This window comes from Nymphalis io, chromosome 2 (assembly GCF_905147045.1).
Source record: "Nymphalis io chromosome 2, ilAglIoxx1.1, whole genome shotgun sequence".
In the NCBI taxonomy this organism is placed as follows: domain Eukaryota; kingdom Metazoa; phylum Arthropoda; class Insecta; order Lepidoptera; family Nymphalidae; genus Nymphalis; species Nymphalis io.
The window spans coordinates 2,761,525-2,993,355 of NC_065889.1; the positions used below are offsets into that span (position 1 = coordinate 2,761,525).

The 231,831-nt window shown below is 32.1% G+C and overlaps 10 protein-coding genes across 17 annotated transcripts; 2 read left to right on the forward strand and 8 right to left on the reverse strand.

Moving 5' to 3' along the window:
- Window positions 1-13,616: 13,616 nt before the first annotated feature.
- LOC126777616 (deoxynucleotidyltransferase terminal-interacting protein 2) lies at window positions 13,617-15,591 on the forward strand. Its single transcript, XM_050500701.1, has 4 exons — window positions 13,617-13,814; window positions 13,890-14,254; window positions 14,759-14,923; window positions 15,328-15,591. Exons 1-4 carry the CDS (start codon window positions 13,730-13,732, stop codon window positions 15,574-15,576), a joined length of 864 nt encoding a protein of 287 aa, XP_050356658.1. The 5' UTR covers window positions 13,617-13,729; the 3' UTR covers window positions 15,577-15,591.
- Window positions 15,592-15,760: 169 nt separating this feature from the next.
- LOC126777642 (estradiol 17-beta-dehydrogenase 8) lies at window positions 15,761-19,547 on the reverse strand. Its single transcript, XM_050500759.1, has 7 exons — window positions 19,366-19,547; window positions 18,902-19,039; window positions 18,447-18,640; window positions 17,777-17,882; window positions 17,368-17,452; window positions 17,020-17,135; window positions 15,761-16,549 (listed from the first exon to the last, which is right to left on the reverse strand). Exons 1-7 carry the CDS (start codon window positions 19,406-19,408, stop codon window positions 16,464-16,466), a joined length of 768 nt encoding a protein of 255 aa, XP_050356716.1. The 5' UTR covers window positions 19,409-19,547; the 3' UTR covers window positions 15,761-16,463.
- A 1,093-nt stretch (window positions 19,548-20,640) lies between these two features.
- On the reverse strand, window positions 20,641-21,771 carry LOC126777728 (uncharacterized). Its single transcript, XM_050500883.1, has one exon. It carries the CDS (start codon window positions 21,593-21,595, stop codon window positions 20,945-20,947), a length of 651 nt encoding a protein of 216 aa, XP_050356840.1. The 5' UTR covers window positions 21,596-21,771; the 3' UTR covers window positions 20,641-20,944.
- A 4,074-nt stretch (window positions 21,772-25,845) lies between these two features.
- On the reverse strand, window positions 25,846-29,974 carry LOC126774569 (homeotic protein ocelliless-like). Its single transcript, XM_050496146.1, has 3 exons — window positions 29,971-29,974; window positions 26,404-26,924; window positions 25,846-26,316 (listed from the first exon to the last, which is right to left on the reverse strand). Exons 1-3 carry the CDS (start codon window positions 29,972-29,974, stop codon window positions 25,846-25,848), a joined length of 996 nt encoding a protein of 331 aa, XP_050352103.1.
- An 11,776-nt stretch (window positions 29,975-41,750) lies between these two features.
- On the reverse strand, window positions 41,751-50,372 carry LOC126774581 (seminal metalloprotease 1-like). The gene is given in 7 exon segments (XM_050496157.1): window positions 41,751-41,823; window positions 43,087-43,226; window positions 43,727-43,863; window positions 44,256-44,466; window positions 45,023-45,132; window positions 49,595-49,807; window positions 50,255-50,372. Coding segments are annotated over 7 exon segments (1,002 nt in total).
- A 2,429-nt stretch (window positions 50,373-52,801) lies between these two features.
- LOC126774592 (seminal metalloprotease 1-like) lies at window positions 52,802-58,605 on the reverse strand. Its single transcript, XM_050496169.1, has 6 exons — window positions 58,476-58,605; window positions 57,853-58,065; window positions 56,853-56,962; window positions 56,027-56,237; window positions 54,799-54,935; window positions 52,802-52,999 (listed from the first exon to the last, which is right to left on the reverse strand). Exons 1-6 carry the CDS (start codon window positions 58,591-58,593, stop codon window positions 52,802-52,804), a joined length of 987 nt encoding a protein of 328 aa, XP_050352126.1. The 5' UTR covers window positions 58,594-58,605.
- A 2,560-nt stretch (window positions 58,606-61,165) lies between these two features.
- Window positions 61,166-99,403, reverse strand: LOC126777182 (nuclear hormone receptor FTZ-F1 beta). The gene is made up of 17 exons (XM_050500152.1): window positions 99,076-99,403; window positions 72,384-72,868; window positions 71,506-71,621; window positions 71,230-71,362; window positions 70,690-70,889; window positions 69,772-69,940; window positions 69,445-69,577; window positions 69,232-69,370; window positions 68,116-68,249; window positions 67,788-67,999; window positions 67,535-67,671; window positions 67,119-67,199; window positions 66,803-67,027; window positions 66,167-66,303; window positions 65,456-65,571; window positions 64,994-65,148; window positions 61,166-64,431 (listed from the first exon to the last, which is right to left on the reverse strand). Exons 2-17 carry the CDS (start codon window positions 72,478-72,480, stop codon window positions 64,324-64,326), a joined length of 2,292 nt encoding a protein of 763 aa, XP_050356109.1. The 5' UTR covers window positions 72,481-72,868; window positions 99,076-99,403; the 3' UTR covers window positions 61,166-64,323.
- Window positions 99,404-99,785: 382 nt separating this feature from the next.
- On the forward strand, window positions 99,786-125,787 carry LOC126777658 (ras-related protein Rab-9B). Of its 6 annotated transcripts, XM_050500789.1 has the most exons (6): window positions 99,786-99,904; window positions 99,985-100,259; window positions 102,300-102,500; window positions 103,606-103,748; window positions 105,106-105,262; window positions 125,683-125,787. In XM_050500789.1, coding segments are annotated over exons 1-5 (759 nt in total). In that variant the 5' UTR covers window positions 99,786-99,903; the 3' UTR covers window positions 105,245-105,262; window positions 125,683-125,787. The 6 variants fall into 6 exon arrangements, with proteins under 6 accessions (XP_050356746.1, XP_050356780.1, XP_050356738.1 ...); XM_050500823.1 differs by lacking the exon at window positions 125,683-125,787 and having other exon boundaries at window positions 99,976-100,259; window positions 105,106-106,573; XM_050500781.1 differs by lacking the exon at window positions 125,683-125,787 and having other exon boundaries at window positions 105,106-106,573.
- Window positions 112,704-120,302, reverse strand: LOC126777525 (retinol dehydrogenase 14-like). The gene is made up of 5 exons (XM_050500574.1): window positions 119,874-120,302; window positions 119,438-119,673; window positions 118,151-118,387; window positions 116,840-116,912; window positions 112,704-114,730 (listed from the first exon to the last, which is right to left on the reverse strand). Exons 1-5 carry the CDS (start codon window positions 120,156-120,158, stop codon window positions 114,554-114,556), a joined length of 1,008 nt encoding a protein of 335 aa, XP_050356531.1. The 5' UTR covers window positions 120,159-120,302; the 3' UTR covers window positions 112,704-114,553.
- Window positions 121,176-205,911, reverse strand: LOC126777047 (serine/arginine repetitive matrix protein 2). 3 transcript variants are annotated; one of them, XM_050499900.1, is made up of 11 exons: window positions 205,639-205,911; window positions 163,642-163,785; window positions 161,436-163,204; window positions 130,419-130,516; window positions 129,292-129,502; window positions 128,965-129,116; window positions 128,493-128,683; window positions 128,099-128,209; window positions 125,668-125,846; window positions 125,287-125,413; window positions 121,176-124,804 (listed from the first exon to the last, which is right to left on the reverse strand). In XM_050499900.1, the coding sequence occupies exons 1-11, from the start codon at window positions 205,751-205,753 to the stop codon at window positions 123,594-123,596; spliced, it is 4,308 nt and encodes a 1,435-aa protein (XP_050355857.1). In that variant the 5' UTR covers window positions 205,754-205,911; the 3' UTR covers window positions 121,176-123,593. The 3 variants fall into 3 exon arrangements, with proteins under 3 accessions (XP_050355857.1, XP_050355866.1, XP_050355874.1); XM_050499909.1 differs by lacking the exon at window positions 205,639-205,911 and adding an exon at window positions 180,331-180,538; XM_050499917.1 differs by lacking the exons at window positions 125,287-125,413; window positions 125,668-125,846.
- Between the last annotated feature and the right edge of the window lie 25,920 nt (window positions 205,912-231,831).

The following is a 231,831-nucleotide window of genomic DNA, read 5'->3' on the forward strand; positions in this document are numbered from 1 at the left end:
CACAAAGCTCTACCACCAGTAAGATTGGTATATATTGTTGGTATATAGATTATCAATAAAAAGGGATACTCAATAATATTACGGATAATTCGACTGTGAACTGTAGCGTAAGGTTCAACTGATTATCAATTGACAGAAATCTGTTTTATATTTATAATAGAACCAAAAACTCTTAAATATTTATTCAGTATAACTTCCCAGTCGAGATGGCCCAGTGGTAAGAACGCGTGAATCTTAACCGATGAACGTGGGTTCAAACCCGGACAAGCACCTCTGAATTTTCATGTGCTTAATTTCTATTTATAATTCACCTGTGCTTTTCGGTGAAGGAAATCATCGTGAGGAAACCTGCATGTGTCTAATTACATCGAAATTCTGCCACATGTGTATTCCACCAACCCGCATTTGAGCAGCGTGGTGGAATAAGCTCTAAACCTTCTTCTCCTCCAAGGGAGAGGAGGCCTTAGCCCAGCAGTGGGACATTTACAGGCTGTTACTGGAATAACTTCCCAGAGGAATCATTTTTTACGAAATTTTAGTAAACATTTTCATAACCAACATTTATAACATAAAAGCTGACGTAAACTCAACGAGATTGTATGTATACTGTGGCTTCAACACACGAAGCGTTGTAAAATAAAACAATTTAAACATGCTAGAGCGCTTCACAAAGCAACTCAATTGAACACAAAATAAAACACGATAAAACTAACCAACATAAACGAGACCAAAGCTGACGGAAAGTCTATTATCAGATAAAAGGATACCACTTACGAGAGCTTAGAAAAAATATGTCTCGAAGCATTTTGGGTAGATTGTAAATTTTCAAACAATTTGGACAGATGAGAAAAATAAATTTATATTTACATTATTATGTAAGTCTTGTAATTCGAACACTTATTTCAATTACATGATTTTTCTATTTATTAGCCGTGACGGTAATTTATATACCCAAAGGATGTTAAAGGTTCCCAGAAACCCAGAAAGGTTTGAATGTCATTACTTTATTCATTATACTACGATCAATGTACTGATTAATTTAAAATAATGCTTGTGTACTCGGATCGAGTTAAATTAAATGGATTTTTCGTAAATAGTTTGTAAATGTTAAAATTATATGTTAATTATCATAATATTATTCAAAATTAATTGTTTTGATCTCATTTGATTAAATTTAATTTAGTAATTTAGTTTTAGTTAGATATCGTTTGAATCACTTTTTTAAATTATTAAATGTATGAATTCAATCCAATATCTATAACATTTAATTCAATTATTATTAGTTTTGACACGTATTATGATTATTTTTATTTTATTTGAAATCTATGTTATATATTATATGCTATTATATTTATAAAGAGTTTCTAATTTATTATCTGTGTGCGTAATAAATACTTATATACATACTTATAGGTGGTGGGTAGTACTAGACATACAAATTGAAATAGTGGATCAGGAAACATGATTAACATAAAGCTCGTTGAACTATTAATAATTTGAATTATTTATCAAAATAATTTTATGCAGAAACATATATTTTTAGCAGATAATTTCCAATAATAAATTAATGAAATAACAAAATAATTTTCGCTAATTTTCACTAATGTTCATTAAATATTCATTAATAAAATAAATCAAATTTATGACCTGATTTTAAAATGAGTTATATATTTTGAGGTAATTGAATTCCGGGTTGGTGATTGATGGTATGAACATAACGTGACGAAGGATACTGAAAGGATTAAATTGTCTACCTCACCCCTATCTCTGGACGCCTGGTACAATTTTGATAATTAACACGTTTATCGATATATTTTTATGCGTTTGTATAATTTTTAATATTGTACAATTTATAAGCTGAATACGAGCCGTCCCACGATATAATTATTTACCTAAATTTTAACAAGGAAAAACAATTTAATTATTTCGTAATCATCGGGTAATTTTCAATTGTCAATTTCGGTGGCAGCCCGAAATTTGAAGCTAGTTTGTCCCGAGCCTCGGTAAGCAGATAAAGCCGTTGGATCCTGTACCTGAACTTTATTCAGTCGGTTCTGATTTGAGAGTGAGAGAATAGAAAGTTAATTTATGTCCGCACACACACTTGTACACTATAATATACGCTGGCAGTTGGCTAGGTTTCCTTGCGAATGTGAACATCAGTAATATATTAAGTCAGATGTGGCATTTATCAAAATATTTCAGTACTATATCGCATCGCTTAAAAACTTTTTCATTCGGTACTCACACACACCAGGCTACATTCACATTCATGGCATGAAACCCACACATGCAAAACATTACTGTTAAAGTATTTCCTCTCACTTTCGTAAACATCCGTTGTCTTTGAAGTATAAAAAATATTTGTATTTATGCCGAGAATGTTTATGCGAAAGATTGTTCTTCGAATGAGTACGGGGTGATTAAATGTATTCTACAAAAACACGTACCATTCTATCTTAACTATTTCGTTGAAATACAATTTATATGTTATTCCGTAATCCGTAACAGCCTGTGAATGTCCCACTGCTGGGCTAAAGGCCTCCTCTCCTCTTTTTGAGGAGAAGGTTTATAATATGTTATTGAGTAATGTTAATTACATTTAAAAATATATTATAACGTAATTTACAAAAAAGTATTTTTTTAGTACAAAAAGTACTAAAAAATACTTTTTTTATTAAAGGTTAAAAAAAGTATTTTTTTTAACCTTTAATACGCCAGCGTTTGACCGTTGACTTGCCTGATGTTAAGCATCGACACGGTCTAGGATGTAGCACGCTTGCCTAGAAGAAACCTGTTTACTCTGGATTTGAAGACAACAACGTTGTACCTATCAGGAAATACAGAATCAGGCAGGCTTTATTTGTATTATTTGATCCTTAATAAAGTATCAAATAAATGATAGGGGAAAGTGTTCTATCATCATGAATTTTTTGTTAATAATCTTTTAAAAAAATATGATGAGTGTGACTTGTCAAATACGTCAATATATAAAAAGCAGTTATTCAATTATATGATTCATTTACAAAATCTGTGATTCTTATTTACAAATCTTTTAATCTAGGCACAAAAGCAGCTAGAAAACAGACATAGCTCCGAGATCAAGTCCGGCCAAGCACCAATGAATTTTCAACTGCTTAATTTGTGTACATAATTCTTCTCGTGTTTGGCGGGGATGTAAAAAAATCGTGAACATGCATGTGGGGAAAGAAAATCTGTCATCTGCATTGGAAGAACGCGGTGGAATAAGCTCCAAACTTTCTCCTCAAAAGGAAAAAGAGGCCTTAATAACACTGCAGTAGGACATTTACATGCTGTTACTTTTTATCGTCACTGATACGGTGCCGGCGAAACACAATAACTTCACATGTTTTAGAAAGTATGATTCAACAAGGAAGCATGGGAGTTTTCAAAAAATTGTGATTGTCCTGGGTACAACAATCCAACATGAAACAGGTCTCCCTTTATATAGTATTTTGTTTTTTTTATAACACTAAACAAGTAGTAAATTTGAACAAGTATGTAATATAAGATATTTTCTTAATCAATTTAATATTTAGGTAATATTTATAAGACACGGTTTTGCATATAAAGCCGTAATATCTATGCAATAAAATTATATAAAATATAATTATGCATGCATTAAAATATGCAATTATCATATCATATGATTATTCTATTAAGGTTTAACTTATTGAACATAATACAAAAATTCTTTTTTAAAATATATTGTTATATAAAAGTTAAAATGTATCAAAACTATAAATGTATTTGTAATTTGGCTATTAGAACAATATTCAAAAAATATACACAATGTGGGCAATGTGACCTCCAAACAGGTGTGTTTGCTCGACATGTTTACCGAAACGAATTAAAAAAATAAACCCAATTCTGGAGTCAATCAATTGGCAAAATCGGCACATAACACAATATACATCGTAGATCAAATGTATCGACACCGACAATACTCAATGGCTAGGAGGCTGGTGTATGAAATTTTTATATGATTTGCTCATCACAGACATTATAAATAGTGATAAAAGTACCATAAGAAATATTAAAGACCCTGTCTGCCAAAATGGTAATAATTTTCATTGCATTTATAGTAAGCTTCTTTATTTTTATAACTTTGCAGCATTATAACAGAAAAACGCTGTGACGTAGAACTTTAATTAACTGAACTAAATTGATTCATATTGATCAGAGATTTAATCATTATAAATATGAAACATGAGCAAATCATATAGTGAAATGCTCACCAGCTCCCTAGCCACAAGTCAAAAAGATAAATAACAGATGTTTTCAGAATTACGAATAGCATTACAGAATTTCCAAATGCATATTATATGTGAAGGTCACTATACCAACATATTTGTATTATTTTGATACTTAACAGCAGATAAACGGAATTGATATAATAGAAGATAGCCGAATAGATCTATTTTTCTTATAACTTTTGTTTTTTTTAGATAGTTGAAAGAAACTGCTGGCTAAGAAACTATGTCCCTTGTGCCTGTAGTTAGAATGACTCCCTCAGCATATAAACCGAAACACAAAATTATTAAATATTGTTGTTTAATCTGCCGTGTACCGATTTGAAGTAATATATAATTATTATTATTAACAAAAAAAGGAAACAGCGGAATTTCAAAACATTATAAATAACTATGTAAACGTATATGACAATATAAAAATAATTTATTGTTTTTCCTATTAAATTTTGCAGCAAAATTTATTTCTAAAACTAAAAATATTATATTTCAAGATCGGTAATGAGTTAAAATGCTCTTCACCCTTATGTCGAGGCTGTTTCCGAGTTAACGATAGGGCTACCAACCCGTTCACTTGTTTGAATAAAGCTCCGGCAAGGGTCATCACGATCTTTAACTTAGAAGATTTTTAAATAGAATGGTTAAAAATTCAAAGATCAAAAAAAAATTTAGACCCTTATATACATAAAAACATTATTAAGAAAGTTCACGCATTCATGTACATATATTTTTAAATTAAAGTATTGTTATGGTTCTTTTTTTCTTCAGTTATTTTCGTCATACTTTGGATACCCATTTTGTTAAGATGGAATATAGATCCTAAAGTGGTCTGTACTAGTCTTCTTATATCAAATATCCTATTTATACTATCCGCACTAATATTATAAGTAACTCTGTCTGACTGTATGTTATGCTTACAAGGCTAAAACGCTGGTGCGATTTTGATAAAATTTGGTATAAAGTAAGCTTGACTAGTAAGGCGGTTGGGCGCCTTTAACACTTGGTTGAAGCCGCGGGCGAAAACTAGTTATATAACTAACTATAATATAGTATAACTGTGGATGCCATAATAAAATACTTATGTGAACATGAGACAACAATGTCATTGTCGATTTGTATAAATCTTTTAGCAGTTATTTTTATATAGCACAATATAAAATGACGGTTTGCGTGTGGGTTCAGCAATTACATTAGACTACAGAATAATTCATAAAAGGTAAACACAGCACTAAGTTCACTCATATTGCCTGCGCCACCGGGAGGTAGGGAGCTTTAACGAGATTGAGCACTTCAAAGAATCCGACGAAAGCTATTATGGAAAGCGTTTATCAAGTACGTAGGTTTTTCAGTACGTTAGGTACAAAAATAATCTGATCTACGTATCAGCATAGAAATACATAATAATTTATTTTATACAGAATTAAAATTTTGTACACAATATGCAGTAAAATAGATATAAAATATTTAATTCCATGGCGTTAATTAATCCGACCAGCTGGTTGGCGTGGTTGGTGGATGCTTGCCTTTCACGCCGAAGGTTGTGGGTTCGATTCCCACCCAGGACAAATATTTGTGTGCATGAACATGTCTGTTTGTCCTGAGTCTGGGTGTAATTATCTATATAAGTATGTATTTACAAAAGAAAAATAGTATATGTAGTATACCAGTTGTCTGGTTTCCATAGTACAAGCTTAATTTGGATCAGATGGGCGTGTGTGAAAAATTTTCCAGGATATTATTATAATATAAGGAATACATACAAATACTACAAACTCAAGCACGTTATACTAACAACTATTAATAGATATATAGATCTAATTAATTACTAACTAAATCCGCGGCTTCGCTAGCGTGGAATTAACCATTTTTATGTTTAGCCGAAATTAGTGGACGACAAAAATGAACATAAATTTGAAGTTGTTATAAATTTCGATAGACTGATTTTAATAAAATCAAGACTAAACGGTAACCTGCAATAATACTCCTCAGGAGTCAGCCGTTTGGAAGATTACCCTGGGCAAACAGCACACAGACAGAAAAATAGAAATGGTTATTTTGGTTTTGGTACCTCGCAAATCACAGAGAGACTCTGCATTTTTATTTATTTGCACATATTTATTTACTGTATATGTAATTAGCAAAATATGGCAGAGGAACAGGTTTTTATTTTCTGATGTTTTGCACTAAATTGTAAAAGTTTCTGAACATACCAATAAAATGCTATTACATGTCTCTTAGAAATAATAGAATAAAAGGGGTACCCAAGGAAATGTTACGTAAATCTTCGTCTTAATAAATGAGCCGTGTCTTAACAGAGGCCTACATTAGTCTAGTACTTTATGGACATACATAATACTCTCCCTTTTGAGGAGAAGGTTTGGAGCTTATTCCACCACGCTGCTCCAACGAGGTTTGGTAGAATACACATGTGGCAGAATTTCAATGAAATTAGACACATGCAGGTTTCCTCATGATGTTTTCCTTCACAGTCAATAACGAGATGAATTATAAACACAAATTAAGCACATGAAAATTCAGTGGTGCTTGCCCGGGCTTGAACCCACGATCATCGGGTATACATATTATGTGAATATACATTACAAGCTTCTAGGGTATCAGTATGACCGGCTTAATCGGTAGAATCCACATTTCAAGGCGATTCAATTTGACATTCTACTATTGCTACTATTATGTTTGACTTATATTTACCAGAATTAAATTATAATTTATTGTTATTATCATTCTGTTTGTTATGTATTCCTATATTAAATAATAAAAACATAGTAAAAATCTATATTAGTATTTATAATTAACCGCTAAAAATTACGGTACGCTTCGAATGTACAACCCTAGTTATGGGTCGAAATAGGTCAATGTTGCGGCCCTAACCGCTCGATACATTCCCAAGGTTAGACCGATGCGAGCATATAGGAATTTGAAGTTGAGGAAGTATAAAAAGCAAATAAAGACAAAGATTTTTATACTTCGTTTTAAATTATAACAGTTATTTATTTGTTCTTACATTATTTGTTAATTACTATAAAAGTATGATTAATCACACATAAAATTATATACCGTTATATAATGTTAGGTTAAAATTTCCGGAAGAAAATAGACACAATCATTTGGTGCATATTTTTTTAGTTGTAGTTATGTAGACTTAGTTGGGATTCTTGCTCCAGTCTAATTATTGCTCCGGATGCTTTTCTAGAACTTTATTATTTCGTCACAAAGATGGTCGAAGTTGAAACATTATGTGAATATTAATACGTTCATTTTTTTATTGTTCTCCGATCAATAAATAAATCCGGTTTAACTCTATTCTTAATGTCAGGCAGACAAATTTATTAAATAATTGTAAGTCCTCCGATAGCAAGCTTTTGCTTGTTATTGCTGTCAATCTCCTCATCGCTTCATTTTTTTTATACTGCCATTTCTTTCTATAAATATAGTAATATCTAGTAAAAATTAATTCGTTACAAATCATAATCTGGGTAAGAAGGAATCCGATTACAAATTGCAATTTTGAACAGTAGGAGATATATTACAAGATATTCGAACGCATGCTTAAGAAGACATATGTGTAGCATAAGGGATTAACACAATTCAGAAGTAAGATTGCTTTGAATGATAGTATTTGTGCTTTAGCTTATTCTGTAAAAAATGGTAAATCGTAATGTCACCCGTAGGAAACTAACAAGAGCTTAAGTAAAGTTTTTAACGTCTGTAACGCGACTTAAATATGATAGAGAATATTTTATATTATTATTTCTATTAAGGCAGGCAAATGTCACCTTTAATAAGGGATCATTTGTGATCATAGACAGCATTGTAAGATGTACAAACAATACTTTTTTTTTCATAACCCCTTTATAATGTTATGATACCTAATCACCGTCTTTACAATGCTTTAAAGAAAATTCTCAAATTTCCATTCCATTAGCTTACAAAAGATGTTTACGCTAAGGAATTGATGTACCCTATAATATACACGTGACTTTGTTTTAACTTTAATAATATCAATAAATAGTCGTAGTAATAATAGAAATAATGTTGTTGGAGCTTTGTATACAAACGATATATTAACTTATGTTCACCCAGTGGTTGAATTTCGACCATAATCATTGAGGAAAATTTGAGGAAAAAACATATTATATGAAAATACGTTTCGAACGTTTTTTTCTACTCTTATAACCATTTTTTTAATGATAACAAACAATCTAAAGTTATCTAGTTAGTTAAGTTAGTTAAGCTACCAAGCAAAAAAGGAAAATTGGTTGATAAAAAGAGGAGAAAAAGTCCCTTAACTGTTTGTCTTCGCCTATTTCATTAGATCATTAATAAAAGAATCGAAATTAATTGATTTTTCAATTGATAGAAGTGACTAGTAGTTTTTTTCTACTAAAAGCAGCTGTAGCTGTATCAATTGAAATCTATTTATTATTCCAACACAAATCTGTTAGAATAGTCTTTAATAAAAATTCTAACAAAACTACCCCAAGTCGGTGAATTTCAGCTAATAATTAATTCAAATTAAATTAAAATAAATGTTCAACAATAGAGTAAACTAATAATAGTTATCAGATGTGAAAGCAATTTAAGCTCTGTTATACAAATTATATAAAATATAGGTAATCATAATATTTATTATTAAAATTACACGTAGCAGAATGAATGAATCAATTAATGATTCGTTCATTTAAAGGCTTAATTTGTGAAGTGATTTGGTTCCGAAACGGATACAAAACTGTCCGTAATTTTTAACTATTGGTATTATTGTATTTTTAAAGGCAGGTATTGGCTGAAGAAGGAAATAAAAACGTATCAAACAAGCAGGCCATTGCTTAGAAACGATCGTTAGTCGGTTCAATACCTTATATAATAAATGTATTTATCTATAAATAATATAATATGATCATATAATCGTTATTTGTGGATCGTGCGTTTATTACTGATTGTGTATTTTGATCGATTTGACCGATTGAGGTCATATTTACTCAATATATTTTTTTCTGTCGAGACGACGGTTCATACCCCTCTGTGATCTGTGACACATTAAACACATATATGTATCTCTATGTTTATGGAATTGTACAAAAAATATCACAAAATCGGAACCCAAACTTTTTTTTTTGACAAAGCTGAGACGTAAGTTATTATATAAAGTATAGTTTTGACGATGAAACTGACGAGCGTTATAAAAGAAAAAGAACAGTTAGATTAAACTCAGACTGAAACATCTGCACCACGGCGCCATTATTCTATTCTAATATAATTTTATCTGTAAGACTAATTGGTGTCCCGAAAAAGAAATCCATCAGCATTACAATAACGATTACAAATTGTAATACTAAATAAATTAAGAAGACCAAGTTATTCACTAGATTAGAATTAATTTACATCGAAGACAACAACGTTTTGCTTTTAATTAGACATCCCCTTATCTGAGGGTTTAACTTAATTAAAAGATTTGGTTTCAATTTGGAAACATCTCCATTTATTAAAGAAACACGATCGCTTTTAAATGTATTTCATGTTATCGTAAATGACTAAATTAAAGAAATAAAAACTAAAGAAACTTTATAATATAATAGGCGATTCGATAATAAAAGGTTTTAAGCGACTTATAAATGAAACGTTAACTTGGTCAGCTTTAAGCTCGACCATGCTTAGTATTGTTGTGCTCCGGTAAGTGAGCCTGTTTGACTATAACAAACGATGTAAGGAATAGTTCTTACGGTCCGAACGTATATTTCTAGACGCGTTTTTATTTCAAAAAATAACAGGCTTTTTTTATATTTCTTTCAGTGCGGTAATAATGATAATTATATATGTTTGTTTATATATGAAGTACTATTCATACGACTGCCTCGTTGGTCAGAAGATTCTCAGTAGCAGCCCAGAGTCTGGAAGTTGGATGTGTGTACACTCCCGTGCCTCAGAAAGCGCGTAAAGCCGCTGGTCCTGCGCCTGAACTCTTTCCGGCCGAGTCGGATTGCCGTCCCATCGGATTATGAGTATGAGGGAAGAGAGAGTGCACCTGTGTTTGCGCACACACTTGTGAACTATAATATCTTCTCCATGGTTGGCTATTTTTTCTTGAGATTGGCCATCGTGGCCGAAATCGGTCTGGAGGACATTATTATTATTACTATTTATATGTACAGAGTTCTGGTTAATATTAAGCACTTTCATGACATATTTCCTCAATTTCAATATTTTATAATCTCTATGATCATTGTTACCTTTTTATTCAATTTTATTGTTTTTGTAAATAAATGAATGAAAATCTAAATGGATAAAAATTATAATAATTGTTGCTACTTAAAATTGTTCATACTGCGCCTGTCCTAAGCTCATTTACGGCCCTAATAATAAGCATTGTTTAACAGGTGTGTCGATGTCGCATGAAGAAGGTTTCAAATTACTCATCAAAAACCTAACGACACGACGACGTAACGACGAAACGACGAAATAAATAAATGAAAAGAACGTGCAACCTTATGCTCTATAAAAAAAAATAAGATTAATTTATTATACACTTACAAAAACATTTATATTATAAATTTATAGAAGCCTTTTTCCCGACCTATATACATACTAAGGTAATTCAAATTTTTTATTCGAGTACCTCGAATTCCAATATCCATATAGGCCTCTCGCAAATCGATATATTATACATAGATAACCGATATTAAAACCGACCTTTTTATAATAAAAAGTAACAATTAAACATGTACGTAAGTTCTGAATCAATGTTAAAACGTCTAAAATTCCTTAGTTCACATCACGACAATTCGTCTGAATGATGATAAAAGCGTTCTATAGCTCGCCCTACTAACCTTTTAATGTAATCGCCGTGCTAACCGAAAACTACCCACGGAGAACTATTATCACGTAGAAATAGACCCGCAGATGATAATGGAACCTACATAACGATCTCACTTTGATCACACAGTTGTAATAAATTTTCTTTTACTAGTATGTCTTTAGGAATTTTGAATAGTGAAGTGTATCCTAAAAGAACATCCTCGTATTCTAACTTCACTTTCTTATCATTTTCAAAATATTCCAAACTATAATAATATGCCCAATGTAATAATTTGTTATGTAACATAATTTTATAGCAGAAACGAATACTTTACGCAAAAATGTTGTATTAATATTTCGGTGTTGGGGATTTGTTTTAAGTTTATAATAGTACAAACTATATACTTTATTAACATACTATCACTCACGAGGGCGGGGCAATAATGTACAAAGCGAGTGAAACCGCGCCGAGTAGCTAATTATATTATGTATTTGACAATAGCTTTAATATATTAAATACTTTTGTTTTTATGAAGGACAGGAGTATCGAAAAAGGCCTCTACTGTTTTTATTGCTTGTTTTAAAAAGTGAACCCGTAACCAGAACTAATTTCGAAACTAAAGCTACACGAATCATAATATCATGTTGCTTACCAAAATCCTCGTATTCGCTAAATTTCAGTTTAAGTTTAATTCTTTTCACCTAATTTTTTTAAGTACTTTTCATATACTTTTCATATTCACATAATATTTATTTCACTGCCTCTTATTAATAAATCGATAAAATAGAAACGTCATTATTTAATAATTTAAGCGAGTTTTCTTTAATAATAGACGGAGACGGACCAGGGGCCAGAGCGCCTAACTCTTAACAAAATAATTCCGGTTCAAACATAGCCAATCCCCACCAAATTTCATGTGGTTTGTGAGAAAATCTACATATTTCGGATAATGAGATCAACCACATCCACTAACCCACATTACAACAGCGTATTAAGCTATAAGCCTACCGTTATTTATTTGTCCTTAATAACTTATTTTTGTATTAATAAAATTACTTTAAAGAAATTACATACGTTCCTAACATACTTTTTTAATTTCATTAATTAAAAACATACAACAAAGCCTAGAGATACTAAAAACATCTATGTTACGCGAAATAACCTAAATATAAAAGCTTGTAAGGAGACGCCACTTCGTCATTCTCAAGGTTCATAGTATTAAGTAAGAAAGTATACATTTTGCGTTTAAGTACGGTGTTCATTTTGAAGGCGTCAAGGCTCTCGAGAAGTTCCCTTGGGAGCGTCATTATTGTCGCAAGCTTCCTGAATAGCCCTTGACGGTTTTGATCTCTCAGGCGCTACCTACTTTGAAGTCTTCGAGGCTATATAATGCGAATATATATATATGTATGTATAATTTACTTACAACATAGCGTAAGATAGAATATATAAAAGTAAAGTAACAGCCTATTAAAGTCCTAATGTGTCCTCTCCCTTTAAGAAAAGGTTTAAAAATCATTAAGACACTGCTCGAATGCGATTGATAGAAACATATGTTGCAGAATTTCATTGAAATTAGACACATTAAGGTTTCTTCACAGTGTTTTTTATCCGAGCACGATATGAATTATAAACACAAAGCACCTGAAAATTCAGTCGTGCTTGCTTGGATTTGAACTCGCAATCATCGATAAAGATTCACGCGTTCTAATCACTGATGGGCTATCTCGCCTCGGATAGAAAATACAGGTAGGGTTATTTTATAACGTTTTAGAACAAATCGCGACATGCATTCTTTTGTTAAGAGCATTGAATACAATGGCTCAATATGATAAATATTTAAAAATAAATATTATCTATACTAATAATATAAAGGAAAGTTTTAATACGGCTAAACGCGCTTATTTACAAACATATTTGCTTTAAAACCCGTTTATTGAGGGAGGGAATATAACTTTATGTTACGATCCTCAGAATTGGAGCAATACCTAGCCATAAACGTCGACCTATCTAGCCGACTGAAAGTAAGTACGGTGTAAGTATTATACGTGCGACATGAGTGTTTTTCCACATTATCGGCAAGTATATAGTTAATGTGATTCATTTGGTTGTGTATTTATCATGTTTATATATAATCCAAGACAATGTAGTCTGTAATAAAACGAAAATTATATCCGAAAATATTGATATATTGCCTAACTTCTATTACAATACTACATATCGTTTTAATAAACATTATGTAAGTACTTTACACAGTCCCACAGTAACGGCATTATGTTTAACTTTTCCAATCCATACAAATATCTTATAAATAAAAGTTTCACTAATTGGTACTGCTTTTATATAATTTTAAAGGCTTCTATGAACCGGTCATTCCACGACAACTTTCGTTTGATTATTATTTATGCTGTTTATAGATTATTATATTTATCAAACTTCTACTTATTTATTATCTGCGTGTACTGCGGTTTACCTTATTGTCAATGCTATCACTTGACAATGTCAGTTTTGACATTTCCATTTGACAAAACGAGTCATTTCAGATGTCAGTTGTTACTTGTCACGTGTGTTTGCCTGAAATATATCGGTTGTTTATTGAAAGAAATGGATTGTTAATTTAAAATTAAAGTGAATAAAAATAATAATTATGGATTTCATCATAGACACTGTAGGCGATGATGAGCTTCAGCAAAAAACAGAATTACTTGACAAGAAAGATAAACTTTTTATAGGTTAGTATTCTTAATGCTTGCTATGTATGTTGTAAGCAAAAATTAAAAATATCTCTTTCTTATAATTAATTTCAGAAACAGACAAGAAAATCGAAGCTATTTTAGATTTATTTGAGAAAACAAAGCAAGATTTAGATGCGGAGCAAGCTGCCGATGAAGAAGTTCAAAATAAATTAAAAGGTTTAAAAATAGATAACCAATTTGACGAATTTTACGACGAAATGGGCTGGACACACATGGTAGCGTTGAGGCAAAAGAATAAAAAACAATTGTTTCGCTTTGAACAGTTAGATAAAGAAACTGGCAAGCTGAAATCCAATCTTGGTGGTGTTGATGTTGAAAAAGAAATGAAAAAATCAGTTTTTCAACCGGGAATAGAGAAAGCGCACAGATTACCAAAATACAATGTCAGTGAGAAAAGATTAAAGGCTATGCGCAAGGTAAAAACACTAATATTTAATTCAATATAATAATATACTTTTAAGTAATCTCCTATTATAGGTTCTAAAATTTATTTCTAATTTAAGTAACATGTTATTTATTATTTTCCTTGAAAATTTAATATATTAGTAATATGTGATATTGACATATCTCCCCCATGATGAAGATTACCACAATCACCAGATCTAATAACAATAAGATTGCCTTTGTACATTTTCTCTCATTTTTTTGTTTATAATTGTTTTTAAAATGGTGTACACTTACAAAATTAAAGGTATTTGATTTAATTTAAGATATCAATGATAAAGGTGAAGGTAAATATTGTGAGGTAATCTGCATGTGTAATGCTCAATTCTCCATTCCCAATTCCAGCTGTGGGACATTTACAGGCTGTTAATTATTATTTTTTACTCCATAATAATTATTATTTTGAAAACAATCATGGTATAAAATGGTAAGATTATTTGTTTAATTATATTTAACATTTACTTTACATTTTATAGAGAGAAAGAGAAAAAACAAAAGGACCTGGATGGTTTAATATGAAAGCTCCAGAAATAAGTGAAGAACTCAAGAATGACCTTCAAGTACTAAAGATGAGATCTGCATTGGACCCCAAACACTTTTATAAAAAGAATGATATGGAAGTACTACCTAAGTATTTCCAGGTAAGTTTTACATTTTTATTCAAATTGTTATTGATAATAGCTTTAGAAAAGTACATAGTATCACAAATTAAAAACTTAAATAACCTTGAAACTTAAAATTATCTAAAACTTTATATAAAATGAAAAAAAATGAAATATACACCATACAATATGTTGTTTGATTTGTAATCATTTGCCTATAAATATTTACCAAACAAATTTCTAAGAATTTTGAGTTTTTACACCTAAACCACTTAATCGATTTTGATAAAATTTGGTATGCAGCAAACTTGAACCCAAACAAACATAGGCTACTTTTTATATACCTAACACCTGCTTACCCCCCCCCCCCCCCCCCCAAACGCTGGTGAAGCCGCAGGATATACCTAGTATTTGATACAAACATTTCATAAATCTGCTTTCAGGTTGGTCGGATAATGGACTCCGCAGTGGATCATGTAAATGAAAGATTAACAAGAAAACAAAGAAAACGAACCATGGTAGATGAGCTTCTGGCAGATGCTGAGTTCCAGAAGTACAATAAAAAGAAGTATAAGGAAATTATAGATGAAAAGAGAAAAACTGAATATAAAACCTTCATGAAGGATAAAAGACAGAAAAATAAAGCAGCTTTAAAAAGTAATAAATTAAAAGCAAAAAATACGTCTAAATAAAGGTTTTTGTTTAAAGTTATATTTTTTTTTTTGCTGTCCCAATTTCTCCTATATAAACTTTTTATTATTATATCTTTTTGAAAAAAAAACCACCTGTTTTCTAAATTGAAACTTTGTGGACTTTTGAAAAAAAAAACATTGTTGATTATAAAGGGATATCGGGGAAAAAAATCATAATAGAGGATGAAAAATGAAGAGACATACACTTTTTAATACAAATAATAAATAGTGAATCTTTGCCATAAGCTGAATTCCACGCAGCCAAGCCACGGTTTCGCTAGTATAAATAAGATTTTTCGTAGGATTTAGGTGATTCCAGGCGAATGATATTTTAAAGGCCAACCTTTATACTTTTTGAAATACAGCAGCACGGTAAGGTGTTCTGATAATTATTAATATACGCAGATAAGTTTAAACTAAATATGAACAAGAGTAAAACAGTCTTTATTAAAATATATATATATATATATATATATAACAAAATTATCAAAAAGTAAAAAAAAAAATAAGTCACACATTTACAATTGTATCTAAGTATGTTTTAGTATCTTAAAATACTTAAATATAGCAAACATCATAAAATACAGTATATAATATATAAAACCTATCCTTCTAATATATTTACAAAAAAAATCATTACATAAAATATGTTCATCTTTCAATATTATTGTATAAATATTTATATACAAACAAGTTCTTCTAACGTCCAAATTTTAAACTAGCACCTTCATGATATTCATTGATTACAAGATGACAAAGTAAAAGGACTTAAATATACTGAAATAACGCATATGTTATATTGATTTTGATTGCTCAATAGATTTTGCTATGTGTATTTTTATCTCTAAACCCAGTGATATCTAATAGTCTTACAAATTAATTTTCTTTTAGAAACCACCAGTGACATCTATCGCTGCACCGCTTATAAAAGAACTTTTATCTGAACTTAAGAATGAAATCACCTCAGCAACCTCTGAAACAGAAGGTATACTTCAAATTAATATAAAGTTTTAGTCTGTTGATGTCCCACTACAGGGTAAAGGGCTCTTTCCCTTTTGGGAAGTTACTATGACTTTACACTTGCTAAAACTGCCTCATTGATCTAGTGGATAGAAAGGCCACAGACCCCGAGGTCCTAGGTTTGAAACCCAAGTTGGGATCATAAGAAGTTATTGAATTCTCAGTAGAAGCCCGAAGTCTGGAAGTTAGAAGTGTGTGCTTTATTGTGTGTGGGAGGGTTCCCGTACCTGCATGCATGTCAAGCTCTTAGTCATGTGCCTGAACTCTCCAGTCGTGTCGGTTTGCCATCTTATCGGATTACGGGAGCAATATTTTGCCATTTGAAAAAAGAAGACAAAGCACTAAATAACTATATAATAGAAATGAAGCATTTATTAGTAAGGAGCTAATATATCAATATTTATATCAATAAACTTTACTCACCAGAAGGTTCACCGAGTCTCCCTAAAGGCACGAGTTTTAGCATATTCTGCATAACTTTATCTGGTACCGTTTTAACAATTGGAGTATCTATAAATCCCGGCAGGATCGCATTTACTCTGTAAAAAAAAACTCATAAGACTCCTTATCGGATTGAATTATAGGCATATTATTAAGACCATTCATAGAGTATATTATTAGGTTTGTACGACTAAACATATTCTTAAGTTATATGCGAATATTACATTCCACCTCTTAAATTACTATTTGTTCTATTACTTATGTCAAAGTTTTAAATTAAACATAGTCTAAAAAATGTTTATAAACAATCAACCTTTCTCATGTACTTACCTTACATTAAACTTTCCTAGCTCTTTTGCAGCGGTTTGTGTCATGGCAACAACCCCAGCTTTACTTGCTGAATAGTTAGATTGACCTGAGATAAAGAATAGATACTTAATAATTGAAGTTATCTCCACCTAAATTAACAACAACATTATAATATAATATATTAAGATTTACTTAAAAATACACAATATCAGATTAGTAACAGGTAAGTAGTGAGTCTTACTCTTAACTTAATTTGGGTTTCAAAACCCTATGGCCAAGTAAATACTGTGCCTTGGATAAATTATCACTTGTAATAAACTTATTTTCGAATATATAATAGGAACTTCTTATGTTTTATTTTATCAATTTTGTTTTTTTTTTAATGTATTTTTGTAGACAAAGAAAAAATATTATAAAAATACAAATTTACCTATGTTTCCATATTTTCCAACTATACTTGATATATTTATGATTGACCCTGCTATTGAAGCCTCTGTCATTGCCTTCGCAAATGTCTGCATTACAAGAAAAGTTCCCTAGAAAAAAATAGACATAAAATAAACAGGAAATACAATTTATTATTTGTATTTATTATTTACTGGTGGTAGGGCTTTGTACAAGCTCGCCTGGGTAGGTACCACCCACTCATCAGATATTCTACCGCAAAACGGCAATACTTGATATTGTTGTGTTCCGGTTTAAAGGGTGAGTGAGCCAGTGTAATTACAGGCACAAGGGACATAAAATCTTAGTTCCCAAGGTTGGTGGCGCATTGGCTATGTAAGTGATGGTTGACATTTCTTACAATGCCAATGTCTAAGGGTGTTTGGTGACCTCTTACCATCAGGTGGCCCATATGCTCCTCCGCCTTCCTATTCTATTCATTATTGGACTAAAATATTAACTAACAAAACTAACTTATCTTGGAGAAAAGTAAACATTACATTTACCTTTAAGGTAATTATAAATTATAATGTACATTACAATTTTAGAAATATTAAGCATAGAATTACGAAAAAAAAGGCCAAGATTTAAATAATAGTTTGGAAAGCATAAAAAATTATATTTGACTAGTATTAAGTTCAAATAAGAATAACAACCTTTAAGTTAACATTTAGTACACTATCATAGTCTTCCTCCGAGAGTTTCAGCAGCCAGTTATCTCTTGTTATCCCCGCTGAGTTTACAACTATTCTCGGCGGTGTCTTGTATTCACTTATAATAGCTTGTAATAGGTTCTGAACAGATTTTAGATCTGATACATCTAATTCCATAGCAGTATGGTCTCCGGTTGCTGAGGAGAGAATTAAAAAACAAAACTAAAAAATTGATTATATTGAATATCCATTTATTTTAAAAGATAAAACTCTATCTCCAGTACTCTCACATTAAGCCCATGGAAAATCTCTAACAATATTGATTAATCCCTAAGATATTACAATATTAACTATGAAAATAAAGGAGTATGTTAACTAATATAAACCCACAAGAAAATGTAATCGTAAAAAAAATTACTTAATATTTATTATTCAAATTATTGTTTTATATTAATTACCATTTAAACCAGACGCCAATGCAGTATATTTCTTAATAGTTTCCAATGCTGCATCATAGTTTCTATCGGCAGCTATAACTGTAGCACCCTCTCTAGATAGCACTTGACAAGCAGCTCGACCAATACCAGAGCCAGCACCTGAAAATTATAGCAGAAAAATATCATTAATTGGATTTTGAGAGTTACGGAATAGAAAGTGCACCTGTGTTTGTGTTTGACATTATTATATATTAATCTTTCTTATTAAGCCAAAACATCAGTATCCAAGGCCTTAACTAAATGTTTCTATAGTGGTTTCTTATATCATAATAGAAAAGAAACCGCAATTTTTATTGTTGCATAAATAACTAGTATTGAGTTATTATTGCATAGAATTTATACGTAAAAGAACTAATATAGATTTCTTTTCTATGTTAACTTAACCTGTTTGTCCTAAGTAAAAAAATATCCAAATATTCACTTGCCTGTGACTAGCGCGAGTCTTCCAGACACTAGACCCTTGACCATTTTTGATAATGTTAAAAGCACGTACTTTTGAATATTAATAGCTCTTATTACATAAGATATATTCTAATCAGTTTTGCTTATCACCAATAACCTCGAAGTAGTATAAGGATCGTAAAAGTGCTCTTTGCCCCCTATTTAAACGCGAACTAAATCTCAATGAAAAATTTAAAAAAGATACGACCATGGAAACTTTGAATATAAAGAATTTTCGCACTTATTTTACATAAATACACTCATTTTATTTGAATAAACATTTAATAAAAGGTAACTGACTTTTACTGTTCATAAGTACATTCATAGTAAACACTGCAAAATAAAAGTAAATAGCTATTTAAAATGTTGACATCTGACAATAACAAGCGGCAAAGGCAATTTAATGACATGTTACATACGTTCAAAAATGCACACATAAATTTATATCAATTAATGGTTGCAATAAAACATGGAGTATTTTTACTTCGACTACATTTACATATACTTATATATATTTAGCATCCAGAAGTAAAAACTGATTGTATAAAAACCTTGGATTGCTCATTTTAAAAAAAGAAGGCCGAATCATCCAAATTGACGTAAATAACTAACTCAATTACTCTTAAAAAGCCAAATAACACATTTGAATACAATCAACAAATCACAAGTCGCGCCAATAATTAAATAATTACTTTACCTTTCTCTTTCACCAACAAAATGGTGGTTTTAAATTTGCGTGCGTCTTTTTTTTAAAAAACCCTGTTGTATTTATTTTTATTTAATTATTAATGTTTATTTTTAATTCAAGAATATTTTACGGGTGTAATTATTGTTACACCCAATTTTATTAATGTATATTGATTTGCTTTTTAACTTATAAAAAAAGTTTTAAAAAAAATATTTTAACTTTTAGATAGTCACATTATAAGCTTTAACTTCTTTGTTGTTACATTATTTTAAAACACAATTTATTTATCCAAAATAGTAAGAAACAAGAAAATATGTAATAAATATATAAGTAAAGATAATAAAAGTGCTACATGGTTTTAATATGTTAATATTTCTTTATTACTAGTAACAAACCTTATTAATAAAGATCACAATGACAATGAACATGAAAATGATACAAAAATAAAGTAATTTGAGAAAAATTAGAACACACTGAACCCCTTAATAAAGTCAACTTATTATACACTTACTCATTTGAATTTATATAGTTAAGACGGATTACTGCTTAATCACACATTTGCCTTAAGTATATTCAAGAATGATTCATTTTGGTAATGGATAGACAAATTGTCTGTGATGCATTTTCAAAAGCATCTCTATAAACAATGTTTCATATGCTTGGAAGTTGTGTATGTGACTTATCGGAATAGCTTTAATGGCTGTTTACTCGTAACTCAAAAATAATCAGTAACTGAATAGTCAAGTTTTAATTAAAAATTAGTCAAACATGAGAAAAACAAATAAAAAATAACTAAACATATACACAGAGTACTATGATTATTGTGTTAATAAAAGAAATAAGTACCCACCAAATTTTTTAGACTATTTTTTTTCTTAAAATTTATTTAATCTACTATCTACAATTGGCTTAAATTGTAACCACAATTTCTCAAATTCACTCTGATATTGTCTAATTAAGTCTTTCTGTGAAGTCACTATTACGTCCTCCCAGTTGCCAGTCACAGCTTGGTTTGTCCAATTTAATGAACCTATAATCATCAATGGGGTACAATCTTCGTTTTCAACATCTAGATGCAATGTGTCAATCAAACAGAACTTGTGGTGCATTATATGAGTCGACTTCATCCAACGGACTGGTATTCCAAGTTTATCGAATCGTTTTATTCCTGTACCACTTGCAAATGCCATATCGGCATCCAATATCAAACGAACTTTAATTCCACGAATATGCAGTTTCAAAAGAATATTTATAATGTCTTGATTTGTCAAGACATACATGCAAACATCTACACTGTATCGAGGAGAGTTTATGTAGTGTAACAAACGATCGCAATTGTGTGATATCTTACTTCGTGAATACTTGCTATGTTTTAAAGGTGAGACGACGTTACAAAACATAATAACTTCATTTATATCAGGTGTATCCTTCTTCCTCTTTTTGTGATAAAATTTGTAGACTATATTAGAAGCTAAAGCTAGTGAAAAAACAAATACCACAGTCTTGCTAATACTGCTTAAAAACATTGTTTCTTTTTACTAAAAAACTTTCAATAAATATTCTTTTCATAATAGATTATACCCAACTTTACTAGTCAAAGCCTTTAAGGCTTACTATTTCAGCAGATAATATTAAATATTGCTTGGTAAATTAGAAATTAATTTTAATACGTCAGTTTAAAAAAATGCCTGTTTCACATTATTAACTTAAATGACATTTTTGGCAAATAGCCTGTTGCACATAAGCACAGATATAGTATAACTCGTAGACAGAGAAACTAGTAAACGTAATAATTTCCTTCTCACTTACACAAAAAAAAGAGAACGAAAATTACATTACAAATGGCTTAGACAGAGATAGAATTATCAAATCTTTATCGCGTAAGCAGTTTTATCAAGGTCGGCTACTCAAGTAGCGAAACACACTTGACAGTTGGTGCGTTCACTGTGTTTATTGTTCAATTATTGCTTATTTTTATGTTAGAAAACGATTCTAATCCAGTGAAAAGACAGAGAAACAGTCCTTATACCATATCGAAAGTTATATAATGGTCCATTGCCGTATTATTTCATGTTAAAGCGATAGCAAGAAGAAAATTGCCGGCGTGTGTTTTCACGCGTAAATGCGATGGTTTTGTCCCTAAATATAATTTCTCAGTGATGATTATTTATGCCATAGCATGATGAAACCTTATATCACAATAAGATAATAGGATTTTCCAGTTTTTATCATTAATAACCTATAATTATTTAAGTGCTGCCAGCATCAGCTAAAAAAATGTCCCGATTCTTCTTGAATTTATAATATTATTACATTCCGAATAAATAGGTTGACGTATGTGGAAACAATATGAGAAATATATGTGGCAACCATTCTTTGTTAATAATTTAATTGAGTGTTTTAGATTTCAACATGCGAGGAGAATGCTAATCCAGTACCTTCAACATTTAAGTATCAATTTTTAAGATAAGGCAAAAATAAAAACCACCAGAAGAAAATTGTAATTGCCTGAAAAGGAAGATACGCTAAAAAAGAAAAACACGTAATTTTTAATGCTAATAAATAGGTGTCTAATAAAACGAAATACTAAATTATTGACGTATAATTTATGAAGAAATTATATTATTCTTTTATCCTGTCAAATGTTACATATTGTCAGCTTATTATGTACAATTCTTTAAGTTAATAAAAGCCAAGTTTCCTTTTGGTTTTGTCTTTTATGTATCAATTATCAGATAATATTTTGCTATTTATATATTGTTATTGATATTTTGCTATTTAGATGATCTTACTGTGTGTGGAAAGGACAAAGATGATCATGATCAAAACTTAAATTGTTTTATGGCTGCTGTCAAAAAGTACAATTTGACAATTAATGAACAAACAAATCTATCTTTGGTGTCAATTCTATTAATCTGCTTGGATACAATATAAAAGACAATACTGTCAAACCTTATTCTGATAGATTGAAACCACTGTTACACCTGCCAATTCCTACAAATAACGTTGAATTAAAAAGAACATTAGGTTTTTTTGCTTACTACGCGAAATGGATAAATAATTTTTCACAGAAAATACATCCATTGGTTGGTATTAAGTCTTTTCCCATCGATGATACTGCAAAACATTGCTTTGCGTCATTGAAATCAGAAATAGAAAAATCTACTTTGACAGTTATTGATAATAATGAGCTTCTCATTGTAGAGACTGACGCATCAGAATTTGCCATTGCTGCATCTCTTTCTCAAAAGGGGCGTCCTATAGCTTTTTTTCTAGAACCCTTTCAAATTCAGAACAACGACAACCTTCAATTGAAAAAGAAGCATGTGCCATTGTAGAGAGTCTTCGCAAATGGCGTCATTACTTAACTGGTAAACACTTTTTACTTTTAACGGATCAACGCTCTGTTACATTTATATTTAATCAAAATCATTGCAGTAAAATAAAAAATGAAAAGCTTGAACGATGGCGTCTCGAATTATCTTGTTTTAAATATGACATAAGTTATCGTCCGGGTAAAGAAAACGCAGTTGCTGATGCTTTTATCAAGAGTATGTGCTCACATGAATACTGATAAATTACGTGAGTTGCATAACTCTCTCTGCCAGCCTGGCATTGTAAGAATGATGCATTGGATTCGTATGAAAGATTTACCGTATTCGGTAAATGATATAAAGTCTGTTACACTGTCTTGCCCAATATGTGCCCAAGTTAAACCTCGCTTTATACAATCTAAAGGTCAATTAATAAAAGCAACAGCACCGTTTGAGCGACTAAACATTGACTTCAAAGGACCTTTACCGTCGAATACTTCAAATAAGTACTTATTAACAATAATTGATGAACACAGTAGATTTCCTTTCGCATATGCCTGTAAGAAAATGATAACTTCAACTGTTACAAGATTCTTACAAGATTTATTTTACATGTTCGGAATACCTCTTTATATACATAGTGATAGAGGATCTGCTTTTATTTCTAAAGAGTTTACAGATTTTTTAAGTTCCTTGGGAATCGCTTGTAGCAGAAGAACACCTTATAACCCACGTGGAAATGGTCAAATCGAGCGTCTCAATGGTACTTTGTGGAAAACTTTACAACTTGCTCTTCACGCAAGAGAAATGCCAATTGAAAACTGGGAGCAAGTTCTGCCAATGTCATTACATGCAATTCGTTCACTTCTGTGTATACCAATCAATACAACTCCTCACGAACGGCTATTTAATCATCCTCGCAGATCATCTAATGGAGAATCTTTACCTTCTTGGTTAGTTCCTGGACCTGTGTTAATGAAAAAAAATATCCGTAATAAATATGATCCATATGTGGAAAGGTTGAACTACTACAAAGTAACCCCTATTACTCTTTTGTAAAGCATAAAAATGGACGCGAATCAATAGTTTCAAATCGAAATTTAGATCCACTTCCTTCTCCTGTTGAAAACTCTATGAATCAAAATATAGAAGAATTAAATGACTCAAATACAAAAAGTCAGAAAGAACAAGAGGACATCTTAGATGTTTTTTATGACTCTGAAGATCGAGTTCTGAGCTCGGAGGATAAGGATCTAGACAATATACAATCTACAGCGCCAAGCACATCTGATGATCAACATCTTAGGAGATCCGCAAGGACAAGACGAACTCCATATTATTTAAAAGATTACAGCTGTGTGTTAGAAAAAGATAGAAGGGGTGAATGACGTATAATTTATGAAGAAATTATACTATACTTTTATCCTGTCAAATGTTACATATTGTCAGCTTATTATGTACAATTCTTTAAGTTAATAAATGCCAAGTTTCCTTTTGGTTTTGTCTTTTATGTATCAATTATCAGATATTATTTCAGAACAGAACTTAATTTATTAAAATCCTTGATATCATATAAAGATGCTGTAGTACTATTGATAACGGAAACAAAAACAAACAATGCAACGGTTTTTGGGTGTAGTAGTGCAAAAAAAATCTTAATTAAAAATATTAAAAACTTAAATTTTAAAAACCACGTTTTGTTTTAATTATATCCTGAAAATTATTTATCTCCCAAAACAGGGAATGCAGTTACTATGGCAGCATTATACGCAACATTGGCAAACTATCTCTGTCTCAATCGCGGTTTTACGGTCCTTTGGTCTATCAGTTTCTCTGTCTACGGTATAACTATAACCACTGAAACGTCGGTCGTCAAGGCTGCGAGGCTCTCGGTCATTTGTTAGAATTTACGCTGCTTATGCTGTCTTACAAATCCAGCTCAATATTTTCGTTCGAAAATTTAAAACTTTTAAGCGAATTAAGAGCAATGGAGCAGCATGGTAGAATAAGCTTAAATCCTTCTCCTCAATATAAAAGGAGGCTTTTAGCCCAGCTGAGATTTATTTACAGGTTGTTACTTCACTATATTTAATTAATATTACTCGGTTTAGACTAAAAAAATAACAAATACTGTTTCAGATAATACTGATATATAACTTGAAATTGCAATAAAATGTTCAGTTCAAAGTCTCATATACATATATTATTATAATAACACCACAACTGCTTTATTTATTTTACCACAATCATATTTTATAATCTTTGCTTTTAAAACTGTTACATTTAAAGCGTATAATAACCCATTTTGGCGGCTAAGAAATTATTTTATTGCTTAAATTTTAAGGTATAAGTCCAAAGTGTGAAAAAATAAAATCTCATGTAGTAAACAGTTTTCATATAATTCAAAATATTATGAAGTAAAGTCAGTACATAAATTATTTACATTGTAAGTTCTTTACATTTTACAGTGTTATATTATTTATACTAAAATCATGGGGACGAAGTCTTAAATTCAAATTGTACGAACTATGGTGTGCGGGCTGAAGTGTGCCATTATAACCACCAATTAAGGCACAGGACCCATAACTGTTGTCTGATGTACTTCCGTAACTCGGCATATTTTGTCCAATTAGTGTATTTGAGTTCGAATATTGCCTGTTACCTACATTCTGCATCATAAAACTGTAATCATTTTGGTATAGCCCTGAATTACTTATGGGAATTCCGAGGTTAAAGTTAAGGTTATTAGCTTGAAAGTGATGTATCCAAGGTTCTTTTGGATTACGATTGAATTCCTGGCGAGGATCAGGCTGTGGGATACCTATAGGTACTGGTATAGGTTCTGGAGAACTCTGATTGGTTGGCGTTCTGTGAGACGACAGGGCTGATCTCTCATTTCGTCTAAATTTAGCTCGCCTGTTCTGGAACCAAACCTGTTAAAATATTTTATAGTTATATATATTTAATATTAATTAAGCAAATAAAAATATAGAAAGATTTAAATATATGTGTATGTATACCTGTACTCTTGCTTCGGTTAAGTTCACTCTCGTTGCTAAATCTTCTCGAACAAATGCATCTGGATAATGAGTTTTTTCGAAAACTTTTTCCAAAGCAGCCAGTTGTTGACTTGTAAATGTTGTTCTATTCCTTCTCGGTTTTTTCCTTTCATCGATTTTTCCATCCTTTTCCTCCTCAGACTCTTTGCGAACATCTCTCTCTTTCACACCTTTAGATTCATCAATTTTGCGTCTCATATCTTCATACGCCAAGTAATCAACTGGCTTTATGTATTGTCTTTGGAAATCTTTTGGGTACCAAGATAGATCGTTCTGATAGCTGGTGTCGTACGTGCTGTTAATTTGACGTCCAGCTGTTAAGTGATGTAGTCTTAGTAGGCTGTCTTCATGACATTTAATCATTTGAAATAGATTGTGATTATTTTCTGGATAATTAGACGTGTTTATATTGTAATTTATTTGCGATTGAGTTTTTGTATCATAATTTTTCAGGGTCAGATCTTGTTTGCCCTGTAGGGATTCTGGAAAACAGAATGCTATTTATTAGTAATCCTAACTAATATGTGAAACAGGATTTAGAGGTGTGGAGGTCCTAGGGCAGCATAGGAGTGGAGGCTCCTAGTTATTTTCCAAATAAATGGAACAATTTCTTTCATTTGGGTTTTAATAATAATTTATTGTAGCATATAAGGATTATACTTATATGTCACTATATCTTCATAATATATGACATTAAATGTGTATAATACTCGAAAATTGAATAATTTTTGTTTTAGAAATTTCTATTGTGGGGGCTGGGCCTGGAGCTATAGCCACGTATATATGCCCGCTCCTAAATCCGGCCCTGCTAATATTATGAATACGTAAATTAGTTTATTTATTAGCGCTTTCTCGTCTTAAATACTCAACTGATTATCATGAACCGTTGTCAGGGGTATAGAACAGGACATGGGGTAGGGTCAGCTTTTTTAGACCTGGGCACCCAGGCACGAGGCCCTCCTTCACAGCGGGCGAAGCTGCGTGCGCAAACTAGTATTTTGATAAAATGGGCTATTTTATTTATATTATTATACATCTAGAATGTTGTTTTACTATTTATAATTGTATATTAATTGTTATGTAAACTTTATTAAAAGTTACATATACTTTTCTAGATATGACTATTCTAGAAGTGATAAAAGTCTTAATCTATACGTTCGAAACTGTAAATTTAATTAAAATTATTTTTATTTTAAACGAAAAATGCTTTCTATTTATAAAAATAATAATATTAGCCTAGCCTGTTTTTAAGTAATTGTTTTACATGTTTATTGTCAACTGTAATAAAGCAGAAAGGATCAAGATCGAATTTGCTAGTTCTATATTGATAGTGACCCGTGTGTCTTATTGCTTTATATAAGATATATACATAAAATAGGTAACTAATTTTACAAACTTTTTTAACTACAATTTCAGGTTATTAATCAAACGTAAAGCTACCACAAATTTCTAATTCGATATGTAGATTAATATGTAGCAACAAGACAAGAAGCTCGGAATCTCTTAAAAAGTTATTGTATTCCAGTTTGTATGGTTCCAAACAAAGGTTTTGTGTTCCCAGCAACTGATTTAGTCATTTTATGTAAGAGAGGATAAATGGGCAGGAGGCTCACCTGATGGAAAGTGACTAGCAATGCGTATGAAAATCTGTAAGAACGGAGGGCTTGCAGGTGCGTGCGCGCCTATAATGAATGAGTAGGTTCTTATCTTGAAGGTTCACGCGTCATATCGGTTCGGAAAACCTTCGTCTAAAGCTCAAATAATATCCTCATGCAAGAAAATCAACGAATATTTATTCCACACCATTTTATTATTGATATATTTGTTATCAAATGGTTCGCCTGGTCGGTATCTAGTTGACTATGTATTTCATTTATGAAAAAGAGTATTAAACAAGTGAGTTTATGGTCGAATATTCTCGATACAATCTTCTTTCCGAATATAAGGTAGCATTACATTTACTTTAATCCTATAAATCGTGTAATATGAAGATTCAAAACTACAGAAAAGGGCCTACTAGATAAAAGGATATATTAACTGTGGTTTCGAGTAAACGACTTTTTTTGTAGTATGTATTTGTGCGGCAAATGTAAAATAAGTGTAAGATTATACATAAATACCAATAATGTAAAAGAGATATGCTGTTTTAGTAAAGCATGGTTCGGCGGGCGGCGTGTGTGCGTCATTGTTGATCAGCAATCGGCTCGCACGCAACCCTATCAGTTTCATTTACACGCACGTGCGATCAATTTCAAGTTTAAGTGAATTCATTAAATACACCAATTGTAAACTTCATATACATACACATTTTTATTTATACTTTTCATTAAAAAAGATAAATTAATCCCTTCTATTGCTACTAATATTATAAATACGAAGGTTTTCAAAGCATCGACAGCGTGATTTGTTACATAGAGATGCGAAGTGACATGGATCCTTTTTAATTTATACGTTTAACGCTAGTTTATAAATTCGTCTTCCATTATAAACGTCTAATATTACGACTTTTCCTTGAGGTTTCAGTTTTATTGTAGATAAATAGTGCCAATTACACACAGGTACTATTAATTACACTTCAGTCACATCTTATCAAATTAAGTCACACTATAAACATTGATTTTGTAATAAGTAGGTAAAATTTCAGTACGCTGCTTAGCATGGGATATACTCACGTTGTGTTATGTCCCTCGTAATTGTACTTTATTAGGTACTCTAGCATAGTGATTCTTAAAGGGGATACGTAGGAACTACGGCGGGTACGTTTCTAACTTATATACAAGTCTGAGTTAGGCCCCTATTAGCACGTAAAGCCGTTGGTCCTGCGCATAAACTCCTGTCCGATTGCCGTCCAACCGAATTAGTTTGAGTTTAATGATAGCATCTGTGTTACACAGTTATGTGCTATAAAATGTGCTACGCAACTGGCTATTCTTGAAAAATATTAATAAATCCGTCTTTTACTCTTTCTAACACACTATGATAAAAGAATATGAAATACTTTTTTATTAAATGAATGCCTATAAATGCATAAACAAACACGATACAAAATATTTTTCCTATCGACCGATCCACATTGATAGTCTTATCGGAGTTGTTGTACCTCTTAATTTTCAACTTAAGCCAGTCTCCCGAACTAAAAATAAAACATCGTTTGCATTTATGCAGGTTATCGAAATTAGACAATAATAAGAGAAACCTTGTACCCCTTTAACTCTCAGTCTTAAAACACGATATTATGCATACATAAGCTGTTATCTGTTCACAGAAAAATGGATAATTGTTTACTACTCTAAGATTATAAGTATCGCTCTTTTTAATAATCTGAAAAGTTCAATAATATTTGGCCTTTAAATCTTATATATAAGGCCGCAGACCTGGAGGTCCTGGGTTCAATTCCCAGGTCGGGCCAGTAAAAAGTTATTGGGTTTTTCAGTCAGAAAATTCTCAGTAGCAGCCCGAAGTCTAGAAGTTGGAAGTGTAAAAATACTTCAGTTCCGGACAAAGTCAGTAACTACTGACAAAACTAACCCATGTTTTACCCGAACTTAGTGATCCAAGTACCCTCGGCACTTTGACTGGCTGGACAGGCCCCTAGGCCTTGTAGGCCTAGGGATAAATCCAGGGCTGTTTGTTAGATGTCAACCTAACCTACATATACTCGTAATAACTATAGACTTATCTTAATATTAATTAAATCATTGACTATATATATAGTACACTGTTATAATCAAAATTTTATTCTATGCATTTTTGCACAGTATTTTGGTTTATTGTAAAAAGGTTTTGATTTAATTATTAATTGAATTTCTCTGATTGTTTTACTTATGACTACCCTTATCTAGGTAGATATAGTATTATACTAAAATGGGTAGTATATGGTAAGTGGTTTTACGTTTACACTTCCGACTCAAAGACAGTTATTGCTCTTAACTATTTTTACTAAGCACTTTTAAACATATATTAGCAAAATGCATAATGAACCTTATGTTCACTTCCTACTTATTGCTATTACTCGTATTTAATATTTTTGACAGTCAATAGTTGTAGTTCCATAAAATAAAACAAACCTAGGAAATGTTTTAATGCAGTAGAAACTTATTACAGCTAGTTTTAATATATAAATGATATATTATATTCTTATCGACTTAATAAAACGCCTAAAGTTCGCATATGCTACTTAATTCCGAAATTAAGGAAATTGTTGTAACACAAGAAAAATGGTGGAATTTAACAGATGATTACGGATTTAATAATAAAATATAATAAGGGCAAGCACCATTCCCTTTTCATCTGCTTCATTTTCGTTTATAATTCATCTCGAGCCTTGCGGTGAAGTAAATCATCGTGAGAAAATCTACATGTGTCAGAATAATTCTGCCACGTAGGTATGTATAAAGCCAACCGCACTGGGATAGTTTTCTAACCTTAACTTTTTAATTTAAAAGTAACTCAACAATGTAACATTTATGGGCTGGAGTTAAGATTTTCATTTTTCCAATTTTCCAATCAATCAGAAGACATTTTTCCAATCTGTATGTGTATTTGTATGTATGTATATGCACTTATGTTAATACTTATTTAGTTAATTGTTACTTAAATTTTATATTTGACATTCTCATTTTTCTTAACAATTCCTGAATATCAATGATCGTCTTGACACTATTTTACATCATTGTAAAAAGTTTCATTATAAAAAATGTCAATCGCTAAATAATAAATGTGTAATCATAAAATCTCTTATTAAATATTATATCGAAATAGGTAGCTTAACCTAGTGGTAAGAACGCGTGAATCTTAACCGATGATCGTGGGTTCAAACCCGGGCAAGCACCACTGAATTTTCATGTGCTTAATTTGTGTTTATAATTCATCTCGTGCTTAACGGTGAAGGAAAACATCGTGAGGAAACCTGCATGTGTCTAATTTCATTGAAATTCTGCCACATGTGTATTCTACCAACCCGCATTGGAGCAGCGTGGTGGAATAAGCTCCAAACCTTCTCCTCAAAAGGGAGAGGAGGCCTTAGCCCAGCAGTGGGACATTAACAGGCTGTTACTGTAGGTAGCTTAATTTTAAATTGATATTGTTTAAAAAAATTAAAGTAAATGAAATACATAATACACAATAACAAATATTGCTCAAGCGCAGACAGCTAGGTTATAGATACGCTGTTTATAAACACACGGAAATCTTACCTTTAATTTGATCCATTTCAAAGTAGTCTACTAAAACACTTATCAATTAATTAATTTGATGTGAAATCGATGTGAAAATTCTCTTCACAATCAAAACAATGTCGCACTTGATTTAAACAAATGTTAGTGTCCGGTTTAACTTTGATTAAAATTCAAATAATTGTTATTAATACACCAACTTATTGAATTACCATAATTAAATAATTCAACTAACTCAAGCTAATGTGCGAACTAATGGAGTCTGTATCGTGATCTGGCTTCTTAGTAGAGTGGTGCCAATAACGACATGTGTGTACGAAAAAATATCTTGTAAACATCCCCTTATAAACACACCCACAGAACAGATTAAAAATATATCGATCTTATTACGATATTCTTAAGACTCAATTTTGTTAATAGAAACACAATTTGAAGTAAAGAGTATTTATGGAAAAATAAACCTTAACGGGAAGTAGTTAAATTGATTTCTAAACGAATAGTTAAAATGGGTGTTTCATTGTGTAAGATTTGAGCCTAACTCGACGAGGCGTGGTTTCTCTTTTCCCGCCTTAAGAAAAAAAAAAGTTGAGCGAGAAACAATTTTGAGTCACAATAATTGACACGTCAACTCACATTATTTATAGCTTAGAAAATGAACATGAAGTTTTTATGTAATTGATTTTGAAAAGTTTATGTGGAAGTAGCGGAGCGCGGATGTGAAATTGGTTTTATGGCGCCGGAATTAGATAAATGTAGAAATTATTATGAGACATATATATTTACATAGATTCATGATTATTTTTCAGTAATGTTTTTATTACCTTGGTAGTTATGCCTGATTTTTATAAATTATGAAAGTTGTTTTAAACGAAAATTAATACTAGGTACCTGCCTACATTCTACGAAATAATACTTAGTAAGTACATTCAATGAGTAAAAATGGCGTAGGCTTAGGCGTGCCTTATAATAGCGCTATTTTTTTAAATTTATCTTATTGATAATAAAAATTTCAGATTACGATACACATTAAAGAATACCTATATATTATTAAAGAGCGAGATATTTTGTATTTTATGTGTTAATTAAAAAAAAGGATTTATATTAGCGGGTCGAACAAACATGTTTATAGTTTTCTGTATATTTTATCTAATAATATAATGTAATTTTGAAATTTCCGTCGTATTGCATTCCCGGTGTGCCAAGCCGGGAATAGAACGGAGGCACGTCGCATCGAATTAGTGTAAAATCTTGAAAAACGTCTGTACCCGCCGACTCGACTGCCAGACGCGCCTCTCCTGTAATAATATTACCGTTCATACAAATTATTTAATTATATTTTAAGATGAAAGAAGACATGTCTTAATAAATTATAAAAATTAAAATTAATAAAATAATAATATCTATTACTACATAGGTAAAAAAGAGGTTTTATACTCCTTCTCTAATTCACGTGTAAATGTACTTTCTCCACATTCTCTAACTCTCAAAAGATATCTAAGATTTAAACTGTTTTCTCGAAGTTTTCGAAAAACCTTATCATTTTTTGAATTTTAGTCAGCGTCCAAATTTTGTAGCTATTTCAATTTTGTTAGCCTAGGCTTTACGAACCTTAAAACTCTCCGCTCTTATTACCATTTACCCTACCCAATAGAATATGAAAGTTGTATTATTAACTCCATTCGTAATAGGCAAAATTTTATGGTCACGTTTAGTTAATATCTATATAATGCGTTCGTAAATTAAAGAATTTAATACAGAAAATGACAGTTCTTAGACAGATAAAGAACTGTCTACGTTTTAGCCAATTAAGTCAAGTAGGATGGAGTAGACAGAGATTGATTGGTGCAGTCGATACTCGGTTACATCTGAAGTACGCTGTTGAACTAGCAGGGCCGCCCATTCCACAGGTAAAACTTAAATGAGAACGGCATATGGCAGCGATATATGGCAACGGTCTAGAGCGATCGAATTTCGAGGTAACATTTTACAACAACATTTTAAATGGTATTTGCTGTTTTGATATTTTAATACCTATCATTTAATTCTGTGTTACATATTAACTGACATTAATTAGCCCTGAAAGCATAACAGACAATCAGACTTTCGCATTTATAATATTAGTAATAGAAGACTTTCGGAAGTCATTACTGTGATTTCGTACCCGTACCCGTAACAGCCTGTGAATGTCCCACTGCTGGGCTAAAGGCCTCCTCTCCTCTTTTTGAGGAGAAGGTTTGGAGCTTATTCCACCACGCTGCTCCAATGCGGGTTGGTAGAATACACATGTGGCAGAATTTCAATGAAATTAGACACATGTAGGTTTCCTCACGATGTTTTCCTTCACCGTAAAGCACAAGATGAATTATAATCACAAATTAAGCACATAAAAATTCAGTGGTGCTTGCCCGGGTTTGAACCCACGATCATCGGTTAAGATTCACGCGTTCTTACCACAGGGCCATCTCGGCTTTTTATGATTTCGTAGCAGTCTCTTATTTATTTATTTATTAAATATGGCATACTTAACTTGTAAGATATATAATAAACAACAGGTGAGAGCTATGTGACAACCCTGAACATGTACACACATAGTAGTAAAATAAACTTAAGTTTTAGTTGCAAATCCGCTTCTTTCGATCTCTTGCGCCTGCTTTTCGGTCAAAGGATAATCTTCAAGCTAGATATAGTCACAGAAATGTATAGTGTCATTACCTCCGATTATGTTAGGTACACGTGTAGAACGAGTCTTAATTTCAGTCTCGAACATGTTGGAATAGTCTCTGGAAGACATGCGTATCCCGTTTATTTTAACTCCTGGACGAGAATCAGGTTATCACTATCCTCTTTGATCTCTATTTTAACTCTGTTGTTAATCCAATCGATCTTCAGAAGATTTTCTAGATTTTTATAAAATTGCAAACTTATATTTTATCTTATACTAATCGAAATATACTGTTATTGTAAGATTTAATAAAAAATATAATTTATTCCCACTATAAAAAGTTTAGTCTCTATTCAAGAAAGTCATTGTGGTTATTTTGAACACGTATAAATAAAATTAAAAAGAAATAAAATTCCTGAAGACTCAACGTTCTATATTCAAAAGCAAGCGCGCGAAAGTGTCATGGCAGCCATAATTGGGGTTGACAGTTGTCGGCGGTGCGGGCGCGTAACGAGTACGTACTAATCTTGTCTTGTTCTTTAATAATAATAGAGATGGATAGACATTAAAGCGCTTTTTATTAGATTAAAATCACAGATAAATGTACTTTTACACAGCAGTGGTTGAAATAATTCTATTTGTCTCTGAAGTAACCTTCTAATATTATATCATACTTATAATATTAGTATAGTAAGTGGGTGTATGCACAGTTTTTTCATTTGTAAATTATTCTATAAAAAATCTAATTCTACTGGCAATCATTGTATTTTACTTTATTATTGTAACATTAATTTCTAGCTTTTATTGACTCCAATAATCGCAACCATATTTTATCAAAATTAATTTAGCTGTGCTTTATTGAACTCTAAATCGCTAATTATTTCCTTGGGGATTAACCTTTTCTAAATTTTATTTTATTAAATAAGTAAGAGTTAAACTTTACGGCCGTCTTTTAAAATCAAGGATACATTTTAAGTAAATTATCTTCGTTAAATGTTGTTACAGTACAACTAATAATTTGATTTAAGCCCCAAAAATTAACAAAAGTATTTACCATATGTAAGAAAGCAAAATTTTATTTTCCATGTAACAGATATATTACATGTAACAGATGTAACATGTAACAGTATAGTTTAGGAATCACTTTAGACAAAGTTCAGTGGTATCCTCATTTATCGTCCCTAACAGGAACACTCCAGTCCGCCTTATTTGTAATTCCGCCTTTTCTAATGTTATGTACACTGCTCGATTAGTATACTTTGCATACTTTACTTGTTGGTCGGATTTTTTGCAAACCCGTCTGGGTAGGTACCACCTATTCATCATAATATTTAACCGCCAAACAGAAATACTAATTATTGTATTATATAGTATTACTTAGAAAGGTTTATATTACTTCCAACGCCAATGTCTATGGGGCTAGTAAACATTCACCAACAGGTGTCATAATTGCCCTTCCGTCCCCCTACTAAAAAAAAAGATGTTATATGTAATCTTGGAGCTGGAGATTCTTTTTTTGAATAACATAAAGTAACAAAGTAAGAACACTCACGGTAGCGTCGCAATATACAAGAATACTTACTTAGATATACATATATGCCAAATAATATTTTATATAAACGGGAACAAAAAAATGCGAGCTAATAATAATAGATCGTGATACCGACTTCAAAAAGCTAACTCAGTCCTTGTTATGTTAAAATTCCGCAAATACTTCAATAAATAAATTTAATATTATATTAAGAACGATATACAATAAATATTATATATAAGGCATATTACTGTATATACTAATTAGTTGAATTAAATACACGAAACATAGATTTAATGGTATATAAGTCATTAATAAAAAGTAAATTCTTGTTAACTTGACAGTTTGTATCGCTAGAGTTTACAATATGATGTGGTAGCTATTTCTAAAATGTCAAAACCATAGCATACGAAAAATTTTTAAAGCCTCTTAAATTAGTTAATTAAGAGATTCTATAAAACAACATTAGCACCATTTTCTAACAGACTAAAATGTAAATTAATAGTTTTTACACATCACATTTATATATTATCGAAGATGGCCTTTTATGGCTTAGAACACATGAATCTTGACCAAACCGAATGAGCACCAAATAGATTTCCTATGATTAATTTTATTCTATAATTCAGCTCGACGGTAAAAGACATCGTGAAAAAACCTGCATGTGCAGGTGAAATTCTGTCACATGTTTATGCACCATCCCGCATTGGAGCAGCGTAGTGGATAAGCACTAAACCTTCCTCAGACACATTCACCCTTCATTCGGTTACTTATTTCATAAAAACAAAATTTAATCAATCCAACAAAATTGTTATCTGTTTTAAAAACAATAAATTAAACTAAAAAAATCACGTCATCACTCAAAAGTCACATTTGGCGTATAAATTTCGCTACGGTGGTCTATATTGGTGTGTACGTGTTCATCTCGTAGGGATGCAAGCGCAATAATGCGTGAACATGATCATTTGTCAAAACATCATCCGGTATTGTAGCTATGATTTCAACCACACACGGATATTTTTTTATCTTACCCGACATCTGTGTGATCTAATTAAAATACATTATACTTTATTATATTAAGACTTTCAACTTATAACATACAAGCTGTTCCGCGAGGTTTCACTCGCGTTAAACGTTACTGGTTCGTGTCGTGACCCATGTGTCGTAGCGTGATGTTATAAAGCCTAAAACCGTTTTAAATGAATGGGCTAACTATCACAATTATTTTTTCAAATCGGAAGTTTATATAGAACTCGATACAAACAATCATAAAACTATTCAGCTTTATGTGACACATGATATTACTCTTAAACAAAATTAATTCATAATAATATAGAAGGAATTTTATAAAACACTTCTACAGTATAATTTTTTCTTTTCTTATAAAAACATCCAACTAAAACATAATTTATAATGTATATACGACATATGAATAATAATACACTTCAAGACTTACTAAGTAAGGTAAAGCGAAGCGATAAAGTTAACTTCGACAGTCCCTTCGCCCAGGTGTATCTTAGAAAAAAATCTAGGATGTACCTGGGATTTTTTTCTGGCTATTTTTTTTTTTTTGTATTCTATGCTTAGATTAATGGTACGTTTTTTGTAATGTTAGTCAATTTAATTGGAGTTGTACTCACGCAACACTCGAACACTTGTTCGTATATATTTTTAAATCAGGACTATCTCCTAATCTCACATTAAGACGTCAACATATGCGCGCGCGCATCACAATTACAGCAACTTAGTTTGGTCATCATTCACGTCGCTTACACGCAACGCTTCACTTCAACAATTAATTAAGGGTTTATTTTAAAATACTTACATACTTATTGTTCCTTAAAAATTTTCATTAAGTAAGTTAATTATATTTAAAATGTTAATGAGGCTTCAAATATTATGTAAATATATTTATAATCTACTTATAATTTGTTCCGGGCATAAGGTTCGTTTCTGTAATATAATATCTAATTATAGTAATTCATTGTTAATAAAAATAAGATTTAATGTTAATTTTTTTTTCTTCAGTGTATAAAGTTTCGAATTTCAGTTAGCAAAACCTTATTGGTATGGCAATAAAAATGTAAACCCAATGAAATTATAAGAATACGTTTAACAACGAACGATAAAATATGTCTTTGACTTTGACTTGGTCGTATGAACGTAAACTATGAATGTTTTTTTTTTAAATTTAATATAACGTATTTATAACACAAATATACATAAATTTTAGCTTTTTGCACTTCTTTTTACAATGTCCTTAAAAAGGGGAATAAAGGTTTTCTTCACGTATTAATTTATATATCTACAACTATGAATATAGATTTATTCCAATGAAAACCAACCTTATAAAGTAATGATATGATTTTTTTGGTCTAAGAATATTAAAAAACTTCTAAGAAATCTTATTTCCAAACACATTCGAGTTAAATCGACCTCCCAGTTAAGATAATAAAAAGCAATAATTACCACAGTATTTATCATTGTAACGTTATGCCTCATCGCCAGCCACTCCCGTGTTGACGTTTTTACCAAATTAATGACTTTTAAAACTAACGGTTCGTGCAATTTGCGACGCGCGCGCTTCCGGAAGAACGGGATTCGGACACAGGCGCCACCGCCGTCGGGACTTTGACATTTTAAATTTCAGTAATTAAAAAAATATATTTCTATATACATTAGGTAAAATTGAATTTACAGATTTCAGAAGAGGTTCTTAAAAAGACGTAGGTAGTTCGTGACGTTTTAAAAATGGTTAAAAATTCAGATTTACTTACGATAATATCACATTATATGAATTTGTCAAAATAATAGACGAAAATAGAGACAATGTTTATAGTTTTGTTTTTTATGTTTAGTTCAATTATCATTTTATTTTTAATATCTTATTTTAAAAAAGAATATCTCAGAAAAAGTAACGTCTATTAAACATTAATAAATTTAAAAAAAAGAAAAAGATAAAAAATAAAGTATAATAAATAACATATAAATCAGTCGCCTATATACATATGATTGTGGAGTTAAGTATTTTTTAAACCAAATTCTTGTGGGATTATCAATTTCTTTTTACCATTCAATATACCATTCACAATTATCCAGAAAAGAACCGGAGTCACCGACATAGCTTGCAAAATTAGCAGGCTGAAGTGGCAGTGGGCTGGTCACGTATGTCGTAGGACCGATGGCCGTTGGAGCAGACGAGTCCTAGAGTGTAGACCGCGAATCGGCAAGCGCAGCGTAGGGCGCCCTCCAGCCAGGTGGACCGACGACCTTAAGAAGGTGGCGGGCACCAACTGGATGCGGAAGGCGGAGGACAGGGAGCTTTGGCGCACCTTGGGAGAGGCCTATGTTCAGCAGTGGACAACGATTGGCTGTTGATTGATTGATTGATTGATTGATTCAATATAGCATGTATAAAAGCTTTGGTACCAGCATCATTGGAATATAAGAAAACAAAATGAAATCTTGGGCACTTTTTTTAAAGCTAAGCAGTAGGTAATATAATTATTGTAAAAAGCCACGCATTAAAAAACAAAAAAAAAAAGTAAATCTTTATCTCCCATCATAATTGCAACAGACGAATTACTACAAATTAGTTACTAGAAAAAAATCATAGCTTCCTGAGGAAATCTATAATTTGTGAAGGTATAATATAATCTTAATTAAAAACACTCGACCGTAAACATAGGAGCGGGAACGTCTTTTTAACTTTTTAAGTGCGTGATGTCGTTAAACTTTGACACTTTTTTACGACAGATCTTTATCTATTCATCGGTTTCGTTAAGAGCGTGTCAGTGTTACCCACTTCAGTTTTTAAATAATTTATTTTTTACTAGTGGCATGTCCCTTGAGACGTGACGCACTTAAATATTGACATGTCAGTTCTAAGACGTTTTCACTTTTATATAAAAAAACTTAAGTTTTCTTTTATTCGTCAAATATTTCATATTCGAAATTAAGATAATTAGGTTTCAATATTTCGATATCGATAGTCGTAGAATTGTATATGATTCTAGTTGTAAGTACTTTAAAAAACAAACAGCTTATAAATGTTTCATTGTTCCGATGTAGGTTTATTTTGGAGTAGAGTATTTCACGAAGTTCTAAGGTAACAAACATTTAAAAAAAAGCAGTCGAATTATTATCCTCTTTTTTAAGTCGGTTAAAGATTCAATCACAATTATTGGTTTAGATTCAAGTGTTTTAGCTACTAGGTCATCTCGACGGCATAAATAATGTATTCCTTATAACATTTAGTATTAATTAAATAAGTAACAGCCTGTAAATGCCCACTGCTGGGCTGAGGCGTCCTCTCCTTTTTGAGAAGGCTTAATCCACCATGCTGCTCAAATGCGGGTTGTTGGATACACGTGTTTTCATCCGCCACATGCTGGTTTCCTTCAAAACCGAGAACAAGTTAAATTATAAATATCAATGAAGTACATGAAAAATCGATGGTATTTGCCCGAGTTTGAATTCGGAATAATCCGTTAAGATACTCGTCTTGTAACCACTGAGCCATTATGGCTCCATTATTGATTAAAAAACGATAACACACTTGTCATTTAATTACACGATTCCCTTATCTTAAATAAATAATAACTTATTTTATATAAGACATAAGTATACATACATTGAAATCATCACTTGCACACTTAGCTTATTGAAATGGTAATCTAATACTTAGGTACAAAGTTATTTCTCCGAATCTTCGAAAATAACCGACCACCCTCCGTCTTAGAGTATCGGTTTCAGAGATGGCACCGACAGCCCGATATTCACTGTCAGCTGACACGTCGTCGGACCGTGACCGACAAACATACAGCCATTCCTTTATTAAATTTAGGTCACATGACGTTTATAATAGGTAAAATATTATATGCATTGTTGATATGTAATATTGATTATAAAATCGAAAATTTAAATTTAATTAGTAATAGAATAGAAATAAGAAAAACTTAATTCGAGACAAAGTGTTCCATGTAGAGAATTTGAGCTAAATAATCGATATTTATTATTATAATTATGAAAATAACTCTGCCTATCTGCTGCGGTTTGACGGCTGAACCGAAATTGTACCTATTTTTACCTAATTCTTGACCTACTCCTCCTAAAATGCAGGTGAAGTCACGGTGGAAAACTAGTAAATGAATTTAAAAAAAAATGGCAATAAAAATGAAACAAAGTAAAACATTGTGTACTTCCGACAAGCTTATACTTCTCCAATTGATTTTAGTTTTGGTATTCATAAACACTTCTTTTCGAAGACTGAAAGCGTATCCGAAACATTCAGCTATCAACATATACAATTAAAAAACCATGTATTTATAAAATCTAATACAATAAAAATAATATATAACAATATCTGCCATCGAGATATGTCCCAAATAGGTATACCATTAAGTATTTGCGTCGAGTTTAAATGACTATTATATATTCTACTTGTATTTCAAAACAACGTTTTTATTTTATGTTATTTTTAAATAAACAACAAAAACTTTTGCATGCATTCTTGAATTTTCTACAAACTAATTAGTCGATACTTTAGTGGAATCTAAGCCGCGTGAATATATTTATCTGAATTGATAGCTGCGAAAACTAAACAATTTAATATTTAGGTATCTGTCATAATGTATAATATATATAAATTATTTAACCGCAGTCATATGTGAATGTAACTGTCGTATATAGATTCAACTGACGATGCCAATAATCAAAATCTCAAACAAAACAAAAGACATCAAATTATAAACACAATTTGAAAACAACTTTCAAGAGACCAAAATTTATTTCGAAATTTATATTGACAATTTTATCGTCTCGTTAAACCATTATATCATTCATGTAGTCAGCGTAATAAATCCGATTAAATCGGCGACTCTTAACATCCAGTGGTAAGTGTGATCTGATTTCAAAGAGTGGAAATTTGTCCTGACAATATTTACGACGACAGCGGCGAGCAGCTCATGAGCCCCGACATCAAAGAATCAGGGTAACCATCGATGTCTTCTAAACTGGTATTACAGTTATTTTGAAATTATCACTTTATATTAAGCAAATCGCAAGTTAATTTAAAATATAGTTTCTTTTTTTTTAATTCATATAATTGTGATTATGTTACATAACTATATAGAGCTATCAACGTTGCCTTGTGATATTTAGCTGCAAAGGTCTTTGATTTGTTGATATAAGTACTATTTTATTCTGTAATAAAAACAATGCAATTAATACACGTGAAATACATGAAACCCTTTAGTGTCGGAAACATTTTAATTACGAGTTACGTATAAAACCTTGCATTCAAGTTATTGCAATAAAACTTAAATCTTACCCCCTAATAAAGAAATTTCACTAAATTTAAAAATGTATCAAAAACGATATCAATATTTCTCACACACGTGGTCACACTACACAACGATAACCGTCACGTGTTCCGACAACATGAAGGTCGCATTGCTCCTTCGGGACAGATTAAAAAAACTTCAAGCTTGTATGTTTTGTAAATAATATTTTATTAGAGCCCTTTTGCGTATTCCGAAAAAACGAACGGTAGCGAAGAATTTATAAATAGATAACACTTAACTTATTTCGTTTGATTTTATTGCCACATTTTCACTGATCCTTGCGTATCCCAAAATATAGAATATTAAATACCTAAAATAAAAATACTTGATATAGTTAATTAGTATTAGTTAAATATTATCCAACAAGAAGCATAACGCATATCCTGACTTCGTACGAGTAAAATTTATACAAAGCTACCCAAAGTTACCTTGAAGTTGAAATTTCCAAAAATCCGCAATAAAAACTATAAATAACTTCAAGTCAATCGGGCTTATATTTTCGGTGATCTCGTGATGAGTCAGTCAGTGAGTGGCATTTCGCTGATGCCCGTATATATATAGATATTCTAGTGCCGTGAAGCTAAACTGATTTGAGTGGTAGAGCATCTTCTGTTTAAAAAATAATTTAAATGTAAATAAAATAATCCCAAGTTAAAAGAGTTTATTAGTTCGCAAGAAATACTAACAGAAATTTCTTGGTGATATTTTACACGTCTTTTGGTTGTGGTCACACAATCTATTGTCCGGCTACTATATTCAAGGTACGATTTGGGCGAATACAAGTCTTATATAAATGAAACAAAAAACGAACGTTTAAATATTATTATTTTTTTCATAAATACAAACTTAAATCCAGTTAGGCTCTCTTATTTAATTATCTCTCTTATCATGTTATTTATTTACAAATGTACGTTTCATACAACATATATGTACAATTCCTATTCTTCTTCTTTACTTTCACTGGTTTCTTCGTCACTTTCCTCCCATGCGCCAGGGCATTCGTAGTGTCTATTGATCCTAAGCCAATCCTTGTCTGTGATGAACACACGTTGACCCATCTCTCCTTCGAACTCCTTTTAATTCAGAATAAGTATATATAATTAAAACGGCACCATACAATGAGCACAATTTTTATAATTCTATTTGGTGGTAGGATCGTCCGTCTGGGCCTACACAATACTTAGTATTGTTGTGTTCCTGTTTGAAGGGCGAATGAGCCAGTGTAACAATAGACAAAAGTCAAAAATCTTAGTTTCCAAAGTTATTGCGCATTGGTGATGTCCATGACAGGTGTTAACAACTTACCGTCAGGTGGCCCATTTTTATATCTGACTGTCTATATAAAAAAAAAAGTAAATATTATTGGTGATATTTTAAAAGGTATATTTCTCTTAGATGTTATTACATTCTTTGTGAATTTAACCACACTGGCTCATACATCCCCCAAAGCGGAACACAGCAATAGAAAAACAACTTGGTGGTAACCCAGTTAGCTCTACCACCAAATAAAATACTTGGAGTACTAACATATTGATACAAATGATTTGAAAATTAGAAAAAGCTCTAAGCTAACCTTTTTCGCAACAATAGTTGGTTCGCCATTAGCGGAGAACGCGTAAGGTCCATAATGCAAGCAGCTGACGTAGTCGTATTCAACACCTAAGTTGCTTACTAGATCCGGTCCAAAGATGTCGAAATTGTGTTCCGTTCCTGTGTTATATAACAAAAAGTATGTTTATAATTATTATAAAATCTAAAGTAAACTGACAGCCTGTTATTGTTCAACAGTCAAAGTCTCTTCTTCTTTTTAGGAGAGAGTTTGGTGCACGTTGCTCTAATGCTGCATGCAGGTTTCCTCACAATATTTTCCTTCACTGCCAAGCACGAGATAAATTAAAAACGGTAAGTCTTTTCGTGCTCAGTGGTGTTTAGGATGAAATTATGTAAAATATCACTCCATTTTCATTGGAGCTGCGAGATGAGGCGAATAATGTAAAGGAGGCCTAAGCCAATCATTATTGTTACAATCATTATAGTTATTAATTTAACTTTATTACATTTATTCAAAGGTATATAACATGTTAAATGGTTATATTTCTTACCAGACATAAGATTTTCATTGACAATCTTTACGTATTCGTCACGGTTGTAAGTAGATTGCATGTGCAGAAAACCCAAGATATGCATCCATTCGTGAACGATGGTGGCGTGACGGAAGCAACCCTGGCCTGGGTAATTACGAGCTAAGTTCAGGGTGTGTTCACCACGATCCTCCCAATAACCAACATGAGCGTAGCAACCAGCTGGTAACCCCTAAAACAGTAAATAAGTTTCCCTTTGATCAAACGTTTTTTTTTATTTTATTGTAAAAGCGATTGAATCATATCACTGGATTATAGGGCTTTGTGCACGCCCGTCTGGGTAGGTACCCCTCACACATCACATATTCTACCGCAAAATAGCAATACTTGGAATTGTTCGAAGCCGGTTTGAAATATGGCTATGTAAATAACTAAAGGTACAAATGATATAACATCTTAGTTTCCAAGTTTGGTGGTGTACTGACGATGCAAAGTAGAGTTAATATTTCTATAGAAACGAGTGACGGTGACAACTTCATAAGGTAGCTTCATAAGTTATTATATATGCAATCCGATAAGTCAATCATCTGGAAAAAAGTGTGGATACGGTCAATAAAAAAATTAACTACCAAGCCACCATTGGATTGGTAGGGAATAGTGGCACGATCGCTAACAACGTTTCTCCCTTGGAACTCTTATTCTCAGTACGAAAAATTAACTAATCAATGATAAGTGGCTATCACCAGTAAAGACAATAAAATTGAGTTAAATTAAATTTATGTACTTACAGTGACTTTTACGTAAACGGTGTCTTCAGGTTCCCTGTAGCGGAATTTAACGCAAGTTGTATTTTCAATGTGGGCAATACCATCTTTGATAGCAGCTTGTTGCAATGGTCCTGTAAAAAAATTGTATTACCAATAAAATAAGCAGATTCAAGCTTCTGCAGTGGCAAATGTTCTTAATACGATGCCTGCTTTGCATAATATTTTATAGAAAGAATTTTAAGTAGAAGTGTTTTTTTGTTAAAACTTCGTATGTTGGTACGTATTTGATCCAACTCACGGTAATGGAAAATTATAGTTATATTCAGTATCATACAAAAAAGCAAATAAATGGTAAATAATATATAAAATGACATTTTACATTAATGTACAAATAATTTAACCTTATTTTGCCATAATATCTGTCACATATATATTTTTTTAAATATATCGAAAAGTATATAATAAATTTAATGTGATTTATTTGGTATAGCGGGCATAAGCTCAAATTTATAAGTATTCATTTCATATCATTGAAAATAAAAAAATTTTTGTGTAACAAACATTATTTATATAATAATAATAATAATAAATAAATAAAAAATTTAATTGTAATGTACGAGAAACTTATAAATATCATTATTATTAAATATCTTAAATTATTTGTCTTTTCGAATGTCATTTATACATTCATAGCTGATAAAAGTTATTCATCAAGATATATTACATAATCCTTCTTGGGTTTGCGTTTTATCTGTGTTTCTATATAATAATAATAATAACAATTATGTTGTCGTCAGTTATATGTATATAACTAGTTTTTGCCCACACCTTTAATCAAGTTTAAAGGGAGAGGGTGGAGTATCTCTATAAGTTTGCTTACTAAATTTCATCAAATTCCGTTCAGGGGCTTAGCCGTGAAAGCGTAACAGACAAACAACGTTACTTTCGTATATATATAATATTAGTATAATAATAATAATGTCCTCCAGACCGATTTCGGTCACGGCGGCTAATCTCAAGAGAGATTAGCCAACTATGTAGGAGATATTATAGTGCACAAGTGTGTGCGCAAACACAGGTGCACTCTCTATTCCCTAACTCTCATAATCTGATGGGACGGCAATCCGACACGACCGAAAAGTGTTCAGGCGCAGGACCAACGGCTTTACGTGCGTTCCGAGGCACGGTAGTGTATACACTTCCAACTTCCAGACTTCGGGCTCCTAATGAGAATTTTCTTTGGCCCGACCTGGGAATTGAACCCAGGACCTCCGGGTCTGGGGCCTTACATCAAGCCACTAGACCAATGAGGCTGTCAATTTTAGTATAGATTTTGTATGAATATCATCTTAAAAATGCTCAATTAATTGATAAAAAGTAAAAAATAAAACACCTAATCTTCAGTAATTAAGCGGTTAATTAAATAATTCTAATCACCTACAGAAATATTCCTTAATAAATACATCATATATTTCTCGCTTTGTCTAGCCCTTAATTTAAATAACAAAAACAATAATTAACTTTTACATTATTTCACAGTTTAATTAATCATTCCGGGCAATCAGGTGAAAGCTATAATGAATTCGCGAAAAATGACATTTTGAATGTCGGCGAAGTTGTTATCGAAACTTTAGAATTAAAATTAAAGAAGTTAAGTAGTTAAGTGAAAAAGTGTTGTATTATAAATAAAAAAAACATATTCATTATGAACTCACTGAAGTATATAATAAAGCAGCTAAAAGCAAAACGCATTCCATATGTAAATCTAAGGTCTATTTATATATACTATTTCTTCGATTGGTATAGCCTATATTATACTTATTACACCAATATGAATTATTGACTGCCTCGTTGGTCTAGTGGCTAGATATAAAGCCACAGACCCGCAGGTTCTGGGTTCAATTCCCAGGTCATTTCCCAGTAAAAAGTTATTGGGTTTTTCGGTCGGAAAATTCTCATTCTCTCTCATTCTAACAGCCCGGAGTCCTGAAATTGGATGTGTGTGCACTCTTGTGCCTCGGAAAGCGCGTAAAGCCGTTGGTCTGCGCCTGAACTCTTTCCGGTCGTGTCGGATTGCCGTCCCATCGGATTATAAGAGTTAGGGAAGAGAGAGTGCACCTGTGTTTGCGCACACACTTGTGCACTATAATATGTCCTGCAGAGTTAACTAATCTCTCTTGAGATTGGCAGCCGTGTCCGAAATCAGTCTGGAGGACCTTAAATGACTTGTAGAAAATTTCACATGAACGTATTTGTAAATACTAGATTTATTGTTAACGTGCTGATAATTGATAATAAATAATCATGAAAAACGATTGAAATTATGGACGTGATCGGAATTATGATTGATAGTGAATATCATGCGTATTTATTGATTAACATAGACGTCAGACGTATTATTTAATTACATACTTGTATGTTAACAAACGTCAGTATGTAATAAATTTATTCGGATTGTAAACAATTGACAAAAAATTGTAAACGCAACATTAAACGTTGAGAGAAGGTAGGTAATGCCCTGCGCTTCCGTTGTCTTGGCGGTGGCACTACCATGGCCTCAGATTTACCATAAAACGTATAAAATTTCGATAGTTTATAATCTTTTAAGTTGTGTTAGGTTCGTGTAAATATCTTTAGCATGCAAAAGCGATCCCGTAGAGTTTTTTAGTAGGTCGGTGGGTGTCTGGTTTTTTAGTTGGTATTCCGATGTTCGGGACGCACTCGGCGCCTTGGACACCGGCGAGCCACATACACTGTTCCCGAGGGGGAAACGCGTAATGCAAAACGCATTACGCGTTTCCAGCGTAAAAAAAAAGGTTCACGTAAATTTAACTCAAATTGGCCCATAATATTCAATTTAATATACATCGCCTGTTTTTAACAAAACCATGAATATTGTTTTTAATGAATAATATATTTCTGACAGTTTATAATCTAGTAAGATTACAAGGTTTTAAGGATTAAAGTGAAAGTTCTTCCGATTTATATAATATATATATATATATATATTTAATTCGTCTAATTCAAAAAGTGTAATTTAATCTATACTCTATTATTATTGTAAATTGCAAGCAAACTATTGATTTTGATGAAAATTTTGCATGTAAATTTTAATATAAATAATAAAGATTATGATTTGACTTAAACACTTTTATGTAATTTACGCCGCTACGGGTTACGACGACGCTACGAGCTACGAGGGCCGACTGTTTATAATAATAAAACCACTTTAGACAAGTAACTGAAATATATAGCAGGGCCGTGCGTAGAAGCTATTTATCTTATAACTTAAATGCTTTATGTATTTTTTTTTACTTTTTAACTAATATATAAATATTATTATGATGAAACGTTTGTTTGAATGCGCTAATCTGAGCATCTATCTGACCGATTTGAAACTTTTTTTATGCATTAGAAAGTCCATCCTAATAATTTTTATATTTAAAATTTGAAACAAATAGTGAATATTATCGCGTGCAATAATTTTTAACTTTACGTTTGTTTTAATATATAAATAAGTATTATATTAATATTCTATTATTTATTTTGTAGAGATAACAAAATGTTTTTATATATAGAACAAAAAAAAAAATTGTTGGAATCTATGTTCAATTAATATTTCGTTTAAAATCGAACAATTGTGACAATACAATGGTGCATAATCTGTTGAGCACAGATTAAATTAATAAAACCGCATGGAACACTAGCTGTATATACGATACGTTTTTACAAATTAGTAGAACATAGATTTTTTTTTTTTTTTTATAGAAAAGGAAGGTGGACGAGCATATGGGCCACCTGTGGTAAGTGGTCACCAACGCTCTTAGACATTGGCATTGTAAGAAATGTCAACCATCGCTTACATATCCAATGCGCCACCAACCTTGGGAACTAAGATTTTATGTCCCTTGTGCCTGTAATTACACTGGCTCACTCACCCTTCAAACCGGAACACAACAATATCAAGTATTGCTGTTTTGCGGTAGAATATCTGATGAGTGGGTGGTACCTACCCAGACGAGCTTGCACAAAGCCCTACCACCAGTACATAACCACCTTCGCGTGTAATCAGAAGAGTTGGCCTTGAGTTACTTAACTATTTTGACCTACTGAGAAATCAAATAGAATGGTAACTGATAACCAAAAGCAAGCGGTATCTAGGAGAAGGATTGATACATACCTGCCCATTGATACAGCTGACTACATTCTGCAGCTTTTTTACTATTTATAGCAATTATGGATGCTTAAGTTCAATTACTGTATAATTTAGTTTGTGTATATGTATTTTACATTTGAAGAGAAACAGAAGGAAACATCTGCAATATATATACTATATGTACCGAATCGAATTGGGGCAGCGTGGTGGAATAAGACTCAAACCTTTTCCTCGAAAGGAAATGTGATCTTAGCCATGCAGAGTACTTGCTACTATTCTAATCTACATGAAATTCTTAATTAGTATACATATAGCTTAAGTTAATTTATTTTGTCTCGCTCTCACATATACATGATTATCGAAACATGGTTATCGACTTATTAGTATTATACTTATTATTACAACAATTAAAAAATAAATAAATTATGAATTCTTACCGAATTCACCTTCTCCGAATTCCCAAACAACAGTGTTGTTAGGCCACTTTGTGTCTGGCCAGATGTATGCGTTACGGCCTGCAGCGTATTGTTGTAGCATGGACTCAATGATGAAGTCATCTAAGATAATGTCGCCTTGAAATTTACCACTGTTTTCTTCAGGGTTAGCGCGTGGGTATAGTCTCGAGCGTGCGACGATTAGTTTGCCATCGCCTATTGAACAATACCATTAAATTAGCTCGATCGATTCAGCTTCTATTGACTTAATATAGCTATTAACCAATATAAGCAAAAATATTTAACACAAAAAATACATAATTAATCTTAAAAAAAATCTCATTACCTAAGACAGTTATAATATATCAATAGGTAGCTTAATGAAAGATGCTTAGTATAAAGGTCAAACTTAATTATAAGCGCTGTTTAGCGGCTGTTTATTTAAGCACACGACACAATATTGTTTAACTAATCACACGCTGAACAACGTAAGACATTCGATTTTAAAGCTTAGTATGAATAATGAGTCTTAAAAAAAGCGCTTTCAGCTTCAGTACGCGAGTCAAAAGTAAATTGACCATGAAATTAACCCTTCTAGGTCAATATCACTCATATCCGCTTCGTGCTAACACTCATAATACTTTATTTATATATCACACTCACTGGTCTTTGTACTTTCCAAATAATTTCTGAATTCTTCGATTTCCTCCTTGGTCCTCACCATTGAGGGTTTGGCCACAACCGCCCCGATAAGACATAACACTACAAACGCACGCATCATGCTTCTAATGCTCCAACCATCTCATTAATCACTTTTATATCGACGCGATTATCTTCGCGATAATTTATTGCGTTAATAAAATCGATCTTATTTAAATGTGTGGGTAATAATCACGCTTGCCTAATTAAATTTTGTCATAATCCACAAACGGGTAAATACAAATTGTGAACCATATATTTGCCTAATTTACTAACACAAGTAAAAACATAAAAAGTTGTTACTGATTATGAAATGTGTTTGAATATTTTTATTTAAGTAATTCGTTGTTTGTAATAATTGGTAAAATGTTGACGGTACAACTAAAAATCTTAAATTTTCTTCCAGTTGGGAGAGACTGAATTAATATGCCCAATTATCGCTTTTGAAAATGTACGTCCAGAGTACATCTAACGCCTGTTCGAATTATAAATATTTTTATTAGATATTTAAAACATAAAAGAAATGTCAATATCATAATTAGATGATAATTTTTATCTTTTTCTAGTTTTAAAACCTAATTAATAAATAATCCAATATGGATAAGATAACATAAATATCAAACACGGTTTTTGATGATGCATAACAATAATGCAAGTCCTCAATATAGCTGATTCTTTTTTTTCATCTATCAATTTATAATGGCATGTGTTACTACTCGGTAGCGATAGATGGCGGTAATAAAATCTGTCAGTTTCCTGAATCGCGCTGTCTAGATTCGCTTCTGAATATGTATAATGTAAAACAAAATTATTATTAAATTTTTCAAGGCGGAGTCTAATACTCGCCCCAAGTCCCTTTAATTGTTAAAATGATGAGACAAAATAAATTATAGTGTGAACAATGGAGAGCTCTTCCTTAGTTTCATTTACCGTTTGATCCCCCGATATTATATTCGGCGTAAACAATTACTATAATAATAATATCCTGGGACATTTTTCACACACAGCCATCTGATCCCAAATTAAATTAATTTAATTGTACAAAGCTTATGCTATGGAAACCAGACAACTGATATACTACTTTTCTTTTGCAAATACATACTTATATAGATAATTACACCCAGTCTCAGGACAAACATACATGTTCATGCACACAAATGTCTGTCCTGAGTCCTATCACTGATTATCTTAGCGAAAAATGAAACAATCACTCTGTCAATAGTGGAGCAAGTACAGCGGGTTATTTGCCATAAGATTATGTACACAAACATAAAAATAATAAGGCTACGAGTAGTAAACAAAACGAAAGCAAGAATAAGTCAAGAAAGGATCAAATAATCTTTTTAATCTTTATATTATGTGGCAAACCTGCATTAAGCAATGACGTAATAAGATAACCTCTATATTATTCTTATTTAATGACTAAGTTGTTTTTTTTTTCTTTATATAAAGAAAATTGTTTTTTTATCTAGATGAATAAAATTTAATGTGTCTGTGTGTTAATAAAATATATATATAATTTAATGTGTGTTAATCGTCGAGTATAAAGACTCTTTGCCAAACGTTTGCCAAACGTATTCAAGTAGAATCACTTTACTTGCCGTACTTGTACTGCCCAATTCAAAAATTAAACTACGCCGTTTTTCTACCCGATGGCCGATGGATAAGCCGAGATGGCCCAGTGGTAATAGCGCGTGAATCTTAACCGATGATCGTGTGTTCAAACCCGGGCAATCACCACTGAAGTTTCATGTGCTTAATTTGTGAATTCATCTCGTGCTTAATGGCGAAGGAAAACATCGTAAAAGAACCAACATGTGTCTAATTTCACTGTCATTTTCAATTTTGCCATATGTGTATTCCATCAACCCACATTGTAGCAACGTGGTGGAATAAGCTCCAAAACCTTCTCCTCAAAAAGGAGCGGAGGCCTTAGCCCAGCAGTTGGACATTCACAGGCTGTTACTGTTACTGTTTTTTTTCTACCCCTCGCCAATGCACTGAATTGATCACACTTTACAAAATTATATATTGTTATAACAATTCCCTCCATCCCTTATATAAACACTGCATATATATGTCGAAAAATATTTTCACTTCGATTTTATAAATATAATACTTTGTACTACAATTCGATCATACCTTTTCACGCCTAAAATGTACGGGCTAAAAAAAATATATTAAAGCAATTCTTTACTAAATACTTAACAACGTAGTTTATTTTTTTCTTTTCATAATTACTAACACAACCTTTATTTATTTGTACTTCTCATTTTTTTATTAATAGTACCTAACTGAACCTGCATTGTGAAATATTATAGTCTAGCTTTATTTTTGTATAAGAAATGAAAGTATTCATATGATTAATAAATAATGTTTGAAAAATGTTTTTAACTGTAAAAATTAGCGAGTAAATAGATCTCGTTATAGTAGCAATTAAGTTTAATAAAATACAAATTATATTCATATCAGATGTATTATTTCAAGTTCAATGACAACGTGATCAGGGCATCATTCGTTAACATAATCTTCTGCTTGAACGACTACCGGCGGAGTCTTTTCAGAAAGAGGAGAATAGAAATTGACTTCTTTCTCTAGATTTTCCAAATCTTCACTACTCCAGGCACCAGGGCAGTTGTAGTGTCTGCGCAGTCTCACCCAGTCCAAATGAGTGACATGATCCATTTGACCCATGACGCCGGGGAAACTCTGAAAGTTTTTTTTTAAATAAATTTAACCAATCATGTAAAAACATCTATTAAAATCCCAGGTCTCAAAAAAATCAATTTTTCATTTTACGAACAACTATTGTTAAAATTGTGAACCTTATTTTTCGTATTTACATAAACTATACTGATAATTACCACTTTTTAGATGCTTAGAACAAATGATTATAGAAACTAGCCAACGTTAGGTTGGAACGATAAATTAAACATTAAACGAAAGTACAATAAACAGTATTTAGTGTTTCCGAAATGATCATGTTCTTTTTTTTATAATAATATCCAGAGACATTATTTACACACGGCAATCTAATCCAAAACTAAGCAGAGTTCGTACTATGGAAACCAGACAACTGATATACTACATATACTACTTTTCTTTTGTAAATACATACTTATATAGATAATTAACACCCAGACTCAGGACAAACAGACACGTTTATACACACAAATGTATAAACATGTGGGAATCGAACCCACCCAGGACAGACATTTTTGTCAAACAAAGAGAACCAAAAAGCCAAAACTCTATATGAATTTAAGAAAACTTGCTACTCATATCCAATAATATATTAAATGAAATAAAGTTTGGTCGACCTGTATTATCAAGGGGTATTCCACAAGGATCAATTTCAGGTTCTAACCTATTTTCAAGCTATTTTAAAGATGAACGAAATTATCAATACGGCTTTATTTGTTATAAATGTTCCTCGATATCTTTATTCGCCGGTTGAGAACCGATTATGATTATTCTTATTTATTGAATGGGCTTTCCAATCAGATAATTTAGCAGTCCGTATTAGCCAAAACAAGGTGAGGCAAATCTATCTAGATATGCACCGAAAATTGATAAGATATTATAAATAATCATTATATGTGCATTGCAATAAAAAGAGAAATATATAAAAACTTAAAATTCATTCTCGAAAACTTTTCTGGATCGTACCATTAATTTAATGTTGATCATTTAGGACACTTATTTTAAAAACAAGTTCATTATGACGTTCCAAATGTATTTCATTATGTACAAATAATGCTCCCTACTGGATTTTATCCATTAGACTACTGCAAATATGGCATTAACGATTTTTTTTTACAATTAATAGGCCAGCGTTTGACCGTTGACTTGCCTGATGTTAAACATCGACACGGTCTAAGATGTAGCACGCTTGCCTATAAGAAACCTGTTTACTCTGGATTTGAAGACACCAACATTGTACTTATCAGGAAATACGGACTCAGGCAAAGCATTCCATAGTTTCGCAGTGTGAATGATGAATGTAGATTCAAAGCGCTTCGTACGTAGGCGGGGAATTTTCACTGTGTACCTATGGCGCTTTGGTCGCGTTTGCCTGGCCGTTCGATAGTAAAATTATTCTACTGCCAAACAGCACTGCTTTGTACTTTGTTTCTTTGTACTTATATTTCATTTTATTTTTCTTGTATTTGTTTCTCCAAGGACGTGTTATCCGACCTTTGTTGTATCTTTAATTTATATTATTGTTGTTGTTAATGTGTCTTAATAATAAAAGCACGTATAGCCGTTGGCCTAAACTCTTTCCGATCGTGTCGGATTTCCGTCCCATCGGATTATGAGAGTAAGGGAAAAGAGAGTGCACCTGTATTTGCGCACACACTTGTGCACTATAATATGTCCTGCGCAGTTGGCTAATCTCTCTCTTGAGGCCACCGTGGCCGAAATCGTTCTGGAGGACATTATTATTATTAATATATACATCCTAATTTCCGTGTAATGTTTAATTCCAAGTGTTTCGTGAGTTTTACCCTGAGTGGAGTAATAGTAGGTTGTCCATTCCTGCTGAACGCATGCGAACTGTAGTGCATACAGCTGGTGTACTCGTATTGCAGACCAAGATTGCTGACTATGTTACGTTCGTAGCGATCGAAGTTATGTCCCATTCCTGTAATATACAATAATAACAATAAATATCTTTATTGCACACTCAAACAGAGGAAAAAATATATATAAATGAGAAAAAAAGCTTAAGACTGTGTATATAAAATAGCATGCAAGGGGTGGGGGTTTTATCACTGATGTAGTGATCTCTTCCAGACAACTCTGCTTTAATTTGCTTGCAGGACATATGATAATAAACACAGTATATATACACAGATACAAATATACATTTATTTACAGTAAAGTAAATATTCATACATATACACACAATAATATAAATATATGTGTAATACGAAAAAATAGAACAATAATTTATTACATCACCTAACTTAAAAATTATACACGATTATGAACAAAATATATGTTACATTATTTTAATAGATAGTTTTATTATTTAAAAATAAATAATAACAATATTTCGTAATTATGAATGAACACAGTCTTATAAATAATACGTGACTGTAAAAATTTTGAAAGGCTGATTCAAGTAATAATAGTAGTAATTAAAATGATGCATGAAAAAAGAATGTATTCCAAAATTAAACTAAAAAAGTATATTACACCCTTTTTAGTTTAAGAGTTTAAGGTTATATTAGAGAAATATTTTAGGTACAATTTTTTTTTGTATATATTCTGGGACATTATTCACACACGGCCAATTGATCCCAAACTATGCAGAGCTTGTAGTATAGAAACCAGACAAATGATATAATACACATACTACTTTTCTTTTGTATATAAATACATATATAGATAATTACACCCAGACTTAGGACAAACGGACATGTTCATGCACACAAATGTCTGTCGCCGAAGGCTGTGGGTTCGATTACCGGTAATCGAACCCACAGCCTTCGGCATGAAAAGCAAGTATCTACCAAAAACGCCAACGTCGATTGTTATTATTAAGCATACAAAGTTTTGATATTAAATATATTTAATACATAATCATTGTCAGTGACGACACGGAATTTGTAAATAAATATCAAATATTCTTATTTTATTTACAAGTTTTGTACACTTTTGAAAAAATAATAAAATATATAATAATATAATATATATTTGGTACTTAAAATGACAATAAAAAAAACTTACCTTGGACAATGTTGTTATGATTGATTCGCACGTAGTTGTCCCTTGAGTAAGTTGACTGCATGTGGAAGAAACCGAGGATATGGAGCCACTCGTGGATAATGACAGCGACCCCGAGACATCCCTGTCCAGGGTTCGCACGGGCCAAGTTCAAGGTGTGGATACCACGACTAGCCCAGAAACCGATGTTGGCATAACAACCGTTAGATTTTCCCTGTTGTAAAAAGTATGATTTAAAGGTCTTATTCGCGATATCCCAATATAATAACTAAGACTCGACTTCGATGTATTTATTTTGTTATATTTAGTTATTATATGTATATTATCAAAATATAATACAATGATTACATTCCAAGTGACTTCTCTGTCGTTACTTAGTGATTAGCGCTTTGTGCAAACCCATCCGGGTAGGTACTACATCATCACAATTCCTACCACAGAACAGCAATACTTAGTACTGTTGTGTTCCGGTTGGAAGGGTAATTGAGCCAGTGAAACTTTAGGCACAATATATAATAGGATATAACATCTTAGTTCCCGATATACATTTTGTATATATCGGAAATGTATATAACGTAAAATCGAAATAGACGCAATTCATGATAATAACTACCTTATCTCTCTCTCTCTCTCTCTCTCTCTCTCTCTCTCAATTCATTCAATGAAACGATATTTAAAAAAAATGTTTCATAATTTTTTTCATTATTTTCTTGAGACTTGCCCAAGTTTGAACCCGCAATCGGTTAAAATGATCTACTGGGCCATCTTAATTTTATATTGAGAACTATTTAAATAATAACATTACGGAGCATCATTGACAAATACTAACTGTTATTAAAACATAGTTTCGATCAGAGGCAGTTCGGCGACGGAATCTGACGCAGGAAAAATGTTCGATCCAACCGATGGCTTGCAAGATGGACTGTTGTTGCGCGGCATCTAAAAACATTATGAGACCATACTTACTGATATAAATTTTTTTAAGCTGATAAATTAATAAGATTTAGAAAAAACTTTTAAATGTAAAGTCATAAATATCAACACAAATTAATATGATATTTTAAATAATTATACACTATTATTATACTTAAAGCCACTTATAACTTATATAAGTACATTAGTGCCATGGTCGATGGGTCGTGTTCTTGTGTGGGATGCAACTTGCGTAGATACGCTGGCAGAATCTCATAACAAGAATACGTCTCGTAAAGCCAGTGCAGCCGCTGAAGCTGCTCAAATACTCAAGCGCAGCAAATATTTACCTTTATTCAACGGATATGAATTTGCGGGGCTGGGTTTTGAAACAGTAGGTCGTCTGATACAAGAAAAATCATAAAAGATCTTTCTAAGAAACTGGTCCACACTCCTGGTGACCCAAGAGTTGGCGCTTTTTGGTGCAGAGAGGCAATAGTGCCGGCGTCTTGGGTACAATGCCACAGGACAATCTTTTAGACTTTTGTTTTTTTTTTTTGTATATTATAAGAATGTCTGTACATAGATTGTTATACATCATTTAATTATATGATTACTTTTTATTTTATTACAAATAATTAATTTGGAAATTGATGATGTTATTATAGATAAAGTGTTTATTACACGATTCCGATGGGAAAGTTTAAAGTTAATTATTATCCTTTCTCAAGAATACACAATCGTTCACAATTTACACAATTTATTAAGCTGTACTACTTCTCATATCCACTGCAACATATATAATTTTTGTTTCATAGTTACAAAAACGAATAATACAAGACAAGTAGACAAGAAAGAAATAGTATTTTTGCAATCCTCTTATTTTAGTATTTTATTAACTGAATATAAAAACTTACTGAATTCATTGGCGCCGAACTCGTAAACCACGACATTTCCAGGCCACTTGGTGTTGGGCCAGATGTATGCGGCTCTACCAGCAGCGAAATCAGTTACCAAAGCCTCAACTTGCCAGTCATCCAACACGATATCGCCCTGGTACTTTCCACTGTTTTCCCAAATGTTGGCTTGAGGATTTTCCAACATGCGGGAGTCTATGCGAACTCCACTATCTATTAGAAAAATCATATTATATTAAGCTTATTATTTTTTTTTTCTTCAAAAAAATGGTGCCCTACAGTTTTTTGTGAGTGACTTTTTACGGCATAAGAACGAAATTGCGTTTTATCTTTGCTTTATAATATTCATTTAAAGTGAAAACGCTATTAACGTAAATTGAAAGGTAATTGTCATATTTGTTTGCAAGACAAAACAATTAAATTGAATAAAATTAATAAAAAAAAAGATAATAATTATTTTATAAGCTTATTTTTCGACTATATATTGTATAAATGCATATAAGAAAAAAGTGTTATCGTTTTGGAATCTAATCAAGTATTTTAAAAGTACTTACTGTCATTTAATTAATTATTTTTTTAATGTAATAAACTTACACTAACAAAACATTAATATCGGAACATACCTGTTCGGCTATTTTCCAGAAACCTTCGGAATTCTTCTATTTCCTCCCTAGTCTTCGTGACTGAGGGACTTCCCAAAGCCAACGTGGCGACACACAGCAAAACAGTAAGCCGTAACATTTTGATGTTTGCGAAAAACAATCATCGCCCTTTTTATACGAACTGAAGAGCGGTCACCTAAACATTTCGAAGATAAATTAACTAATTATTGATTACAATGATTGGATAAGATATAATCAATGATTGATACTCGCGTCACAAACGCAATGCTTAAGCATAATTAAAAATCACTTCTTTAATTATAATGACATCGAATATATATGTATATGTTAGTCAATCGGCTAGATACCAAGCCGCAGATCCCGAGGTCCTAGATTCAAACGCCCATGTCGGGCTGATATAAAGTTATTGTGTCGAATAATTCTTAGTAGCAGCCCAGTGTATGGAAGATGGTATTATACACTCTCATCTCTCGAAAAGCATGTAAATAAAGCCTTTGAGCTTCATGTTGGGTTTGCGATTGAACTCTTTTCGGTCGTGTCAAATTTGACGTTCCATCGGATTATGGGAGTGAGGGAATAGAAAACATACATGTTCGCGCAATCGAGAACTATATTTCCTGAGTAGACGTATGTATATTCTCTGTTAAAAATGGCCGCCGTGACCGATACGGTCAGGATGATTTCATCTTCATAAATTATACCGCGAAAAGCTAATTTGAATACTCGATCTGTTATATTATAAATACTTTCTCGATCAATTCTACTTATCCTGTTGTCAAAACACTTCGTTTTTCCTCGTATTATCAGCTACATGTCTGAAGATTATACATTGTTCAGTCATGTCTGCATATATCAAATCAAATATATTCTTTAAATTTAATTTTAATGACCGGTTGGAGTGGTTGGTCGATACTTGCCTTTCACGCCGAAGGTTTTGGGTTTGATTACCACCCAGGACAGACATTTGTGTGTATGAATATGTCTGTTTGGCCTGGGTCTGGGCCTAATTATTTGTATAAGTATGTATTTACAAAATAAAAATAGTATATGTAGTATATCAGTCGTCTGGTTTCTATAGTACAAGGCTCTGTTTAGTTTGGAATCAGATGGCCGTGTGTGAATAATGTCCCAGGATGTTATTATAATATATTATTACTATTAAAATCGACAATAGCTTGCTAGCCGCTTTGGTTGACGTTAAATTAATTGTATTACTGTTTTTTATTCTTATGTATACATTGTTAATTTATCATTATAAATCTCAATTTTATAAACATTGCTTAGACTGTTTCGTTTCACACTGATTTCTCTCTTTCTGTTTTTATTGATTTGAGATCAGAATGAAGAAGACAAAGTATTGTTTCATTAATCACCCGCTAAGCAACGCTTAAAAGTAAGGCCGCTAGTAATTAAGCGTTTATATCATATGTGTACACTACTTAATTACATTATTGATATATTCATATATCTGCCTCAAATCTTAATCCTAGCTATCTACGTGCTAAAATGATTTTGATTTTTGCATTCTTATCGGATAAAGCGCTCCCATACAGACTAAATAATTTACAAAACCTACATACTACCACAAGTAATAAATTGTCTATGGCGTCGTCTTAATATCTTTGATTAGTACTTATATAGTATAGTATATAGATCAATATATTGTTAGGTATGGACAAAAATGTTTTCATGACCATTATTTAGCAACTGATTGAACTGTCATCTTAATTGAAATCTTAAGCTCGCGTCATGATGATAATTTTATTATGACGGCCCAGCGGTTCAACACCTGCCAACACCGAAGATCGTTGGCTCAAACACGGGCAAGCACCACTGAACTTTTATGTAGTTAATTTGTGTTTATAAATCATCTCTTGCTAGACGATGAAGGAAACCATCGTGAGAAAACCTGCATATGTTGGATAAAAATCTGTCATATGTGTATCCACCAATCCGCATTGGAGCAGTTTGGTGGAATAAGCTTTTAAGATGTGAATAGGACAGGAGGGTATAAAAAGGCCAGCAGCGGCTAGGCTTTTTATATAGCTATATTATATTTAGGGCCTTAATCTATAGCTATGTCTATGGCTTTCGATTGGTGTGATTAAAGGTGAAGAAGTCTTCTTCCTAATAGTAAGTTCGTTCATTATTACAATTCTTCAATAAGCTCTACTTAATAATACGCACATAATTATAGCTCTCCATAAGCCCGATGAGTGCGAGCGAGATAGACTGATAAAAGATTTATGAAAAGATAGAACAGCTTTTACATTTCAGTGAAATTTGACAATACTATAAGCTAGACAATATACTATACAGCAGAAAACGTACGTTTTTTTTTAATATAAAGTTGAGTGACTTATAATAATTGATGTAATGTTCTTCTTCAGTTGTTACATTTTGACATTATTGCATTAAATATCTTATCTTTGTTAAAACTGATTCACTAACAGACAACAAGAAAACAAGCAATAATCTCATCTGAAAATTTTATAATAGTTTATATAATTAATTATGCTGGCACGACATGACTGAGATTCTTCTTCCCTTTTTAATCCCACACAGGTGACAGAGATAGCAATATTTTCAGTTGGTTTTTATTCCGTGCACAACAGATTACACCATTAATTGTTTAATTGAGCGTAAATGATACAAATTGTATTTCAAATGAAATTTATTTTGTTCTATATATAAAAATATTTTCTTATCTCTACAAAATAAAGAATAGAATATCAATATAATACTTATTTAAATATTATAACAAACGTAAAGTTACAAATTATTGGACGCAATACCATTCTCTCTTTCCTTCAAATTTTTAATATAAAAATTATTCGGATCCACTCAGACCTGCCTTCTCCTTAATTGCGACATTCACACCTCTCTTTTGATAATAATATATATATTTATATATATATAATTGCAAAATAAAATCCAACGTTATTCTTGTATTATCATACTGTTTCAATATTTCTTTTAATTTTTGACAAATAATTAAGGTATACTAAAGAAGTTTTTGTAATGACAAATCTTATTATTATCAGTTCAAAAACTTACACACAAATTATCCATATTTTACTTTCATACAAACACATATTACACGTTAAGTATGGAAAATGTGACTTGTTATGATTTTAAAGAAAATATCATCAAAAGATAACTATAAAACGACGACAAGAGTTTTTGCGAAGAAATATTTCTTTTATATCTTACCTGGATTGCATAATTTTATTATCAAAATTGCAACTTTCCTGCCATAATTTTATGAAGAATATTTATATTAGCATTTTGCGTTGAGAAACAAACTGAATCACATATATAAATCTCAAAACTTGATCTAAACTAAAAGCTAGTGCACATTGGAGATTTTTTATTTGTAAAAAGTTGTAGTCGGGTTACAACAATTTTTTGAACAACACATACATACGTTTGTTCTGTAATAATTCTACCACTTTGGCAGATCAAGTAAATTATTATGTTAGTATTTAAATTTTATTTATTATGAGTATGATATTTTTAGCTCTAGTCCATTATTATTTTTATTTAATAAACAGTATAGCAAAAATCTACAATGTGCATTAGCTGTAACGTAGCGTTCATGTGGCACATAGTTTTCAAAACATTATATTATTACTTACATTATATGAGCTCGATTATTAAAACTAAAAACATAAATCGAAGTACTTGTGCCCTTATGATACTATTTAATCATTAAAAACTATTATTTATTTTAACTTGGCTTGAATTGTTTTTTATTATTTTGTAAAATTTAAGTTAAGGGAATATCTAGAGTTTGTTGATATGACATATAATTACTATAAATAGCCCTGTTTGTAAATTCATCCGTAAAAAAGAAATATTTTGACATTGCATACATTTTATAACTTTAATCAATTTTATTAGAAAAAAAAAACTAAAAAAACGTTCTTATTTTAAAATTCCTCAACTGTATTGTAACTTAATCTACAACAGATTTTTATCTATGTTACAATAATTATGCTAAGATATTTTACTACTATACTTACTACTAAAATTTTATTACTAAAATAATATTTTCATCGAAAACTATTGCAACAAAACAAAAGATATGCTTTCAGCAATTTTTCTCCTAATATAATGGGCAGTGAATTACTGGTTTCGATAGCTGTCATTTATCAGCTAAATAAAGTGCCAAAACAAAGCATAAAGTTTAAAATATATATTTTATTATTAAACAAAAAAAAAATCTTTATGCCAAGTATTGCACGAAAGAAAAATAAAAGAAATTATAATTAAACATTCATATATATACATCTTTATAATAATTAAAGACGGAAAAAAAATCCACTAAGGGCATGTAGATAATTTATCTTATAGACACTCAATAAAACAGAGCTAAGTAAAGGTTTTACCTTCTCACTTACACCTATATAAACATTACATTATATATTAAGTAGCTTAAACGAAATGGCAATGATTACAATGGGCAATATTTATCCCGCCTATGGTTATAACTTAACCAAATGTATATTATATCTCTAAGGATGTCTAGTTGTAGATATTTGATGAAACCGTTTAAAAATAATGCACATCAAGTAAAGTTCTCCACAAAACGCAAATTAGTAAGTTATTTACTTTAATTACGCGCCTTTGACTTATTGAATTGTTAACGATTGCAAAATCAGAAATAGTTTTTCAGTGGAAACGCACCATAACATTTAGGCTGTATGTACTTTTCCTGTGCCACCTTAAAATAAACAAAAAAGTAAATCGTGTTTTCTGTCATTGGAGGTCAGAACCTCAGAATTGTAGTTAAATAATTCAGTTTAAATCATATTTTTTGGTTAAGTTATTAACTCTAAGGTGTACTAAAATTATTTAAACACCTTTATAAAAAAATACATACAATTACATATGCTAAGACAGTCACAGACAGTCGAGTATAAAATTACAAAAATTACAATCAATGTCACTTTTTTATAAGTATCCAAATCTACCTTTTATTTAATATCAACATCATTTACATATAAAAAAACAATATTCCCTATCATATACATGATATTAGCAGAATATTTTGCGATCAAATAGCATTAAGCAGAATAAAAATTTATACATATATTTTGATTGTTAGCAGACACATAGGATATTGGCAAGTTTTTTTATGAATTATCGTTTTACGAAAGATCTCTACTGTATATTTAAAAAAAGGATACGATGATATTGGAAACCATTTTAAAAATAGCTTATTATTATTGTCATCGCAAAAATTTTAACATTGTTCACATTTATTTTACGTAAAATAGTAATTATTTATGGCTATGAAGTCTCATACAAAAAGGAAGATCAATGGAAGTTTGTTCCTTATGTTCATATTTACTAACATACATCATATTTCTGCGACAAATCGATAAGTATCAGTCAGTTCATTATATTGTTATTAATTGTTCCCGTGGCCTTATTCTTAGAATATTCTAATTATATATGGCAGTGTCCGTTTTTGAGATAATTCTAACACGAATTAATACGCATATAATATATAGAAATATATGCTGTAGAGCACAAAAAGATTTTTGAGAGCAATAGATATATTAAAAAAAATAAATGCATTATAATATCCAAGTTTTACAAAATTACATTATAATCAATATAATTACAAAATACACTTATACAAGCAAATATGTATATTAATGTTCATGAAAGCAGTCTTTGTTTCAAGGCCAAATTATACTTTGGGGCTTAGTTATAAAAGGCAATACAGTGATATCACTTCAGCGTGTATGTGTCTTTCTTGAGAACTAATATTTATAAAATTCGAAGTAGTTATGCTTATAGCATTTTCTTGAGCAATGTGATTTCCCTCTTCAAATGATCAATGGTCGCCTCTTAAAAGTTCCATAAGGAGATTGAAGCTTGGACCTTCACCGTCCTTGCCCTTATTAGCCGGGTTAAGCATTTCCTTTCCGACTTGCATGAAAAACTGTAACAATATAAGTGTTACTTAAAGTTATTGAAATAGAGAATATAATGCTTTAATATATAATGCTTTGCTTTTCATATATATACATATATGAAAAGCAAAGGTATTACAAAGAAAATTGACCCTTGATTCTAAAACGTGATTGTCAAATATAAAATCGACTAACGGTGAGTAGCTATTTTGAGGCTTATATACTTTAAATATAATAAATTATTGTAGTCAATATCGCTTATTTTGATATAAGACGCCGAAATTTGTTGAGTCGTTCTTAAAAATATCCCTATATATGTACCAGGACATTTACATATGTCAAATAATGGCAAGACATTTAGGTTTTTTTTTATAAGAACACTAATGTGTGTGTAAATTTTTATAAAAAAAACAGTGCAGTAGTTACGTATAAGATTTAGTAAATTTATTTAGTCTATTGTGATGTATTTTAACGGCACTAAAGTGTGTTACATTTAAAAAAAACAGTAACGGAAAAACGGAAAAAAAGTTAAATTTAAATTTTACTATATGAATGATCTTAATTAAAAATTTATACATAAATGCTTATTACCTGGCAAGTCCTTTGTAACTCGGGTATACGCAGAAGCAGTTCGCCGAACTTAGCGGGCGTATCAGGCGAATGCGTCGCTGTGTACGCTTGCAGCGCTGCCAGCGCTTTTTCTTGGGATGCTCGCACTTTTTCCGCTTCACGCAATTCTGGTGCGTCTAAAAATAATAATTTTAAAAGCTTAATTATACGAATTATTTTATTTCATCACGTGAACCATTTGCCCATTAGTATACCTACTTTATATAACGGCTTACGTTATTAAGTATTACAAAAATTAGCAGTCATAGTTTTACTATTTTTCTTACTTCTACAAGTTTTTTTTTTTTAATACAAAAATATGTTTATTATGGTATCTAGCAAGTTTCCTAGCTTATTTCTTATTGAAAAAAAACATTAAGTTCAACGACTTTATTATATCTCTTATGTGATATTTTAGTAAATATCTAAATTTGAAATATTCACCTGAAGTGAGTAGTACAATAACTTTGAGCGCGACGTATTCATATCGGTCCACTCGTAACCTCCTCAAGTGGTCTGTGAAACTAAGCATTCGTTCTATGCATGGTGTCAAGCCGTATCTAAAACAAAAATTATCATTAATATCATTCTGTATTTTGTAATAATAATAGAGTACTGGTGATAAAGCTTTGTGCAAGCTCCTCTGGGTAGGTACCACCCACTCATCGGATATTCTACCGCAAAACAGCAGTACCTAGTATTGTTGTGTTCGGGTTTGAAGGGTGAGTGAGCCAGTGTAATTACAGGCACAAGGGACATAATATCTTAGTTCCCAAGGTTGGTGGCGCATTGGTGATGTAAGCGATGGTTAACATTTCTTACAATGCCAATGTCTATGGGCGTTGGTGACCACTTACCATCGGGTGGACCATATGCTCGTCCGCCTTCCTATTCTATATATCTTATATATATATATTATAATCTGTATTTGATAGACAAACTAATCACCAAAAAACGCAGTTATCTTTAGAACTAAATTAAATCTATTTTTAATATTTTAAATAAATATTTGTAATAATAGCAAAGCATATCTGCTTTGCTATCACAACATAATAGAAAACTAAGATATATTTGATGGGAAAACATAGATTAAAAGCGGCGATTCCAAATAAATGTGATAAAGGTAAAAAGTGATAAGGGCAAAGTGAAACTAACTTGGCGCTCTGGTGCAGCGTGATCCCGCGGCCGCCGCCCACGCGCACCTCGCCCGGCGTGCTGACGCCGCGGTAGCAGCACGACAGCACCAGCAGCTCGCACCAGCTGTTGATTAGCAGGCAGATCTGGTCGTCGATCTGGAACGGAATCACGAACGATTAACGGAATTATGAATAGGCGCAGATGCGCAGAATGCGTGCTTACGGTTATCGTGAAAAAAATGTATATTAAAAAAAAATCTTCTTTTGCATATCTACTTTATGGGATCGTGAACAAGAATACTAAGGATGTAATCAGGAGGTTTCAGGTATTGGAGTTTCTTACTACTGTCAGTGGGTTGCAGCATAAAGTGTTCAAAACAAAAATGACTAATTTCATCATGATATTCTAGTTTTCCCCCTCGGCTTCGTCTGCGTGTGAAGGGGTTGTTAAGTAACCTATTTCCTTTTCTTTACCCTTGACAACGTGTATGCAAAATTTCATGATGATTAATTGAGCAGTTAAGGCGTTAAAGCGTAACAAACAAACAAACTTTCGCATTTATAATATTAAGTGAGTATGTAAGTACTATAAGGCTTGTTTGTATAACAATAGGCTTAAAGATATTTCCCCATAAATATCAGCAACAAAACTCACCGAAATATTTTTAAAGAGCGGCAAACTCTTGCACCACTTGACGATCTTGTAGAGCCTGTGGTCCGCGATGTTGCAGAGGTCGGCAAGGAAGTCGGCGCTGGAGTTCTGCGCCGTGATGCCGCTGGCCGCCAGCAGCGGGTTGGCGGACGGGCTGCCCGTCGACTTACTCATCCTGCTGAGCTCCGACTCGTTGTATTGCCATAAATGTTCCACGTCCATTATTTCCTATATATCGAAGTAGTATATGTAAAAATTATAATCTTTATATATTCCTAATGCATTGGAAGAGTAAAAAATAAAGTAGGACGATATTTACCTGTAATAACGGCGGTATGTCGGGCGTGAGTCGGCTGTTGCTCGATTCTCCTCGACTGGTGTACGATCCCGGGCCATTTACCTGGTCGGAAAAATTACATTTATTTATACATACTAGAAATAAAACAGATAAGTACAAAAATAATTAAAAAACTATATAAATGAGACGTAAAAGCCCATACAAATTTAGAGTCTAAATAAAAAATCAATTTATTATAATATTATAAAGCGTGTTGTTAACAAATGTCGCAGTGTCACACCGATACCCATACGTGGAACAATCTGACTTACTGCACATAAAGTGACTTCGCTCTCTGATAGTCGCATAAATAACAATAAGTTAACGATTGCTAAAGTTCAAGTCATCGCTAACTTAAGCTACAGGAGCGCGAAGTCCTAACGCAGCCCTATACTCACGCAAGTGAGGCTGGAGGCGTGTCGCAGCGTGGTGGGCGCGTGCGCGGACAGCAGCGAGCCCGTGGACGCCGCGCCCGACAGCGTGTACGAGCACTGATACGTGGAGCGCCCGCCGCGCGTGCGGTCTTCTCTGATCGCTGCAAAATAAAACATCAATATATCAGCTCTGAAATCTCGTGAACTATTTTGAAAATTTTAAAATTAAATCAAAGAATGTCTAAAAACGAGCTCCAATTTATTTTATATATTTTACCTTCGAGCTTCATTCCACATCCCAAGCACTTGTCGAATCTGCAGGCAGGGCACTTTTTCCTCGTGGCAACAGTGACGGGACAGTTCCCACCGCGAAGACACATGTAGTTCTTCCGGTTTTGTACGGTCCGCTTGAAGAATCCCTTGCAAGATTCACAGGAGAATATTCCGTAATGGAAACCGCTTATCTTGTCACCGCAAATTGGACACGGACTGAAACAAAAATTATTATTGTTATATACATAGATTATTTACAAAGCACTCTACAGTTAAATAATTCAATTAAAACTATAATAGGGTTTCCTTCATTCTATGCAGAGCTTACGTACCTGTTAATCAGCTGTTGTCTGCTAATACCCTGATGATGATGAAGGCGTTCATCAGTTGTATCCGTATCTTCGTCATGCGCGGGCGAGGCGGGGAAGACTGTCGCCTCGCGGTACACAACGTGAGGATGTCGGCCCTAAACAAGAACGGTTTTCATTATTTTAATTTTGTTAACCCATGTTGAGCGCCACCACTTCAAATCAAGTTTGAAAAATTGATCTATAGTATTTTCATTATTAAATAAAATTTTTTTTTCAATCTTAAAACCGGTATTTTGTATTGTGCCTGTTACCTACTTTTTCTAACTTTTGGTCAATTTTCGAATTTCAGATACTAACTGTTTTAGAACCGTATTCACAAAAAATACTATTATGACTCACAGTACGCCACACATTTACGCATTGGACCGTTACGCATTGGACAGTTAATTTATTAAACAATACCTAAGTGATGAGGTAACATTACAGTTATGTTACGCAACGCATAATGTGGTGAAAGACTATGTGACAGATGAATGGATAACGGCAGCGAAGAGGAATTACATTGAGAGTTTTTCACAGTTAATTCACCGTAATAACCATATTGAGACACTGGTTACAATAAATTCACCACACAAATTGGGATATATTAACTTAATTCGCACATTTATTAATCAAATTTACTGAAGATAAATAAACAACGCTAATGGACCAATCGCAGATAGATTATTCAAAGCGTTGCGCGTGCATTCGCATAGCCAATAATTGTTTGTGAATACTGTTAATTTGTCGTATTCATTCCTTAAAAACTTTTGTTTCTTAAAATAAATAATTACAATAGTAAATGATTGTAACGAATTGTTATTAATATGATGCTCAACATATTTTTATTAGCTTATTTATTTCCATAACGAACTTACCGAAATATAATTTCAATCCTATTATATTTAACGTCAGCCCCATATTGGGCGCCAATATTATATATAATTAGGACTCGAAATGTCAACATATTTATTTTGTAAAAGTATAAAATATATATATGACATTATTAGAAAAAATAGTGCATCATTTATCTTGAAATAATTGATTGTGCAAACATTAATAATGTTATCTAGTTAAATGGTTTCATTTGAATCGTACCTGAACTGGCGAATGAGTAGGTGAGAACTCGGAACTGTATGAGTAACACGATGAGTGTGATGCATCGCTGTTATTGCGAGAAAGAGACGGCGTGTAGTGACGAGACGGACGAGGACTAGCTGAAGGACTACTGTATACACTGAAAAATATAATAAAATAATATATAGATTAAGTTCGCGTGTTTGTGTGTTCGTGCAACGAAGATATTCTTACCTATGTGTGTACATAGAATGTACGGCGGAATCCGTACTGGCACTCGATTGAACCCGAGGCAGTCTACCTAACAACGGCGAACCGTGGAGACCTAATAACTTGTCCATACCCACTGTTGGTTCGCATTTTAGTTCTGAAACGATAAAAATAAACATGACTGAAGTGTTTAAATAATTACTTTAATTATTTGATGGATTTTTCTAATTAATTTAATGGAAAAAACACCAACCCTTCTCGCTTTTTGTGCGTGTATATAATATATTATAATGTTTATATTTAGTCAATGTTTTTTAAAGAATAGTTCTATTGGTCAATTTTCTCACTCACCAGACAATTGGGTTTCCTTTTTGATAGTCAAGTTCTGGACTTCTGCGACAGGATTGTGCATTAGTTGCGTCGTGTCGTAGTGATCAGACATGGTCGATTTAGCACTGCTTGTCGGCGACGACGGTCGTCTCGCGAGGGATAGAGACGTATTATCCGTTAACACTGATATCTGTAAGTTTTGGATCAGCCATTAAATTTACGTTAGAAATAGCAATTGGAATGAATAGAAGATGTATAGTATGAGCAGGTACTGTCTTAGGGATCCAAGGGTCCTCTGCACTTTGACATTTAAGGCCTCCCCATTCAAAAGTTCTTCCCCAGTTAAAGTAAAATTATATTATATACGGCTGCCCCCCCCCCCCACAGCCGTTTTCTAGGCTAGCGCCTTATACGGACTCTCAGTTGTATAAGTATTAAATAATTATTATTTTTCGAAAACCATGTCTTTTTATTTATGCTGTTTAAGAAAACAAAGTATACATTACGGACATAGCATAGGTAAGGAAAAGTAAGTGAAAATACATATGCTAGAATACCTTGGTACAAAACGAACGCAGGTAGACCACGATAGACATCTACAGTCCAAACAATTACCGCAGTCATTATGTTAATTAAATATTTCATGGTTCAACAATTTCTTAAGCGCTTTACAGAGAACTCGATCACCAGGAAGTGTCTTTAAACTATTGGTTTCATAACAAGCTATTAAAAGTAGCGAGTAGGTTTTTCATATTGTATCAGAAAATATTCAAAAAAAAGTTTGTAAAACACAAGTACAGTGTTTTAAAATTTAATACTAATTATATATAATAACTACGTGTCCTCATTTAGCCCTGAATAGGATATCTTCCTTCTCTTGGTGAAACCGTGTAGTTTCAAAATGGTCCTCTATTGATTAGGAATAATAGTGATTCTTACCCTGTTCATGCTGAGGCTCCGCTGGTGCGATTGCAAGGGGACGCTGTATTTGAGGTCCAGAACTCGTTGATCGTCCAAGCTCTGAAACGCTTCTAGTTTGAGAGGGTCTTCTCTGAGTTTCTCAGTCTTAATGGTCACGTTTCGAAGAGTGTCGATGGAGTCCCGCGAGGATTGCAAGTCGAGAGAGCTGCTGTTTTCATCTGTGGTTTTTTTTTAATTTAATTATTTTTTTGTCATTTCCATATTTTTTAAATGAAAAAGAGTGCAGGAAAAAAATATTTTCAAACTTCGTTTTCTTTGAAAAAATATAAGTACATTAATAATAATGTGGGTATTACCCACTCATCACATGGAAGGGTGAGTGAGCCAGTGTAATTATATGCACAAGTGACCGAAAGTAAATGGCGCATTAGCAATCTAAGAAGTGGTTAACAATTCGCCAATTTCTATGGGCTGGTGATCACTTAACATCGAGTGGCCCATTTACCAGTCCACCTACCTATTTCAATAAAAAGAGTTATATTTGCTGTGTTGGCTTACCATTGTTGACACTGGTATCAATAACCATTTCAGAGTCGGAGAGTTCCCCTTCCCAGGACATAGGCCGTTCTTGTTCTGCATTCTGTTCGCACTGTCCGCTTGAGGAACGCTTCTTTTTGTTTCTCATGTTCACCTGGAAGTGAGAATACTATATTAAGAACTACTATATAGAGATATTTAAAATCCACTTATTGTTTACACCTATTGTATTAATAGTATTGGAAATTAATATACTTAACTTGAATCTAAATTTAAAGTTTTGAAAATTTATTTTACCTCGTATTGATGTTGCGTGAAATCGATTTTGGAGATTTCAGCATCAGTAGAATCCTCATCGTGAGGTTCTGAAGACACGCTGATGCGTACTCCGCTCGAGCTGTAGGAGAACTGACCTGAAATATATGAATCATATTAAAATAATATTGTTATTACACGAACTTACAATTTAACATCATCACATAATCAACGCCTTGATTTATTATATTTAAGAAAAAAAATTAAAAAAAAAAGATTATTATTAAATTGCATCCTAAAAATTAACAAACACCAAAATGAAATAACAAACCATAAATAATTTTATCAAAACACGTGGTTACATATATTCTAGTTTTAATTTTTTTTTTACTTAAAACTATTGTAACTAAACTCACAGAAAGAGCGGGCCTTATAAACGTTGCATAGCAGCTGTTTACTTAAACTAGGGTTTATCTCTTTTTGTTCTTATTGATTTGACATTCGAAAGAAGGAGACAGCATTATTTAACTAATCCCCCGCTAAACAACGTTTAAGTAAAGCCGTAAATTTCTGTAACGCTGATCACAAATAAATCACAAATGATAAAACTATGTGTATTATTATGTTGACATAGCTTGTTTAAGTTGTTTTATTTTACTGAATATTGTAATTTGGTAGGAAATAATTTCAATTTAATTTATATTTTGTTTATCTATGAATTAATCTAGTACAGCTGTCATATGGGCTAAGATATCACATCTATATGAATATACAAATATTTTCGCATTACGCCAAACATGTACTATAATATTTAAAAAAAAGAAAACAACATTATATATCAATTAAAATCTCTGATAAGAATTTTCAAATTAAGAATATGTTTTTTATCATATTTATATTTTTGGTGATATAAATCTTACCGTTGCTAGTTTCTGGACCAGACATGCTGATTGTTGTGACGGAGACATGTCCCCCTTCCACCTTTACCGCCTCGTCGCTCGACATCGCGGTATTCATAACCACGCAAATTACAACTCTATCATTACCCGTAAACAATCGATATAACGCTTGTTCACCTCACTACACTATAAAGCACCATACGCAAGCATTATTGTCTATGTAAAAAAAAACTTCCAAAAATACTCGTTCGAAAATATTTAACTACGCTTGTCTTTATTGCATATTTTTTTTAGAAAAATATTTCTTTATTATCCATAGATCATCTTGCGTCTCTGGTCGTTTTTAAGGCATCCGTGGGAATCAGTCTTGAGATGTCCCGCTGGGATACGGTATTATATTCACATAGTATTGGTCCTTCGAAATCGGAAAAGCGGGACGTGTGTACTCGTTTCAAAAATGTCTGAGGATGTCGACAGGAACGCAATGAAACCAGCATCTTGTTATTCTGCAAAGAGAAACGATTGGTTAATATTTAATAATATGAAAATAATTATTTCATACTAAAATGATGATATGATACTTTTAATTAACAGTAAGTAATTTAATATAAATTCATTCGAACAAAACGTAACGCGCTCGACAAAGTTTACATTCGATTCAGAATTGGTATAAAGCTGTCGTTTCAAAACGCTGTGTTTGTGTACACGTACGCGACGACACGCATAGGGCCGTCGCGCCGCGGCCTTGCGACGCACCCAGTGTTGTGCGATAGCGCGCAATATTATCGATAGAAACGAACGACCTCCGAGTCATTGGCATTATGTTTACACCGTTCAGTGCGAGGCTCAGACGCGATAACTTGACACGTTGTAAGCGGAACTGAATGAATTTAAAATTAAAATTTTCGATATTATCTTGTTTACGTTTAAGCCCTCATATATCCAGATATTGTATTCATAATTTAATTTAACGTAAAAACATTTGGATTGTATGCAAGGCTTTCTGCACACTTAATCTTTAATAAATAAGAGATTTAACAGAGAAAATATAAGTATTTGTCGACAAAACAGCAGTCACTAGTACAAGAAGGCGAGTGGGGGGAATTGTGCGGCCTTCACGAAGCCGGTTGTAGCAGCCGGGCGGTCGCGAGCATTTCGCCTTTCGCGCGAACTGGTCCGCCGCTCCCAATACGAGCTAGTCACTCCAGTACGTGATAAGTTAGATGAATGCTATGGCCGTAAGTTAAAAAACTCAATATTACTAGGGAAAACTGCCGTTTTTTCCTGTGAAATAGCAAGACTTGACTATCACAAGCACTTTCAAAGAAACTGTCTTTTTTTAAGAGCACTTAATTCGCATTTACCGAAAGATGTTAATTGTCAAACAAAAAATATTTTCATTTCATTTGAAACGATATCTAAAACGATCGTAAACGATAGTCTAACGAAGGTTGAATGAACATAAAAGGATGGCTACATATCAAAGAGTGAAGACTGTCTGGCGAACCAATTAACATCCAATAGAGTCCTTTGCTCCCCAGACATTTCTGTTATCATTATCAGACAGACGTTGCCTTGGCAACTACGGTAATTGCCAATTGCATATTGCAATACCAATATTAACATTACTAGAGATGATATTAAGGAGAAAACCGGTACTCGGTTTTACTTATGAATATGTTTTTGTTTACTATAAGCGATATTTAAAAAAGTTTATTGATTGACATTGAAATTTTAAATTCCCGAAACAAATAAACATTATTCTTTTATATCATGTTCAATGTGTTTATAACTTTGTTTAAGATGCGATAAAATATTTGTTATCTCTCTTTCTCGTTTGTGACTTGGCGATAAAAGAACGGGATGTACGTATAATTTCGATGTTCAATAAAAGTACGTCCGCTTAAAACATGGCGTCATCGCGGCCTAGACAAGGCCGAACGGTCATTTGTACGTCAGACGATCAGCTTTGTCTGTACAGTGTATTAAACGGATTACTGATTTGAACGACACGGAAAATTTTCGTATTATGTTACTAACGATTCATTATTTAATAGCTTTATAATTTATCTTTATAACTATAAATTAAATTACAAACTTATTTTATATACATTTTTTTAAACGTGATTAAAATAAATGGCAAATGTTTCATGCGAATTGTTGTTTATTAAATAAGTTTTTAGTATTATAGTTTTATTTAAAACATTTAATGTTCATATTTGTTATAATTGCAAATACCTAACATGGCGGTGTTGTCAGTGATGTCCTTGTGCTATTCAAAGTTGTCGATGGACGCGAGACGAGGCGTCGACCGATAATTATCTTAAGGTCACTATATTATCAACCTGACGTAAACATCGTGCCATGCATTGCGATAATGTTCTTACCGAAATTCAGGTGCACTTCGGTTTCGTTTTTTTATCAAAATTCTAACATTTGTCAATTATTTTTATAATTAATCTGACAATTTATTTTTTATATTAAAAATTTATTGTTATTTTAATATATATAGCTGTAACAATATACTTTCTTAAATGAAGATATTATAGCTAATAATTTAATGATTCGAAAGTAAACAAAATGTAAGAAAATCATTAGCCCTCATTGAGATGAATGACTTGAGAAATAATTGACTTTATTGTTAGTACTGTTCGCGATAGTTGGTGTATTGAACTGAGTTTACGCAGACTGGTCGGTAAATTACAGTTCGATGTTTCCTGTGTCCTTGACCGATGATTACTGAGGTCGTCTGTCCTAAGAGTACGACGCACCCTGTCACCCACGCCGTCACAAAAAATAGACGAGTAAATAGTGAATACAACGTGCTTGCTATCTGCTAACTAAAGAACAAAGACGTCCAACTAGTATGACGTATTCTTATCAAGGTCGTTAATTTAATTCATGCTGAATATCCTTTTGGGGGTGATAAGGATACAATTAAAATATTACCAGTGGAACTTCAACAGTTAATTATGTAGATAATGATTAATCAATTGCTTTGCCAATGAACCTATTTTATAATTCAGACTATCTTAGAATGAAAACAGGCTTTGAAACTGTAAGAAAATTGTTTCGTAGGAGGTGAACGACTTATTTAATAGACGAGAGTCAGGGAACTCTACTTGAACCACGACGGACAGTTGCTGCTGCCAAATAATGTTACTGGACCGAAAAAAACTATGCGTTTGAGTAAATAATATTTGACTAAATGTTATTATCAAATTTCATTCGCAAAAAATAATATAATTACGATATGACGATATTTGATAAAGAAGTCATTTTACAATTTAATTGTAATATTTTTTTATATTAATATAATAACTGAAATAATGATATTCATTCGAAAAATATAAGATTTTATAATAGATAATAATAATTACGGTAATAAAACAAAATAAAATTAATAGTTGTTAATCTACTCCTTTTAATCGTATAAATATATATTTAATTAATGAGTGTTTTGAAACAATTTGTCATCGACTTTTTGTTATTGTAAGTATAATTTTGAAATAATTTATGCGATATCGATATATTTCGCAGCGCCAGACGACAGCTGTCCAAACGCAACGAACAAATAACGTGAATTGGAAACTATACACAGAATGTAGTACACGTTTACTTTATGACTGGCATTTATTTGTTTTAACGCCGCCTGAGGTCGCGAGTAACTGTCCGAGCTGCGTGTCGACAAGGTTTTACGATAAAATCTACGAATTGCGATTATCGATGTTGTAATCTGTCCTGTCACTGCACTAGTTGTATGCTTTGATATATATAAATAGCTTTTTTAATTACAATTACCGACTTCAGTGAATTATTTTATTTCAAATAACTTATAACAATATTATTTTTTATTATAAAATAAATTTATGTATAAAACTTATGAAAATTTACGCTTTTGTTTATCATTGCTCACATTCTGCCGCTGAACAGCAGTACTTGGTGTTGTTGTATTCCCGTTTAAAGTGTGAGTGAGCCAGTGTAATTACAGGCACAAGGGACATAATTCTTAGTTCCCAAAGTTGGTGGCGCATAGACGATGTAAGCAATGGTTAACATTTCTTTCAATGCCAATGTCTATGGGCGTTGGTGATCACTTACCCATGGTTGATCATATGCTCGTCCGCCTACCTATACTATAAAAAAAAATACATACATACAATACATAGGCTTCACATTGCCCACTCTACATTCGCGCCGCGACATCCCTGAAACGCATGTGTGAATGGTTTCGCAGCTTCGTGTTCGCGCTTGGTCGCGTTCACCGGTCGATATCGGTTTTTGATCCCGCGACAAAGGGTTCGCGTTATGTTAAACTGTTTTACTGTGAACGAAACTGTGAATGCGAGAGTAAAGGGCCACATTGTTCACGCATAGACATCGATAGAAACACGAAAGAATTGCCTAAAATAAATAGTTACTTATTTTATTATATATTATTTATTTTATAATAAGTAACTATTTATTATATATACATATATTTATATTATATTTATCTTACAGGTTTAAAAACCCGTAAAATAAATTATATAATTAATGTAATAGATTAACTGCTGAATTTCCTGTCGGTTATTCACGGTAGAACATTCCGCACCGATGGTAACACTTATATTGAATGTTATCTTGTAAATTGACGATTTAAAAGTCCTTAAAACTTAATATATGAATAAAATATATTTTGATTTTTACTTCAAAATTCCAGATTCCACTGTTGGCGATGGATCGATCGATATCTTTACCGAAGGAGATCGATTTGAATCTTATCCAAAACGACTGAATTTGACTGAACTGAATTGAATTTACGCGATATCATTTGTCCGAGGTCTTGAATAATATATGGTATTTATTATGGGTTCACGAAAAATGGCGTTTTGAAGTTGTTATCGGAATTATAGAAGTAAAACTAAAGTGGACATAAGTGGTTTGATGTTGTATTACAAATAAAGATAATATTAATCAAAAGCTTTTTGGCAGTACATTATAAAGTCGCATGGAATATGTAATTATTTAAATTGTTTATCTTTATTTATCTTCGACTGGAATATTGTATAGTTACTGCATATTTCTCATATATTAAAACGCAACTTTATTGTATAATAATAATAGTAAAGCCTTTATTCAGATCTTAAACTAAAAAAAAACAATATTCTAGCACATTAAACTTAAGACTTATTCTAGTTCAGAATAAGTCTAAGTTTAAGTTTAACTTTCTTATTTTCTGCAGATCTGTTTGCCTATTGGCAAAGGCCTCCTCCAAGCTTTTCCATTCTGAACTTTACTGGGCCACTCTGTTCCACGTAACACCTGCTACCTGTCTAATGTTTTTTTTTTACTGGTGGTAGGGCTTTGTGCAAGCTCGTCTGGGTAGGTACCACCCACTCATCAGATATTCTACCGCAAAACAGCAATACTTGATATTGTTGTGTTCCGGTTTGAAGGGTGAGTGAGCCAGTGTAATTACAGGCACAAGGGACATAAAATCTTAGTTCCCAAGGTTGGTGGCGCATTGGATATGTAAGCGATGGTTGACATTTCTTACAATGCCAATGTCTAAGAGCGTTGGTGACCACTTACCATCAGGTGGCCCATATGCTCGTCCGCCTTCCTATTCTATATAAAAAAAAAAATGTCCTCATCCCATCTTTTTTGTGTTCTACCTTTCTTCCTTTTACCTTCTCTGGGGTACCATCTTGTACCATTTTACTCCATTTATCATGACCTCTTATCATTTGCCCTGCCCATTTCCATTTAAGTCTTAAGTACTATAGTGTAGGTTGATAAAAATAATTTATAATTTAAGAAAGCCTATAAATAAGTATGGAGTAGAATATATAGAAACACAAGTTTCGTGTATAAAAAAATATGTGTTTTTTATTAAGTTAATCATGTATAGTGTACGCGGCGGCGGAGAGGGGGCATAACGGCATACCCCCGAAGTAAACAGCAATACTTGATATTGTTGTGTTCCGGTTTGAAGGGTGAGTGAGCCAGTGTAATTACAGGCACAAGGGACATAAAATCTTAGTTCCCAAGGTTGGTGGCGCATTGGCTATAAGCGATGGTTGACATTTCTTACAATGCCAATGTCTAAGGGCGTTTGGTGACCACTTACCATCAGGTGGCTCATATGCTCGTCCACCTTCCTATTCTATAAAAAAAAAAAAGTGCGCCAATAGACAATCACACCAAATTAAAGGAAAATATGAAATATTCATCTTGCACTGTTATTCATTCAATTTAGCACCATTGTTATTAAAGGTTACAATACAATGATTCAATCTCATTTTGTGATTGTGATTTCTCAAAAAGGAAATCTTTCATAACGAATGCATAACCGCATTTTGTAACGACCGGCGCGGCGGCGGCGCTACCAAACGGTGAATACAACCAATTATCCGTTTGTATGACATGTCGTATGTGTATAGATTTATTGCCGACTCATAATTAATATTTATCATTGTAATTATTAAGTTTTTTATTAAAGTTTTCCTTTTGATTAATTATTTTCTTATCTCACCTTCACTATCGTTCGTATTTAATTAAATGATTGCCAATTTATTCCTCTTCTACTTTGACAGCGTGTTGGAGTACGTTTATGTGTCCTTTTTTATCAAATTTGTATTGTACACACCGAACGTTAAGGCCTAGGCGGCGAAATATTGCACCACCATAGGTAACAAATAAAGAACGCGATTCATTCAACTTGTACTTTTGTATGCAATTTCAATCTGTAAACATACATAAATCGAAACAATTATGTTAAAATATCTCTGATTGATATCTGAATAGCTCCTGCAAATTTTAACAGAATTTTAATAAAGTGTCAATAAAGAAACGGATTTATATAATAAACTTTGAATTCTGTGGCAAGATACTGGGTATTTTAATAATTTCAATGTTGTTTACAAAATATACATACCTACATAACATTTAATCTGAATGAGACCTCGCGCTACAAACTAAAGGTTTTACCTAACGAGTACTTCCTTTGACATTCGCCGCTATAAATTACTCCGATGGCAGAGAGTTTGCCATTAAACGAATTTATAATGCCATTTGCTCCTTAATTGTCTCTTACACCGTATTGCAAGGATCGGCTTTTATTAAGCCCACTTAAGTTTAAATTTATTTTTAATCTTTGCCTCTCTTGCTGGCGAAGGTTGACTGTCAGCGTATCACTCTATCGTCTATCCATGTTAGAACAGTCATACCGTACTCGAAACCAGCCTGTCTCGTGTCATGCTGCTTTTTTTTAACGTCACTTCTTTTTCCACTTTATTTGCACTTATCAAATTAAAAATCTTTGTCGGGTTTATTGTTTGGAGATAAAAACAGTGGCGTATTAAACGTAAATCAATTTGTTTCCAATAGGCAATCATAATAAGCTTGCTATCCAAATATATCTTAAGGCGAAATTAATTTATGTAGTAATTAAACATTTCAAATACAGAATAAATTATTATTAATCGTGATATTATAAACATATAAATCCTCTCCAGTTTCAAAGAGATAATCATAAATATACTAAATTTAGAATATCTCACTTCAATTATTTATCATACGATTATCTTAAGTGGTTCTAACATAAACTAGGACATTTTTCTTTATTCCATCCTCTTGCAAAATGCAAAGGTTGAAGGTTTACGACATTCCAAATTTAAATTCCCATTAATCCGCATATTAATTGAAAACTTCGCTTGAATTGAATATATTTGAAATAGTAACGTAATACTTAGTATCCATAAGTCAATACGCCAGCTAATGCGACTATAATGTCGCGTCGGTAAATGTAGTACACCTTGGCTTCAGCAAGAAATGTAATTGCTGGCTGGCATGTTATTGCATATATCTTGCCCAATTCGCATTTATCAGACTGTGAAATGTTGAACCGATGCAGCTGAGCCTTGCTGATACCGTCGTTTCTTAGAATCGTGGCGACGCTATGCCATAATTAAGTAAATACAACAAAAAGTCGTATTCTTATCATATATTCATATGTTTTTTTAGTCGTATATATGGTATTTCGTAGAATGATTAGATATGTAAATGGATATTTCTGGTAGCGTCGAATGTTTTTAACAAGGTTGCTTAATTTTATATATATATATACTTGTTTCACTAGGATAACACGAAGATGCAAGATAACTCTTGGTATTTCTAGGAATTTTATATTTTTAAATAGATAAATTTTTCAGTGCCATATTAAATAATTAATAATGAAATCCCTTAACACAGACTAAATATATTTTTATAATCTAGGATAGAAAATTTATTATATGATTTTTTTTATGTAAATATTATTATATTTATAACGGTTTCAGACTTTATTATATTGATAACAGGCAGCTATGAAAGAAAAAAAACGTATAATAATGTATAATAAAAAAAAAACAAGGCATATCCCGAAATTGGAAATCAATACTTAATCAATTGACAAATGCATTAAACCTTTTTTTTAGCGCTTTTAATATATTATATTCAAAGGCTGAGATAGAGGCGCGTGACATATATATATATATATAACTTATTGAGCCTTAAACACCGGTCATTTGACCTCGGCACTATTTACGCTACAAACGCCCTGTCATTTGTCGCTACGCGGGAAATGTTACTGTAACAGGTGATTTATGCAATAGGACGAAAATGTTCATAACGAGTATTGTACATTTGTTAAAAAAGAAAACATAAATTATAGATAACTAGCTTTTGCCCGCGGCTGCGCGCAAAGTCTATTCGCTTAAGTTAGCGAAGCGAAGTTTATTCCCTTATGGGAAGGATGACAGTTGTTAGGTAGGTATTCTATGTGTTAAGTCAGAGTATAAGCTATTCCTATTCTAAATTTCATCCAAATCAGTTTTTGCGGGAATGCGTAACAAAGAGCTATTCACCCTCACAAACTCGTTTTTGTAATATTAGTAGGATAGGGAATATTATATATATTTAAATGCGATTCATTTTATATTTAACTAGTTTCCTACGTTTCCTCAAGCTTGCTTCATACTAAATTTCATCAAAATTGGTTTAGTAGTTGAGCCATTAAAGCGTAACAAGTAGAGTTACTTTTACTCTATTAAGATGACAAATATTGACAAGGGTATTTGTTGCAGTGTATAATGAATTGTTTATTCATTCAGTTTTTATATTTAACGGTAATGGAAAAACTTTTATTTGAAAAGAAAAAAGTAAAAAGTTCCTAAACAATATTCAAAAATCTAACACCTTTTATCTAGGATTAAATCTCGATTGATTTAGATGCAATTACGACTACTACATTAAAACGACTAACTATCGAGTGAATATAAATTGTGATAAAATGGCAATTGTGAAACAATTTTTGTACCGTTGATTAGAGAAATGGACGTTGAGTTCAGCGTACATTAAAAATATTTTATTTTTTATGTAGAAATATGTCAACAAAGTAAATAGGTAATAAATAAAACAAGTTGTACAAGTTTTGGATAATTGAAACCTACAGGACTTCGTAAAAGCCTATTATATACAAATACATAAAATTGAGGTTTCTGCCTTGTGATTTAAAAATAATTGATCTTTTTAGCAATTTTCATGTCCAAAACCAAAACAACCATTATTTTTCGTATCTTTATCCTGGACAATCTTGAAAACGAAATAAAATAAGAATGCAAATAACTCATTTTATCAAAAGCTTTTTAATTAATATTTACGTATATATTTATTTCATGCATAATACAAAAAAGGCGGGTAAATCAGCGGGACACACCTAGTTAAGTATTAAGTCCTCTAAGCGTGTAGAATTACTTCTATAGTTAATAAATAATAATAATAAAAAATGTCAGTTGGTAGATAATACTGCTATATATTTCAGCGATCAGTATTCAAGTCAATAGCATTCGACATATGCATTTTTTTGACGAATTACGTGTTGCGGTTTTTCAAATAAAGTATTAATTATCAATAGTAGGTACTTAGTTGTCATTGACAATACACATATCTTCCTCTTTAAACTTCCTTTACACGATGGTTCCAGAATTTTAAGTAGCAATTTACGAACGGCACTTAATGGTTTTACATATTTTTTTAAACTTCTTACAAATGTCAAAGGCCTTTTGTGAAGGTGACTTAAATTGGTTATCTTTTACAAGTGTTTTTTTTTATAGTTATATAAGTGTAGATACCTCTTATTAATGATAAATTAATTTAATTTTGAACAGACCGCGAGAATGGAATGTTGACTTTTGGAGCGCATATTGCAGATATGGGGTCACAGCATTAATTAATTCGTATACCTACATTTATCTCACAGGCTCACAGCAATGAATCACTAAATCGTTGATAGCCTTGTCGGAATCCGGTACTAACAAAAAGTAAGGAAAGGAAATTCCTAGTGTCCAATACTATTTGTTTAAGTTTAGAATGTACGTTAAGTTTAACCGAACCTTGTATTGTCATATGTTACACAAACTAAACAACGTAGTTATCCGAGATATTTTAAATGTTTGAAAGTTCTATTTGTTTTATAACATATATATTTTGTCTTCAATGCAAAATAGTCAATTAAGCTTTATAATTTATACAATTGCTGACTAGAAATTAATATTTAAAGTGTTTACGGCACAGAGTAACAATAACAAAGTTGGTTAATTATAGTGACGAAGGTTAATAATATAGTTACTAAAATTAATAATTTAAATATCATTTGTCAATTAAATAAGATATTGTCATTTTAAATTGTAGTGAAACAAACGCAAACGCATTTTCGCAACACGGAATCAAACGCATCGAGGGCACGATACCGGTACCAAGCAGTGACGAGTAAAGGACGGGGGGTACAGTAACGAGTTGGTGGGGCGTACAGTGACGGGAAGAGTATGAAAATGGGTCGCTGCAGCCGCATTCCGCGAAGGTTGACACCTCACGAGCGAGCTTTGTAAACGATTGTTTTGTTTCTTGAAAGCATTTGTTGAATGTGTTATCGATGAAATTGTATCAGTTTTCGACCTTTTTTTGTCTGAAATGTTGATTAATTCAATATAAATGTATAATATTAAGCTTCGATATTTAAATAAGCGCATAATAAAAAGGTTCTGTAGAAAAAGAACAATGTTTCATTTTTTTTTCTTTTTTACTAACCAAGGACGCTCACTGTTTTTTCGTAACAATCATAAAAAATAAAATTTGCATAAATAAATTCAGTGACGTTGTGAACGTATTTTTAAGTTTAAAAAAAAACTAAAGCTGAACTTGCCTTTGAACAAAAGAATCATGTATCACTGAGTCATCGCGTAGGAATCGAATTATTTAATCTAGTGTTGACTCCATAGTTAATAGAATGAAGCTATTGACCTCGACATAGTGCAATATGAATGTTCCTGGGTAAAGTTAAACTATCATATTGACTAAAAATTTTTGGTTGTCATTGTATTTTCTTTGTGACAATTTCAGCTTTTATTTATCGTAACATTCGTTCAGAATATGGAGTCAGTCCTTTTGAGTTTGAACTTTGAATATTTCATTTTTTTTTCATGGCCACCTGATAAGTGGTCACCACCGCGAATAGATATTGGCGATGTAAGAAATATTAACCATTCTTACATCGCCAATGCGTCACCAAACTTGAAAACGAAGATGCCATGTCCCTCGTGCCTGTAATTACACTGGCTCAAATATATTTTCTGTCAGAAAATATGTATTATTATTGGATTTTTTTATGTATGTATATATTATTTTTTTAATCAGCAACCCATCTTGATCTATCATAGATATAAGTTTAAAATATTTACCAAATTATCGACGTCATATTTATTTAAATTAGCTAACCTTATATCGAGTTATAAATCCATACCAGTCCGAAATATGACTAACTCAATCGACGTGGTCAAATAGGACAAAAACCGTCCTCCGGAAATATTTGTATGCTTTAATCATGCTTGGTATTTAAGCTGATCTATAAAAAACATTTACTAGTTTTGTTTCATCTTAAAAAAAACTGTCATCGTTTGTTTTATCCGCACTACCTAGGTACCTGTTCTGTGTTAACATCATAATTTTTGTTTGAGCTTACATTTAATTGCCGAGATGGACCAGTGGTTGGAACGCGTGAATCTTAAGCGATGATCGCGAGTTCGAACCCAGGCGAGCATTTAATTTGTGTTTATAATAATCTCGTGCTACGCGGTAAAGGAAAACATCGTATGAAAACTAATGTGTGTCTAATTTCACTGAAATTCTGCCACATGTATCTACCGCAGTATGCTGGAATAAGCTCGAAACCTTCTCGAAGCGAGAGGAGTTCTCAGCCCAGCAGTGGGGCATTCACAAGCTGTTACTTAACTTACATTTATTTGCATTTTTCTATTCGATTGAAATGTTATTTATAAAAACATTATACCCATTATTTAAAAAAAATGTTTTTTTTTTTTTAATTTTTGATTCATCTATGATATAAATATAAATGAATCCGTGGAGTAGTTAAAGTTAAGACGTATGAAAAATATATTTTATTTGAATGGTTCTAATCTGAATCAAGGTATAATTATTATCCTTAATTAAGTATTAAAGTTTTGTAATACTTAATCAAACAGAATAATAGATAATAAATGGGATTCGTACCGAAAATATCTGATAACTATAACAGCTATGACTAAGAGATCGACTCCAAGACCTCTTGCCGGTGACTCAAGACGAAATACGAAATAATGTAAAGGCACGGCCATAATTAACACGTAACGGCACTGACAGTTATAATACAAAAAAAAAATTGTGATAATTACCGCATGTTACGGTATTATAGCGTGTGTGAAGAATGAACAGACATATTAACATTTTAAAATAAGAACGACAATTAAGATTGTGATCTTCGATATGAGAGGTTAAGAATGCAAATAGATAACAAGGCGATTGGTTAATTTAAATAAGTATAACAAATACTTGGAAGTCTAGAAGCAGCCTTAGAGAAAATAATATTCTTTATTATTATAAAAATTCTAAATCTATTTTGATGAAATGAATGGAAACTTTACTGGTAATTTACTGGTGGTAGAGCTTTGTGCAAGATCGTCTGGGTAGGTATCTCCCACTCATCAGATATTCTACCGCAAAACAGCAGTACTTAGTAATATTGCGTTCCGGTTTAAAGAACGAGCCAGTATAACTATAGGCACAAGAGACATAAGATAATATAGTTATATATTACACATAATTCCCAAGATTGATGCGCCAGTGTAATTAAAGGCACAAGGGACATAACATCTTAGTTCCCAAGATTGGTGGCGTATTGGTGATGTTAGCGATGGTTAACATTTCTTACAATGACAATGTCTATGGGCGTTGGTGACCACTTACCATCAAGTGGCCCATATGCTCGTCGGCATCTACAAACCGTTCTATAAAAATAATGTTACATGTTCATTATAATGGTTTGTGTGAAGTCAACATTGTAGTTTCTTCAGAGCTATTCTGTAAGAACTCTCTCGTGAAATGTTGATAACCGACTTATGGTGAAACACTATTTTGATCCCTGTATTCTTAAAAATGTTATAATCATCATGTTTATTGTCGCATATCACGTTCTGACATTTCACGGCCGTTTTCTGTGGTGAGATTAGATTTTTTTCTCACAGAACAGCATAATTCTTTCGACGAAAAAAGAACTAAGCACACTTGATCGAAAACAATTGATTACGATAACTTCCATATCAAAAGAATGAATTATATATACCTAGTACATTACGATTGATATATAAAATGTAAACAGTTTGAAATACATAATATAGTCGTGAAATAACTCGTAATTTCTCAACTCAAACTCAAGGTCATTTAAAAATTTCGCATTGTAACCGAAGCTTAGCACATGGCGGCGCCAGTCAAGACCTGTTCCCGTGCCGTGAGTCACGCTGTAATGGGTTCCTCGAATCGAATTTCGAATGGTTGAACCGTTGCGAAACCTCCGAGGATGTATAAGTGGCTTTCTCGTTCAAGGACTTATGTAAATATATAGCTCTTGTTACTTTGACATAAGGTTCATAATACAAAAGTATTTGTTATATAAATCATTCGATTATTCGAATTGCAATATATATATTTTAATCCAATTTCAATATTTATATACTACGTAGAACGGACTCCGGAGTATACCCACGCGGTCTGCGCGGTGAATTTAATCTCGCCTAGGTTACAAAATTGCACTCGAATTAAACTTTATTACCTCATTAGAGTAGGTTTGTGCGTATTATATTTATTACAAAAAAAATAAAGCATTGAACTCGAAGACCGCCTAGCGGCCTTTTACTTTTAATGACGCAAGCCGGGGTCAGAATGTACGTGAACGGATGAAATTTGAAATCTTGCTACGCTCACCTGACCCGCTCGTTTTGCAATCGACTCGACACTTTTAATGTTTGTAACTACATTTGATATTAAATTGCTTTAATTCTTTTGCTTATAACCACCATTTCATGCCTTTGAGACAATAACTCTATTGAATATACACCAAAACTGAAGATGATACTCATCTGCATATTTTTTGTTACATTCATATTATATCATGGGTAACATTTTTGGTAATAAATCGATTTGATCTAAGCGTTGGATTCAATGCTACAAACAAAATTGTCACTATCGCAATCGAATCGAAACGTAATCGTTGCCGTTTAACTTTATCCTACTTTACCAACAACAAACCAGTTGTGGTTCGATCGGGATTCGGGAATTAACAAATATAGTGGTCACGTTTTAATTCTATTGTTATCAAACATCGTTTAGTTCTTATTAGAACCGAACATTCAAGCAAGTATAATATGACACTACAAACAAAATACCTAATAAATGAATTTTATAAAAAATAATAAAATCAATATAATCAAAATTCTCAAATATACATACACACAAAAGAACCGAATCGAAAACTAAGTATATCAAAAAGGTTAACATATAATTTAAACTTGCAATAAGCAGAAATTAGCACACCTTATACACCCAGCAAATATAACGTATACATATACATAGATCACCACTGGGCAAATTCATCCGCTCTCTTTAAGAAGAAGGTTAGGAGCTTAGTCTACCATTCTACTCCGTTGCGTATGTGGCGGAATATCAACCGGCAGTCGGCACATGCTGAGTGAGTATTAAACGAATTATGAAAACACCTGCGTTATACGTCATCACGCTACGGCTCACGGAGGCCCTGCCCTCCTGGTGTTAAATAGCCTATTTCTTCTATATTCTTGAGAATTGAATATTAATTATTTGAATTGAAATACTATGAAATGTATTTTTTTATTTGATCGGTACGGTGATTTGCACGTTTAAACGAACTCTTTAAGTAAAATTAGTGTCCATATATTTAATACCTGTTACATTATACAACAAACATACAAAAAATTAGTATTTTTAGGCTAGCAACCTTTCATACGGAGACCAACTGACCAAATTTTCACCACAATCGAATCGACGGTGGAAACTCATAGAGAACAAACATCAGTTTTATTTTTATAGAAGATAGCTCAGCGGTTCTTGGCTAGATTTCAAGTTCAAAATTTTATCAGATCCCACGTTTACAGTGGCCAAAGCAATATGCAGTATGATGTCTGTCTGTCAGTATGTAACGTAATTATAAATCCTATAAGATGAAATTTGATATGTAAGATAGCTTAAGGTACGATAGGTTTGACATGCCGCAAGGAAAAAAAAACCATTAAAAAAAAGAAAAAAAAAATTCAAAATATTCACGTTCTTAGGTTAAGATTCAAATGTTCATTTTGACATGTACTCATCATTTATATTCGTGTATACTATATAAATCCATAGTAATAAAATAAACGAGGAGAACTTTGTAATGCCTTACTGAAAAAACTACTAAAACAATATACATAAAAGTTATACTAGAATATATAGAACATTTCGGAGATTATAGAATATAATAGCATAATGTATTATTATTTAAGTGCTTCGCAGTTTCATCGCATTCACTTTAAATTTAGACTAGAGGCTTTATCGATGTGACAATTATGTATGTCATGTTCTTGTAATATATAAGCCGCTGCTATTTCTTCATGTACAATTACTATATTTTTGCTAGACAGGCGATCATGTTCTTAATAAGTTACTCAGTTTTTGTATCGACTGTCGACAGAAATAAACTCACAGCTCACTACGACCATTTTTTGTAACCCGATATGATATTAATATCGTTCGGAATCAAAACTATCAATGTCATATTAGTTTGAAATATGTTTTTTACATTCCATTTTTTAAAACAGTCCAAATGTATCGTTGTGTACGTTAAACACATAGATATATACTTCCTACTAATATTATGCGCGTAATTGGGATCTGGATGAAATTTGAAATTGAGATAGCTTATATCCTGATTTGACACTTAGGCTACCCAACAACATCCCTCACAAACAGGCGTAGCCGTGGTTGAAGTGAAGTGAAGCTAGTAATTAATAAAATATAAAATACTTGAATAATTTTAAATTTGGAACTATTCCAATATTATAAGACCGTTTAGTTGTATTTGTTTGTTTGTATGTTCATAATTACAGCTTCACAAATATCGACACAAAACATCGTTACGTTTACTTTACTACACATGTCTTCTTCCCCAACATATGTCACAAAACGAAAATAAAATACGACTCTTGAAGTTATGGATCTTCAAATATTAAAATAAATCATATAGCCGACATGACCTAGTGGTTAGAACGTGTGAATCTTGACCGATGATCGTGGGTTCAAGCCCGGGCAAGCGCCACTGAATATTCATGTGCTTAATTTGTGTTTATAATTCATCTCGTGCTTGACGGTGAAGTAAAACATTGTAAGGAAACCTGCATGTGCCTAATTTCATTAAAAATCTGCCACATGTGTATTCTACCAACCCACATTGGAGCAGCGTGGTGGAATAAGCTCCAAACCTTCTCAAAATGGAGATAATAAGGCCCAGCAGTGGGACATTAACTGGCTGTTACTGTATATGATTTTCATGTTACTAAGAAAAATAGATCGAATTATTTTTACTTATAAAGTACGTCATTCTGCACAGATTCATTGGCAAACAGATAAATATATAATATCATTACAGTATCACATAACGGTTGACGATGCACAGAATAAATATCTATGTCGTACGGGAATCGTGTCACAATACTACCGCTAGGGTCACAGTGATGTGCTCCAGTAAATGCAAGATCATTTACTTAGGGATCTATCGATTATAATAAAATTGTTTAAAAGACCAATATTTTGTTTTTTTTTCTTAAGAGTTACATTTTTATTTTTGAAACAAATGACCCGTTGAAATCTATTATATATATGATTTTTTTGATATAGAATAGGAAGGCGTACGAGCATATGGGCCACCTGATGGTAAGTGGTCACCAACGCCCTAAGACATTGGCATTGTAAGAAATGTCAACCATCGCTTACATATCCAATGCGCCACCAACCTTGGGAACTAAGATTTTATGTCCCTTGTCCCACTCAATATCAAGTACTGCTGTTTTGCGGTAGAATATCTGATGAGTGGGTGGTACCTACCCAGACGAGTTTGCACAAAGCCCTACCACCAGTTTATATTTATACCATAATTATACTAGCTAACCGTTCAGGATCTACATAGAAGGTTTATATCGTAAATAACTCTAGTGGTGTACGCGGCACACGTCAGTAAAGCTCCTAGACTATTTTTCCGACATCTTTAGCATTTATAATAATATTTTAGCTAATTTTCATAAAACCTTTTTAATTTTTACACCTAAATCTTCCTCATAAATAACTCTGTCAATGGGTGTAAATCGTATAAAAATCCTTTGGGCAGTTTTTGAGGTTATCGCGTTCAGACAGATAGACGAACGCAGTGATTTAAATCGGTAGAGTTTATGCCGAAGGATCTACCACAGGTTTAAAAAAAATCCATCTTACATAGTCCAATTTATTTTATTTTATTTAAAACTCGAAATCACTGTCATTCTAAATAATATTTTTGTCATCTTATACTATATTCAGGCACAAAGGACATCTTAGTTTCCAAGGTTAGTGTCGCATTGGTCTATGGCGTAATATGGTCTATGGTAATGTCTATGGTCGATAGCTACTTACCGATAGGTTGTCAAATTGACAATCTACAATTTATTTAAAATAAATGACATAGTAACAGAAAATATTAAGTAATACGTTCGTTAACATAGTAATTAATACATTGAAGCCTGTGATTGGTAAGAATAACGAAACATCGAGAATTAGAATTCAAATACGTACCACTTTAAATATATATATTATGTATTATGTAGATGCAAGTGGATATAAATAGTTGATGAAGCTCAAACTATACTAATAGCTACGTAATTGCTACAAAGTGTTTGAATTAAAGAAAAATAAATGTTAACATAGTTATATTGCCGTAGAATAATATGATATTATTTAAAGCTAAGTACCTATCCTTACCAATATTATAAATGCGATAGTGGCTTCGTTTGTTTGTTACGCTTTACGTCTGAACTACGCAACCCATCGTTATGAAATTGCAAACACGTTGTCGTGAGTACAAAAAGCACATACAATTTATAACACCCCTAACATGCGGATAAAAGGTGATAAAACTACAATGCTTTGTTGGTAAATAAACACTTCTAAAAACGTAATATTTAATTGATGACTTACAAATAGATTACAGCGACTAAGACCCTTAAGTGTATATATTGCACCAGATTGAATAAAAATTTTGCCCCCGCCTCATCTCCGCCTATAAGCATCTATCTCGCTTGCATGCAAGCGGCTATATTGAGTAAGTATTTACAGAGGGCATGTACATATATAGAAATTTATTATATCAATAAACAATCACTTTTTATTTTCTCCAATTCAGTCTATTATATTTGTATTGCGTTCCCCATTCATCCAATAGAGATCGACTCACTTATTAAACGCAATACATAAATGCATTTGCGCAAGCGGCACAAACTCCTCGTTCAAAGCAGACGAAGCCCGGGGCGCTAATGAATTGATTCGGCGGCGCAGGTCGGCAGGTAGGAATTAACCTTGTGTAATTGCTAACGATGAAATAAAAACAATTTTTATTGATGTGTGTAAAGTATGAATTGAATATAAATGTTATTTTTTTTTAATCCCAGGTAAGTTTGTGTATTGAGATTATATTTAGGAATTGAGTTTTCACACCATATGGGCATTAATATAAATCCTAAACTTTACTATATATTATTTACAAAGTGATTAATTGAAAAGTTTCATTGTTACATTGCATCGTACAAAGGAAATTATATCGAACCTTAAGGTATATTATTATATTATTAGTAATACAATATAAATATACACTATAATAAGGAAATTTATAAGGCACACATACGAAAATTCTGTGAAAACAGAAATCATATTAAAGAACAGGTATATTATATAAGGCAAATATTAGAAACGACCAATGTCAAGGTTTTTACCTGTGAAACTATTTATAAGGATAGAGGAATGAACTTTTATCATAACGTTTCATTATATAACGTTTTATACGGTAAAGTTTCACTTCGTCACGTGTACCTCAGTTGCGCGCTTTTTAATTATTTCGTTCGTAACAAGTTTACCACAACTCTTCATAAATAACGTTTTTTATATAAAGTCAGCCTTCTATTACAAAAGCCTTAGTAATTAACTTACAATAGAATATTGACATTGTTTTCGAAATCAAATTGGTGCAAATAAGAAAAAATTACAACTGTAAAAATTTCTTTACGTAAACGATTTTTTTTAAATAGTTTTAAATGATCATGCTTTATAATGGTATTTGTGGTGTTGATAATATAATATGTTGTGTCAGCTTACTATTTATTGCTAAAATTTAGTTTGTATTTTTTATAAATATTATTAATCCTATGATATCGAACTCTAAGGACTGCGAGACTTTATATTTAGACTTAGAGTTATTCAATTGCACGCTATGATATCCTTTATTTACCTGTTTAATTATTTGATTATCTGATTTTATAAAGAGCTGTGTTCAATTGATTAATTATGATAATCGACTATTAATTATTATTACATAATAATCTTGTTAATTATTAAACAATTAACTTCTAATAAAAATACAGTATTCAAGTATGATTACTTGAATACTGTACCTTGAAACCAATGTAATAAAAATAAATAATTAATTTATAAGAATTCAGTGGTGCTTGCCCGGATTTGAGCCTGCAGCCTTCTATTAAGAATGACGTGTTCTAGCCACTGGACCATCTCGGCTATTTAAGACTATTTAAAAAAATCGTAAATATATACTCTATATTTTTAAATAAAACGAAAGAAAAAAAATGTTTATTGCTATTTGAATGCTCTCTTTTGTTTCGAACAAATCCGATCTAATGTAGAAACGGTATTTTTATTTAAGTATACATTAAAACCTATATAATAGAAATAAGTGTTGGCACAAAAATAATCCATCAGTAAAAAATGAACTTCTTTAATTTTAAGCGATATTTAAAAGATATTAAATGCCACGATATTATATTTAAATATTAGTGAATTCATCACCTTATACAGAGGCTATTGAATTAGTTTTTGTCCTTGTTTGACCACACGACACCTGTTTTAGGAAGTTATATACTACTTTAAAACCGGAGTCATAGCAAAAATTAATCACTTTGTTTTTTTTTAGCGAAGGCACGAATGAATCATTCTAATAAGTAATAATAATAATATCCTGGGACATTTTTCACACACGGCCATCTGATCCCAAATTAAGCTTGTACAAAGCTTGTGCTATGGAAATCAGACAACTGATATACTACACACACTACTTTTCTTTTGTAAATACATACTTATATAGATAAATACACCCTGACTCAGGACAAACAGACATGTTCGTGCACATAAATGTCTGTCCTGAGTTGGAATTGAACCCACAACATTCGGCGTGAAAAACAAGTATCTACCAACCATGCCAATCGGCTCGTCGAGTATCCAAATTATTTATTATCTGTGCTTAATATAATGTAATTTAAATATGTAATGGTATAAATTATTAAAAAATAATACCAAACAACAAAAATACAAACCATGACATAGATAAAATGAAGTTCTTCTTAGCCGTTATGTTGGTCGTGTTTAAATTATTTTGAGTGTCCTTAGCACATGCGCAAAGGTTTATCAAATTTAGAATTAAAATTTCTTACTTATATTATTTATTTTGCTTGTTTTTTTTTTCTTTTATATATTGTTTTCCAGTATTTTTATTTACATTAATTAACAAGCCGAGCTTTCGCTATCATTACCAATGTCATTGCAATAATTGGCAAAGTGCAAAATTAATGTTTTACTTAATTTGTTTTTTATTTACAACAATTACGTACAAATTAATCTGAAATATAAAGAAGTAATAATACAGCTACTAAACTGGTATTCCGTATATAAGTGTTACAAGAAACGGTTTCCACATACATATTCAAATATTCGGCATAAAACAGGCATCTTCTATATGCCATTCTATTTAATTATTAAACTTTAAATTTACTTTAACTTAAACTTTAAAGTTTAAAAAATAACCTGTCGTTTAAAAGCGTCGCGTGGTATACCCTTCCTAATTGAAGCGGGTGGTTATATTATAAAATAATATTCCAATTTCAGGAAAAAAATGTTTTTTTTAGTAATATTTAAGATTAGAATTACGAATAAATAACCTCTTTAGTTAGAATTTAAATTAATAACAGATTAAAGCAAAACCTCACTCTTTTATAAAAGAAAAATAACAAAGAAAATACAGATAATTAATTTTATTCAAACGGATAAATAAATTAAAATGGACGCGACCTCAATAAAACCAATCGGAACGGGACCTGAAAGAGAAATTTAAACAAAGAACGGAGTTTTGTGTTGGCGCACCTTTCAGTCTGTTTATATTATGCTTAAAGCGCTTTATATAAACATCTTGCCATATTATATACGACAAAGTTTATGCGTTTTATGTTACTTAATCAAGCTGCTGGCCCACGAATAGCAAGAGGAATTCTGATAACGTATGTCATATTATGCTATTATCCGTTTAAATTAAAAAGTAAGTAAACTAAGGCCTCCTCTTCGTTCTAGTTTTCTTACAACGTTATCGCTTTACGCGTTTTAACCACTGGGCCATCTCGAAAAATAACATTAAAATTTCATTTATGCTGAGCGAAGCTGGCAAATTAGTTGAATAAAAATAAAACAAACATTATTTAATAAATAAGATTTTCTATAAGATTTTTTTAATTTATAGAACCCGTTTTACATGCGCATGTTATGTTATTCAATTCACAAAACTACTATTTCCACGTATGTGCATGACGCATGTTAACACATGCATATGTGTAAACCTTTACCGGCTGGTTTATTTAACGAGAAAACAAATCAATTGGCATCGGAAGACAATTTTTAATCCCTTGTTAATTGTACTTTGAAACATTATAAAAGGATGTACAAATTTGTTACGATCGAGGTGCGACGCAAATATGTTTGGATAGAACATTTTAAATACGAATATTAGTACATCGTATAAAGAACTTATAAGAATTTATAAAAAAAATATATATTTGTCGCGGCTTATGAGTCATGTTGAAAACACTGATGTTTAAGTTAATTTCGCGCTACACATTAAAGCCGATTCTCTGTTCATTTATTGGTTAATGTAATTCCAATAATCCGATTAAGGAGGAAAGTAGAACATCAAAACAATTCTACATACGAAAATTGATATATTTTTATAGAGAGAACATCTCGTTTTTAAATTTAATTTTTTCAAAGTCTAGAAACAAAATGGGAATAGACGTGAAGGTCCCTGCTCCCTACAGACGCGCTGACTCATACGGCCGTGCGCTTCCGCCTGATAGCAAGGTCACCGGCCGCGCACACTAACGCACACAAGCAAACGTGAAAGTAGTGAGAGTACAGTCGCGTTCAACCTTATTACCTTTTTTACGATTTATTCACTATGCAATGCCTTTATACACTTCTGTATCGGTTTATTCATGACGTATTGCTTTTGTTCTTATAAATCTGTATAATTTATATTATATTTATGCTAGCGCAAATTATATTTAAGTAAGTCGTTTGAGTACAGGTTTATTTATACTAAATGAGGCGTTAACATGTACAAAATGATAAACGAATGAATCATAAGTCCTTGTAAATAAATACATTTCAAATAAAACTTCTATTGCATTTCATATCGGCATTTGTGTTTGTATCAAGGTAGTGACAAAATGCCAAGAGGCCGTCAAAACAAGTCTATTTCTGTTTAAATAAAATTCGAGGTCGTGATTCGTGAACGCGATCTGCAGTTTGGATAGCTGCAAATTTTTATTATAGTTGTTATCCTTTTTTTTTTAATATACAATTGTAGCGAGCAATATATGACGTAATGCTATCAAAAAATTTATATTGCTTCCCATATATCGTTTATTCGAATAACAAAACAAGACCAACACACCAATTTCATTGTTTCTAGAATTTATATATCAAAATCTTCATCTTTAGAAGATTTTTTGTTATCAACTGAGATTAAATCACAGAGTGAGTGAGTGCGTGTATTAAGTTAAACTAATATCTTATAAAGTTTAATTTTTAAACTCTTTAATTTTAAAATGTTTTTTTTTTTATTGTAAAACAAAACAAGTAAACAAAAAAAGTTAACTGTTAAATTAATATCTAATTAGAGTAGATCAACGATTAATCACAACCATCCGGTTCTGAGTAAACAATGAGCCAGTTTAGATTCTATTTCGACATTCATTTTGTAATTAAACCACTGTTAGAACGGTAATGAAAGATATGTGATCTGATTACAACAGCGATAGTTAAAAAATCCTTATTTGGAAACATTACCGTAATGAATAAACCTATTTATACCAATCTAAGGTTCAACACCGAAGCAATGGAATAATGAAGCCCTTTTGAGGCTTGTGTACGTTTCATGTTGTATTGTTTACAAACTCATATCATTACCATCATTATAGAAATATCTAAATCTTTAAAAGCTAAAGAAATAATTGAGAGGCAAGTTTTTATTTTTAAACATTAATGAACATTATTTATTATTTTGAACATTAATGTTCAATGAAAATAAAGTTGAGGCCGTTAAACACGTTAATGATATATCTTACAAAATTTTAAATTAAATTTAAAACAATTTTTTTTTAATTTACCAATAAATAAAATTCACGTATGATATATTTAAATAAAAAAAATAATCTACGAATTAAATGAACAGTATTTTTGTTATGCATTGAAAACCATACTAAACTATACATTAAAACGTATACCAGAAGATGCAGAGCGTTTATAAAAAGGTTTTATTATATAATATTATTATATAAGCAGCAATGTTTCGCAGTTTCATCTGCTTTAAGTTTAGACTGTTTAGCCTTTTAGACATGCTTAAATTTCATATTCTTGTAACACTAAAATAGTACTATATTCAGTAGCATTTATTTTTCGAACATGCAACACGTGTTCCTGACTTAATAATTAATACCGTTATATTATTTATATTTATCACAGTCTGTCAGACATGGAACCATTTCATTACATACCTATTCAGATTGACAATACAATTACTGCCCACATGCATGTACTATACAGCTTTGTCTGTCGAAATCATTAACATATGAAGGCGTGTCTACCAGAGGTAATACGTTATGAATCAATATACGTATACAGTATATAAATCAACAGTTAACAAAATTAGCATAATTAAAATATATACATATATATTTTCTTATCAATATGAAAAATAGGGTTTAATTCTATTTATTAATTGTATTGTTATTGTGTTACCAGCTGTGAATGAGTAAAGTATTTTTTGTTTTTAGTATGGTTAAAGATAATATAATGGTGAGTAATTATTGCCTAGATACAATAAGATGGTCCATGCCTTTTTTTAAACCAATATATTTAATAATATCTTTTGAATTATTAGAAAATGCAATAGATGCAATAGTTTAAAAAGAACTAACGCGTTAAAGATGTTATATATTTTGTAACATATTTTTGTTGTCAATATATACGAATACTTTTTGCTTTTGCCTTTCTGAATACCCGTAAGCCTTTAACTTTTCATATAGTGAAAAGATTCCACGAAGATGTTTATAGAATATTTAAGAAATGATTCATAAGTAAGCGAAATTGATAAATATTGCGAAATAACCAAATAAACTTTAACAAGTTTAACTATTATGGTATAAATAGGATTTTTATTTAGTACTATAATGTTTTGTTGATGAGTTAAACCAAGATTTTATTAATGTTTTCGCTTCGGACATTTTCCACGATAAAGTTAAAAAAAGTTATTAGAAGTCAGACATTGTACCTATCAAGAAAACAATTCGTTATTTAAATCAAGTGGCGATTTATAATTGATATATCAAAATCTTGACCTTGATATGTAACTTTTTTTGTCGAGAACGTGTCTCGACGAAAGAGCCGTGGGGCCCGGTGTTATTTTGTTAGAGTTCGAAGACTATTTCAAGTTTTGCATAAATTATACAATTAAAGACACCAATTATGTTCGATTAAACGGTCATTTCAAGTTGAATTTTCGAAAGAGTTCACACGATGTTGAAAGTAGTGATTAATACTACATTTTTTATCATAAAAATATACACACTGATATGTCGTCAAAGTCGTATATTTTGTGCTATAATTCTCACACAATCGTCAATCAAAATATATTAAAACGATACATTAGTACGCCTGAATTCAAATATTTAGGTAGATACTATAAAATACGGGTAATTTTCGTGAACATTCGGTAAATACAGTAGGATTTATTACCAATTCAAATAGTTGCATTGGTTCATTTATATGTACTTATATCACATTTGGTGGACTTAATTACATTTTAAACTAAAATTTAAGTTAACATCTACGTTATTTTAAATTATGTTAAACTACACAACGTACTGTATTACCTTGTTATTTTATAAACGCCAGATCAGTGAAATCGTGGATTGATAGTATATCGCTTTCCAAATAATAACAATAAACTCTAGGTGCACAGTTATCACAGTAATCAGATAATACAAAGTTCCTTTTGACGATATACATTCTTACGACTTATTACGTGACATTTGTTAAATTATACATGAAACCTTATACCCTTCACTGTTTATAAAATCGTGCCTAGAGTGGTAGAGGATATGATAATCGCATACTAAGTTGTAATTTCAAATAGTCATCGAGCTTCTATGGTATACCGTTACTTCATATGCAAATTTTAAGCTATGCGACAGCAACATAAAATATGTGACGCTATCAATAATATATTTTTATGAAACGACTTTATTTTTCACAGAAAGTTTTGATGCGCCTAATTTGACGTTAAAAACACTTGTTATGATTGAATTATAACTTGGAAATATTATAACTTTTTTAAAACTTCATTACTTGTAAGTTACACGTAAACCTTTATAATATTAAATGAGAAAATGATTTTAGTAAAAAAATGTTAAAATCTAATAAAATAATTAATCACTTAAGTGCGCGACAGTCAACCCAAACAAACATAGGGACGCTACAAGACGAGGGGCGGGGGTAGGCACCCTTCGCGTCACGTGACGAGCGACCTTCAGGCGGCGCACCGACCTTGAGCGTCGCTCGCCCCGCGCGCGGGTCAGAGGTGAATGCACGCCAGTCCGCCCCGCGCGCACCGCTTCAGCCCGCTGCCTTGCTGCGGCCCCGAACACCATCTAATGCCACTCACCTCTTCCCTATCTACGACACCATGGCACCATACGCTCAGGCGCCACCCGTCTCCGCCAACATCCCGATTTCATGCACCCTCCCGCCGCGAACAGGTATTAGCGACGCGGCACACCTTTCCCATAAAATATCACCGACAAGTTTATTGACATCGAGTCGCTCGCACAATTGCGTAAATGTAACTATTTTCCAAGTACTCGAATGCATACACAACTGTCGTTCGAATAAGAAAACACTTTACTTATAAAATTAAACGTCTATTCACTCAAAAATACTTTTTACAAGAAAAACATTAAACACAACGCGTTTACGAAATTCACACCAACACCATGTCCTCTCACCTCCGCAAAACAAAGCGGAATAAACTTACTCGAGCGAACTGACATCTCGCGAGTTTCACACACAACCGCAAAACAAACATTGATTACTGGCATCTAGTGTTACAAAAAAGAACTCTTTTGTGACACTATTGACTTAATGTTTTGGGTAGATGACGCTGCTCTCTCAGTTAAAAAATTATTTTCATTAAACAAAACTTTTATTTATAAAATTTTCGCAATAGCAGAACGTATTAATGATATAAATCCACTAACATAATTTAGTATTTTTTATCATTAAATGTCAATACAGTCAACGTCAAAAATTTCACAATTTCTTTATATATTTTATCTGTGACATTGTTAAAAGTTTATAATTTGATTACAACCAGCTGTGCTGTTGTGTGAATTTGATTACTTACAAGTTTATTTTACTTTTCTATTACATTATAAATTATAGTGACGTATTTCGTGTACAGATTTAATATAGTTATCGTTGTTATATATTGGTCAGTGTTACAATAAAATCGAAATTGATAAAAATATTTCTGAGTTATACTTATGTCGAGTCATTAATTAAATAGATTTTACAGTGACTCAAGGTTGTACTAATAAAAGAAGCAGAGCTTGTGACTATTATGAGAATTACAAACACATAATGGTTGAGGACAATGATCAAAGTTACGGAAGAACGGCAAATAAAAATGTACTATTGAAAATAGTAATTCTAGGAGATGGTGGTGTGGGCAAGTCGTGTTTGATGAGTAGGTTTATATCGAACCACTTCGACGACCACAACTTTCACACGATAGGCGTCGAGTTTATGAACAAAACGATAGATGTCAATGGAAAACAGTATACACTACAGGTATTTTTTTTAAATATTATATTTAACTTGACATAAAAAATAATGTACAAGGGAATACTTGTAATTATTACTTAAACTGTACAAACTGGCTTTACTGTCAATAATGAATATATATATAAGATATTTTATTTACTACTGAACTCTCTTTTAAGAGTTTAAGCGGCAAATGTTTTTAATGTTATAGGAGAAAAAGAAAAACATTTGAATCTTTTCTAGAAAATGTTATCTATTACTTAACTCACCTTGGATTTTTAGATAACGTGATGTAATTACAATAATAATGCAACTTAAATATGTAACTTCAAAATTGAATATAATTGTCTTGAATGATAATTTCATCCATGCATTCTACAAACTTTAAAGGTTCAATGCTGGACAAAGGCCTTCCTTATTGGGTACCACTCCTGACCAGCTGCTGTGCTCTGACTTGGTGGCTTCTAGCCTCTTCTCTATGTCTATGTATCAGTCTATTTAATCCTATGGATTCATTTGTTCTTTATATATCCTTTATATAGTCATGGTCTCCGTTCGAAGCCTTTACTTCCACATTGCTTATTTATTTCTTCAAATGTCATCGATTAGTTTGCCACTTTAACATGCTAATTCCGTAAGATATGTTCGTTCTTTTCATTCATCTATGCATTTTTATTGCTATGAATAATGTCACATAGTGAAATGACAAACAATGCTTTTCTCATATTATATTGAGTGACCTTGAGTTTGCGATCGAGGCTGACGGTCAAGGATGATAAGTCACAACAGAGATCGACATTTCAACATTAGTATATTAAATGTATTCATTTCTCAAATCCATCTTGGTTGGAGATGGATTTTACGGGTGGCCTCTTTTTCAATGTTTGTCTTATGCAACTGCATTACTTGTCCCACGTAAATATTTTCGACGAAAACATCGAGAACATCTCAATCAAAAATTACATGTTGTGCGATGAATGTTAACTAATTTATGTTTATTTTTATTTGAATGCATCTTTTACTGCAATATTGAAAAATTTTGGGAATATCACATCCGTTGACTAAAAACTCTACAATTGGATGGGTTTTTTGTAATACCAACATACACGTAAACAACTAAATGTATCTACAGTCAATCTGCCTTCGCTGCAGAGACATCAGTTTCAACCAAGCCTCATGACTTGGTTATATAACTTGTTGTATGGATGTGGTTATAGGTACTACAGATTTTTTGGAAACCTGCTTGTTTAGGAGACAGGAAACCACACATCTGGAGTGGGCTTGAAGCTTTCAAAGATGGGTCAAATCCATTTGATACTTACTTTGTAATATGAATGTACTATGTTATTTTTACATACTCGTACATAGACTACATAAATTTTCAAAAATTTTAACATTTTGTTTGCTTATGTACTAATGTAATAATGTTATCTCTCAATTACATTAAACTAATTATGATTACAGTATTTAAGAACTTGTTTTATGTTAATCATTAACACATTAAGCTGAATATTAATGGCTTAATTAATATAATTAAATTATTATGTGATCCTTTTTTTGGTAATTGAAGGTCTTTATTTATTGCCAATGTAATCAATTAATTGTATAAAAGTAGCTCATAAACATCTTCTCGGAAAGAGTTCAATTTCTTCATAAGGCAAAGGATTTGCGATATGAAAGGTTTTTTCTTAATATTTCACATTCGACTTTATGTTTTCTTTTGTTGCCAAACATGAGATAAATTATATAATATTTTATTTGTAACGAAGAATCCAACAAATTCTGCTACATTATCATACATAATACCTATTTAAATTATAAATATAAAAATATTTATAATAATGGCTACCTACAGTAGTCTAAAAAAAGATTTTGTCTTGATTATGGTAACTCGCAAAAAAAACCATACTAATTTGAAAAAGGCAGATATTTTTAAAATCACAGGCAGACAATGCAATTTTATTTATTTGTATAGAAACAAATTTACAATAATATATTATTTAACCAATAATATATTGACTAATGTTTATTTAAAATGCATATGATAATAATATTTACAATTTTCAGATATGGGACACAGCAGGTCAGGAACGTTTTAAATCTTTAAGGACACCATTCTATAGAGGGACGGATATCTGCATACTGGCATATGCTATAGACGATAGAAGTTCCTTTAACAATATTAAGACATGGTTAAATGAGTTCCTACATTATGCTGGTGTTAAAAATGGAATTGAAAAGTTTCCTTTTATCGTTGTTGGGAACAAGGTACATCAAAATTGTATGATTTTTTCACCAAGTTATCATAAATGCATCCATAAATATCGGAAACAAAAATCCGTATCACACTTGCATTCTATTCTGAAAGTCGTTGTTAAAATACATATGCAGATTAAACCAATATATATATATATATATATTATATTATATATATTATATATATATATTATATATATATTATATAATGTATATATATGTATATATTAATTTATAATTAAAATATATAGAATATATTAAGAAATAACGGTATATTTTATATCATGTTATCACAACTCACAGTATAATAGCAATCCAAGTTAAATTTATTTGAAAATATCTTTTAACTCAAAGAAGTTTTTATATTGTTACAATAGATAATGAAGACAATGACAATAAACATATTAAAGAGGCATTAGTTTGACTTAGCAGAGATAAAGGCATTCAAATGATTAATTATATTATGTTGATTACATTAAACTGCCAGTTACGTATATATTTACAGTTATATTGCAGTGTGATGTTTTATTATTATAAAAGGAAAATAGAATGTTCATTTTCAATGGAAATAGTCTTGATTGTTTTAATTATTATTATTTTTAATATTTCTTTACAGTTTTTTTTTTTTTTTTAATATGATTGCGATTTTTTAATGTTTTCTAGGGCAACACTGAATTTTCATGTGCTAAATTTGTGTTTATAATTCATTTCGTCCTTAACGGTGAAGGAAAACATCATGAGGAAACCTTTTTTTCTCCACGCTGGTAAAACGCATTACGCCTTTGCCTTACGGGAATAGAGGGGGTTATGTGCGATTCGCCGGTGTCCAGTGCCGAGTGCGCTCCTAACATCGAAATACCCACTAAAAAAACTAGCGGTAGCCTTACCGTTTTAACGAGGAGCGCCACGTTATCGCCCGCGCATACCGTGGCGCTCTGACGGACGGCCCCCCCATGAGGGCCTCCATTCTTTAGGGAGGATTACCAGAGAACCGAGAAACCCCCTAGTCCCGGTATATATAATCCCCAGTCCTAGTATTGTCCAATTTTATTGACTTGTATGTGGCCCTTGTGAAAAGTGTACTTATTTTTTAATTTATTTTGTATTTTTATTTTAGTCAGACGTATCCTCAAAGGATAGAGAGGTATCTTATGATCAGTTGAAACATTGGTGCGATGAAAATAAAATATCAACATACTTAGAAACCTCTGCTAAGACAGACAGCAATGTCGTTGAAGCTTTCTCGCTTGCTGTACAGAGGTAATTTGCTGAATTGAATTATTTATTTACTATGCTTTTTATTTGGTCGAAAAAGCCGAGATGGCCTAGTGGTTAGAACGCGTGAATCTTTACCGATGATCGTGGGTTCAAACCCGGGCAAGCACCACTGAATTTTCATGTGCTTAATTTGTGTTTATAATTCATCTCGTTCTTGACGGTGAAGGAAAACATCGTGAGGAAACCTGCATGTGTCTAATTTCATTGAAATTAGGCCACATGTGTATTCTACCAACTCACATTGTAGCAGCGTGATGGAATAACCTCCAAACCTCCTCAAAAGGGAGAGGAGGCCTTGACCCAGCAGTGGGACATTAACAGGCTGTTACTGTATGCATTTTATTTATGCTGTTAATTTACTGCATTTTTATTGTCGATGAGGAGACAATAAAGTGAATTTCGAGATTTATTAAGTGTGAACATATGACAGTGATATTTTTGAAGCAGACAGGAGTAATGTAGTTGGCAATATTAAATTCCTGCTTCGGTAAGCACGTAAAGCTGTTGTTGCTTTTGAACTTTACTCTCTTATGGGACATCTATACGACACCACACATGGTGTCCGTCAGATGTCCCATAAGATAAGAGTGAGAGAATATAGTACTTGTGCGTACACTAGCAATATAATATCTCAGAGATATAGAGATATCGTTATCATTTAAAAATTTATAAATTTATTAGCGGACTCGGCAGAGATCGTCCTGCCATAGAGACATTTTTTACTTTTGGTGACCTACCGACAGCAGTGCCTACCGGGTCCAATTGTGTTTTCAAACCATCCAGGAACCCATTGAAATATACACACTCTATCACTGGTGGTAGAGCTTTGTGCAAGCTCGTCTGGGTAGGGACCACCCACTCATCAGATATTCTACCGCAAAACAGCAGTACTTAGTATTATTGTGTTCCGGTTTGAAGGGTGAGTGAGCCAGTGTAATTACAGGCACAAGGGACATAACATCTCAGTTCCCAAGGTTGGTGGCGCATTGGCGATGTAAGCGATGGTTAACATTTCATACAATGCCTATGTCTATGAGCGTTGGTGACCACTTAATATCAGGTGGCCCATATGCTCGTCCGCCTTCCTATTCTATAACAAAAAAAAAACACATCAAATTTATCCAAATTGGTCCAGCCGTTTAGGAGTGAGGTGACAAACACACGTACAGAAGAATAATATATATTAAGATATATCTTCCAAAATTCACGCTGATGGTATTTCGCTAGTATTCTTTCACAGGTATTTCCTTCGAAAAAGTTTCGTTTGTACTATGAATATAAAGTATAATTGTTTTGAATAAAAATAATGATACAATTTGAAATATATATTTATTTGCAGATGGGCAGATTTAGAACAGAAAGCTGAAAAGGAACTCAGGATGTTCCACCATCCAGATACTGTGACACTCCACGGTTCAAGCGCTGTGTCCAGCTTCCGAGCTACTTGCTGTTCTCGGTTCACTTCTTATGAATCATAAACGATTACCCTATGAAAGGTAATTTTCCTCAATTCGGAACTTGAATGAAATGTAGCTGATATTTGATTTTCAATTTAGTTCGATGTTTCATCATAAATAACATAATATGACAATTTTTTTTAACTATATTTAATTAATAAAACATTAAAATGTACGAAATACCACGCGAGTACTCAACGCGCCATTATAGCTGTGATGTCATAATGTTAAATTTTTAAAATGACACGAAATATCTGTCATTGAATTGCAAATTTGACATTTTGACGTGATAGGCCAGTACGTCATCAGTATATAAATCTCAATTTCGTATTAAGTATATTATGTACTGTAAATTATTATAAAAAAATATCAAATGCCTAATTTTTTTTTTTTTTCAAAATTATAACAAATTTGATCTTTCTTACATAAGTTAATAATGAAAGCTTTAATATTTAATTTCAAATGTAACGTATCGTATAATCTGTAATGTTTGTCACGAATGGTTAACCACAATAAACTAGACGTGTAAATGATATTGTTAGTCAGAGAAGCATAATATTTACTTGTTTTGTTATTATTTTAATGTATATTGTACAGAATTAACAATGTATACAGATATTCAAATGCCTAGGTGTTGCAACTTGGGGACATACCCCTGGTACTTATTTTCAAGGGGTCTTAGTTATTGCAAAAGTTGTATGATGTACGATGGGTTATCAATTTTATTAAAATATATCTATTATTCTCAAACTGGCTTTGAAACATAAAGAGGAAAGATTTTATCCCAGCTGTGGGAGTGGGAAGCTGTTACTTTTATATCTAGGTTTGTCAATCGATGCCCGTAGGAATCAGAGGCCATATTGGGGCGTTTTTTATAAATACACAATTGATATATTATTGTTTTAATATTATAAAGTTCTTATTTCTATAATTTACGAATGTAAGTATTAATAAAATAGCAAAATAGCCATATGTTTTGTTTTATAAATGTTATTTTATAATATTTTCGCTAGGAGCGAAGTTGATTGTTTCGAAGATGTAATCAAAATTGAGACCGTTGATGGTACTTATCTCGAAAAATGCATTTAACTTATCAAAATAATAATCATCCGTCCTTTAGTCATCGATTATGCAAAGACATGTTGATAATATATATCAATACATATCTCGGACTCGTTCAACTGACATATTACGTGTAAATCAAAATAGTTTTTATATTAAAATATTAAATTACAGATTAAAAATCGTGATCAGTATTGTTGTATTGCGATTGACAGCTGTCAAAGTTTTAAAAAATATGCAAAATTAAAAACAAATATGACGATTTTTGTTGTAAAAAGGTAGAACTAGTAGTTTAAATAAAAAAAAAAAACTTAAATGTCTATGATAATGTCTCGAGTAGATTTTAATATATGAAATGCACTGTAGTATATAATGTGTAATTTTTTAGAAATAGTTTGCACATTATAAATAGATGTTATTATATTTAAATGTATTTATTTGTAACTCAGTATGTATGTGAAATTTCTAAGGCTAGTATTTTTTTATTTATAATATATTTTACGTTTATGCTTCATTGTTGTAAGGCATTAATTAATTAATTGGTAGTAACTTATTTTTTTTTCTACATTACATTTATAATTAAAATATAATGACGTGAGATAAAATGAAATGGAATAAGTAAAATTAAATAAAAATCGTGATGACTCTTAGGATGTATTTTTTAAATTAAAATTAATACGACTACTTTTTAAATGAAAGAAGGTAAAAAAAGTTTTTATATATATTCAGTAATAAATTATATTAGTTCCAATTTTTTGCACACAAATTCGACAACACTTAAGCTATTGCTATCTCTTTCTCTGTTGTTTATCGTTAAAGCAAAAAAGCGTGTCTTTTAGTCCTAACGATGGATTTTGATTCATTGTTTGTGAGCAACGGAATCAGAGCCGTAATAATTTTTTTTATAGTTACTAGTAGTTCTTGACTGCTACTAGGAATAATGTTGTAGGTAGCCCCGCATAGAATGGGGGTGGTATGCAAACCTGTCCCAATTTTTTGTTTTTTTTTTAAACGCTAGAAAAACGCATTATGCGTTTCCTCCGGGGAACAGTGGGGAGTATGTGGACTCGCGCGTGTCCTAGGCGCCAAATGCGCCCAAACATCGGAACACCCACTAAAAAACCAGCGGTACCCTTTCCGTCTTAACGACGAGCACCACGGGATCGCTTGCGCATGCGACCGTGAAAATGCAAACCAGTCCCTGGCGTAAGGTTAGGGAGGCGTCATATTCATAAAATATAAAACATAATATATAGGTGTGGGAACTAAAAGCAAGGGAAAACGCATAAATGGGAAAAAAACTAGAATATCAAATTTATTTAATAATCATTGACTTTTATATATTCTTAATGAAACATTCCCATCAAAGTTATATTATCTTTGAAAATTTAAATATAAATGAATGCGCTTCTATGCATTTGATTTAATTAAAACATATTAACAATTGTTGATTTAAAGATTTCTGGCATGCCATCAAAGTATGTACAGTAAATATGGCGCGAGTTATATCGTTGAAATTTTTACAAAAAAAAATGGCCGTCATCAATTGCGTAATCGGCTGCCATCGACCAATAACCATTCAAATTAGTTAATCTGACTTTGACCAGCGTCCCTAAAATTAGAATTTAGTTTCGTTCACCATAGAATCTCAATCTGACCATTCCATAAATAATGTCCAATTTAAATATTCGGTTGTGATTTTTATTATACAAATAACAAAAAAAAAATATTGTCATATAGTGATGAAAGGCTAAGCTATTATGCAAAATAATAATTACAAGTCTGACAATTGATTAATTAATCGCTTAAAACTAAAATCTAGTTTAATATTTTATAGATCGATCAGTTAAAAACATTTTGTGATTTATAGTATACAAAATATTTGTAAAGTTTCAAAACCTGGGGCCGAATTCTACTAATTTATAACGATTACGATACGTTCCCGATTCAATTTTGAATCATCTGTATTAATTCGAATCGGAATCGAACCGATACTATATAACCGAACTTATACCGTTGTGTCAAAATCAAACGTAATTGTTAACTTTTATGGCAACAGTCGATGATTAAATTAAAGAATAGGAAAACGGAAAAACGGCAACGATCACGCTTCGATACGATTGCGATAAAGTGACAATTTATTAGTAGAATTGGTCCCCAGATAGTAAATTAAAAAAGAAATGTATACTACCTCATTTTGATCATTCCGTAGCAATATAGTAATACTCTTTGGTATTGTTTCTAATGATTCGAATAGCCAAAGATTGTCTAATGTTATTATCAACTTCTTAATACAGTGCAACCTTAATATAACGTACATCAATATAACGACTTCCTCGATTTAACAAATTCTTCATAATCTCCTTGAATTGTCCATAATAGTCAATGTAAAATATCCCTTTACATAACCTCTTTATAACGAATTTTCAACTATCAAGAAAGAGTATATATACCTCTAACGAATTTTGTCAACCCAAAACCTTTATATAGTTTCCACCAATGTATGACTCTTAATCTAATAATTACGTAATGTTGAGGTGAATAAACTTATTTTTTACCTCTTTATAAGGAATTTTAGACCAACCTAACCTCAACATAACGAACCTCAGTTCAACGAACTACTTGATATAACGAATATTTAATATTTCCCTTCCGATTCGTTATATCGAGGTTGCACTGTATTTATACTAATTATTTTCATTTTTAATTTATATCTATGATTATATGATATGATTAAAAGAATATATTAATTGTTGAGATTGTTTTAAAATATCAAATGTCAGCGTTTAAATAAAACATGTTTTATGAGACAATTAAATTAATATAATAATTACGACGGGCCGGTTGGCGTGGTTGGCAGATACTTGCCTTTCACGCCGAAGGTTGTAGGTTTGATTCTCACCCAGGACAGACATTTGTGTGCCTGAACATGTCTGTTTGTCCTGAGTCTGGGTGTAATTATTAGGTCCTTACATATGAAATTGGCGTTTTGTATGGGAGGAATATAAAGTCAATTTTTTTTTTGTAAAATATATTTAATTAATTAAAGTATGCACCGTTGTTATCTATGCACTTTTGCCATCTTATAGGTAGTTCATTGATCCCTTTACTAAAAAAACCATGGGAGCGAGAATCAATAAACGCTTTGAAGGCGGTTTGGTCTGCCGCATCGGAGTTGAATTTTTTTTCTTGTAAGAAGTTGTCCAAATTCCGGAAAAAATGGTAATCTGTTGGAGCAAGGTCCGGGGAGTACGGTGGATGTCGTAGACATTCAAATTGTAACTCATCTAACTAAGTGGTTGTTTGTTGTGCAGTGTGTGGTCTTGCGTTGTCGTGAAGCAGCAGTGGTCTAGAGCGATTGACCAATCTCGGTTGTTTAACAGCTAGTTCTTCCTTCATGGTTTGCAGTTGCTGACAATAGATGTCTGCCGTAATCGTTTGGCCAGATTTTAGAAAGCTGTAGTGAACGACACCGGCGCTAGTCCACCAAACACACAAGTAACTTTTTCTGAGACAATTTTCGTTTAGGGCAGGATTTGGCTGGGTTCAGCCATTGTGACGAGCGCTTCCGATTATCGTACAGTATCCACTTTTCATCACAAGTAATGATTCGATTTAAAATCCCTTCATTATTGTGTCGGTTAAGCAAAGTAATACAGCAGTCGACGCGTGTTTGCAAGTTCGATTCACTCAATTCATGAGGTACCCATCGTTCAAGTTTTTTTACTTTCCCGATATGCTTCAAGTAGCTATCTTTGAAGTGTTTTGTGATGGATTCGTTTTCGATGATCGGATTCTTCCACAATAGCCTTTTATTCTTCATTTTCCACTTTGGTCTCCGGTCGTCCATGGGGTTGGTTCTGAAGGTCGATCTGTTGTTTCTGCAGCACTGTTGCCACGGTAGAACTCGTACTCGTAAATATACCGATATTTCTTGTTTTCCATTGTGCGGTAATAAGCGAAGCCAAAAAAAAATAAGGAGGAAAAAACAAATGAATGACTGTTTTCAAAACTCAAATGTACCAGCTAAAGGAATTTATAAATTTGAATTTGGAATTCATAACCAAAGAGGAGATATTTCAGATCAAAGTGGTCAGTACGACAAATAGCTAATTTCATATGTAAAGACCTAATATCTATATAAATGTATTTACAAAAGAAAAGTAGTATATCAGTTGTCTGGTTTCCATAGTACAAGCTCTGCTTAGTTTGGTATCAGATGGCCGTGTGTGAATGATGTCCCAGGATATTCATATTATTATAATTCCAAGTATACGTATACTTAAGATGAACAATTTCTCATGAATGTTCGAGATAAGATTGCATTATCTATATATGTATTTATATTTGTAAGATAGCACATGTGAGAATAAATTATATTAAATAATTTATTATTAGAATGTCTTGTTTGTATTTTGTCGTAGACGATATTGATATATTATTATTATGCTAATATTTCACTAAGTGCCTAGCTTCGTAGTTACCGTAATATTAAAAACGCACAGTCTTGTATTTAAAAATACAGGTCTAATTTGTGTGATCATAGACGTAGCTTTCTAGCTGCTAGGATATTGGGCACAGACTAAATAAAGAAAAACAAATTTCACATAAACTGTAATTTGTAAAAACTTTAAATCGATGAGATATTTTTCTATTTAATTAGATATTTTTGTTGCATTCGAGAAATCCGAACAATTATATAACATGATCACATATCAAAAATTGTTAACCCATGTTTCTATGAAATGAAAACCATTTTCAATTTAAGAAATTAAGAAAGAAAAATTGTAATATCTTCAAAATGTATGTTATGTAGTTATGTGTAAATTATTTTGTACACAATATCTAAACTAATTTGAATATTAAATATATTTTGTTCTCTTTTTAATGCTTACCGTTAGAAAGGGTCACAAGATAGTCATGTTTTGTTTCACTTTACTTGTGCAGGCCCGACTGGATTATTACTATTTATTGTACGGCCTTGATATTGATGTGTTCCGGTTTGAAGGTCAAGTGAAACACTATTTACTAAAACTTAAATGGCATTGACGGTGTAAGCAGTGGTATTTATTTTTCACAGTGCCATTGTCTATGACCTAAGATGTTTATTTACCATTTTATAGCTAATCTGCCTTCATAAAATAAATTACAAGATCATTATCATCATCATCACCCTTTTCGCGTCCACTGCTGGACATAGGTCTCTCCAATGGCACGCCACTGAGCTCGATTTTCAGCTCTTAATCTCCAACCGCTGCCAGCCACCTTGCGTATATCGTCAGTCCACCTAGCTGGAGGGCGTCCTACGCTACGTTTACCAAGGCGTGGTCTCCACTCCAGAACGCGTCTACTCCAACGGTCGTCGGTTCTGCGACATATGTGTCCAGCCCACTGCCACTTCAGCTTACTAATCCTTTGGGATATGTCGATAACCTTGGTTCTCTGTCGGATCACCACATTTGGGATTCGATCCTTCAGAGAAACTCCGAGCATAGCCCTCTCCATAGCTCGCTCAGCGACCTTAAAATGGTGGACCAAACGCACTGTCAGTGTCCACGTCTCGGCTCCGTAGGTCATAACCGGCAAGACGCACTCGTTGAAGACTTTTGTCTTCAAAAATTGCGGTATTCTAGTATTCGGTATATTGACGAAATTACAAGATAATAATTTAGTTTAGAGATTGTGTACATAAGAAGTTTATTTTTGTTCATTCCATTGGTGTCATGTAATGTATAACTAAAGTAATCATTTATTTATATAATAAACAAGTTGATTTTGAAGTTATATGTTGCAATTATTATTCTTATCAGGCAGCAGTAAGTAAGCAGATAATTCCACAGTAAATAATAATCAATAGTATTAAATAAAATACCTTAAATTTGTGAATTGCACCGTTTTGTATTATAGAAATGTAAGAAGGACATGTTATTTTTTTTTAAATATGCTTAGACTGTAAGCTTAAAATATTTATAAGCTGTGATTTAAATAGATACCTTCTAAGGGATCAAAATAAAAGTAAGAAAATAAATGTGATTTTTTTTATTTCACTAATAATACCTTTCCTAATTTATCTTTTATTCCTCTCTCCTCCGGATATTATAAAGTGTAGGATGTAGTGCTGTTATTTTTTCAAAATTATTGGTATTAAAAAAAAAAATAGAAATAAATTCAATAATAGAAGTGCATAACTGCGCAGGATTATTTTCTATATGTCAAAAGCTATTTTTTTAAAAAGCCCCGCCTCTAAAGTCAAGTCCAGCAGTTTCTGGGAACATACTGTGCATTTCTGTGGCTCTAGTACAATCTTACGTGCTTCGGACAGAAAAATATACTTATATATTTGACAAAGTCTTTTTATATAGGCAATTATAAGTTTTTGAGTTTATTATTTTTTTGGATAAAAAATGAAACAACAGAACAAAAATTACCCGAATATATTTATTAATTAATTCAACAAAAATTATAACCTATACATCTTTGGAATTCTACTTCTACCCGCCAAATATGTTTAAAAGATTCAATATTTTTCATGAGTATATGATTAAATTATATGTATATTTTGGAGTCGATTCTGTTGTACACTACACAGAGTCGTCTCTAGCCCATATAGCGCCCGTATCCTAGCGCCTTCTAGTAAGCCCGCGGTCAAAAAGAAATAAGTACAAATGTTAATATGTCTTTATAAATGTTATTTTCTTCTTTCATACTAACTCAGTCAACTGATCGGTCATTTTGGATGGAGAGTCAAATTTTTTTTCTACGATTTCAATTTTTTAACATTGACATAACATTTATACAGACATGTTAACATGGAAACGTTTCGGCTTGATAGGCTGTTTATCAAACACCTTATAGTTACAACAGTGAACGGAGATTCGGGTGCAAATGGTGGAATATCAAACGATGTATGGTAACAATAAAGTGTCCCACATCTGTCAAATTTCTTCATTCTAATTTCGACCTCATATAAAACAGACAAGCGTTCAATATCAATTGGGATACATTTGACAGATTCAGGAAACTTGATGTTAGGCCTTTGTACACGGATAACAACATAATTAAACATTTTTGAGCTATTTTTACGCGGGGTTGAGTTATAACGCCCAGCGCCATAACACGGGCGAAAGTTTATTGAAAGTCCGAGGCCGGCCGCCGACGCCCCTAACACCGCACACCCTGCACTATAGGTAAAGACGCCTTAGGATACTACACAACCCTATGGCATTTTGCGGCGGCAACATTGGCCTCAAGATACCATAGTTTCAAACTTCTCATCACTCATGTTTCAACGAATATATCTAATGGAAGAATTAATTTATACCAGGATCACTAAGGTAATTTTATTACAATTTTAAATTTTACTATTAATGTATTTAATTATTTTTTATAGGAGTCTTCTTGCACCTTGAAATTTAGAATCCTCTTTTACCACTTAACCTTTACTAGGACGACATTTTAGTATGTCTCTAGTGTGGACATCAAAATCTTTAGACTAATCAAATTAGCTTAATATAAAAATAATAATGAACAACAGAATAAAAACCAATATTTAACATTTGTATATGATATGACTAATATACATACATATATTTAAATTGGAACATTAACCTTTTAAAATTACACCAATCAGCCAGTCTTATTCAAACATATGGCAACAATGAATATATAGTTTTTTCAATAAGTATTTAATTAAAGTGCGAATATTATAATCAAAAAATTACATAAGTACATTATATTTTTCACACGTTCATAAAATGTTTACTGGTATTTTTTTTATTTAGCTGTTAGACAATCATATGGCGTTCCGATAATGGTAGGTAAGTAATAAAGTAATTATTGATAGGTAACTAAATATTTGAGAAATAAAGATCATTTAACATATAATTATTAAACAGTCAAGGAATTCTACTTAAAACTAAATATATAAAGAACCATGATATGTAACAAAATTATTATGCGATAATTATATTATAGATAAGCACTCTACTTGATAATTATTTAAATTTTTTTTAGAAATATTTTTATCTGTGCGTCATTACTTAAAAAAAACGCGCCGAGTACAGAGGAATCGAAAAAAAATTAACAATTAAAAATCTTATTGAATATTCATAAGCATCTAGTAGAGACCCAATTGTCAAATTATAAAAATTTAGTATTGCAATCATTGGAATAAATAAACTAAACAGATTAAAGTTAATAATTTACTTAAAATAATATAAATTTAGTCAATCATATCATCAAATCAGAGTACGCATTAAAATTATCCGGTTAATTCTTTAGCGGCTTCCTCGCTTCGACCATTTCCTCGCTGATCTCCCAAAGTTTTGTTTCTTCTTCCTTGTTGAAGGCATAGTTGGAAGTGTATTCGGCGCAGTCCCGGTAAAACTTACCAGTATTGCCTTCAATGCTGTAGTCGCTGGCACAATACACCACAGTTTCTGCGCCCTAAAATTTTTTTTATTTGTAAAGCGAGCACAGATTATCTCGCTACGGTCTTTGGGAGACAGGCGACATTTTTTTTTTATTTTTTTTATAGGATTTTATATATTGGCATATGTAATTATATATCTAGTTGATTTTTGTTGAATTGATAATGGATTGTTACTATTTCAGTGAGATCTATAGTAAATATTATTTAATAGATTATATCAGCTAAATAGAGACATATTACATTACATAATACAAGTGTGTACAAATTTTATTCTAAGAACATACACACGTACACGAAACCTTGAAATCACATTGTAGTTTATTTGCTTTGTATAATGAATGAATAAAATATAAATGTTTTAAGCCATTTTAATGTTGCCTGACATCACCGACATAACGACATATATTTATTTCTTTTCAAAATTAACATATTTTTTTTATGATAAAATTATCTTTATTTGCCATTTAAGGAAATTCGATTATAAAGTATCTGAAATCTTAATTTTCACCATAGTAACTATGTGTAAATTTAAACTTCTGACGGTGGCAAGGTCGACTTTTTTATTAACATCCTAATAAAAGTATAAGCTGTAACTACACTGGCTCACTTAGGGTCCGTTCACACAGACCGGCTCGGAGAGGAGAGCAGATTTTTATCACGTTGGAAACAGTGTTTTGAGTGATTGTAGTAAAGTTTATTTTTGCATTTGCACCTTTTTTGTCATTAAAAATGCCTGAACGCGCTTCGTGTGAAGTAATAAAAGGAGCCGACCGGCTCCGCTTGCGTGCTCTTTCTCGCTCGCACCCGCTTTCAGATCTCTTCCAGCCGGTCGATGTGAAATAGTTGGCGGCTCCGCTCCGGCCAATTCCAAGCGTATACGACCCGGTCTGTGTGAAAAGAAAAAAGCAGGCCGATGCTCTCCGAGCCGGTCTGTGTGAACGGACCCTTACGCTTCAAACTCGAACACAGCAATATTAGTTACCGTTTGGCGGTAGAATAATTGGGGAATGTGTGACACACAGACCTGCACAAAGACCTACCACCGGCAAAAGTAATACTATAAAGTCGGAACTAATAATCGCATTTATAAAATACATACGACTCTCACACTATGCCGATTCTAATTATATAACCAATTGTTTGTCAATTTCCATAATATGTTTCCATGTTGTAAATCGTTCGCATTATAATCGAAGGAAATTATTTTTATTATTTAGTTGTATATACATTTTAAAGTAAGTTACGCTTAATTGCCAAACGCCAATGTTATACGTTACGTCCGTTGCCTAAAAGAAGAATAAAAATAAATTATTTGTAGACGCGAACAAGTAAGACTTTCTAGATTCCGCTTCAAGCGATTGCGATCGCTCGAAGCGTACGCAGTAACGTACTTTATGTCTGTGTTGCAATAACGATGCTAAAATTAGCGTAATAAATACTGTGCTTTCATAACAACGAACATTATGCTTCGTTAAGGTGCTTTTAATGTATATGGTGACCATAAGCACGGAATAAATTAGTATGTTGGAAAATGAATTAAATATGTTAAACAGATTCTTTATATAGTTTTATGTTATAGGTATTATTTATGATTGTTAAAATAAGATAAATAAATAGCTTCTTGATATATTATTAAATTTTACTTGGTAGTAGGATTCTGTGCAAGCCCCTTTATGTAATTACCACGGCCACTTAACATATTTTATCGCGAGCCGCAATACTTTGGGTTGTGTTCCGGTTTGAAGAGTAAGCGAGCCAGTGTAAGTCATAAGGAAAATCGTAATCCCCAAACTTGGTGGACAATTGGCGATGTGATTTTTCAATAGTTCTTACAGCGCCAATGTCTATGGGCAGTGATTATCACTTACTATGACATGACTCATTTGACAGTCCGCCAACGTATTTGTAAAAAAAATATCTTATTATTATAAAAAAAAAAATCAGGCTTATCTCAGTTAGCATGTAGACACCAGTTCACATCTCGGGTTAGACGGTGACAATGTAATTATTTCCTAATCGACGAGATAAGGCTCACGAATAAAGTAACATTTATGGTCACCCTACTACATCTTACGCAAGGGCAAAGTATCGAAGTTGCTAATGATATTAACAACTCAACTTACCTGTTTAGCTGACCTCATAAAGAAGAATGCAACAGGAGCCATCAATATGTAATGGTACCATCTTACGAAGTTTCTGGAACAAAGAAAATCTGCATTAAATTTCAAACATTACATTTAATTACATTATTCAAGTGAGCTCTTACAGGCACTTTTGTATCGTAAGTATTTACTCTATGGTCAAAGGGTCGTAAATAATCGTCACCCATTATCTAAAGGAACTTGAAAACCCAACGTAATTAACATCACAAATGTACTTTAAAACTCATTATTCGTTACATTATAAAAAATTCACAATATAATACGCTTTTTCCTTTAATTTAAGGGACGGATTATTTTTTGTGCCCAGAGCTCCATATCTTAAAATACGCTACTGAAAAGAACCGTCAAGAAACTTAAGTTAGTTGTAGTTATAAAAATATATCATAATGTTAGTTATTTGTGTTTAAGCTTAATACAGAATCAATCTATCGCAGATAAGAATAACGTGCATCTGATATTGTGACACAGATAAAATTGTACTCGAGTGTTCCATATGACCGCTAATTGAATAATATTTCATAATAGTAATTATGTACTTAAGTAAACGATATGATTTTTAATTAATATCCTGGGACATTTTTCACACACGGCCATCTGATCCCAAATTAAGCTTGTACAAAGCTTGTGCTATGGAAACCAGACAACTGATATACTACATACATATACTACTTTTCTTTTGTAAATACATAACTCAGGACTCAGGACAAACAGACATGTTCATGCACACAAATGTCTGTCCTGGGTGGGAATCGAACCCACAACCTTCGGCGTGAAAAGGCAAGTATCTACCAACCACGCCAAACGGCTCGTCAAACGGCTCGTCTAAATAGTATTCTATTTAAAAATATAATTTTTTATAATAATAATTTTCTAAGCCTCGGATCGTATCTGATCATAAAAAAAATTGAAATTCATAGTAACAAATGAAGTTTGGGATGTTTCCTATATTTCCCGTGCTTTGGAAAGCGCTTTCTCAGTCGCTCTTCATTTGCTTCTATGAAAACATCTATTTTTAACGAACTTACATACACATTAAAAAAATATATATGGAGAGGCGTTAAATATTTTAATTTCTTAACTTTTCCTGTCATGGTCATACAATTATTAATGTCGAGTTCCCGGTGAATTAATATCTAACGAAGCAATAAGGCAGACGTGAACACTTAGCAAGAGTTCACATATTTGTATGTCATATTAATTTCGGCCTTGTGAGGTGTGGGTCACACGTGTTGAGTACCATGTGTTCTTCGTATAATCAAAATTTTTGTTTACCTGAATAAGTTAGTATAGCAGAATCCAGGGCAGCATGCATTGACATCAACTCCTTCACTCCTCAGCTTGGCGGCCAAACCACGTGCGAAATAAACATTCATCAGCTTAGAGTTACAATAGCCAGGATTGTGACGGAAACTCTTGCCTTTCTTTGCCTCTTCGATTTCAGCTCTTATATTCAAGTCACCAAAGTCCAATTTTCCCTTTTCATGTAATGTTGATGACACCATGACAACTCTAAAAATGTTTTAATTTACAATGGGGCTATTTATTATTATTATGATCATTAGTAATTGAATCCGTGAATATGGATACAGACCAAAATCTTTTAACTACTAAATGTACAATGTATAATACTTAAAAAAAAAAACAATTTAAATGAAATTTAATAATTTAAATTAAAAGGAACTGGTATAGATATGAAATATGGATACAGAACTTTTTTGTCTAATGGATATCCGGCATATCACCATTATACTTTATTGTTACAATACAAAAAATACTTAAGACTAAGAAATAGCTCATTTGTGCAACGGTCTTATGTCTCCATCGCCTTTTTATACAAACAACAAGATATATAAATAAAGTTATAAACATAACTTAAGATTTGTTTTTATTCAATTCATTATTAAATAAGATTGGTCAAACAAGTTTTTTATTACGCTGGAAAAACAGTGTAACAACCCCATATGTGAGGCTTGCCACAACATCGGAGTTTCCACTAAAAAACCAACAGAACCCTTTCTATCTTAACGAGGAGCGCAATGGGATAGCTTGCGCATGCTACCGTGATGCTCACTATCAATATAACACTTCACACCACTTCAAGGAATTCAGTGATTGTTTGTCATGTTTTCCTTAAGTGACTTCCTTATTCGGTTGATTATTGGGATTTTCTTTTAAGGAATTATCAGAAACAGCCTAGAGTTAGTGAGTTGACATATCATGGGCAGTTGGCTAGTCTTATTGAAACATATAAATAGATATTATATAACATGGCTAATATCACTCATATATCATAATGTTTTCTGTACTTTGATAAATTTAATTATTCAATTAAGTGAACTATTTTTACTTAACCCCAAAAACATTTTTTTATATTTAAATTTGAAATTATTATTCAATTCAAAAGAACAAAGAAACTGCATTGTACTATTTTTAACTGTTAAAGATACAACAATCTATATTATTATATTGTTGCCAGTGAATTTATATTTATACCTTTTCATATATACAGTGAATTATATACTTGTGAATGTGACAATGATTTTTATAAATAAATTTTACCTGCTTGGTGATGCTTTCTTCAATAAATCAATAAGTAAGTTTGTAAGATAGAAATGCCCCAAATGATTGACCCCTATGTGTATCTCAAAACCTTCTTTTGTTTTTAGATCCTGTTTTAAGGGAACTGAGACACCAGCATTGTTAATTAGAACATCTATTTTGTAGAAACCAGCCTTAACTACTTCAACAAACTTCTCAATCGATTCAAAAGATGCAAGGTCTAATTGCATAGGAATCTAAAAACAAATATTTAATAGTTATATTAAGATTATATGCGTAATTTTTCACACAAGAAAAGTATCATTTATTAACAATACTTTGTCATTGCTTTTTGTTGCCTATATTGACTTTTCAATGACAAAGAAGCCCTTATTAAATGTGTCGATAAATAAATTTATTAAATATAATAATTTAAAAATATTGTTTCTATACTTACCAGTTCGCCTCCTGTGGGTTGTTCTTTTCTTATTTCAGCGATTGCCTGTTTTGCCTTATCGATATCTCTACAAGCAAAAATAACTCGCGCCTTCCTCTTAACTAGAGCTTTCGCTGTTTCCAGGCCTATCCCGCTGTTTGCTCCAGTAATAAGGAAAGTTTTACCTCTCAAGCAAGTATTGCTTGTACATTTAGCCCAACTTCTTGATCTCCACTTACGTATTAAACCTAATGCAACTACGACGGAAATAGGCACAGCTGTGTAAATAGCGTACGATGAAACCATTTTAGATCAAATATGAATTAGAATATTTTTAAAAATACACTTATTAGAAACGAGTGCACGTTAGTTTCGTAACTAGAGTGAAATAAAAATAAAAATTACGTTTTCCGCTCTTCGGACAGAATCCAATGGAAACATTTGTGTAAATGTCAAACTAATGTCAAAGTCAAAGGTCAGAATTTCGTTCTGAAATTCTCCCAAGAACTTCTTTATGTATATAGCTTTTGTTTTTCATCAAATTTCTGGTCATCCTTTTCTATCTTGCCTTGATTTGCCAATAATGATATTAATCTAAAAAAACATTATCTGATTATTGAGCGGTAATTAACAAGACAATTCCCGTCCTATATTATTCAGGTATATTACAATATAAAAACTGCATTATTACGCAAACACATTAATGGAATTGAACAGTTTTATATCTTTGGTATTATAAATATGGTCACCTTTTACGGAATATTTGAAGTTTCATCTACCACTCTGCTCCTCTGTGGAGATATGCGGTTCCCGAATATTATTCGATACACGATCACACTTATCATGTATTCCTTCAGAACGTGATATTAAAATTAGAAATTAGTCAAGTCAACAGTAATTTCATTGTGCTCAATCAAGGCGGACCCTTTGAATACGCGATTTTCAGTTAAGATTTACATGTTTTATACTTTTAAACTTCAGTTCATACGCTACACTATATAAATAAATAGAGATTATTGATTTTTTTCTGATAAAAAGAAATAAATAAAAAATATTATATAAATTTAATTGTTTTGCTTTTAAAATTCACCTTAAATTTAAAATGTGTACGTTATATAATTATACGCTTGGCTTGCCGTAAATAAAATTTTAATATGAGATAGTTTTCATAAAAAATGTCCTAGTTCAGCCATTGGAACATGATTGAGAACCAAATCGAAAAACATAAAACTAAATATTATTCTTTTATCTTTATTAAATACTATTTCTTTACAAATATAAAGGTGTTTTTTATTTCATAATAAGTTTAAATAAAACAATATATAGCCGCACTGTTTATTTGAAATACATCATAGGGACAACTAGATAAAAAATTTATATAATACCAGACTATGAAACACAAATGATATGGTAACAGTATGAATATATCAATATATGAAATATCTTTTCACGAGGCAATTAATTATAGACATTATAAATAAGTACAGTAAGAGTTTAAATTGTCTAAAATATTTATTATCATTACATTAATGGAATGTTAAAAGAGGTTTATTTTTAACAAAACCTTTTTCTTACAACATCGTTGACAGTAAGAGTGTAACCACATTGGGACAAGGACTGTGGCATGCTTCACAGCCCATCTTGGATGCCGTAATAAGTATCCGAATATTAATTTTGTTTAGAATACATCCATAAATAATACAGAGAAGTACTTTTTTTTCTCTGTCTTCGAACACCGCCCGCCACCGGTTCAAGCGAGGCCTGGCTATGCCCTTGGCTAATAGACAATTTAATAGTAGAGAAATATTTAAATATCTTTTTTATAGCTATTTAGTCATATTGTAAACTTTAAAAATAAAGCCCTAATGTACAATGTGCCACACATAATTATTCATAAACAGCGATAGCTTATAATATGAATTTAGGCGAGGCACGAAGGACCTATATTGTTAGCTCGGTCCAATATTTGTTTATCTAGCATAGCCACACATTAGAACACAGATTGTATAACTTCACATATTTGTTTTTTTTTATCTATACTAAATATGCGTATAAAGAACTCATTTTGTAAATTGAACACTTCAATAATATGACAACAATAACAATATCTGAAATATAACAACATAAAAGGTTAAACATTAAACCATCTAAAAAGATTTAAATATACAATATGAGTTTGCTATGATATAAAAACTATTAATATATCGAATGCATTACTACGCATAAATATTAAGGATTTAAATAGTCTTTGTTTTGCTTAAATGCATGTTGTATATATTTTTTAATTTATAACAAATTATTAAATACTAATTATTGTTAACAAATGCAGTAAATGTTAATAAAGCAGCATTTTACAGACCTCATAAGTATATTTTTAGCATTTCATCTCATTTATCTGCCAACTATAACATTATGTTATCTAAAATTCGTTATTAAATCATTTTTTTTTCAAATCTAGTTCAGGGAATAACTTTTAAAAAGGTATTTCTTAAATTTTAAGCACACATTAATAGTTAATAAGTTATAAGTAGGTTGGCACTATTAATCAAGACTGTAGCAGTACGTCGTTACGCACATAGCAACAAGAACACACACGCCACGCATGCCGCAAACGATGACGTCATATATTGCGGCAGTGCGTAACGAGGTATTGCTACAAGACTATAATAACGTTCATTTGTGCTGCATTTTTACATTTTTATTCTTTTTAATCTGTAAATGTTAATATCAAATGACGTGTGGATCATAATATTATTAATGATTATTATATTTGAATGCTTTAACATACATACCATATAGCAGTCTGTAATTCTTTATCAGGTCTTATAATGAGTGCAACAGTCATCCATTTTAGGTATTTATTCTATTTTCCATATTACTCTTATAATTTGTTGCATAATATATAAGTATTAAAATTAGTTTAATTAATAAAATGATATTTTTTGAAATGGTAATTTTTTTATAAAATAAAATATAATGAAATTTTTCACTTAAATGCGTAGTAAGTATAGAAGAAATTGTTTGTTTTATTTTCAAACGTAACTATAAAAGCTTATAAGCTTTGTATAAAATTTTAATCTATTTATATTTGAAAAACTTTAGTTCTGCTTTTTTTTAATATTCTTATAAAGTATTGTCAAATTTTAAAACGATGTGTTATTAATAATTCCAATCATTTAGCAAAAATTAAAAACAATTATGTAGAATTTGCATTCCACCTTTTTTCACAGCAAATTCTCCTCTTTACTCTAACACAATTGTAAATTTTCTAAGCAACAACAAGAAATGTGACGATATACATAATATATACGATAAATTTATAACAAATAATATATATTTAACTAATCTCCAAGCTATTTCAAAGGCAATATTTTATTTCTCTAATAATTACACTATTAATATATATTTATTAAGAAATTATTCAATAATATTTGTCTTTAATAAACCCGCGTTTAATTTACAAATTAGTTTTGTATCATATTTTTCCTAATACGTGATAAAACCAGGAGGCTCACACGCTTCCTATATTATATAGTTAAGAAAATTGTATTTAATAAATATATAAAGAGAACATTCAACATCAATCCACATACGAGATTCATTAAACGTAGACGAGAAGAGCAGCAAAAATCTTAGACAATTTCTCATAAGAATACAGCTTTGAGCGATGTTATTCTTCTTATAAAAATCCAGCGGAAATATATACAATACCCTCGTTACCGAATGGGTAAAATTTAAGGATCACATCGGTGTCGACAGCTGATGTTTGGAACGGTCGACGCCGACGTCCACCGTGACCACCTTCCCATCTACAGGAGTACTGTCCGTATCACTATCGGGCATGATCACGCACACAAACGACTTGCCACTGGTCGCGTTCCGAGGGTATATCGTCATCGGTATGAATCTATCGCTCGTGCCGTCCACATATGCAGCCAACCTCGAATATACCTCAGGGAAATGGTTTTTCAGAACCACGCCTCTACTTTCCAGCTCATTTATTATATTTTTAAAACATATTTCTCTAAACTTGTGCGCCGTCGCCGCATTCTTCTCGCCGGCGTTCGTCAGCTTCGATGTTAGGATGAGAGTTTCTCGGTCTTCGGGCGTGCCTTTACTATCTCTCCTGTTTCGCTTACGGTTTTGTTCCTGTATCGCCGAGGATACGGACTTGCTGAGACGTAATTTGGCGCACCTCGACACCATCTGTCTTTCCCATTTAACGGCACCTTTCGTTGGCACTTCGCTGATAATGCAAACAGCTACGTATAATATAACTCTTGTTTCAGGGTTGTATGCCTTACACAATTTTACCACTTCGGTATACAATTCTGCGCCCATTTCGTTAGGTTGAAGAGACGTCCATTTCACAAACTCCGGCTCGCTCAAATACTGGTAGCCATGGATGGTAAACTTTTCCGCTGCTTCGGGACTGGTGAAGAAGATCTTCACGACTCCCCTTCCTTGTGCTAAATATCCTTTATGAGCTATTGTACTGATTTGATGCAAGGAATTGACATCTTCCTTTGCCGCTGAAATTATCTGCCTGCACAGCGTGCTCGCTCGCGAATGTAGACAAACTTTTCTGTGCTTCTCCCAATGAGCTCGTCTGCATTCCTTGGAGCAGTACATCGTTGTGCAATTGTGGCAGGTTTTGTAATGTCTTTTGGCATCAGCGTGAGGTGCGCGGGAGGAACATTTTGAATATTTGCATTTAACTAAACCTTCGTCGGTACTATTTTCGGTTTGTAAGGAAGCGAGGGAGGTTTTGGAGTCGTGATGGGTAAGATGGTGATCAGATCGCAGTGCTCCAGCATCGAGGCTCGTGCGGCGGTCTAGGGAAGCGCTGTGATGGGCGAATGGCTCACTTCTCCTTCGAGAATGTTCGCCCTGAGCCGATCTCGAACGTCTGGATTCTTGCATCGTAACCGGAACATCAACTGTATCCATCCCTGCAAATTCGATAAATTAATAACATAAAATATGTATATTATTATTCCATAACTTCAAAGACTCAGGACCATTTTTGCAAATAAACATAAATCGTGAAATCAGTCAATATGCTACACGACAAAACAGCATGCTTCGGGGACTATATACATTCTAATCTATTACAGGGAATCATGCAAAATCAACAGCGATGACGTAGACATTTTGAAGAAAAGGTATTTTACAAAATAGGGTTCCCAAAAGTCATGTAAAATGAGATTGGAAGAAATTGTGACAAATATTTGGACAAAGGACGAAAATGGTCAAAATTATTGAAATACCTTATTTCCGCTATACATCCATGTAGTTGCGTGATTTTTGTTTCATTTTAACCGACTGTCTAGAAAGCGCAAGGCATAATAGTCACATAGAGGACAAAAAATGCGTGTTAAGGTAAGAAAAATATAAAAAATTGGAACGGCTTTGACTTACATATCGTTCCTACCTGCTCGATCGTGGTCGGGACTTGGGTCTGTGTAGGAGCTGGGTCCCTCGCTGGGTGTGCTGATGAAGCGGGAGGCTGGGGATATGCTGCTGTGCCCACTACTGGCTAACTGTTCATACCGCGGACTCTGGAATAGTTGGGAGATAGGAAATACCGAATAAATTTACATCGTTTGTTTTTTTTTTATGTTCTTACTTATGCCTTTAATAATATTAAGTAAGTTTTATTGAACTATCCCCGTAGATTTGCAAATATGAAGTCCAATTAAGTTGCATTTATTAAGAATTATTCGCAAGTTATATATTATGATGATTGTCATTTTTCGATAACTTTATTTAACTATTGAGTTGGTGACGTCTGCATTTTGAAAATTATATATACCTTTCCACCTAACAGGTAGTAAGGACTCGCTGATTTCCTTGGACTTGGTTGAGGAGTCGGTATCCTTGTTGGTTGAGAAGGGAGGCCAAGAAGAGAGTCCAAAACGTCTTCAAGAGTCGTGGATCCCGGGGAAGGCCTGGTTATACCGAGGTTTAAGGAACGCTGGGAATCTTGCCAGTCTGTAATCATGGAATATATCAGTTACGGCAAGGTAGGTTTAGTTCTTATCTTTCCATTTTTAATTATTTTATTTCAAGATATTATATGAACTTGGACTCTATCAGTATTGTTTAAATTTTAATAACGAAAGATATACTTAAAAGAGGGTTGTTTAAATATAATTTTAATGATTTAGGGTAAAAGAAAAAAGTTTAAAAAATTTTGAAATTAAAGAAATGGCTATACTAAAAACTAAAATATTTTAACTTAATTTTAAATATAACTGTAGTAAGCGTTAAATGTAAAAAGACTGTAACAGGTGCAGTAAAACAGGACAATGTGATTTTTTCTAATTTCAAATAGTAATATACTTAATTACTTACCATGGTTGCTTTTTTTCATTTTTTCCATTTTTTATCGAACACCTTTTTAAATAAAATAGCTACGGTATCATTAAGTCATCCCTAAGTTTACTCTACACTACCATAAAAAACGAGCACTTATAAAAAAAAACCGAAACCTTCACAGAAATAAAAATAAAACAAAAAAAATTAAATAAAACTGAATATATTTAATAATCATTAAAAGTAATGTATAACTTAAAAGGTACATACAATGATTTAAAATGTAATGGAGACATACACGAATCTTTAACGGTCACAAATGATTGAAAATTTATCGAGATTCTATATATTTTATATATCTATGTCTACGTATTAATTTACATTTATAGGTACTATTAAAAGTTGATGATTGTGTAGAGAGCTAATGAATTAAAATGATAACTAGTTGTATATTGAAAATGGCGCAAGATGTTTTCCATTTACCACATATATTTTTCTAGTACAAGAAATTCATAACCAGAGGCACAGACTATCTAAAGACTTTGTCACAGATAAAAAATATATTGATTTTCGTAAATTAAGACTATAAGTTTATCGTTGATTAAATTATAATCGGGGCGTATTTTTCGGATTTATTTTTCGGCTGTGCGAATTTTGTACGCGAAACGTTAATTTCTAACCTAATCAGAACCTGTATAATTTACTCAGGGATTTTAAGTCCCAAATATAAATTACGAGGTGATTTAAGTAGAAGGAACTTGGATTTATGAGACTACAGTCTGTGTCACTTCTCACCACCACATAATATCATGGTTCTGATAACTGTCGCCTTGTGCTATTTTATTTATATTAATATATTCAGGCATTTATTGTTATATATTCTGATGTTTTGTGACTAATTACTAAAATATAAATGACGATGAAAATTAAATAAGACATAAGTAGGTAACAGAAAATTAGCACCTAATATTATATATGTGATATAGTATTTACAAAACTACTAATTTATTTACTAGTATTAAAACTAATTAATATAGATTTGCATTAACAAAATAAACACACAAACAAAATAATTTACTCTGTACATTTAATGATAAAACAATTTAAAAAAACTGGTTTACTCGTCAGATTTAATTCAGATTACAATTATGGCAATAAAATATTATCTATTGACTATTCTTTAAATATGTAGATTGTGCAAGCATTGTGGATTGAAATGACATGTTTGATAAGCTTGATAGCTTTACAGCGAACTTTCAAACTATAAACTTAAATAAAAATTAAAAATAAATATTTCTTATTAAAAAAAAAAACTAAATAAACTTGGCGGGTTCCAGTCGTCATAAAAACGTCAAACAAAATAACTTCACAATGTCAAAAGATTAAATAAATAGCTACCGCCATTAAACATATATAAATAGAAAATATGCTATAAAACTTCTCAAGCCACTACAAGCCAGTGCTCTTTGCTGTAAAGCATAAAACTGCGCTCGCTCATATAACGAATGTGTCCAAAGTGCAACGATACTACAAAATATACGTATATAATGGTCCTGAGTCTTAAATACAGACTATAAAGCTCAATTACACAACATTTTATAAAATGAAATCGTACAGTTTGAAAACTACGATTCCATTCCACAGATAACTAAAAAACATAGAACAGCACAAAAATTAACGCACAGAGTATTAACATAACATAAAGTTAAGGACACTGCAGGTTTAGATCTCGAAGGCTAAATGCATAAATTCCGTTCGGAAGAAGTGAACAGTTCAGGTACTAAATAGATAACACTTTTCAACAAAGCACGGACTCGACTGGTTCTTTCCAGCTGTTTGCTATACATTGCCGTTTCGTGGAGGGAATGTTGTTTGGATCAGTTATCAAAACCTGCAATGTACGGTGTAGCGTGGTCACGCTCGCTCACCGGGCGCCGCGCGGTGCTCGAGGCGAAGCGATGAAGGCGGACGCGGATGGGGAGGGGGGAGCGCTTCCGTCACCACCAGCGGCGTTTGTGGCGACTCTAGAGGCTTTGTACCTGCAACAAATTTTTTTGAAGATCGACTATATTTATCAGTCTAAGAACGTGTGGAGTTAAAACTAAATCATTACATTATAATAGTAGGTATTTCTTCATAGGTTTGTAACATATTTTAGGTCTTCAAAGTTAATGGAAGTCAAGTGGCAGAGAATACACAAACAAACAATAAAATTACGAAAAACAATGATAACAAAAAAAAAAAATTACATTTTTATAATTGTTCATATTTTACACAGTTATTATTAAATTTAAACTTCTACCATAATATATTACAACTTACCAACAAACGAACTTTCCAGCCAATACAACTTCTGACTGGACCTCGGCGAGGGTTGCCTGTCCACGTCTCCGTTGGCCGGCTCTAAGCCCGATACGTAGTGCACTATCGCTGATGTGACCTCTTTGATTGACGATTGGATTTCTTCAGATGCCTTTGCTGATGCTGTTTGCTGAAGAAGGGATGAAGCTAGCCTGAAAATTACGATATTTATGAGTAATGGGTCTTGTTTCTTGTATTCCATTTAAAAATGTTTAGTGTAATTTATATGGTTAGTATGCGATTCCATTGAGCAGCACATTTGGATATCTCATTTCATGATCAGTCAGGTATCCTTAAGATATCAGATACCTATATTAGTAAAACATTGTAGCCAGGAACGTATCGATTAATTTTAAAGTTGATTTTAGTCGGAGTAAATAACGGATAGATTATTTGAAATTAAGATGGCCAAAGTTTTTGGCTGATAATTTACCTTTCGTGTGGCGTTCGTGGTGTGGTATTTAATCGTTCCTGACTTCTCCAACCCAGGTACGGCTGTCGTGCACTGAAAGAAGACCTAGTAGAGGGGGAGCACAATGGGCTTGTGCCTCGGATGCTGCTACGTGTTGAAGAGCACGGTGAAGTCTGAAAGTAATATATACTCTTTTAATGGCCAACATTGGCTTTATTTTTATTGATATATTTTATTTTTAAGTTAGTTTTTTTATTAATTTAACAAAACTAAAACAAGAAACGTATTTTCATAGTTTTGATATGTAATATACGTTAAATTTTAACATTAAATACGAAAACAACTAACTTGATTCGAATTAAGTCGACTTGTCGACCACCTTCCGAAACTGGTGGTGTGTGGTGATAGCTGGGGCGGTGGAGGCTGCGCGTTCGCGCCGAGGCTACCGAGCGATGTTGTTTTAGAGTTGAGGCCACTCCAACGAGTCGCTGACGCCGAAGCGTCAGATAACCGTTTGCGGAGGAGAAAGCCCTCTCGAGGGGCTGGAGCATTTTTGTACCTGAAATAAAAATTCAGTTTTATTTATATAAATAACTCTATGCCAGTGAACCATGAGAGCATAGTTTTCAAACTTAATTACTCTGAAAGGGAACAGCGAGTAAAATACAGACTTATTGTGACGAGTTCGTTTAAATAATAAAACTAGAGAATTAAGTTAGTGAAAGGTCAGTCAATATTTCAAAAGCGCAGTTTATCTTTCTATCGACTTTCAATATAATTAAGTCTGATCTATTGAGATAGTCTCGAAAAGCCATCTGTAGTATTTTCTTAATTAATTTATCAATAGTTGCATAGTTACTTCTATGTCTTAAAAGATAAATTTAGTCTTAAATTCTTTGGTTCTAGCGATACATTAGCAATGATGTTTATTAAGTCATGTGCGCATTACGCTATAATTAATACTTCGTTAATTTTAATATACAGCATACATTGTGCGCAACGATGAGCGTGTGATATTGTTAGCTAGATAACATTGTAACAATAATTTCAAATATTTTCTTCACTACATAAAGTTACTGAAAATTTTACTTAGTTAAATAACTAATAACTTTAGCACTTCTAAAATGATAAACTGTTTCGTTGCTCTAGTGGCTAGTTGAAAATTTTCAGTCCTGATTAGAGGCGCCAATAAGTAAAAGGGTATTCTGTTAAAGAATTCTGTGTAGCTCGGGTAATCGGGTGCAGTGTTACACTATCATGTCATGCAATGCCTAACCGAAAAGTCTTAGGAACCGGCTACCTGAGTAAAATACAGACATTCTTTAGGATGAGCGGTTTTGCATAAATATACTTATTAAAAAAATACATATTTATGGATCTTTAACTAAGAGCACAAATATTCATATACACATGTATATATATATCTACTTAGTACAGTTGAGATAGTTCTAAATGTGTTTATTTATATAACATACCATTCCGGCACATTGAGTTTCTGCAGTGACCTTTGGACCCGCAGTTCGTGCTCCGAGAGCACGCGGTCGGAATTCTTCTGCAACTCGTTTTCTGGAGGCTGTAACAGTTTAAAAAGTTAATTCAAGAGTTAATTGAAAAATAATTACAATAATTGTAATAAAAAGCTACTTACGACAAATACATTTGCATATTTCATAAAAAAAACATTAATTAATACAATAATCTATTATATGTGTTTGTAATAGCGATAATTATGTATAGTAAAATAATTATAAACAATAATTATTAAGAGACTTATATAATAAAATATAAATGCAGAAACTTCGTGCTTATTGTAGCGGAAAATTTACGAAATTTCCTCATCATTAGGCGCTACACCATAAAATATTCGATACAGAGAGGGGTCAATGTGCGCAATATTTGGTTTAAATAATTCAACGTTTTCATTATTTAGATTTTCTATTGAAGACGAATCACGAATTTGTCCTTTGATTTTTAATGACTGGCGTAATTTATTATCAGCAAATTTTGCGTAAGCTGTTTCATCGTCATCATCAGATAAATCTAATATGCTGTTATTTACATAATGCGATTGACTAATCAAGTTTTCACTATCCAGGGACTCTCTACTTTTTAAAACGCTGTCACTTATTCCGCACATATTTATAATTTCCGTCCAAGAAATGAAATAATCAGATTCGTTTGTCATTTGATTTGAATTTATTTCATTTTCTGTCATGTCCATAAAATCCGACACTCCATAAATAGTTTCATACCATGATTCGAATTCATCAGAATCTGAATATGAAAATGAACTTTCATTAAAATTTATTTTATTTTTCTTTGATTTCTTTAAAGTAGACGTGCGAGGATTTATTGATTTTTCATGGTTTGTATGAGATATTCTATCGTTTTCAAAATCTGCATAATCTGGTATATCAATGTCTTCCATATCTCGTGGATGTGGTTTAATAATATCATTATGTCCATCTTCACTCATGAGGTCTTCATCCAGAATTGGCGGCGGCGGCACACTTTCGATTAAACGTTTGAAGAAATCTCGTACTCTTTCATCGTTATCTTTAAAAGTTTTGGGTACGTTTTCTTTATTTTCCCTATTAAATGAGGTAATTCTTTTGGTAACGTCATTTGTTATAGAATTATTGTTACCAGATTTCGTACTAGATGCTGAATTCGAAATGTTTCTTCTCTGCAATTCAAATTTTTTAATGCAAATTTTTGATTTCCATTCTTTATGCTTGTTTTTAAAACCATTAACAGTGAATGAGATTTCATCTTCTGATTCACTTCTCGGTATTTCTGGATACTTTGCGTAATATATATCCCTAGAAAGGGGCTTAGAGTACATGTGCTCTGGTTTGACATCTTCAAAAGGTTCCATTTCTTGCGTAATCCAAACAGAATCCAGACATTTCCAATATTTGTTTCGCTGAAGAATCTCTTCGGTCGTCAGTAACACAATCGACACCATTTTGGCTAAAGATGTGTATCGTTAATAAAAAAAAATACTAACTGCTTGAATGAGCTATTATTCTCACTAGACTTAGGAATCGTTAAGAAAAGTAAATATTTACCTAATAAGAATATGTTTTCTGTGAGATAATAAATTTATTATACATTTCACTAATTGACTTGTTTATGAAAACTGCCCGTATCTTTATTTGATCTATAAATAAATCGAGGAGTACGTCAGTATCATTTATCAAAAGATACCGTTATATACCGTTTCTTTGCTTTTAGTACTTTTTACTTTATTAAAACTGTATAAAAGTAAAATAGGTTTTTTTTAATTATGAGCAGATAGAAGTTTTTAGAAATAAAATTACTTTTATTTGCTTGAATGTGTAAACGACCTTGAATTTATAGGTATTGGACTCACCCTAAAGTCAGATGAGGCGAGAAGCGCACAAGGCCCGAGTAATCCTACGCTTTCCCAGCAAGTCATATTCACTAAAAACTTTTCCACAATAGGTCTGTCCTTTATGAACTATTTCTTCATACTGATAGTATTATCATACATTGCACCAATGACTTCATAATAGATTATGTAAGTCTTATATTACTAACATCTGATACCTAATTAATTTTGAGAAACAAATAAAGCATCTACACAAAGCGGAGCCACCGAGAGGAAGTAAAGCAAGCTGCAATATCGAAGCGGAAAGCGCTTTCCAATCAAATCAGCATAACGTTGCTTATCGAACGTCAAAATCGAATTACGAGACTGAATCGGAGCGCCCTCGGGGCTTCGGTGCTTATGGTTGCTCTGCGGCCGGTGGTCTTTGCTTGATCTGGCATGCGGGGCTCGGTCGTGCTCGCGAGTTCGCCTATGCGGCGCTCCTCATCTTGAGGTAAGTGTTTGTAAGGCAGGTGGCCGCGGCGATGCCTCCCGCCAGACTGAGGTACGGTTGGTGTCCTTGGGCTTTGCGCATGCGTTCACACACCCTTACTACCAATTTCTAGTGTCTTCAACAATGCGTAGAAACGTCTCATTGCAATGATGGCACACGTCCTTTCAGTTGAGCTTTTCAGTTGAAAATACTGCACCTCAGAAGGAGTATTGCTCCTTTGTCTATTGTCTTTTTCATTTGCGGTTGTTATTTTTTCCTCGGAGGATAACAATGGCATTCCCTAGACTGAGTCTTTAATACCTCTTAGTTTTATAGTTTACGATTTATAATCTCTCAATAGAGATGATTGAAGGAAAATTTATTTAAGTTCTCATTTTAAATATTTATTCGGGTTTCTATCGAGTTTGAGGGCGTGGCATTGCGTGACATACCTGACCTCGAATATCCTTGACATTATGAAATAGGATATCAAGAATAATGGAAATTGCTTTTTACGTAATGCATATATAGTTTCGTTTTTTAAGTTTGGTTGATAAATATAATAATTTATGGTATATTATAAAGATTTATAATTATATTATATTATAGTACGTCACTATGTGATCTTAAATAATAGTTAATCGGTGTATTTAAGCCGCTTTAATTATTACTTTACATTACTTAATAGGAATTATATATGTCAATAAAAGGATTTATGTGTAAAACGGAGTAAATTAACTTGTATGAATCTTATATATGATAAATATATATAAACGAATGCGTGCCAGAATTTCTTTTGGTAACAACTAAATTATGTTTACGGCACACAAATTACTGTTAATATTACTTCAAATTCATTTTATAAAGGCCAAATAATGTTGAATTCAAAGTAACTTTATGTTGATTTATATATATGACATATTAAAAAGTGTGTTATGAGTCACGAATCATAACTTTCACGTTTTTATTTGACTGAAAATCAATGCAGGACTGCTAGGGTGAAATTACTTGAACGTAGCTCTATACGTTGCGACAGCTAATTAAATGGTTCTCGAGAACTGCTAGCACTAATCATGTGTAGCAACGCCTTTTAGAGGATGGAGGCAAATTGATATTAACACGTTTTGTTGCTAGGCTTACATAATAGCTTTGATTTTGATAACTTTCAATAAATAATTGAAGAAGTTTGTTAAATTGTTGAAGAATTTCAAGAATTAATTGATTCCGAAAATAATATCCACAAATATTATGAATATTTTACACGCATCTAAATCACTCGTTACTGATTACGCAACCTCTTAATTAATTGTACAGGACTAAATATTGCTATCTCTTTTTAATCTGTAGATCTATAAAGGAAAGCAAGAATTCAATTTAGAATTGTTAAATTATATAACTGGTCCACACTTCTGGTGACCCAAGTCAGTAGTAAACGCCGACTGCTTATTTAGCCCAAAGGCTGAGTCTAGCGGTGCAGAAGCAATAGTGCCAGCGTCTTGGGTAAAATGCCACAAGACAATCTTTTAGACGGCGTGTTTTTGCTATAAATTTGTAATGTGTATTTTTTTTAATTTTATATATTATAAAAATGACTGTACATAGTTTCTACATTATGTATTGACATTAACTTTTTTTAACATATAGATTTATCAAATGGGCTTGGATGCCACGTTTTTTAGTCTTCTCCATATGTTCAAAGTTCAGTTAATGTCATTATGTACACAATGTTTATTTTTTTGAAACACAAATATTACTAGCAATCCCTAATTTCATATTTAGTAGTCATTTTCACGGTTATAAAATATCATCTACATTTTCCAATTTAGACCGTTAATTTCGGAGATGTTTCAATTGACATATTAATTATACGCATTTGATTTATAAATAAAAGATAATATATAGGTATGTATTATTATAGATAATCAGAGTAAAGATCGCTGGCTCGATATTGTTTGTTTGTCCTTAAAATACCGGACGTACATCTATTGTATGTAACATAAATAAAATTTTTACTACTTACATAAGATTTAAAAGTAATTATACCTTATACATAGATACCTCACTTAATAAAACAACGAACAACAACGTAAAATGACAAGTCTAACCATAGTAAATAAATAAAAATATATTTTATCAATTAATTAAACAGATTTATTTTAAGGTTTCATTACAAGATGAATGGAAAAACACGAAAAGTAATTTATTTTGATTGTAGTATTTCATTTATAAATGTAAAGGCTGCCTGTCAATGAGTATATTTTGAAGGTTTTCATTTTCGATAGACATTTAAATACTACCAATATATTTGGGCAAATGGACTTTGCTCCAAACACCTATTGCAAATACAAATCTAGCTGTCTCGTATGGACTATAGCTTGCAGAAATTTAGAAAATAAAAGTAAATCGATATTGAAGTTAAGATACTATATTAAATTATTTTGTGTATGTACGTAATAAGTTGCAGAATTAATTAAAATATAGCTTAGTAAATAGAATAAATAGAGATTGTAGGTATTTTTACAGATTAACACTTTCCATTATTTATACAAATAAAATGGGAAATACTATTTAATAATTTCAGGACGGTGTTCTTGATGTAACTTAATTACGTATAAAAATGTAATAAAAAAAAATGTTAAGCACAAAAACATTAAATATTTGGTTTTGTTAAAATGTTTTTACACAAGGCAATACTGTTGTCGATTATGAAAATAAGAATAAGTCCGAAAATACGTTTTAGGAAAAAGCGAAATAAATAAACATGTATTAAATATTTCTTTGCAATTTTCTTTTCAATAGCAAATGTTTTGACAGAATGGATGCATTGGCATCGACCCAACATTTGCAACCCACTTGCTGACAGTTGTTGATATCAATATTTTATATTTTCATTAAAAGTATTATACATTTTTAAATATCGAATTTGGATTTACTTAGAATACATATTTACTAACGATGATGACATTATTGATGTGTTGAAAGGTAAATTAAAATTATCAAGACAAATAACGATTATTACGTATTAAAGCAATAAAAAAAAAGGTAAAGAAAAAATACTTTGCTTGACTGCGCCTTGGTTTAAAAATAAACTGAATGTTCATTTAAAACAACAACAGTAATTATAGCTCCACTACACTGCAAAGTTTACCATAAATAAAGGCGTAGTAAACATAACAGTGCTTTAACCCTTATCACACGCGATGCATAGGAAGGTCGGAAGTTACTACGGAATACATTATGACGTTAAATAAGAGTTGTACAGCCGAGTCCCCTCGTTCTATAGCCACTTAGTTTAGCCCTATTGTGCACTTTATTAGAACTCTTCGAGGAAACAAATTATTGTGATTCATGAGTTTGTAGTTTATTGCATTTGATCGTTTGACGTTTTTTTTTTTGGACGTATGGTAAGTTTGAACATGGCAAAGAAGAAAAATGTTCTGTCTGTTTTATGTAATATGTTTTTTTCTAGTTTTTATAATTTCATACGACAAAATCTGATATTAAATGTTTCTAATGGATTTGTCTGGCGCTACTATTTTATAAAAAAAAATAATTAAATAAGCATTTTAAAATTATCTTTACCGATAGATAATCCCACGTGAATGCTATCGTATTTATAACAAAGAGCAAATCAACACCTAGCCCATATCCTGCCGTCCGAGGCAATCTAACTAAAGTGGGGACCGACGCTGAGCTAAATTGAATCAAATTGACCGTTTACGATTAAAGCGAACCATCTGTTAAATAACCCTCGTAACGATGACTGATGCTTATTGGATTAGTATTGTTAACTTTTAAAAATACTTTTCTCTACTTATAAAATAGAATCTTAAGCAGGGTAAAGGAATTAGACGTTGATCTTTTTTTAGCAATGAAATTATGCCAATTCTACACGTTATATCACAAAACGGTTATTATTAGAATGTTTTTAGCGATACTAGTTTTTTATATCGTATTAAAAATAATATACAAGGGAAGTAATGATAAATTAGCAAAATAAACAAAGAATAACAAGTTAATATTACAAAATCTATATTAATTCAAACTGAAATAACTCAGATATTACGAAGATAAACATTAAAACTTCACTAGCGTTATAAATAGCAAGGAACTTCGTAACTTTAGTCATGACTCAAATGATGAAAGATTGCTTGTCCCTAATGGAACGGAAGTCAGGAATGTTTGCGGAAATGATGTCTATGTACGGGAAATTGATGGTTTAGACTTACGTCGTTGTTGGTGCATTAAATCGATTATTGATTTTGCCACCAATCATCAAACGCTCTCAAAAACAAAAATTTCGTATTAAAAAGAAATTAAATATCTCGGTAATTTGAAAATATTCTAAGAAAATTAAGTATTAAAAGTATCGAAAATATATAGTAAAAAGACGAGTTAAAAAACTAGCCATAAAATAAATACAATAAGATATCGTAACTTTATTTAACCGTTGGTAACACTGACGATATATAAATATTTTCGAAGTAAATTTAACGACGCTATTTAAACCGCCCGCATATCCTGACTTATGTGACTGCTAACAACAACACTTCAGAGAACTACTACCGAAATAATTTCCCACTAAGTTTTCTTGTACCAAGTTATTCGAGTGATGCAATTAAAAAATGGGACGAGTATTTCGAACCAAATGCATTCTTTGGCACGATACCCGGCCCACAAACTGAAGCAGCTGGTCCTATTATTTGGTCATAATATACGGAGCGTTAACGTGATTTGATAAAAAACACTTGAATAATCTCGTTTATTTGTTTCCGGGTTTTTGTCGGATTTGTTATTTAAAGTGAAAACAAAGAATTGATTTGCAACGTTTTTACGTGACGTTAAAAACATAACCAAGCAAGATGACCTATATAATATCAAAGGGGAGAAAAAAGACGCTGCGTAATATACCTAATACCTATTTGTGATACGTAATTATAAAATTAATAAAGTAATATGATTTCAAATCCAGAGTAAACAGGTTTCTTATAGGTAAGCGTGCTACATCCTAGACCGTGTCGATGCTTAACATCAGGCAAGTCAATGGTCAAACGCTGGCCTATTAAATATAAAAAAAAAGATTTAATGTAATTGTGATATGGAATTATATACATATAAATTACAAGATTTGCGGAAAATATGCGATTTACTTTATTTTTAATATACCATGTAATATGCTTATTATAGCATTTAGATACTAAGCCATGGAACTAACACACACGCTAATTATTAAAATTCAGATTAATTGATTCGAACCGCGATATATATCAAATTGAGGTCGATAATAATTACGTCGAGCTCGAAGTAGCCACTCCAATTTATTGACCTTTTCAAATACGTATGAATGAGAGGTACTAGAGAAAAAAAATCCGATTTAAAAGAAAATATCTGCACTTAATTAAGAAGTGCGCAACTGAAATTCCAACGGAACAATCAGCGTTTGCTGATACGAGTACCACACATGTAACCCTTTTGCAGCTATCCTCAGTGATGTAAAAGAGTAAAATGGAGTATCCTTTCATCTAGAACTTTCCTTTGGTTGCAACGGATACTGAAAACGCCGTGTAATGAGACGCGTCTGAATGGCTAATATTCAGTTGAATGAAACGTGGCGGTCGTTAGGATTACCGCCGAGTTACTGACCTCGTTTTGTAATGTTTTCATAGCTTATGTTAGCTTATTTTAAAGTTTCAACCTCACCAATTATTTAAGTCATTAAAAATTCTTTACGCGACTCTATATTGTTAACGTAACTAGAATGCTTATAATATTTTAGCTTCAAAGGATATTTTACTCACGCTATATAAATTAAGGAAAAATGGTATACTTTTAAATATTTATAAGGTTTCTGTGATATATATAGATGTAATTTAGATTATTTTATTTTTTTTTAAATAAATTGACATAACAATTAGCTACTAAATAAATAGTTTTAAGTTTTATAAACATTTTTCGAAAATATTGAAAAAATATTATTTACTATTTACCCAAACCATCAATCAAGCACCAAGTATTACCTGTAACAAAAAAAGAAAAATTAATATAACGTATTACACTTCATTTTAATTTAATTAAATAAACTTTGCACGAGATTATTTTTTTATTTATCTGAACATCAATTATATTCTATGGACAAAGTTAACTGGCTGATTCCTCCAATAAACTTTAAGTAGGTGTAGTTTATTTTTAATATAACAGCTCTAGTCAAGACATATTGTATTTCAAATAAAGTTATATTCTTAAAATCCTCCCTGTATTTGTCAAGAATGTTTTTTGACACTCATTAAAATTTCGTTACTATTTTTGTCTCTTCGTCACTTGTAACTTCAATATTACCAGTATGAAAATAAATAAAATATTAATTATAATAAAATAGTATAGCAACAAAATGTTTCTTAAATATAATAATTTACATAAAGGTATCAGGAAAATTTTTAATATTAATAATATATAAAGCCTTTCGAATAATTTGTAATGGAAAATGTTTGTGAATTATAATAGAACAGTCCCTATTAATGAAGGTTGAGAAAGTAGCTAATTGAGATAGTAGTAGCTTGCAGAGAAAGATAATTAAAGATAAAATATCTGTAATCCAATATCTACTTCCGTTCTATCTAGATTAGATTCTAAGCTCAGTTTATAAAAGCATCGTGAAGCGCTACTTGATAATCACATGGGCTTTATCTTTTGTGACTTGTAATAGGGTATCACATTGCATCTATCTATATTTTACTTAATAAATTTTAATTATAATTAATATTAATCTGCGCTTATAAAATCATTTGTCCTGTTTGATTATTATCAACGCACAGCCATACAGCTAAAATTGGAACATATTTTTATAACATAAGCAACCTCTAAGAAATAATTGTATGAAATTTCAATTTTAAGGGGGATATTTGAAGCGTAACTTTGCATGAATTTTACCCTTATAAAGTCGGCACTGGCAGTTAATTTTATTTTTTATCATTAGAATATATGGTGTTCAAATTTAAATCGATTAAACTCAAAAAACAATTACGTCAGTAGAGATTAATTAAAATATATAATTATTTTTTAAATATTATAAATTTATTTATAAATAGAAACATATATTAAGTTCTTATTCTACATCATATCAGTCCAGTCGTTCGACCAAACACAATTCCAGGACCACATTTCCATAGACAAAAATGTAGAAATGGAAACCGCTAATACAATCAATGCGCCATCCATTGAAACCGCCGACGCGCCTTCAAACCTAAACACAGCAATACAAAGTACTACTGTTTATGATACAAAGGTAGTGGAAGTTAAGTAATGCCTTTATTAAAGTTAATTAAAACCGTTACTTACAGTTAATCTTATGTATAGTTTACAAACAGATATGGCGGCACGGTATTAACGCTGACTCGATACAGTTTAATGTATAACAAGTTGGACATCAATCTTCCACAGTATTTCAACGCATAATGTTTAATTACATCGTCGAAATGTCAAATAAAATGTTTTTCATTTTCTTGTTCGCTGTTTTTCATTTTGTGTTTGGATGTGTGCCACTCAAATTACGCTCCGAAGAATTTTTTTTTTTGTAATATTCGAAATTATGAAAATTAAATTCTTCATATAGTAAACTAACAATGTAATTGATATCCTTTAAATGCCTCACCATTCAATTATATACAACTTTGTAGTTAGGATTACCCTAACTAATATTATAAATGCATAAGATTTTGTTACGTTTTCACGTCCTACTGCTCAATCGAACATAACATTTGGCATACACGTTGTCAGGGGTACTGCCCTCACTCAAACGCAGGCGAAGCCGCGGACTGAACTTATTATACAAGAAGTTATTTTTATGAAATCAAAACTAAATAATACTTATTCAAATTAGAATAATGATTGAGCTGTAAAGATTTCATCGTTGATTGAATGGTATCCTTTTTAAACGTGTGCGCATAAAAACTTTCTAAGACCTTACACGTTTTAATTTTATTGTATTAGTAAGCAATTAAAATATCAGAACACTTTTCATTCGAAATTTTATTGAATGCTATTTCGATGTTATTCGTGTGCGGTAGAAATAAATAGACTTCTGGAATGATATAAGTCTCATTCCAGTTATATAATTACGTATATTCATATAAGTTACGATAATTGTAAATGTTAATGTATTGAACGAATCATTTCATTTTAATGGTTGGTTATTTTAGGTGTGATAAAATTCAAGCGCTATCTTATATATTTAAAATAATAATAATAATAATTGAATTATATTTTCAATGTATTTTTAATTGTAAGTATGGTGTAAACCGCGACTTCTTTTGAAGTAAAGATCTAGAGAGAAACCCATTATCATAAAAGATTGAAGTTATAAAACCTTTTTGGGGGCTATAACAGGCTACTTCAGGGAATTTCTTCGCTAACTGGTAATTATACAGGATAGAGATACTTCACATACTCACTTAAAAAACAACTACGCGTGAATATTTTATTAATGGCGAAAATATGCAAAAATATTTAATGCACTTTAGTCGCATTTATACCTCGTATAGATTTATGTATAGTTTGAAAGATAATACAATCCATCGCGAACTTTCTTATCAATAATAATATTTTCATCAAAAAATATTCTGATACCAGAGTAAATAATTATTTTATTGTTTCTAATAGCTTATATTCGTGCGACCAAGCGCCATATGTCTGTCAAATTGCGAAATCACAATTTGATCTTGCACTTAAGAGTACACAATAACTTTCAAATTTACGGTCATACAGATACTTATAATACATACTTATATATAAATGGTATATTCCGAGGTTAAATCTTTACGTCTTATTAAATTCTTATTGCCTTGACATAAGGGCCAGATTTCGATATAACAAATTAAATACATTTGATTGAATTATCATATTTCTTGTGGTTTAAAGGACATTTTGTAATATAACTGTATTTTGATTCATAATGCATTTGCGCCCACACTCGGTCTGGACAGATTTACACTTGGTAAATATAGTTATAGTTTTGCAATATGAAGCTGATAATAGGAGGTATCTTACTTTATACCTTTTATCTTTTTTTATCTTACTTTATAGAAATACCGACAGATTATCGGTTTCATTGCCTAGCTACTAGTTACTTATTCTATGGACATGTTAAAACGACGGTCAGGATGTTGATTACATATATTTTTTAACACTTATTGAGTTTTGTATATTGTCCAATCAAATTAGCAGTAATATTTAAAAAAAAAAAAAAAAAAAGAAATATGAAAATTGACAATCAAAATGATTCCCGTCTTCTAGGATCAAAAAATCGTTTTTTGATAATACTTCTGTTTAAAACAAGAATATATCCAATTCCTTATTTAAATTTATGTAAAATTTAAATAGAAGGAACAAAAACAATATAGAGAATAAAGCATAGATTATGCATAAGTATTCATTAAAGATAAATACACATCATAATTTTATAGATAAATAAGCATTATTACAGAGTGTTATCACTCGTAATCGTATAGCATTATTGCTTTGCAGTTCTATCTATCCTTAGATACAGAGCTTGTAATCGCATCATAGGGCATCAGCCTGCCACCCACGGCGTTACGCATTCCAACGGATTAGATGCAATATAATGATGTCACAAAATGGCCGCTTCCGCTACTTTAATATTTTTAATTATTTCCATAAATTACAATTATATTTAATGCAGAAACTACGTACAGTCATTTTTATAATATATAAAATTAAAATAAAAAAAAACAAAATACACATTACAAATTTATAGCAAAAACACACCGCCTAAAAGATTGTCCTGTGGCATAAATATTTTTTTTGTTTCGAATTTTGATCAAATAAATATAAGGTGTGGTTTATACTTTTTCAACTTCAAAGTCTAAAGTGCGAAAGTGATGACACGTGGTCCTATTTCTAGTCTATATTCCTGTATTAAAATTATAATTTTACTGTTACATTAAAATAATCGACGAAAAATAATTATTATTAACAACCAATAATTCTAACCGTGTGTAACAATTCGTAATGTATTATTCACAATTTGAAAGAAACGGAAGCGGTGGATTGACTAGCTAAAAATAAAACGAGGGAACGTGTGGGTCCGACTGTACTGACTTATAAGTTATCTGAATATTCAGAAGAATTTATTGTTTAATATAGTATTTCTGTTAATATAATATAATAAGGTATAGCTACAATTGGGTGTTTTAGGACCGTGGAGGCCCGGCATTATACATGTCTGGTGACGTCATTTTATAAAAAAAACACTTTAAAGTTACTTAACACATGTACATGTCAACGTAGTAATCGGCAAGAACAATACAATAACATTTCAGTCGTCCCTAGCATAGTTTTAGTTTTTTCATTTAGAAAAAAAATCTACTGTTATTAGAAAAATATTAATATATAAACAAATTCTGTATAAACACCATATTTTCATTATCAATTGTGCCACATGAACATGTTGTGTAACCGTACCGTAACCGTAACAGCCTGTGAATGTCCCACTGCTGGGCTAAAGGCCTCCTCTCCTCTTTTTGAGGAGAAGGTTTGGAGCTTATTCCACCACGCTGCTCCAATGCGTGTTGGTGGAATACACATGTGGCAGAATTTCAGTGAAATTAGACACATGCAGGTTACCTCACGATGTTTTCCTTCACCGTAAAGCACGAGATGAATTATAAACACAAATTAAGCACATGAAAATTCAGTGGTGCTTGCCCGGGTTTGAACCCACGATCATCGGTTAAGATTCACATGTTCTTACCACTGGGCCATCTCGGCTCTCATGTTGTGTACGTGTTGTCTATTATCTAATTATAAAAAAAAAACCTAATAAATACATAATTAGCAAACTTTAATATATTTTTAGCATCTAAGACCAATCGGATTACTATAGCGTTTATTTTTTCCTTATACTGTAAAAGTAAAGTCAACTTTAAAATTACATAATTGTCAATCGTTTTTGATGATCACGTTGCAAACCGAATAACAATGAGACAGGACGATCGTTGTCCTTTCTTGGCCTTCCGGAACAAGCCAAAGAACCGTTTTGTTCATATTATATACAATACACATATATTCAATACAATATCGTGCAAAATATTGACTATTTCTGTAAACGCTTGATTGGTAAGACGTGACTGAAAATTGTGAAATGCCATGAATGTACATATGTACATATATACACGCGTTAAATATAGAGAATATTTAACGCGATTCAAGTATCTCATGCGCATTGAGAATTAAGAGACGTGTTACAAAGTGACGCATTGCTATGATCTTTTAAGATGAAAATAATTGTTACTATATATTAAACTTAACACATTGAGTGCATGTATTTAAGTACACCGTATATTATATGTATTTTTTATTTATTTGTCGTGAAGATATTTTATTTGAGTCCGTATTTTTTGAGTTTTTTTTTTTTCTAGTTTGTTTATTAAATGTGGCTCTTACATTCTGTACTTATTTACATAACTCTAATATTTTTTTAATTACCAATACGATAGTTACGTTCGATATTGAATGAAGTTTCAACCCTCAAGTATTTATTAAGCCCTTTGAATACTTAAAGCTTCTAGTCTTAGGGGCATTTTCATATCCTTTATAACGTTATTTTTATTTATTCTGACTGCAGTGGCTGCAGTCAGAATAAATATTGCAACCAACACTTAATTAAACACCAGGAAATATAATTATTACATTAGCGACGATTAAACATACATATTACTTATGTTATATTTTTTTTAATATATAAAAATTTATTATTCGCAATAAAACCTAATGCCCGGTTTACATTATTCCAGTCCAGCGATCTAGTCCAGTACTGGATTGCTTACTGGAAAAATGTAAACCGGCACTGGAATGAACTGAATCCAATCCAGTGGAATAATGTAAACCGGGCATAATTCAAATTCCTAAAAAGGAATTGAATAACTGTATTTTTTTAATTAATTATTATCTTTTATTTTATTAGATTATATATATATATATATATACATATATATATGTACGAAATGTGTCGTCATTTCGAAGGCTATTAAGAACGTATGATTGCTTCATCGATGCTTTATTTACAGTTGTTAACAAATATGTCCTTACTATGAAACACTACGTACATATATATAACCTTATTTAATGTAAAGAACTATCTATATCGTAGTTGCATATATTAAAATAGACCTTTTTAATTACAATTAGCAATTGTCGTCTCACATTGTCGAATGCAGTAGAGTTGAGTCCACGATTTAATTTCGTTGTAAATTATATTATGTGAATAAATGTTCTTTTTTTTCAAGATGGTTATAATATAAATAAATGATTTTTTCAGGTTTCATTGTAAAAGGTGAATACTCGGCTTATATCTTTATATTTATAACTAACCATCTTGACCGAAGAATGTGTGTTCAAATCCGCATCAGATTTACGTGTTATAACATTTATAAATAAATTTATCTATATAATAATTGATTTACAATACCAAAATGTATTTAAAATGATGTCGTAGTTACTGACGTCATACTATCAACCGATGATTACTATATAACAGAATTAAAATTAATTGTTTATGCGTAAGTTACATTATTACTGCTTAATAATTATACTTGTTAATTGAGATCTACAAGATAAAAATTATGTAACGTTTTTAATTAAAGTTTAATTTTGGTCTGAAAAATCTGATATAGGTTAAGTATCTATGTGATTCTGGGCGAACTAATTCGATACGGATAAAGCCGGAAGTTTTACTAGCGAAATTATTTATCTATTTAAATTCACGTGTAGTACAAAATTAAATAATCACTACTTGTATTAAAATCTAGATTTCGCTTATTTATGCTACATGTTATTATTTATATTATTAGGCACTACAGTGCTATTCTGTAAGAACTCACATTGTATCATACTCGTGTAATATTGACAACCGGCTGACGTGATATGCTATTTTGATGCGTGTATCCTTTAAATATTATTATTATGATAAATAATTTACTTCACAATGTATGAAACAAAAATATCGACATAAAAAACATCCCTATTTTAAGAACTGATACATATCAATTAAAATTTTTAAATTATTTCAAATAAATGTTACCAGGCTCAATTTTTAAACGAAGGTAATCATAGTGTTAAAACGATTCCTTTCAAAATGGCTTGAGTAAATAAATAAATTGTTAGAAGAAGTGTTTAAAACACCGAACCCACTTATCGATGTAGTCGAATATTTCGGCAAGTTCTCACAGTTTACACTCGTAAATAAACACTGATTATTTACACAACTAGAAACGATCAGTCAGTCAAGGTGAACGGGTCCATTCTGTGCATTTTGAAGTTTTAAATAACAACTATACGGTACCTTTTATTTAGACATGTGAAAACAGAAGAGGAATATTGTGTTTGTATTACAGAGTTGAATTTGAAATAATATTATAATTTATATTTTGTTATAATGAAATGTTTAAGACTTTTACAAGTAATTCTGAATCCTCATTTTGAGAGGAGAGGCCTATGTTCAGCAGTGGACAACGATTGGCTGTTGATTGATTTTGAAAGACTCGTTTAAAGTAAATCTAACAAAGTAATTAACACTAGCATTAAATTGACTCAAAAACAAATGACAAACGTCAATCATTCGTTTAACAAAATGGCGATTATCGTAAGCTATAATTATTGATAATACTTTCGTTAGGCAGGCAACAAATATGTCACCTAAGCAAAGTCCATATAAATGAAACAATCTTACTGAATTTTGGCCACTGCGTTTCATCAAAGACTAACTACACGCTACACTTTTTGGTTTACCAGTGTAAGACTAATTACCAAGCCGTAAAATAATGATATTCACATCAACAAGACGCTTTTTAGATGTAATAAAGACAGCTTGAACCAGTTTAAAATTCTACACTATTATCGGCTATTGAAGATTAAATTTAAAAAGGCAACATAAATATATAAACAAATAGTTTTTGCCTACGTGTTGGGGGTGGGCTGGTGTTAGGTTTATAAAAAGTAGCCTTCGTCCATCCTTGGGGTTTAAGCTTGCTTCATATCAAAATTAATCAAAATGGGTTCAGTGGTTTAGTGAAAGCGTAACAGACAGAATTACTTATTCATTTATAGATTTAAAAACAACACTGAACATCTGAGCTAAAGTTAACTAATAAATTGATTCGTCTAAATAAAAGATTACTCATCGCATTTAGGAATAGTCCGAATTATTTTAGAACGAATGGAAGCTGTTATCTAAAGATTGAGTGGTTCTCTTGACGAATGAAATCGTATGGTTTATGGACAGAGTGACGCAAATTGGATATATAATTTATGATATCCATAAATATTATAAAACAAAGTGTGGTTAAACTCGATTAATTTTGAATGTTTATTTTGATATAATATATTGAATATAAAATATTAAATGCAAATGTCCGACAACTGGACTAAAACCTGGGTGGTGTAGGGCTTTGTGCAAGCTCGTCTGGGTAGGTACCACCCACTCATCAGATATTCTACCGCAAAACAGCAATACTTGATATTGTTGTGTTCCGGTTTGAAGGGTGAGTGAGCCAGTGTAATTACAGGCACAAGGGACATAAAATCTTAGTTCCCAAGGTTGGTGGCGCATTGGATATGTAAGCGATGGTTGACATTTCTTACAATGCTAATGTCTAAGAGCGTTGGTGACCACTTACCATCAGGTGGCCCATATGCTCGTCCGCCTTCCTATTCTATAAAAAAAAAAAAAAACCTTCTTCATCATTCATCACGTTACCCATCCACTATGTTTTACTGTATATTCCAATCACAAGAGAAGTAAAGACAAGTAAACAGATTTGACATTGATTTGACGCGATTTCATTGGTCGAGATCTTGAATCATCTATGGATTCGTCTAAAAAGTTATTATAGCAACCTACATTAAAAATCGATTTTTTGGTAGTGGGGCTTAGTTCAAGCCCGATTGGGTAAGTAGCTCGTCAGATATTCTACCGCCTAACAGATATACTTAAAATCGTTGAGTTCCGAGTTAAATTGTAAGTGAGCCCGTGTAATTACAGGCACAAGGGACATAACATGTCAGTTTCCAAGGTTAGTGGCGAATTGGCAGTATAAAGAATGGTTAATTTTTCTCACAGTGCTAATGTTTATGGGCTGCGGTGACCACTTACCATCAGGTGTCCCATTTGGTTGTATTTGAACAAGCGATCTTCAGTTAATCGTCTTCCACGTCATATCTACTGAGGGTCTTTGAGTAATATTGATTACAATTTTAAGATGTGAAACTGTCATATGTAAGTTTATCAAATCCAGGCAACGACTTATACAATAATATAAATTTAGGGTCTTTAAAAGAAAGGTGAATGATACCCCGGACGCATACAAGTCGAGCGAAGCCGAATGAAGGGGAAAATTATTTGTAGTCCATATTGTAATTAAAATTAAACAATATATCAAATATCCATGTCTCGTTGAACATCAAAGGGGTCGCTTCACGCATGTGTACGTAATAAAATTACTGAAGCTGCTTTTGCTTCTGAAGTCCACTCAAGTGTCTACTGTTACAGGCCATTGAAGACATTACTTCCTATGATTATAAAAAAGGTCTTTACTTTAGGTTGATATTTTTTCTTATATGGACTTTATTATACAACCCACTCATCAAATATTCTAACGCCAAACAGCAATACTTAGTATTGTTGTGTTCCGATTGGAGGAGTTAGTAAGCCAGTGCACAGGCACAAGAGACATATCTTAGTTACCAAGGTTGGTGGCGGTGTAAGGGATGATTATTATTTCTTACGCTACGGCGCCAATATGACGTCACTGGTGACCACTTGGGATCAGGTGGCCCTTTGCCACCTTATCGGTATCTAGTTATCAGTTTCAAAATGTTTAAACATAAAGTGACTCATGCTCATGTAACCGCATTATTAATGTCAGTTTAAAATCTATACTGCGCTTTATCCGTTTTGAAACGCTGAAACGTCAAGTAAACAGCTTGCGGGCAAATGTGGAATGCGATCTAAAGAACTATTTCTGGACGAACGCGGAACCGAATGCGAGTCGTACAAGCGCCGATTAGATCGGATTATTCCTTTTTCAAAACTGGCAATATGGCGGTCGAAGCATGCAATAAGAACATTATATTATGGTGGGTGACAAATTAAATCCCGTACTGCGTGTTAATTTGCCTCATTCGTGATTAATTTTTATTATTTGTTTTGCGTTTTTATACGTACAGTTCGACATTGGTGACTTCTTGAATATATGTATACAGCAATTGATTTTAGTGACATATCAATAGAAAATTATAAGTTAAATATTAAGAAAAGAGAAAGCATCGTGTTTTTATTCCTCTAAAAATTGTTACAAAAAAGTAAATTTAATTTTTACCATTACAAGATTCCAGTTTCTTTTAAATATAAGAATTTCAATAACGGATTTTTTTTTCATAAAATATGAAACAACAAAATAGAAGAATTTTATGTTTTATTTTAGATTTTTTTTAAATTTGTTTATCGGTGAAAAGCAACAATAAAGCGACGTGACCGCAGTCGTTATTCGGTCGACTTTTTCTAATGCGGATAGAAAGCGCTTAATTACTAAATAAACTAAAAGTTAAAGAGAAACCAGAGACTATTTATGATTACGATGGTTCGATTGCTTACATTTAATAATGATTGTTTTAATAATTCCAAGAAAAACATTATATAAGCTTGTTTCATTGTATGCGAAAATAGTTTTTATTATAGTAACATTTTATTTAAAAAAAAATGTTATTTGTTTGTATACTAACGGTGGTGAGTGTGTGGTACCTACTACCAAGATATTTCGGTCGTAATATATCGAAGTGGCATACTCAGCCAGACTTTATGAACTTAGGTACTCGCTGTGTAATGCATAAAATATGGCGAGGGGAACATTTATTTCTTATACGTACGCTAAAACTTAAAAAAAACATTTACAACTCCAATATAAACTGCACCACACTACAAGAACATGACATTCAATCAATAAAATCGTATATTTAGAAGACGCATCTGACATGATGATTAAACAACATATATAACATAATAAACAAAGTAAAATATGATCATTCCAAATTCAAAACAAATTTTGGCGTAAGGATAAACATGCTACGGAAGTTTCTAGATGTGAGGATTGTTAAGAATGAAATCCTCTTGGATCCGAGCCAATGAGTGTGTTACATGCGACTTATCAAAGGGAATGATTCAACGAACCAAGTTTTACATAACTACAGCGGGAGAAATAAGCCTACTGTATGCACTGTTTTAAACATTGAGTTTGAACGTCTTTTATATATAATGTAGCCGTTTTTTATTTACGCTCATACGCTGACGTAAAGCTGAAAAACTTATTTTTTATTGAATAAAGTTGCTGGTTTGATAAATGTATTTTGTTTAGAATATACAATTTTAGTATTTAGTATTAAAGCACGTAAAGACTTTAATAAAATTTGTAGTCAAATCAGTAATCGTTTAGTTTGACTTTTAACAGCAAATGCGTATTCTCAAATTTTGTATATTTCAAGTATATTAAAATTATATTCATTAATGTCGTTAATGTAGATGATAAAAAAATGGTTACATGGAATTCCCTCCATTGTCACTGTCAGCGTTACATAATAAAGGCGGTTTGATCAGCTAATGTTAGAATAATTGCGCATTAAAAAAAAATTATATACATGTAATAATTTATATACACCATAATTATGTTGCCATTATAAAGAGGACAGCAATGTGTTATGTACAATAAGTTACATAAGACAATCGGTAACTCATAGTTGTTTAATTGCTCTCATTAAGGCACATCTTATAAAATTTATAGATTATTGTTATTGTTATTAGGATATTAGAAAAATATTTCATTGAATTAAAACATAATTAAACCGTAAAACGTATTTTTTATAATAGAAAGAAATACAGTTACCAATTGCATTTCGTTGTATATTCAAATGAAATTCCAATAAAAAAATTATGTTAAGTCCGATGTTACATACAATGTTTTTGCACTTATATTGTTCGCAGACACGAGACAAATAAAAGAAGTTATCATTAAGTAACAAATGATAATAATCGCATTAACAAAAAAAGGTCTATGACAAACGGATCGATAGACACGAGAGTGAGTCTTAATTTGACGTATTTTCTAGTTATATCGCGAAAATTCTTTTACCCAAATATCATATATCCTAAGGTTGATGGATGATATGATTAATATTTCTGACGATGCCAAAGGCTATGCCCATAGACTGGGGCATGCCATGATGGTGATCACTTACCATTAGGTGAGAAGTGTCTTAGTCTGCCTATCTAATACAATAAAAAAAAAACAAAAATGTTATTTCCAATACCTATATCAGCCTAGTAAATTCAGTAAACTAGAAAAAGTCAATGTATCTAGATGTAAATTTTAAGACCAACGTTAGATGTTGGAACGCTGCCAACACAGCGTCCTGTCGCATAAAATTTAACGAGTCTGTCAAAATTCGTATGAATTTTATAGCGGCTTCCTTTGCGAGGGCTTAAGAATTTCCTTCCTCGTTTATTGGAGCATAAAAATAGCGTAATTAGCTTTCTGGTATGATGTCTAAGGTTTAGATAATAATAATATTAAAATATATAACTTATTTTTATTTCTTCTGTCATTGTTTCTTATCTACATACGTTTTAATAGGTTTTTTTTTTAATTAATAATTTGTACTAAAGATTAAAAACGATTTACCTTTTTTAAACAACAACAACAAACAACAATATAACTAGTGAGTATTATATATGAGAGTAAATGAGAGTACAAACTAAAATTGACGGAGCAAAGTATAAAGTCGGAATGGATAAAGTTTTAATCACAACAGTTTTACTACATACATCTTACATAAACCACAACGGAGCATTGTACCTAAACAAACACTCAGGAGAGTAGTAAATGAGGTGACCTAAAAACGTGCCCGGTGTCTGAGTTAGCAACTGCTTGTATTGCTTCAATTGAAAATATATTTTCCACGGAATAATTCAATAAAGCCAAGTGTAATTAAATTACAATTATATTTTTTATGTTATATGACGGACGGGCAAATGTCCCACCTGATGGTAAGGTGATGGCCATAGACATTGGCGATGTAAGAAATATTAACGATTCCTTACATCGCCAATGTGCCATCAATCTTGGGAACTAAGATGTTGTGTGCATTGTGTCTATAGTTTTTCTGGCTCATCCTTCAAACCGAAACGCAACATAACTAAGTATTGCTGTTTAGCTGTAGAATATCTGATGATCCTACCTAGACGGGCTCACACAAAACCCTTTAACCTAGTATATTATAAACTATAAAGCACTTGAAAATTACAAATTTTTTTTACAATTACTAAAATCTATGTCAATGTTATTTTTTAATATAGAAGCATTACAATTGCTTATTGAGTGTCGAAAATCTCTCACCATGAAAAGAATACCTCAGCCGACTAACAGAGAATAAAACTATTAATAATAATAATAAATCATAAGTATCTGTTTGTCTGTACATGCCAAAACCAGTAAACTTCATCTATTCGTCTTTAAGATTAAACACTAAACAAGAGAGCGGTTATAAAATTTTGCTTCCATAACAATCGCTGAAAACTGTCACGAGTAACTTCTAGCAGCGCTACTACTTTTACTTAGCTCTACGCTTATACTTTTTATTAATACATAAAATAATGTGGAACATAGCCTAAGCGATAGGATACGATTACGAACAAGATATATAAATAGGGGGTAGAATATATAAATAAGAGGAGGATGATCCAAATATAAATGGTAAGTAATTACTAGAACGGTATCATTAGATTAGTGAAAGATAATGTTTAGTTGATATTTTTATATAAAACTTAATTATCGAGATATGTCATTGATAATAAGATCAAATTCTAGGAATATTATCTTACGTAATTTACGTATGGCAAACTAAATATAAAATTTGCTTGCTATACGTAAATGGTATTTGGCTCATATGTCCCCCACCTGAAAAAATATCTCAATACCTAGTCTGTAAAATCCATAGTTTATTTAGAATCTTACCCTTTACAACTAACTTATTACGATAGTATTTTTTATTTGGTATTGAATGGTATTTCCTGGGGCCATTACAACGAACGCATGCAGTAACTCGAGTCAATTTCTCAGGAATCTTCGCCCACATGTGTTAATAAGCGTAACTCGATACCGACCGTCTTTGTCTGTGCTACATTCATGAAATTAATGAGATAATAGCTGAAGTTTAGCAATTCCTGTTCGTTAAAAACAACACTACAAATTGGACCGTGTTCTTATTATGAATAATTTAATTCAAATTAAAAAAAATATCGTTGAGAAATATTAGTTTTTAGATATTTGTCGAAAAAGGTTTTATTGTGATTTTAAAGAAACGTCCTAAATCAAAACTATTAAATAATATTATTTATATTATATTATTATAAAAAAAATATATTGAATAATTCTAAAGGCAATATAGTACAAAATCCACTTAATATTCTAAATAACATAATTCGTAATTTCTATGTTTACATAAAGATTACGGTCAGATGAAAAAGAGCAATGGTGGTCCGATCTATAAACACACCGAGCCTTGACATCAATGTTTACTTACAAAGCAGCTAGCCAGTTTTCTCTTTATTATAACTTTGCTAGATACACCGCACTAATGTAAGTTATATTTATTTCACTTTTTTATATAATGTATATTATATAATATATATATATATATATATATATGTTTTTGATTAATTGTGGAAAAATAATGACAGAATTAGTTAAAAAGAAAAAAATGTAAGGCAATTGTTCGTTTAAATAATTTTAAAGGTATGTACTGTGGCTATTTTATTCAACCCTTTTTAAAGGTGCGTTTGTATAACAGCTACATTAGACAGACCATAATACCCACTTTATCTGTTCTAGCTATAATTAGTCACCCCACCTCAAGCAAGCTTAAACGCATTCGTCAGTCGAGCACGTAAGTGCCTCAACCACCCCATAGCAAAGCTGTTCAGCGAAAGTCTTTACTAGGAAGGTTGCAGTAAATCGCCGCATAAATCAACTTATATTTTTTTTTTCATACAGCTTACAAACTGCTCCTACCCCAAAAAAATGGGATCAGGGTAAGCAAATTTTTTTTTTGCATTGTCTTTTAGTCCTGTTTAATCACAATAGCCTTTGTGACTTACGATAACTTTAACTGTTAATGCATTAATGAGATAGTTAACGTATTTGAAATCAAGTTTAAGTGGTTCTTGGAGTAATAGCATAATATAACAACAAGTATTATTAAAATATTTTACTGGTGGTAGGAGATATGGTTAATATTTCGCCCAAGTAATCGGAATTGCGATATATCGGGAATATTCCGTTAGTATTCTTGCCATCACTCCACGCGATCATGAGTCAATCATCATTTTTAGTGTACCGTAACCGTAACAGCCTGTGAATGTCCCACTGCTGGGCTAAAGGCCTCCTCTCCTCTTTTTGAGGAGAAGGTTTGGAGATTATTCCACCACGCTGCTCCAATGCGGGTTGGTAGAATCACATGTGGCAGAATTTCAGTGAAATTAGACACATGCAGGTTTCCTCACGATTTTTTTAGTGCAACTATTTTTAATTTATAATATGCCTTAATGTAAATAACTATTATATTATTTTAAAATACATAAGCATATGTAGTGCCTATTAATTATATACCTAGATATCGCTAGAACATCTAGAATAAACATGTTATTCCAAAGACACTTTGTTGAATGTAATTAGCTAAGCTATATTTACATTAAAATAATAATTTTCTTAACATACAAATAATATACCTACGTGCACTTTGCATATATTAATATAATTACTGTGATTCAACATATTCCTACGTCTGACGAATGAGAGTTTATTTAAAAATATGAATCCATTTTGAATTTTTATCCTGTTTACAAAACCGGTAAATGAAAGAAACAGAAGCTGACAGTGGTACAAATATTTCTTTGAACTAGTTAATGAAGCAAATTTTAAAACGATATTTACATAATACATAATAAATTTGATTGAATTATAAGCTTTTAGCACTATATGTTGTGGCTTCGCCACGGAAAGAAAAAACAATTTATACATATTAGTGCGGCGCCACACGTATTATATATAATCCTAAAATCTTAGATATTAACTTTGATGGCTAAAAAATTATACTATAATAAATACCTTAAAATCATAAAGAATAATATCAAACTTGGAGGTTATTAAAAAAACTATAATTTTATACAATCAAATTTTTTTTTTATAAAACGAAATAATCACTATCAATAAAATATTTAAAAATGAAACAGAATTTTAACCACCATCATTTAAACTGTGGAACAATTGGCCAATTAAAATTGAGTACTGTATTCGGGATTACTCATAAATAACTCAACTTCTCTCAATGTTTCAAGGATTATACTTCAAGAAACGTCGCTCTCAGATCAAGAGATCAGTCTTCATTCAAGATTAATTCAAAGCGCAGGGAAATATAAGGAAAATAGAGTTTAAGCACATAGCTCTTATTATATAGGACTTCAGGATAAATCCTCTTGAAGGAGTGAAGATTAAAAATGGTTCTGTATTTCATCAACAAAGGAAATCTTTTCAATCATTTTCTTATTGTATAACTTTTACATTTTATTGTAGGAGATGAAATAAATAGAGGATCTGTTTATTTTAAGCAATTTGCATTATTAAATATCTACGGCGTTAGTTATAAACTAGAAATTAGATTAAACTATAACTAGAAAATTAGAGGATGAACAGATAATCCATGCTGTCTTCTTCTTTCGAATGTCAAATCAATAGTGACAGAAAAAGAAAACCGGTGTTCAACTAAATATCCGCTAAGCAACGTTTATAAGTTAGGCCGCAAGTTTTTAGAATAAGCGTTTGTATTTGCACTTCTCTGTTATTTTATTGTTTTAATTGGATACATTGTTTTTAGCAATTCTTGTAATTTTTCATTATATTAAGGGCGCTTAATATAAGAATACAATAGTTGAAAAAAACTGAACTATTTTTTTGCTTTAAATATTTAAAAACCTTTTTTTTAATTTTAGTTAAATTTTAAAAATTAATATAATTTTTTAAAGTTAAGCTTTTATTCGAAAGAGTTTTAGTAAATCATAAATCTGTATTTATATATTTGCAGGCTTGTAAAGTTAATACGTGAATAACCTATACAGATGGCTCACATACATTTTGTAAGGGATTAAAAAATTAGAAGAATAAATTATATAACGGTTGTGTTGTGTTAATCGAAGCGATTATTACTCGCTATTTCTAGAAATAGGTCAGTGGAGGCTGAGCTGCGCTGGGTGACTCTGCTGACAAGCTTCAAGTATTGCAGTGATAAAATAAAATATTAAAAAGCAAAGGTACGTATCGTATAGATATTTTAAATTAAGAATGCAATCCAAATTTTGAATCTCTGTCTATATAATATAAAATCGCATTGTAAGCGTCGCATTTATTTCAAACGATTCAATTCTTCAGTAAAAAATTAAAGAAAACTGTCAAAACTAGTTTTAGTTTAGTGAATACCCAGGCCCAGTGGTAGGAACGCATGGGTCTTGACCGTTGATCGTGGGTTCAAACCCGGGCAAGCCCCACTGAAACTCTGCCACATGTGTATTCCACCAACCCGCGTTGGAGCAGCGTGTTGGAATAAGCTGCAAACCTTCTCCTCAAAATGGAAGAGGAGGCCTGTAGCCCAGCAGTGGGACATTCACAGACTGTTACGGTTACGGAATACAAAATGTTATGACTCGAAATACAAACTCAACGTTTGCTAATAAGTTGCATCCGGACATGCCCGCCCTAACGGATATCCTCTGAGTGTAACCAGATTCAACATCACCCGGAAATATGGTTATGTAATAAAGTTACCCTCTTATTACACTTATCTAAAATTGAGGCTACATTTTACTTCCAATTTCTAGTGGGTAATATCATTAACAACATCGTAGGACGGTCCATACCACAGACAAAATACATTAATATTAATAAAATAGATTAAAAATTAAATATTAATCCCACACAGATATAAATGTACAATATTATTTGGAGTTAATAAGATAAATTATTATACTTATATTTTAATTTTTGTAAATATTTGTAGGTATATATTATAGATGGCAAAATAAAGTTAGCGGCGTAACTCTTACAGGACACATAAATTAATTGTATATAATAAATGTATGTAATGTATTTAATAAATAATAGTAACTGACTTTCTGTTCGTTCTGCGTGTATTCTAAATTCTATATTTAGAATCGCGTATTCTTAAATTAAATATAAAGTTGTAAAATGACGATTCAAATATTTGCATTTAACCTAACTAAATAAATGTTATTTTAATTTAAAAGTAAATAATTGTTCAATTTCCTCGTCAATTATATAAAAAAAGTAATTTAAAGAATTGCAAATAAATTGGAAGCCAAAAATATTTATCCTGCGGAAATTACTTCGTTCTAGGTTCGTTTACCGTGAAAATTGCATCTGCTACTGCAATTTAAAAAAATCTACAAGTTTTTTTTTAATACGAGTCAAGGAACTTTCGTGTGGTCATGATTATAAATCAGAACCTAATAACATGATGCTGGCTATATTCAATTTTCAAATATGACATACGTTTCACTAAAGAATATGTAGGTATGTATTTAATAAGGACTATTTTTGATTTTGTGATATAAAAAATGCTATTAATATTTTACAGATTATAAGGTATCAAGAATACGTTTAAACCTTTGCAACAATGTGTTTTATTTAAAATATGTCTGAAATAAAATATATTTCGAAAAAATTGAATTCACAAATTAGTAATTCTTTTTGACGTTATGTTATTTCAATTTATTTCGAACTTCAAAAAAATATAAAGGCACTGAACCAGCGTGCTTTACCGAGCTGGTAAATTATCGTAAGACCAGATTTTATGTTCTGACGAGCCAAGTTCATGGCTTCTCAAAATAAAGCTATTACTTGAAAAACTCGAAAGAGCAACTGCTCCCGTTTTCTTAGTTCTTGGTCGTGAATTAGGAACGACGAGCCGCAAGTATAACTACCGTAAACTTTAACTATTACAAATCAGGCCTAAACCACACACCGTTCAACCATAAAATACTAAAACGTCATTTAAATCTAAAGAGAAACTATTTGTACGCCTCGGGGGTAATTTCTTCGGCGAACATGCAAGGTCGCACGACTGCCTGATTGATTCTAAGCCGACCGGTTATAATAGATGAGATGGAAAGGTTCTTTATTACACCTAGAAAGTAGCATTTTGTAACATTCAAAAGCAAAAAGCTGGTAATAATTTAAAATAAAGCTTGTAAACATTATAACGTTTGTGCTCTTGCGCACCTGAAAACTGTTATTAAAAATAATTAAAAAGTATTTAACTATAGTTGCCGTATTAAAAACTAAATAAGTATAAAAAAGTATATATTTAAATATTTTTTCTTATAATTAAAGATATTCTTAGATTATATGATATCTTCAAAAAGAAGCCGACATCAAATTAAAATTTACCGCCGCTTTGACCAAGTTCTGTGTTCTTAAGACGGCTAAGAATTCCTTTTGTTCAGACTTTGTAATTTTATGGTTCAATAAATCTAAAGATTCAAAGCAGCAACGGGTCGTATTTATGAATAAAATAGCTTCAAAGATCGATTGCGGACAATGTTATCGACACAGAAGTAGTACATATTGTTTTTAAATATTTTGACAAAGACACTGTATTATACAGTTACAGAAGGCGCAAATGGGTTTTAAAGTATATATTAAAAAACATCTCTTTAAATACTCTTTTCTGGATGTTTTTAATCAAACGTATAACTTAGTCTGGTTCAATATGTGGGTTTGTTTAGATTGAGTGGGAATTACATTTAGCAAAGAGCTCTCAATATAGATTCGAAGGCTGAACTCAAAATGCAGGAACAGTTTATGCTAGTTAAAGCATTTAGATCTGATGAAGCACGATCAGACGGACACGTCCAACACTCGTGTCCTGTATCCTGTACAAGTTATATAACCGACTTGTGGAAGTCCACTATTTTCCACGTCTATCACATAATTGCATCAATTTTGAAGCTTACGAAACGAATATCAAATCTCTTACGTGCAAACGTGGAAAATCATTAAGTACATAAGTCATATTGAGTTTGTGAATTCCAAAAAAATAACATTTTTAGCAGATTACATAATTTTAAAAAGGACGTCAACGCCAATACACTTCCTCGAAATATACATATATCTCGATATGTTATTTAATGACTCAGGTTTGATCTACTTGTAAAGGATTAACATAATGCTATCATGTACTGCAGTCATGGTCAAAGATGATTTAAATTCACCAGACATATAACAGGAAAAATATCCTACAGCGTGACGCTATTATTGTTTTATTTTCATTTATTGTTATGTTTACGCGATACATTTTAAAATATTGATCGGGTACTTATCTCATTGTCTTGCTAAGGCAATGAACCTTAATATGAATGCGAAACCCAATGTCAGAATTAACGTTATCAGGATTTTTTATATTATTTTACGTAATAATTTTAAAGCCCCGTTTCTTTACGTACGTTTCTTTTTTAATTTTAACCATATTTAAGCATAAGTTCGCCGCGAATTGAAACACCTGGCAAATTAATATAATATTTAACATTACTTCGTACTGCGTTCTACATTGCGTTTTGATCAAGGTGTAAATGGTAATAATAGGATTAACATTCAAACGACACTTCGATGACATCATAATGGTAGTATGTCATGGATAATATATTCCCAAGATTTTGAAAAGCAAAGTCAAGTGATTGCGACAAAAAATATAAGGACTCGTGGGAATTATGAATTCTACAATGGGCATATTGTTTATTGTCAGAAAACCTTTGAAATAAATTTAAAGTCACGGTGAACTAAGTATAAATACTAATTGTTCATTATTTCAACACAAATTAAATACAGGTAAACTGTTAAAAATATTATAAATGATTATTTTTGGGGCGCATTTTTCTTTAACAAAAGTTTATATTAAAATATCTTTTAAGCAAAAGTCACACAATTTACAGGTTCTCAGAGTTGCCGGAGTAATTAATTTTTAATATGCGTACTAATTTAATTGATCTTAACAGTATTAATAGATTTATTTGACCGTCAAATTGAAGCACAATTTTAAAATTCAAATAAATAATTGATTTTTTTTTAATTGAGTTTTTTTTTTTAATTCCTTATTCAAATATAATAATTTGATTGTAACTATTATTACAAGCTCTATTTTTTATCCTTTTATGTCTATTTGCTATATACATAAAAGGATAAAAAAAATTTATATTTCAAAATATTACAAAATCGTAACGAAGCTTGTACCTGCTAAGGCTGCTACAATAGAGAACCGAGGACAAAGGTTTTTTTTCTTAAATCATAGCCATTTAAGCCTATTCTTCGCATTTAAACGAAACATAAATCTTACTCAGTGTCTACGATCGTATACTAAAGTATTCGGGTTGAACCTGCAATGCTATGCGACTGTTAAGCCTGCATTTGCAAGGAATGGAAGCTCTATCATATACGAATATTAAACTTTAAATTGAATAATAATATGCATAAAAAATTCCACACTGTATTATTGTGGTATAAATGAAGTGTTCTTACAGTTATATATTTATTTGAATATAAGCACATATGTCAGTAATACAGTACAGTGTATAATAATATTGTAATGTCAAAGTTCCCGTATTGTATGCTAAAATTCTTGTGAACAATAGACCTCACAATCACTAATTTTACGGTTAAAAACCATTCGAAATTGATAATGACGAGATAAAATGACAGTCATATTTTTTACTACGAATGACGTGGTTTGGTAGTTAGTCAGTTTTACATTATTTTCGATATTAAATAGCAGTATATTCTGACGAATTAAGCTAATTACGTAAAATTTAAATATCCGTTGTGTTCTTTGTTTTAATTAGGTCGCGTTTGTGAATAATATGTAAATTGTTAGGTAATCCGGTTTCAGACTCCGATAGCAATCGATCGTAAAGCGATATTAGCGATAGCTACGCATACGGTTTGATAATACAGTTACGCCCACCTCGGTGGGTTAGCAATGCATATGGCGCGCCATGCCTAGACTCACACTTTCACCTCCGCCCTCTGCGAGTTGATTGTATGCGAAATGCGAATACTGTGTCGTAACTCGAACGACCCTACTGGGAATACCGTTGTCATTTACATAGTGCATTGTTAACGGAATATGTATGGAGTATGTCACTTAACCGACGGTATAGCTCGCTGTTGAAACGTTTGTAGTATGAACTGTTGTAGTTTATATGAAATGTTGGTAGGACAATTAATCTAATTATATGTATTGCAGTTGCAAGTCTTTACTATGCCGCTAGTTAGCCGGTTTAAATTTTATATAAGTTTAAGGGTTAATTTGTTGAAATGCCTACCACGAGACATCAGCAGTTATCACGAGTTCATTGCCCGAGATCGATCGTGCTGTTTGTAAACATTGCGGCAATATGAGAACTTCAAATAAAATGTTAAAAGACAACCTAGGCAACGCCCACGGGACTCGGAGGCTAGTAATAGAGCTATGTAAATCGGGACTCACCTGTACGATCTGCGCGCTGTCTTTGTCCAGCAGAAACTCCATGGACTTGTGGGGTCGAGGCGCGCGCTGGTCGGGCGGCGCCAGGGCGAGCAAGGATCGCGCGTGCAGCACCGTGCGCTGCGTGTCCACGTCGGTTTCGAGCACACCGGGTGCCGGAGCGGGCGGCGGGCGCGGCCGCGGAGGCTTGTGCGCCACACCGCCCGCCACGGGGGGTGCCACCGCCCGCGACACACCCTCCTCCTTCAGCGGGATGCGCACATACTGCGGCCCGGCGGCCGCCGCTCGCACTCCCTGCCCCGCATCTGCCGTCGTCGGCGGACCGCTGATACTTGCCCGCCCGTTCGCGCCTGCGCCCCTAGATTTTTTTTCTTTGCGCCCCGAGAATCGGAAGTTCGCGAACCTCGAAAGGAAACCGGCGATGCGGCTGCGCGGCGCACGCGCGCCCGCTTCCGTCATTGCGACGGCGCACTCTGCGATCTGCGCGCGCGGTCCGTCGCCTTCCCCCTCCACTTCCACTACCTCTGCGTCTGCCCCGTCCACGCTCGCACTCGAACTCTCGCTCGTCCTTCGTTCAGAACTTTCGTTACTACTCGTACTAGTTTCTCGCCAACTCACTTCGGCCACTATCGGTGAAAAAGTGACTCCTTTTGATCCTGTCGACACAGAGCGCGCCGGCAACGCCGAGTCGGGCGGCCGCGGTGCGACTAGTTGGAGTGAAGCTCGTAACTCTTCTGGAGTTTCGCGGTGCGGCGTTGCCCGCGCTCGCAACTCGGGCGTAGAACGAACTCGTGCGTCTCCCGAGCGGAGGGGCGTTGACGCAAAACTAGGCTCTCGAATAGGGTCTGGTGAGGGAGACCGCGGCGGGGACGGCGTCGCCGACGACGGTTCCATACGCCGACGAAGCTCATCGAGAACGTCATCCCATGCTCCCCACGAGTCCTGAAGACGCCGTGCCGTCAGCACGGAGAGCTCACGATCGTAATTTCCGGTGTCGGCGAGCGCTCTTTTCGCATTTTCGTCCAAACGGCGCGCTGTAGCCTCCATTTCTCTTGCGAATGCTTGTTCTGATTCGGTGGTGGAGTCGCTGCCGGCGCTGGGCTCGCGGGCCGGCGTTGACCGCAGGGGACGCGTGACCACATCGAGCACGGGTGGTGGAGGTGGCGGTTGATGCGATGGTCGCGGAGGGGGCGGCGGAGGGAGCCGCGGTCGCCGCGGTCCTCCGCGGTAGTCCAAGGCCGTCAGGTCGGCCACGCTTACGGTAAAACTGTCGCAAACTTCGAAGGTCTGGCGGAATCGCGCACTGTGGGTCGCGTGGCGTTTTGGCTCGGCGCAGACGTCGAGCTCGGCGGGCAAGGAGAGAGCGCGCGCAGCGCGGGGCTGGCGACGCGTGGCACTGGGCGAGACGAGGCAGGGCACGCTGCCGGCGGCGATCGGCCCGTGGGCTATTTCGGGCGGGCCACGGCGGGCAGGCGGGGGCGGCCGGCGCGCGCGCTCACTGTAACCACTATCTTCGCTAAGGTTCTCCGCTGAAAGATGGGCACGAGGGGCTGGTCGAACAGGCTGTGGTGACGCAGGGGGCGACTCGAGGGAGTCCGGCGATAGACTAGGTGAAACGGGAGCGGCACAGGACCGTTCGAGGGATTCGAATTGCGCGAGGCTAGACGAACGTGAGAGAGATCCGAGGCTGGTCGGCGAGTTGGCTCGCTCTCGTCTCCTACGTTTTGCAGGGCACGCCCATTCCCGCTCTGACTCGCTGTCGCACTCCGACCCTGAGGGAAGGAAAGAAGCTAACTTCTAATTTTCAATTAATGCTACTGAGATACACCACCACCTTCAATGGCTTCAGGCGTCGGTAATGACAATGACACAGAAAGTGATATATTTATATTAATTTGGATATGATCCAAAAAAGCTATCTAGTTGTTATAATTAAAATGTATGACAGTACTACATAAAGGAAATAAATTAAGAAAAAATATACTATTGAATTATAAATCTTAAAGAATTAAAGAATATTAATCTTAAATTAAAATACATTTTGTACATATGAATTATTGTGTACATATGAAAAGTAAATAAAAACAATAAAAATATTTATATAGATTTATGGCGGTACGTAACGCCATCTATACATTCTTTCAAATAACAATGAGAAGAATAGCTATCCATCCCTAGATGGCGGTACAAGCGTAAAGTTTGTAAATACCTGCTGTGCCGCGAACATGTATGACCGAGTCGGCATCTGAGTCAGATAGCCAGGTGGCTGCAGAAGAGCGTTCAGAACGCAAGTCATCGCTTGTTTCCTCGACTATTGTTTCGAGGTACAAAGCGTGAGTGCTGCCATTGTCTCCTGTACACATAAAACACACATTCTGTATTTACTATTTCATAATAGATGGCGCTAGATAACAATTTTGTTAAAACAAAATAATTACCATATATTTTGATAAATTAATTCAAATATTTACATAAAATCGCAGTAAAGACTATATAATCAACAACAATAATTATTCTTAGGTTTGAACTTTCTCTCTTTTACTCATTGAATTATGTAATGTTGATATTTTATTCGTGCTAGAAACAAATTATTGTCTCCTTGCATTTGTTTAGGAAAGACGACTTTATTTGTAAGACGATAGAATTTACAATCCTGGAGCATTGATTACATTTCCGACAATGAGTTCAATAACATCGACTTGATTAATGCAGATACGTATATTATTTTGTTAACAAAATTGACATTGCAAAGACCCTGAAATGATGTCTTAAGATTAAGACGTTATCTTGACTTTGTTTATTTTTTTGTGAGAGCAAAAACTTGAAAAAAAAAACAATTTAAATAAATTATATTTACGTTTTAATTGGCTTTTCTTGATTTTTTCCTTTGACATTCATGTGTAGAAATTTAAAAAATTTAAATAAATATGCATTTACAAAATATCTAAATATATCACAAAAGCAAAACACATTAAAATCTTGTCCATCATTTTATATTTTTAGTAAAAGTAATTAAAACAATTTCATTCGATTACATATTATGAGGTCACACGTTTGCTAACAGCTGATATAAAATAAAACACGGATAGAACGATCAAATCCAATCATGATTACAGTTCACATAAAAAAGTAGTGGGGCAGACATCATAAATTCCCAGTTGGTCTGACCTCGCTGATGAGGTCAGACGTGTACCAGACCATCGGAGCTTTAACGGTGAATGGTCACTTTGTTCGTCCATGTGACATTTTACTAGGTAATTTTATAAGTGAACAATGGCTGTATAGGAAATTATTATTTAATTTCAGACGTAGATACTTATAGGCAAAATATTGTTTATTAATCTAACCTAAATGTTATATTATTAACCAATTAAATCCACGTAAAAAACCGTTAATAAAACAAAGCTTACTACTCGATAACAAACTCTGTAGATGATTAAAAGCGTGGTGTTTTTGTTAATTTTCATGCAGGATAAATAATAATTTAGTTATAAATTGGTGAAAAAGAGTAACTATCGTCGATTCTTCTCCGTAGAATCTAAATTATGAACGGGTTGTAGCTTTACATTTAATTTAATACTGTACATGACGATCTAAAGTGCGTTTTTTATCCTAATTGGATTGGTTTTTGATGTGATTTAACGCATTATTTTGAAACATTAAAAAGTTTCATATGTAATTATTTACATAAAAATCTTCAATTCAATATATAAGGATTACGCTTGCGTATTCATTTTCAAAAACGCATTCATAGAGCAATATCTTAGGTCTGAGGAGAACCGGCGATAGATGACTAGGATAATGAAGGACAAGCGAATATTTTACCGTACCTTATGTACGCATATAGCTGATGGTAAGTGGTCACCAACGCCCATAGACATTGTAAGAAATGTTAACCATCGCTTGCAACACCAATGCGCCACCAACCTTGCGAACTAAGATGTTATGTCCCTTGTGCCTGTAATAACACTGGCTCACTCACCCTTCAAACCGGAATACGAAAATACCAAGTACTGCTGTTTTGCGGTAGATTATCTGATGAGTTGGTGGTACAACCCAGACGAGCTTGCGCAAAGCCCTACCACCAGTAACTACTACTTTACTAAAGTATACATAAACTCACACTGTTACAAGTTTAAAGGAAACATGAAAATGCAAAAATATTCACATTTATAACATTATTATCAATGATTATATCAAGGTATATTATCTGTTTTTTATAAAAGAAAATGTATCTTATAGTATTAATTAAAGCGTTGTTATATTGACAGACTAATGTATTCCTGTGGAAGAGACTCTTGTCACATTAGTATTTTGAATGTGTTTATTTATAAATATACACATAATAGCAGTCGTTGATTAATAATTTATGTTTTTATTTATTATAAATATGTATGCCATCGAATAAACGTGACCGTTATTTTATAATTAATCAAGATTTCTGACGAAGAATTAGGAACGGATCTGTTGTTTTACTAGTTTAGTTAAATTATAAATATAAATATATATATGCATACAAGTTATTACTATATTATAATAGATTTGGTTTATGTATAGTATTTTACTTATATTTTTTGTCCACATTTTACAGTGATGTCTCCTACAATTGGTATTTAAAAAATAAAAATAAAATTTAATATTTATACATAGTTATTTATACATTTAACATAATATATAATGATATAAGAGTAATAACCTTTTCTGTATTATTTACTTTATTATAAACTCTAGAATGATTTCATTCTTGTATATATGCATATTATTTCTTAAATTCATTTTTCACCATTTCACAAGGTACATCAGTTTATAATTACTTTGCAATTTGATCAGACTGCAATGGCGAGGAATTTTAATGAAAGTTCATCGACCTCGTATGATGGCATTAAGCCGGTTCTACATTATCTATACTTTGGGATGATTATTAATTGAGAAGCTTAATCAAATACAAAACGCAACAATGGTTTTATGCTATTTTAATTATCTATAATGATTTGAGATGATTTACTACTCTTTTTAACTCAACACACAAGAAACAAATGGCGATATTTTTAGAGCTTAAATCACAACATTATTTTAGATCAAAATAGTAATTGTGTCTATTAGTTGCGAACATTGTAAATATATATTTTGCAATGCAATAACATCAAATAAAATCAATATTTTTTTTTTTATCCAAGTGGATTTCAATTATTTTTGAAACGTCAAGCGTTATAGAATGTGAATATATATCAGTACTTGAAATTCAAATACTATTAATATCCGTATGTGATTATAATATTATCGAACTGGTTTATTCGGAGGGCGCGATCAAGCAAACAAGCTCTTCAGCTTTATAATATCAGTAAAATAACAACCTGTAATTGTCCCACCCGCCGCGATGGCCCAGTGGTAAGAACGCGTGAATCTTAACCAATGATCGTGGGTTCAAATCCGGGCAAGCACCAATGAATTTCCATGTGCTTAATTTGTGATTATTATTCATATCAAAGAAAACATCGTGAAGGAAAACATCGTGAGGAAACCTGCATGTGTCTAATTTCACTGAAATTCTGCCACATGTGCATTCCACCAACCCGCATTGGAGCGGCGTGGTGGAATAAGCTCCAAACCTTCTCTTCAAAAAGGGAGAGGAGGCCTTAGCCCAGCAGTGGGACACTCATAGTCTGTTACCTAATTGTCCCACTGCTTGGCTAAGATCACCTTTGGAAGAATTGGAGCTTATTCCACCACGCTACTGCATGTGGCAGAATTTCAGAGATATTAGACACATGCAGGTTATCTCACGACGTATTCTTTCACCGCCAAGCACGAGATGAATCCTAAACACCAAGTAAGCAAATAAACATTCAGTGTTGTTTGCCTGGTTTTACCCATCAATCATCAGTTAAGATTTACGCCTTTTAAGCTTTGCCCAGAATTATACATATATATAATATTAAGCCAAGATGGTCCAAAATAATGTTAGTATTAATATTGATTCATTATTCCGGTTTCACGAATGTTATTTAGGTATCGTGGAATATTTCGGGAACACTCGACATATTTCGGGAACACTTCGTTTATCATTAAGCGGAAGCATCGATATAATAAAACCGGAACACTTAGTAATCAATTCCTGAATGAAAAAAAACGATAGAAACAAAAACGAATGCGATCCCTTCGCGACACGGTATTGAAGTAATTAGCTGTCACGAACTGCTTAAACAACATTCCTAACAATTAAATCAATTTGTAAGAAGCGAAAATAATTACTGTGTTGCATACTACAATCGATATAACGTAATTTCATGTGTAATATAAAATAACTAGAATTGGATAAGTTGACTTTGTATAATGATATGCTGAAGAGCCAAGAATCCAAGAAGGCTCTGTGTTAGAACGCGTGTCTCTTAACTAATGATTGCGTGTTCATTCCAAACCTTTTGTTTAATTTTCATGTGCTTAATTCGTTATTATAATTCATCTCGTGCTCGGCGGTGAAGGAAAACATCGTAAGGAAACCTACATGTTTTTCATTCCACTAAATTTCTGCCACATTATCTATCAGCCCGCATTGGAGCAGGGTGATGGATAAAGCATCTCCTCAAAGGGAGAAGACTTCTTAGCTTAACATCTAACTAATTGTACGTAGTGCTCTTCTCTCTTAACAAGCCCAAGGGACAAATAATGCGACACAGATATAATTACCGCAATCAAAACATCAGTTAATTTCTTATGATCAAGCGTTCGTTATGTGTAATGTCTGGATGTCATATATATATATATCATATATGTCTAAGAGATCACATGTGGGTTTATTAAATAACTTATTTATTTATCATCAACTACTCGACCGATCATCATGAAATTTTGTATAAACTTTGTCAGAGATACGGAAATGGAAAAGGAAATAAAATGTACCCTACATAACACCAGACCCCGACGTCGGAAACTCAAGGTTTATTTTCATCCATTTCGGTTATTCTATAGTATAGTATTGGTCCAAAATCCATTTTCAAGATTATACAATCCAGATGAGTTAGTAACAATAGAAACAAAATAAACTAGACATAAAATAAAAAACGTGTAATAAATTAATTATGAGAATATATAGCAACGATTATATTGTTTATTTCTTGGACATGCATAAACACGCATTTACAAATGAAACATTGTAAACAAGTTTAGACGTTCGTAAGTTCACGCTACATATTCTATTTCGAATAACAATTAAGATATAATGTATATTGTACTAGAAAACCCAGCGTGAAATTTACTGTCTTGAAAATCCTTCAAATCTATAAATTAAATGTATATAATATATAAAATATTATATTTTTTAAGTAGCAGCGTAGTCTTAAATTTAAAAAAACGACTGCTTTGGTTTTGTTAACTCGGAAGTAGTCAAAACATAAGAAGTGTCAGTTACTTTGATCACATATAGACACTTCAATTTTATTTATCTGCATAGATCTGAACAGACATACAACGAAGCGAAATCAATCGCAGAGCCAACGCAAACAAGGGAATATAATTCCGTGTCTAAAAAAACAGATGAAGTCACTGCTTACTTAATTCCGGGATACAAAGAATAGCTTGACACAGATCTCAACAACTTCTCATTGGCTTCATCCGGAATTTCAACCCGGAACCTCGATATTTACAGCCTTATTATGATAATAAGCTTCTAGACCAACGACAAAAATGTTTCCAAAATAAATCAAAAGAAGTCGAAATCTACTTCAAATTATTTATGCATATACAAACCTTATTTGTATGTATACACGTAAATAAATATACCGATTTATTGATTCGCCTAAGTCGGTGACATTATAAAAGTAATACAAACATATGACCAAAGTTCATACATTACAAAGTTATTTCGATAATGGTAGGCCGAAAATAAACAGTTTTATTACGTATATTTTTTTACTTTTTTCTAACGATGACTTCCCGCTATAAACACATGTCACGAACGCACTCTTTAACAACTCGGTTTGATTGAAATTTTAAACACGTTATAAAAGAATCGTCAAAACAACACATAAACAACTCACCAAGTTAAAACGGTAACACTAACTAACTATTCACGCCACAGAGCTTAACCGTTAACTTTCATTATTTTTATACAATTAATATAAAAAAAAACGATACGCATAACGTGACGAGTGACGTAAAAACCGTTAAGTGATTTTTTTTAGCGAATCTTGAAGCCAATAAGAGCTTCTATTCTTTTTTTATATTCTATTTTATTCTTCTATTTTTATTCATTAACTTGGTGATTCGTTAAAATTAATAAACTTATTACTACCAAACTTGTGTTCTATGAAGAACCTTTTTGGTTGTAGCCTCGTAAAAAAAGAAATAAATAATACTATAAATCAACAATCGCGCTTTAACTACAAACTTAGGTATGCAACCATTATACCTAATATACCTAATTCTGTTTTATACGTAATTCTGTTAATTTAAAATGTCTAAAATATTGGCATCTCTTTCTAATGCTTAGAATTAATAAGGATAGCAAGTCTAAGATAATATTTGAAGATTGCTTATAACAGAATCCGATTCAATGTACTAACTGTTATTACTCCTTTATGTGTGTTTTTCTTTTGGTTTAATCGTTTTATAATGTCACTAATTAACACCTAATAACATTGTTGTAATGCATCATAAAACTACATAACTTCGCGCTTGCAACATTACATTAAACGTGTTTTGATGGTCGGTTCGATAAACTAAAAACTAGATCCGTATGATGTTTCGTTATAAGAGAATGTCACATTTTGCACGTTTAAGAAAGTATTTTAGTGGAATAGCGAAATCCGTTCTAATTCACTCGCGAACATAAAACCTAAGTATTAAATTCCATTAAAAACTCAAATTCTAGTTTCTCTATTCATTATTATTACGCATGATCTACATTAAGTTATTGAAAGTCAAAAAAAATACAGTCCGTTCGGAAAGAGAACTCTTGGTTCTGAGAAGAAAAGCAGAAAGCGCTTAGCGGGATTATAGAGCATTACTGTCATGATTTAATTCTTTTTTAATCTGTGAGAAAAATGTAATTTATTACCAATACAAATTGGACGTTATTTTTAATTATTTCGTCGGTGCACGCATCACGTGGAAACCGTGTAAAGATTTAAATCAATTCAGCAAGGCGCTTAGCAAATAAATGCTCACCGTTTTATATCAAAACTAGCGCTTTACTAGCGAGTCCGCTTGCGTCATAATTGACAATTGCTAAATATGTAGCAATTTTTCCAGTCTCATTCCCGATTTAGGTGGTTTTGGGCGGTAAGGAACCTAACCGGGGTTGAGTACGTACTCCGTTCTGAGAGATCGTTTTGCGATTATTATATTAAGTAAAACGTTAGATTTTGTGCATATTCAAAAAGTTATTACTATTCTTGACAGCGCGATTACTCTTCTATACAAATAAATAAAAATTTAAGTGTCTGTCTGCGATTTCAAAATAACTGCATCATGTTTAGTTAATATGGCTATTTGATAGACCTCAGCTACATTATAATTTGAATATTTTATATGTATAATTCGAATAGGCATTATATTATAATACGTTAGAGTCAGATTTTGAAGGATTTTGGTCAGAAGCTTAATTCAACGCTGGCGAAGCCGCGGGTAAAGCCGAGATGGCCCTGTGGTAAGAACGCGTGAATCTTAACCGATGATCGTGGGTTCAAACCCGGGCAAGCACCACTGAATTTTCATGTGCTTAATTTGTGATTATAATTCATCTCGTGCTTTACGGTGAAGGAAAACATCGTGAGGAAACCTGCATGTGTCTAATTTCACTGAAGTTCTGCCACATGTGAATTCTACCAACCCGCATTGGAGCAGCGTGGTGGAATAAGCTCCAAACCTTCTCCTCAAAAAGAGGAGAGGAGGCCTTTAGCCCAGCAGTGGGACATTCACAGGCTGTTACGGAAGCCGCGGGTTTTGCTAGTAATAAATATAAATGAATTAACATTTTAATGAAATTAGCGTAATAAGGAATAACTTGATGACGTAATGAAGAAAGCACGTCGATTTGAAAGTATACTGTAATAAAGTTAAATTACACAAAATGCTAACAATATGAAGTGTGTAATTTGTAATATGAAGTGTGTAAAATTAAGTACACTGCAATAACGGAGGGTTAATAGTGCGGTTAATATCGAAATAAACTTAACTATTATAAGGCTATAACGGACTTTTATTGTATTATTTCGTTTTTGGGTCGTAACTTGTTTACCGAAATTGACTGTGCTTGTGTTATTACGTTTCTAAACCGATTTCAAAAACAAAATAATCGTCTTTTTGTTATTATCTGTGCGATTTATTCAGTAGCTATACGAGGATGATACGAATTTTCATAATTGTTACTATTATATAAAATATTAGGATACTATTTAGTAATACTTTAAATATATTCATATATGTATCTTTACCTTCATCTATTCCACTGCATATTGTCTTACATTATATAAACTATACTTTTATTTTAGTCTATGACTTTTTTATTTATTTTTTGTGTTTGGTTTCGTTTTCCTGCAAACATTTAACAGCGAAACAATCAGAGGGCTCTAACGAAAATGGACGTTTCTTTTGTTATTAACCTGCCTAGAATCAGTCGTGATAGAAATAGGTTGATGTTAATTGCTCCACTTGTTTGTAAGTATAGTTTACAGTAGTTCTACTTATGTATATTATTATAAGATACTTCTTTATTATTGTACGCTTTATGTATGATATTATAACAGAGATTTTTATTTAACTACGTTCGCGCTGTACTGATTTATAACGTTAATATAATTGTAGACAGCGCGGTACTGAAATTTTATATATTTATTAACAACTATATATTAACAAGATGATGATATCCTATCCGATTTCAGTCACAGCTGCCAATCGCAAGAGAGATTAGCGAAATGCAGGAGATATAATAGTACACAAGTTTGTGTGCAAACACAGGTGCACTCTCTATTCTCACTCTCATAGTCCGATGGGTCGACAATCCGACACCAAATCAATCGAGAAAGAGTTAACGCGCAGGGCCAAAGGCTTTACGTGATTCCGAGGCACGGGAGTGCACACACTTCCAACTTCCAGACTCTGGGCTGCTACTGAGATTTTTTCAACAGAAAATTCCAATATCTTAACATCGGCTAGACCTGGGGTTTGAACCCAGGACCTCGGGATCTGCGGCCTCATATCTAGTCAGAAGATCAACGAGACAGTAATAACTAATACTAACATATTAACTCGATAAATCGTAGAATATTGAACTGCAAAGAAACTAATGACTCTCGATGAGTCTCCTCATTTATCAAAAACACATTAACATATTTAAGGCTAGTGGAATATGTATATACAAATTAAGAGATTATTAAAGAATCGATATTTGATTGTATCATAAGCTTCATTCGTGAACATGAGATCCGATTCGCGACATCTTAAATGGCGAAAGTATCGTGATAATCTTAAATATACATTTTAGCTAAACGTGTTTTAGGGTGACTGTGCAAAAAATGTTTAAAGTAGTAACACAGTCGCCTCCACTCCTCTAGAGGCAATTTAACGGGGATATACTGTTAACATTCTTGCCAGCATTCCACGCGGTCATGATTTATATACGAATTATTTATAAACTAGTGTGTAAAAATAGATGGTAATAGTAGTAGTTTTCATTTGGATGAATTTTAGTTTCGATTATTTATTATTTTTAAATATTCAAATTAAAAATCTCTGTATTAATATTACCTAAAATATAAGATAAAAATGTACAATAACAGAGTACATAATGTTTCGAAAGTGTGGATGATTTAAGTTTACATAATTTTTTTTGTTATCAAATTAAATTATACATTATTCAAGTAGAATTTAACAAGAGCTTTTTTAAGAGGGTTGGATAGATTCTAGCGAGAAGAACCGGTAAGTAGCACAGTAGTTACTACATATTTGAAATGTTTCCAAATACATGTAAGTATATATGTGTAGGTATACAATTACGCTTCTAATATTGATTCGATATCATTCACTGCGTTACAGTAATAACATTAACTGTGCGTAAATAGTTTTTATTTTCATTCCAGTTTTTTAATGTTCTGTATATGTTTATTTATATAATTATTAATTAATAAAATGCTCGCTCGCTCTCGCTTATGTAAAAATATTTTTTCGAATGAAACTATAATCTATAAGTATTCGAATAAAGTATATTTTGGTTTGATTTGATGCGAATGCGAAACAATATATAACAATAGATACTATTATATTTTATTTACTATCAATCCAGAGATTCAAACAAATAACCTAATTGTTCAGATTTAAATTATTTGTATAAATTATAAATAGTGGGACGTGGGACGTCCAATACATTTGCTTTTTTCATTCATTTTTAAATGTCACCCTGTTGAACAAAACCTTACACGCCTGTTAAGGATCAAGTTTATTTAGAATTTTCTCGAATTTTAGTCTGTGACTTTCGGTAATGACCCACGCGTTCCACTGGGCCACAGAGATTTATTCATTCATGACATTTGTATACATGTTAAAAAGAACGCGTTACAAGTGACGGTTTTAACTAGACGGTCCGCTAGCCGGTCACGGTCCGCGAGCTTACGGTCTGCGGTGGGCTGTAGCACGGTAACGCTCTCACTGCGATGGTGAGAGGCTGGCTTTGAGGTTTCTAAGTATTGTATATTCAAGCCAGTACATCACTACAAACGAAATTATTACTGGTTTATTTACTAAATAAGAAAATAATTGGAAGCGGAATAATTACAAGCGGGTAATAAAAACCTTAATCATGATACCACAACTCGGTTTACCTCAGTAAGCCAGCCTCGGCCTGTTGGGATGAATAATTAGTTTTTAACTTTAATCCCAATAGACCGCGCATTATCAATATGACTCATACAAACAAAGTATACAAATGTTTATGGGTAAAACTGACCTCTCCCCATTTAATTTCATTTACAACACGTCGTGTCTACTACAAATAAAGATATTTCAAAGAGCAAATTCGTTAAACCTGATGAATAAATTCAACGATTCGTAAAAGGTTTCCCATAGCAAGAGCAAGACAAATAGGGACGTGTAATATATACATTATACACCCGTCCCGAAGCTAAGTGCACTTGAGCGCACTTGACTGCACTTCCTCACACTGCGGTCGCTTGACATTTAACACTTCGGACACTGCGTTAACAGAACCAAGATGGCCCAGTGGTTAGAACGCGTGAATCTTAACTGGTGATTGCGGTTTCAAACCCAGGCCAAGCACTGAATCTTCATGTGCTTAATTTGTTTTTATAATTCATCTCGTGCTTGGCGGTGAAAGAAAACATCGTGACGGAACCTGCACGTTCAGCTGCGGAGCTGCTGGGATTTTATGTAATAGTGCAGTCGTATGTACAAATGTCCAGTCATATACTCAAAATGTATGTGAACCGAGGAAACTTTTTACCTATTCTATAATTTAAAAATGTCGACTAAAGATTTCCAATGAGCTGTCTCAGCCATCTTGAAAAAGGGGGCATATTTTGTTTAGTTTTGCGATAACTTAGCTTTTTGTCACGATACGAAAGTTGAGGTTATATACTTTTTATTTATATACCGACGTAATGACTGGGCTACAAACACTGAATAGTAACAAAACCCCTGGTCGATCCAGATAAATTATTGTATGTATACGACAAATTACAAGGAATGTATAAATGCTAACGTACTTCTGTCGGAAGTATTTTCAAGGTTACATCCGAAATGTCAAGGTTCAGTCACGCACGATCAAAATCAAACTATAGATTCTCGTTGAATTGCTGTATAATGGCGTATGCTACTACTCGGTATAGATAGATGGCGTTGATTGAATCTGTCACATTCCTGAATCGCGCTGTCTAGATTCGTTACTGGGTATATATAGTGTGGAAGTGATTATCCAAAAGCGATCAATTTTGTCTAGTTGTGTGAACAGTGAAAAGTTTTATTTACCACTTGATCCCTCGAAATTACTTCAACGTAAAAACTTACTCTGAATATATGGTCACATTATGTATGAACACGTGTAGAAAGCCGAGATGGCCCAGTGGTAAGAACGCGTGAATCTTAACCGATGATCGTGGGTTCAAACCCGGGCAAGCACCACTGAATTTTCATGTGCTTATTTTGTGATTATAATTCATCTCGTGCTTTACGGTGAAGGAAAACATCGTGAGGAAACCTGCATGTGTCTAATTTCACTGAAATTCTGCCACATGTGAATTCTACCAACCCGCATTGGAGCAGCGTGGTGGAATAAGCTCCGAACCTTCTCATCAAAAAGAGGAGAGGAGGCCTTTAGCCCAGCAGTGGGACATTCACAGGCTGTTACGGTTACGGTACGTGTAGAGAACTATGATAACCGCTTTCAGGCCTCTGCCTCGAATCTCGCGGGCAGCGGGGCGGCGGCGGCGGCGGCGCGGGAGCGGCAGGATCTTACGCGTATAATCAAATGGACCGGCCCTCGAATACAGCGGTGCAGGAGCGGCGCGGGGGCGGGCAACGAGCGGTGCACTCCAGTCAAGCGGTGACCGCCCGCGTTGCGCGTCTGCATTGTAGGTATAGTGTTGTACATTTTTTTTGTGACGTATCAAAATGTCTTCGGACGTGCAAGAGCTAATTATTTCGGCAATCTTTGAGAGGACACCCATATGGAACAGCAAAGATGTGAACCATAAAAATAGAAGAATAATTAACCAATTATTAGTCGTAGAATTTGTCGGGATTTTGTCTCTGTTCTTCATAATTTCGATAAAACTCGCCATTTGTTTTCCTTGCCCTATAGTAGGGATCCACTTCTTCTTTTGGCCACAATAAATCGAGCGTTAGGAATAAATTTGAATCAAAAAGATGTCGCCGTTTTTCAGACATTTCGTTCGCGAATAAAAACAAATATCTCGACAACACAACCACGAACACAACACTACACCGCTATAGTGCCGCGCGATCTGCCCGCTAGTTTGGAGAACAGGTATGCGTTGCCCGCTCCGCTGCCGCGCCGCCGCCGCCGCCGCCCCGCTGCCCGCAAAATTCGAGGCAGAGGCCTCAGCTACGCCGGTATCAAGAACGACTACCATCTCTCTTTCAAGGCATTGTTAAATCTGCCTGCTTTCAGACTGCGGGATTTATTTGCTTAATATTATATTACTCCACACAGGGGTTTGTTCCCAAGATATTAGAATTTGCGACTTCACATAGGAAAATGATGCAGTTTAGATCAAAATATTTAGTAGCCTCAAAGTTAAACAAAAGGTGGGGGGTTATTTATGAGTATTTATCTTCGTCTAGTGCAGGGCCTATTAAGAAGTAGTGCATAAATACATTATTCATTATATATTATGAGGCGAGATAGCCCAGTGGTTAGAACGCGTGACTCTTATCCGATGTTTGTGGATTCAAACTCGACATATGTATCTACCAACCTACAATGGAATAGCGTGGTGGAGTACGGTCCAAATGCAGCAGTGAGGAATTTACATAAATAAAAATATCCTTTACATTTACAAAATTATGTTAGCACAGTCACTCCTACTACCAATTCTCGATTATGCTGACGCATGTTATCTTGATCTAAAAGAGGAGCAACTTAATAAACTTGAGCGTCTCCAAAATCTTTGCATCCGATTCATATTTGGTCTTCGTAAATATGATCACGTTTCTGAATTTCGTAAAAAGCTCAAGTGGCTCCCAATCCGGCTTCGCAGGAATACTCACATCCTTCAACTTCTGTACTGTATTCTGTTCAATCCGTCTTCTCCTTCATATCTAAAAGAACGTTTTCAATTTCTTAGTTCTTCACATAGCCATAATCTTCGTTCTGAAGAGAATTTGATTTTAAAAATACCACCTCATACAACATCTTTTTATAGTGACTCATTTACAGTCCATTCAATTCGTCTTTGGAACTCTCTTCCACTAGAAGCAAGACGTGCACCAACTATAACTTCTTTTAAAAAAATGATAAAAGAGCACTATCTTGCTTCATGAAGAAATACTGCAATTAAATATTTTATTTATTATGTAAGTATCTATAGTATGTAAATGTATATATTTATAATGTGTATGTATATTATATTATTATATAATTATATATTTATGGAATATTTATTTATGTATCGTATATATACATATATATATTGTATCTATTTTTATTTTTTTTATGTATTAAATAATTGTACACCCCTACCATCCTATCTCTCTCCTCTACCAAAGGTTGCCTGGAAGAGATCGCTGTTTTAGCGATAAGGCCGCCTATTGTACATTTTTCTTTTCTTTGTTTTGTTTTACTCCTATTATTTTTGTCTATATTGGTGTGCAATAAAGAGTATATAAAATATAAAATAAATAAATATTACTATCTTAATCTAGTGCAGGGAGTAACTATCAAGTAACTGTGTAAAACATTACCACTATACATATTACAAAACAAAGTGCCCCGGCGCGTCTGTCTCTCTGATCGGGATATACTCAAAAACGACCAAATGGATTCTCATAGGTTTTTCATCAATAGACGAAGTAATTTATGAGGAAGATTTAAGTTTGTTGAAGATGTCGGAAAAAAACATGCCATCTGGAGTTTTACTGGCGTTCACCGCGTAAACAAATAGTTATATGTATACGAAATGGGTGGGTAGCTAGTTCATGATATAATTATATATGACGTACGAGATACTAATTTATATATATATATATATATCTAATCTTCTATAACAAATCAATCATGGGGAAGTTCGAATGAATTGCGATTACCTTGAATCAATCGACCAATTCGCCGTCAATTGCTTTGCGTCAAATGCCAATTAAAACATGCTTCACAAACTGGTTCAAACTAGATATCCGTTTTAAAGTTACTCAAATCAGAATTGTTCGTATACTTCTAAATAAATGGCTTTTTATGGAAAAAAATATTATTAGCTTCTATAAATTAATATAAGAATAAAACTGACACACATTTCAAATTCAAATTTTCAAAATTTCCAAAGAGAGAATAATAAAAAAAAAATCTTTTGTTTTTTCCCTGAGGTCCCTGTTTTCTTTTGTGTTTGTAAATTATGTACGATTTCTTTAATAATTACACGACTGTTTTTAAATATTATTATTATTTCTTTTAGTTAATTATGGGTACGTTTTTATAAAATATGAAGGTTCCATTCATATGAGCACATAAAATACAGATAAAATAGTTATGGTTAATAATAGATAAGGTTAAATCACTTAAAAAAATCACGCCGTTTACTATACGGTAACGACTCGTTTTGCTGACGGATGGTAGAATTGTCTTCGTATGAGGCATAATTCAAAAGATTCCCTAAGTTGCATGTATACCTATATATAACCTTTTTTTTAATGGTTACGTAAGAACTTAACCATTCGTAATTAAAAAACTATCGGTTACTGATGTAGTTGCATGAACTATGTTAAAATAAAAATGATTGTATCATATATTAGAGAGTTGATCAGTTATATTATTTCTAAAGTAACGAACTCATGACATTTCTTGGACAAGCCACTTTAAAGAAGCAATTCCTAACATCCTAATGAACAAATTTGAAAATCGAACATAACCAATGAGGAATGTCGAATGTATGGCGATGACGGTTGCAGCTGCGTTCAGGAATCCGTCGAGAAATCGCGCGGCTTGAATTATTTATTAAACGTCAACGTTCGCGCCTTGCCCGGTTGACCGGAAAATCATAGTATAATATTATTATCGATTGTGTATTAAGAATAATATATTCATAATATAATACAGTCTGAAATAGAGATCTTAAGGTAAGGAGAATAATTTGAAGAATTATTAAATTATTAGTAATTAAAAAATAATAACAATAATAAATTAATAATATTATGATATATAATTGTGAAGTATTTTGTTGTTTTTGTGCAGAATATTCTCAAATAAACGACCTCATCAAAATTTCTTACAAGCTTACGATAAAAATATGAGTCTACATTAAAATTGAACAACTATTATATATTTTAATTATCATATTTATTATTAAGTTGAGTAATTTAAGGTGAAACGCTCTGAGAAACGTGACTGGAAAATCTACACTCAAACCTTGATATAAAAATCGTTTAAATTTTTTATAAGCAAAAGTCACGATCAAACATAGACCCGTTGCTTGGTCTGCGCCATTGCAAAACTAGATGGATAGAGAAACTACAGTTTTGGAAGTTATTATACTAGTTTTAGCCCATTAGGGAGGAGTGGGGGGTTACTGGTGTTAGGTATAAAAAAGTATACTTGTAAGTAAGCTTGAACCCCAAATAGGGAGGGACCTTCGGGTTCAAGCCGGTTTCATACTAAATTTTATCAAATTCGGTTTCCCCCCAGGCATTCCCCATTTACATTATTTCTATAAATATAGTTTAGTATAGATTTTAGCTATGTATTTGTTTTAAATACTAACTGTCTGTTTGTCTGTTACCTGTCGTTTCTGTCAATGGACTATGGCTTTAATATTGTTTTAATCTATGCTTCGCGCAAATAAACATATATTTCTATGTCTACGACCTAAAAGGATACGAAACCGGTTAATGTGTAGCAATAACAAATTCATGATAAATACTGGTATGCGGGGAATGCAGACCTGCAGCTCAGTTCAGATAGAACTGATAATAAACAATGCGGCTGCCTTCGAAAGAACCTTTGTTTTTTTTTTTATTCGATAAAATTGAGGCTTTTGTTCGTCCGTTACCAGTTTATTGCAACAGATAAGAAATTTTAAGCTCTGCTCTTAGATTTTTTAACACCTAAAAATATTACATAATTCTAAATTACTTTTATAAATGTAATTAAATACGATTTAGTCAGTTAACGAAACCTAATTAGTTATGAGAATTAACAAGACTAACATAACAATTAACTTACCTAATCGGTTCCGCCGATTCGACATTGAAGCAAGATCCTATCACACCCACACACATCACTACATTTTACACGACATAATTTTTACCGCCAAAGGTATTTTAAAAATGGAACCATGTTTATTTTTTAAACGTGCACAAAACAAGCGTGCTAAGTCATATCGCGCGTTCAACTCACTAAAGTCATAGTAGTAAACCTATAGCTATATTATGAATCATTTGAATCTATTATTATGCGTGGCAAGTGACCGCATGTCAAGACCAAGGATGGTTTGTTTGTGTGCGTGATCATATGTCGACGCGTTTCGTTCATAACTTAGTGTGGATTAAGCTTTGATTCTAATTAAGCCATTTTTGTAATTGAATTTGAATCTTATGTGAAGGAGTAAACGGTTCAATTTGATTGAATGTAATAATTGCTTAAGGTCTTAAACATAATTTATACAAGCCGTCTTTTGAATATTTACGATAGACAAATATTAGAAGCATTAGATCAATTGTCTATTTAAACAATTAAATTTATATATTTATCTCTGCTTAAGTATTTATCGAGTGTTAATTTGAAAATTTAACGCTGTACCAAATTTTGGAAGAATATTTAATGTAATGATCAATTAATACTATTTACTTGTATATATATATATATATATATATATACTCGACTGCCTCGTTGGTCTAGTGGTTATATGTAAAGCCGAAGACCCGGGGACCCGGAGGTCCTGGGTTTAAATCTCAGGTCTGGTCAATAAAAAGTTATTGAGTTTTCTGTCGAAAATTCTTAGTAGCAGCCCGGAGTCTCGAAGTTGGAAGTGTGTACACTCCCGTGCCTCGGAAAGCACGTAAAACCGTTGGTCCTGCGCCTGAACTCTTTCCGGTCGTGTCGGATTGCTGTCCCATCGGATTATGAGAGTTAGGGAATAGAATGTGTCCTGCGCAGTTGGCTAATTTCTCTTGAGATTGTCCGCCGTGGCCGAAATCGTTTAATGTTTATATTATAGAAATAATGAAGCCGTATTTTTTATGTTATAGGTAAGACGGGAAACTGGGCCACTTGATGTTAAGTGGTCACCACCGCCCATAGACATTGGCGATGTAAGAAATATTAACCATCCTTTACATCGCTAATGCGCTATCACCCTTGGAAACGAAGATGTTATGTCCCATGTGTCCCTCTCGATTATCTCGATCTTCCGTTAAATGAAATAAAATCTTATCAGAAACTGTTTGTATTGACAAAATAACTTATACCTGTCTATCTAATTTAAATTTCTTCATTCAATATAATTTGGTGTACTTATTGGTACTCAACGTAGAAACTATCACCGGTTCAAAAAAGAATTATCCCTCACCCAAGAAAAGTCGGCAAAAAACTCAGCCACTTTTTTGTCGTCTAATTTTGGGATTCTTTATAACTTTCAATGTAATAAAGTAATACCCATAACCGTAGATATAGCCATTTATTAGGCATCAGCTATTTACGGGCCTAGACTATACATATGTATATAAATATAAAGTATTTATTCTATACAATAATATTCGATAAATGAATTAAATATTCATACAGGTGCGTTCATTCGCATTTATAAAACAACATTACGTTAAGTGAGGAAACACTTTGAATACCACACTCTATGCAATCCTACATACGTATTAATACCTGCTTAGTATATTGAAATATAATTTTTAATTAAGTTTTTTTTTTCTTAATTCAACAGTGTTAATTTTTTTTTAATTCCGACATTCTGTTTAGTATTTTTTTTATTAAGTATTCCTAGTTAATTCTTAGTAATTATGAATATGTTAGCATTATTGTCACGATCCCACGCGCAGTAATTTAGATACGAGATTATTAAAAAAAAACCATATAATTACGAAATAATAGGTGTTGCCAGCAACTCGCCACTTATTGTATTGTATTTTAATACATCACTCATACAGCAGTTCATCGATTTTTTTAACGATTACTATTAATATAGATAAATATTATAAAATGCAGGAACTCAGATATAAGAAGTGTGTATACTCCTATGCCTTGAAATGCAAGTAAAGCCGCGCCTGAACTGTCTCTGATCGTGTCCTGCGCATTTGGCTAATCTCTCTTGAGATTGGCCGCCGTGGCCGGAATCGGTCAAGAGGACATCATACGTACATCTTGTTTCTATTGTATACAGATTATTACATAACATGGCTGGGAGTACATAACACTCCTTCACCCATGATGACTGCATGATTCAAATTGGATAAATCTATTTGAAATTTTTATATTCAACTTTTATTTATGAATGAAGTTTTTTTTTAAATAAGACTCACTCCAGTTAGTGCCTGTGATGGCACAACGTTCCTACTTTCAACAGTCGTTACCTACTTTATAGTGGCCCAGCGAAAGCGATTTAGTTACAACCGTAAACGCTTTTTCTGTTGGTGAAGTCCTTACATATTGCAACTGTAATATTTGTTTTGAAAGTGTTTTCAGGTTGTGGAATTGCATTAGACCCTTATCTTAATCTAAGATTAACGTACAAACCCGGGAATGCATTCGGTTTTCTTGGGCTTCATTTAAATTTATAACTTTGTCGCCTTTATTTTTGCTAATCAGAAACAATTAACAGATGTTGGTTATTTTGTATAACATATTTATGTTATATTCAAAGGGGCTGGGTGGGCTGTGGCCACCCCAGTAAAATCTAGTGCCCACACCAGGATGTTGGGTTACCGAGACAAAGTTTTAGGCTGGACACCTAAGAAACTTCAAACAAAAATCATTGAAATCATATAATTATCTAAGCCGAGAAATCTCTGTACATACTTAGTTTTTATTACATACTATTATGCAATACATTCTGTTTAGTTTTGCCATAACCTCTATAGAATAAATTTCAAAATACGAAACGAAAACCGAACTTTCGATTTTTTTTCGTAGTAGAGACCAAGACCGAAAAAAACCTCCAGGTACGCCAATGGTTATATTGTTGGTAATAGTTTTTTAATAAGAATGGTTCTTATTAGTAATCGAAGTAAGAATTATATTGTTGTCAAGCCTATGCCATTTTACCACAAATAAATTTAGTATTTTTTAAATGATTTGGCAAATGTGGTTTACATTTTACTCAAAAATATTCTTTTAGCAGCAGTCCACAGAACTCATCGCCGTTACTGGCTTGCGCCATTTAAACCAATAGACATAATGACATGTCATGTCATATCATAATGATACGATATAAAAATTTATTGTAGAACCTTATTTGACCCCTGCGAAGCCGGGTTGGATAGCTAGTACATTATATATGTTTACAGTATTAACTTAATTGAGCTGTGGGCGAATTATGTACCTTAAGGTACAAATCGCATGTCTGCATACTGTTGAAGTCAACGAATCTGTCGTCTATTGTTCTTACGTGTAAAACGATCTCAGTTACGTGCAAAATATATCTAATAATGTGTAAATAAACGAACGAATGTTACTTGCGTGATATTGTACAATAAATGATATACACGTCCATATATGTTTATATGAATGTATAGACAGTAACGTTTTAGAAATGGTATCAATACTTAGCTAAATTACAATGGTGGTGTTATGAAACCCTTATTAATAACCCGTTAATATCCAGTTTAACAGTATGAAGATTGTTGTTTAAAAATAATTTGTACTTAATACTTTTTATTGTTAACTATCAAAAAATAATAATTTAATATTGAAATATTCACAGCTATAATCTTTCTTACCTTGATTTAGTGGTAAAAGTAATCTTATGTCAACTCGGTGACATCTGATTAATCTATATTATTACGATCTTCTTACCTTTTATATTGAAATAGTATTAAAATTTTTTAAAGGATAAAATGGCACAATTCTTAGGCACACTCAGGCATTAGGCAAAAGCTCTACCACCATTACTGGTGGTAGAGCTTTGTGCAAGCTCGTCTGGGTAGGTACCACCCACTCATCAGATATTCTACCGCAAAACAGCAGTACTTGGTATTGTTGTGTTCCGGTTTGAAGGGTGAGTGAGCCAGTGTAATTACAGGCACAAGGGACATAACATCTTAGTTCCCAAGGTTGGTGGCGCATTGGTGATGTAAGCGATGGTTAACATTTCTTACAATGCCAATGTCTAAGGGCGTTTGGTGACCACTTACCATCAGGTGGCCCATATGCTCGTCCGCCTTCCTATTCTATAAAAAAAAAAAACATAATATATGGCACAGTACCATTTTAATGATTAAAGTTTCGTTCCTTTTCTCACAACACAATAAATAAATATCAGCTGACGCTAGAATATAACAAGATATGTAATAATATATAAAACTAACTAAAATAAAATATAAACCATATAAATTATGTTGCTATCCGTACCGATAATAAGGCTAATATTGATAAACGAGTGTTGACTCTGTAATGACTTAACACTTAGCATTATATACTTGTAAAACGTTTAGCTTTCACACGTGCCATTTCTATTATTATTATTTTCTAAGTACATATGTGTAGTTCATCATTTACGAACGCACTTTCTCTGTGCATCGGACGGAACATGGGTGGGTTTTGAATAACATTAAAAGAGCATTAAGTTCTTCAGCTCAGCCGCATCTACGGGTTATTGAGCGCATCATTAGATACGATGACGATTTCATGTTTCTTATACACGTATAATAATATGTTATATACATAGATTGCCCAATGACAAAACAACAAAACAACAAAACACCTGGACCTAAACCAATGGACGCGGCTCAAAATGACGAGCCGGTTGGCGTGGTTGATAGATACTTGCCTTTTCACGCCGAAGGTTGTGGGTTCGATTCCCACCCAGGACAGACATTTGTGTGCATGAACATGTCTGTTTGTCCTGAGTCTGGGTGTAGTTTTCTATATAATTATGTATTTACAAAAGAAAGGTAGTATATGTAGTATATCAGTTGTCTGGTTCCCATAGCACAAGCTCCGTACAAGCTTAATTTGGGATCAGATGGCCGTGTGTGAAAAATGTCCCAGGATATTATTATTATTATTATTATAAAATGGGCACCTGTGTTTTTGTTCTCGGCGGTTAAGAAAATACATCTACAGGTGATTAGAAAATACCAATCCGCACTAGAGCTGTACTCTTAAGCTGATGGCAATACAATAATATCTATTTGAAATTAACACATATGTTGATATGTTATGTTATATAAATAATATCTTAGTTGCTAAGGTTCGTGGGACATTCGAGATATAAGGGATGGTTAATATTTCTTACAGCGCCAATGTTTATGGGCAATGGTGACCACATACAATCACGTGGCCTATTTGCTAATCCGCCTATCTATATTATAAAAAAAAACAAACAAAGCATGTATCTATTCTACATACATATACCAATGAATTACATTAGGCACTTATCTAGTAAAGATGTTACAACAGTTAAACTTTTAGGAAATGTTTGTATATTTATAAATATTCCATATATTAAACGATTTTAAGTTAAGATCACTGCTGTATGTTTCTTTGATGACATCATGATACGCAGACGCTTAAAGTTTGCCATCCCACGCAAACTTAAACGGATCCTATAAGATTCAAGTTATTTATTATATATTATAAAATTACAACTATAATTAATTTTTTATTGTTCTTCTTTCCTTTAAATATATATATATATATATATATATATATATATATATATATATATACATAATACAAAAAAAAGAATCAGTCATAAAATACAAACATTGTCAGTATTTAAATATTATTAACATTACTAATAATACGTTTCCTACGACGGGCCGGTTGGCATGGTTAGTAGATACTTGCCTTTCACGCCGAAGGTTGTGGGTTCGATTCCCACCCAGGACAGACATTTGTGTGCATGAACATGTCCGTTTGCCTTGAGTCTGAGTGTAATTATCTATTTAAGTATGTATTTACAAAAGAAAAGTAGTATATGTAATATATCAGTTGTCTGGTTTCCATAGTACAAGCTCTGCTTAGTTTGGGATCAGATGCCCGTGTGTGAATATAGTCTGAGGATATTATTATTATAAAACACAAGTTGACTTCACGTCTTTTCGAATTATTTATTAACGTAATATATAAAATTTTCAGTTACAACTAGTACTAAGTTGTATTATTTCCCTCGGAAAGAACGTAAACCCATTGGTTATGTGCCTGATCTCGCTCCAGTCGTATCGGATTACGAGTTTGAGAGAATTTAATGCACACTTGTGCATTATAATAACTCCTGCGCAGTTGGCTACACTTTGAATTCAGCCGCCGAGGCCGCAATACAAATTAAACATTAGAGAATAATATCGATTCATAACGTACAAATTACGTTTTACACGATTAGAGCGGTCAAAGCATTATGCAATGCAATACAATAAAATGTCACCTGTCTTTCGGTGACACATTTTGCAACAGCCACGTTATAGCAATAACTTCTTTTGAAAATAAGTTTGCTAAATTTTTCACTTACACAATAATTAAAATGATAGTAAAACATAGTTTTAAAATTATCAAATTTGTATTGTTTACTTAGCTCTAGAATTAACTAAATTATTATAATTAAGTTATTTGTATTGATAACTTTTAGCAATTTTGAAGATAACTCCGGACAAACAGACAGTACAGTAACAGTAACAGCCTGTTAATGTCCCACTGCTGGGCTAAGGCCTCCTCTCCCTTTTGAGGAGAAGGTTGTGGAGCTTATTCCACCACGCTGCTCCAATGCGGGTTGGTAGAATACACATGTGGCAGAATTTCAATGAAATTAGACACATGCAGGTTTCCTCACGATGTTTTCCTTCACCGTTAAGCACGAGATGAATTATAATCACAAGTTAAGCACATGAAAATACAGTGGTGCTCGCCCGGGTTTGAACCCACGATCATCGGATAAGATTCACGCGTTCTAACCACTGGGCCATCTCGGCTTTTAAACAGACAGACTAAAACTTAAAATGAGGCAAAAAGTTAACTTAAAACTTAAAATCAGGCGGTATATTTTGACATCATACACTTCCATTTTATTTATTTGAATAGATTAGATAATAAATCACAAGTTACTGAACGAATTTTAATGGAATTTAAATGGTAATGCTGCCTTTAAAATAATGATAATATGCAGTATGTCAATTTTGAACAAGTGTTAAGCTATTTGGATATGACGAAATATAAAAAGATGCCCTAAATAGAAACTAATATCAACTACGAATCTAGTATTGCCTATGGGCCTAAGGTAAAAATACCCTGAAAATACCAAAACTTGATAGTTGACGTTACCAGAGAGAGAGCTCCCGGGTAGAAAGGCATGCCTCGGTACCCTTGCCCAGATTGGCTTATAACCAATCAGGTGGAGCTTAACACATGTACAATAATATATTGAGTTCTTATTACAAATAATTTATAACATAATATAAAAACTGACGTTTCGTATCTACTACAAAAATGTATAACGGTGAAATCAAGATGGCTGACATTATAAGCGTTTAATATAAACATTACGAACGCATTAGACGCAATTGCTATTGTCAGACTTTCTTACATGCGTATGTGAATATGAATCATAGTCATGTGTGTAATTATGTAAGCATCATGTATATTGTTTGGATTGTTTGATTTCTCCGGCGAGTGTGCACCCACATACCTAATTGTTCGAAAGTAGGTCTCAAGAGGCTGTTACGCTGTAACACATTTGCGTGTAATGGCTTTCGTGTAACAAAGACTATTAAAGGAAACGAAATTCACATAGTCGTGTTGTTATTTTAATGGTTGATAAGGCTTGATCTTGATATAGTGCACACAAATATATAACAAAACGTTAAGCTATAAGACTGCGTATATAATAAGCATGCAATCGGCTTATAACTAAGCAGGGATAGCTTGCAAAATATATCAGGTTGAGGAAGTTTTGGAGATGCATATATACATGAGAATTATTACAACACTCCTTTGCCGTTAATGTAGAATTAGGATTCAGTTATATATTATTTTATTTATTTTAAGAATATAAACGAGGTAATGCAACCTGCAGGTAAGGGGCCACGTTAACCAGTAGTATAATATATTTGTTTGGACCAACACCCAGACCTTTGTAAAAGTCAAACAAAATACTACTTTACATACAACATATGGGGATCTTGGATGATAAGTTTAATTTAAGATCATTAAATTTTAACAATATTATATTAATTTAATTTTAAAGTAAAAATTAAGTTGGATTTGATTTACGTGTGTCCAGAGGACAATCAATACCTCTTAAATTTAGCTTTCTATCAATAAAAAAAACATTTCATTTTTTTTAATTTCTTTTCACTTTACACAGAATCATACTTTGAAACCTTAAAACAATTTATGTCTGAATTAAGACAATTTTCTATTCTCAAATATATTTTCTGAATATAAATAATTATTAGTATAGTGTAGAAACGAATCGTAAATTATTATTATAGTACAGTGTAATATAAAATTTATTTTCATATCGAGTCGATAATTATAGTAGCTTGATCATTAAGATCAAGGAATGCCTAGTATACTAAGGTTAAGTGATATCAGCCACAATTCTTATTATTTCAAATCTACAACATTATTTTGTTGTTGTATATTTTATACCGTTTCTATAATAATTAAAGACAGGGTTATATATAATATTTAAATACAGAAGTTTTAGTGCAAATAAAGCATTAACTTTCTTGATATTTTTTTATACAATCTCTGATTCAATGTTTATAATGATATTGACGTCATAGAAACCTTTGCTATTTTATCTAGATTTACAATTGTTTGTTTAAATTTTTTTCTAAGTCGATATCTGGAAGCGCGAAGCCAGTAAGCGTAACCAACTCAAGGTAGTTTGTTCTGTATGACAAATTGCATTTAATCATTTTTATAAATAGTTTAGTTCAGTACACAAATTGTAAGACTGTTGTTTTGCCTATTAGTGTGGAAACAGTTTTTAACTATTATTACTATTATATTGAGCTAATTTTGAAGAGAAAACAAATGCTATGCTATGGCCAACCACAGGTGGAGTAAAGAAAAATAAACAACTTTACTAGGTGGCAGGGTTTTGTGCAAGCCCACTGGGTAGGTACCACCCACTAATCAGATATTCTACCGCTAAAAAGCAACAGTTTTGTTCCGGCTTGAAGGACGAGTTAGCCAGTGTAATTAACGACACAAAAGAAAATTATGAAATTTTAATTTATAGTTTAATTTCGTTATATATATGAGGAAGATATATAATATATAAATACGCATATAGCTCAGTTAGGGTGAACACCTTTTTTGCTTTAAAAAGTATCACATACGTTACATAAACAAGTAAAAACATTTCACAAATATTGCATGGACACACATTACCTGGTCGCAGTTTTATTATATACATAAAATAAAACTAGACTTTAAGTTACACATAATGGCTTTGTGATTGTGTATGTTGCAATTTTTTTTGTCTTGAATTAGTTCCGCTTAGATCTCAATCGTCTTAGTGCTATATAACTTAAAATCTTTGTAGGAAACATTCGTAAAATATTAATTTCCCACCAAAAAGGTTATCATTGAAATGAATAATAGATTTTAAATATACAAATTTACTATATTTGTATGGACAATAAAACTCGAAACACTGCAATAGATACATTTTTATTGAAAGTTAGTTAAAATTTTATGTATTAGCATTTTTTTATAAATTATAGTGTGGAGTTTAAAGAAGTAAACCAAATTGACATATGAAAAATTTAAGACTTATTTATTTTTAGGTATACAGCTTTATTCTAAGAGAATGTTTATACTAAAATCTTTTTAAATATACACATTAAAAATGACTGTCAGTAAATTATTCAAAGTATGAAAAACTATGTTTTGTACAAAGAGAATCTAGTACACTGCTACGGGTCAGTGACTCTGTGTACAATTCTTTTGCAATGTATTACATAATGCATGCTTGTTTTTTTATTTATTTATAAATAACGGTAACAAGTATTATTCCTAAGTGTATTAGGAAAAATATTACTAAAATAGTTACTGTATTTATACAATGACGGATTTATATAACCAACATTAGTTTTGTCATAACTACCGTTAGATGAAATAAAAAAATATTTTTTATTTTTAAATTGTGTATCTGTATTTAAATATAGATTTGAATATTTTAGAAGCGTTTTTTAACGATTGTAAGGTTTAAAAAATATGAAGAAAATTTATTAGAATAATTTATGTTTATTAGAATAATGTTATGATAACATTTCTAACCGGTTACGTCAACCGGGACATTTGATATCTGTCCGTGACAAATAAGTGTATTTTCCATAAAAGTGTTCGCTGCGCGCTTGCTAACCATATTTATCAATATAATTTATTTATGTTTTAAATTGATATACGCGTCCTCACGCAGGACCTTTGCATGATAAGTATCTTGCTACATTTAGCTATTGGAATCAAACTCGCCAGAGATGTTATATAATACGTTTTATTGTTTCATACTACACTTACATATACTTATTTCATTAAACAACATTTTGCGTCCGTCCATTTCTAAAATTTCTCATTTTTGTATTGCATGCATTTTACTAAGATATTATATCTAAATGCCATGTTTTATGTATTTATATGTTTATTTCATATGAGTATGTATATTTTTATCAATATTATATATTTTAATGTATAAGTTGCCGCTTGAAATGTTGATCTAGCAACATTTCTCCTCTATCCTTTTATTGTTTTGTACTTCTTTAAATATTACCTATTTCGAAACATTATTTTGGTAAATAATCATACATAGTCTTATTATGAATAAATTGTTTATATCTAAATAATTACAGGACTAATCATGCAATAATCACTCAACAACTAATACATCTGCGTATATATCATTGAATTTCGCGCCTCCAAGGTTTATAAAATCAAACTATAAGTCGAAGCCGTTCTAGTTAGCTTTACAGCAAACTCAATGTCTGTTTTTTTACGTCCGGCTTCATTTAAAGCGTACATCCACGGTTGCGAGAGAAGTAGGCAACGCGACTATGAAAACAGTGAACATAAACACGCACTGCAATAGGCGGCGGACACACAGTAATCATTTACTTTTACATTCTATCGTGATAAAAAACACGATCGTATTTCAAAAACCTTTCATCAGAATCGCATGAATGCTGATATCTACGATTAAGCTAAAACGTACGAACTCTAGCCTTAACATCACGTCAGTCAGGATTACAATTATATATTTAACACTAGTTTTCGCCATCGGTTAGCCCGCCTTTTAGGGGGGAAGGGTAAGGTGTTAGGTATATGAAAGTAGCCTATGTCCTTCCTTGAGATTTAAACTTATTTCATACCAAATTTCATCAAAATCGGTTTAATGGTTTTGCTGTGAAAGCCTAACAGAGTTACTTTCGCATTTATGATATCAGTATATATATACATAAAAGTTGAAAGAAATGTGTTAATGCGTTATTTTATAGCACAGGAAAACGCAATGATAATACGATATAAAAAAACTAGTTAAATTTAAAACTTTCAAATAAATAAATATTATATTAGTTATTATAATTCTCAATAATAATAAATAACGTTTTTAGTTTTAATGTTTCGTAATTAATTTCAAATAAATATTAGAACGCACGATTTGTGGAAATATAAGAAATCAACGTCTACAAAGTGACATAGTGTAATTTATGAGTCGCTGTGTGTGTTTTAATGATATTTTAGGAATAGTAGAAATGTTAGAAAGTGATATACGACATTGACTGTAATAATAACAACATTTTAAGGACACACAAATCAAAATAGCGTATCACCGTAAATAGATTTCAACATTTTTCTCGAGTAAAATACGGAATGATTTCTTACAGAATAGCACTGCTTTTTAGGTTTACTTTGATTCACCATATAATTGTAAGCGCCGTTAGTTTATATATATATAATAAATTTATAGGTAATGTAAAATTATAAAAAATTGGTAAGAAAATTAAATCAACAATAAAACGCATGAAATTTTGATGGCTTATTATCTCTTATGTTAGATTTATTTATAATTTAACGGCAACTAGCCCGCAATTAAAAAGTTCAAAAACTTTCTAATCCAGTACAGGATTAATAATTATTGATATTGTCGTTAAATTATTTACGGGCTTATTTATGAAATTTAGATATAGAAAGGTTCATTAATTCGTTACTTCTTAAATGTGATCGTTATAGAATAGTCAAGGTCTGTATAGTAATGAGAATGAATAATATATATATTTATGTATAATAATTTTAATATACATATAATATACATAATTATGAACAGAAGTAAAGTATTAAGTACTTTAGAATTATTCACAAAAGCAAAAAGTATTTCTTTAAATTTAATAATATTCGTACGAAAGATTATTATGGCTACGTATAAAATACTAAAAATCTAAGGCATGAATTTTCTAATCTTTACTACTTATTTTTAAGGAAGTTCGTTGAGGTTTTTAGGAAAAATTGACAATGTGACGTTTGGTGACCTACCAATAGATACTGGAATTGTTGAAAATAAAACCACAGTCATACTGAATTAAAGATCTTATACCATTCAAAGTTTACAGTGGTTACTTGATATTGTTGTGTTCCGGTTTGAAGGGTGAGTGAGCCAGTGTAATTACAGGCACAAGGGACATAAAATCTTAGTTCCCAAGGTTGGTGGCGCATTGGATATGTAAGCGATGGTTGACATTTCTTACAATGCCAATGTCTAAGAGCGTTGGTGACCACTTACCATCAGGTGGCCCATATGCTCGTCCGCCTTCCTATTCTATAAAAAAAAAAAAAAACACACTTGAGCACTATAATACAGTATAAACAGATCTCCTTTGAGAATGGCGCCGCGACCGAAATATGTTAGGAGGACATCAGGTTATTATATAATATAGCAATTTCAGTACACGGAAATAAAACAAGTAAAATAATTTCTTACAATAAGTTCTGTAACACATTATTGAATGAAGTTGACAGCTTCGCCTTCGAGGCAATCGTGCTTAAATACTACCGGTTTTTTTGAGCTCACAACTGCTTCATGTGAGTCATTACTATTGCAAGCAACGTAAACTCATGTAAGGTGATCTGACGAGGTGAGTTACGAGTACATGAGTAATCTAAGTTCATTTAATTATCTGTATCCGTATACGTTAGGTTTTGAATTTGTCAATATTATTTTCGATTTAAATAAAAATGGAACGCTCGCACACGATTAGATGACGGAAGTGAAATGTCGAATATGTTTCATTTTACGTAATACGACACTTGAATTAAGTGGCTGCCAAACGAAGACAAATAATTTTGACTTAAGAACACCTTGAAAACTACCAAACTTGTCTCTAGAAAACCCCAAAATAAATTTAAAATTTTCACGTCATCAATTGGATAATCTATTCATCTGATGTGTATGTGTGTATTAAGACGATATATTTTATTATATACACTAGATAAAAATTCTGTCAATTTTATCATGAAAACATTTAAGTACAGTTTTGACATCTTATAATAAAATAAGGTTTACAATTTTCTCATGTTATCAAGTGGAGTGGAAGTATTTTTTTTAAAAATCTATATTGTATATTAAGCAACAAAAACAACAACGTTAGATAAATGACTAGCTTGCATGTTAGTAAATTGTAAAGTAATTAATTTTAGAATTATTAACTGTTAATTTAGTAATAAACGATGGAACGCGAAACTCATATAAATATCAGCAAAACATAACACGCTGATCACTTCGAGTATTGTAATCTACAGAACAATAGCTTACATTTTTCAACGAAATGTAACTTTAAACCGATGTTTCCAGTTTTTACGGCCCACTGCTTAAATGGTTAACGGAACGATGGATTGAGAAACAAATCGTTTTGAATTTTATGAGCTCCGCAGATTAAAGTTTTTTGATCGATCGCCAATGTAATCGATTTCTTAATTACATTCAAGACATGCGAGTTATTTAACGATTTCCAGTCGAGAAGTGCACAATACGCAGTCTGCGAGGATGTAGGCTTTTTCCTTGCAGGCTAAATCTCCGAAAGATACCCGGGTGGGACTTGGTTATGCGGGATTTCTTACTACTAGAACCCCTAAGATGGCCATCATCGACACGAAATGGTTTTAACATAAGCATTAACGGCGGCGAAGAGTCATCTAGCCCTCCCCGCACTAAACAATTGTGCGTGCGACAGTTCGAGGCTATCCCAGTTGTCGTCCTTTAGTGCTGCCAGAAACAAGAAAACCCACCACTTCACGTACCTACGGCCCTAGGGTGCGTGGATGTAGCCTACGTAGACTTAACTATACATATCTTCAACGATTTCAAGATGGTTTAGTCTCTAGTCTGCGCGACCTCTATCTAGGTTTTAACTGAATCGTTAACGAATTTTCATAGCGCGTTATTCTGTAATAACAGCTTCATAAATAAGAATTGGCAATTACGTTCTACTTTTCAAATGTCACGAATGTATTTTGCATGTCAAATAAGTTTTATTCTGCACATTTACTTTTAATTGCGAACATGCTAATAATTAACGGCACTTTTATTGATATTTAAGAAATATCCGCTTATTAATTACGCCAGTTATTTACAATTATGTCGTCTAGGTAAAACGTACGGTATTTTTTATATTTCGTATTCAGATTATATTTAAATTTCTAGTTTACATAAAACCGAAAATAAAATAATTATATAATATCAACCAATGCTCAAATTTAACAATATTATATATTTCTTAATAGTTTAAATGTCCAATTTAATTTTAATTTATTTGCTCTTAGTATGTTTACAAAATCGTTGACTGGTAAGGTCGTTCGAGTGACTGACCACATTAACCGTAAGTGATAAAGTGGACCAACCATGGCAACCGAATCTAAGTAGTTAAGTACAGTAATACGTAATTGTTTACTTCTATTGTAATGGCGACTTGATGGTACTTCACTAAGCATAGCGCTGTCATTGATATATTTGCAGTTATTGTCCGAACTCAACACATTCTGGATATGTAGAGGACTTTGATGGAGGACTTGATTATATTGGCATTATTATACACAAATGACGCGAATAACAAATATGTGTTCTCGTCCACTTTTCGGCTTTTTATTATAAATCAAAGGAGTTAAATATATAAATTATACAAGTAAATTATTGTTACTTTATATCCGTTCGTCTGGCTGTTTTTGAGCCTAAATAACGCCTTTTTTACAAAATTGGCAGGTGGGTACTAATAAGGGCCGGGCCACTTAATGGTAAGCGATTACCGCTGCCCAAAAACATTGGCCTTGTAAGAAATATTAACCAATCCTTTAAACTTTTTTTTAAATATATAAATAATAATAAAAAAAAATTAAAATATATAAATAAAAATATGAATAATTAGGAGTACTACACACGAAATGATATACAATACAAAAAAGAGTGAAAAATTACTTCTAAATTATTCTGAAGAATATAGTACCTACAGTTCTTTTCACTATAATATTTATTTATTTATTTATTAAGGATCTCCAACAAAGGATACACACTTACGAGTACATTACATTATATTATTATACAAAGCAGACCACAGCAAGCGAATGATAATGATACCCAAAGCACTATGATTTTTTTTTTCGTACTCCTCTCCTCTCAACAGCGTCGCAGCTACCGATTCAAGAAACAAATATACCTATGTTTAAAGTATGGGTAACGGCGGCAGATGTGGTTTTTCGCAGAACATGTATAAGCCCCAAATGTTTTTAAGGTAAAAAAAAAAAACGAAATTGTTTTACAAAAAATCCCTAATGACAGTACTAGATTTTTTACAAATATAATTCTTTAAGCAATTACCGTCTCAATAATAATTAGCATTACGAGTATAAATAAAAAAATGTAAAGATTAAATGACATTTTCGGGATCTTTTTCTATCGAGCAAATTTTATTATTTTTGATCAAATACAATCATTGAAAATAAAATGTAGTTTTAAAAACTGAAAATTTGGATTTGCCCATAATCACGCAAAATATATAAAATACTTTTTAGATAGATAAGATTTGTTCATATTCTATATTTTACGGAATTTGTTTAAATAAGTTTAGTGGAGTATTCAATACCTGATTATGTATGGTTCTTATTAACGTCGAAGTTGAAACTTAGATGGAAAAATGTAAATATAATATTTTAATATTGTATCTAGTCCAACATTGTGAACGCGTTTTCGTTCGTGTGGAACATAAGACAGACAAAATCGTCGAACTAGAACTATGCCACAGATAATATCAAACTTGTAACAGATTATAACTCAGCGTACTAATAGTAAACGTCGTTTTGTAATGTTGAGCAAAAGAAACAAAACACTTTAACCATTTACCACAAGTTTGTTTCGTTTAAATCGATAGAGCTTACAAGAAAAGTTTTATGTTGCACTTACGTTTAGTAGCTTTGCTGTTTTTTTTAAATATTTTTTCTTTCTCCACAGACTTCATTTTTATATTATATTTATTAATCTTTTATTCGTTATGTATGTATGTCAACTATACATAATTGTATGGATAGAATACTATTTAATAATTTTCTTATTGGACATATGCCTAAAAACCGCCTTAAAAATTGACAAATAATAAGTGGTTTGAATTTTAGAGTATTTTATTATAAAGGTCAAAAAAATCTTATGAATACCATGTATTGTTATATTATTAGTAAAATTTTTTTTCATAAAAAAGATATTAAACGGTTAAATTAAATATCATGACTTGTCAATACATGTAAAGAAAAGTTGAAGTACTTTAAAGATAATGGGATGATTGTCATATCTTCTGTAGGAGAAATTTCAAGGTGATGTTTAGATAAAGAATGCATTGTTCGTATAAAAATATTAAAGCTGATAATAATATATCTCGTACGAGGCTAACTTGTACGAATGTTTAAGTAATATTCAGATAAAGCCAAATACCTATTATTATTGTCGAGATCTCCGACTATCATCAATTGCTTGCTCTTATTTATTCATTTAGAGTCGACGCCAGTATGTTTTACCCTTGCATTAATCTATATCATTCAATAGTCAAACTTTTCGGCTATATTTTTAACAAAGTCATTCAATCGTGATGTTCAAAATTCTGCCCCGTGATTGGTTAACGCTGAAAACAAAAGCAACTTATGATACTGTGTTTTTTATAATATCACGATGCACAAAAATCGTTATTATACCTAATAAATACTTCATTTAATTAAATAACCTCGACAAATGATTTATAAATAACATAATATTAAAATATTTCCTTAGATATTCGTCCATTTTGGTCGCAAAAATACAAAAGATGTAATAAAAATTATATTTTTATATACCATTGTAAAAAATACATGTCTTTATTACTTATATGTTGTTAAACTTTATGGCGAAAAAAAATCTTTGTGCAAACTGTTTCTGAACGCAACTATTTATAAAATATCTCAATTTGTTTTTTTTTTATATTTGCGGCACATGATGATTTATGAGAATGAATCCTGCAGTTAAGAATACCAGCCTGTCTGGATGAAATCTAACGTTCATCTGGCTAGAATTAAAAAAATTATATAATCAACTGTCAAATTTATATTTTAGAGTAGAAGCAGATTTTTTTTTAAAACATAAAAAAGTCTACGATAAAACAGGTGTTATATTGGTTTATGAAGGGTAAGGTTATTTGTATGAACGAGTTATTTTTATTACAATACTAACCAAACAATATAAGTATTATTAGAAATAAAGATATTGGTGTTTATATCCTGTTTTTTTTTCTTACGATTGTATTGTTCTACTTTCATTTTGGTTTTTTAGCTAATGTCAGATGATTAAAGAAATAACAAACATGACGTGTCCATAACTTTAATTAAATGTTTTTAAATTGAAGCTTTTGGCTGAGTTAGGTTTCTCTTCATCAGTGTTATTCTGTAAGAACTAACTTTGTAATTAGCTGTAATGTTAAAACTTAGGGTACGCCATTTTGATACTTGTATGCTTTATGTTATAGTTTTTATAGTCAATATCGCGTATTATTTTTAGATATTTCACAAGCGTGTCCTGAGGAGTTTCGAATCTGTTCTTACAGCACTATTCATGCTTGTATTTAGTAGATTCTTTATACCCCATATAGTATATATGAGTAAATATACATGCAGTTTCTTTACATTCAGACATATTAAGCCATTAGCGTTGATCATAACGATTGTTACGGTAATTTATCATTGCAAAAATATTATCATTACTTGTGAAGGTCGTTGCTACTTTCGTTTCCATATATTTTACAATCGAAATTATTATTGCGGATTTATTTAGAAACACTTACAGTTTATTATTTTTAGCGTTTTCGAAACGATTTAAAACTATTTTAGGCATTATTCTAATTATTAAAGTAACAGCTCTTTAGTAGCAGCCAGGAAATATAAATATACATTTATTATAATATAGGTAGGTGGACGAGCAAATGGGCCACCTAATGGTAAATGGTCACCAACGCCCATAGACATTGGCATTGTAAGAAATGTTAACCATTGCTTACATCGCCAAGGTGCCACCAACCTGGTGGTTGTGCTACCTACCCAGACGAGCTTGCACAAAGTCCTACCATCAGTAGATGAAGATAAAGTAGCAAAAGAAGTAGAAGAATTAACTCTAGCACGCTGCTTCATTGCGTTTCCGTGGCTATTAATATAATATAATTAATTATAGATGTGGCAAAATTTTGTACAGGTCTCTAACGATATATTTGAACAACGACCACGGCATGAATTATTACACGAACTTTAGTACATGAAAAAGTCACTATCGCTTAAGCTTGTCCGGATTTAAACCGAAGACACGACCTTCGTTTAAGATTAAGGTTGCCTATCAGAATATATATTTTCGTGCTCAACTATAGACACTAGCTTTATATTATGATATAATACTTGTATAAAATTCTAAAGACTGTTTGTGTGTATCAGAATTAGTAATATATTATAAATTTGAATTATAATATTTTGAAGAAGTTGGGGAGGACGTTTGTTTGAACAAGCTAAGATAAGAATCTAACCTTCCGATTTGGAAAAAATGCGTAAGATAGAAGTAAAGAAGTCTACATTGTTAGCGATTATTATCTGTGGAGGATAGCTCTGGCAGCATACACGTCGTAATTATCAAGACCTTCTTTTGTTTTTCTTATTTTTTTACGTTCGATTACCATGGTAGTTGTTAGCTTTCAGTATAAGAATATCGATATGAACTATAAATGTGTTTTATTGCATAATTACCTATTTTGAATTGTTTCTTTCTTTTGTAATTAATTATTCTTTTTAAATGATACTTCACTTCTGTACTACAAATATAACATATAACGCTTGGACCCACGGGGAGGTACACTCACCTGAAACGCAAGTGAGATCCGGCGTGGCTGTTAGTGATTTATACATATAATTAAGAAAATGTCATTGACAGTATTCTATTGCATTAGTTATCTATATTCTTCTAATAATAGAAAGGCCGACAAGCAAACAAGCCACCTGATGTTAAATCGTTACCTCTGTCTGTAGACAATTTTATTGCAAGACAGTTCCAATTAGAGACAAATTTACAAATGTGTTGTTAGGCGAAATAATAATCACATAAAATGCAACAGAAACTTATATATTTAAATAAAACAGTGGACGAGGGAAAAAATCCGCCTCTGAATATTTTCGTCTGGTTAATTAGGCTATTTACAATTGCACCGCTAATGTTAACAGTTACCAACTATAATATTAGTTTTTAGGTCTTTGGGCCCTGTAAGAAATTAATAACACTGGCACGCTTATCATACCGCCACAAAAAAAAAATATACAAAGAATTGATTGCCAGCATTATTAATAACTTGTACCCATCGTACATACGAAGGACCACTTGGATATAGTTATATTTGAGAAAATACCAAAAAACTTCAATTGAAATGAAAGAATACCGGCAGTGGGCTGCAGTGTGCAGTATTACTGTACGTTAGTGTTTATTATGGTAGAATTACACAGTGTGGGAGACTGCTACAGTCAAGTACGACATTTTCTGACTAGATATGTGACGGCTAGACTTGTAATTATTTTAGAATGTAGAGGGTGATTAGTTAAAAATACTGTGCCTTCTTATTTCAAATGTAAAAACAATGATAGCACAAAGTGATAAATCAGCTCCTTCTACCTTTTCTTATTCATGTATGCTTACAATTTAAACGCTAAATGTGCTTAAATACGAGATTGAATCATAAATGAGTTGTCTGTAATGACTCACCGCGTACATAGCTTCAATTAGTTTTTAATTAACACTAAGAAGTTAACATACAAAAGTAGTAAAGTACATTATAAAATTTATAAATTTTGGAAAAATATTATAGATATATATATATTGTGACTATTAAAAAATAGGAAGAATCCTGACTATTCGTCTTAACTCTTTTTTTTGCGTTTTTTTTATTTCTATTAGCAACATATTATTTCTTAATACATATATAATAATAAGTTTAAAAAAATATATTCCTATTATACTTTTAAAATAACCTGATAACATCATATAATAATTCAATTGACTTGATTATTTTTACAAAACATAAAATTAAATTTTTATGTAATTGTGTAGTTTACAATTCTTGAACAAAATCTCCAATATTATTCGAATACTATAGTATAATTTGAAATTTTAATAATATGGTAACATTTTGAAAATATTGTTTAATTATACAGGCAACCCTACGGAGTAAAAAACTCTAAGTCACCCATCAACTGGCGAAGGCACGCGATTCGCCTACGGATAAGAGTCGACCTTACCGGGACAGGTTTGACTGCATGCTTCCCTACACCAATACATTGGAATTTATAACGCCATTCACATATAATACATTATATTATATGTAAAGTTCATTAAAGAGCTCGGCCTCGTCGGTTCATAATGTTAGCGTTTGTCTTTGTATGTTTCAAATATTATTTTAATATTGTGACGTATTAACTTCTTGTGTATAACTAGATGTTGGTATATATAAATATATATATATATATATATATATATATATATATATATATATTTATGACCGATTACAGTGACAGTTGGAACAATATAAGCGTCAATAGAACAATAGTTAAAGGGTCGCCTAGCGATGTTGAAATTGCAGGTTCGATCCTGATCCACTCCTAACAAGCTACGTAGTACGTACGTAGTAAGCTTAATTGGTTGAGTAAATAGAAATATTAGTAATAGCTTGAAAACCGACATTACTAGTATAATGTGTATTCCGTATATACATTTTCGCTAGCTGTATGGAATTATAAACCGCTATACTATACACAGAAAGGACGTCTGCTGAGTTTTACTCGTAATATATATAAAAATTTCTTATATCAAAGTTTTATCTGTTGAAGGAAACATCTATGTATTCATTACGAAAATCGATTAATTTTGTCTTTGTTTTTTGTTAACTCAATAATTATTGTAGAAGATAAATTAAATGTTAAGCTAAAACCGGTTCCGATTATAATCTTTATCGAGAAACTTAAAGAATTTGACTATTTACTGTTTTTCATTAATAAAATTACAAGTACTTATAACAATTTTACATTTTAGTTTATATACATATATTATATGTTCCAACTTCGCATAGATAGAATAAAAATCTACGTAAAATGTTTATATATCGTAATACATATAACTATTGGATTTTGCGGCGATCGCCAGTTGTCGGCATGATTTTTTCCGAAATCTTCAACAATTATCGTCATATTTTAACCAATTCACACAAATCTTTAATAAAATAATTTATTTTAACTTACCTCATGAATTACTCCGTTTATTAGTGAAAACCGTATAAGATTTAGTTCGGAAGTTTTTCGCGTTCAGACAGACGGGGGGCGGCGGGGACTACGTTTTATATTATTTACAGGTTATATCTTGCATCATAATCGAAGAATACTAAGGCCACTTTTCCTCATAAGCTGGTAAATATATAATTATCTTCGAGGTTTGTTTATATAATTTCTTTCGTCCTTAGAAACTGGATGTATTGATTTTGCGGATCAGTGTTCAGTTTATTTTTACTTCTCTCGCTAGGACTATGAATGCCATTTTAGCTTTTAATAAAATATGACGTTAAATATATCTAAAAAGGTAAATAATACGTATTAATTTATTAAAGTATGGAGTATCAATAGTATTTATAATTATCTTAAAATAAAAATGCATTCATTTTTGGTCATATTGATAACAATCAATGATTCATGAAAAAGTACCTACTTGTAAATTTCCTTATCCAATTGACGTGACAACAAATATTTGCAGTTCTTATCAGGATTAGTTATCATTTAAAAACAGCTTTGAGATGAAGGTGACATCGGCGTATTAGTACCAAAAAGAAATTAGCAATAATAACTTAAGAATCCTGACCATTGAGATACAAACTACTACTAAAAAGTAAGTACTACTAATATATAAGGTCAGTCGCGCTCGAGTAAATCCCAAAATCCCCAGGAGGTGTTCCCCTACTATAAAGTTTGAAAACCGAATGAAATCGTTGCCTTAGAAAGATAAAATTCAATTAAAAAAAGAATAATTTAATTTCAACCAATCTCTTTATATATTCGAATAGTATTTTAGTCATAATTATATCATAATATATTATTTTTTAAATTTTTGTTTGTTTTTAAACGAATTTAAAGCAATACGATTGGGCTTTAATTAATACTTAATACTTTAATTAATTGACAGATTGCAATTACCTCTGTCCATTAAATAAAAAACGATAATTTTATCGGTATTATCGCACGATGGTATAAATTACGTTGTTTTTATTTTTACAAAATATATGTTTTACACGTTTTAAGGTATTGTGTACATATTGCGTAACAGATTATTAGTGTTGCCCATGAAAACAAATTTTAATAGTGTGTGATGGTAACTCCTGAGGATCTATTATAATCAGTCTTTCTAATTATTCGTTTTTATGCGTCAATACAAATATTAAGAAGTAAATATTTGTTTGTTTGATTAAGATTAACACAAAAACGACTAATAATCCGACTAATTTTATGTAAAACTTTCACATTAAAATAATTTATTCTGTTTTAATGTTAATGATTTCGTTCCAAGCGATGATCAAATTAGATCAGTATTGTCAGATAAAAAAAAGTTTTATTGAGATATATGGGTGAAAGCAGATCTAATAGCTATAGCTAGGTTCAGACAGAAAGTTCCACGTGTTAGTCTTGACAGAAAGGTATATCCTATGAGCTAACATCATCTATTAAATTCCATCAAAGTCATTAGTTTTTTAGAAAAAACAAAACATGTTATAAATATGCTAAATATTGAAAAAATAATAGGATATGCTTGTATTTAAAAAAATTTTGAACAAAATACCTCTGTATTACGGTCTATGAGCCGGCGTTCATTACCGCAAGTCGCAACCTACAATTTACAAGTTTATCGGCCTTACCTACCTTGAGAAGTAGCGGATTGCTTTCAAAACGCTGATTAAATTGCAGTCGGTCGAATGTTTGATCATGACGCAGGAGATGAAAAATATTTGCGTTACCAAGTTCGATAGTTAGGTGAATTTGTGGGATTAATCTGTGTGTGTTTTTTTTAATTGTCTAAATTAATTTAATTGTGGCCTATAGCCATTACTTGATTTAAAACAAACAAACGCTGCGTTGAAGTAGTTTTGAGTTTGGACCATGCTTTTGTTTGAAAAGACAAAGTTAAGACACGGTTAAAATCACGGAAATGAGGTATTATTATTTATTAAAAACAAACGCGTTCAATATATGTCACAGAATAGTTGAAATTTCAATCACAAAACCTATATAAGTTCTATTTACTTTAAAAAAACCATATGCTGATAAATAAACGTAAAAAATTGTCAGAATGTTTGAATACAATTGTTTTTAAAATAATTCTCAGTAATTTTACTCTATTGAAAGTGTTTTCGCTATCTTTGGTATTTAAAATGTTTTATGTGGATCTGTAACGCAATATAACTTGCAATACGCAGATACTTTTTTCGTTTAAGCATATGTTGTGTTTTATTCGTGTCGTATAAAATATTAAAAAAATAAAATCATTACGATATTAGGTGGCGGTTATTAAAGCAGTTTTTGATATCTACAAAATTGTATTGATTTAATATGCTATTTTATCATTCGACACGGCCCAGTGGATAAAGTGATAAAAGATCCGCCGGAGCTTAATTGCCGGAAATTAATTCAAATTCACGATCCGCTTAAATTGTATTATAATAGAATTATTATTATCTGATACTGGGTAATGGAGAAAACACTGCAAATAAACCTGTAAGGGTATTGGGTCAGTTGAATTTCTGCCTTGTATATCTAATCGGCACTGAAGCAACGTGGTGATAGCATCTTCAAACGTTCACTACTATCGATATTTTCGAATATTTCCGATACCAACTAACATACTATAAATTATAATAGACTTTATAATCTTGATCTTTTGAATCCTATGGTGAAAACGAAGGATTTCTATTACTTCAAAAAACGTCCTTGACGCTAAATTCGTCAACAATATACCTTATAATTTAAGCACTTGTATTGTAGTGGTCAGACGTTATGACAGTACTTACTTATTTCTTCCGTCGCATTATACCTTTATATAACAAATATCAATGTACGTACCACCTATCTTCTCATTTTCGTCAATTGCTCAACATATTAAAGTTTAAATCTTTTGATGTAATCATTATATATTTCGATTGATATGTATATATTTGTATAGTTTAATTTTGTTTTCACTTTAGTGTATGGATATCGCCAGATTAACGTTATGCCACTTTCGAGGAGAAAGTGTGACTTCATTTTAAAAGTCGTACCCATTGCCCATGACGTCTTAAATGTTATTATTACGTTTAGATGTTGTGTACATTAACGATACGATACGATTTACATTTATCGATTTTCTAAAACCTAATTGGTTTTTTACTATTTAAATTTTTGATGTAAAATGTTTTTAATTATTTTTTGAGCTACATGTATAAAGAACCTTAACGTGTATAACCATTGTTGAAGAACAATAAAATAATACATCAGGGTAATTGGTTTTGTTAAAGCCAAAACAATACTTATCTGCATTTAATCAGGTTGAATGAGTTACAATAATTACAACACCATGCGGGTTCAACAGTGTGGACTAAACAAAAATACACAACTGATGTGCTCGTATATTCAAGGTTTTATTAAGTATATGAGTTTAGAAAGATTTTCTCATTCCATGCAATCGATCGCAAACGTCAAGATGCACAAACGTGCTTTCCTTTGGATTCGAACGCTAACGGCCTTAACTGGTTGAGTGAACATTACACTCACCATTGGAGATAAAATAGTCGTCTTTTTCCATTATTTCATGCTGGAAGCCGTAAGCGGGCAGCCATGCATGGGAGCCAGGTGGCTCGGGCCAGTCCGATATGCGAACCTCCTCCATTTGTACATGAACACAACACTGCACTCCTGACACTAGCGTTCACACTACACAAGCATGCATGGACTACCTCGTTCGTCCATCAGGTTGTCATTTAGGACGATAACGGTGGCTGATTTGATCCGGTCTGTCAAGCAATTCGCGTACGTGCGTGCGCGGCGAAGTTCGTCGGCTGACTGTCGATTTGCCGAATGCCGTCGGCGACGGCGCACCCGGCCCGGCACCGGTCGCTGGCGCGCACGCAGCGATCTCACCGCGTCCCTCTATATGTGTGAATAAACTTTTTCAACCAGTTTGAACTTTTTGCAGTTCTGTACCCAAGTTTCACTGTTATATAGTGGGAAGAAGTATAATCGCTTATACTATAAATTAACGTCAATATTGATACCTATAACGAAAAAATGAATGAAGATTTTCATTCAATAGTTTTGTTAAATGTAAATGAAGTTAATGAATATTAGGAAAACTGTTTAGAAACTATAAGCATAAAGAATACAAGTACTAATTCGAATATAATATCTGATGTTCCCAATAATGGTCAAGCACGGGCTGCACGGTCATGGCGGATCTTGCCAAATCCAACGGGACTAGCATTCCGTTCTAGAACTTTAGTTCAGCTACTAACTTTAGTTTTAGTATATATACGATTGTATGTATTTCCATTCAAATATCTACGACGTAATGTAACGTATAAAAAACTCCTTACAGACAGAACGCCGCATGGGTAATTAAATTAAATAAATTATAAATAAAGCGAAAATAAATATTTTGTATATAGGTACATAATATAAATCTCTCTGAACGAAGGTAATAATTGAAGTCTAATGAGGCAGGCGCCGGGTGCCCTCCGAACGGAAATAGTCTAGCGCAAAAGTAGACTAGGCGTGCCTAGTAGAGTCGACGAGTCTTCACGTGAAGACAATTTGCACTTGTCCTGTTTATTTTTTCTCATAATAACACAACCCTGCGATGTGTGCATAGTATGATACTGAGCACATAAATTATAAAAATGCCTTATGTCTAAATTCAACATAACTTTAGAGACTATATTAACGTTGTTCAAATACAGCTATAATTTATTTAAGTCTCACATTATAGAGAAATGAAACGGACCTCTTATATAACTATAGTAATTATCTTATGTATTTAATTATATTTTTATAACTTTTAACAAGAGTTACAACAATATACGCTTAGGTAGTACATTTATAAGACCTAAGGTAGCCAATAGGCCTAAGTTAAGGCAATTGACTTAAAGATAGGTTTGACATCAATTATTGTTATATACTTAGATCTTAAATTATAGACAATTTGTCTATATAGATGAAGTCTATAATTTCGGTGACCAGATGGTTAGTGGTCACCACAACTCATAGACATTGGTGCCGCAAGAAATATTAACTGTCCCTTACATCACTAATGCGCCACCAACCACGGGAACTAAGACGTTATGTGCCTTGTGCACTGGCTTACTCACCCTTCTAATTGAAATGTATAATAAACATACCTGTTTGGTGGTAGAATATGTGATGAATTGATGGCACCTACACAGACGGGCTTGCACAAAGCCTTACCACCGAGTAAACTAACTACACATAATATATTATATACAAGTGTGTGCACAAACACAAGTGCACTCTATTTCCACACTCTCATACTCGGGGTACGACAAAAGTTTTTTTTTTTTTTTTTTAAGTTAATGCGATACGAACTTAAACGTAAATAGAGTATGCCAAACCTAGATACAAACTAGCGGTACCTTCTTTTGAATACAATTCGCGTTTCGTTTATTATGTAGGTGCACGCCCACAAAACACATGCCTCGTGTAAATGATCTTGTCATATACAAAGCTGACACTAAAGTTTTTATATTAAATTATGGAATATTTATTCTCATAATAGATATATAGCTCGATTACGTATTAATACACCATGTGCAATTATAAATATTAAATAGCATAAGGTCATCTAGCATACATCCTACTCTACGCGAACTGTCAAAAATCATAAACTAAGTTATTATAATTATATTATTATATATAATTAAAATATATTATTACTTATCATATATGCTAAAATAATCTCATAGATATTAACTACTATTGATGCTAATAATAAATTAAAATATCGCCGTAAACTAATTATTAATATTTTGTATAACGTTCTTATTAGACATTATAAAAATCATGCATATAAAAAATTAAAAAGTTTTGTGAATGACAAACCCGTCAACTTTTTTATTTATATAAGATCATAATCACCCTTGAAAAGTCAAAGTTCATTCACCTTAAAGACGATATCTGCTATAAGTGATTACAAGAATCAAGTAAAATGCTTGTTTGACCTAACACGCAACGCCGGTTCGCTGTTACTTTCATATGAAATTACTACAGGATAAACATACAATATAACTATTATTTATGACCGATAGAGTATATAACTTAATAGAACTGTACACGTACAAGCCAGTCTCGATACCTTACTTTCCTCTGATCAATCATTCCACTGGCAAACATCAAGACCCCATTATTGTTGTTGTTATGTAATGAGTTAAACTGTGCCATGCTACTGCCTGGTGGTTAGAACGCGTGCATCTTAACCGATGATCGTGGGTTCAAACTCGGGCAAGCACCACTGAATTATCATGTGCTTAATTTGTGTTTATAATTCATCTCGTGCTTGACTGTGAAGGAAAACATCGTGAGGAAACCTGCATGTGTCTAATTTCATTGAAATTATGCCACATGTGTATTCTACCAACCCGCATTGGAGCAGCGTGGTAGAATAAGCTCCAAACCTTCTCCTCAAAAGGGAGAGGAGGCCTTAGCCCAGCAGTGGGACATTAACAGGCTACTACTACTATGCTATGGGGCATAGTGAGACGGGACTTAACACCCGATGGTATATTTGCCCGTCTACCTACGTGATTATTACAAAAATTATAATTGCAATTTCAGTAAAAATATTTAAAAAAAACAAGACCACTTAACACTTCAAAAAAATTTAAATTAATGAGGTCAATCAGCATATCTACCTTCAACGTAAAAGGTCGCAGGTGTAGTTCCCGCGCGTGACATATTATTATGTAATTTCATTAAAATAATCATTTATTGCATTGAATACATGTTTGCCGTCTTTAAGTATTTATTTACTATATTATATAATACTGTATATACTATTATATAAAATTTCCTTGTATCTCTACATTTGTTCCTACTTTTTAGTACAACAAAATTTGTATATTAGTAATACATATAGATGTATCGTAACAGCCTGTGAATGTCCCACTGCTGGGCCAGAGGAGGCCTTTATGCTTTCCTCTTTTTGAGGAGAAGGTTTGGAGCTTATTCTACCATACTGCTCCAATGCGGGTTGGTAGAATACACATGTGGCAGAATTTCAGTGAAATTAGACACATGCAGGTTTCCTCACGATGTTTTCCTTCACCGTAAAGCACGAGATGAATTAAAATCACAAATTAAGCACATGAAAATTCAGTGGTGCTTGCCCGGGTTTGAACCCACGATCCGAGATGGTCGCGTGAATCTTAACCGATAGATATATACATATGTATATTTATAACTCAAGCATAATCTTGAATTTCTTATCCACGTTTTATTTTTACACAATAGGTCATCACATTAGCGTGTGCACGTTATTATACTTTCTCCTAATTTTTCTTAAGAAAGTTCTGGAGTAACGCAAGCGATCGTGATCCGTATTATGAAAGCCGTACCCTATATGGAGTGAAGCCAATCATGAAACGAAGCTAATGCTCATATTACTTGCAATTACTACAGTTAATGTCACGCGATGTATCCGAGGTCAGGTGATCAATTATTATTACAGCGGTGATATTTGCCTCGGCTTTTGATTAATGCGATATTCAAAACTAATATACCTTATTACACACTTAAAGTTTATATCTGTTTGTATCTACCCTATTGTTTTTTTTTATATGAGCATAGTCTAAGAAGGCATTTAGATAAATGTCAGTAATATATCTTCAGTAATATTAGATTTTTTAACTATTTTTTATCGAGATACTATTGAAATATTTGTTGGGAATATTTAAAATAAGTAACTTCGATTTGATGTTGTGTTTTCAATAATTATACCTGTCTATAAATCAATGTCTACATTATTATTAAAATCTATTAGTCGCCTAGCCTAGCTAGCCTATTTATATAATTCATTCGGTAGTTATTACAAAATTTCTATTAAAGGTGAACATTCTAAATATATATGTATATAAATATATGTACATTAGATTATAATAGTGATAGATTATAACTATCTTCCTCACTGGCTCGACGCCAAACATCCACTCGACGGGATTACAACATTGTTTACAAAACACTACGTTGAATTCCAATAGAGGACAAATCTTTTAGAGTTTAATGAGATTTTTTAGTACAATAATATTAGTTCAGGTTTTTTAGGCATAAAAATCATTGACTGCACATTATAATTTTGACTTTTGAAAATTTATCAGTGTTCTCTTTTTAAATAATAATTAATATCTATAAATATAAAGTAATATATTTGCGTAATATGTGCGTTTCGATGTAATATAATTTGTTTATTAGAGTTAAAAATACCGGTTACACGTATGTATAAAAAATTATATCTAAAATAAGTGAAACCTGAACATTAAAACATTCGCATTCGCACAAAGTTGTTAAGCATTGTACGATAATTAATATGATCTCTTGCAAAACAAAGTTTATGTATGTTTGCAATTATATATGCACGCGACAGAAAAATCTATAAAAAAGTGACGTTTTTGTATCTTTATAAAGACAAAACATGGACGTTGCCAAAGCACTTTCAAAAATGGGCACTGAAATTTCCCTTGTGGTTATGGCTGATATAAAGCCTCGTTGATTGATCGAATACATAATTATATATGCGGAAGTAACTCTGGTTGTACGATTTCGAGGTAAAAACCGCTGAATAGATTTAGACGAATTTTATTTCGTAGATAGTTTGATAGGAAGGAACATTTTTTATTCAATACCTTAGAAGAACTTGGATAGACTGAAATTTGTTTTTATTACTGAAATCTAATTAAATGTTATTATTCCTACGAGAACTAAGTTGCGAATCAACAAAAGTATTATCTAGTAGTATTAGTATTACGTACTAGATAATCTGTCCGTTAAGTGGTTGGATTAACATAAGTAATTGATTACTCAAACGGAATTAACTAGCGTCTATCAATTTTATTATAACACATTAGTGATTAAAATGCACTAAAATAAAAAATAAAATTAATTTAATTACATGTTCGTATTTTCATATGGATGTTGGGCTTATAATGCATTTTTTTTATGAAATTGGTAAGCGGACTGGCTAAAGGGCCACCTTATGTTAAGAGGTCACCACGGTGATTTAAGAAATATCAACCATTCCTTATATCGCCAATGCGCCACCAACCTTAGGAAATCCATCATTTATTATTTTATTTTATAGCGTATTTATTTTAATATTGAGTCGAGATGGCCTAGTCGTTAGAACGCATAAATCTTAACCGATGATCGTGGGTCCAAACCCGGGCAAGCACCACTAAATTTTCTTGTGCTTAATTTGTGTTTATAATTCATCTCGTGCTTAACAGTGAAGGAAAACATCGTGAGGAAACCTGCATGTGTCTAATTTCATTGAAATTCTGCCACATGTGTATTCTACCAACCCGCATTGGAGCAGCATTGTGGAATAAGCTCCAAACCTTCTCCTCAAAAGGGAGAGGAGGCCTTAGCCCAGCAGTGCGACATTAACAGGCTATTACTGTTACTGCTACTTTACTTTAATAGGCGAATTTTTGATAACACTACAACAATGATCCCAACGCTCCAAAAGTTAAACTCTTCCGCGTCAGAAAAGTTACACATAAACTGAAACTTATAAATTTATCTTCATCGTTTTTAATAATTATACCACAAAGTTGTATTCAAACTGCTGATACATAAATAAACAAAATTGATAATTTGTTTCAACATCTATAAACTTACACATAGGTGAATGTCGTAAAAACGATTTATTTACACTTAAAACACTATTATAATAAAATAAAATAAAGAACGTTAATTGCACATAATCTGAATATAGTCGCACTGAACACGCTATCGTGTCAGCACTTGATTTGGAGGGTCATTAACTTAATGGACACGAAACAAACACACAATTGATCTATATGTGTATATAGATATATGTGTATATAGATCAATTGTGTGTTTGTTTCGTGTCCATTAAGTTAATGACCCTCCAAATCAAGTGCTGACACGATAGCGTGTTCAGTGCGACTATATTCAGATTATGTGCAATTAACGTTCTTTATTTTATTTTATTATAATAGTGTTTTAAGTGTAAATAAATCGTTTTTACGACATTCACCTATGTGTAAGTTTATAGATGTTGAAACAAATTATCAATTTTGTTTATTTATGTATCAGCAGTTTGAATACAACTTTGTGGTATAATTATTAAAAACGATGAAGATAAATTTATAAGTTTCAGTTTATGTGTAACTTTTCTGACGCGGAAGAGTTTAACTTTTGGAGCGTTGGGATCATTGTTGTAGTGTTATCAAAAATTCGCCTATTAAAGTAAAGTAGCAGTAACAGTAATAGCCTGTTAATGTCGCACTGCTGGGCTAAGGCCTCCTCTCCCTTTTGAGGAGAAGGTTTGGAGCTTATTCCACAATGCTGCTCCAATGCGGGTTGGTAGAATACACATGTGGCAGAATTTCAATGAAATTAGACACATGCAGGTTTCCTCACGATGTTTTCCTTCACTGTTAAGCACGAGATGAATTATAAACACAAATTAAGCACAAGAAAATTTAGTGGTGCTTGCCCGGGTTTGGACCCACGATCATCGGTTAAGATTTATGCGTTCTAACGACTAGGCCATCTCGACTCAATATTAAAATAAATACGCTATAAAATAAAATAATAAATGATGGATTTCCTAAGGTTGGTGGCGCATTGGCGATATAAGGAATGGTTGATATTTCTTAAATCACCGTGGTGACCTCTTAACATAAGGTGGCCCTTTAGCCAGTCCGCTTACCAATTTCATAAAAAAAATGCATTATAAGCCCAACATCCATATGAAAATACGAACATGTAATTAAATTAATTTTATTTTTTATTTTAGTGCATTTTAATCACTAATGTGTTATAATAAAATTGATAGACGCTAGTTAATTCCGTTTGAGTAATCAATTACTTATGTTAATCCAACCACTTAACGGACAGATTATCTAGTACGTAATACTAATACTACTAGATAATACTTTTGTTGATTCGCAACTTAGTTCTCGTAGGAATAATAACATTTAATTAGATTTCAGTAATAAAAACAAATTTCAGTCTATCCAAGTTCTTCTAAGGTATTGAATAAAAAATGTTCCTTCCTATCAAACTATCTACGAAATAAAATTCGTCTAAATCTATTCAGCGGTTTTTACCTCGAAATCGTACAACCAGAGTTACTTCCGCATATATAATTATGTATTCGATCAATCAACGAGGCTTTATATCAGCCATAACCACAAGGGAAATTTCAGTGCCCATTTTTGAAAGTGCTTTGGCAACGTCCATGTTTTGTCTTTATAAAGATACAAAAACGTCACTTTTTTATAGATTTTTCTGTCGCGTGCATATATAATTGCAAACATACATAAACTTTGTTTTGCAAGAGATCATATTAATTATCGTACAATGCTTAACAACTTTGTGCGAATGCGAATGTTTTAATGTTCAGGTTTCACTTATTTTAGATATAATTTTTTATACATACGTGTAACCGGTATTTTTAACTCTAATAAACAAATTATATTACATCGAAACGCACATATTACGCAAATATATTACTTTATATTTATAGATATTAATTATTATTTAAAAAGAGAACACTGATAAATTTTCAAAAGTCAAAATTATAATGTGCAGTCAATGATTTTTATGCCTAAAAAACCTGAACTAATATTATTGTACTAAAAAATCTCATTAAACTCTAAAAGATTTGTCCTCTATTGGAATTCAACGTAGTGTTTTGTAAACAATGTTGTAATCCCGTCGAGTGGATGTTTGGCGTCGAGCCAGTGAGGAAGATAGTTATAATCTATCACTATTATAATCTAATGTACATATATTTATATACATATATATTTAGAATGTTCACCTTTAATAGAAATTTTGTAATAACTACCGAATGAATTATATAAATAGGCTAGCTAGGCTAGGCGACTAATAGATTTTAATAATAATGTAGACATTGATTTATAGACAGGTATAATTATTGAAAACACAACATCAAATCTTTTCAAGAATTTTTGATAACACTACAACAATGATCCCAACGCTCCAAAAGTTAAACTCTTCCGCGTCAGAAAAGTTACACATAAACTGAAACTTATAAATTTATCTTCATCGTTTTTAATAATTATACCACAAAGTTGTATTCAAACTGCTGATACATAAATAAACAAAATTGATAATTTGTTTCAACATCTATAAACTTACACATAGGTGAATGTCGTAAAAACGATTTATTTACACTTAAAACACTATTATAATAAAATAAAATAAAGAACGTTAATTGCACATAATCTGAATATAGTCGCACTGAACACGCTATCGTGTCAGCACTTGATTTGGAGGGTCATTAACTTAATGGACACGAAACAAACACACAATTGATCTATATGTGTATATAGATCAATTGTGTGTTTGTTATATAATTTAATTTTAAAGAGATATTGCTTTTGCTTCGATCGCAGTGTAATTTCATAAGAAATGAAGTAATTTTAATACTTTTAAAATGTATATTTTTCGGTTGCATTCACGACGAAAATTTTGTTTCATTGCTGTCGCTTTTATTGTGTAATGAATTGGATGTGTTTTTTAAATTTGTATTTTATTCGTTTTTTTTTTTACTTTAATCTGCTAAAAACTGTAACTGATAATTCGCATATTAACCAATAATATTATACAAATTAAAGAAATAAAAAATGCTCCTAGATTAGTACATATTACTAACATTGTATAATTTATTTGATTCCTATTTATTTATTTTTAAGCTAAACAAGTTCCAACAATTCTGTATCGTTTTAAGAAATCGTAAAACATTGTATTTACTCATCATATTTTTTTTTTTGAATAAATTGACATACACTTACACACTTAATTAAAAAAAAACATCTTCAATAAAATACTTGTCACAGTGTCTATTAAAATCAACGAAATGTTCTGTTCTTTTATATAAAGTCTAAGTACCTAAAGAACGGAACTAATAATATATTTAAAAGAAACGTGTTGGTATAGAATATATATAGATGGTAAAAACTTGTTATGGTTTTATTATATAAATACATAACTAGGTATACCATACTCTTATATATATGGAAACCAAGCTAAGCTAAGCTTGTGATATTGTTTTATAATACTTAAAATTACTATCACATTTGATAATAACTAATAACTACAGTTATTTAAGTATCGACTCTACATTTAACTATATAATTTATTACTATTAATAATATTTATTTATTATTATACAGATAAATTTGATTCGTACGTGAACTGTATTAAAACATGAATCGTGAAAGTAAAACAATAATTTCTCACGTAACATTGAAAGATCTTCGAACATAATTACAATATACTGATATAACTCATCATATAACTCTCCAAAATTCCCACACTAAGAATAATGGTCATTCTCACGCACACCGCCCTAAATAAAATTCATTCGAAAAGAAAGTCTTAACAAAAATACACTTACACGTGACTAGAATATTTTTGTTACGTCATGACATAAAACTTCATGTACGTATTCATACAACAATAGATCTCTATAAAAGGTTATTTAATTTGTGACTCATTGTTTTTTTAACTCTATTAAGGCAAAGAAGCAAATGCTCCTTGTAAACGGTCATGAAACTAGAAATTCAAGAAATTTAAAAATCTTTGTAAATGAGCCGCATGCGATCAAAGATGTTTCCTTTCTTTTGCCTCTAATTATACTGTATGCAACGTACTGTATGAAGGATATGATAGGATTTGGATAGTACTTTATATCCCCTAGGCTAAATAATTCTAAACGAATGTCTTACACACTTAATTAACATTTACATAAAAACAAAAACATGGATCTCAAATTTAGCAGACGGTAAGAATGCGATTGTCTATGGTACTAGACTGTATTGTATATATGAGTGGTGGATTTTCAAATAACTATTTATCTGTAAGAAAGTCTAATTAAATTAAAATATATATATAATTAAAACTCTTATAATTAAATGACATTTGTTACGAGCGCAGTATGTATTGTGAGGTGTCTTTATGAGGAAGTGATTTTACAAATATTGAATAAATAAATTTAAATACTTTACTTTACATTAACCAATGAACGAACAAATGTTTTAAAAATATATTATTATATTTTTCATAAATGTACCCTATGGTGTTTGTCGCGTATGATGCGTAAAATAACTTAAACACAGTGTTACAAAATTAAATAATTAATATTAACCAATTTTCGATTGTTATCCGATTCGTAAGCCGAGATGGCTCAGTGGTAAGATAGCGTGAATCTTAACCAATAATTGTGGGTTCAAACACAGAAAGCATCATTAAATTTTAATGTGCTTAATTTGTGATTATAATTCATCTCGTGCTTGACGGTGAAGGAAAACATCGCGATGACACCTGCATGTGTCTAATTTCACTGAAATTCTGCCACATGTGTATTCCACCAACCCGCATTGGAGCAGCGTGGTGGAATAAGCTCCAAACCATCTCCTCGAAAACGGAGAGGCCTTAACCCAGCAATGGGACATTCACAGGCTTTAACTAATAAAATAAAACGGTACTATGAAATAAGATGAAAATCTAGCAGCTTCTTTAATTCGACGTTTTCTTATTTCAAGGCGTACAAAAATTACACATACATTATTACAACATTGAAATAAAAGAAATCTTAATTAATTATTTTTTCACTGTAGATATTTAACATGCATACAAAACCATTATCCTGTCACTTGTATAAGAAATAAAAATCAATATATCATAGTGGCCTCGTTACGCCCGTATGAATAGGATACATGATAGCGGATAAAACTTAATTAACATAAAAAATACACACAGAATTACGTAAAAATGTATATACAATTTATAAAATTAAATTTTTACAACTAGATAAAAGAGGTTTTATCTAGTTGTAAAAATTTAATTTTTAGATAATAGATAGATTTTATTTTAATTTAATTTTTAGAGGTTTTGTGTGCACTGATAATCGTTACCAAAAGCAAATATTATAGTTTTTTTTTCTAATTTGTCATAGATTCGTTTAATTTATACATATTCGTTTCGAAAGGAACTTATACAAAGGAGGACGACAATTATATTACAGGCCACTCATGCTTAACTTTTTAAACCGGGCCACAGATAATGCAAACGGATTTAAAGAGCGAACGCGTAAAGAATAATTCGAAGCGATCGAGCCGTGTCTTGTTGCACATTGCTTGCCAAGTCGAAGTTCGATGTCCGAGCATAAATAAAACTTGAATATAATTAAGATGCACTTGCTAGCCATATGACACTGTTATGTCTGGCTGTAATGACATAGCAATTGAGATGTTATTAAAAAAATAAATTTTTTTTTTTTAGATTTTTAGATTGAAAATCATTTACTTTAAATAATAATTGGCCCAGTCCACACATAAGAACGAGATAGCAAACTTTTAGTCTGATCAAGTTAGTATAGTCAAATAGATAGCTTGGTGCCGTGGATGCGTGAGGTGGGGGCCTCACGAGTCCTATTTCAGACGGCCCTGAGGAGAACGGCAGCTGGGATGGCCTCACGCTGCCGTAAGCATTAACGAGGAGTGTGGGGAACGAGATTACCGCGATTACTGGAGAGGTTATTGTGGAGAGCTCCGCCAAGCGATGGATGCGTTATATCAACACGATCCCGCAGCATCTCCGACCCGCGTCGAGGACGGTAATCGCAGTGGTTTTAGTGGGTAAGAATCCCACATAACCCGGTTCACCCCCAAGAGAGCTGGGTATCTTTCTGAAGGTTTCCACTGCGTGAAAAAAAAAGTTAAGCTGATAGCTTTACTTTCAATTTAATTCTGTAATATGATAATTAAATGTACTTATAGAGCCTGTATGAATATATATATTTTAAATTTAATTTTAATTATTAAGTAAAACAAAATTGACTCCACCTATTATATACATATTACATAATATTAAATTCAGCATTTATTATAAATGTAAGCAAATGAAAGTTATACCTATAATTTTGAAAGTGACTGTAGTTTGTATCATAGATGTGCAAAAAAAAAAAAATTAGTTGCGCTTAAAATTAAATAAATAAAATTAAAATTAGTTTCTAAAAACTGTATAGTGACCGTTTACAAGCCAATCATTTAGAATATACGATAATTAAATACGCACATCTTAAAAGTAACAGAAATGCAAATCCTTTGTTAGTACTGAGTCACAATGTAAATTTATGTTAAATGGTTTTTCTTTCGCCTTCACCTGGTCAAGAGAAAAGAGACTAAATTGAGAACTCATTTATGACGGATATTTTAAGCATTATAATAAAACTTTAATATAATTATGAATGACATTAAATATAATAAGTAATAATGTCCTCTTGACCGATTTCGGCCACGACGGCCAATCTCAAGAGAGATTAGCCAACTGCGCAGGACATATTATAGTTCAGAATTGTGCAAATACAGGTGCGACCGGAAAGATTTCAGGCACAGGATCAACGGCTTTACATGCTTTCCGAGGCAAGATAGTGTACACACTCCGAACTTCCAGATTTTGACCCGACCTGGGATTTAAACCCAGGACCTCCGGGTCTGCAGCCTTACAGCCACTAGATCAACGAGGCAGTCAAATAATAAGTTTATTATTATGAAGTTTATTTTGTCATCTCAAGGACTGATTCAGGGCTTTAAGATTGGATATGGAGCAGCTGTAAAGTAGACACTTCGTTTATTTTTTTCACAATTTCGAAAACATGTGTATTCCTACCGTTCTTATGAATGTTCTGCAATTTTATTCTCTATTTCTCTCTTTTATTTTTATGGCCATTAAAGTATCGTTTGTATAGCTCAGGGCTTATATCCCGACAGTTTCAGTTCTCATCATGTACTACAAGATGATGAAAATTTAAAATATTTTCAATGGTTTTCGGGTCACGTTTGCGCAGGCAAACGGAAAATATTATCAAAAACCTGTTATCTTAAATGATAATGTCACTTAACAATTTATGGTCATTACAAATTTATGTGTATATAATTTCATTTAATATATTTTTTTTACAATTAATAGGCCAGCGTTTGACCGTTGACTTGCCTGATGTTAAGCATCGACACGGTCTAAGATGTAGCACGCTTGCCTATAAAAAACCTGTTTACTCTGGATTTGAAGACACCAATATTGTACCTATCGGGAAATACGCTTTATACGCTAATGCTTTGCCCGAGTCCGTATTTCTCGTATTTCATTTAATAATAATTTAAGAGACAATAGTTGAAACATGATGCTGCCATTCTCACGAACTGACGTTGCGCCAGCGCAAGGTATGCGCAAGTTTTACGTGTAACTCCATTTTATACAAATATAATAATTAATTGTCAATAAAATAACAATAACAGAAGTAAGTAATACTAAGGTTTAGGTTAATTTTGGTATTTGTGTATATTATGTATTTCAATATATATTTAATTACATTTAAAGGGATTTATTTCCTATTTCTTTCATTTAAAAGGTAGACAGACGTGCAAATGAGTCTCTTATGCTAAAGGGTCATCACCATAATCCATCATAAATGTAAGCACTGTAAGAAATATTAACCATCCCTTACAATTGTGTTTGCAAGGTTGGCACCTTGTAACTAAAATGTTATTACGATGTGAAACCGGAACGTACCATTATTAAGTATAACTGTTTGGCGGTAGAATAATTAATGAATGAGTGGTACCTACCCAGACGAGCTTGATTTATTATTTATATAACATTAACTGAAATACAATTTATGTAAGGTAAAAAACGACCAACGGGCACTAAAAGATAATCTCGCTCTAGCCTAATCGAGGTTCGAGGTTGGCGCTGGGATTATATTATGTATTATTTTTAATAAGGTAATTAATTTAGTTTAAGATTTATGTTACATATAATTATTTATAGAAATTATTAAATAAATAAATAGTAATTAGATGCTATCTCTAAATCCAAGTGAACAAAGCCAGTACGGTTGGAATATCTTCAGTTATAATAGCCGGATGTAAACAAGCCATATCAGATTTGACGATGTTACTTAACTGGCTATTAGAAAGACTAAAACAAAAGCCATTTTATTATATTGCTGATGATATGAGATCTTTGTTTCGGATAGAAGATTATTTTTTAATACAAAACTTTTTAAAAACACATGTTATGAACGATAAAAATAATCTAATTTTAAATAATCAATGGCACCTATATCAGGGTATACATAGCTAGTAGTAAGGACTATAATTAGTCGCGACAAATTTTATAAACTAAATTATATTATATTAGTAATATTTTTCGGATTAAAATTAAAAATGTATTGCGATAAAAATGTTTTTTTAGGGTTTCTTTAGCGGACAAGCAAATAGGGCACCTAATTATAAGTGGTCATCAACGCCCTTAGACATTGGCATTGCAAGAAATGTTAACCATCGCTTTAATTGCCTTTGCGCCATCAACCTTGGGAACAAAGATGTTATATCCCTTGTGCCTGTAATTACACTGGCTCATTAGCCCCTTAAACCGGAACACAACAATACCAAGGACTGCTATTTTGGGGTAGAATATCTCATGAGCGGGTGGTACCTACCCAGACGAGCTTGTACAAAGCCCTACCACCAGTATGTCTAATTAAAAATACTATAGCATTATATATTTTGACGTAGGTATGATACTTTGTTTTTACTAAAGTGTGTTCACGTATACACGTGCGTCGTGTATACACATTTAACCAATGTTGATTTTGGTAAATAAAGACCTGCTTTCAACGTACTATCAATAAATAGTATACAATAAGATTTCATACAGTGGGCAACTAAATTGGCAAATATTTCTATGAATAATATACCTTATGCACATTAACATAAGGCTTAGTTAAAATAACGTTTGAGTTTCGTTCGAGGGTACCATGGAGTCATGCCAAAAGTCGTGAATTGTTGTCGAGTGATACATTGCGGAACTCGGGTTTTAAACGTAATTTAAATATTGAAAACATATTTTATGACATTGTATGAAATACAACAGTTTTCATTATTTTTTCAAATAATGTTATTTGATATTTAAGATGAAGCTAAATAATAATTGAAATATGTATCGCGAATTTTATAACTAAGATTTATTTTACTCAATTTGAAATTTATAAAGTAAAAAGTAAAGTAACAAAATCTCCCACTGCTGGTCTAAGGTTCCATCCCTTTTGATGGAGAAGGCTTGGAGTTTATTGGGCTGCACTATTGCCTCCCTATAAAGTCGCGTCTCATTTACAAATGGGTGATTAAAACATCAGTAGATTATATATTAAATATTCGTATTTTTCCAGTCAATCAGAGACCAATAAGTATGTGGATAATATTTGAAATAAGCTAAGAGCAGCTCACATTACCGGATTGAAAAACGATACGGATGCAAAGACTATTGGAAAGTCGTTAGAGCTCTATTCTGACTGACTCATTTCTTCTTTAAAAAAATGCTCTCGTTTATATATTTTTTCAATATTAAATTATAAATTTAAACAAAATCTATGCGAAATGAAATGGTTCAATACAATAATATCAATTAATATTTTAAACGGAAAAGTAACTCCGTGTCTGCTAAACAGATTTTGATGTCATTTTAAATGGATATAGGTTAAAGCTCGAACTCGAGGGAAGAAACAAATACTAATTCCATCTCATGAACATTTCATTTATTTATATTTCAATTTAAATGATAAGATGTCACATATATTTACAATAAATATATATATATAAGACTGGTGAAGATTTTACTGGTGGTAGAGCTTTGTGCAAGCTCGTCTGGGTAGGTACCACCCACTCATCAAATATTCTACCGCAAAACAGCAGTACTAGTTATTGTTGTGTTCCGGTTTGAAGGGTGAGTGAGCCAGTGTAATTACAGGCACAAGGGACATAAAATCTTAGTTCCCAAGTTTGGTGGCGCATTGGCTATGTAAACGATGGTTGACATTTCTTACAATGCCAATGTCTAAGGGCGTTTGGTGACCACTTACCATCAGGTGGCCCATATGCTCGTCCGCCTTCCTATTCTATAAAAAAAAAAATAAGATATACGTTTTAGGTGTTTTCCGGCGTAAATAAAGAATGTGAACATTTTAAAGAGATACAGAACAAAAGCGTTATAATGTTTGTTATTTATTTATATTTCATGTTTATGTTTACCTTATACCTTATCATTACATACATTCACCAACTAATCCCCTAAACAAATGCATGCTAGAGTTAAAAAATATCATGTTTATTTACTAATATATTTAATACTAATATATTTATCAGAATAGGTTTAACCGTTGAAAAGTACGGTTTCCGACTAAAAAACTTGCAAATTCATAAAAGAGAGGAAACGAATCCACTTTCATTTTAGTAGTCGAGTCGTAACAAGTCGAAGAAACGTATACCTCTGCGGTAAAAAAATATAATCAACAATGTCATTACTGTCGGCGGAGTTAACATTTATATATAGCCAATAACATTTCCTGTAACCACAGAATATAATTAGTTTATTATTATTACATTTACTTGCTAAATAGACTGGCTGCATATTTGACATACGCACAGAGCCGTCTTTAATCTATTGGAGGCCCTGGGCACATTAGGGTAATAGGGCCTATGACCGCGACATTGAAATACTTTTTTCATTAATAAATATCGGTTATCGTTAGCTGATCTGGCAGGGACTAGAGGACCCCTATCGATGGCGGGCTCTCCAGTGCCCAGTGGGAAAGAGGGGCCTGCATATGCAGGTTTCCTTAAGACGCTAACCTCACATAGGTAACAAAATATAACAAAATATAAACGGATCATAATAATGATGTTCTTAAAATAAGAATAGTAGCTAATAAATAATTTTCTTATCTTTTATATTTGTTTATTTTGAGTGGTTTTATTATTAAAACGGGAACATTATAAAAGCGAAATAACTCTGTCTGTCTGTCTGCTTGTCTGTTTGTCTGTTACGCTTTCACGACTAAACCACTGGACCAATTTTGTTGAAATTTTGTATAAAGAAATCCTGAACTCCAAGGATATAGGCACCGATACCTGTCCTAAGCCTGAACGAAGCCGCAAGCCAACACTAGTAGCATATACAGTATGATTTTGTAAATTTTAAGTTTATTTTAATATTGCATTGTTATTTAATAAAAAATTACATTATACTTAAATTTAAGGCCGAATCGTATGAGTGAGAATCGCATTTTAAAAAGCAATTGATACATATAACAACATTTGATCGAAGTCATCATGTAGATAGGTCACGATACGAGTTCGGAGATCATCTAAAAACGAATTGATAATACTACTAAGAAAAAATAAGTCTATTATAACTTTTATCGAGACGGCTGTCACCAGATAACACGAACAATAGATGACTATTATCTTAAAAGATGGAATGGCGCAATAGTGATGATATGATAGTAAGTAGGTATCCGACGGGCCACTGTTTTGAAAAATGTGATGAAAGTCAATTCATTCTGTAGGTCAGGGTTGTTAAAAGTTTAACACGCAAATATGAAACCGTTAAATCATGCGTGGTTGTGGACATAAACAAGTAACAAGCATGTCTGTATACACGATCATGTTTAAATATAAAATTAACTTTTTTTTATTAGGCAAATGAAATAGAAATCAATCTTATGTAATTAATAAGAAACTGTATTAAAACCTAAAATGTGTAAGCACTGTAATTATAAAAATGCTTATCATGAAAACTTGATAAATTATAGTTAAAAAATTGCATTTAATGTATAGGTAATTTGTAAGCATCCTTAAAAAGAATATGTATGTTTAGTTTTAAAATAATTTGAAATTATTCATTCATTTTACTTACTCGAAAATCTCTTGAATTCAATATTTTCTTGTTGAAATACTTGTATCTTTCTACTTCTACATCGTAAAACCCGTAAAAGAACCTTCTTTATAAATCTCTTATTGCTTTTTAAACGTTGCCCAAAAAGGATTGTAATATTTTCAGAATTCATATATGTTTGTGAGTTTCTTTATTACACCGTAAGTTTCAAATACCTAAACAGATTTGGATGTATGAGCTATGAGTTATCGATAGAATCTTTTATCCCGATTGTATCGGCTGTATTTATTGTAATTATTTTTGTAATTATTTTACTTTTTAGTTCGTTTTTAGGCAAGGCAGTCGAGTTATTTTAATTTTTGAAATTATCATAATTAGTTATTAATATTGTTTTTTTGCATAAGTAGTGTAAAACATTAGAGAAAGAGTTTTAAATCATATCGTACTAGAATAATTTTCCATTCTAATTTTGTATTTTAATTGATGATTGTATGAATTAGTAAAATTGGACTGTGATTTAGTGTTTTGAATCAGGATTCACGCTATACATTGTATAACCGGCTTAACGAGGATTTCTATTTAAAATTCCTTTTCAGAGAAATGTTACCACATTTTATATATGAACACAATCTATCATCTTTATTCTTATTAAAAATTCTTATTAAAAACGTATATGCAGAATTTAAAAGTAAATAAGTTACGCATTTTAAATAATATCATTAGTATCATATAAATAATTGAATGAACAAATTTTATATTTTCGTTGAATATATATTATTTTAATATTTACTACGCAGGCAAAGGAACCAAGTAACCTAATGAAGTCATCTTCCTATTATAGACATTGGCCTTTTAGGGGCACTATATCAGATACCAATGACTTGTTAATGATAGCATATGTCCCTTCACAATTAAAATAAAAAACAATGGCTGATGACCAACTTTAAATTTCAAAAATGCACACTCATAATAAAACGTATACAGGAGTAATTTAAAAGGTATTAGCGAGCCAATGAACAAACGCATAATTTGAATTCGTTCTATACTCTTTTAAGATTGTAAATTATGATTTCGCTCATTGTTGAATTGACGAAAGAAGAAGACGCAGCATTGTTTAACTACTCATCTGCTAAATAATTTTAATACGTAAGACCGTTAATTATTGCAATAAAAAAATTCTATTTTTGAAAGATTCGAAGAATAAAAGCAGCTTTTGAATTTTATTCGCATACAAAATTGTTGTGTTACTTAACTTTAGTCGCCCAAGTTTAGGCCTAAACTAACGGGCTTAAACCTAAATCCACTTTGAGATACGTATTTAAAGACCATTCAGCATGTTGTATTTCAATTCGTGATCAGACACAATTAAATAAATTACGATTGCTAAACGACATTTTAATCAATGGCGATGAAAACTACCTGTTTCGCGTTTTTATTGCACTACTTTTTGCGTAAATATAATATTTCGAAAAATATAGTTTATACATAGAATCTAGTTATCTTAAAAGACATTTTTAAAAGTTTTTACATTAATTTGTTTCATTGTATTAAGATTCTAAACAACATTAGTTGCAATTACATACATACATTGCTAAATTCAAAATTTTCTGCTAAATAAGATCCTATTAAATCGTTTAACGGTTCCTGTGTTGTCAATAGCAAATGCTTCATCTGATTGCTCTTATGCTATAATTGTACGAGTATGTCGAACATATCTCTTGAACATTTAATTGGCTCATTGAGTCATTAAACCGGAAAACAATATTACAACAAAGTATTTTGAGTTATCCAAAAGTTTAATCCAGTACCCACCCACTCAAGCGCAGTACCGTTAAGATAAAAAGATCCGAAATGATATCTGGAAAGTACTTTCCTTATTTTAGTTTACGCATATTTTTTAAATAATCTTATCGTGGATTGAAAAAATGTCTGATAATAAAATAAAATTCTTAGTAATATGACACATACCTTACCTCATAATCATATTTTTAGATTGTGAATATTATAATAATCATTACTATTAAAAAATATATATAAAATAAAAATAGACTCATATAAAGATTTAAATTGGGTTTTACGTGCTAATAAATTAGCATACATTAATTAAGCAATCCTACTGGCAGATTCCGGCCACGACAGCCATTCTCAACGGAAATAAGTCAACTGCGCAGGATACATTATATCACAAGAGTGTTTTAATCCCGGGTCCCGTCAATAAATATTATTTGCCTTTTATTGTCAAGAAATTTTAGTAGCAGCTTGGAGTTTGAATGTTGACAGTACACCCTCTCCCGTGTGTTAGTAAACACATTTTTAAAAATTCTCGTCGTGAGCGATAAAATAAATTCGCCGAAGTGACATCCGATGCGCTCTTCGGTTGGATTGCAATCCAATTGGATTACGATAGTGAGTGAACAGAGACTGTACATGAGTTTATGCTTAGTCGCTGGTATAACGCCATAATACAAAAGACAATCCATGTCCTTTGAAACGTGTAAAAAATATTTAAAAATATATATTTCAGTTCAGCTTTCTAAACATTTTAACGCTTCGAATTCTTTGCGATTTCACTATTTGCTTACACATAATATTGTAGCAACAATTGTTTGGGATCAGTGACCCGAGACACTCGTAATGGTATTCAGTTAAATTGCGATTGCAGTCCCTTCCTCGTTCTTTTGTGTGACGTAATTAAAAGGGACAATAACATTCGAATCGATTATTATAATTTCACGATCGTGACTATCATGATGTAAATAAATATCGATTTGTCTTTGTGATTCGATTGTGAAATATATGACAACAATGGCACTTGTATTGTTACTATTGTAATGTAATATTTTAACTGAAAATTAAATACGAACTATTAAATGGGAGATTAGTTAGGATATCATATTCAACTAACTTTGAAAACTTGGTACTTTGCTGAGTACTGATAATTATACCATTCAACGATAAATATAACAATTGGTGGTAGGGCTTTGTGCAAGCTCGTCTGGGTAGGTACCGTCCACTCATCAGATATTCTACCGAAAAACAGCAGTACTTGGTATTGTTGTGTTGCGATTTGAAGGGTGATTGAGCCAGTGTAATCACAGGTACAAGGGACATAACATCTTAGTTCCCAAGGATGGTGGCGCATTAGCGATGTAAGCGAGTGTTAACATTTCCCACAATGCCAATGTGACTGGGCGCCGCCTACTTATTCAAAAAAATTAAAATTAAATTGAAATGCACAAAATATTATCTTATTTAATACCTAATTTAACCGTAACCGTAACAGCCTGTGAACGTCCCACTGCTGGGCTAAAGGCCTCCTCTCCTCTTTTTGATGAGAAGGTTTGGAGCTTATTCCACCACGCTGCTCCAATGCGGGTTGGTAGAATTCACATGTGGCAGAATTTCAGTGAAATTAGACACATGCAGGTTTCCTCACGATGTTTTCCTTCACCGTAAAGCACGAGATGAATTATAATCACAAATTAAGCACATGAAAATTCAGTGGTGCTTGCCCGGGTTTGAACCCACGATCATCGGTTAAGATTCACGCGTTCTTACCACTGGGCCATCTCGGCTTTTAACCTAATTTAAATATTACATTAAATAAAATTTCTTATTCTTTTGCAGCTAACCCGGTACGTACGAAACGGCAAAAAAGTGTGATTTCATGAAAACATGGTAATCCAAACAAAACAATGCACAACCTTTCAAGCTATGCGTTAATTAATAAAGAAAGCACAGTCTCGTTTTATAAGCATGACTTAGAACAAAGAGCTATTTATCCTGGTAACTTCACAGTAATTAGGTGGGAATGCCACTACCTACATAGTTATACTCGCCTAGTACTTCAAAAAGTAAATAAGATTTCTGTGGCTACAATGGCAACCAATAAAAATATTACTATTAAACGACCATGGTGACAAGTAAATTAACAATACAAATTTTACAAATCAAATCAATAACTGATGACATCATTTATTATGTCTCTGTAAAGTATCTAACTCCATTGAGCTAAGAATCATAATAAAGTATAACGTTATATATTTTTTTACGATTAAGGAATTTTAAACAAATTGTCATGAAGATATTCTAAATTTGAAATTATTTTAAATTAAATAATGCCATTTCAAGACAACCTACTACTTATCAACATGCGGAGATTATTTATGCATAAACAAGTGTGCAACTACAGCTAACTTACGCCGTGTATCGGTGGCATAGTAGTTAGTACGTATTTAGTGAAATGGTAACGGATGCCACAATGGGCATTGTTCCCGTTCACTCAGGAAGGTAGCGAATAACCGCCGCCCATTGTCTGCGCGCCTGGTACCATGCCCCAGACAAATCTCTGAAGTTCGTTTTTATTTTATTGTATGTTTGGTTTGTTTATTTTTTTTTTCACATCCTTTCTACATAAATAAATAAATTACTTACTCCTCCTACCTACCCCTTAAACAACAATAGGTAATAATGAAAGTAACTATCAATCGGAGGAGTTGATTTTACAGGAGCTCATAGTATTATTATAAATTAATAAGCTTTAATTCTTAACAATGGATCCGTTAGTAATGTAGTGTAGTTTAGAGACTTTTTAAAATAAGAAAAAAAAAACAGTACCGGCCTGTTTGAATTAAATAATAAGCAAAATATCGTAATATCATTTCTTTTATTTTTTGTAAAAATGATTTTGCTGACAAAGAAAGATAACTGTGATTTACCTAAGGTTTTTGATTGTTAAGTACACGAAATATTACATTAACTTTAAACTCTCGATTTCATTGCGTTTAACTTAAGTAAAAGAATTCAGAAAATTTCCGTTAATGGAAAAATGGGTGTTCAACATAAATCAATTTTAGGTATTTTCCTATATATATGTATGGCTTGTATAAATGATTTTTCTTTCCATGTTTATTTGTAACATTGTCTTGCAAAGTTCGGGTACTGCTATCATGTATAGTTTTTTAGAAAAAAATCTTATTACAAAAAGGTGAACCGCTGTATTTTAAAATGCATTCATTTTAATAATCAAAAATGACAAACAATTAGATTTTTCTTCGAGAAGAAAAATCTGGTTATGAACCACGTTGCAATGTTTCCAAATAAATCGGTAAAGGCAAAGAAGATGATTCGATAGTCGTTTAATTTGAAGTATCTCTCGTGATTTACTTAGCGTAAAAAACTGAGAGAGAGAAACAAATTATCATTGTTTATTTACTATAGAATAATATATTAGATAACCGCAAATAGCCCACTAAGTATGAAGTAACCAATATCTCAATTATATCAGGTAAGGTCTTACAGCATTTGTTATTAGTTCGATAACATCTCGATTAGTTCTCGGAAGAAATCAATGATGTAATCGATTATTGTTGCCTAAAGAATGCACCTAAGAAACTCGAATGATCGAAAATAATCATAAAATAGATTTGTAATAACAATAAATTTCAATGCATTTGTGTACAGCGTGTTATATGCTCAACTTTTCGTAATAATTAGAAATAAAATTCTATTATCGAAAAGAAATTTAAAGGTTTAAATCAAAATTTATTTGTTTATATTAAGGAAAATTATAATTCTTATAGATAATTCAGAAGCTTCGGAATTATTTATTTATTTATTAATAAAAAAATTATTAATAAATAATTCAGAAGCGTTGCACAAATAAATATTATTGTCGCTGGGGCTTTGAAGAACATTTTTCTATAGGTATGATCTATTTCTATAGAATTTAATTAAGTCACAAATTAAACACTAAAGAAAAACAGTCATAAAAATTAAAAATTATTATAATATTGCGTTAAAAAACTACGCACGTTTTGAAGTTCCCTGAGTTGGATCGATTCAATACTTTATTGTAAAATAAAAAAAAAAACTGTTTAAAGCGTATATTAACCATATCTAAGAAAGTTAAAGGATTGATAAATTAGAGATAATAAACTCAAAACTCGATCGTTAAATTACAAAAAGTGATACGTAACATTCACTACGATAATAATTATAGTAATATTTAAAGGACGCATCAAAATAGTACGTCACCGTAATAGCGAAATTACACAATTCGATTTCAGTTTAATCAATAAAAATTGAAATATGAAATATTCTTTCAGATCGTAAAAATCGCCTTTGATTTAACAGTTGGTCGACTAAAATTGACCGTTGGTAACCCGCTATACTTACGCTTTTCATTTTTCGATTGGATTACAGAATACTATTGCTGAACGAAAAACTTTACTTTCTATTGTTATACTTTGTAAATAAATTATACTGACACATTGTAATGGACACGCTTGAATTATAATTCCATAGCATATGAGATACACATTCTTTTGTGTCATTATAACTTCGTACATAATATATGATACTCCTACCTACATTTCTGTAGCGGCTTCGCACACGCGCGTTACTAATCACTGATTGATATATCAAAGACTTGAGATTATACTTATTTAAACTATGCCGGCGTGTCGGTGAAATTGTTTTTATCGAGACTGACACGCTCCTTAGAAATTACCGCTATGAAGTGGAATACGGTCAAGGAAAATAACTTCTGAAATAAACGTGATATTGGTGAAATTACGATATGAACGTGTTTTATTGAGATAATTACACGGTTTAAATCTTTTGAATAATCATGTATCTGCCGTCTAAAAATTAAAAAAGCATTTGTTTTTTTGTGTGAACATATTATATTGACGTATCAGTAGTAAGGTCATTTTATATTATTTTTTTTTCTTTTAAATAGTACCTATAGTTCAGTAATTACTCGTATTTACTAATATTGACTTTGTAAATCAGTATAAGCCATTTGAATATAACTGATAACTATTTCCCTTTTTATTTATTCTGTTGCACCAAATTTAATTGATATCCACGATAAAAAAAGTAATAAAATATAAATATACTTATAACGCTAGCTAGTTAGCTTTGTCAAGAAATTCTAAATGAACGCCTCGACTTAATAATGTTTCACCCGCATTAGAAGTGAGAGAATATTGCATCTGTATTTGCACACACACTAATGCACCATATTCTCTTCTGTGTACTTCAAGAGAACTTCGTTCTTCATTTATTTATAGATTTCCTACGAAATTATGATACCTGATATCATAATTTACTTAGTTATTTGTACTCATTCAAGTGAAAAGTTGCTTGCAAATTATTTTGATACAGTCTAATTATAAATATAAAATATTGTCATTTTCTCTTAATAAAAAATATTTAAATTGAACGTCTCGTGGCCGTTCAAACGAACATATCCATTCAGAAATCAGTGAAAATAAAGTACACTATCGCGCAATCAGTATTTGAATACCCTTGAATTCTCTGGAGGATCTTCAGAACATTAAACGTAAAGTTTTTGAGCGACAACAAAAGAACGAACAAACGATTTTAAACCTTACATTCGTATAAATAAGTGCATCTCTGCAAATGTAAAAACTGCTTCGTTGCAATTTGTTTCGTTGAATGCGCGATGGGTCACGACGTGAGATCACGAACCAAGCGAAATGTCTCACACGGATCTCGATGACATGAGGACGGTAATGCCGCTGCATCACGAGTGGATCAATATTCTTTCTTATAATATGTGAAACATGAACAGGGTGCCAATATATTTATTTTAAATTAAAATGTAAAGTAAATATTTTCTTTTCTAATATATTCGTTTGTAACAAATGTATAAGTTGAATATCATATTTGCTTTATTATAAGTACCTACCTTATTATACATGTACCTGATCATCAGCATCATCACCCTTTTTGCGTCCACTGCTGGACATAGGTCTCTCCAATGGCACGCCACTATAATATAAACATATTATACGTAAATGTATATATATACATATGTTTATATAGGTACATGTATAATAAGGTAGGTACTTATAATAAAACAAATATATGCATAAGGTTTATTAATAAATATGTTTCAGATGGATTTTCTATTATGTTGTC

What these genes read in the sequence shown, in the direction of transcription:
- LOC126777616 (XM_050500701.1), top strand. Translation starts at nt 13,730, where the DNA reads ATGGATTTCATCATAGACACTGTAGGCGATGATGAGCTTCAGCAAAAA. An exon ending in GATTAAAGGCTATGCGCAAG is followed by an intron (nt 14,255 to 14,758) that starts GTAAAAACACTA and finishes TACATTTTATAG; the next exon opens with AGAGAAAGAGAAAAAACAAA. An exon ending in TACTACCTAAGTATTTCCAG is followed by an intron (nt 14,924 to 15,327) that starts GTAAGTTTTACA and finishes ATCTGCTTTCAG; the next exon opens with GTTGGTCGGATAATGGACTC.
- LOC126777642 (XM_050500759.1), bottom strand. Translation starts at nt 19,408, where the DNA reads ATGGTCAAGGGTCTAGTGTCTGGAAGACTCGCGCTAGTCACAG. An exon ending in TACTAAATGTTAACTTAAAG is followed by an intron (nt 17,883 to 18,446) that starts GTTGTTATTCTT and finishes ATTTTTTTCTAG; the next exon opens with GGAACTTTTCTTGTAATGCA. An exon ending in CTAGGAAAGTTTAATGTAAG is followed by an intron (nt 17,136 to 17,367) that starts GTAAGTACATGA and finishes TTTTTTTTACAG; the next exon opens with AGTAAATGCGATCCTGCCGG.
- LOC126777728 (XM_050500883.1), bottom strand. Translation starts at nt 21,595, where the DNA reads ATGTTTTTAAGCAGTATTAGCAAGACTGTGGTATTTGTTTTTTCACTA.
- LOC126774569 (XM_050496146.1), bottom strand. An exon ending in TAACCGAAGCAAGAGTACAG is followed by an intron (nt 26,317 to 26,403) that starts GTATACATACAC and finishes ATATTTTAACAG; the next exon opens with GTTTGGTTCCAGAACAGGCG.
- LOC126774592 (XM_050496169.1), bottom strand. Translation starts at nt 58,593, where the DNA reads ATGTTACGGCTTACTGTTTTGCTGTGTGTCGCCACGTTGGCTTTGGGA. An exon ending in TCTGGAAAATAGCCGAACAG is followed by an intron (nt 58,066 to 58,475) that starts GTATGTTCCGAT and finishes TTTTTCTAATAG; the next exon opens with ATAGTGGAGTTCGCATAGAC. An exon ending in CTACTATTACTCCACTCAGG is followed by an intron (nt 53,000 to 54,798) that starts GTAAAACTCACG and finishes AAAAACTTTCAG; the next exon opens with AGTTTCCCCGGCGTCATGGG.
- LOC126777182 (XM_050500152.1), bottom strand. Translation starts at nt 72,480, where the DNA reads ATGAATACCGCGATGTCGAGCGACGAGGCGGTAAAGGTGGAAGGGGGA. An exon ending in ACGCCTCCAGCCTCACTTGC is followed by an intron (nt 67,200 to 67,534) that starts GTGAGTATAGGG and finishes TTTTCCGACCAG; the next exon opens with GTAAATGGCCCGGGATCGTA. An exon ending in CGCTCTTTAAAAATATTTCG is followed by an intron (nt 66,304 to 66,802) that starts GTGAGTTTTGTT and finishes ATTCCGTTCCAG; the next exon opens with ATCGACGACCAGATCTGCCT.
- LOC126777658 (XM_050500789.1), top strand. An exon ending in TTATCGTTGTTGGGAACAAG is followed by an intron (nt 102,501 to 103,605) that starts GTACATCAAAAT and finishes TTTTTATTTTAG; the next exon opens with TCAGACGTATCCTCAAAGGA. An exon ending in TTCTCGCTTGCTGTACAGAG is followed by an intron (nt 103,749 to 105,105) that starts GTAATTTGCTGA and finishes ATTTATTTGCAG; the next exon opens with ATGGGCAGATTTAGAACAGA.
- LOC126777525 (XM_050500574.1), bottom strand. Translation starts at nt 120,158, where the DNA reads ATGGTTTCATCGTACGCTATTTACACAGCTGTGCCTATTTCCGTCGTA. An exon ending in AAGAAAGCATCACCAAGCAG is followed by an intron (nt 118,388 to 119,437) that starts GTAAAATTTATT and finishes AAACATTTTTAG; the next exon opens with AGTTGTCATGGTGTCATCAA. An exon ending in TGCTATACTAACTTATTCAG is followed by an intron (nt 116,913 to 118,150) that starts GTAAACAAAAAT and finishes TCTTTGTTCCAG; the next exon opens with AAACTTCGTAAGATGGTACC.
- LOC126777047 (XM_050499900.1), bottom strand. Translation starts at nt 205,753, where the DNA reads ATGGAGGAGGTTCGCATATCGGACTGGCCCGAGCCACCTGGCTCCCAT. An exon ending in ACTACCTGTTAGGTGGAAAG is followed by an intron (nt 125,414 to 125,667) that starts GTATATATAATT and finishes CAACTATTCCAG; the next exon opens with AGTCCGCGGTATGAACAGTT. An exon ending in TCCCGACCACGATCGAGCAG is followed by an intron (nt 124,805 to 125,286) that starts GTAGGAACGATA and finishes TCGAATTTGCAG; the next exon opens with GGATGGATACAGTTGATGTT.